Source organism: Corvus cornix, chromosome 2 (assembly GCF_000738735.6).
Source record: "Corvus cornix cornix isolate S_Up_H32 chromosome 2, ASM73873v5, whole genome shotgun sequence".
Classification (NCBI taxonomy): Eukaryota; Metazoa; Chordata; class Aves; order Passeriformes; family Corvidae; genus Corvus; species Corvus cornix.
Genome location: NC_046333.1, coordinates 36,972,894 through 37,261,251, shown reverse-complemented (window position 1 = coordinate 37,261,251; position 288,358 = coordinate 36,972,894). Strand labels below are relative to the sequence as shown.

The following is a 288,358-nucleotide window of genomic DNA, read 5'->3' as shown; positions in this document are numbered from 1 at the left end:
GCATTTTACAGTTATGATAAGAATTTCAGATTCGTGCTGGGAGTCTTTCAATTTCAATCGAACCTACCCTCTCCTGACTATCACCCTCCATCCTAAACAGACACCTAGGCACTCATGCAGGTTTGATCTCATAGGATCACAGAATATCCTGCGCAGGAAGGAACCCTCAAGGATCATCTTTTCCAACTTCCTGCCCTGCACAGGACACCCCAAGAATTACACCACGTGTCTGAGTGTATTGTCCAAACACTCCTCGAGCACTGTCAGGCTTGGTGCTGTGACCACTTCCCTGGGGAGCCTGCTTCAGTGCCCAGCCACTCTCTGGATGAAGCACCTTTTCCTAATATCCAATCTAAATCTCCCTTGACTCAGCTTCAGTCCATTCCCACAAGGTCTTTTGAACAAACCAGAAGACCTTGGCCGCTGCTCATATGACACCCTCACCTCAGTTGTTCCTTGTATGGCTTTCCCAGAATGTTATTTCACAGCATGTTATCTGTCTGGATGGCCCAGAAATAGCTGGACTAGACTTCCATGTACTTGAGATGAGCTCACCTCAAAAATAGCATTATATTTGAGGAGATGGAGATTTTAAAGCCCAGATTTACTCCTAGGCTTCCTGGGCCTCCAGCAGAGCTATTTGCCTTTTGGCCAAGCTGAGGAGCACTCTTTAAGGTAAAACACACTAAATGGCCTACATCTGTGTGGATTAGAAATGAATCACTCTGTCAGAAAAAATCCTTTAAAACAATTGCAAATTGCTTTGGTGGGCATTGCTTTAGATTGTGCTTTATGTGTTACCGATCAATATGTTTGTGTATATAAGTATGTAAAGATGCATCAGTTCCTCACAAAGGCAATACTCGTGTAGGTGTGGTGTCATGAGCATCTCTCCCCATTTCACCACAGCCAGAGAAAAGTCTGCAATAAGAGCGGGACTGGCAACTCAAATCTTAGCTGCTCAGCAGTGAGGATCCAGGAACAGAACAGGAAAAGACTGATACATTCAATTTTTGATGGCTTTGCAGAAAAAACCCCAAACATTGGCATCTATTCCAATTACAGTGGTGGTCTGACTTAGATTATGAGAACTTTTTCCAGTTTTGCCAGTGGTGGGATTTAGCAATGGCAAAAGGAGGTTTCTTGAGGAAGGGTTCAGCTCTCGGTATGAGTCCTGGATATCTTTGGACAAGGGGCAGTTAGTCATTGACTTTACCTCCCTTTCCACCCAAAACTACTGGTTCTTCTAGCATGTGTTAAGGAGTGTCTATTTACACACCAAGACTGATGTGCACAGAGGTAAATAGGAAATAATAATATGCGTCTCATCAGGATTTTTCCCTCTGTAAATTCGGTTTCTGATTCTGTTACGTCATGAATCCCCACAAAGAAGGTCTAGGGTTTTTTTCACCACCTTGGACGACTCCTCCATTGTATCATTAAACCATTTTTAAAATGCAATTTAGTTGGTCTAGTTCCCAACAGAAAAAACCTGTTTCCAGCCCCTACCAGTTGCATCTTACATATCCTTCAGGAACCAGCGAAGGAGCTTGAAGAGTGAACCCATGTTATGGGTGCCAGATCTCTTAGTTTATCATTGAGTCGATAATACACTTCAACCTCATTACTATTCTATCATTAGGATCTGAGTGGTTTGAGTGTTCGACTAAGTGGGTTTTTTTTCTCCTCAGAGGTATATGAGATGCTGCCTCTCAGCAAGGTGTCCTGAAACCCTTTTCGTAATGAACAAGTGATTAAAAGGCTTAAGTGCAAGCAAGCATCCAAAACACAAGCTGCATTATCACAGAATGAGCCAGAAACAGGCTAACCCTCAGCACTGCTGAGAGCACAGAGGTCCTTCACTCAGATGCTCTCAACACTTTTCTTGTTCTCTTTCAGTGGTAGCTGCTGGCCAGGATCCCATGGGCAGGCTGTGCTGTGGCACAGGATCCACCCTGGATGTCTGGCTTTGGCTCTGCCATGCACAGCAAAGCCACCCCAGGGCAGAGCTGGCTTTTCTCTTACTCCTGTGCATGTCCCTGTTTCTGGTCCCAGGCAGCTCAGGAACATGCTGCGAGTGCCCTGCTTCTACCCAGGCTGCGCCTCCTTTGAGTTGGCTGCCAGGACTAGCACAGACTGGGAGTAAGAGTGAGACAGAGTCCTCAGTAGTTTGTACTTCTGTCCTATCTTTCACAACATCAGATTTTAGTATTCCATTTATTTAGTATTTCATGTGGAGGTACAGTAAGATAACACTTGGGCTTCAGCATCCCTTCTCGAGGTATGGAGATGGCAGTCAAAGGAACACATATACAAGAAGTGTCAACCAAGGAAATGCAACTTTCCCAGAGTGAAACCCTGGTTCTTCAGAAATCAGGAGAAGTTAGCAAATAGTTGCAGCAGAGATCAAATGTCACCTCATCTTCCTCGCTAGGTGTGAGTGTTGTGCAGGCAAACCAAGGGTGCTGCTTCTCTGAGGGATCCCTGGGTGCTGCCAAGGCAGCCTGTGCTTGGTATCTGCTTGTTCCCCAGTTAGGTATGAGATGAAAAGGAAGGTTCTGGGAAAGCAATGGTGGGTGTTTAACACACCATGCCAGGACCTCCAGGACTTCAGCATAGAACCAGGCCAATGATGTGGATCTGGACAGGGTCCTTCTGGTGGCACAGGCTGCTTATTGTCTGAATGAGGAAAGGTGGAAAGATAAAAATAAAACCTTCTCCCTCACCTTTGTTAGAAATTTCTCTTCCATTTGTTTCTATTTCTGCTCTCCTCTCATTTTTTCCAGTAACTGAAACAGCAGCATGAGCTGACACTATCTGTCATTACCCACATCATTTTCTGTGACACTGGTTCAATTAACTGCCCTCACAGATGTCTTCATGTTCCTGAGAAAAAAAGTTTCAATTCCCTGGCCCCAGAGAACCTATCTGTACAGATGTGGTCAATTTTGCTGCCTTTGATGCCCCATGGAGTTGTCTGGCTGATGTGTTCTGTGGTGGCTTCATCCTTTTCTATTTCTTGCTGACCCCAGAAGATGTGGGCACCAGGTGCCTGCACCATCCCCAGCATCATGTCTGAATTTCACCACCACTGAGCAAATTAAGCCTCCGACCTGGCCTTCCCAGCAGCCAATACCCTGTGGCTGTTTTACTCTTGTTAAGTAGTGGTGATAATCTCAGAAGCGGCTTTGAAGGGGCTGCCTGATCAGGGATCCTCACTGATGGCTTGTTCCGCCCAGGCAGGCATGGTGGCCGAGATCTGAGGAAGAGCCATTCTCCTCTCTGTACCACCACTGGAGAAGAGCTGCTCAGTTTGCTTCTGTTTCTCTGCTGGCCGGTCTATTCTGGAGCATCTCTTTATTGCAATTCTTTTTAGTGACCTGAAAGTAACACCCTTGGCTTTGATTTAGCTTGTGGTTTCTATGTAGATAGCATCTAGGCACTTATGACTTCCTCATAGGTTGTCATTAAGGACTGTGTATTAGTTTCCAGTACTGCCCGTTTTCTTCCAGAAGCACCTCTTCTCCTTCCAGTCATTTGAGATACCGGCAGAAAAGGAACATTTTCCATTTGCAGACACGGGGTTATGACCTTGCTTCAACTGAAGAAGACTTTTGACAGAGGAGAAGTTAGTACAATCCAGGTTGCAATAGTCTTATCTGGTTCCAGACCTCAGTTAACATCTCATTCCTCTTCTCCTGAAGAGAAGAGGCAGTACAACTGATCTAATACACCTCACCCGGGGCTGCGAGCAGAGTGCTGATTCACAGGAGAGCAGGAAATCCAGGAGAAGTACTTTATTAACTTCTCACCCTGCTGGTAGTCTAGGTGGAGGGGGGAGTGACATGGAGGCTTAGAATTAAAAGTCTGATAATTTGCCAGGGAGATGATGACAAAAAATCAAAAGGGAAAGCACATTTTATTTGCAAAGTTCAAGAAGGGTATTACAATCAAGAAGAGGAAAGCAAATTGAAGCATTAAAAATAAAGCACTTGATAGGAGCTCTTTGAAAGGGTGGCTAAAAAGTATTTCACTCAAACTCTCTCATAGCACCACCACATTCCCCTGTTCTCTCCATTTCCCCCTCAGGTCACATCCGTTAATTGGATTACAGCTGTTTGTGACGCCAGCCCAGCTGCAGCCATGGTGTGGCTGAGCACAGGCAGTTTCAGACGGTGCAGGAAGGAGCTGCTCTGGGTAACTCTGATCCCCAAAACCAGCTTCCCAGTCCCTGACCCTGTGCTGGGCTGGGTGTTGCAATAAGGTTTATATCATGAGACAGGATGGTTAAGTCACTAAGGAAGGCCCATTGAATCTTGAATTTTAATGCCCTGATCTGTAAAGAACTGAGGATTTGTCTCCTTCTTTTCCTTACAGGATGGGCTGAGCCAAAGCAGCAGAGATGGGCAGGGGATAGTCAGACCCTCTGCTTAGTTCAGTGTGATGACAGGGAGTTGGTAGAGAAAAGTGCAACTTTAGCTAAAGCCTGGCTGCCCACTGTTCACTTGTGCATGCAGGGAGCCAAGGGATGCTCTGCCAGAGCTGGGGAGGAGAGCTGCTGCCACTGCTGCCACCACCAATGCCACAATTCCCCTTCTCCTTCCCAGCCCAGAGTCCTCTCTGAAAGCTTTAACTGGTGACATTGCAGGGGTTTCTATTTAAAACCTGAAAACTATTTCATCAGCTTCAAAGGAAAGGGGGAATGTCCTGTGAGAAAGGTGGGCTCTCTCTGCCATGAATGCTTTTACAATCATCCACTACCCTTTGAAGAAGATTGTGATACACACACACCCACAGACAGATATATATATATATATATACGTCTATATTTGCTCCCAATCCATCAGGCTGCTGCTTAGGTACCACTACTGTGTACAGCTGCCATGACAGTTCCAACACAAGGCAGAAGTGATCTGCCTGGAACAGTTTTACTTATTAGTACTCCAGCCTCACCTGTGATTTAGTTGCTGAGCCTGAAAGATCTAAGGACAGGGATGCCAGGCCAGGACAGCCTCTCTTGGCTTGGTCTTGGAGTGGAGAACAGGAGAAGCCATAGGAAAGTGGTGGGAGCAGGGTGCCACTGCTGCTCTCCCATGGCCACAAACCCACCTACACAATTCCCCATCAGAGACTTTCCAGGGAGATTGCAAACTCCCTGAAACTCATCCTTTCCCACAGCAGGAAGCTGAAAAAAATCCAGGACATTAAATAGTCAGAAAAAACCCTCAGCCAGACCAGTTCTTAAATGTAAGCTGCTTTTCTTCAAAAGCATGGCATAAATATTTCAGCAATTCTTCTGGTGCTAGAATTACTCAGATGGGCTGGGATAGAAATACCATCTCAAACAAACACAATGCATCAAATTGCATTTTATCAAACCGCCTCTGCTTGCTGGGTATGCACCAGAACTATTTGGTTGGATTGCATGGGTGGGTCAAGTTCTTGTGTTATACTAAGCATTTCCATTGATTTCAAAGGCCTGTTAATTGTTTTAGTGATGCAAAGAGGGCTGTTGGCTTAATTCTGACCAGTGTGAGGAATGCGAAAGCTGGGAGCAGGGCAGACAGAGATGGCACCGGTTGGGGTCAGAAGAGGAGGTCAGGCCAGTGCTTCCCTTTGGGGTCTTCAGCCTTGTGAGATGAGCAGTCTGGGACATATCTGATGGGGTATCAGAGAAAGGGGAACTACACTTCCCTCAGCCTACCACCAAAACAAACACCTGAAAAAAAGGCATTCCTGAGCTTCTCACACAACAGAAGAAAATGCGTGAGGAAAGCAGAGGCAAAGCCCCTGTGCCCAGCAGACACTTCTGTGGAAGCATGGGCACACTGTCTCGCTCTGCAGCAGGCAGGCTCCTGCCCTTGTCACAGTGCTTGTATGCCAGGGCTTTGCTGAAGTGAAGGTAAATACAATGCATGGGATTTGGGAGAGACCTGGCACAGGAAACTAACAGCAAAGCAAGGGGAAGGAACTGGTACAGTGTGAGATAAAATGAAGAATGGAAGGGCTGTGGGGTGGCAGCAGCCTTATCGTGTTTTTAAGCCTCAATCTAATTAAAAGAGATACATAATTAAAATGAAGCAATTAACCATTTTGTAATTAAATACAAAAATAATTAAGTTGAAATTGAGCACGATAACATCCAATTGTCAGGACAGGATTTATTAGTACTTTAATCTGATGAATTATTTTCATTGTTCTACTGATTGCGTTCCTGTGGAAAGAAATTGGTCGCTTCTGTAAGAAGGGACACAAGTTGTTATTGCCTGTCCTTCAGAATTCTTGAACCTGAATAATAATACGAGTATATAAACCGTGAGTCTATGTTTCCACAGAAAGGGCTGCATTTTTGTCAGTGCCCCAAGAATTTCATATTATAATCTACGTTTTCCATCGTACTTGCTTGCAGCTATTTGGTCCATGTAAAATGTAAAGCACTTGGCCTAAAAACTGATTTTATTGCTGCGTAAATGGTGATGCTCTGTATAGAATTCCGGACCAGAAGAAATACCTACATAGACATGAAGTCCATTACAGTGTAGCAAGTGAAGGAAAAAAATTGCAACCACATTTTGAGAAGCAGACCCTGAACCATCAATGCTTATCACCCTGCTTCTGTTTCTCTATGCTCATGCACAAGGTGTTTATGTCCTTTGCTAGATAAGGGCAACAAAAAGTGGAGTTACATCCCAGAGTAAGTGTAGGCTGCTTATTCTGATGCCTTTGAACAGGTTTGAGTACATGGTTTTAGGTTTCCCACCTTGAGCAGAGGATCAAAAAAGTCTTTTCTTCTTCCTCGGTGCCGAGTGACAACTCAGTATCACTCATCTCAGAACAAGGGCGTGTCTTGGTGCCTTGCTTGTCTTCAGTGGAGCTGCAGTGATTTATGAAATAACTGAAGTCATCTGGGCAAAACACAACGAAGAACAGTTAGAAATACTGTAAGGATGGAGATCCATCTTTCATTCAGACATTTTCAGCTGACAAATTTCTTGCTGGTGTGGGGATTTAGGACATTGGTAGTGTCCTTCATTGCTCTTTACTTGAAGCATATTGCAATTTGTGTAGCTTTTGGTCTTCTGTGCTACCACTCTTGTGCTTGCCACAGTGATGGAGTGAGCCTTGTCCTGTGTGAATATATATTAGGAGTTCACTGGGCTCTTCCAGACTAAGCATCTATTTCAAGCAGCTGCCTGTAACTGAGGACAATGGTGACCTGTAGACCTTTTTGCAGTCTCAGTTCTGCACTTGGAAAAAAAAAAAATAGAAGTGTGGATTTATCTGTGAAAAGAGTCATCTCAGTTAAGATCACCGGAACTGCCAAGTTTTTCAGTGTCGTCGGAGATGGGATACTAGGCAAGCCTGGCATTAGATGCCTCAAAGAAAGGCATAAGAAAACCAAGATGAGCAGATGTCTAACGATCTTCTACTTCTGCTCACATAGTTCTCTAATATTCAGACCGGTGTAATGCACAAAAAACCAAGGTAGGACCTATTCCAGAACCTGTTTTCCAATTTAAGGAGCAAAGTCAGTGGTTGTGGGTAATTAATAGGAAATCTGCACGGCAAAGAGAAACCCGGCTGTGATAAGTAATATAAAAAGTATGGTAGTGGTGAGCTGTATAGCTTAGAAATACCTATCCTATAGTAAATGTCATCTGATTGTTCAAGAAAATGATGGTCCTCCCCCACAAGGCTGAAAATATGATGCTAAATTCACTTACAGATGCCTCAGTAATACTGGAAAGATGGCAGAGAAGGAAAAACTCATAAATGAGAAACAGAGAGAAAGTTGAACAAGCTGATTTATGGGGAAAGATTAAAGTAACTAAACGCACATCACTCAGATAAATGACATCTCAGGGGAACGTAATTGCCGACTCCAAGGACTTGAAGGATTGGGCACCTAGGAATGAGAAGATTCCCCAGGGCCACGCAAAGCTGGGAACTATATAATGGGGAGAAATGGGTGAAACTGCACAAATGAAAATTCAGGTGGAGGCATGAGAAATGGTTCCTTATGGAGACATTTCATGAACTACGAAATCCTCTCCTAAGGGGACCAGTAAAATCTTGGGTTATTTAGCACTAGGCTAGAAAAGCACCTGAAAACGTACTAAAAGGCACAAATCTGCATCTGCAGTGTCTGTGCTGGGTAAGTTATAACCCTTTTACATCTCTCTATACTGTTTGCTTGTTTGTTTGTTTGTTTGTTGGTTGGTTTGTTTGTTTGTAAAAAAGCTGGGCTATTTGTCCCTCTTCTATAATGTCTGCTCGCAACCCTTTGTTCCTCTGCGCTCAGCGCCACTGGCGGCCCAAGCCCTGTCGAGCCCCAGGTTCTGATGCAGCAGATCCTCTGAGCTGAGTCATGCCTCGAAGGGAGCCGACGCCACACCATGACGAGACCACTTCGCTGCTTTGTACCCTGCAAGAAGAATTGTCGCTTGCTAATTGTGTAGCATCTCTTGTCTTCCACGTAGTTCTACTGGCAGCAGCAGCAGATGTAGCTGTCTGCTGGCACATGCTGGTGGAGCCAGCCCTGGGTGACAGCCAGTTACACATATGCAGCAGCAGGAACAAAACTCTTGACCTTCACTTCCAAAGACACCAACCTCTGTGGAAGGACCCACCCAGTTAGATGGTCCACAGTATTTTGAGGAGTTAATGCGTGCAATTCAGTAATGGATAGCAGAGTGAATAAATAAGTTTTATTACCTCTGACACCAGATTGCAGAGTCATTTTAGGTACATTGTAATATTCAGAACACAAATTGATCCAGGGCATAAAGTTTTCCAAGAGGCAGTGGATTAAAAATATTTCAAAATAAAAACAGAGCAAGGATATCAAGACTGCCTTTTGCACTAGAGATCAAATACAGGGACCCAGACTTTGTCCCATTATTCATCTGCTTTTTTTGAAGTCAGCTAAGCAGAGCTCAACTGGTCATCCTTTTTCCCACTAAGCCAAGACCACACAGAGGCAGCATCATGGCTGATACCTGAGGAGCAGCTGGTTCCCAAGCTCACTACACGTTCCATTATCTGGGGGCATGTGCTGGGGAAGGGGTTCTTCCGACAAGTTAGACTGTGCTCACGCTGAGATCCATCCCATCTCTCCTGCTGGAGCTGTGCTTTCTGGTACAGGTCAGGCCAGCCCCTACTTTGTGGTGGTGACAAGGACAAGGATGAGATGTGCCATCAGACTAAGACAGGCAGAGGCAGCTCACAGCTCTAACTGTTCTGTGTGTAGAAACTGTTCATTGCCTTAATCTGCGCTAGGCAGTGAAGAACAGCCAGACGGAGATTTTTACCTCTTTGCCCTTTCTGTCTGGTTTTCCTGCTTCTAAATTTTTTACATGAAAAAGAGATGGGGCAGAATGAAAACGATGTCAGCATCAAAAGGATGATAGTCTCTGCATGGATGTCTACATTTTTCATTCTTACAGGGTGACGCTTGCATCAGTCGCCGTTTGCAATGCCCAAGAGCGCCTGTTACCAGCAGCCAGGATCCTCTTGACTGGCTGGGAAGAAAGCAGCGGCATAAACGTGTCAATAGAGCACCAGCAATTTGTCAAGCAGTTATAATGCACTAATCAGGGGGGTGGAGGGGAGAAAACTCTGCCAAGACTCAGCCAGCTCAAAGGAAGCTGCTGCTTGTGCACAGTGCTGGGGCTCTTTCATTTGTGGGCAAGCCCAGTAACTTCCCAGGAGCTGATCAGTCCTGGGACCGAGGAGGCAGCATTGGCTGCGCTGGCTTCACTGGCTGGCTCATGGCTCCTCTGCCTCCCTGGTCCTTACACAGCTGCCCTGTGCTGATGAGCAGTGCCGTGACCCCTGGGTGCCCCAACAGCAGGAGATGGTGTCAGTGAACATCAGGGCAGCCCTCTAAGCTGCCCACAGTTGTCCCCGCCCTGTCTGGGATCAGCTCAGAGACCCAACACCATCGCCTACTTGAAGGTCGAGAGTTGGGACCATTTAGAGACAAGTTATTTGCCATGAAGTACCACTTAACACCTGATTTACTGAGCTTGCCAGACATAAGAAAAAACATTCCAGTCCTTATGTGGTACTCTCCTTGGTTTTTTGTTAATGCAGCAGATTTCAATCAAAAAAGGCCTTTGAACAGCATTGATAGGCACAAATAAAAATATAACCATGCAGACAGGTAGCAAGGAAAGAAGTGCTGCAGTCTTGAGGAAAACTGGGGGATACTTCTCCAAACCAGCCCCCCCAGTCCTTAAAGATGCCTAACCCTCCCCTGGGACTGCAAAGAAACCTTAAAAAGAGATCTCCCCTGCATCCAGCATTGTCTACATTCCTCTTCTCCGTGGTCAGAACAGATAGGCACAGTATTGATTCATTACTTCAGGATTTTTGGGGGTGGAGAGGAGGCTGTACTGCGTATTCCCCATGCTATCTTATCATTAATGCATTAAGGAGCTGAACAAGCAATAAGGGCAAATGGACTTCAAAACACAGGGAACTGTCTCCACAAGGCTCAGGCTGATTTACAGCAATTACATCTTGGCAGCATCGCCAGAGCCCATTAAGCCCCGCACCTGCCTGTAACTTGAACATCCCCCAGTTTCGAGGGGGCACTTGTCATTAGTCACCCCGTCACTGCCACCCTCCTTGTACGTGATGGAAGGCAAGATGTAAAACAATGTGGGGAGGATTAACAAAAAGTTAATAGGCTGCAGAGCTCAAATTGATCTGAACTTCAGGATGGGATACTGTTTCAGATACCAGAATGCTCTGCTGGTCTCCTTCCAAGGTCTGAGGGGAAGGGATTGGAGACAGAACCTGGAGCCGTTGCATTTGACTCAGGTTTTCTTCTCTCTCCGCTTTCTGTTTCATTACCAGAGGTGGACTGCCAGCTCAACTATTAATTTTCTTTCCCTGTTTTTGAATTTTTATTGCTTTTAAAAGGGTGTCTCTTTGTGACACCATTACTGTCCTGGGCAGCTGTGTACAAACCACCAAGTGAAAGTGTAGCACTGCTGGAACTGAGGGGATGGCTTGTGCAAAGCCCACTGAGAGATGATGCTGCTTGCTCTGAGGGCTGGGGTGCAGGAAATGGGTTTGCCATGTGCCTGCTGTTTGCACCATGGAGGGAAACCAATTGTGGGGAATATCACACCAAAAAGAGGGGATACATCCAAGCATTGGCGCACCGAGGATGCACAAGAAGCGTCATGGCAGATCCCAGTGCTTGAACAGATGAGAATGGACGAGGTTTGGGGGGAAGAGGCAGCGAAATATTTCATTCCAGATACCACCAGCACAAAAGACCTTCAGAGGAGTTAAAATTTACTCAGTGATCCAAAAGTGTTTATGGCCCATGTAAAATTTACCAGAAAAATGTCAGATGTCAGCGGATTGTATTAAATGTAAATATTACACAACTCGCAGCCTCCGTTTCTTATTGCAGCTTGGCACGTAGCTCTCATGGATCTCCTGTTTGAAAGGGAGTCTCTGGAGGTGCTGCTGCTTGGCGGCAGGTCTGGAAAGGCTTCAGCATGAGCTGTGCTAGCTCGCACCTCCCCTCACCCCCATGAGATACTGCCAGGGCACTGAATGATAACTCTTATGGTGGCGAATGTCCTGCTTCATCAGAGAAGCCCACCCTGACATGTCTGTGACAGACACTGCTGCAACGCTGACGTCCATCACCCCCAAAATGGCTGTGTAATCTGGCAGCACCCTGGCAGAGGGAGAAGAGGGCAGCAGAGGATGCTCTCCTGGGCACACGGTTGCTGCCTCCAGGCCCAGAAGGGACTGAGGGGGGCACTGGCACTGGGCAGTGTCTCCTACGGGTAGTTAAGGGAGAGAGGAGAGAGCATACGGGCATTGATGCTTGCTTGGAAGATGCTCAAGAGCATGGTGGGATCATGCAGTTGTTAGATTCACTTGCATTTGGTGAAGGGGAAGACACTTTGTTAAAGCTGTCCTTGGACTTGGGCAAGTCCCACCAAGGCTGAGTGCGGGCAGAATGCAGCTTGCTCCAACAACTCGTCTCCAACAAGCCTGAGAGACATCTGGCTTGCTTACAGTACTGCTGGACCTCTAATCTGTTTTGCTGGCTATTTCATTAATTTAACAAATGACTTCTGCTTTGGCCTGGCCTGTGGATCTCAGATGCTGTGTTGTGTGCAGGATGTGACTCAGGCCTTGGTGCATCCTTTCTGTGTTGAGATGCCTTGAGGAGTTGTGATGCTAAGTCACATCAAAGTGTTTCTGCAGCCAGGCCAAGCTGAGACAAATGAGTCAGTGTAGGGCATTGCAGCTCATAGCCACAGATGCTGGGAAAGGACTCCATGCCCTGGAAATGCTGTTATGTGTCGCCCTGTTGTTCACTGTGTGTGTTACTGTCATGGTACCAGCGCTTACAAAAAAAAAAAACCAAAAACCAAAAAAAACCACATGGAAGATTGTTTTTCTTGCTTTCTCCTCAGAATGTCCGAAGGAAAGAAAAAACAAACCCAAACACTTGTGTTACAACTTATGTCATTTAAAGCTGCAGTGGATTTCAGTGTACTTTCCCCCTAAAGGATTTGCTTTGACAATATTGTTTCTGAAAACCCCTCTCCTGCAGTCTCTGGGAAGCTCACTGACATAGCATACACACACAAAACACAGGAGCCTGGCCCACTCCTGCTGCAAGATAAAGGAGGTTCAGAGTCATACTTCTACTATAAAAAACATAAATACAACTTTAGAGCTTTAGGAGGATCTCACGACAACTTAAAAGAAAAGTTTCTGGGATCTCTTTTACGGATAGAAAGATTTTTACTCTCTGCTTTAAGCAGTGAGTTGGCTATTTTTAAGTCAGGAGAATGGACACTAGGATTATCTGGAAATAGTTTCTGGACAGAAGTTTCGGTTCCTGCAGGCATGCAAACAGGGATGATCCCCAAATACAATTTATATCATGTTTTTCTAACACAACAGCCAAGATCCATTAACGGTTTATTCATGTGTTTTTCAGGAAGCTGAGGAATCCTGTTGATAATTGGAGGAGGGAGAAATTTCCTGAATGAGCAAAATCTTTCTCTCCAGTCATTACTGCAGAGCCACATTGCAGATTTGGCTTTGAGAACAGATACTTCTTGTGCAGACCAAAGAAACAAACTCACTAAAACCAAAAAATGAGATAAGCACGTGCAATTCCTGCTGATATTCACAACAAGCCGAGTTGCCATGTGCTTATCGGAGACCTTGGCCTTCATGAGAACAGCAAAATGTTTAGTCATCCCTCACTGTTAAGGAGCTGAAAGATGCCCTAGCAGCTCACTGCTCCTCCTGGCAAGCTTAGGCTCAAGCACATGCTGCAGTTCTGCATTTTGACTTCCAGAAGAGTATTTGGAAAAAAATGCAGATGTTTCCTGCTCAAGAATCCCAACTGTGGCAAAAGTCAATAAAAAAATTTGAGGCATTATTCACGTATTTTGACCTGGCTGTATATAAGTGTGATTGCTTTTCCCCCAGTAAAAGCATCTGGGCATGCACAGGAAAATTTCTTATGGGGTTTAGGGCTTTCAGACTTGGAGGTATGAGAAATATGCTGGGAGCCCCCATGGACACTTCCACTTGCCTGACAGAGAAAGAGCATGTTTTTTCCTGTCTTGTTTGACATATGCAATAAGAACACTTTGCTTTCAATCTGTTAAAGCAAGCAATTGCTGCAGTGGTGAGATCTCCTTGGATGGACACAGTTGAAAGGTTAGCAGTGTTTATTGATTTAATAATTCTCATTCTTTCTCAACAGATTATCTTTCCAGAGACATTAGCAGAGGCAGAGCCCAGAAGTACAGAAGAGCATCTCTGATATGTTAGGAAGGCAAAGGACAGAGGGGAAAGGTGATGAATTGCTCTGGTCCTGACCTATTAAGCCCCAGGCACAGACTGGAAGATAGAACAGGAAATCCATGCACCTATTTTCTAAAGGGAACATTTATAAGGATGGTGTTTATGTTAACCTTTCACACTGAGGTTCTCCACCACTCCTTGTTACATACTGGATGGTCATTCACTGGTGCAGAGAGCAGGTAGGGAGTGATCTTAGCTCAGGACTTCCTTCCCTTGCTAGCTGATGAACTCATGGTGACCAGGGAGGAATCTGAGTCATGGTAAAGTGTTTTTCTAGAGGCAGAAGTGTGGTATTGAAGTCCCAGAGTGTGTTGGTCCTGAGCAGTAGCAACAGTCAGACACCGGCAAAGGTACTGTGGACTTCCCCAAACCAGCCCACCAAAGGGATGAGCAGCCCGGCCCTACTACCCTACTTTCCACTGCCATCTGGTTACCATTTTTTTTGCATTTTCAGAGCATCAGAGGAAATGAATGGCAGCCCTTCATGTTCCCTTTGGCTTCTTCCAGCAAAAAAAGGGGGTGGAAGTGCCATACACCTGGGAGCTGAACAACCTGGTTTAGAGCAGGCTGAATGCCCACGTGAGAAATACATCCCACCTCTCAGGCAGTGCCTGGGACCTTGCGTTCTCACCACTGAGATCAGTCCAAATCGATGTGCTGATTTCTGTGATCTCACTGTACGTACTGAAAACTCCTTTTCTGAGCATCCGACCCCTCCTCTTGATGTAGGTTTGTTGTTCTGCACAACAGACTGTAGCCTGTGGGTCTTCTGCACGATTTTCGGAGCCAAAGTGGGCCAGCTCCTGAGTTGCACTCTGTACCCCCACAGCCATGGGCGTGCTGAGACCTTTAATGGGTTGCTAATTGCTCTGATTACAAGTCAAGACCGAAGAGGAATTGTTGGATGATGAGCTCCCTGGCAGACAAGAAGATACCAGTGGAACATTTTTGATGAATAATTCAGTAAGCAGGAATGGGAAATGAACAAGTCTTCTGTCTGCTAAAGGGAAGAAAAAAACACCAAAGAAAAAAAGAAGAAAAGACACGTCCTGCCTGAGCGAGGCAGACTCCTGTGAGCCTAGGTTTCAGCTCACGAAGGGCAGCACAGCCTGGCTTTATAGGCGGTGGCCAAGCCTTTGCATGATTGCACCATACCCAGTTACAAAACACTTTGCATAGTGGAATCAAACCCACCTCCCTGCAGTGATTGCTGCAACCAAGGGCAAGCTCACCAGCTCAGGTTCTCATGCGGTGTAAATCCCCCAAAGTCTATTCAGCTGAAGGAACATACACTAGTCACAAGCTGGCAAGCCGTGGAAGCTAGGATAGAGTTTTTTCTTTGGGGGAGGGCATAACAGATTTTTTTGCATGTGTTTTTAGCTTTGTGTTAATAACATTGGAAGGTCTGAGCACAAACTTATTTATCCAGTATAGAAAGGAACTTTCTTCAAGCGTGGATCTTGTTTCCAGACCAGAGGACAATGTGTACATAGAAGCCTTAGTGCAGGACAGGAGCATTTGCAGTGAGGGCTGCTTTTATTTCATGCATCTGCTTCAACGTGACAATAGCGTGTGACAATAGCAGTGCAGAACTTTCTCCCCATTCGTGATGCTGGAGCTGTGATATCTTTCTTCCTCTCTTTATAGTTTCCAATTACTCCTCTCACTTGCATTCTGCAGATACAAACCAACTTAATCTCTTTGCTATCGAAGATCTGCTCTCTTAATCCAATGGTGGCAATAGCTGCAAACATTTCAATTAAAACTGTGTTCCACAAAATAGATTTATTCATTATATTGTCTCCCTTCCTTTGCAAGAGAAGAACTAATTGGGAACAGACTTGTGAAGGACTTGCATCCAGAGGTCTGCAAATAGAAATACACTGGTTACTCTTCTAGTGAGGAGAGGCAACTGCTTGAGCTATCAAAGTAAACAGTCAGGGTGGAAAGCAGCAGAAGGGAAACAAGTGTGCCAGGAGTGAAAGGCTTCTGCCCAGTTTCCTCTACCATCCCTGGACCCATCCCAGATAATTTCTCCACTCTTCTAGGATGTTAGAGATGCTCCAGAATGTGGAGGAGATTATTCACTGGGTTGGTACAAAGTTGTCCTGGGTAGGTGTCCTTGCTGCCTTGAGGCAGCCACGCCTCAGGGCACTTCCCATCATCTGCTGCTAGAGGATCCCATGAAGTGGGAGCAAGGGAGAAACTTCTGGATTAAGCTCCATTTTCTTTACCAGTTCATGTTCATAACTTAGGCACCTTCTGCAGTTTGCTTCCTCTGGAGAGAAATTCAGGTACTGGTTCATTTGTACAAAACCAATATGATCTCATTTGAGACTTGAGTTATTAAACCCAGGACACAGGACTTTGCATCCAACCATCATTTTTTTCTTGGGGAAAAGCAGTTCATGTGAGGGAATTATACTAAACTCCATGCAGCTCTCCTCACAATCAAGTGCAAAAATAATTCCTCATCTTCAGCCACAGCTATATGTAGAGAAGTCAAAAGCTTGCCAAGATGAAGACCAGACATCCCTCTCCCCAGCAAAGAAAGGCTCATTTTGTTTTGGAGCCTATTGAATCAGTGAATCAGACGAATGTACTGAAGTCAGCCAGGTTTGCCATGGACTACTTTGTTACCAGAAAACAAATGAATGGCTGCAGCAAGGTGCATTGCAGTCATTCTTCTTGAGCAGAGCAGGTGGCACAAATCCCCATCCAGACGCCTTGCTGCAGTGTAAATCATGAACACAGGCATAGCTTGCAACATGCAGTCATGGGATTTTCTTTCTCTGCTCCCCTTATCCAGAGGCAGATAGGCATCACAAAAAACCTGGAAGGCTGAGGCTCAATTTACCCTCTCTTTCCAGTTAGCTTTAAGAAGGCATTTTAAAGATGGTGGTGGATTAGCTGGTAAATGTGTGCAGTTCTTGGTAGAGCTCAGTTCTGGTGATGTCTAGTGGGATCCAAGAAGCAATAATAAGGAGACGATTAAAGTCCAACGTTTCAGTGTCCACCTGCAGTAACCCAGAGTTATTAGGTGATGCAGGACTCTTACATCTGCCTTTTAGCACACCAAGTACTTTCACCATTGCCCACTCTCCTTCTTGCACATTTCTTCCCCTGGTTATTTGTCATCTGAGCTGCTGTGCTGTACTCAAGGGCTCTCCTGCAACCAGTCCCCTGTGTACTTATCAATGTGTCCATCGTGGAAGAATATGACACTTATGAGGGCAAACTTTGCAGCATGGAGGTCTTTGAATCCTTGGCCACTCCAGTGCTATTCAGGAACCTCATTCTGCTGGTGCAACCTGAGAAGAGAACAAGGATGGAATCAGCAAAATATTGCAGTGCGGCCTTGAAAACTTCTTTCAGATTCTTCTTTATGGTCTTTATGTCGACAATGAGATATCATAGACTCCATAACACATTTCTTTTTGCCAAATCTAATTTCAATATCTTAAACAGGAAATATTGTTGGTTTTTTCTGTGGAAACAATAGAGACACCCCCCCCCCCCTTTCAAATGAGGTAGGACTGAAGCTTCAGGCCCCAGTTTTGCTGAAGTTTTAGGAAAGTTTGGATAAAAGTTCCCTTATTAACAGACCCTGCAGGATATGGCTCTAGGGCTATACGTGACAGTCACAGACCCTGACTTCAGACGCTTAAACATACAATCCTTCTTTACCGTAGTTGCATCATCTCTCACTAGTTCTTAATTCAGTTTCTTCGAAAAGTGTGTCTGTGAGTAAAGATGATTGCAAAGTAACAAAATATTAAGGAGGAGGCTTATGCAAAATCTGGGAGATGCCAAAGTATTAATGATGCAAATGAGCTTGCAAACACAACCCATCTGCTCCGCTTCAATACTTTCCTGACAATTCAGTGCGTTATTTATTTGGTAAAATAATTTTCTGACTTTCCTCTTGCCCTCCTTCCCTAAGGAAATAACCCTGACCTCTTTCCTTTGCAGGGAAATCTTTAAGAGTGGCTTCTAACTGAAAACACATTGGAATAAGAGCAAACACCAAACACGCTATAAATGAAAGCAATTTCATATCGAGAGGTGCCAAAGTCTTGCTAAGCATGACAAAGAGCACTTCTGCTCCTTACAAAAAAGGGAGATTTTGTTCTTTCAGGTGACACAAACAGTAGTAGGAAGGATTCAGTAACAGGCTGTGCTGGTTTTGGCTGGGGTAGAGCTAGTTTTCTTCCCAGTAGATGCTATGCGGTTCTGTTTTGGATTTGTGCTGAACGCAGAGTTGATAATTCAGGGATGTTTCTGTTATTGCTGAGCAGCACTTGCACAGACTCAAGGCCTTTTCTGCTTCTCACATCAGCAAGTGGGCTGGAAGTGCATAAGAAGTTGGGAGGGAACACAGCTGGGACGCCTGGCCCCCGCTGACCGAAAGGATATTCCATACCATATGGAGTTATGCTTAACATATAAAGTGGGGGAAGAAGAAGGAAGGGGAGCATGTTTGGAGTGATGGCATTTGTCTCCGTAACTAACTGTCAGGTGTGATGGAAACCTGTTTTCCTGGAGGTGGCTGAACACTCACCTGCCCACGGGAAGCAGTGAACTAGTTCTTTGTTTTGCTTTACTTGGTTGCATGGCTTTTTCTTTACCTATTAAACTGGCTTTATCTCAGCTCACAAGGTTTACCTTTTCTTTCCAATTCATTCCCCAATCCTGCTGGTAGGAAGTGAGTGAACGGCTGTGTGGTGCTTAACAGCTGGCTGGGGGTACCACCATGACACAGTGATAAGTAATATGTGGTTTCAGGCAATTCCCCCCAAATCTCTGATGGGCTTTTTGTGCTACATCAACTCAGCCACAGCAGAAACGATTCCTAAGTTGCACGAGGTAGTGAGGTATCTGCTATGTGCCCCAATTTAGGCATATCCCATGTGCTCTTCCAGGCACCCCCATGGCTGGAAGCACAAGCACTGCGAGCAGCAGGGCCATGTGCCATCTGAGCAAGGCAAGGGACAGCCGCGGTGATGCTGAGCTTTCACAACGGAGGTGAGGGAAGACTTCACCACTCAAGCAGAAATATTTTCAGAATCTAGAGTATAAAAATAAAAGGGAAAAAAACCCCAACCAAACTTTTAGAAGTCTCACAGCTGCTATTGCCGATCATGTGTGTGACTCAGAGGGTAGACTGTACGCTATAAATGGAAATGGGTTACTTATAATTTGACTGATAATGTCTTAGTTTTTGTAAGAAAAATGTCTTTTGAAGAAATACTATAGTGGGGTGGCAAGCTGTACCATATGTTCTTTGCTGCAGCTGACTTTATAATGCATCTCAGCTACACTTTAAGCTGTATAGCACTGATTGCATTGTAACTCCTATGTCCTCTGCAGATAAAGTTATGGAAATATAATGATTGCGTTTCAGATACATGCCAGTACTGTCTATACTATTTCAAATCATCAGACAAGAGAAGAGCACCTGCTTGCCTAGGCTTTCCCTGCTTGTTTACTGCCTTCTGTACCACTGTGAGGGAGGCTTGCAGGTCCCCCAGGGAGAGTAAGCACCAAAAATAAAAATTCATTCTTGCTGGAGCCATGCTTTGACTATGTAGTACTTCATGGAAAGCATGGATGCCTTGTGTCCTTACACATGGCAAAATTAGTAACTACAGATGCCTGAGCCTTCAGAGGGCTAGCTGGAGAGTGGACAAACAGGAGAAAACCTAGAGGTCTCCTTCCTTGACCCTGAAAGAAAACAGGTCTGGAAATGATGGTCATTGCATCTCAAATTCACCTCAAAATGGCTTGTCTGTTGGGAAATTCCTTGGACAATCTGCTGTACCTCCGGGAAATGCTGATGTCATTTGCCAGAGCTGTGGTCTGGCCAGCACCCTGTGATAATTGGCCTATTAAATTTTGATATTGCGAGAAGGCTGAAGCCACCCAAGACACTGTGGTGTGGCCTCCTGGCACTGCCTTGTGGGATCAGAGCTAGCAGAGCCCTGCCTCTCTCTGTCTCTGGGTAATACTGCAAGATGTCTATCTGCACTTGCAGCCTGGCTGTGTGTGGACATCTGCAGGAAAACAATTTGTCACTGTAAAGTGTCTGTGTGAGGGGAGCTGTAGAAAACAGTTGAAAGGTAACTTTCTCTCTGAAGGGTTTGATGCAGCATCTTTGGTCATGATTTTACCAGCAGGCCACCTTCACCACTGTTCTACATAAGATATTTTAATGTAGGGCTGGGCCAAATATTTGTCAAGCCAGAAAATCGGTCTGCACCACGCAGCTGGTCTCAGTCCTGGCCTGTTTAGTTGCTTCAAGGGCTTTACCATGCCTTATGGCAGGAAAATGAGATAAAATCACGGGGGAGCAGCAGGCATCACCACATAAGGAGTCCCTAAGTCCCTGTGCCTTACCCTTTGCACACTCCTGCTGCCCCTATTGATGCTTGTCTTCCACCTTTTGGTGGTCCTGCCCATTGTGCCAGATCTTGGCAGCCCTTTCCCTGGCTGCCCCTGCCCCATCTCCCTGCCTTCCTGCAATATTTTTTTATTTCCATAACACTGTGGCTTAGGGACTGGGCTAACCAACACCAGCCAGGAGTAACCAAAGTCCCAGGCAAGGCAAGTGCTCAGGCTATGTTTTCCCTGCAGTAGTCAAGGCAGGTTTTCCTAATTCCCCATGTGCCTCCAGCCAGGTATTAGAGTAATATCCCCTGCAGGATTGGGTGTAGTGGCATTAGGCACATACTACCTCAGGAATTCAAAAGGGGACCATTGCAAGGCAGAGGGCTTGATCTTTCTGCACCCTTCTCAGCAAGGTTAGCTTGAAAGGTTATTATTTAACCCACATGCCAATTGCAAATCATTTTATATAAGGCCACTGGTGAAAAAGCAGGAAAAAATGCCGTGAGACATGGCAAGAGGTGATGGTTTATGCATTGCAACATTGTACCCCTCCTTCATATACATATACATATACATATACATATACATATACATATACATATACATATACATATACATGTATATCAGCCTGAATGCACTGTATCTACTGAATGCTTTATGGGATAAGGAATGCACTGGCTAAAGGCTGAAAGCAAAATTTAATATCAGATTTAAACAGTGACTCAGTGACTTGCAGAGAAATTCTCGATATGCTGGATGGGTCAGCACCAGAGTGGGAGAGAGTGTGACTCAGAGGTGTGGGGAAGGGTGGTGAGGTGCAGAGAAGGGGCCAAGGCTGGGAGAGGGGGGCTTTGAGGGCAGCAGGGTGGGAGGAGCAAGGCCTTGGAAAGGTCTGTGGGCTGGAAGGATATTGTGGGAAGGAGTGTGCCATCTCTTGAGCACTGGGATGGCACCACTGCAGCTAACTGCCTTGCCAGTGGCTTGCAGCGTCAGTGGTTTGGGGAGGGGAAGGTGATGCCCTTCCAGGGTTGGACTCTGTGAACCATAGTGTCCTGAGCACAGTCTGGGTGCTGTCACAAAATGTCACAACAGGAATAAGGAAAAAGGAAGGCGGCAGAGAGTCCAGATTTTGAAATGCCTTTACATATCCTGTGAGGTCAGTGCCTGAGCTTGAAATAAAAATTTCAGTAAAGTTGACCTAGAGATGGGAGTCTGTCAGCAGGCTAGAAGTGAGAGGCTGATTGGTCCCAAATACTGCTAAATGGTGATGCCTTACCCAGCTCAGCCACTTGAGGCTTGCCCAGGGGGCAGCTGGGAGACAGCTGGGAGGTGACCCGCACAGTGGCCACCCCCAGGGGATATCTACACTGCTATCAGCCATAGGGAGATATGGACTCAGGGGGACCAATGAAGGAAAATGCTCCTATGGAAGAGAAGATCTGGAAGGAAACTAGGCAACCGACCCTCTAATGCTCACATGGTCCTTGCATGGCATAGAAAGGAAGAGGGCGGAAGAGACACCAAGGCAGAGCCTTCTGCTGCTGGCAACATGGGAAACACGGCTCAGCCAAGTGCTAGGAGGAGCCGGACAACTCAGCAGTGGTCAGAGGTGGGTCGTGAGGCTGCTTTTTGAGGACAGTGCTTCAGTTTGCACTGTAGATTGGTGAGTATTTAACAATTACTCTGCCTCCCAGCAAGAAGACAGGACATGGCATCTGAAGGAATGAGCAGCTGTTGGCTGCTGAAAAGAAGACAAGTCAGGGATCTGTTTATTGAAGGTGTAAGTCCTTTCTGTCTCCTGTGAGGTTATTAGCTCTGATCCTGATGTACAGTAGGTGCAATTTTATTGCCATTTGCAAGTAATTATTGCCCATTGTTCACTGTTTTAAGCAATTAGGTGAACACATTTGCTTTAATATACCTCAGATGAAGTATGGTAGGGGAGAATAGTCCTTACATCAGTATTCACCAAATTTAATCAGCATACTTGTACTCCCATCCTAATTTCTTTGCCAGGCACAGAGGAAACAGACTAGGAAAGGAAATCCCACATTATTACCAGGCCAGATACCAATGCTTTTCCAGACTGCTGTTATTACCCAAATACAATTTTTCTGTTTCAGCACTGGTGCCAGCACTGGTGTTGATGGAGCAGCCTATAGAAAGCACTGATTCAGGTCAGCAGAGAGGTTTTGCAAACATGCTGGCAAAGGTGTTTTCCCTTTTCCTCATGCACAAAACCACAGCTGAGTCTCTAACTGACTCTTTTTGTTTAAAGCATCATCTTACAGCTCCCCAGGAAACCTGGGTAGAAGCTCCCCATTGTTACCCTGGCCTAGGAACTGATCCCTTACAAGTCCTGCTGTCCTGTTCCTCCAGAGTAACAGGCAGAGGCATGTTTGTTCCCTTCTCTCCCATCATTGAGATATCATTTACTATTAAGACACAGAGGACCAGAGACCTCAAAGGCAGCAGGGGAAGATTTACGGCAGAGTGGCTGTCAGTTGCTTTGGTCTAATTAAATGGCTCCTGCCTCCTTGACTCGGTTCCAGTGCAGTGGAGCTTGACTTGTTAAGCATTAGGGAAGTGTCCTGGCTGCTCACTGTTACTAATGCCTCGGCTCCAAAGTGTGACTGTTTGGCTGAAAGAAGCTGCAATAACCTGTCGCTGCCTTCCCACCCCTCCTCGCGGGCAGCTGGATGCCCCTGCTGGTGGGACAGCAGCAGCAGACCACACGGAGTAAGGGGCACCACACATGGGCAGCGGGACAAGGGGCCCACGGAACCACTGCCGCCCTTGAACCCCCCTTGGAGGTGTAGGCACTTTTCATCTTCTCTGCTTGCAGTGGAACCTGGCAGTAGAAGAACACTCTGGAGGTGAGGACCAACCTCAGTGTGGTCCCATGAGGTCCTTTCCATATGACCCCATGAGTCTCAGGCAGGTGCTCTTCTCCTCCTTGCCCAGAGTCACCCTGCCTCTCCTGGGGCACTTTGCAGCCTGCCCTGCCATTCTCCTAATTTCTAGATATCTGGAAGCAGAGCTGACTGAGTCCTTCACAAGTAACTCACCCAATAGCCTCAGCCCACTTTTTTCATGCCAATGAAGTAAGGAACAGGTCATGGTTCAAGTAAGTGTGTCTATTAGCCTCAGTCACTTGAATTATTTTTGATTACGGTTTATTATTTGTCCCTCGTTAGCAAATTGGCTGGTGTTAATCGTCAGAGCACATGCTACCCAATTGGCTGCTCACATCATACGTTATTCCCTCCCCTCCCTGATTGGATGAATCAAATTTTATTAAACAGCAGCCTTCCTTCTCCCTTGCTTGCAGATGATGCATGAGCATTTGTAGCTACTTGGCAATTCTGTTGTGAGACAATAAAAGAGCTTTTCAAAATGCCAGGAGAGGAAATACAGCGTGAATACTCTTGCAAATATTTACTTGTGCTCTTATTTGCAATATTTTATTGTGTAATGGATTTAATGATGCTATTTATCAAATAATGATGATTGCTGTCTTTAATGAATTCAAATTTAGCTAAGCAATTTCCAGAAATATCTGACAAAATTAAGAGAAAATTCCAGTGCACTAAATGCAAGAGATAGGGGAAACCATTATAAATAATTACAGCTGCACTGTGCTTTGATATTGCACAAATGTGTGTTTCACAAGCACCTTAGAGGAAAAAACAAACAGAGAGTTACCTCAGATGCAATCCCAAATTAGCAAATGCTGTATCTCCACCTCTTCAATTTGGCAGCACCCAGCCAGGACACAGTGGACTGGCCTTTTCACTGCAAGCAGGGCTGAGCAAAAACAACCACATCCAAAGGTTTGTCGCTTCAAGACAGGGCTGTGATAGAAGCCTTACTTTAGAAACCTGGGATGTTTTCAGCCTTTGGAGTGATTTCACAAGCAGGGCTGCCTCATTCCAGCAGCCTTCCCAGCTCTGCCCTGGCCCCAATGCCACCCCTTTCTGCCTCATGGGAAAAGAGGAAAGGGGTTCCAGCAGTAACAGGGATGTCTAAGAGTCCCTCAGGCTTAATGCATTGACCAGCCAATGGTCATGGAGCTGTGGCTGATGTTTATTGTGTCCAGATCAAGGAATTAGTTGTGGAGAGGTTATCTTTCCCTACTTCTTTTCTGCTGTGCATTATATCTCTGAAGTTTCCAGCACCCACACATAACTAATTGCCATCTGACATAACTTTATAGAAAAACAAGAACTACATAAAATGCTGAATTTCAGAATTAAGAAAACACAGAAGGATGTAGTGAAACCTTCCTGAAGTGGGTATCAGGTGTGATTTTCATGCTTCTCATTGAAGGATCTTCCAGGATGTGCTCCTGAAATGCTGAAGACGAGGTTAGTCTCCAAGTCCAGTCCCTTTCCCAGGAAGCTGAGGGCTGGACATCTTCCTGTGGCAAAGACTTGAAAGGCTCTGTCCATATGTCTGTTGAGTCACTAAGCTGAAAGTAGTGGGCTGCAAAAGTCCCTTAAAGTCTACAAGATCTAGGTTAGGCATATGAAAAAGAAGTAACAAGGACACATTCTTAGCCTAGTCTGAAGGAACTCCTAGTGAGTGCCAGAGAACAGGACCATCTCCAAAACACCCGAGTTTCACTGAAATCCAAGCACACTCTTTCCTCGTCTGACTAAAATGGAGGCACTGCCTTTTTTCACATTGCTATTTTGACTTGTTTGAATATGCAACAGCAGCCTCTATTTCCAAGAAACACAGTAAATATGGATTCTTGGAGAGCCAAGATCCTCTTTACTCATTCTGAAGCACCCAAACCTTCAAAGCAAGAAATATTTCCTCCAGCTGTCCATGCATGAAGTTGATTTATGACTAGTTTTCTGTTCAAACCACTGTAATTTTGTGAAATGATAGCAGTATTGATTCCAGCAAGAGTTTCACTTTGCTGAAACTACCAGGCCAGAGGGACTAAATGGAGCCTTGGAGTGAATAATATAGCTTTCCACTTTATCAATTTCATCTGTTTTGCTCTCCACCTTCACTTAACAACCTACATCTCTTCTTTCCTTCCTTCTTTTCCCTTTAAGGCACTGGTCTTTTGCTCTGGTTCAGAGCTGTAAATGATTGAATGTATTTTCTTACCTGGGAACTCTGAGCAGCATCAAAATACAATCTGAGCGATGAATACACTGCTTGACATCTCCAAGTGGTTCACGTTGCTGTGTGGGAAGCTGAATTCTGGCTCAGAAATACATGAATTCTGGAGGCAAAAGAAGAAAATTATTTTTCAATATTTTTCAATGGAAGAAAATATTTAGGAGAAAAATGAAATTCCTCAGTCTGGGCTAGATTCTGCTCTCAGTTACATTGAGATGAATGAAGATAAACTTTACTGAAGACAATGAGAATATCTTGGTATAAAACTGGTCTGGAGACCAGTTCCACAGATAGACAAATCCTCACCTACGTAGGAGAGAAGGAAAGGGGAGTTGGATGACATTCTGGACCTGTAACCTCGATAGTGATCTAATTTAGAGACTAAGTAAGAATTGCAGATGAATTCCACATACATTCCATCCACACTCCTTGTGTGCAGGTGTGGCTGTGCTTCCATTTCTAATGTCAGAGTGAAAAAACCCAGAAAATACAAATGCTTCAGAGGCATTATTAATTCAGCCATAGGCACAGCGTATATGTCAGCATAAATCTTCAGTAGCCTCGCCAGCTACTGAAACTGCTGCTTCTGCATTTGCTTTCTCTGTACTCACTGATTTAAGAAAGAAATTTCAGAAAACCAGAGAGCTTTAAAGGTGTTAGGAACAAACACCACTTAGAAAAATTAAGAAAGAGATAAATATTCTATTTTTCTTGGCATGCATACAACATAAGTTTATTTTTGCAAATGGACCATCCAAGCTTCTGTAAGTACACTGGAGGTTTGAAGATTTTGAGGCAAGTATTCAGGAAAAAAAACCCCAAAAATAGTGTATACAGGTTCTAGCCCAATCAACTAACACTTTGGATTCTACCACAGGAAACATGCTTTAAAGAAAGCTAAGACATGCTGCATTTCTCCCAAACACTGTATGCAGTGGTGTGGCTCCAGCACGGGGATGTCAGCAGTCAGCACAGGGGGTCAGGTTTGGAGGTGGAGGTGGGTTGCTGCCTCCATGCTGGTGCTAAACAACCCTGTGGCAGCCATAAAAACCTATTGTCTGCAGCCCATCCCCATGGCCCCAGGGAGAGGAAATGGCTCGGCAGCTCCTGATGTGGAGAAAAAAGTGCACGTCATGATGCAGAAGGGAGAATGCTCCGGCTTGAGAAGCAAGCCAAGCATGAAATTAATATTTCCTTTATAGAAAAAAGAAAAAAGAAAAAAAGAAAAAAGAGAAAAGAGAAAAGAAAAAAGAAAAAAGAAAAAAGAAAAAAGGAAGCCTGTAACATAGGAATAAATGTAAACTTGAAAGCCCAGGGACAGGCTTTGAATCTTCTTGGGGAAGGGGAATGCTTTGGCTGGTTCACTTCTCACCCTGTTGAGTAACACAGCACTGAAGAGATCGAGGATGTGCCACACAGTTAGACTGTGATAACCAACCTGCTGCCCGGGTGAAAGCCCTGTAGGTCTTGTATTCTCAGTCCCCTTGGGAAAACTTCACCCGTGAGGCATAGGTAGGGCCTGTGCAAGTCCTCAGACCCCCAGGAATGGATTAGGATGGGACCCTTGCTGGACCACCATCTACCAAAAAATACTGCAGAAAGGTGGTGGGGCTTCAGAGGGGTTTTCCCTTGGAGAAAATGGAGATTAGTCTTGTGCAGAGTTGTGCATCGATGGGTATTTTGGTTTCCGTGGTAGGATTTCATTATATTTATTGCATTTCTTCATCTCTCCACTTCCTTTAAGGAACTGCTCCAAAAGGTCTCATGTTTGGAACAATTGGCACTGGGACTGACCAAAACTGGGGTGTGAAGCTAAAGCCTGGACAACCCAAGAAGTATGGGATTTAATCAAAACCTCATCTTAATTTTCCCAGAAGAAAGTTGCTTAGAAAAATTTTATTTTATTTTATTTTATTTTAATTTGTGTTTTTCCTCACCCTCCTTTTATTTTGACAGCCACATCTCAGCACAGCCTTACCCTTCCCTCCTGTCAGAGGTTTCCTGGGGAGAAGCTCTGCATGCCCTGAGCCCAGCAGAGCGCGGCTGGTGCATTTCTCCTGGCTGGCTTGGCGCAGAACCCTGCAGCCTCCCTGGCACTCCCCAGGGCAGGCAAACTCTCAGTGTTGCTGTCACCACCAAGTGCTTGAAGCAAAGCAAACGAGCAGTGGGGACTGGGAAACATCCTGGGTGGCAAGCAGAAGTACAGCCTTCCCTCCAGTGAGGAAGAGCCACATCTACCTGGAATGGGCACATTTTGGAGGGTGCTAGGGTGAGCAGTGGGCAGGTAAATACCCAAATTGTCAGGCACTTACAGCCTTTACTCGCTGAAACGTGTGAGATGAAGAAGGAGAGGTGGCTGTTACGTATTTAAAGCAAATGACCCAACCTTGCCCATTTTGGGCACAACACACAACTATCTGAAAGGAGGTTGTGATGAGGTTGATGTCAATCTCTTCTCTCGGGTAAGAAGTGATAGGACAAGAGAAAATGGCCTCAAGTTGCACCACAGGAGGTTTAGATTGGATGTGAGGAAAATTTCTTTGCTGAAAGGGTTGTCAAGGCTTGGAACAGACTGCCCAAGGAAGTGGCTGAGTCACCATCCCTGGAGGTATTTAAAAGCTGTGTAGATGTGGCACTTAGGAATGTGGTTTAGTGATGGACTTGGCAGTGTCTATTAAGAGTTGGACTCAGTGGTCTTAAGCATCTCTTCCAACCTAAACAATTCTATGAAAAAGAGCAAAATTATGGAAAAGGTAGCAAACTTTTCAGCACACTCCTGAAAGTAAAAAGCTAAATAAATTACTATGGCTATTCTGGTTTTGAAAAGCCTGTCTTTGGGAAATCTGCTTGAAACTAGGCTTCACCTGCTCCATTCTCCTGCTTTGGCTGGGTTGAGCTGTCACTGTTTCACAAGGTCTGACATGCAGCAATGCTACTGCTCAGTGCATTGTCTATTTCCCACCGTATGTCCGAGTTTTTGGTCACTTGAACATACCGAAGCACTACTCTGCTTTGAAAAGCCACAATCTCCTCCTAAGTCATCAGGCTGCTCCTCCTCTCAGCTAGAAACCAAACATGCCTGTTTAAAAAAGCAAAATAATTCCTTTTTCTCCCCTGCAACTGCTATTTCAGAGACAGCCTGGCCAGTGCAGCAGGAGATGGACCCTGGTGGCTCTGCAGTATCTACTTTTCCAAAGGTAAAGGGTCTGACAGGAGGAAGCAGCTGGGGTAAGGAGCACTTGGCATGCTTAGGATCCCACCATGCTTTGGTCCTTTTCTCTGGCAGGCTGCCGCCCTCCTCCTGCCCTTGGTGCACCCACAGGCCTTTAAATTCCACAAAAGCTCTTTGGTTCTGGAGAAAATAATAATTAGAGAGAAAAAAAGAAAAAGCAGAGGAAAAAATCCTCCTTGATTGCTGAGGCACTGATGGCAGGAACCTTCCTTCCCTGCTGAACCACTTAATCAGGCTGGCCCACGGCAGCAGCAGGTGCCCACGAGGTGACCTCGGGAAATCTCCTCATCACCAGCAAATGGCCCTGATGATGGCACAGCAGGGGCCCAGCGAGGCCGGCTCTTAGCGAACACAGAGGAGCTTCACCGGCAGTGCTGGAGCTTCCCATCTTTCTCCAAAGCTGGAAGTGGGGAGCCTGCTCTGCTACTACCCCAGGCAGCTCCCCTCAGGCTCTGGCTGCTGGATGCTCAGCCTCTAGTCGTGGCGCTGGCAGTGATAGCACAGCCCAGTGCTCTCAGTTTTGAGATGGAGGACTTACAGATCCTTGGGGAAAAAAAATGGGATTTTTGAGGAAAGGAGTCATCAAGGGGCCACCTGTGACACAAACTGGCTTGACTGGCCATTTTCCTGGCGTTGCACCTTTTTGCTTACAGCCACATGTGTGTAAGCCAGACAGGCACTCTCTGCTCATCCTCTGGGAAGTCGTGCTTTCATATATGGTGTGCATATGGGGCCTTATTCCAAATCTGAGCCAATCTTTCTGTGTTACGGAAGAAAGCACAGTTTTGGCATAACCTTAGTGCTTTTCCCTTGGCTTCTGTACCTACCATGAATACCAATGCCTTCTGCTGACCCACAGATCTCTGCCCTGGGCATTAGCAGTGTTATGTGGCTGCCCTACCAACTTTACTTGAGGTGATGTGATTACAGCCCCTGTCTCCTCTGGATAAATGTCTTCAGTTGCTCAGCAACCTCCACACCAGGATTAAATTAACTTTGATTACAATTACAGACAGCACAAATCAGCCTGCACCATCAGAAGAAAGCAGAGCACAGGCTGGTTTTCTTTCTGGAGGATTTTTTTCTCAAATGCTGTTATTGGAGGGGGGTGGAATTGCATCTCACCTCTTTCCCTTCCTTGCTTTCTGTTGAGCATGGATGCATCCCAACCCCAATGCCTTAAATGTGCAGTGGGATTGAGCACAGAAGAATTCATTTACATGCCTGAAAATATTTCCCTGCTTGGGGAAGAAAAGCAGAGAGGAGGCCCAGGTGCTGAAGGCAGCTTTGCTCTTATGCCAAGGCCCCAAAACTTCCTCTGGTGAAACTGATAGGCTTGAATACAGCTACTCATCACCCCCATAAGGCCTTTGCTGTCACCTCCTCCAGGTGCTCAAATTAATAATAGGAATGTGCAGTTATTATTTATGGCTTCACAGCTCCCTGGAACAGACTTCCTGTCTGGGAGGTGCAGCTCCATAAAACCCCCAGGTGATGAGGATTGCAGGGGACCAGCCCCACAGGGATCAGACCTATGGCACACAAAGTGGGAAGATTAATCACCTCTATTTGCTGCTCGTGGTCTTCTGTGTGCACACCTGGAGGAGACTTGCCAGGCAGGCAGGATGCTTTCATAGTGCCCAGCATCTCACTGTGTGGGCTGCAGTGAGGTGACCTAGACTGGCAGGAAAACCTTTGCCTGCGTTGAGAAAACTGAATGTTGCTTGAAGCACTGCCCATATACTCCTGGCCTTGGGAGAGTCAGACTGTTCTTGCACCTCTTCTTTTCACCACCTCCTTTTAGCCAAAACAGAGCGCCTCTTTCCATGGTTTCTCTACTTTCCTGGCCTGTGGCTCAGGAGAGCTGAGTGCAGCTGGCCACCACCAGCCTGGAGGAGACCTGCTGGCATCTCTCTGAAGGAACTACTGAACTGTGTTTCTTTGGGGAAGAACCTCCCTCAGGTGGATGGAGAGGAAAATAGTGCAGAGTGGTGAATCAGTGTGGAAACCGGGACTGGCAGCACCAGTGAGAGTCATAGAGAACTTGGCTGTAGATAAAATTAAGGTGTGCTTTTTAGATGAGTTAATAGAGGGGCAGTGTTTCTTTTCTCCCTGGGCAAAGAGGAAGAGGAGAAGGAGAAGGCAGGGCAAGGCAGCAGCTTTTGCTCCTCTCTGTGGTTCCCTGGCCAGGAGACTTCTGCCAGTGCGGTAGGTAAGGACATTGTCTGCTGCAAGAATTGGCCAGCAACAAATGACTGCTCCCAAGTGGGAGTGGGGAAGGAAGTGTGGAGGCTCATTACATTTAATGTAATTACTCTGGACTTAGAGCAGGGTATGCGACAAAGGAATTTGGCCTTCTCTTTTTTCCTCCCTGCCTCAATATTCAATGATATAAGAGTCTGGTCATGCCAGTCTGTGATCCAGAGAGGCTTGACGCAGTTCGCCTTAAACAGGGACACCCCTGGCCTTGCACAGGTAGAAGTAACATGGCAGAACAATTTATAAACAGGCCTAGAATTTGGCCAAGGCTGCTGCTGTGCAGAGGTCTGATGCAGGTGTTCTGCCCTGGCATCCTTTACCTGCTGCCCTCCCTACTCTGCCAGAGAAGAGCTGAGGCTGCTCCTTGGCCTTCTGCCCATTTCCTGCACAGGAAACACTGGCCAACAGTGAGTTCCCTTTGCCTGGGACCCACCACTTCACCTGCACCGCCTGCAAAACAGATAACTAGAGAAGCATTGGCCAGAATGACCCAGAGGTGGGTGGGATATGGGGCTTTGATCCACCCACTCCACCCTCCTCAGCCCTTGTTTTTGCCTTCCACATTTAATACTGGGGGAGATGGCCCAAAAGCTGTGGCAGTGCTGCCCTGCTCCCTCAGGAATGCACCTCTCCTCCGTTCACTGGGATTGCACTCCTGTCCTGGCATGGACCCCCTGAGTCCCAGGTACTGACCTTCCCACTGGGGCTCCCAAGGCTTATCCATGCAGGCCATGCTGGGGCCATCTCCTGCTGGATCCTTCGTAGGTTACGCAGGCAGGTTCCCAGGCTGTGGCAGTGGGTGGCTACTTGCACTCTTGGAAAGCGCCCAGTCGTGGTCTGTCAGTGCTCACAGCTGTCTTTCATTGTCTGCTTTCTCGCTCTCATGAATGTCCTGATGTTTCCTGACACTTTCACCTTCCTCTTCCTTGTGTGCACCCAGGGGAAAGTGTCTTTGACTCACACTCCCGTTTCATCGTGACTCATTTCAGTCCTGCTGCAGCCTGCTCTGACCACTCGCCAGAGCGCAGCATGTCAGACATGCCAGAGGTTGCCAGGATTTGTCTTCCCAAACTGCATTTCTGATGAGGAACCTTTGCATAGTCCACCTGTCACAGATTTGGTCAAAAAGATCATTTTGATCTAGCGATCATCTAGGAGTTCCAGCTCCATGCTCACCTTTTCCTAGTCAGGCTGGACTTTCAAATTACTTAAATGTGGCTCATGTCTGTCCCTTGCTGTGAAAAGAAAGCTTGAGCTATTGCTTGGTATCTTCATCCCAAGGGCTCCTGTGATACCCTCAAGTCAGTGCTTCAGCAGTGGTGATGGAGGCATTCAAAACTAGATGCCCAGGTGTTCTCACTGCCCCTACCACTCTTCTCAACACTGTTCCTGGCCATGGAACCCACATATGGCAACCTACAGCCTCTGGCAAAGGTGTTGTCGGTCCTCCGTGTCCAGAGCACCTATTTCTCCTATGCAGATAAACCCAAGTATCAGAATATGAAGAACTTCAGGTCCATTTAAATACTTATTTGCTAACACAAAAGTGTGTGCCCCCATAATTTAATATGCTTCTGGAAGTAATTGGATAGAAGTCCTTTGTTTCTTTTCTTCCTGTCATCCTGCATTTGTTTAATTTCACTGTCGTGACATGAAGTGATAGATCCCATGCTCTGTTTTTACAGATAGCAAAACTCTGGGATTCTTCTTTCTGCACCGTTAGAAATTTATGTATTCTCCCCATTCACTCGTACGTCACTATTGTGTCAGATTACTGACCCCCTTAAGAATAAATGCATTTTAATACAGCTGACCCAGAAATCTCCCAGAGGGGAGATAAAGTGTAGCTCTGAGAACCAGCTGAATTTGCTGTAACTTAGAGAGGAATCAGAGAAGGGTCCAAAGTGGGCAATGGCTCCATGCCATGGTTATTTCCCATTAACATGTCCACATTTCCTGCTGCTTGCAGCATTCTGGTCCCAGGGTTGCATCCGCTCCTCCGGCTGGGAAGGAGTTGCTCACACAGAGTTTTCAGCAGTGCTTTCCCAGAGACACAGATTCAAGGGAAAATCAGGATTTATTCCTGTGCAGAGAAGGCAACAGGGCTGTCCCAGAGATGGGACAGGGATCCTGGTATCAGGCACAGCAGGCACCAAGAGCAGCAACATCCAAGGACAGGTATTACTCAGGCACAATGCCTGCAAGGGCAAGAAGGCAGGGGACACAGCTGTCTGCAGGGGTTGGGGAGGAGCATTACAAATAATGCCTCACAGTACATTTGCCTGGCTGGCAATGTTCCTGGCACTTCTCTTTAAAAAATATTTCTCAGAAGAAAGGAGAAGCAGCAGGAAATTGCAGATTCAGCCTTGTATGTAAATGCAAAGCTGCAGAATGCAGGAAAGGAAAATATAATCTTTCTCTTTCTAGAGGTTTTTAGACATTTTTCTCAAATTTCATACAGTGACTCTTGCTCCCAGTCCATTTTAACAAGTTATTTTAAATGATTTCTGTAAAATGCTTTTAAAGCCTGAAGGACGTGCTAAGTTCTGAAGACCACAGGCCACTTCCACTCCTCTCGCTTTGAGGTTTCTGAGTCGAGTGTTTGGGTCCCTGTGGGGGTCTTCAGTTCAAAGGAAATGCTTTCAGATTATAGCCATGGCAAATTGTTTGGGGGGGGCATTTGTGTCACCTTGGATGATTCCAGTTACCCACCATGTTATTATAGCACCTCCCCCAAGCACCAGAGGTCTCTGGTGCTTAATCTCTGTGCCAGAACCTACTGGTGGCCAAACACAGACCTTTCCGGCAAAATTTCTTTTAATTTATGATCTGCATGTTGCATGTTATCCTCAAGCAGTTTATAAAGGCCATGCTGTTACTAGGCCTCAAAGTTGAACTCTGCAGTGGCCCTGGCAAGGACCTTTGCCCCATGGGAACAGCAGACGTGGTCGATGCTCCACGCAGGAGCCTGCCCATGCATTCGGTTTGCCACCACAGCCAGTCTGGCTGTGTGGAGACTGGGTCTGTGTCCCCAGAAGGGATGGAACCTCCTGCTGATGAAATTCCCACCCAGCACTGCTGAGGCCATGGGAAAGGTACTTCAAGCCAGCAATGTGTTTTGCACCCTCCCTGGAAAGGACCAAACCCTCCCATTTCCCACACACAGAGAAGGAATGAGCCTTTCTGCTGTTTTATTACTGATGTTCAGAGGGTGTAGGGATGAATCAGAAAGTGGCCAAGTTCATTTGCTTAATCTCCCAGGGTCGCAAAGATTGGGTAGACTCTTCTAATCCTTGTTTCCCTTCCCTGAGAGGGGTATAAAAGCCAGGAGGAGAAAACAGCTGAGGTTTCATATCTTAGGTTGATTTTGCAGCATGGACAAAAAAAGAAAGCAAGCTACTCCTCTTGTTTGGAGCTGAAGAACATTTGCTCTGGAAGCCCTTGAAAGAAAATAAACACCGTGCAATATGGTGTTGTTTGTACAATTGGTTTTCTGTGAAAACCTTCACTTTAAATAGTTATGAAGATCTGGATAGTGGTGATCACGTATGTGAATTTAGGGACTATGCAGTAACCAGGGTAATATTTCTACAAATGCCTAATTAGAGAACAAAGCAGGTGACACAGAAAGAGGCATTTCTGAGAGCTGCTCTCCTTCTCTCCAATACAGACTCACACACATGCATGTATATACACGTAGAGATATATATATATGCACACAAACACAAGAGTTTACTTAGATCTAAGGCCCATTTAACAACCTGGCTTTAAGACTCATGATGACATTAATTGGGTGTGGTAATTGTATGTGCTTGAAAACTAAGCAATTGTACTTGAAGTTACCAAGAAATTCTGTGATGAATTACCTTAGGATTTTAATTCTGAGAGAGGTAAGGACAAGGTTAACACAGGCCTAGTTTGAAGGGAGTTGAGCACCTGGTAATTATCCTGCAGTGCTGTATATTTACAGCATGTACTGTTGCCATGAATCTTCCGACCTGTTGCAATGTAATTATTTCTGTTTTCCATAATATGAAATGAATTCCGCACCATGGCATGGCATTGCCTTCTCAAATCCATGGGCATTTTTTTCTGTGGTCCAGAGAGGGGACCTGGCTGTGCCTTAGGTCACCGCAGGTGACTTACCCCACTCTCCTTTCCTTACACACCAAGACATGGATTAAGGTGCCAGATATCAGGCAACTGTTTTGGAAATTTTTCATGGAAAAGGATTTTAAAAGTCCGTTCTCAGAAACCAAAGCATTTCAATTCTTAAAAAATATGGTGTAAGGGGCTGTTGCCCTCCTGTGTCAGCTGAACTGAGGGGAAGATGGAGGATTGGCACACAGAAGCACACTTTTTTCATCTATAAGCATCTACTCTGTGCATTAAAACCAGAGAAGCCATGAATTTCCTTTACTCTCCTCATCCCCCTCAGGGCTTACGAGGCTGTGGTTCTGATAGGAGCTGGATGGGGCAGGGGTCTCAGCCCTACAGGGGGCAGGGGATGGTTTCAGCAGCCAGGCTTGGCAGGCTGGGTCTGCAGTGGCTGGGTGGGTGTCCTCAGGCAGTGTCAGTCCCTGGCTATCAGGCAGGGCTGGCACCCTCCTCACAGCAAATGACAGGCAGAGCCTGGCTTGTCCTCTGCAGCATCACTGGGTCTTCAACCCAGCTGCCTGAGCTGCACAGGCAAGGGGTTTCCTCTCCAGTGCCCAGGCAGTGGGAGTGAGTCGGGGAGAGGTGGGGTCAAACGAAATCTCTGCAGCACTTAAGTTCACAAGTAAATATCTAATTAGAGAAATGTTTGACTTCAATAATAAATGAGCAGAATATCAAGACATGAGTACTGGCAAAGTACATCTACGGCAAAGTCTTTACAATGGGGGCACTTTTTGGTCTGCCCTCCTAAGGTCCTCAAGTAAGTGGAAAAGCCATGTGTGCAGCTGCTAAGGGTAGGGCATGACTTTCCTTGCTCTTGCTCTAACAATTTGGAGGCACCCATCGGCAAACCCACCCTCATCAATTCTGCATCTTCCTGAAAATGTACTTTTAAGCACCTTAATTGCATTTCAGAGATAACCCTGCAGGCAAAGTGACAGGAAGAGAAACCATATGGAGCAGTTTGGCGGTCAGGCTCTTTGTTTTAAATCAATCAAACATCTGCGGCTAATGTAGCTTTGGGCTGCTCCTCAGGAAACATTAGCCCTATTAGTCTGGGCTGGCAGGAACACAAAATAATATATTTATGGACAAAGCACATGTGCATTACTGTTGGAGAGCAAGCGAAGGAGGAGGAGGAGGAGGAGAAGATCTGTGGTCAGCACTTTGCCTTCTCAGGAGGTCAGCTCCAACAAGCAAAGAGAGGCAGCAGGGATCCTGTCTCTCTGCTCCAGCCCCATGCCACCCACCTGGGAGCAGCCTTGAGACCTGCTGCCACAATCCTAGAGGGGAAAGACCACCAAAAAAAGCTGTGTGGCTTCTTACCTAAAAGGAAATGTGAGGCAGGACAGTGGAGTGAGGTGTGTTGCAGCCTGCAGGGACAGCGATGGGAGGGAAGCACCGGATGGTGGGGATGGCCAGGGGGCTGCGTCTGGCTCCCCACAACACCACATCCCCACAGAGCTGGTGGAAAATAGCAGGGACAGCATGGGTATCCCATCTCAGTCCCCACGAGCAGAGACAAGGGAACCCGTGTGCGAGGGAGCTGGATGTTACCAGGCTGAAACCACCATTTCTCACCAAGAGCTGCAACACACAGAGGTGGGCTGGTTCCCTGTCTAGCATTCCTTTTTACATCTAGACAGACAGTTCATCCCATTTTCATCTCATGTGGTGTCTGTGTGCACTTAGGTAATGGTAGCAGTCCCGAGGAGGAGGTGGGAGATGAAAAGGGTAACAAAGTTTTTTCATTTACATTGTCATGCAGACAAATAGAGATGCATTTGCAGGTGCATCAATAAATGAGAGGCCCCAGGACACATGTCTACCTGACAGCACCTCTCTAGTCTGTCCCTCCATACCTCAGTTGCCTGGGAAATGGTGAACCATGACTGAAAGCATGAAGAGCAGGAACTTTGGGACTGCTTCGCAGCCAGTCACTGCCTGTATGTGAAGGAATTTGCACCTTAAAAGGTGTCAAAATACTGTACAAACCCTTAATCAACTCCCTAAACCCACTTTTAGGCTTCTTTGCTTCTATTCGCTGCAGGGAAAACCAAAAGCCTGTGGCACTGACAGGGGTAAATTAGAGCAGCCATATTTAAGGAAAAATGCATCGCTGACATATTTTGATTCTGCCAAAACAAAACATTGTAAATCCTGAAAGCACAAACAATTGTTAAATTCAAGAGAAAACCCAAACTTATTCAGAATAAGGAGTTGTATATTCGTTAGGCTGAGGCAAGCCTTAATGGCTGAGACCTGCCCCTTAGTGACACTGAAATAATCGCACAACTATGACAGTTCAATTAAGTTTTCATTCCAGCACTAGGTGAACCTGTCTTCTCAAATATAGTCTAATTAATCCTTCTCTAATTTTTCTTATTATAACAACACTGGACAGAGCCAGGTATTTGGGGATGCCTTAACTGTGACTTTCCAGATTTTTAGATGTTTTATTCCTAATTTGCACCTCTACAGACTACAATGGCAGGGGCTGTGGAGAGAAGGATAGCAGAATGTACAATTTGGATTTTTTTTTTTAATCATGCATCCATGTATGTATTTATTGCTAGTGTGTATGTATCTGTTTGAAGAGTTTCCTCTTTTGCCCAGGTTGAAAATATCAGACTGGTACAGTGACTGAATTGCAAAGAGAACACTTTTACATTCAGGAATTGTAATGACTTAAATCTGGAGAACACCAGCTCTATTTCCATATCTGGTTTTTCATGAGCATGCTCATTTGTAAGCTCTGGCTTTCCTGCAGGGATGCAGAGGAGCAAGGCAGGTTTTGTGAAGCAGAGCTGCTGAAGCAGGTAACTGCACACCCTGCAGACCTCCCCGCTGCCTCTGCAGCTCATGCCCCTCACATGCCCCTCATCGTCCTCCTGTCCACATCCTCTCCACATACCCCACAGCCCTTGTGCTTTTCCAAAATATGTGTCAGCTTCCAGTGCTTCCAGCTGCACTAAGACCATTCCTGCCCCAGCAAACATCCCCATTTATGAGCAGCTACCTACTTCCACCTTCCTCTTCTCTAAAGGGATGTACGAATTCTGCTAACTCATCAGCCCCATTCTCCCAGGAGGGAGATCCATCTCCTATGAAATGGGACAATCCCTGGAACGGCCACTACTGCCTTTTCCTTTCCCAAACAGCGACAAAGTTTCAGTGCTCAAAGGCAGGAGAAGGACTCACCTTACCTTTCTTTAAGAGCCCATGAAAACAACCTGTGTGAAACACTTTGCCCCTAAGGGAAGGTTGGAGAAACATCTACACATTTCCTCTGGCGCATTCATGAGAAGGCACAAGTCTGAAGACTGCTGCTAAATTTGTCAAAGGACGTATTTTCTGAAGTACTTGTAATTCAGGCAGATTTTCCAATTTATTTGCAAATTATTTGAAAATCCACCTCTACTCAAAAGAGTAAGTGCTGTAACTGTGCCAGAGACCCGCTGCATCTGCACGAGTCACTTACCACCTTCTCCCAGTGACAAAAACATCATAATTCTCAGTAGCAGCCCCATCATGCAAAACACACCAGGTTGGTTTGCATTTTCCCAGCATCACAAGCAAAATGTTTCCTTGAGTCATCCAGAGCTGAGGGGCTTCAGGAGGAAACCAAGGGGTAGCTCATCTGCAAGTACAGAGAAACTGCTGCTGGTGGGACTTCTCAGTGTGGCCAAAGTTCTCCTGGGAGGGTGGGAAGAATAACTAGCAGGTGTTTCTGGGAGAGAAAAATGGTAGAGGGGAGTTTGCTTTAAAAATATTGTGTACCGCCACTGAAAAGCAACATATCATGGTGGGGGAAATACAGGAAGTAGCTGAGGTCTTGCAGCAGACTTCTGTGTTGCAGTGGGGATCCTCCCCAACACTTCTGAGCATCGGCTGCCCCATGGTCCCCTCAGTGGCTCAGCAGAGCAGGGACCTGTGTTTTGTGGGTCACAGAGCAGGATGGGGCCCCAGGCAGCAAATGGGGTTCAAATGGATGGAATTTCCACAGCTTCCACAAAGGATATTACAATTAGGAGTCATCCTAGTCCATGCAGTTCTAGACAATCATCATATTAATATATTTGTGATCATCAGCTACAAGGGAAAAGTTTTTCTTTCTTGAGCCATACCTCATGGGAACTCCTTATCCAAGGAAAGCATGTGGGAGCTTCTCATCAGAAATGACAGGAACTCAAAGTAAGGGTGACAGTCCTTCCCTGCGCAACTGAAGGTCTCTTGTGTCCCCAAAGAGGTGATACTGCAAAAAAGGATTCAGAGAAGAGTCAGTGTAATTCCAAATTTACTTTGTGCTGTCACCAGCTGTGTGAAAGACTTCAGTGCTGGACCAATGCTGGAAGTGAAGGACATGGAAAGATAATGATGCAGGGGAAAATGAAGTTCTTTGCCATGAATGTTGCTGTGGGAAGATGGAGGCTGTGGCAACCCTTGTGAGGAGTGTGCCTCAAAATTAAGAGAGGTGAGAAACAATGCGGTGACCACATGTGGATTTGAAGATGGTCCAATAAAACTCTGATCCATGTCCAGAAACAGATAGAGGGGAGGGCTGTGACCTCACAGGAGTTGTCCCACTGCCTTCATATCCCTTTGGATGAGATCTATTGTATCCTCACTCCCAAGGAAAAAGGATGTGCAGGGCTGGTACAGAACCCTAGAAGTCATAGAATGGTTTGGGTTGGAAGGGACCTTTAGAGATCATCTAGTCCAAAGCCCCTGCAATGAGCAGGGACATCTTCAACTAGATCATGTTGCTCAGAGCCCCTTCCAGCCTGATTTTAAATCTTTCCAGGGATGGGGCATCCACAACCCCTCTGGGAAACCTGTTCCAGCATTTTACCACCCTCACTGTAAAAACTTCTTCCTTATATCTTATGTAAACCAGCCCTCCTCTAATTAAAAGCCATTCCACCTTGTCCTGTCACTACAGACCCTTGTAAAAAGTCCCTATCCAGCTCTCTTGTAAGCTCCTTTTAGGTACTGGAAGGCTGGAAGGTGTTCCCAGAGCCTTCTCTTCTTCAGGCTCGACAATCCCAACTCTCTCCATAGAAGAGGTGCTCCAGACCATCATCTCATGGCTTCCTCTGGACTCACTCCAGCAGGTTCATGTCCTTCCTGAGCTGAGGACCCCAGACCTGGATGCAGCGCTTCAGGTGGGGTCTTACCAGAGTGGAGTAAAGGGACAGAATCACTGCCTCAGCCTGCTGATCATGCTGCTTTTGATCCAGCCCAGGATGCAGTTGGCTTTCTGGGCTTTTGAGCACATGTTGTCACGTCATGTCCAACCTTTCATCCACCTGCACCATCAAGTTCTCCTCAGCATCATCTTTGTTCACACCCCAGACTGTACTGGTACCTAGGTTTGCCCCAACCCAGGTGCAGGGTACCGAGCAATCTTTGGCCTGTGGCCTCCAGGCTGGGCCCCTTTTGCCTTTTTGCCCATTCTTGTTCTTTGAGGAGGCTGTACTCAGGTGGGCTGCAGCAGCCCTTTACAAACAGGCAGTGAGGAGCCTTGCCCAGCCCATGTTGTGGGTTACCAGATAAGGTGGGTTGATAATGAATCTTTGCATCTTCACCCTGACCAGCACCGCCTCTGTGAGCTTTGCAAGACCCATTGTCCAGGAACCATAACCTGTCCCTAATCTCCCCAGTAGGTACCAAATTAATCAATGTTTGTTTTCTTTTGCTTTCAGCAGGTTCTCTAATTATTAACTGTGCAGAGGACTTGTGGTTTTGTGCGTGGGTTACTTCCTCTCGCTGGGGGAAGGTGCTTTGCACAAGCTGGGGGCTTGTTTGCTCCTCAGTGCTCCTGAAAGATAAGAAAGACATCGAACAATGGGAACCCAATCATCTTCCTTTTCCCCCCCATGACCATTAGTTTGATTCATGGTACTTTTTGTTTGTCACTGATGAGTAATGAGCTATTCCATCTTCGCTCCAGATCTATGCAGAAATGATAGGTACACATCATGCAATGTAAAAGACATGAGGATTTAACCCCTCGGCCAACAACATGCTGCTAACAACTCGTGCCTTGGAAATAGTGCTGGGGTAGCAGAGGGGAAAAGTATTTTTTTTAAAATCTACCTTTGATTAGGGACATACATTTTTGGAGTGACAGCCTGCCAGAAGTACAGTGTTACACAAGCTCTCATCATCTGAACCAGCATCCTGGAGTTGCTTGTTTTTCTGTCTCAAGGTCATACTGTTATTATGCAATTGCACAAGCAAGGCAGGGACTAAAGGTGTAAAAAGACAAGGTTTCGACTCACTCCCATGAGCACAGGGCCTTTAGGACTGCCCATTTAGGTACACATATCTGAAATATTTCCCATGTTTTCTCTAAATTTGGCCCTTTTGGCGCAGCCCCTATGCAGTATGGGGCTGAGAAGTGCCACCCATCCCCATACGCTGGATGTCTTAGGGTTCCACTCTCTCTGTGCCAGGCTAGAGCTGAGCAATGAGGGTACTGTGCCAACATCCCAACCACCTTCCTACCCATCTGGAGCACACATGCTTCGGTCCCACCATGAGCAGACATAGCCAGAAACCCCTGTGCCAGGTCAGGCTGGTTGTGCCTTGACACCAATCCCCTCCTTCCAGCAATGCCCAGTACAGAAGAGGCTCAGTGCCTTTGGGACCGCTCTAGGTTAGGGGCAGCTGGCAGGAACCCCTCGCTCGTGCCCCCCTGACTCACCCCAAGTGCCCTCAGGAGAACCTATGTGTGGGTTAATAGCAGCAGTGAAATGGTGATGGTTTTCCAGAGCCCGCTGCAGCTGACTCATAGAACAGAGCTTTGCCAGAGATGACGGGGATAGGAATCAGGGCCCTGATGAGCTTCTCCCTCAATTATTTATTTATTTTGTGCACCATCTTCTCCTTCTGCCTCTTGGCAATGAGGAGAATTTATAAGTGATAGTAATAAATGCGGAATGACAGCTAATCTTAATTGACCAAAGCTTCCCTCAAAAGACTGGGTCATGCTGGATGTAATATGCTCTAAACGTAAAAATATAAGCCAGGAAATTACACTGGTGGTTTTACATGCCTTTAATAGAATGGGTTTTATGCTGCCAAGCAACAAAATCAAGGTGGGATCCATCTGTGAGGGGTTTTTTTTTACCCCTAAAGAGGAGCTCTGCAGTTCAGTGGCCTTGCATTGCTGCTCCATCCTGCCGCCTCTGCTTCCCAAACCTGCTAATTTGGGCTCCACAGTGGCACCACTCGGTAGGGTTTTATTTTCTTCTGCCTAATCTATTTTCACCTTTCTGGGCATTCACTACATGCTCAGTGCAGCCACTGTGCTGAGACACCACTGAGATGTGCCTGAGGGGACCCCTGTATTTCACTGATGACATCTTACCTTGGCGGGTTACTTATTTTCTCTCCAAATATAATGCATCACAGACTGCTATTTTTTCCAGAATACACTTTTCCTCCCAGGAAGTGGGTATTGATAGCAAGATGTGCCCTCATGTTCAATTAACTCCACCACATTTCTCTCTGGAAACTAGTGCAGGAATGCTTGGGGGATCTTTAGGGCTAGGGGGCAAGAGGAGGAGGCCAGGCACAGCTATTCCCTTCAGGATAGGGAGGCAGTGCTCCGTGTGCCTCTGCCCCAGAGGCAGACCTCTCCTCTAGTCAAAGGGTATCCAATATTTTCCAGTGACCCAGGGAACCAGGGTTGCAGTGGCTGCTCCCACTCCTGCTTTGGGCTTGCAGCACCATCTCACTCCCCAGATTTCTTGTCTGCATGGAGGTGTGTGGAATGCTGGGGCTGAGACATGTGAAGGATAAGGGCCAAAGGAGAGGGGAATGTTAGGAAGGAAACCTGAAGACAGTAGCATTTTTGCAGTCCTGCCAGGATGCTCCTGCTTGGGGTTTCTTTCCGCACTTCCCGACTCGGGTAGGTTCCCTCCCCGCTTGTCATGCCAGCTCAGCTGGGCTCGTACTGCGGCACTTTCCTGAGAACATCCCAGAGACTTCAAAACCTCCTCCTCGTCGTCCTGGCAGAATGACTTGCAGCTTTTCCGAAAACTGGCAAGCAGCCTCAGTGCTTTACCATGGGAAGAAGGTTAACTCCTTCCCTCCTTTACTCCTTCCCTCCCCTTCCCCCCAGCCCAGCGCATCATCCTGCTGGTTTGCCTAGGAACTGGCTGTCAGGAACGACGGAGGAGGAAATAGTTGATTTTTAAGAGCATTTAGCCCTCACAGCTTCCTAGCTCGGGGTCTCGGGAACGCAGCCTTGCACCGACATCCAGAGGTTTCATCCATCTGAGGCCATGAGATAAAATCATTTGCACGTGGTTTGTGAAAAGGGCAATTATTGAGGATTTGGGGGTCAGTTGTTTGCAGGGTGTGGAACATTTAGAAGTGAGGACAAAAGATGTATCCTTCAGGCACTGCAGGGAGGAGCTGGCAGCAGCTCAAAAGGTGCCCAGCCCCGAAGGAATATTTTAAAGTTTTCCTATTTTGTAGCTCTGCATCAGAGCAACCCGCAGCAATCGCGCAGCAGGACTCCTGCCTCCTCTTCCTAGCTTTGCCTTGGGCTTGCAGCGTCACCTTCTTCAAGAATACCTGTTTTCCTGGTTAATTTTCTAAAGCATTACTTTTTTCCTCCCCCTCCCCCCACCCCCACAGGAAGATCTGCAGGTACAAAAACCATTGGAGTCCAATGCACTGCAGCTGCAAACCCGGCTCCCTGTTTTGCACTCAGGTAAAGCATGACCCTGGGGTGCTGCCTCCGTTCCCCTCTGTCCCTGGGCTCCTCTGTGCCCCCACCTCCCCAGGGCATCCCTGGTCTTGGCCACTGTTCGGGTGGGAATAACCACCCCTTACCCCTGGCAGAGGCTGGTCAGGATGGTCAGGGTACACTTAGTGGGAGAGGTGAGGGATAAGGAGAAAGAAGACCAGGAGACTGCCACAGCAAAGGGGTCCAGCCCAGTTAAGACAGATCTTAAACTTTTCCCTCTTTTTCAGACATGATTCTCACTCCTGAGATGTCAAGATTTCAGATTATTGGGAGATAAATTTAGAGTAGATCTGAAAAGTAATTTAGAAACCTAAAAATAGCCTGCGAGCCTGTCTATCCAGTGACTGTAAAACCAGAAGGGAGGAAGAAGGAGAAAAAATGACTGGGGGACTGGGGGCAAAAAGGAATAAACAATTATGAGAGCAGGCAGCCGTGACAGAGAGAAATCTCTCTTGCATGTGTTCCTGATCACTGGGATCTGGAGCTGGACAGGAAGCTATCTTAACTTGTTGCTGCACACACTGAGAAAATGCGGCCAGCTATTTTGATATTAAAATTGAGAGATGCCATTTCACGTTGCGGTGGGTAGCCCTGTGTGACTGCTCTCTGCTTCACCTTCTGCACCCTCTCCCGGCTGGGGCACCACCAGCATCCATGGCCCAGCAGGATGTGATGCCCGATCTTTCTTTCTTTCCCTGATAATGTTGTGGCAAACACCATTTGCCCTGAACGATTAACCAGATATGGAGCTGGTGGGAATCAAATAGCAATGGGGAATTTTCTTCAGGAGTTTTGGGAAACTGAGTAAACACAACTTGGCCAGTGAGGGGGATTAGCTGTAGCCGGGTAGGACCTGGAGATCACTGACAGCCCCTATCATGGTGAGCCAGGTCCAGGGTGCCAGCAGGAAATCCAGACAAGAGCAAAAGCAGATGAGGTTGAAGATAAGCAGCAATGTTTAAGCAAGGTGTCTGTGCTGAGGAGAAGCCGCCCACAGCACAGGGCTACAGTCCATGCTGCAGGAAGGACCAGAGGCCCGCAACATAGTGCAGGCAGGGCTGGCTGCCCCAGCCAGAGCTGGAATAGGCTTCCTGGTCCCCCATGAGAAAGCAACCCAGTGGGACCAGTGTACTCAACTGCCATCAGAGCACCAGGGCCCCAGGGGGAGTCCAGGGAGGCACGAGGGAGGGGGCAGTGAGGGCTGCAGATGTTTCCTGCTTGCTGAACATGAGCTGCAGAGAGGATATAAATGTTGGTACTGTGAGCTAAGCCTTGCCTCGTATCACGCCTTGCTTTTATAACCTCTTCTTTTTAATATCCTGTTGGGACAAACAGCCTGTGCAAGTGTGCTGCGAGGATCTGCCGACCAGCTGAGCATTTTAGAGCATTTCGTCCTGAAAGGTGCTCTAAGAAATTCAGTATTGCAGGAAGGGCTGGGCTGCCAAATCGCTCCTGTCCCAACCTTGAGTCCCTCAAGAGCAAAAGGGAGATGCGAATGGCCACAGAGTCCGGGTCAGGCACTTTGGTTTGGTGGTAGCAGACCATGGAGGGCAGGGATTGCAGCAGGACAGGGAGATGATATGAGAGGTGCTGAGATCGTTGGTTCAAGGAGTCATAGGATGCTGTAGACATCTCCCATGTGATCTCTTGGGGCACTATAATGCTTTTGTCTAGCTGCAGCTGGCATGTGTGGTGATGAATATAGGTATTGCGTAGATCAAACATATGACACTGCTGGCCACCATGAGCCTGTGTCATAAGTGCACTCCTGGCAGCAGCAATGTCACCTCTCCTTCTGTATCTCCCATCAAACAAAGAAGTGATGTTGCTGCAGGTATTTCTCCTTCCCCTCTCAGCACATATCCCTGCTTCCAGAGAGTGTTGTCAGATGTCCAGAATCACATGGGACTGAGGCCCACAGGGGGCAAGAGCCTCTGCTTTACTTACACCCACGTCCCCTGAGGACTGATGTGTGCAGAGTTTTCCCCTTGAACTGTGAATCATGCCCTCTTTCTGTAATAGCTGCTTTTGTGGCAGACACATGATCATCCCTCATGCAGTCTGTCACCACGTTATCACCTCCAGCTGGAAAGAGGGATGCAGACAAGGGGGATGGCATGGGCCAAGGTGTCACCTCTTCTAGCATCTTCAGCACCCAGACTGGGAAGGTGGGTGTCCAGTAGCACAAAGCCCATATGGGCTTCACCATGGCCATGGCCATAAATCCTCTAAACCGTGGAGTGAACTTTCAGCCTTCAGGTTTGCCCAAGCACCCTTTAGCATCCTGGCCAGCCCCATGATCCTGTTGTAGTAGGGCCAAATCCTGCTCCCTGCTATGGACTGATCACCATCCTGAGTGGGGGAACTGATGGAAGGAATCTCACCTTGCCCCAGCTCCCACAGTCACCAACCCCACCAGTAAGGTCTGGTGAACTATCCCTTCCCCTCAGCAGGAGCTGGTGCAACCTCAGTTGCCCCAGTGGGGAACTGGGCTGACTCAGAATGACGAGGGGGCACATCCTACTCCCCGGTCCCCAGTTATCCACACCAGGTTGCCTGTCTCAGAAAAAGCCCCACCCTTTTGATAAAACGTGTAACTCAGACTACTCATGTCTGTCACTTTGGGAACAAGCTATTTTTGCAGGGCACACTAAGCTTTTGGACTGCTTTCACCACGGGGCAACAATCCTTGGGTGTTGGATTCCCACAGCCCATCTCCACAGGGTGGTCCCACCCGGGGGGTAGCGGGGTCTGTCCCCACCAGAGCTGCGCAGACCTCAGCCTGGGTCGCTCTGTCCTAACAGTGACATGCAGTGGCGGCAGGCTGCAATGGAGCCTGGAGGTACCCCTGTGCTGGTGCCAGCTACAGCACCTAACAGGCTTCTGTAGCCGTACCTTTATTGTTTTTTACTCAAGGATCAATGTTTTATCTTGATAGTGAAGTCTGCCCTTGTTCCCCACAGCATCGTTCCCTCCTGGCGCCATTCTGTCACACCTGTGAGAGCGCACATACAGGCCTGCCACGGCCCTGTCTGTGGGACGTGGCTCAGCAGCAGCAAAGCTGCCACCGCTTTTCCTAGGGCACGGCCAGCCGGGTGCTGCTGCATCTCCCGGAGCTGCATCTCCCCGAGGCTGGCGCAGACGGGGGGATTCCTGTGGGATACATGCCCCGTGTCCCACTCAGCCCTTTTCTGGGGGTCTCAACACCTGCCTGTGATGGAAGCGCTGGAAGGAAGGGAGCTTCTCCCCCGCCTTCCGTCCCTCTCCGCCGGCGGGCAGGGCGCAGCGCCCGCCCAGCCCTGGCACATACTTCTGCACTGCTTACCTGCTGCTGCTGGCAGATCAAGTAGCTAATGTCTAAGCAGTCCCATTTAAACCCACAATCAAATTACAGGAACAAAATTAGAAGCCAGACTGGAGCCACTTTAAAAGTTGCCCCTTATTTAATAATTCTGTTGCAGTTATTTTTTCCTCTTATCACCATTTATTCTCATTCTGGGGATGGTCTGTAATAATAGAGGAGGTTCATTTGTGCCCCCCTCCTCTTTCCCATGTCTAGCCTTTCTGTGTGGATTTCATTTCTGCCTTGTGAAAAGGCATTAGGATAAAAAAAGCAAAGATGCAGTGCTACAGAGATCTACGTTAATGGGATGGCACCACATTCACTCCTTCTACAACCTGCCCTTTCCCATATGAAAGGGGTGAATCAAATGGATGAAACCCCTCTTTCAGCACTGCCCCAAACCTTTAGGTATCAATCTATCAGGTGTGGAAGAAGAAATTGCAGTGCAGCTCCTTCTATAAAAGCAGCACCGTGCAGAAGCAGGAGCCTGGAGGAAATGCCAGGGCAGTTTGGGAGCGCTGTGTCCGCTCTAGTGGGGTCTGTGCAGAATTGATAGAGCAAAGGAGAAGAGAGCCTCAGCTTCCCAACCGATGGGGGAAAGGAGGGGAGAGTCTCCCCCTCCCTCCCTGCTCCTGCCATCCCTTCTCTGCGTGGCCAACAGTGCAAGCATGGAAATATGGGGTGGCAGGGATGTGCAGCCCCAGCTGGGAGCTGGCTTGCACTGAAGGAGCCTGGGGAAATACTGTTGTAATAATTGGCCTATTAATTAGAGGTGTGACTTGATGAGAGGTTGGATTCATTCACCTGGCTGGATTTTCATGTTTCTACATATTTCTGGGATAAAAATAAATGCCTTTTCTCACTAACCCCTCAGCATTTTAGCAAAAACTAGTTTTAAAACCCTCATAAAACAAATCTATATCCATTCTACAACAGGCAAACACTACTGTGTGCTTAACAGTTGTTGTCCCCCAAACTGCTGCTGAAATCTGCATGTATTAAAAAAAACCCCAAAATAGTTTATGCACCATTTTGGTGACAACTGCCCCTGTGACACACCTGAATTCTTGTTTTCTGTGAACAAAGCATGACCCTAACTAATGCACTCAGGCAGGCTTTGCTGTCAGGAACAATGGCAGGTGTCACACAGCCTTGAAGCTGCTTTGGGATGATGCACAAAGTCCCAGCATGGGCCGATCCTGCCTGTGCAGAACAGAGCTACCCATTGGCATGGGGGCTGAGGCATGGGAGATCTCCATGAAGGTAATTCAGGTTGGATGCAGCTTTCAGAGTTGGAACTAGATAATCTTAGAAGTTTCTTACAACCCAACCCATTCTGTGGTTCTATGATTCTACAATTTTTGGCCGGGAAATGCATTCCCAACTGGGGAACCTCCTGCATGGCCAAGCCTTGTGCTGAGCACAGAGAAGGGCTAAAAGCTAGGAAGAAGTCAGCGCCAGGGGATAAACCAGCTGGTTCCCCACTTTTCTCTGTGCCTTACCTGCACCTACTATTGTCCTGCAAAGTTCCTTTGTGTAACAAACAGGCACAGCAGCTTCAGCTGTGAGTAGGCTCACTGCTGGTGGAATGCTTAGACTGAGATGTTTAAGATGCCCAAGAGCCTCAAGGTTTCATCCTGCATCTCAGGGAGCTGGACACAGGGAAATAAATTTTGAGTCGGGGTGTGCAGCAAGCAAATCTGACAGCAGCATGGTACTCAGGCCCTGCAAGCCAGGAAACAAACCAGGGTCAAGTGCTGGATGGTGCACACCATCCCACTGCTCTCAGGAATCATCATGTGCTGGTCTTTCTACCCCCATGGGTGATCCCACTACCAGAGTCTTCCTTCCACTGTGTTTGCAGAATGGTTATTTTCCTTAACCCTGTACTTACCAGAGCATCTACTGGGGGTACTCATGATGCAGAACTGGCCATGGCACATGACTGATCACAGGGGCTCAGTGTCCAGCAGGACAAGCTGAGGGAGATCAATCTCACTCCTGGCAGTCACCAAGAAGAACACAAGCCTCAGGTAGACATGAGTAATAATCTCCTTTTCAGAGGGGGTCTCTAGCTGGGGGATTTGCATGCACTGAGCTGTCTAGCCTCCATTTTAGGTTTGAGCTCTGAGCAAATGCAAGAATCTTTAAATGAAGTCAAAGCAGAAAGGCAGGTGGGTATCAGGCCAGCATTTAAATATCACAACACTACAAAGGAAGTGATAGCCGCACCTTGCTCCACACACAGCTCCAGTCATTTACACATCAAGTAGGTGAATGTGAGAGTGCAGAAATAGACCTGTAAATATATGGAGATCCTGCTTTTGCAGTAGCTCATTTTCAAAGTACATCTACTCCTTAGCATACATTTGGGGTCACACTCCACAGCCTCTGCCCTGCTTCCCAAAACTTAGTTTCAGTTTGCTAGCTTTCCTCTGCAAGTGAAGCATAAAATGCAAGTAAACACCTAACTTGTAGTGTTGTCACCACTTTCATCTTGCTGCTAATTACTAATGCAAATTATGTACATATCTAAAAATGTCTTCAGTACATTCCTGCTACTTGTGCTTCCTAAAGTATATGTGGCAAATATTTCCATATTTTATACTTCTACATGCTACTACCCACATCCAAATCTTAAGGTAGGATATCTTTGTGATCAAAAGCAACAAGGCAAACTGCAACAGAGCCAAGGCACCCCACTCCTCTTGTAAAAGATGAATTTATGATCTTTAGTGACAAGTCACGTTGTATATCTTGATTTTTCATCTTACCTCAGGCAGTCCAGTGACCCCCTTCCTCACGCTTCACCATCAGCTGATTTGTGAGAATACAGTTTCCCATGACTTCTTCAGTGCTGCATTAGAGGTAATTCTTTAAGGTTCCTGTCCAAGTACCAGTCTGAGACAATGGTGTCCAGCTCGGGAAAAAGCACTTGCATTCCGAGAACAAGCTTTAGCCGAAGGGGGGATACCAAAACTTTAAAGTGCCCCTATAGTGTAGATCCAAGCTCTCCAACCCGACTTCCCTCTAGCTGGCGCTGTAGGCATCCTCCTTAACCTCGGTAAGCTGTGCTACTTGCACACTAGACACCCCAAACTTTCCCTCACCATTTCCCTTCTCCTCCAGAGCTGACCAGCTCTTGGATGCTCCCACCCCAGAGCTCTTCAACTGAATTTTGCTGTTTCCAGCTGCCTCATTCCTTTCTAGCTCTTACTGTTCCATGTGGCGTAGGCTGTCATCCCAGCCATGTGCCTCTGCTCTCCACACTGGTCTGTCCATCCCCTGGCCTGAAAACCTGAAGGCTCCATCCATTTCCATCTGCTGCCAGTAACACCCGAAGGTAGTTGCTGCACACGCCTGTGCCCTGTTCTGATCTTACCAGTCCCGCTAATACATGTCTCTCTTCAGCTACCTGTAGTGCCTCAATGCTTTACAAGTTTCACTTGTGCTTCCTACAAAACATAAATCCCTCAGTGAAGGCTTCAAGGCAACATGGCTGTGATGCCACACTCAAAGATTGCAGGATGGCTTGATAGTCAACTGGCCAAAAGCACCCAACAAAATGGTAGATAAGCCAAGGAGCTCCAAGAAATTACCCATTTAAAAGCAGTTGACTGTGAGCCTTAGGCTTCTGCAGGCTCACATTTTAATGAATGCTAACAAAACAGGCATTCCTGAAAATGTCTGCCCATACATCAATTCCAGGTGTTTTAATTGTATTTAATCTTGTTTTCATCCCAGTGAAAAAGCTGAGTAACTGTGATCTGGAAGGGCTTGGAACCTGAGGAACCACAGTGAGGACCACAGAAGGCATTTCAGAGAGAAACTGGCACATCGGCTCAGCACAAACAGTTGTAGCAACCTTAAAAAGATAACTTTTAAAAGGAACGGCTAGCATTGGTTTAATCCAAGTGAAACCAGATGATGACATTTCTCTTGTTTGGACCCATTTTTCCAAGATCAACACATATGAATTCACATTTTCCATGTCCATTTCACAATCAGATACAAACAGGGACTTCCTTGTGATGGTTGTGAGTGTTTTATTATAGTCTTATCAACAAGTTCTCTGAAAATCAGTTTTTCAGAACTAAAATCTAATCTGGCAGTGTTCAGTAAGTAACAAGATGAACTCAGCCATGGAAAACAAAATATTACTAAGTTACTTTAAATAAATTTTATCACAACAACCTCAGGAAGAGTGTGTCCTGGAGATTTAGGCAGTTTATCTTGGAATTTTATTAATATTTTGGATTCTTTTTGTTATGCTCTAGCCTCTGGTACACAGCTGTGTTCATTTTGATGCTAGAATGGGATAGATCTTTGGGTGCCTGTATGCCTGTGATTCTTCTCTTATTTTATAGTGCTGTAATAAAAATAGCATCATCAGCATTCAGTGCTCACCACAGTACATTTAAGCAACTGGTCATTGCACTGAAACAGAACTTCTTGAGAAACTGAGATTATTTCCAGACAGTAATGGCTCACAAAAGGTCTAGCTCCCAAGACTTTTCAGCCATTCATCTTCTGTTCAGCACCTCCTATGACATTTATTACAGTAATTTGATCAGGTTATAGGACTCAGAATTCCATCTTGACCTTCAGAGCAGCATCTAATACTGCCTGGAAGATAATCCAGAATCATTTTCCTTACACATACAATCAACATTTTCAGCTTGCAGCTACTTGTTGACAAACACTCACCAGTTTCAGTTAACTACAAGGAAACCTAAGAACATTGAGACATTTGAAAATAAGCATTACTGTATTTTTAATGTATTTTGGATGGCTTACCTCAATTTAACTAATAACTCTTGATTTCCAGGGCTTAATTGCACGTAATTTTTATAAAAGCAGTATCATCTCTTAACATTAATCAAATATTTAACATTTAAGAATTTTTTTTATTGTGCAAAACATAAGCAATAAGTCTTATTAGTACAATAAGCTGAAAAAGCAAGGGATATTTAAAACAATATTCACATCCAGTGTACAATTTTTATCCCTACTTCCAACTTTTAATGTGGAATCTACAATTCCCATCCGTAAGTGCTGTCTGAAAATACCAATAGTTTGTTTCACCTTTTATTATTTGGAGAAGACTCAGAATTTATTTTTGCATTAAGTTTTTATGCACAACTAAACCAGCTGTTTAAATTGATAAATACAAAATAAGACACTGGAAAGGGTGAAAAATAACCAACCTGCTGAAGGCATCCACCTAAATGGTGGCATGACTGATAATTTATAGCTTATATTAAAAAACGGAATTGATAATTCTGATTTTCCATTTTCAACTCAAGATTTTAGCAAATAACCCAAAATTTTGTTTTACAGTTCTGGAATCTGCTAATTGAAAAAGTAATTTAATTCAATCTTAATTTTAATTAAAATCTTTATCTTGCTAGATATTAAGTGCTACCAGTCAAGGCAGCCACAAAAACTGTTTGATGTTTACATAGCACCATATAGATAAGTATCTCCTTCAGTAAGAGAGATTATGTTCTGCTGGGGAACATAATCAGGTTATTTCCTGAATATTTTAGGTATCTTTGCCTTCCACATCATAAATATGTGCAACCATTCCTTAATTTGAGAAAAAAATGGACATAATTCAAGCTTTAAAACAGTGCTATCATGAATTAAAATTCTCTTTGTATAAAAGTATCAAGAACTCTTCAGTAGTCAATTGAATATTCAAAAACAGATCAATAGTTTTATGTAAACTTGTTAAAAAACAAACCACCACATAATTTGGCTTTAAAGTGACAAAGTATTTTTTCTTAATATAATTTACTAGGCATGTAAAGAACTAATGTCAAACTGTAATTCAAAAAGTAGCAGAGACTGGACTATCTCTGATATTGAAATACTCAGTTAAAATACATAAAGAATCTCCAAAACATGTAATTATAATTCATTACAGTGGTATTGTTCATTCCAATAATAATCCTTCCTATAAGAAGGCTGCATGTTAAATAAAATACATTAAGCTGTTGCAGTTCCCTATTAGAGAACATCAATATTCTGCCTCTGTCTCTCCTGCAGCCTGAATTCACTAAAATATGGACTAGGCTTTCTACCAAAAGAAAATGGGAAACAGGCTCATTATCCAGGTGGATACTTCCTAGCCCTAATCAAAATCTTATCAGCTTATCCACAACTGTTAGGTTTAGACTAGTAACAAATCTTGCAGTAAAGCGTTAAAAATAGATGGAATAACTAACCAGCCATCTTCTGTATTTTAAACCACAGAAATCTACACATCAAAATATTTATGGAAGCATGAATGCTGGTGACATCATCAACTCTTACACTGAGTCTTCCGTAAAAGTTGCACAGATGGAAAAGGATGCCTTGAGATAAATGGAAATAAAATCCAACAGAAGATAGATTTCCTAATACTGAGCCTCAATTTCTTACAAACTAACAAACATATTTCAGTGACAGACACTGCTCATTATTTTGGCCCCGTCCCTTTCCCAGAATCAGTTTCATAAGTTGTTACCACTCCAATTAAAAAACAAACCCTCTTAAAAATATTGTATATGGAGTTCTGAGTTCCAAAAATAAAATACATATGCAGTTTCATATTCTTGCTATGAAACATCAGCTAAAAAGTATGAACGTTCACAAAGAAACCAAATTGCATTTTGTACATTGTATCTCTATTGATACAGTTCTGTGTTGGAGAATTCAGCATTTTTAGAAAGTTCAACATGTGCAAAGTCCAATTAAATTTTGAAGAAAATTCCAGTTTCAAGAGTTACATGTAATTTTGTATCTGACAGGACAATTTCAAAAAAAAAAACTGTACAAAGTTAGCTTCAAACCTCTTCATTCCCCCCAAAAATAGGCACTCAGTGGTTTAAGTGTGCAAATGGCTTCTTAGAAGAAACAGTGTGCAAACAGAGCCTGTTCCATTAGCCCTGCATTCTTTAGTGATTTCCTAGAGAGTATTGCCATTAAATGCTATCTACGGTATGACATTCTAAAGATCAGAAGACATTCAGTCCACAGAGTCACAGATGTCTTTCACTTTCTCGTTGAAGTCTTCAGGTTGATCAGCATACACGTAATGACCTGCACCGAGGATAGCCTGGAGGATAAAGGTGAAGAAACATGTCAATATCACAAAAAGGTAACAAACAAATACTGGGACAGGTGAAGAACCTGGCTTTTACACATTACCTAAGAGTTGGCATCATACAGCCTAAAAAACAACTCTAAACATAAGGAATAGCAAAATATTCTTTTCCTTGTGAAGATACTTTCCTACAGAGGAGAAGAAAATAAAACTACTGCTTATTCAACTGCTCACCTTGTTGAAAAAAACCCCACCACTGAAGTGTGCACAAGTCACAGCACAACAAACTTGGTAGATACATATGCCTTGCTTGCCTTCACTCTCCACTCAAATAGCCTATTTCTATAATTGCTAAAATTATAATTATGCTAAAAATGCTACAAAGTAAACCAACACCACAGTGTACAGCAAAGGTTCTTGACCCTGTTTTCTTTCCATTTTAGTCAGTCCAAGACTACTATTTATTTAAAACTAATTTTCCCTCCCCTACTTAAAATACTCTCTCTAAAGTCTCTAACCAAATCTCATAAAAGTATAGCTATATTATTGTGTTAAAAACTCCAGAAACTCAAAGCAAAAATTACTTAGAAATGAACACATGTAATAAAACCACAGAACCCCTGTGCATTTTACCAAGCATGGCACTGCCAGTCCACATCTTGGTCTCAATTAGAGCCCATGCCCTCCTATGGGTTTTTGAGCATGCCTGCAATTTTACCACTCCAATTTACCTTTTAGAATCTGTATTTGGTTTGGCAAAATTTTAACCTGGAATACAATAAAATTTTCCACAGTCCCTTCTAAAAGTTCCTGACCAGAGCGGAAAAAATCTGCCAGAATGGTAAATGCTTATCCCAGCAATATTCTGTACACTTTTTAACAGTGACTTTCTGTTACAACTCCCTCTTTGGTCAAGCAGTGAAGTGACACTTTCAGTCTGGATATCAACATTTATGGAATGTATCTGTGCTCTTTACTACACTGTCTTGGGGTGACTTTATGATGTGTATCCCGTATCGCTGCCCTATGCCCAGAAATTAATTTTTGTGCCTTTCTATGCCTCTAAACTGAGCCTGAGAGGAGGAAGGAAAAACTGAGCAAAACTTTTTCAAAGCAGTTTGCAGCTTGTTCAAGGTCACACAGAGATAGCAGGTTTTTTTTCCCAGCTGCAGCAGGGGAGCGAAGAAGCACCCGGCTTGCTGCTCCCGGGTCAGTTTCTGGCCAGTTGTTCAGCTTCTTTTTCTCCAGAGAGAGACTGGGAGTTTAAATTTTTTTTCCCTTCTCTGGAATTTCGGATTTTCTCCCTTTTCCACTGGACTACTTCAATATCAGAGCACATAGGAGGACTTTCCACTGGGCATAGAGGGCCTGGCCCTGGGCCAAGCCCCAGCTCCGAGGAGACCAAAGGGAGGACTCTAACACTTTCCCAGGTTTTTTCTCCACAGCGGGAGATTTTATTATTTAGCATTATTTTCCTTTCCCGTGTGTTTGTTAAATAAATAGTTTTTATCTCTTTCACTTTCCTTTGAGGAAAATTTATTTTCCCTGAACCTGGTGGGGGAGGGGTGGTGACCTGCCTTCTCTCAGAGGATATATTTCTAAATTTGGCCAAACCGGATCACACACTTAAAAGAGTTGGATAACAATGTCTTTTCTCTAAGTTTCCGCTCTGAATTCAGCTGTATTGAGTCACAAAATTTTATTTGGATGACTTGTTATAGTATAGTATCAACATTACATATTGTACACTCTGTCCAGATAGTTCCAGACATCAGTAAGATCACAGCTGGTGTGTTCAAACATTTTATCACCTCACAGCATTTTAACATGTATGCATATTCAATTATCACAGTTGACTGATGTGCAAATGTGTGAAGAATACTTTTAAATTAGTTTGTTTTTATAGAAATCGGCAACAAAAAAATGCAGTGTGCACATTTCCATCAAGTTGTAAGTACACTCATTTTAAACGATAATACCATACCTTTAAACAAAAATGTCTTAGGTAGTAAGACAACATTAAGTATTTTTTTAATGACTTAAAGAAAGATGCTTACAAGAACCTAAGCACCAGGTACAAACTACTCTCTTATCAGAGAAACAAATGCATTATATAGACAGAAGAAGAGAGTTTATGAGAGCCTCCCCACAATCTTATACATATGGAGATAGTAGGACTGCTGTGGTTTAAAACACAGACAAGAACAGTGACCACAACACCTACTTCTATTAGCACACTGTAGAAAAAAATAAAGAATCACCTTGCTCACTGACCTAGTTTGGCCTCTAGTGCTACAGTAAGTTTTGTTCTTAGCCTGGGGACTCAACGCTTTTGTCTAGGTTTTCTGTGATGTAACATTTGTCTTCTCTCTCTCTCTCTTACAGAAAACAGAACTTATTACCCCAGGCTCTAATCAAAAGTGGCACCATTTCCACAGCAGGTATTCTATTCCACATAGAATCATAGAATGGTTTGGGTTGGAAGGGACCTTCAGGGTCATCTAGTTCCAACCCCCCTGCCATGGGCAGGGACACCTCCCCCTAGACCAGGTTGCTCAGGGCCCCATCCAACCTGGCTACATAGATATGATTGAAACAAATCCACACAAAAACCAAATGACTGCTTTGAAAGTCAAACTTACTATTGTCTTCACATAGGAATTTGGTCTCAGAGACTGGATAGTGCTGCCAGAATTGCCATCTATACATGAACGTGCTCCATAGACCACCGTGATAGGAATGTCTCGATCCATTTGTGAAATCCGTTGCAGCATCGGCCTCTTTGCCCATCCGTAAGGAATCGTCATGTTCTTGAAAGCTGTTTCACCACTTCAGGACATTCAAAAGGGTAAAAACAATTTCAATTGCCATTGGATCTGCTTTTTATCTAAACTGGAGTATCTGTACCTTTTGGTAGCACAAAGTACACGAGGTTGGGATTTTTTACAATTAAGAGAAGTAAGTTTCCAAGGTTTACATGTAATTTTCAACAGAAAGAGCCCATGTTTTTGCATGACTGAGTGGTAGCACTTAAAAGAATGAAATGCCTTATTTTAAAAGTTTTTAAAGACATTCTTTACACATTAAAATTCTCCAACAATTATTTAATTAAATGCAGTGCCCAAAATCTCACAGAATTAACACAAATTGAGAAGAAATACAGAATTAGGATACTCTTTATGTTTATCAGTATCCGGAATTCAAAAAAATTGCAATGGTACCTTTTTCTTCAATATAATAAATGCCACAATTAAAAAAAAAATAGCATGCACACTGCTGCCATGGCCATTGGAGGGAGTAGCAGGCACTCAGTAAATGAACAACAGACTTCAAAACATACACTGGGAAACTCATACTCACCTGGGTGACTGTACATTGCAGTGATAGATATATTCAGCCACAGTGTTGTCATCAAACATTGATGAATATTTTCGCTTGAAATCTGGTCTTAAACGCTGAACAAGGCTTAATCCTGTTAAAACCAGAAAACACTGTTAGAGGGCGAATGAGTATAAATTACTTTATCAGATTGCCTAATGCTTTTCATTAGAGCCCTCAAAACACATCCCCTTGAAACTCGTGGCTTCTAAACCTGTATTTGGCTTTACCACTTACATGTCTTGGAATTAGCTGCATGATGGAATTACACCTAACATGAATGAAATGCAAATACTCTAAAGAATTTTATGCTGCTCCCCCTGCTGAATACATACGGGGAATGTTTGAGTATGGTCACTACAGCAATAGAAGAAACCTACAATGGGGACCTGCAAAAGGGCTAAGCAGTGTCTTTTTGTCACCAGTTTAGTCTCACATGATACTGACACTTTCTCCTTGCTCTGGCAGTATCTAGTAAGCTAAATGCATCACACCTTTCAGGACCAGAAGGCACTGCTGAAAAAGCTGGGGTGCTTTTCTTGCTTAAGTCTGTCGTCTCCTCTTACAGAACAGTCTGCTTCTGAAGCCAGTTCATCCAACTAGTGTGTGGTTGAAAGAACAGAAGTCTATGACAAAAAACAGGTGTAGAAGTCCTAACATAAGGCACAAGTACTGGAATAAATGAAGAGACTGAATGTTGAAAACCATTGTCCTCATGCTCTCCTAACAAGCCAGTAGAGGTGTGTGTCTTTTCAGGGGCCAGTTCAGGCCTTCTGAACTTAAGCACCTTTTCTGAATAACTTCTCTAAGGAAGAAGTCTCTTCTACATTGACCAGATGGATCTCTGGGACAAGAGCCTCACCAGAAGGCTAATCTTAGTCTAAGAACATTAGTCATCCCTAATATCTGATCCAACCCTTTCAGTTTGAAGCCCTTAGCCCCTGTCCTATCACTACACACCCTTGTAATAAATTTCTCTCCAGCTCTCTTGTAGGCCCCCTTTAGGTACTGTAAGGCTCCTACAAGGTGTCCTCAAAGCCTTCTCTTCTGAATCTTAACTCTTTCAGCCTGTCTTCATATGAGAGGTGCCTCCAGCACGACCATCTTCATGTCCCTCCTCACGACTATCTCCCACAGGTATGCCTCCAACACTCTTATATTGGGGCCCCAGAGCTGGATGCAGTATTCCAGACGGCATCTCAGGAGAGCAGAGCAGAGCGAGAGAATCACCTCCCTCAATCTGCCGGCCACACTGCTTTTAATGCAGCCCAGGATATATTTGGCTTTTTGGGCTGCAAGTACACATTGGTGGGTCATTTTGGGCTTCTCATCAACCAACACCCCAGGTCTTTCTCCTCAGGGCTGCCCTTAATCTATTCTCTGTTCAGAGGTGGTTTGGATTACCCTGACCCAGGTACAGGACCTTGCACATGGCCTCATTAAACTTCATGAAGTTGGCATGGGCCCATCTCTCAAGCCTGTCCATGTTCCTCTGGATGGCATCCCTTCTCTACAGCTTGTTGACCACATGGCTTGGTGCCATCAGCAGACTTGCTGAGGGTGCACTCGATCCCACTGTCCATGTTGCTGACAAAGATGTGTAACAGCCCATCCCAACACTGATCTGCGAGGAACTCATCACTGGTCTCCACGTGGACATTGAACTGAGTGAGTGTGACTGAATGTTTCCCCTTTTCCAGATGGTAGGAACTTCATGCTGTTGTTAATCTGTGCAATTATGATGATGTCACTTCGCACCCCACACTGGGCAAAGGGCTGGTATGATTTATGTAGACCTTGTCACAGTGATCTATGCTTTCGTAACCTTGAGACGATTGCAACAGGCCCTTATGCATGCTTTAAACAGATTTAGAAAACTAATACAGTGCAAGGGAAAATAACTCCCTTATGAAACAGCGGTTTAACTCCCAAAGCAATGAAGATTTTGTAGAAGTCTGGCAATTGGCTCTGCCCTATTCTCCCTACACAGCATACAATTGCTGGACTTCTTTCTCTGTGTATTTGGGTTTTCTGAACACAAGTGAACACAGCTGGCTTGGAATAAGAGTACTTGGAAGAAAGAGACTAATTCAGTGTCTTGCCCTGCTATGAGCACAGAGGCCACAGCATGAAGTGTTACCAAATTTTAGAATTCACTTTCCATTTTGATAAGAAGCGTCTTGTCTGTGGGTCCAAGTCCAAAGCAGTTTTTCCCTGGGAATTTACAGGGGAGAATGAAACAAGGATTCAAGGCAACTTGGAACAAATTTTGGAATGAAATCACACTGTAAATCATTGTTGTAATGTTTATTGAAGAAATTCTGAATTGTCTGGCTGATGTTTTCCACAGTGTCTATGAAAATGCTGTAAGAAATTCTAACATTGAAGACACCAAGTTCCACAAAAAGGGTGTGGTCACAGTGACATTTCTGTTGTCCTGAGGAATTTTCAGGCATCCAGCTCTGGCACCAAAGCACCAAACCCCCACCAAACTGTGAGACTCCTGGGTGACTGTTCCAGTTAAGTGAAGGAAAACATGCAAATCAACTACCTGGAAACCACTCAAAGAAAAAAATATCTCTGGATTCTGTCTCTCTCCCAGTTTTAAGTATTTGCCTGCAGGTCTGATTAAATATCCTTGTGATTCTATTGTGATATCCCAATGAACCTGGCTCACATTTAAGTGCCTAACTCATGCCTTTGAACAAGGGCAATTGGCTTTAGAGTACGGTTCAAACAACTACGTCTTCCCATCAGCTTAAGCACATTTGCAGGTGGAATGAAACCTGGGGTTCAGTTCAGTGCCTTTTCAGCAGGTTACGTCTGACACCTACTCACAGCACTGTGTTTAGACCTACCCTTCTCCAAGAACTATGTTTCACCTGTCAAGAACTTAAGTTGGTGACAGAAAACTTTTTTACCAGTGCAGTGAGAAACAGATGAAAAATTTTTTAAAGGCACTGCCCTCCAAGGCAACCTATAAGGGAGGCTAGGTTTGGGGACACCTTGCCAAGACAGAGTCTGCTTCTGCATCATGGTTTGACTGCACTTATTGCTAAGGGAGACTATTTCAGCTTTGAATTTTCCCGTGTGGATTGATCTATGCATGCACACATTAAATCAGTGCATATCACTCAATATGCTCCAGGTCGTTTTGTTAACTGAATTAGCATTTTACTTTAAAAAAAATCTGTTTGTACAAAACATGTTGCTTGTCTGAAAAACTAAATTTGTCACACTACTGAAAAGAAACAAACAAATCAGCATATTAAAATATATATTCTGTAGAAACAGATTTAGGAAACAGATGTGGTTTAAATGTAAACAATGCCTAGAAATCTCACAAGTTTATCTTCAGACTGAATACCAGAAACGATGAAGAGGTGAGTTAATTTTAATTTGTGAGGGGCCTGAAGGATATCTTTTATCCAAGCCTCTCCACAAGATAATTCTGCAGCACAGAGAGTAACAGACAGATAACCTCTTTCTCTTCTAGAAGGAATACATATAATCACTTCAAGATTTTATTACGCTCTTCTCCCCACACCCCAGATGAACTAAAACCATGGTATTTTTGGTCAGCCCTATCTAGCCCTAGTACTAGGGTACAGAGAGTTTATCTACCATCCTATCAGTGCTGTTGAAGAAATGGAAATATGAACTGCCAGCATAATGAGGCCCACAAGATTTGCTAGAGTAGTAAGAAAATGGCTAACAGAAAGAACCCAGTTTCAACTTCTCTAAACTCAGGCCAAAGATTTTCACATTTATGAGAGACTGCCTTCTAACTTTAAGGGAATTTGTAAATCCTGTTTGCTCATCAAACTGGAGTTAGAAAGGAAGCTAAATGGATTGTGACCAGAAGCAACCAGAAAAAAACCTTTCACATTCATGCCTCTTTGTTAGGGTTCCCCAACAGACATCTGCATAATCCAACTCACTATAACTGAAGCCTGTACAGATCATAACTGTAGCTTGCATCGTACTAGTATTTCTAATAGCAAGAGTTTTTCTTCTTTCCTAAAGAGTTCAACTTTCCTTAACAACTCCCACTTTCTCCTCCAACTCTTTCCTCTGTGGGCGATATAGACTTGCAAAAAAGCTTATCATAAGTTGCTGTCTGCTCCATGTTTATGTTTAACCAAAATAGAAATGGTATTAAAGAGTAGCTAAAACTCACCAAAGGGTCCTGCTATTCTTAGCCCAGCTAATGGATTAAATGGACTCAATATAGCTCCTAGTGCTTTGATCCAGATTGGAATTGGTCTTTCGTGTTCAGCATTATCAGGCCTCTCTGGAAAACCCCATGGCTCCACTAAGATAAGATGCTTGACCCTGTTGGCAAAAAAGGTTCAATGGTTTAAGGTACAGTAGCTTTTCTTTAACTGAGCATGATGAAAATGTGCTGTTTTACAGATACATACAGATAGCCTACTTTAGTCACTTCTATCACAGAGGCTTATTACCTAGTTTCTGATTCATCAATGGTTTTGATTTCAGTTACTAATTAGAGAGTGAATTGCCTCTAATCATATGTATGAACACCAGAAACATGGAAGCATGTGTCACAAAGAGAAGCTCAGTATTTTATAGACACTCACTGTCGCAAACATTTGAGAGAAAGGATAGTCTTGTTTCTGTTTCTAAAAACAGGCTAATCTAAATGCTCAGTCAATATTATTTGCAGGAGCAGTTTAATTTGACAGAAAAGAGGATCATTGCATCTGTTTCATTTAAGTGAAGTTGCTAGAAGTCTAAGATCTCCGTTCAAAGGAGAGACAATTTAACTGAAAAATCATCTTATCAAAGTAAAACTTAAACTGAGAAGGGCAGAGCAAAACTAGCAGTTTTCTTCTAAATTTATTGATTTTAGGTCATGAAAGAAAACATCAGAGAGGCAATTTGTAAAATTATTACTCAAAGGAATATCAGTACAGAGAGCATAGCAGGAGTCTCCAGCACATGCAACTATCGATCACTTCATGCTGTGGGTCCCCCTCAATCAAAATTTTAATTCATCCTGGTAGGCTAGAATCATCCATTTCTGTTTAATCCCAGAACAACACCTATTCTAACTGTCCTAGATACTGGTGATTTCTGGAAAAAAGTGACTCTTAACTACAGTTTCCCATATTTAAGATGATTTTCCATGGCAGCTTCCTCATTACCGCTGTAAACAACTACCTGTCAGGAGGTTGTAGTAAGGTAGGGGTTGGTCTTTTTTCCCAAGAAGCAAGGAGTAGGACATTAGGAAACAGCCTCAAGTTGTGTTAGGGAAGGTTTAGATCGGATATTAGGAAAAATTTCTTCATTGAAAGAGCTGTCAAGCATTGGAACAGGCTGTCTTGTTCCATCTGGTCTAGTGGAAGGTGTCCCTGCCCATGGCAGGGGGGTTGGAACTAGATGACCCTGAAGGTCCCTTCCAGCCTGTACCATTTTATGATACTCTGCCCAAGGAAGTGGTTGAGTACCCATCCTTGGAGGTATTTAGATGTGTGAATGCAGTGCTTAAGGACCCAGGTTAGTGGTGGACTTGGCAGTACTAGGTTAACAGCTGGACTAGATCCTAAAAGTCTTATCTAACCTAAATCTTTATATTTTTGTCTTTAACTTTTTACCTTTTTATCTTCACTTTTTCCTTCATTACCTCCTTCCCTGTTAAAGCCATGGGATTAGATATTAACACAGAAGAGTCCATAGTGCCTAAAACGATGCCAGAAGTGATGCCAAAAGCTATTTCTGGATTATAATCAGTTGGGAAACTAAAAACTTGTGCTTGGAATGAAGGGTTGGAAAGGATTAACCTCACAAAGATGTTTCTTGGTTGTTGGCTGAGCTATAAGCATACTTGCACCCTGCAGCAAACAACAACAGTAAGAGAGGACTGTACAAAACAAGCAGGAGAGATCAGAGGCAAAGCAGTGCAAGCAATGAGGAGCCATTGAGGACAGCTACACATTCTGTGCACAAACTATGGCATTAAGTATAATACAGCAAATGAATGAATAAAAGTAGAGTAAGCTTTGTTTCATGCTTCCTTTCTTAATACTTTCCTTCCTATTTGGCATTTCTCCTTTTGGTAATCAAGCCTAAAACATAACCCAGAATAATGGGAAGTTGACCATGAGAATCATTCCAAAAGTAAATGTCCAGAAAGTACAGTATTTGAAAATCATGCCCCATTTCAACTTGGCGATATGCTAGATGGGAATCCTTTTGGATTAGTAGCCTCGGATTTTCCATGAGCAACTCTGGTACAGTGCAGCAAATTAATGGATCATCCATGCTTGGAGAAACAGATCTACTTTCCTAACAATACGTATCCAGAATCCCTTAAGCCTCTAATGCATTGGTAGATAACCTGGCTGAAAGCTGTGCTATATTTATCACTTGATTAAATGCTCTTTTAAGACCCTAGCAGTCAATTTGCTATTTTGGTGGTCTTAGTTTAATTCCAGAGAAACATTAGTAATGTGAGAGCACAAACTGAAACATCCCCAAATTAATTAACCCCAACTTAAGCACAGTGATGCATGAAAACAAAGCATCGCTTTTGATATATGTCAGCAGTGGGCAAAACCAATATCCCATCCCACAGGGATAGGACAGTGCCATTTATAGATACTTTGGAAAAAGAGGTAAGGAACTTATAAGTAATCCCTACAAAAAGCTAACTACAGTTAGCTAAAAGTTGGTTTTGTAACTATAAGGATAATAGGTTTGCATCCCTAAAGCAGAGGATTGCATTTCTTTTTAGCAATTCTGGATTTAGAAACACACCTACTTTCACACATCATTTCCAGCCACTTGTGCTAACTGTTGTCCATTTAGAAAGAAAAAGGCAAAGTGTTTTAGGGACAAATGATGCATGAAATTACTTCAAATATATCCAAGTGAGAAACAAAGAAACAGTAAAACTTGACACGAATAGAAAAGAATAAGATATGTTTAGTATAAAACAGAATCTGCCGTATGATGTGGAGAGTTAAGCTTATATTCAGTTTTTCATAGGAGACCACTATATGTAGCCCAACAAAAGCATTGTCCTTTTTTTTCATACAGAATTCCCTCAGTTGGTGGGATCCTAGCTCATCAGGGGATATATAGCCAGACATATAACCACATATATAAAAGAAACAAATTACTACTTTAAAAGGAAAAAAAAGGTATTAACTGTTGGACACAACATGGTGCAGAAAATGCTGATGAAATATAATTAGAGAACTGCTGCAGCTGGGTTGTCTTGCAAAGAAGAAATATGAAGTGGCATACAGATAATTTAAAACAAAGAGTCACTAAAATAATTTTTACATCATCCTGCTGGCACCAGGCTGACTGCTAGCATATAGGCATAAATTACCTAGGGGAATTACATTCAGAAGTTTCAATGTTATCCATAAGAGTGCGAAGTCTGGCAGGAACAGGCCTATTTTCCCTTCACAAAACAATCTTTGAGACAAAACATTCACCCAATGAATATATTCATTGCTATTTCACCTTCTAACATGGCAAGGGGGTACTGAACTGAAGAGGTACAGTAAAGTATACAGAAAACCATGTTTACCATATCTACCTATTTCATTCACCTGGAAACAAACCATACAATTAATACTTTGGTCTCAGAATTTTGTTAAATCATCACAGTCATTTATGTAAAGATATAAAGAGCCTGATGAAATAAAATCTATATTAAAATTACTAGTCAAATACAGAAAAGGAATCCCTTCATTCCTTTATTTTCACATACCTTGATGGATATTTTAAGGAGTAAGCAGCAGCCAGGAATCCACCTAGGTTGTGTCCAAGCAAAATCATTTTTTCTAGCCCCACCTCCTTTCTCCATTCTTCTATGGATTCCACAAACTGATTTTCTGCTTCCCGAGCATCAGTGTCAAAGTGTGGTCTACTGCTACGTCCAAATCCCAAGAGGTCAAAAGCATGAACGGTCCTGTTCTCACAGAGATCTTCAAAGTTGAGAGCCCACAGTCCAACACCTCCTCCAAACCCATGCAGAAGAACAAGTGGAGTTTTATTTGAAAGGTCTGGAGAGAACGTCAGTGTCCATATTTTATTTCCATTAGATATATACACGTATCGTTTATTGTATGTGCTTGCAATACCTGGAGAAAAAAATGGGGAAAAATTATGTTGCTAGACATGCATGACAAAATACAAAGTACACTCTACGGAAATCACTGTTTTAAATAGGAGGTCCTTTCAAAGGAGAGAGCCTCTAATGAAATATCTACGTAAGTGGAAAATTAAAATGTAATTTTAAACCTGTTTATTTCATCACAGTGTAAAAGCCATACTGAAAAACTTCTTCCATTATATTTAATGTAAATTTATAGAAAATCTAGTTGTATCTGTGAAACTTATTAAAAACCAAAGACTTACATTTTAGCATTTTGTCCTCAGCCTCTTTAAGGTGTAGCAGTGATGTGGGACACCAGGCAGGAAGCCAGCTGAATAACCATCCGAACCTACAACAGCAATACAGAAGAAAAACGTCTTGAGCAGCATGGTAACTTTTGGCACTAATGCTTTGAAGACATTTCTTTTGCTGCTCTTCATAAGAGAGTCCACATTAAGCACACAGTGTGAAGAACAGGATTGTGCAGTGGGAGGGAATTCACTTTTTCGTGACTTTTTATAAAATGGCATCACAATCAGGGGCATTCTTCAAAGGGTGAGCAGTTTTTCCACTGTGTCCTGATATCACAGTATACTGATCTGGAGACATGAGCCCTCACATCAACTCAACAAGCTTGGCAGGACATGTAACAATCACTGGAGTTTCCAGCCTCCTCTCAAGTTCTTTGGAAGTCTGCCTGCACATGCATAACCTTGCATGAACCTATTATTTCCAAAAAAGCAATAAGCTGTACATTCCACAGCCTAACCTGAGCTGATTATTACTCTAAATTGAAAAAGTGAAAAATGAGCAGGTTTATCCCAGCAAAGCAAAACCTTGGACCTTAATTATGAACTTAGAAACAAAATCCCAGAGGAAAACAAACCAGCAACTCCCTCAACAGAAGCTGCTTTTCCAGCTGTCAGTTACTATCTTGGTACTGCCAGCTTGACCATGAGAGCAGGGGGAATGACTCAGCCGGCAGCATTGCCTCACACAGCGCTGCAAAGGATATGGCAATTTGGTACAGCTTTTCCTGGTGCTAATTTATCCCTTGTTTTTAAGGCAGAATCTTATTTTTCTGCCTCTCACCTGGTTTCGAAGTGGCTTAGACTATCAGTGCAAAGGCTGCTACTGCAGGACCATTCCTCACGGGGAAGAGGATCCAAAAGTCACTAAGTCACCAAATCAACTTTCTCTAGCACTCTTTTTCTACACTGAACTGCTTTCCAGTTAGTTACAGAATTTTCAGCACTGAACACTAAGAGCATTGGTTATACAACGACTAATGCAAGAAGACTTGCACGTCCAGTTTTTGTGTGGACAACACATCAGTAATAAATTAAAGATCTGGCCCCACAAGTTCTTTATCCACAGGATCTTCTCCACATATTCTAAGGGGCTGACCTACCTCAGCTGCATAGCTACTTAAGTTTATGATACGACATGGAAGGTTTTCTGGGGATGCACAATGCAACTGCAAGCAGCATTGTTTGGATTCACAGAAAACTGTTAGGAGACATCAAGAAAAAAAAGCCCCAAACCATATCTGACCAGAAAGGATTAATCATCCAATCACCCAGGCCCACTGCTATTTAGTATTATTTACTCCTCTACACTGATATCTGGCTGTTCTGTAAATAACCTTCCTGGCCCACTAGACCACTGGAATTGTTATAAGGAAGGACCATGAGAATTGTTATCATCATTATAATTGAGGGACTGGGAACACATGGTTGTACATCCTTCCATGCTGTGTGCTCATGCAATCTAGGAAATGAAGGAACTTAGCACCTTACAGGAAAATGGGCATCCAAATATTCTGCTTCCACATTAAACTATGCATTTATTTAAAAGTAAGATTTTTAAGAAGTTAAAGCTGAGACAAGCCAAGAGTAATTTCACCCGCAAGTAACCGTGAAATCCGAGTTTAACAATAACGCTTATTGTGTCCAGTGCTATGAATTACTCTGGTAAATTATTAAACAACAGCTAGGTCACCCCTCTTCTGAGTCAAGCTTTCTGTTAGTTAAATGCTCAACTTGGCATTTTCATTCTTAACTCTTAGGTCAGAAACAAAACCAGTCACTATTTCCCCTGAGCTGAAACTCTCTGTACTGTTTCTTCTCAGAAAAACCACCGATTCAGAGAAGAAAATACTTTTAAGATTTTATTTATTTATCTACAGAAATGTAAAGCTGCAACACGTCAACAAGAAAACAGAGCAGAGATATGGCCACAATGAAATAGAAGTGACATCTACTGATCACAGTCCCAGAATTGTATTTCCTAGTCCTAGAGAGACACCTGGATACTTAGGAAAATTATTTAGGAAAATGTATCAGAATGGTAAAGTCGCCCATTCTTTCTTTTGTTAGTTATAAGAACTGTTTAAAAATATTTAGATTTTAATTCAGAAGAGACATTGCATACATGTATAGTTTGACAAATACAGTCAGCAAACCGAAGCTTTTAAAATTAAAACTATGTTTGCAATTCTGTCCTGTTGTACTTGCTGAACTAAAAGAGTAAACAGTGAAGGCTTTCAGGCAAAAAAAAGTGAGCAATTTCTAGAAGCATTATTTTTGAAAGAAAGTATTTTGTTACGTATATTCAAGACTTAATCTTTTGTTTCCCTCCTTCCAAAAATTATTTACCACATTGCTAGATGTTTTCCACATGTGGAGAATAAACATCTATTTAATCCATTTGAATAATTTTTCTGATAATTTTGGAAGGCTATAGTTGTATTATTTCTTTTGTACATCTGTGCTACATGTGTCTTCTAAATGCATACAGGAGCATCCATTGCTTACATGGTCTATCATTTTTATTTCTGTGATATAAAGCTGTAAGTGCTATATAATGCCAAAAATGAAGCAGTGGACCTTGCTAAGCAGTGTGCACACAGCAATGGAGATGAGTTAAGAAAGAAAACTAAAGATTCTAGCAGTAGCTACCCACTGCCAGAAGCAAACCCCACACTGCTCTCATCACCCACCACTTCCCTCACACTCTATTCCCACCTGTCTTTTTACAAAGTCAAGAGCAGAATCTTGTATTTTGAGGAGATAAGAGATCCATTGGCCTTAGCTGCTTGCTATTTCAAAAAGTGTGAAATAAATCTGGCAACTGACAGTGCAAATTTTTATAATTTTTTTATCAAATGTACTTACAGGTGTTACACATCAAATTACCAAGGCACATAACCAGTGGAATTTAACGTGTATATTTGTTTGTGGCCATGTAGTAACAAAACCCAGCGTGCACATCCATGCTAAAATAACCAATAACCATCAGCAGGGCAAAGCATTGCATAGGGTGATTCCTCGCATCTTCAGTTTGGGGTCAGTTACATTTTTCACATCTGTCTGACAAGGTCTGCAGTAACACAGGCTGGAAAAATCAGAGGCTACCAGGCAGGGGGCTGCTGACCTGCCAGGCATTCAAAGAAGTCCTTCTCTTTGCCAACAGACCTCCACACAGACTTCCACACTTCTGATAACACATCTAGGGAAGGAGACCAGAAGGTAAGGGAAAGCCCTGGAGACACCCACTGAACGACCTTAGAGAAAGTCAAGGTGATTAATGTGAGGCTAGAAGATTAGTGGAGACCATCAGTAGCCTATGCTGATGGTCAAATACAGTAATAAATAATGCAAACAAAAGGGACACAGGCACAAACATCTGACAAGGGGGAGCTGCAACCACCATGTGCAGGGGCCAAGCCACCGGGCGGGCTCTAACAGATTGGCTGGTTGAAGCAAGTGGTCTGAGACCCTGGTTGCAAGCATAAGAAAGGATGAAAATAAGTAATTACTACTACATTTTGACATTTAATTTTGATAATGAATGAACATTGTGCAAAATGTAGCTCTGGATAATATTGCTTTTCCTTAGCTGTTTGAATGTTAATATGAAAAGACTGTAAGGTTACTAAAGTCCAGCTTTTCAGTGTATGTATAATATGAATCAAGAACTTGCTGTCACAGCACTGCTTGAATTGCTTGAGGGTAACTTTCAAAAGAACTGAGAATCAAGTAGAGGCAGAGGTACAGTGAGCATGACCCACCCATCCACCTCCACGACTCAGATCAAACCCAATGAAGAATGTGGCAAATCGGTTGTACCACAGTTACCTTTCTGCCAGCTCTATTAACCCTGTTCAGCTTGGTGAGGATTGATTTCATGCAAGACAATTGATAGATCTGTAGCCAGTCACAAATTTGACACACTCACAAAAAGTTTGTGAAAGCTTAGATACAGCTGAAGAATTGAAAACATCTATTTCAACAATGAGATATGTACTGAAACAGCTGAAAAATCCATTTGATTTCTGGCTTATAATGTGGATTTAAAAAATGGAACCTATACCACATAAAGATATTCAGCAGAAGTTGCTTATAACTCTATCTAGGAGACAGAAATGTACAGAAATGGAGCTCATTCTCTCACTTTTCAAGCTTTTAATTTACTTACATTAGAGTAACATGAATGCATGGCTTACAAGATGTAGTAAGCTTGAAATCATTCAATGGAGGCATCTCCCCACATACACCAGCATTGCAGACCTAGCCATCATGACCTATGGAAAGCCTGTGTGGCAAAACAGCAAATCAAAGAACCTGGGGTTTGCAAACAGGTTGCAAAAAGGTAACAGAACTCCACCAAACCTGAGTAAATGAATACAATACCATTGCTACATGATCACCTGTCAAAAATTGCTGACCCACCAAGACAGGACATGCAGAAACCTTTCTAAAGTGTTGAATATAAAATCAGCTTTTCACTAAGAATTTTGAAATTAGTATGGTAATCAAAACCCCCAGTACAGACCAAAAACCGTGCAGCAGTGACAGGAGTGCGTAGAATAGATTTTCCTGTCACAAAGAATTATTTGGACTTTAAAATTACATCACTAAGGAGGCCAGAGCTCAGGGTATGAAACAAATATGCAACAGCTTCTAAACAGAGGCTTATGGGAAAGTAACTGAATGCACAAGCATCAGAGCTGCACATCTGTTTCTGTCTTGCTCTCAGGAAACAAATGTACTTAATATTTTCAATTGAACTTTTGCAGACAATATTGCTAACTACCAAGATTTTAGCTAGGGAGCAAGCTCAAAAACTTAAAAAAGCTGAAACACTGAGTGAACTCATGGGAAACTACTTCAAGCTTTACCCTTCACCCTTAAATCTTATCAGAATGAAGCTGATCTCTCAAAAACCGTAACCCTCTAGTCTCCTGACTCTCAGAATTAATTTCAGCCATTTAGAAGTAAGTAAGGAAAGAAAAACAAATTAATGCAGAGAATTTGGTATTGTTTCTGCCCAGCACCAACAGGAATGGCATTGGGATTTTCAGGGTCATTCAGCTGACAATCCAGTTATAAGCACCCAGCAATTCAAGCTAGCTCCAAATTAAGAGAATCTTATACTGTAACAGGAAAAAACAAGGGTAAGCTAATGGAAAGACAGCTCAGGTTCTACCCTCTTGTTTCTGCATAAAGTATTTTTGCAGTACTGTGCTAGTAAAGGAATTCAAAATTGCCAATATGTTGCAATCTAAATATAAGCAACATAAGGTTCACTCTTCCAAGGTGAAACCTCATCCCATAGAAACACCATGTTACTTCTCACAACTCATTCAGCCCTTTCAGTTGGTCAGAAATACTAAGAATGGACAAAAAAGGAAGAGTGAAAAGAACCATCAGATATTCATAACTGGGAAAGAGGTCAGCATATCAAATTTATGGCAAACTGTCAATTTTAAAAATAAACTTTTACTATAATGCTTTATGAACACTTTACAGTTAACACAGGATGGATGCTCAAGTGAAATAGCTACAGATACCCTTTTACCATTTTCATTATCTCCTTTTCATTGGATGCTTTTTCCTCAGCATCAGCAGTAGTCTACACAAAGCTTAAGGGGTACAGAGGATGGTTTCTTCCACCATCAACACCACCAAGTTTAAAGAGCAAATTCTATATTTGGTTACTAAATTTCAAGTTTATGGGTAATAACCTGAAGCAATAAAAAGCAAAAGAAACAGTCAAGGATGACACAATCAAATAGAACTTTCTGTGTCAAAATGTCAGAGAAAAGTAGCAGGTTTACATCTGGCTCATTTCTATCCATGACAATTAAGTTATAATAAACTTTTCTTTTCCCATTTCATTAATTTAATAGCCTGCAATACGAGAATATTGGGTGCTGTTTACATGACTGATTATGGCAAGAATTGATGCTTCTTTGTTAACAGTTACCAGCAACACCACCATGGCAAAACCCCCTAATATGTAAAGAAAAATATTTTAGTAATCACTATATCCAAAGTCCATCTTGGGGGCTGTTCTCTGTGCCAGATTTGTGAAATTCAGGTTTAAAAGACACTATATTTTAAACCAGATAATTATGGTTTAACACAGCTACAGAAAAGCCAGAGAGTTAACCAGCAGGCCTATGAACTAACAAGGAAGAAAGAAAGACTGTGAGTCAAGGTGGAGGACACCAAGCTTTTAAGTCAGAGCTGCCACTGACAGACAGTAACATATAATCATGACATCAAGTCTGCATTTAACTAAGGTAGGGATGTTTCTGCAACAAGGCTCAGGATACGATTTCATGAGAACCTTAAAGGCATAACTAATTTTAGGAGCCCTTCTAGTCCTTCATTCCTGTCCCTAAAGTGCAGCATGTTCCTTAATGTTTGTGTCTTGTAAGAACAGTGAATATAGTCAGAATCATTCAGGCATATGCAGTAACCGTTGTTGTGAAGGCTGTATATCCAGGGACAAAGCTTCTGCATGTACAATAGAAGTCAGACGTAGCAACCACAACAATTTGAAGGAGATGTTCCTAGGACAAAACACTCTGGCAGTTGCAGACAAACATCAGGAGGAGAAAAGCATTCTGTGTTTCACTTTCATTGCATGAACAGACTAAAAATGTTGCGATCCTTACAGAAAGACCTTGAAGTGCATACTGAAGAGGCAAGACCCAGAAGCAAGTATTAGGAACATGGTATGGGAACAAAAACACCTCAATGCTTCAAGAAATATCTGTCTACCATTTTCATGAGGAGACAAAAAATTTGATGAAATCATTGTCAAGAGGTTAAAAAAGGATACCAATTTTTTTCCCTGATGACATTATAACCCTGCCCAGAAAGTTCTGTTTAGATGAGTTTTGAGCCAAGATGTTCCATGCAGTTAGATGTTGTGAAACTCTTGGATACTTCAGTAACATTAAAACAGAATGTTTTGAAAACCTCTGCATAATATTTCTAGGAAGTGTAACATACATCAGCCCCATTCCAACACAAAACCCATGATAGGTTATTGCAGAATGTTGCTCTACATTAGGGCAGAGGTGAAAACAATGCATTCCTCATGTACTTACTGCATCTTGAACTCTGTGTTCAGAACATTCAACATCAGAATTAATATAAAAATTCAGAAGCAAATTTTATTACTGTTTTTATCAAAATTAACTATCACTTATCAAAATTAATCTGAAAACGTACCTCATGAATGTGAATCCATAACCAATGACATTTTCTGGCTGTATTAGAGATATTAAAGTTTACCGCACTTATTTTAATTCATTTGAGCAACCTGAGTGGAAGTGGAGAGGACCTACAATTCTGCTCCCTCCCATGGTGGGCCTCAGATGTACGTACACCTTGCAGTATAACTTGCACAACTGCAGCCCCTTCCACATTTTCTTCTGTGTCTTCCAGCACCTTTTTCTTTTTTTTTAACCATATGTATCCTTCTTCTATACTTTTACAATTTCTTCCACCCTCTTTCCATCTATACCCAAAGGTGTCCATTTCAGGGCAAGTGCTTTTTCAGTGTGTACCACAAGAATGAAGTTTATCCATGGACTGTCACCCAAGTCTGCAACCTGCAATGCTCATACTGCTTACAAAGTAGCAGTGGTAGCACCCAACTAGGTTTCATATTCTTATTTAAAAGCTAAAATAAAAAAAAAATCCAAAGAAAAAGCATATTAGCAACCACACAGCAAGTATGGAATAATACAGAGATAAAGATGCAGAGGAGAAGAAACAGAGAAGCTGCACAGCCCCACCAAAACTCCTTAACCCTGTGACAGAGACCACATGTGTAACACAGGGGTTAGGCACCACAGGGGTCCTACCTCTGCCTCCTCCACAGTAAACTCAAGTCTGATAGAACTTGGCAGTGCCACACCTTTCACGTGTTTTTACAAACAACACACTGCACATTGCAGTAAGAATTTGTGAAGAAAAGCATACTTAAAATTAAGGAAATGTAAATTTCCTCTTAGTGCCTCTCAAATATTATTTAACTTTCTACTGCTTTTACTTTATTCATACATCAACTGATGTACTCCTGCTGCCCTTCAGATACTGCATGACTTCAGCCTTGCTTAATCCCTGTTTGCCTTATCATACCTACCATGCCAGCAGCGGACATTTCAGCCTGTCCCCAGATTCCATCAAACTGGACAAGAGCAAAGCATACATGCAACAGGCACCTCTCACTAACCTGCACCATTGCCCACCCACACTCTACTCGGCTTATCTTTTGGTTAAATTCCATTGTATATCATGCACTATTCAGATCACTACGTCAACAAGAGGTGAGTGTTTTCACTTTCCATAACGACCTGTGTAAGAACACAGATATAAGACGATCTAAAGCACATGATCATTTCCCTCAGCTCCAAACATGCTATACACAAACTCCACTTGTACACAAGTATGAATACACACTGAGGGTTGTTTCACTGCAACTCATCAGAGCAGCTTCTATGTTGCTCTTTTATCATAGCCACCTAAGGTGACAAAGAGTTACCTATGTCAAAATGCAAGAACTGGTATTCAACATTTTGGACTACATATTCTTATTTCCATTTTCTGGAAAACCTAAGAGGTGCACAACCCTTTTGATAACAGACTATTTTCTCTACATCCTTACACAACAAATGCTTTAGCTGTCAAGGAAGTGCAAGTAGTCTTAAAAACAGTTAAGAAGTCAAATGGGTCTAAAAAGCCATCATAGCAAAGTCCCTTATGGAAAGTTAAAGATATAATTAATAAGCTTTTGGTGTCAGTATGACACTTTCTAAATGCAACCAAGAAAAGAATTCTACAATGGTCGGCTAGAGCACCGACCCACCCCATTTCTGTATTTTTCCCATTGCCACACCCTTCTCTTCCTCATTTCAATATATGAGCAGACTTACTCGATGGCAACAGGCACTCCTGCATCTGTTCTTAGAGAATGCATTTTTTATGCCTGCATCTTCCCCTCCTTTCTGTAGTCTCCTATCATCCTGAGTTTTCTATTACAACACACTCAGAGCACCTTCCTTCTCCGCCATTCCTCACCATGTTTTCTTGCTGCCACTTAAAATCCTCCTTTTACCCTCTTAACCTTATTCTAGACCGACCTCATTCCCTTACACAGCTTTACTGACTCACAAATCTCTCTTCTCCACTGACCTCTCTCCTGCTGCTCAGCTTCTCATCTGGATCTTTCTGAGCCAATGTAAATGCAGACACTCCTCACCTTTCCTCGCATGCCCTCTTCTCCCTGGCTCTCAATGTAAATCATGTACAAAAAACTATCCCAAAACAATGTCAGAATTGCAAGTAAATACTCAGAAGTTATGAAACACAAAAATCAAAATTTCCTTTAGCAAGCAATCTTAATAAACCACTATATAAAAGAAAATACATTTTAATTATTTATCAGTTGGGAAAGTTGCTCAGAGTCTACCATAAAAATCCAGAACAGTCAGAGAATCCCTGGCAGACAGTGTCCGTTTCAAAGAGGTAGGTCTCTAACTGGGCCTACCAGCCCCCAGCAGGCTCTGAAACAACTTTGCATATACCCAAACACATGCAATATTGGCTAAAATTTGAATTCTCCAATGACCCATAGTCACCAGCACTATAGCAGCCGCACAGCTAGCTGCCCCTCTGGATTTATAGCTCTACTGTAATGTCCACTAGGGCTGAGACACCACCCCCCCCCCCCCCCCCCCCCGATACCCTAATTCTACTTTGGCAACTTTTGAAGAAGTGTCTTTGCTTGACACTTGGAAAGTGGGGTTATGAGCATCTTTCTTCTGCCACTAAAATGAGAAGATAGCCCCTGTTATATTTTGCCATCTTTCCCTCTATCCCTTTAGCCTGCATTAGGGGAGATGAGAGACCTTGATGAACACAGACCTTCCCTCCCCAGATTCATTCAAGTACCAGAGACCATTAGAAACAATCCTATAAATGCCTGAAAAGCTGTTCATACAAATACCTTCTGATGAGCTCATGCATGTAACACAAACGGCATTAAGTACTGAAACTGTGACCGACACAACCCTGCCAGCCAAAAAGACAAAATCAGAAAAGAGGAAGGAAAAGTCCTTTAACCTTTTTCTGCATCTGCCTTCCACACTGCACTTACATCTCACTCAATTTTTAAAAATGCAAGGTGTAGCTACCAAACCTGCGTTCAGTCACCTGCATTATAGGAAAGAAGAAAAGTAAGCAGAACCCCACTTTCAGCAGCCTATCCACTCAGTTTGCTTTAACATCTAGATGATGTAACCAGCAAAAAAAAAATCAAGCAAAAATTCTGAGTTGAAAGTGTCCCTCACGCTGTAACACTGTGAACCATCATACTAAGGAGGAGACATAGGCTCTATCAAGCCTAATAAACTACTCCTCTTTTATTAATCAAAGAGCTCACTTCAAAATTGTATAAAGAGCTCTGTAATACAAACAAGCTCATAGGATAACACAAAAACAATTGTGAACACTGGTGTTGCAGTGCATGTTTTAACCTTTACTCCAAGCCATTATTCTGTCACACTACAGGCCAATTACAAGCAATTTGATGTAGGCTTGTAAGTGCAGATCCCTTAAAGTTTTCTTTTAAAGTGAGCTATTCCATTTATCTTAGAGGGGAAAAAAACACCCCAGTATTGTGATTTGGGGATTTTTTTTCTGTATAGATACATACATTTAGTAGCTGCTATTTCTAGTTATATTACAAGCCATAAGCAGTCCTGCTGCATCCAGAGTGAATAAGTGAATTCAGTACTGGCAAAAGGCTCACACTAGGCTGTCTGCCTCACGGGCAGAAGTCTTCATCTAAAACTTACACAGAGGAGGTCCAAGTCTGTAAACAGGTTTGGAAATCACTAGCAGGTGACATGTTAATCAAGCAATCACTGTCATTGTGACTACTAAAACATTTGTTTAGTTAATCTTCTAATTCAAAGTTAGGACAGGGCCATGAATATTTTTCAGCTGAGATCTTCCAGAAAGTAACTGAACCACTGTTACTCTGTTTTCACCATGCTTTACACAGTTACCAAATTGAAACAAAGCGAATGTGTTGCATAACAAGTTGAGTCACACTATTGTTTTCAGAGCAGATAAACTTTGCATTTATTCTTTGTATGCACCTGTCACTAGTAATTTAATCTAGGGGCTTGATGGTATATTGTAACTTCCTATCACTGCCACAGCATTCTAAATGAAAAAAGATTAACATATTTCTCTTGTTTATAAACTTCCCCTGGGTACCGAGCTCTTCTCAGTTTCAAAAGATGAAGAAATGCTATTTTTAATTATTGCTAGAAACCAACCAATAAAAGCACTAACATTTCAACACAAATGCACTTTCTGAATTCATGGAAAAGGATGATGAGATTTTGTTCTTAGAAGTCTTTAGTAAACTGGGACGCTTACTCCGAAAAATACCACATCAATGTCTAATTTTTCAGAAGTTCTGAAAATCAACAGCCTTTAAAAGCCATCCAGCAGTGTAAATCACATGAGAAACTTGCAATAATCCTCTTGAAAATTCAGCCTAACCCCATGTCCAGATCAACGAGTGTTACGATCCTGCAATCCTGACAGGCAACTCGAGTTGAGGGTGCTTGGCACGGTCTCAGCAGCACTCAGCACTGTGTGATCAAACCAGACAGCTAACGCAGTTCAGGCTAATGCGCTGAATGAATACACAAACAAAACAGGCTGAGGCAGAGCTATTTTAAGACTCTTACTTAGAAAACCTGTAAACCAGCCACAAGAAGCTTTACAAGCTACTTGTGTTCAAGAGAGTGAATAGGTCAGAAAGAACACAGAACCAAGAAGGGGACTTGTAGTTTCCCATGGGTGATGTTGCAGAAGGCAGAGGTTGTGTGGAGGGGAAGATTTTGAAAAGCTATTTTAATTTGAGGAAAGGAGGAGAGTGCAGAGTTACAGATTAGACAAAATTGCATAGTGCTTTGAAAGGGAAGCTTTTGGAGTCTGCATTTGAAATGAGAATGCTGTGTACATATGGTGATAAGAGCATAACAGGGAGTTTGGAAAAGATGGATAGTTCAGATCTGGTCAGACTGAGCTGGCAGAGCAGGAAAATATGTAAGATGAAATACCAAAATCCCAAACTGGAAAAAGGACCAAAAAGAAGAGTGAGGATGCAGGTAGTTTTGAAAGATAACAAAACAGACACATAGCACGGCAACATGCAAATAGCAACATCCTTAATTAAGAAGTCATGAATGCATGGCATGAGTTTCATGCAGGTAGTTGAAGAATTTTAAGTCTGATTTCTCAAAATAACGCAAGACTTAGTTATGCAAGAAGGGAGATGTAGAAGAAAAGGCAAGAAATGAGTTTTTGAGGGCTAGGCAATCACCAATGGGATATATCTCCTGATATTTAAAGCAGAGAGAAAGAGGAAAAATTTATGTAAACAATGCATACAAAGCATATTTACACATCTGACAGAAGGAATAAAGCACATGTGCGACTAAAGCACAGATAGATATATTCTGATAGAGGACTGTTTGGACTAGAACCATAAAATATGATGGAACAAACTTTGAGATAAGTGACCAGCAGATATATTAAGTATGTTTGGTAAACAGACTCAGAGACAGGATGACTGTATTATTCTACAGGGGCAGACAACATATTTGGGGGCAATGGAAGGGTATAAGAACGGGTCTGCAACGGAAGCTGAAGATTAACAAGAAATAAAGCATACACTGCGAAGGCATACATGAGTAAAGAACATGTGACATGAAGAACAGACCGTGGATTAGTAACTTGTATATAACCATTTGAATGTACACAGACAAAAGATAAAGTGCAGAACTATGTAATTTCAGGCAGAAGAATGACTAATAGCTATAATAAAGTCATATAGCAAGGGTGTAAGTTATAAACAAGTATTAGAGATGTATGTCAAGAACAGGGGCAGGGTAACTTTTGCCATAGGAGTTACTTCAGTAGGCGTGAATACCTTGGGACAGTGAAAGGAAAGAGAAAGTTACCAGGGATAGCATACAGTACTGGAAAAGTTAGAGCAACAGTGTATACTTGTGATTTATAGATGTGCTCTCATCTCCTGTCAAATATAGAATGATGACAAAAGAGAGGCTGACAAGTGTACTGTCTGCTCTACATCACAGTGAACACATAGAATGGACGGAACAGGAAGACAGGGTATTTGTATGCACAGATAAAGCTGCAGAGGCTTACGGGAGCACGGGCCAGCACCGTATACAGACGTGTGACCTCTGGGGCGCAAAGGGAAGTGTGGATGACAGTCGGGGTGCGTACATACGCCAAAGCAAAGCGGCAGAGAAACGCGCAGGGGCAACGCCTGCAGGCAGGTGTACAATGACAACAGCTGGCCAGCCACGGCGGAGCTCCAGTGCAGAAGGCGAGGCAGCGGGGGCACGGGGCTCGCAAGGAGCCGGCGGCAAACCCTGCCGGGAGCCTGCCCGTGCCAGGAGGCGGGAAGCCATGGCAGGAAGGCGGGCTGTGCGGCAGGAAAACATGGCAGGCAGTGTGCCCACACGCCGGGAAGCGCGCGAGTGGCGATACCGGACCGCGGCGGGGCCGGAGCGGAGCGCGGAGCCCGGCGGGCGCTGGGGGAGGCGGGAGCCCACCCAAACCCCGACACAGGGGCCGGCCGCCGCCGCCGCCCCGTAACCCGTAGGCACCGCGGGCAGACGGGCCGGCGGCGGGAGGAGGCGGGCGAGCAGCGCCCGTGGCGGGCACGGCCCGGGCGCCCCGAAAGGCTTCCTCCCGCGACCCAGGACACCCGCGGGGAGGACGGGGGTCACCCCGCGGCTGCATCACTCACCCTTCGCTGGGAGCCTCCTCATCGGCCATGGCGGCGGCGCAGCGGCCGGGAGCTGACAGCGGCGGAGGGGCGGCGGTGGCGGTGGCCGGCAGCGCAGCGAGGGACAGCGCGACGGCAGCAGAACCGGCCATTACGGGCTCCTCCCTCTCTTACTCCCTCCCTCCTGCCCGCCCGCCGCCTGCGTCATCGCCGCGGGGCCACCCACACCCCCGAGCGGCGTCGTGCACGGCCAGCAGGGGCTGGAGCCCCGCAGGCCAGCCTCGGGGCCGTGTGTGGGCATCGGGCGGGGCACGGGGCATGGTTCCCCAAGAGGGGTGCGGGTCCCGGCCGCTCCCCAGCCGCCCACCAGCGACATGGCTGGAGCAAGGCTCCGGTTGGTAGGACCTGTGTCCCGCCTCCTGATCCCGGGATGGCGGCACAGATGACGCCCGTGCAGAAGGGCCGCGGCTTCCCGGGCCGGCAGAGGGGCGTCTCTGCCCCGTGAGTGTGGGGCGCACGGTGCGTGTGTGTGCATCCTGTACTGTGCACACTGTGCCCTGTGAGCACTGTGCAGACATTGTGTGTACACACTATGCGTACCGTGCCTATCTACCGAAGGGCTGTGTTCCCCACTGCCTCCCCACCGAGTAATGCACAGGGGGGACACGACACCGGGCAGTGGCATCTGAGAGCTGGCAAAGCCCCGGTGCCAGCACACAGCTGAGAAGTAAAACGGGAGAGATAGCAGAACCCAAACTAAAGTGTAAGCTCCTCCACAGAAAGATCTTTGGCCAACTCGCTCAGCAAGGCCTGCAAAGAGGGCAGCAGGGCTAGTCAACACTTGGTGTTCCAGTTTGTAATGTTTGTTTTTACATATAAGAAGCAAATTAGGAGTTCTGGATGCAAATTAAATATTATCCGTCCCTAAGACGATTGCAAGTAGAATACCTATTGCAACTGTCATTTTCAAGTGTTTTGAAAGATTAAGTGCAGCCGTGCCTATGGGGAGGAGAATACTGGGATGTGCTTGTTTTAGACAGCACTTGGCCTCACAATATTGACTGTGTTATTGTTCAGCTGCATAAGAACTGCATTTGTATTGGACAATCAACGAACCTTAATTGAAACAAAGCAGCAAAGTGCAACAAGTGGAAGGAGTGGAGAGCAGATTTTAAGTCTTGTGTTTCTTCTGAATTTTGTAACTGAGCTCTAAAGCTGTTTTTAGAAAAACAGATGGAATGATGATTCCTGTTTCTTTTGGTTTCTGAAATCCTTTGATAAAAGGTATAAGTTGAATTTGGTAATAGCTGAAATAATTCTCAGCTAAAACCATTCTGCAATTTAACAACAGCGATTGTTGAGATTACACAATCTCAGCTAAAGTTTGTCTGTGTCACAATGGTTTGTCAATCTGATATTTTTCTCAGGAGAGTGTATTTATTTTTATTATTTCTCTGAAAGATTTTATTTATGAGAAAAGTGACTATCAGTGTGTGTAGAAGTATGTGATCGCTGGCAAAGGTTTGCAATGATGGTTGCTAGAATTTGCAAACAGCCTGAAACAATAGCTCTGGATGCTATGATTTTATTTGTTCTTAATTTCAATGGAAGAGTAAGTTTAAAACCTCATAAATGAGATTTACATCCTACTCATGGAATGTGCAAGTGCTCAGACACAATTATCTGTGATTTTAATTCCGTGATGCTCACCCAAGCAGTAATTGGTTACACTTGTTTAAGAATATAATTGTACAAGCAGCCCACTTTTACTTAGCAGTCCTTCTTTCTCTTACTGAGGAATGACTCCGTTTCTTCAGAGCTGATTTGATTATGTGGATAAATCTTCTGTATTTCTGTGCATGAAGAAATGACTGCAATAATGCTGATAGAAGAAGAGAGTTGTGCATCAGTTGGCTAATGTTGCAGTGTAGTGTCAGTGAATGAAGGACAGCTGTACCATAATGAGACAAATAGTTCAGATGATTTTTTCCATTTTTGTATTTCAGGAAAATTTCTGGACACTGAAAATATCTCAAAGGGAATGGTCCCTGCTACTGTTAAATTTCTCACTTCTCTGTGTTGATTTTTAGTGGGGCTTGTATCTGGCCCTCATTATTGAATTAGTTTAGTACTGTTCTATTTAATAAGTGGTATGTTACCCATGAGTAAGCTACTTCTCCAAACTGCATCGGTTGCAGTTTGCAGCTTGCTAAAATCAGTCAGAGCAACAAGAGGGGGTTGACCTGGCCAAGTGTTACAGACTAAGAGTGTTTAAACATGTTTATATTAAAGTAAGGTCATTTATTATGCCCGATCTTATTTCGACATTTTGTGGGGCCTCAGAATAGCAAGGAGAAAGCAGAATAAATCTGGTTGGTTTCTGCAAATGAACTTGTTTGTGATGGCAAGAGGACCTTGGAGCTGTCGTAGAATGCCCCTGGGAGCACCTGTCCATGCATTGCTGTCACTGGAGGACTGACTTCCTCTGCTGTGCTTCTTCAGGAGAGAAGCCTGTTTGTCAGCTGCCTCAGGGACTGGAGGTGCAGGTGTTGGAGTTAGCTGTGGCTAAGCCTGAGCAGAAGCCCAAATAGCACTGGAAGACTGAAGATGTAAATGAGGAACTCTGCCCAGAGTCCTGGTATCTGTGTTTCTCTGGGGAGGGCTCTCTGTGTTACTGAGGTGTGGGAGGAATCCTGATGTTAACTGAGCTGCTTCTGCCTGGTTCTGGACCTCAGTACTATGGCAGCTGGATGTTTCAGCCTTGGCTAAGTCACTGAAGAAACAAAAAGATGTAACTCTCAGTTTTTGGTGGAGTCTGGAGATTCATGCAGTTGGGCCCTCTCAGAGCCCAGTTGTCTACGGGGCCACAGCAGCCCTTGGCAGCTTGTTCAACTTCTGATCTTTGTGGACTCTGTTTCAATGTTCTCCTCCAAACAGGACTGGCAGTTTGAGACCAGTGGCAGCATGCTTGTTGTGCTCCTAGTGTGTCTGCTCCATATTATCCCGTTTCCTAGGCACATATGTGGGGGTAGGAAGAGTTTTAAATGAGTATAGGCTGACCAAGAATTGTTCAAATACTTGGAGATCCTCCTTTACATTCACTTTGCCAACATCTTCCAACCAACATGTATCTCCCTATGGTGAGCATAAGGAGGCTATTTCTACAGATACCCAAACTCCTGGAAGCTGTGAGGGATGTTGGTGACATGGGAGGCCCTCCTTGAAGCAAGGCTACTGTTTCTCTATGGTCCTTGTGCCCAAGGCCTGCCTTACATGGGAAAGCAGTCTGTCTCAGCCTCTTGTCCTTTCATATCCTTGCTGTGCAGGAGGGCAAGCTTTCTTGTGCCTCTTCCAGGACTCATGTTTGATCCTGCTCTGGGAGCAGGCTGTCTGTGAACTGGGAAATTGATGACATGGTGGCCGTGACTGTAAGGGGACAGTCCCGGAGGGCAAACCAGAGTCTCTGAATTTTAGCATTTGAACAAAAGAGGTGTAGTTGAAGAGAATTGTATGAAAAGTTTTGCTGGTTACTTCACCAGGATCATGAGATGGGAATAAAGAAAGAGCAGTCCAGACTGAGCTGCTGTTCACACCATCTCAGAATGGGTTTCCATTCAGACCCCCCTATCTGCCCTATAGGAAACATTTTGAAACCATGCCCATGGCAATTGCAGTAGAAAGTTGAGTAACTGTGTGCAAGAGTCAGCTACGAGGAGGCCAGGAGAAGTTTAAGTGTTCCAAGGAGCGAGTGAACTGCAAAGAGGGGTGCCTAGATACATATTTATTAATATATCAGGATAATCAGCAGCTGAGGCTGTGACAGGCTGTGTTGCTATGCAGAACTTCCATCTTGTCATGCTTGGCTATTCCAGAGTTCATGACTCACACTTGACTAACCTAAAATTCCCTCCTAGACATGGGAGTGGCTGGGGAGAGACAAGGTCTCATGTTTTCAGGTGGGTGACAGGGTACTCCCACCAAGAGTGCTGTGACTGTGTCTGTTTGGGTCGTACATGGTCCCTGCAAAGAACCCATGATGATGAGACATTTGCTGTATGAGACAGGTTGTGTAATTTAAGCAGTGTCCCTGTGGCACAAACTTCTTGTTTCCTCTCCCTCACGTGTGAATGTGAATACCTACATGAACACAAGGCTGGAGACAGTTGAGCCTTTCAGATTTTCTGGAGAAGTCTGCACAGAGCAATAAGGCTATTCTAGTTTTGATTACAGGCAGTAAGAAACAAGTAGCTGAAAAGGTCAGGGTAAGCATTAGTTGGGACTGTACATGACATAGCAGAGTGATGAGAGATTAGTCATCTACAGGAGCAGAACAAGGAGTATGATCAACATGAACCCCACGGAAGTCAGGAAGGCAGTCTTCAATGAACTTGGAGTTAGGAAACCAGCTCGGCTAAATCACTCAACCTGGAGAAACAAACCTACAGGAGAGGAGAAAGTAAGTTAGCTTTTATGCTGGTTGTTAAGGCTGAGAATAAAAGTACAACAGAAGCATGTGAGAAAAAAATCAGAAAGACAAACATGAGATGAAATGCAACTAGCGAGCGAAATAAAACCCCCACATCACTCCAGAAGCCCATAAATTGTGTGTAATAGAAAGTGTACTCTCATTGTAAAGTGAGAAAACTAAAAGGTGTCAGGAATGCAGTACCTTCTAGATTTCACTATCTAAGGTAGTAAAATAAGGCAACTAATGCACTAGCCAGGTGCATTTTCAGTTAAGAAAAGGGTAGAATGTTTAAGCCATGTGTTTTCAAATGGACCCGAATTCTCTCTTTAACTATGTCCTAGAGTATTTAAAGCTCTTGCTAACAGAATCCCAGTGTCAATAATCAAAGTATTTGAGAAGTTATGGATGTTAGGTAGGATAGAGGGAGGCTGTAAAGTGACAAGCCTGGTAGAGAGAGAAAGGAGAAAAAAGGTATGACATTATTAAGCAAAATTATTTTTCTAGAAAAATATATTTGTACATTCCTGAAAAATAACATAGGGACGAGTAACTGGCAACAAACTCACATCTCAAAAATCTGATTGCCCATACAACCACATGACATACCTTATGGATAGAGAAGAGCTCTAGATGCAGTATGTCTTGATTTTCAGGGAACGTTTTATGTGCTTCCCATATGGAAATTAATAATGTGTGTTCCATGTTGGTCTGCAGCTAGGTGCATGCAATGTTTGTTGGAAAACCAGAGTTACAGAGTGGTTTTCTATCAAAATGGAAATGTGTATCAAGTTGGATTGCACAGATTCAGAATCTGGTGACCTGGATGCATGCTTATAAAAGGGAAAATGCTCATTGAATTCACATATGTATCAGGCTGGGAGGGAGTAGGTATGCTGGAGGGCAGGGACAAAATAAAAATTATCTTCAGTTAGAAATATGAAAAAAATGGGAAGTTCTTCAGCCAAAACAGATGCAGCCCTAGGCAGCAATAATCAGCTAGTAGGGGAAACTGATTAGGTAGAAATTCTGTACAATAATAACTCAGGATTTGAGTGGTCACAGACTGGGTGTGAGTCAACCATGTCTTATTATTGCAAAAAAAAGATAAGCATTCTGCTAGGATGTATTATGGGATTAGAGTTTGCAAGTCCTGGCAAGGAATTCTGCTTTGCTTAACAGTTGTAACGCTAGTTTTGAATGCTGCATGTGAAGAATGATGTGGACCACCTAAAGGGCAACCAGAATGTCAAGGGACCTAGAGGAAATAGTGAATTATTTCAGACTGGTTAATTAGGGAAGAGTAAGAGTAGGAGAATGACTATAGTCTGCAAGTATACGAGAAGTTACTGATGAGATGGGAATAACTTCTTTTCTCTGTCCACCAGGAGCAGAAATTGCAACCAGGATATTTTAGGTTAAACATTAGGAAAAATGTTTTTCAAGGATAGAGTACTGGAAAAAGGTTGCCAGTGCTATGATCGTAGTCTGTCATTGTCACTTTAGGAACAGGCTGTGTGCATCTCCTTCATAATCAGAAATTTAGGTGTAGTGAAGCTGTCAGTATGACTTTCTGAGGACCCTGAGGACTGTTTCAATTGTTTTAATGTCTTAGAATCATAGAATCACAGAAGAGTCTGGGTTGGAAGGGAACTTTAAAGGTTGTCTAGTCCAATCCCACTGCAGTGAGCAGGGACACCTTCCACTAGACCAAGTTGCTCAAAGCCCTGTCAACGTGAACTTGATCACGCCTAGAGATGGGGCATCCTCAGTTTCTCTGAGCAACCTGTTCCAGTATCTCACTACCCTCATCATAAGAAAGTTCATGCTTATATCAAATCTAAATCTTCCATCTTAAACTTTGAAAATGTTGCCCCTTCTTATATCACTATAGGTTTTGGTAAAAAGTGGATCCTGTCCACCAGTACACCCATTGTCTTGTCTCATGTCCTGGAGCCCATGCCACTCCATTTGATACTAGTTGAAGGTTTCAAACCAAAAAATCCTCCTCACAATCCTGCTCCTAGTTAAATTAATTTACCTATGAAACACAGTGCAACTTCTCTGGTGTAATCCTTCACCCTGTTGTGCAATGTTTTGGAGTTTTCTTTGTACATAAAACCACTTTTTTTTTTTTTTAAACCCTAAAGCATAAGTTGTAATACTCAACTGGTCAACAATCTCCAAGCACCTGCCATGAGTAAATACAGGAAGCCTCCTCTGGGTATTGTACTTGGTATCTAGTAAGCTCTGAACCTGAGAATTTCCAGTCATTTCTCTCGTGAAATAAGTTTATTGCAGGCTTTTTTGTTAAAAATTATTTTAATACCTCTGTACTTGAAATACGATAAATGTTTTCAACCCGATTCATCAAAACAACTGATTGTTTCTCACCCATGTTAGGTCCCAGTTATTTATGTAGACAACATGAGTAAAGAATACCTACTAGTAAAATCTTCTGCTTTGTATGTGTGAAGAAAACACTGAAAGCAATATTTACAGTCAGTCAACGTGTTTTGTTATAATTTAATTGTTGTTTCTTCTTTTGAGAGAAATGTTCTGTTTTGATAGTAAAGTATTAGGGTTCAATAAGGCAAAAAAAGAAATAGTTGTTATTCTGATTCTAGCTGGTAGAAAATACCAATAGTAACTAGTAGCAGAGTGGAAAATACTTTTCTCCTTGGAATTTGGCCTTTTCAACATAAAGATCACTTTTGTAAGGCAATGTCAAGATGAGTAACTGCTTAAGCTCAGTTTAAAGTACTTTTTTCTCCCCTACTTTGTAGCCTCTCTTGCTGGCCAGATTCAGCCTTATGAGGTTTTTTTCTTTTTTTAATTAGGGAATGCAGTGACAGAGAACCCAGTTATGTCTATGGTGTTTTAATTCACAAGAAATGTTCATAAACATTTCCCTGAAAAGAGAAAGAACCAAACGACACAAAGTATAATGTCTGCTTACAGTTTGTTCTTTCAACTTTCTCTTGGTGACATGTAACTACTGCTTCTCTTTGCTCTCCATGGCTTTTCTTCTGTTTGTTTACTGGGTGCTGATGACAGATGGATATGCACTGTCCTTCCTAAATACACTCAACCTTTGCATTCACATTCAAACCACAGTGCTACCCTTTATACCACATATCTTAGTTCCCACCCCAGACTTGTCATGTTTGTCTGTATTCCAGCCAGTATTTTTTGCTATGTCAGTTACTGATAAATAGACACAAAATTGGCATCATTAGATGATCCTATTCTGCCCACTATTTTCAGCAGTGCCCACAGAGCAAAGTCAATGGTTACTCCCAGAGACAGCAAATCTACAGGATGAATTTATATTAAACATGAAATATGTATTTCTGTAATTGTAGTGTTCAAATTGCTGCAGTATATAGCAGCATATATGCTGCATTTGTTTGTTGGGGTTTTTTCCTTCTGAATTAAAATATGCTATCATTTCTGAGAGAAGTGTATTCTTTCCCCCACTGGTATTTCCCACAGGACCTCAGGAGAGGGCTGGCTTTGAAAACTGCTGCTTCCCACAGCAGCAGAATGGTGCTGAACTGTTTCTCTGGGAAGCAAGCACCCCCAGAGCACAGCTTCTGCTGAGTCTTGAGCTAAGCAGGAGGAAAGGATAAATGGCTCTACTGCTCACAAGCCAGCCCTTTCCTTTCCTGGATGCTGTGAGTTTCTGTCTTCTTCCTGAGGTCCTAATCAGCTGTCCTGCAGCTACTATCACAGCTGCATGACCTGCCTTTTTGTTGGGCAGGGAGTGCCCATGGAGTTCAGACCTTGTCCAAAGGTGAGAAAACCTGTAATTTAACAGTGAAAGAAAGGCTCTTGTGAGTGGCAGAGCTGGTGCATCTGAAATGGAAGAAACTCCACTATTACAAAAAATGCCATCCATGAGTGTTCAAGGATTTAACAAGACAGTCTCTGAAATGGAGTAAAAATCTTTCAGGGAGGAAGAGAGTACAATTTTTTTGGTAACAGGTTGTGGAACAGGGTGATTCTTTCAGTGTTACCACATCTGTGGCTCAAGACAGCTGACTGTCACACCTCCAGGTAAGTTCCCTGGTGAACAAGTTCTTCAGCTGAACTGACTAGGCTCAGATGAGATGCCAACAGCAGCAGTGGTCACACCTTTTCATTAGATCATGTGTGCGATTCTGTGTAATGTAGGAGAGCTCTGTCACTGACCTAATTAGGATGAAAAGCAAATTGTAGTGGCTGCCTGCAAGACCTTGTGATGTCACTAAAAGTTTTACCATTGTACTTTTGTACCAACTTAACATATCATGACTTCAGTCTGCTTGTGCAGGAGCCCAATGAACTAGAGCTCTTATCAAGCTTCTGGGGTAAAACTGATCAAAAATAAAATACTGTACCAAAATCTGCTCTGAGTTATTTCATATTATAAATTTAACTCAGCTAACTAGCATGGAATTTCTTTTCAGTTGCATTGTTGCAACCAAGTGCACATCTTTTGTCTCACGTGTCTCCCAGCTTCAGAAATCTCTTAAATTTTTTTTGTTTTTCTTTAAGTTGTTTCACTAAAGCTTCTTTATCTTTTCTGCTGAATATACATTTGATTACTAAATTTAATGCTTCTCTTCACATGACCTATTTCTTTTCAGTCAGTGTTGTTGCTTGGATACGCTTTTCTACGTATCCAAGACACTTGGTTTCATCTTGCTTTTTTTTTTGTGCTTTGGGCAATACAAATGGATTGTTATTGAATATTCTTCTGGTTTTTAAATGTAGTTTGTTTGCCTGGCAACTTGGTTTCAGCAGAACTTTTGTCTTTGATTGCAGATCTGTGATTTTAAGTATAGTATACTCTGTGTAACATCAAACAGCTTACTATTCTTGCATTTCTTTACAATCAGTTACAAAAATGGCACAATTATACCAAGTAAAGGTCAATCACTGTGTAACTTATGAGAATACCAATATTTAGAGATAAACAGAGATATTCAATTTCATTTTTGTAGTGCTGTAGCTGCAGGTTATTTCCTGGAACACCTTACATGAATTCATCTTTTTGTTTTAGTCATGGGATAGGGAAAGTAAGTATAGCAAAGGAATAAATTCAAGCATTTTAATTGGGACTGAAGTATTTTTACTCCTGTATGGAGTTTTGCTTATGCCGTTTTGGAAAAGGTATAGTAGGCTAGGACAAGAAAAAGTTGAAGGAAGGGTGGCAGAGACTTTCAGAGGTAAAGAATAACTACCATGTGTGGAGGAGTTAAATAGTTTAGAATTCTTCGCCTAGAAAAGTGATGTGGAAAGTAGCACAAGAAAAATCTTTAAAGCAATGGATGGTATGGAAAGGTAAACAAGAAGCAAGCATTCACAAAACCTCACAACACAAGAATTAGAAGCATCCTGTAAATCATGGTATAGATGAAAAAAAATCATCAGGAGGTACTTTTTCATGTGACAGAAATAGTGGAATGTGGTGCTGTTGAAGACTGAGGGAGACAGAACTGTAGATATGGGAGTAGGCAGGGTAATGGGAGGTGTCTGTTGATTGGCATTGAAGATAGCGGCCGGAGACAAATCCTATCTCAGTCCTTCGGTCACTGATTGCTGGAAGCTGAAAAAGAACAACGAGAAGGTTCAGAGCATGTTGCTAGATTTTTGTATGGCTTGTATTCTGATTTATATAATGTACTGTCCAGCCTATGCTGCTGCATCTACACTGCTACTTGTAACTATGCTAATTGGATTAAACATAGCACACATTTACCTCCCTATGCTACAGCCATATCTTGATTTTGTTGTGGTAGGGTGTTTGGTCATGAAGAGCAATTCCAAAGAAAGGGGAAACTTTTAAAATTTACTCTTGTCAAAACATTCCATATGCTTACTGGTGTGTGGCTAAGTAATCATACTGATGTATTTATTTAATACTGTGTATTTTCTTTGTGAGCACACCCAAAGTTTCATTATGGTTTGTACTGCTGGAGAAATAACAGAAAGATGTATATATGAAGGTGTTACTGTAGGCTGTGCGAAAGAAAAAATTAATGCTTATGCTTGCTAATCAAACTGAGAAAAATGTATGCAACCGTGTCCTTGATGGGCAACTTCCTGTGTAGAGAACTGTTGGCTTTTGAGGCTGATGCAGAACACTAATCTCTCAAGAAGACAAAGTGCCCACCTAACTAGATAAGCAAAAAGCTAAATAAGCTGCTTAAACATATCTGTCTAGTACCATTTTCACTGCTGCGTGGTGTACCTCTCCTGTACTCCCACTGTTGTGTCAGAACGGTGCAGGTCTGTCTTCAGTCTTGTGGTGTCTCTGCCAGCCGTCTGTAGAGATCTTTGATACCCAAGGGTGTGTCAAGTGGCACTAGATCATGCAGATAATCTCTGAGTGGCAGCTGAAAGGTCGCCTGGGGAGCTCTGGCTGACACTCCTTCAGGTAACAGGAGTGTGGAGGAACTTATCTGGGGAACCAGTTCTTCACCTAGATGTGTCAGCACTGATGTGCAGCCCCAAAAATATAAACATTTATACTTCAGCTACATGGGCTGAACTTAGTGGAGTCAAGACAAATAAATCACATTAAAAAACCATGTATGTATGAGTTACGTAAGAACAGACTCCACACTGTATAGAGTGCAATACTGGATACTTTACTTGGATTCAATTTTTATTTGATTTTGGTGTCTAGTATGGAAGAAGCTTGAGTAAAGGTCAGTTAAATGCTAAGGTATTGTTTCTTCTGGTCTTTTAAGGAACTATAATTTTTTTACAAATTTCCTCCTTATTCAAATATGTTCAAATGATGTTGAATTTGTCCTATACCAAACATGTACATTTAAAATAACAAATAAATGTATATGGCTTTTGAAATTAAAACACCCCAAACTGGTGAAGTGCCTTTATTACCCACTGTATGCCTCAGAAAATTGAATGATGTCACAGTGAATAAATCAATAATTAAATGTAATCATCCCATGACAAACAAATAAAAAAATTAACAAAACAACAACTACAGATCTATATGACATAATCAAGGAAGACAGTAATATAAAATATAAGCTGTAAAATGTCCATAAAATATAATTTAAATTACATTGTGCAAATAATATTGCATCTTACCATAAGATCTGTATTTTTTTAATCAATGTTAACATTTTTGGGAAACTTAAACATGTTTTTTTTCTTCATATTTATCATACAACATTACTCTGGTCGTACAACAAAATCCCATGAGAATATTGAGATCTCCTCAAAGACCATTTAACTAAGTGGGGCACAAATATTGTCCATTGAAGGCAAAATACCTTTGAATTTAAGGTCCTACTTTAAAAAGCCAGAGAGGGATGTATGTTTGATTACTTTGCTAATGATTAAGGAAAAAAAACAATGCATTTGGTAACTCAGTAGTGCTTATTAACAGGTGCCTAAGCAACGGATATGTACAATCACAGTATATGCTTTGACTTCTGAAGAAAGACAACATGTCTTTCTTCTGGCTAGATGCCGCTGGTATCTATAGTATTCCTGCCTGCTAGGTCAGTGCTGCCAAGCGGATCGTCACCTTCAGTGCAGGATACTGTTACTGACACCATCTAATACTGCCAGTGCCCATCTTAATTCTGCCATTGACCAATCTCCCTTCTTTTAAGAGCGTTAAATGCCCAGAATGTTTTAGATCAGAGTGTTTCAAACCTAGGTTAGTGTGAGTTTCCAACTTCTCTGACTTGGTAAAGCTCTGCAGCTGCACACATTCTCAGCCATTTCAGAGTACACAACTGTATTAAGCTGAAACTAGCCCAGAATAGCCTGTTCTACCAGTTGTTGCACAGATCCATATTTCCAGACATACAGAGATCCTCAATTCAGCAGGTCCTGCCTATCTGATGTGGCAAACCATCCCTCTGAACATATTGTTATATACCACTAAGGGCAGCTTTTGAACCCTTACCACCAGCCCTTTATAAGTGCTTGAGGGGATGTCTTGATTGCCTGTGTTACTTGCGCACTTACACTGGCATGGTGACTACTTGTGGACACCTGAAACCATCTCACTTAGTCTGGAGGTGGGATTTCAGTTCAGACAAGCTGGTTCAGCTAGGGGACAGGACCAGCCCGCCTTCTTACTCTTGTTAGCAACATGTCAGCTTCAGAGTGACAACATAAATGGGTGCTGACAGCCCCTCAGTATTTCCCAGCACTTCCAGAGTGTCCAGAAGAGCAGTCAAGTTCTCTCACAGTTAAGTGAGAAAGAACCATGCTGCTGCATGGATTTCATAAAGCAATAGATGAATCCTTCCACACCTGCACACTGGCCTTCACCACCTCATTCCCTGCCGTAGTCCAGGGAACTGGTGTTACTAGTGTAGCACTGCAGCTTCTCTCAGAGCCACCAGTCCCAGGCACCTGGGATGAAGCTGTCGCTGTCTCTTTGAGCCAGGAAAGGTATGTCTCTGCCTGTACTGCTGGTCCATGCTGTTGTGTGTGCCTGCCCTGGGGGCCTGCCTACCTTATGTGCCTCAAGGGTAGTGTGTTCTTGCCACACAGCTCAGTATGTCCAGGGTGTGCAGCGTACGGGCCTACACAGAAGAGAGAAGCCTTCATCTGCTGACTCGGTGTAGAGCCTCCATGCACCCCAGTACTGCAGTAACATACAAAGCTTCATGCTCCCATGAGTTCTAGGGCCTTGCATGCAATACTAGTGAGACTCACTCTGACTCACATACAGTCATACACCCACTCATACCTAGACTGGACTGACTGAGATTGTCTGTACCCAGACACCTGACACCCTCCTTAAATCTGAAGTGAACACAGACTCCTGGTTATATAACATAATACCAAAGTAAAACATTATTTTTCCTGAAAAGGGAAGAAACCCCAAATGGAACTTGCATTCTATACTCTGTTTTTAGTGCATGACTTCAGATCCCCCAGGCAAAAGATTTTTAAGGGCAACATTAATTGCTGATCTTTTTTTGACTTGTACTTGACATTTGACATTATGAATGGAGAATTCTTCAATTTAATGTTTTGCTTAGTTTATTTCACTGTAGTACCAGCACAAGGGAGCACTCCCTTCTGCAACTTAAAACAGGGCAAATACTACACTTTTCTGCCATTCCCTCTTGACAAACACTAGACATCTGCTTCAGAAGGAACTGAGAACAGAAATAGAATTTCTGTTTTCTACCTCATTGCATTTCTAATTGCTGATTGGAGATGATTTTTACTAAAATAAAATCTTCTTAAAATTAGGTTTGCTATATCTGAGTGTGCTTCAAATCAGATTATAGAATTATAGACTACAGAAATAAAAGAGAAATTGAAAGACCTTGATAAAATCAAGATTCTTCTGTACAGACTCATAGTACTCATAGATTTTAAGTGAACCACTTGATACTAAGAAAGATAATATTCTAGTCTCTAATTAGTTGGAATTTTTATAAAATATCTTTAACATTACAAATATTTTGTATCTGGTATTCTTGAATGTATGACTATAGCAGACAGGTCAAGTTAAACATTTTTTCAGATTCACTTTGAGTGCCTTGTGTTCCCCCGAAGTGCCAGAAGATATCATATATCTTTATTACCCTATGCTCTGAACATTTGATGACAGCACTGGGACCCACGTGAATGCAGATGTTGAAAAACTACCTGACTTTGCATTCAAGGAACTAGCTGGATACCAAAAGTACATGCTGAACTAGATCAGCACATGCAGTCTTTTAACAATAGCATATGCTCACCTCCTAGTTCTGTCAGTACTTTTCTTGTCAGTACGCTGTAGAAGAGATCACAGCAAAAGACTTTCTCTTTTGACTCATCCTATTTTTCTTTAATAGCTAGTCTTACTTCAGTGATTGCTAAAATGTTTCACTGAATATTTCAAATGGTGCTATTTTCATTCGTTCAATTTTTTTTTCTTGGCGTTGTTGGTTTCTAAGGGGACAAGTCCCCAGATGATCCCATTTACATTTTGATAAAAAAATTAAGAGTGATTTATTCAAGGCTTGCAATTTTTATTTCTGTTTTGAAGTCTTTGGTGAGTAAATGCCTGTATGCATCAATCTGGGGTCATCTGAGAATGAAGGCGAAGATATGTGTCTGAGTATGTAGATGTAGTATGTAAAACTAGACTGACATCAGTAATAATGACAAATTTGGGCCCATAGAAATAACAATTAATAGCAATAGGATATCTGTAGTTTAATGGATTTAACTGGTTTTTTCATTTTCCAAGCAATGGTGAGAACAGTCAAATAAACAGGTGTACAATTCATACTAGGGGATAGTAGTTAAACAAAGAAATTATATGCAGACTTGGAAATGTATCTTACAGTGCAACAATGCGTACTGCAGGAAAGGAAAACAGATGTCAGAGTCTTTAGATTTAAAACTGTTGGACAGCTGTCAGATCTATGATCGCTTTGCCAGCAGTGTGCCAGTGCTACAGCCCTTGCCTAACTATGTAAGTGAATGTATTTCCCATGAGAAATCAGTTTATGACAGTGTGAAGAATCGGGTAGAAAAACCTACAGAACTCATCTTTTCATAATCAAGAGCTCCATAAAAAAACAGTTTCCAAGTTATGCTTCAAGTTACTTAAAAATTAGACTAAAAGGGATTGTATAGAGGTGTGGCATTTGCAATCAATATAGATAACTTCATGAAGTTGTCTGTAAGAACACATTAAATAGTTCACAAAGCACAATAAAACCCACCATGTACATATCTGATGTCATTTGGAATGGCTGATGGTGTTCCTTCTCTTTTCGTTTGCCTTAAAGCCCCATGCTGTGCTTGTCCAACAGCTGAATTCAGGCAGAAGAGCTGAAAGACAACTGGAATCATTAACTTCTTCAGCCCTCCTACAGCAATTCCCATTCATAATTCAGAGCCTTCAGCACAGGACATTATCATGTCGTTATCTTCACTGAGTGTTACTTTGAAGGTAGTGGCTCGAAGGACTTTTACTGAATAACAAATCCCTGAACTTGACTTGCCAAAACCTTGTTCAAGCTCTTTCAGCTTTTTAGAATAATCTTCCTTCAGTTCCTAAATCCAGGCAGAGATATTATTAAAACATGTATTTGAAGAGCACAAAAGGCTGAAAGGCTGCATCAGGTAGTATAGTCAGGGATTGCTTCTGTGAGGCACAGCCCCAAGCATGGCATCATGGCTACTGATGAATCCAGACTGCGTATTTTGTTAGAATGTGTTAAATTATGCTATCTAGTAGACCATAGTAATTAACCAGTTAACTATGCAGTACTGTTTCTAGCCATGCACTAAACAGATAAACCAAGTATTTTCTGCCCAGGTGGAATGATAGACACTGTCCTCTATAATACTAAATATGCAAAGAAAAGAAAATTAAAATTTAAATATACAAAATGTACAGCTTTTTTGTTGTCGCTGTTGCTGTTTTGGCAGAACATGATAAATGCAGCCTTTACAATTGATTAAGTCTTCAGATGAGAGAGAAAAAAAAAGGTGTCATATGTAAGTCACTGAATGAAGGCAGTACAATAGAATGTATTGAAAATTCCAGTAATGAGTTACTTCTGAATAGACCAGTGATCATAGGATATAGGATGCTATTCCACAGCAGGTGGATGGTGAAGTCTAGTAAACGACATTCTTTTCGGAATGAAGGGTAGTGAATAGAAACAGAAGGCCATATAGGTTAATCAGAAGCACTGTAACCTCAGTAACCTCATGGCTCTATTTGTCTAAATGCAGCAAAATTCAGCGGTTTTGCTCCTGACACTATCACAATGATGTTAACTGGACCCCAGTGGTTAATTGTGAAGTTTTTACATGAATTCATATATTATTTTGACAAATTCAGGGAGGCTCTGTAAGCCAAGATTCTAGCTCACCATTTGGGATATCCTAAACATTGACACATGCATCTCAAAAGAAAATCAGAACGGATGCATTGTTTTCAAGCTTCTGGGATGAAATTTTGAAACACTTCTTCATGTACAGTAAAATTACTGGCTTTATTCACTTTCCCAAAACATAAATCACTTGGCTTGCTGGATCTCCCTCATCATCATCCAGCTGTGCGGGCTACTCTTAATACTGAGAAAATAAACATAGAATCATTTAGGTTAAAAAAGACCTCTAAGATCATTGAGTCCAGCTGTTAACCCAGCAATGCAAAGTCCATCACTAAACCATGTCCCCAAGTGCCCCATCTACACGGCTTTAAAATACCTCCAGGGATGGTGACTCAACCACTTTCCTGGGCAGCCTGTTCCAAGCCTTGACAAATCTTTCAGTGAAGAAATTTTTCCTCATACCCAAACTAAATCTCCCCTGGTGCAACTTGAGGCCATATTCTCTTGTCCTACTGCTAGCTGTCCGGAAGAAAAGGCCAACCCCCACCTGGCTTCACACTCCTTTCAGGTGGTTGCAGAGAGTGATAAGGTCTCCTTTGAGTCTCCTTTTCTCCAGGCTAAACAATCCCTGATCCCTCAGCCGCTCCTCATAGGAGTTATGATCTAGTCCTTGCACCAGCTTCATTGCCATTCTCTGGACTTGCTCCAGCACCTCTTCCTTGGAATGTCTTCCTTGGAGTGAGTGGCTTAGAACTAGACATAGGACTTGAGGTGCAGCCTCTACAGTGCAAAGTCCAGGGGGAGATCACTGCCCTATTCCTGCTAATCATACTATTTCTGATACAAGCTAGGATGCTGTTGGCCTTGATAACTTTAAATTTATTTTTCTTCACATATAAATGATGAATAACATCTTACACATGTTTTATCTTTTACTTGCTCCTCCTGGGTAATAATTTGAGAATGGTTTCTCTCACTTCTTTCAGACTTAGGCAGGGTGATCCTCCTCTTTTTATGTTGTTTCCATTTTGTTTGACAGGGCAGGGCTTTTTGTTCCCTGATGATCTTATTTGGAAATAGATACCTAAGTTAAAACTAGATGTTTCCAATCAGATGGACACAATGTGAAATGGAAGAGATGTGTCTTCCATGTACCTTACAGATTACAATCAATCAGCTTCATTGCTCAGTATTTATGAATCAAAACTTCCATACTTTGACACAAGCAATACTTGTACTGCCTGAACACATGTGAAAATTTCTGTCAGGATGTAAAAATTCTGCCAGGTGTGACCCAAAAAATAATTTACCCTCTATTACCGCAGGCCTAGGCCCTAGGGTACATCACTGTGTCCCGCAGCCGTAGGGAGGAGGAGGAGAGAAGATCCAGCAGGCAGGAATTGTGCAGCAAGATTTATTTATTTAATTATTTTACAAACTGTTTATAGACTTTTTTCTTCATAGTCCAATTGGACAAGGATCAGCCACCCCTTGGGGGTGATTGGCTAAAAACCTAAAACATCCATTTTCAAAATATTTTTCTACTGTACCATAAACAAGACTTTTCAAGGTTGCAGGTGGCTTGGTTGTTTACATAACTCTGCTACTTCTTCTGTGAGAGAGAAAAGTCTCTCACGGACTTAGAAAATAGCAAGAAAATCCTTGCTAGCAGCATTTTCATATATACAACCCTCCATTTGCAGGAAGGTAAAAACAATTTAATAATGTTTATTACACTCTTGGAAAGATCCTGTATAATCTGACAAAAAATGTCATTGAAAATTGGTAAAATGTCACTGTATCTTACTCTGACAAACACATTAATTGAAATTTAATTACTAAATTTTTTATGTAATTGTTATTAATAACATAATAATGTAATTTAATGTTAGCCTTTAACTTTAGGTATCTCATAATTCATTTTTCACTCAAACTAATATGTCATTAGCTTTTGAATGGAAAGGATATTTTGCTGTTAGTTACTCCTTACTTTTATGGTAACACTGTGTTCCAGTATGCCTCAAAACCTAGGTAAAGATAAATTTTAAGAGAATGATTGCTATTATATAGGACTTCAGATAATAGTCAATATTAATTTCATTATGTGACTATGTGAAGTATGGTTGTCATACCGTACATACATCTACATGCATTTGAATTAATGAGGATCCCTGTATGGAAAGGTTCTTTCCTTGTGCCAGCTCTTTAACCTTTATATGAGTTTATTTAAATCACTGAAATAGAACAAAGCAAAACAAACCAAAAGTGGGTGGTTTTCTATGGAGCTGATAAATTGAATGAACTCAGAGATGGACCTGGTGAATGCCAGAGTTGGCTTAAGTGTGGGGCAGAGCCTTAGATCTGGCAATGTGGGTACAGGGAGAAGGAAATTATAATGGTGGACTGGGAGTGAGATCTCACCCTTTTAGTAGCAGTGAGATGCTGGATGGGCTCAGCTAGCCATTGAACTATATCCAAAATATGGTAGAAATTTCAGCCAAGTGTAAAAGCCAGTTTCACTTCATGGTAGATTAATGGGTTGTTAATTTAGTTGAGTACTGTGGTAGTCATTAGTCCAGGGAGGAAGAGAGTTAACCACAGAATAAAAATAAATCCTCTGCTCTTGAAATTTTCATGGATTCTTCTTTTGTCTCTCTTTTTTTTTCCTGCCTTACCACAGCTCATCCATTCTACTGTGTCTGCAGTCTGCATGGTGCCTGACAGAGACAGACCATGAAAATGCTATAATCAGCTAGCAGAACCACAAGACTGGACTACAGTCACTAACAGATACAAGCTTGGGATTTATATTTAGCTATAGTGCTGGTGCAGTTTTCAATTTAGGATGGGCATACCTGATTCAACTTTAAATTAACTAATCCTCTTAAGAGAAAATTTCTAGTCGCTACAACACTGTGATTGGCACAATTTACTTTTTGCCATCATGGTGAGACTGTTTCCACTACGCCAGCAGTGTATGTGTGTATGGATTACTTTGTAGACACATCCACCATCTACTTATGAATCCTATTTTTCTTTTGTGAACATGGCATTATGTGCTAACCATTATGCATGGCTAGCAAAACGTGAACTCTCTAGAGAGAAACTGAGAGCGTAACAGTAAAGAATTCATTGCATAGCAAGAATGTGACACCTAGTGGATACACGACATTGAGGAAATGTGACAGTCCCATCAAGCAATATTGCCATTACCCTCTCCAGTAGAAAAAAAATTTTGATGGCGGAAAAGAGATTGATTTTGAATGAATCTTTGCATAGGCCAGAGTAATTGGATATTGTCAAGTCCCCATTGAAAACTCATAAATATAGGAGGTGTCAGAGATAGTTTTAAAAGAATTGTTTGTAAACTACTAGAAGACTGAAGATGTCAGGCCAAGAAGGCCAGAGGCCCAAAGCCCATGAAGACATTGTGGATATTCGTAAGATGCATAATAACTGGGGATGTCCAACATGCAAAACACAAGAATAAGGTCTAAAAACCTCTTTTTGTTAAGGAGGTTAAAAACCACCTCTCTGTTACTGCCATGCTACTTCTTCAGGAAGTAAAAGTTTTCACAGTAGGCTATGCTCAGAGGTGAATAACTACATGGCGAGGCCACTGGAAGCCGGACAAGACTGAAACACAGTTTAAGTAGTCTGACATTCTGCCCAAATGATCTGATACAGATGGTGCCTTTCTACTCTCCACTGCAGTCTGTAGTATATACATTTCAAATATTCACATATCCCCATTTTCCAGGGTGTCCTACACCCTCACTGCTTCATTGGCTATAAATACTACAAAAATTCATCACCAAAAGCTGGTATTTTATACTCGCTACTAAACACAAATCAAAATTTCATCATAAAATTTACATACAAATATCTCTGTTTATTTCAAAATATGCTGAAAAGTATTCCCCAAGCTCAGCAGGGGAGCATGCTTTGCTGGCCAGATCCTTTGTCTGCCACCACTGCTTTACAGTCATACTGCTCTCTTCCCAGCTACAAGTGGATTCTTGGAACTATATTCTCTACAAAAGTCTTGGTATCAAAATGCAAAAATGTCGTCTTTTCCTGTGCAAAACAACATTTGGAAAAATAACTAACCCAGCTGAAGTGCACGGTTTTTATAACTCAAGCTCCAGGAGGAGGTTTGGGCTGTGTCCAGAGAAGGACATGAGCCAGCAGTGTGCCCAGGTGGCCAAGAAGGCCAATGGCTTCCCGACCTGTATCAGGAATAGTGTGGCCAGCAGGACTGGGAAAGTGATTGTTCCCCTGTACTCGGCACTGGTGAGGCCACAGCTCGAGTGTTGTGCCCAGTTCTGGACCCCTCAGTTTGGGAAGGACATTTAGGTGCTGGAGTAAATCCAGAGAAGGGCAGCATAGCTGGTGAGGGATCTGGAACACAAGTCCTATGAGGAGCAGCTCAGGGAGCTGGGGTTATTTAGCCTGCAGAAAAGGAGGCTCAGAGGAGACCTTACTACTCTCTGCAACCACCTGAAAAGAGGGCGTAGCCAGGTGAGGGTTGGTTTCTTGTCCTGGTCAACCACTGCAGGACTAGAGGACTTAGTCTCAAGCTGTGCCAGGAGAGGTTTAGGTTGGACATCAGGAGTAATTTCTTTACAAAAAGGATGAATAAACATTGGAATGGACTGTCCAAGGCGGTGGTGGGGTCACTGTCCCTGGAGGTGTTCAAGGAAAGACTGGATGTAGCACTCAGTGCTGTGGTCTGGTTGACACAATAATGTTCAGTCGTAGGTTGGACTCGATGATCTTAGAAGCCTTTTCCAACCTAATTGATTCTGTGATTCTGTGACAGGAGGCAGCACAGGGAGCAAAAGGTGGAAATAAACAAGAAGATGAAATGAGAGCTGGTGGCGCATACGAGCGTTGCCGAAACACTGACACTGGTGCATTTTGAAGGCCCGCGCAAGGGCCGGGCGGGCAGACACGGGCCGGGCAGAGCCACGGCGAGGGGCGTGGCCAGCGGCAGCGGCGGGCGGTGTCACGCTGGGCCGGCCCGGCGCCCATCCTGGCAGCGCCCGGTGCCTGCGGCCTCCGCCCGCCTGCGCCCCGCCCTGCCCTGCGGATGTGGAGCCGGCACCGGCGGTGAGTGGGGAGTGGGCGGCCGGCATTCAGCGGGAAGGGGCTCTCGCTGACTGCGCCGCCGAGAGGGGAGGAGCCTCCGCCCTTCCCGCCCACCCCGCCGCGGCGCGGAGCCAGTGTCGAGCGTGGGCAGCCGTGACACCGCCAGCGCTTCCCCCGCCGCCCCGGCAGCGCTCGGGGTGGTGCTCGCGTCGTGCGGCCGCGGTGGGCTGCGGTCGGCGGGGGGAAGCGGCACAGGGCGCCGGCGAGCGCGGCCGGGCCCGGCCGGGGGCAGGGAGTGAGTCACCGGCCGTGCAGGCAGCGGGGCCGGCCGGGCTGCTCTCCTCCCCGATATTTAAGTTCCTAAAAAAGGAGAGCGAGGCGCAGCCTGGCAGCGGGAAGGAGCCGTGATGGGCCGCCTTAGAGCGGGCACGGCCCGGACGTGGCGGCTCCCGGGGCCGCCGAGCGGGTGGAGGCGGGGCAGTGAACCCGGCTCTGACCCGCTCTGCGCCGACACGCCCTGGAAAAGGGCTGCAGCTCCCTCTGCACTGAGCTGGCAAGGTGGTCCCTGGTCATTGGTTGGACTCGATGGTCTCAGAGGTCTTTTCCAACCTAATTAATTGTGACCGCCACTCAGCTACTCGGTGGGAGCGGGAGCTCTAGGGGTTTGACGGCCTTTTGGGGCTGTTTCCCGTGCTTCTGTGTGTGTCCCAAGTTACACAGTGTGCAGGTGTGAAAGAGGAGGCCAAATTACTTCCCACAGGGTCTGTGCTGGGCGTTGGACAACCTGTTTAAAAAACGTGTGGAAATCACAGAGGCGATTTGGAAGAGTGCTTCATCTCTGTTGTAATTTTCAGTAGTAATAAGCCTGAAACTAACACTTTACTGAAAGCCTGAAAATAACAAATCAAACTGAGTTTCGAGAGTAGTTTTTGGTTAGATGTTAGGAAGAAATTTTTTGCTGTGAGGGTGGTGAGGCACTGGAACAAGTTGCCCAGAGAAGCTGCCGATGCCCCATCCCTGGCAATGTTAAAGGCCAGGTTGGATGGGGCTCTGGGCAAACTGGGTTAGTGGAACGTGTTCCTGGCCATGGCAGGGGAATTGGAACTAGGTGATCCTTAAAGTACCTCCAACCCAAACCATTCCATGATTCTGTGATGTTTCTGTGATTCTTTCACAGTCACCATGCCAAGTATGATGATTCTGAATAAATGATAGGAGCCAAGTTCACTGAGTAGCACGTTGTTTATAAAAAGGCTGTTTTCAAGAGATAACTGTTCTGCAAAGTGATATTGTTAACTGGTAAGTAATATTTAATAATTATCTAGTGCTTTTCATTCTTTAAATTCTTTAGAAATGGCAATATGCACAACGTGTCAGGCATTATTTTAGGAAGCCCCTGATTATGGATAGTGATGCATTAAGGTGCAGTGACTCGTCAAGACAGTGTAGTTACTTACTGACAATCTCAGTTACAGTGCCTCATCCCTGGTTATGTTTTCCTCTGTCTGGTTCATTCTGTTTGTGCAGATATGCATCTAAAATGTTTTTAAATACTTTATTGATCTTGTACATTTCTTTTAAAGATAATGCATACTTTGGTTCAGAGCTGTAAATCTGAATGTTGCAGGATTGTGTGCCTGTGAAAAGACAAGTGAAACTAACTGAAAACCCCATTGAAATTCGGCTTGAAAGTTGTTTCTGACAGTTAAAAGTAAATAGACTTGTTTATTATGATAAGCATATGTTTACAGTATCACTGTATTTTTTAGGATAACTTATATGAAATACTGGAGCCTGATTTGTCTATGAATCACAGAAGTATAACTGTCATAAAAGTTGAACTGCATCCTTATAGCAACTTCCTTAGAAATTAAGTATTTTCAGTGTTTTAACAGGAGAGGGGAAACTACTTAAAGGCAGTGGGTAAACTCCCTTCTTCAGTCAAGTTAATAACAAAAAAACCCAACCCCAAACCAAAATCACCAAACCTTTCCCTCACTTTTAAATTTAGTAAGTTAAAGCTGTGATAGGTTTTATGTTTGGGTTTTTTACTTTTTTTTTTTTAATGGAGCAGGTTAGTTGCCAGATTTACTGTTTCATATCAACATCTCTAAGTTGCTTTATGAAGCATGATACAATGATCTCTGTAGAACAATTTATGTAAAATTTGTTAAAAAGACAAAAGAGAAGTGCCTAGAGTTGTTAAGCCTGCAGAAAAGAAGGCTCAGAGGAGACCTTACCACTCTCTACAACTACCTGAAAGGAGGTTGTTGCAAGGTGGGGGTCTGCCAAGTAACAAGTGATAAGAGAAAATGGCTTCAAGTTGTGCCATTAAAATATTGTGAAAAATTTCATTATGGAAAGGGTTGTCAAGCATTGAAACAGGCTGTCCAGGAAAATGGTTGAGTCACCATCCCTGGAGGTATTTAAAAGCTCTGTAGATACGACTCTTGGAGCTACTGTTTAGTGGTGGACTTGGAAGTGCTGTGTTAATGGTTGGACTCACTCCTGAAGGCCTTTTCCAACCTAAATGGGTCTGTGAGTCTATAAAGGCCTGCTTAGATGATTTGGATTATTTACACATAAAGCTGTGCTCAGTGCTTTGCAGCTGGACTTTGTCACAGAACACTTGGTTTATAGGTTGCAAAAAGTCATTTAAGTGCTTTGAGTTCAATTTGCCTATTGATATGATAGGTGTCTTACTCACCTACACAAGATGGTGTAAGTTTCCTTGGTATGGTTAAAGCTTCAAAGATTAACTGAGGAGGTTCTTCCTTATAATGTGTTTGCATACTCATACCATGAGAAGCTTATTGATTTTTAAATACCTGTTTGACTAAGTTTCTGTTAATGTTTTAATTTGCTGACAAATACACTGTAGGAAGTTGCAAGCTGTTGTTTTTGAGGATAGTTTCCCCTTATTGATTTGTTTGAATTTATTTATTTGCTTTCTTCTCACTACAACAACAGTTGTAAGTAGCAACAACAGTTTTCCTATCTGGAGGGTAGGACACAAATGCCGTGGGAGATCGGTAGCATCTTGACAACTGTGGAAGTTACTCAGCCTGGTAGTAGTAAGTGCATAAAAGTGCACACCTATGCCTTTGCTAAGCACAGACTTGTGTAACTCACTACAGAAAAGTTTTGTGGTGTTTAGATTAGTACCAAATATTTTTTAGCATTTGCTTTGTTTTGGTTTTTTACTTAGCAAGCTCTCAAGAGATGGCGGAAAAAACAAAAGAGGTGGTGGAAAGCTGGTCTTTCTTGGATACTGTTGAGTCTAACTTCACGCCTCTGGTAGTAATTGAACTTGCAAAAGGCACCAAAGAAGAAACCATAGAATGGTTCACTAAACGAATTGTGGACAAAAAGGCAAATGGAGGTGAGTACAGTACATAATATGAAGACATACAGAAAATTAGTTTTCAGGGAATTTGTGGTATAATGATTGTTCGCCAGTCTCATTTCATTTTGCATTTTTGGAACCCACTTAACCCTGTTACTAATGAAAACATTGGCTTAAGGTCAAATGCCAGTTGAACTCTAGAATTCTTCCATTTTTTGCATTGAAGCCCTGATAACCTATCTTTCAATGTAATGTTGATGTCAGAGTTTATAGCAGTTGTCTAGGCATCTTTGTCCTGTTGCTTATGGAAACATGGTAAACCTTGCCTGAATGAAGATGCTTCACATTCTGTCCATAAGACTTTGTACCATGTTGTAGAACAAAATTAAGTCAGCAGAAAGCAATTTAATCTTGGTAACCTAATGTTGGATTTTATTTATATTTTTTGGTAGCTTGTGGGGTCTTACTAAGACAGTATTTCGTTACTCATTTTGGTATGCTTCTGGGAATTGAAGTTAGGCTAATTAATTTGCAATTCCTTGGACTTTTTTTTAAACTTTTTTAAAAAAAGTCATTATTTACAGCTGTTGTAGCTTATGGCTTATGGTCAGTAATATTTCTGTATCTGTTGGATTTGTGACTACCAACTTGCTTTCAGGCCTCTGTTAGATAAGTTAGAGATGTTTCTGTTTGAAAAATCTAGTCTCCTTAAAATCAGTGGGACTGTTTGCAGAAGCACTTCTGGCTTTTGTGGTGCGAACCTTAGGGAAATAGATCCAAACAGTCCCCATTGTTCCAGTTCATTGTTGCGAGTGCTTCAACAGAAGCAGGGCTGAATCAGGGGGTGACCCTGCAAGGTTCTGAACACCATATGTCAAGTGTTGTTGAAATCTTGACTCTTTGCGCCCTTAAAAAGAGACATTTCAGTACTCCTGTTAGCTAGGGCCAGTATATTGGATGCTAAAATACTAGGGCTTTTAGATGTAATTTTAATGTACTTTCTTGCTTATTTTACCCCTCTTTACTTTAAAGGTGCACAACTACTGGTTAAACCACTGGTTATGGAAAATGGAGTTGAAAATATTTATCTAGTTGGAGCTTCCCACTTAAGACTGTTGCTCGGAGCTGAAACTGTAGGTTTGGTGAAGGAATGCAGTGATAACTCAATGAGAACTTTTACGTACAGCAGTAGAAAAACTTTCAAAGATTTTGCAGGTAAGCAATTGTAGGAATCTTTGTCATTGCAAAGTAGAGACTAAAGATTATGAGCAATTGTGCTGCTAAATCTCCTACGGTCTTTTCTGTTCCTTGGAATGGTAACTGTGAACAGCAAGACCAAGCCATGAAAAAAATACTTGTTTTTAGCTGTGGAAATCCAGGTCATATAATGAATTTTGTTTTCTTTCACATGGCTTTAGTTTTTTGCTTGTCTTTTCCTTTATGCTTTGCTATGCTCCAAATAGTCTCTTACTTGTATGAAAGATTTTCTTGGAAAATAAGACAAGACAAAGAGCTGATAAACATGATTTTATGATTAACAATCCATGTTATGAATTAATGTAGCAATTTAATTTCTGTGAGCCAGTTTTGAGGTTTATTATCTTATAATTAGCTGGAAAAAATAGAAACATTTTTCTCTGTTACATGTACACATCAAACAAACAATAATTAACACTACAGACGCATTCAGTGGAATTTGGGCATGATTAGTGGAATCGTTTCTTTTCCTCTCTTACTTTGTGAAGGTGCCAACACAGGAACATTTCCTTTTAAATGTGTTGCTTGTAAGGTATTTAACCCCCCTACAGTGGCAGAACTCATTTTTTGCTCTGCAGGTAAATATTGGAGTTCCAGCTTGGTGTTGCTAATACTTTTAATGTGGCTGTTTGAATGATGCCTTTCACCACATTTTCAATATCAAGGTTCTTGGGTCTGCCTGAAACAATTTGAACTTTTGTTGTTCAGTGCCAGTTTTGCTCAACACCACTGCTGTGTGCAATAACTGTTGCAGTGTCTTTACTTTTGTGGCCTTGTTTTCCTGAAATTAGGAAGCCTTCAGAAGAATTGTCAGTTGCAAAAGCGCCACTTCCATTTCTTTCATGCCTTTACATTATTAATGCAAATCTGACACAAATTCCCCTGTTGACAGAATCTCTAGGATTAGCTGGAATTCCAGCTGCTGTAAATATAGTTTTGGCTGTATCCATTGGTATTTTTTCTTTTTAAAGGCACAAATCTAATTTTAGTTTTGTCGAGGTGCAGTCAGAGAAATTGTCACCTACAAAAGAAACTCTGCCATCTATGTTGTCTTGACAGTATTTCTGTTTGCCCAATTTAACTAATACTTTGTTGTTATTCTTTGTATTAGAGTTTTGTTGATATTTTAGCTTCTTACTTAGTGTATTTAGGGCAATCCCTATAGTTTCATATTCCTAAGGGGAAAAAATAGTAATTTATTTTTTATCTCCAGGAAATCAGACTTGTGTTTCCATGATGATAAATTCATGGGGCTGACATAGGTTTGTTGCTGTAATTTTTTTTCTGTTTCTGGTTTTTTCTTTGTAGTTATTTGCTGCCAGGGTTGTATTCCTGTGCTGCACCATTTCATACAACCTTCTTTTTTATCTAGATGACAATCACAATTTCCTTACAATGGCAGAATGTCAGTACATCATCAAACATGAACTTGAAAATTTGAGAGCTAAAAATGAAAAAATGATCCCTGGATATCCTCAGGCAAAGCTGTACCCAGGGAAATCAATTGGTAAGCAGTGTAGTTTGTTGCCTCTAACTCACTGTGTTGATGTAGGATAGTGTTCATGGTGGAAAAAAAGTAATTTTCCTTTAATGAAGAGAAATCCTTCAGACATTCAAGTCCCACTATTTTTAACCAACTTTGTTTTTTCACTGGTTCAGTAATAGGAGAAAAGGCAATGGATGCACAATACAATGAGAAATTCTGATTAGGTATCAAGAAAATATTTTTCACAACAGGGTAATCAAACATTTGATCTGGGATTTAAAGAGATTATTGGTAACTCTGTCCTGGGAGACTTCTAGATCCTTTCTAGACAAGGTCCTGAGCAGCCCAATTTAAGCCACACCTACCTTGAGCAGGTAGCTGGACCTGATTACTTCCAGAGGGCCTTCTATCCTGAGTTGTTCTGTGAGGCTGAGGCTCTGGTCTCTTCAGTTGGGTAGTTTTTGCACATGTTGATGTTATTGATTAGTTTTAATTAGTACCAAAAATACTAATTTTTAAATTACATGATTATATACTTGGATTGTCTCTGTATAAAAATACTGGAATGAGTAACAGTGCTCCAGAGTTATACATTTCGTAATATGAAGGAAGTTTTATTTCATTTATTTGGTTTCACTGATTCTCCTCTTTGCTTCAAGGGCTCTTCCTTTTCATGGGAGAAAGAAGCAATGAGAGCTGGTGCTATTTTTATGGTAGCTGGAACTAGTTTGTTGGCAGAGATGCTACAGATTCTTAGGAGAATGTATCTTAATAATTGTATGTCCTTTTATAAACAGTATCTTCATTCATTAGTGTAGGTCATCAAAGGAGATCTGTGTATATTAGTGGTTCAAAACATGTAAATAAATGTAGATGTCAGATGAGTTTACATTGGTAATTTTTTTATATAGCCAAGGTATTTTTCTAGTCATGTCAAGCAGATGATGATGGGAAATAGTAAAGTACTGTCACACTTCCAGTGCCTCCCTGGTTTTTTAATTTATTTTCTTTTTTCCGTGGTTGTAACTTCAGAGCAGTTTGTTTATCCACACACGTTGTATTGCTTTCCATAACAAAGTTAAATACAGATTGTGGAATATGTAGTTTGTTTGCAATGAACATGTGATGTAATTTATGAATTAGTGTAAACTGATGTTTAAAAGGTTTTTTTGTATCTTTCCTATAATCAATACAATGATGGCTTTGTGGCTATCCCCACAAAGCTACATATGGCACTTCAGTCCTGACCTGTAGCACTTTTTGCTATTGAAGCTGCATCTGGTTATATTGCAAAGCTATGGAGTAGTTACTAGATGTAAAAAGGTTGCTCTTTCTCTTCCAGTGGACAGCACAGTATTTGCAGGAATAGGTACAACTGCTCTCTATAATTTTTAGCTAACATGAGACAATTTTTTTAGGATTTGAGTACTAGATCTATTTCAAAGGAGCTTTAGGCTTGCTAAGCACACAATGTAACCTGTTTGCTTATGTCAACTTCACTGTCCTTTGAAGAAGTGTAAGGTATCTATTTCTTTTCTCTTCTAGTGAGAAGATTATTGACCAGTGGTATTCTTGTTCAGATTTTCCCTCTGCATGATAGAGAAGAGCTGAAAAAGCTTCGTCACAGATGGTATGGCCGAGTGAAAGTTGGTTATCAACCTTTAGGTATGTGAACAGCATTTGCACTGTGGTCATGCAATGGAGTCGTGAAATTAGACCACTGCTGTTTTACCATTTGGACAAGTTTTTCCTCTTCTAGTGTTTCCTGTGTGACCTCCTGAAATGGTTCTAGACTTGCAAAATTGGTGGTTCCAGAGTCTGCAGATTTGGTGTCTGTGAACTTCCATGTAACAGCAGTCTGCACATCACAAATTCTCCCCACCAATCAGTAAAGCAGGAATGGTACAAGCCAAGACTGTTTTTTCAGACTGACTCTTGACAAGCTCCCATGTGTTTGGAAATCCCAAAGCTTTTTTGTGTTGTAGGTGTGTCAAAAGTGTATTTACAACTGTTTGTTTTATATTCATTGTCTGAATGAAGACTGTATGTTGTTGCATGCCAGCATCACTTGAATGTATTTTAGACACTGAATAATCTTAAAATGATTATAATTTTTAGTCTAGCCATGTGGAAAGTTAAGTTCTAAACTCTAAACCTGTAAATGTCATTTAAAAATAAGAAACTAAGCGTTTGGAAGCTTGCCTGATTTTAAGTCTCTCAGTCTTGCAGTTGCTTGAGGTTCTTTCCTGAGCTGCAGGAAGTTAAAGATCTGGCTTGATATGCCTGCCACAGAGCATTGTGTTAGGAGCCTTATTGTGTGCTGGTCTTTTGTTTATGTGAGAAAGGGTTTTTTTTGGACTGACACTGAATCCTTACAAAATTTTGAAGTAAATCCCAGGTACCTGTTAAGTATGTACAAATTTAGGGATGTCGTTCATGTTGGATGCTTGGAGTGTGAAGTCATGCTGATGACCTACACTTGAATGTATTTGTTAATGACTTTTTGATTGACAGGGATGTTGGAGTGCTGATCCTTCTGTCTGTTTACCTTTCCTTCTTGCTTTCAGAGACTTTTATCTGGTTGGCAGTTGTAAGCTTCTGCTGTAGTGTTTTGTAAGCTGTAAGAATATTCTGGTATTGCATGTCAGGTTTTTTTGTGGTAGCGTGTTACAGAGGTAATACACTGCAGTAGTGTATTTACAGTGTCAGTTCAGAGGCCATGCTTCTGTGGCTGTTTTGTTAAGCTGGTGAATGCAGAGCAGTGGCATACAAGCAATCTGGTCTTCCAAGCAGGTGAAGATAAGAGATTTCAGCATTCCCAACTCTGTTTGATAGGCATTTCTATATCTAATCACTTCTAGATTATATGAATAATAATCCTATTTTTTTGTTGTTGTTGTTATTACTAAGATAAGTGCGATGTCTTCTTGGAGGTAATACATCTGTCATGAAATATATCCATTACTAATGCACTTTCCAAGTCTCTGTAGCAGACAAACTTAGTGAGTACAGGAAGTATTTCATGTATCAGTTGTCTGTTGAAGAGAGTTATCTCAACCTGATTATTCTCTCTGACATGTTTTAAGATTTAAGATTTTGATACACCTGACCATCTATTCCTTTAGTTCCTTGAGGGTTGTCAAAGCACAGCTAGCTTTTTTTCCCTGGGCAAGATGAAACAAATTTGTTTTCCAGGAGTGCATATGCCAGTGGGATTTTTCAGAAGCTGGGTGTCACTTGCTGTTAAAGTTTGGTTTTTATTACATCAGATGTCTTCCATGCCGTTCATTGATCAATTCTGTGTTCAAGAATGATAGTGTTTTCTCTTCGGTTGGTTTTTTTTCTTTTTCTTTTTCTTTTTCTTTTTTTTTTTTTTTGTTTTGTTTTGTTTTGTTTTGTTTTCTGTTTGTCTGGATAGCTGATGTTGATATAGTAGTTATTGAGGTATTTGACTTCCTTACCATCTGAATGGTATGGTTCTGTGTGTATATATGTAACATAAAAAAAATTCAGATAACCATCTGACTTTCTGGAATAAGGGTGAAGGAAGAAAGAAGAAGCAATGATATTCATTGTGTTATTTAGAAGAAAAAAATTCTGGCCAATGGAAAGTTACAAGTTCATGTAAGGTCAAGTTTGATATTGTACTGACTTCTCTGTTAAGTGTAGTCTTAATTGATTAATTTCTTTCTGCAGATGACATACGCTGCTACTTTGGCGAAACCATTGCTCTCTACTTTGGCTTCTTGGAATACTTCACATTTGCTTTGATTCCAATGGCTGTCATTGGGATTCCTTATTACGTGTTTGCATGGGAAGACTATGACAAATACGTCATGTTTGCCACATTCAACCTCCTGTGGTCCACTGTGATACTGGAGGTTTGGAAGCGGATCTGCGCCATCCTGACGTATCGCTGGGGGACGTTGCTGATGAAACGACAGTTTGAGGAACCAAGACCAGGCTTCCATGGTGTGCTGGGTATCAATCCTGTCACTGGCAGGGAGGAGCCAGTGTACTCAAGTCTTAAGAGGCAATTACGGATTTACCTGGTGTCCTTACCATTTGTGTGCCTTTGCCTCTACTTCTCACTGTATGTGATGATGATTTACTTTGACTTAGAGCAGTGGGCTCTGGATTATCACAAAGAGAATGAGTCTAACTTCAGCAGCTTGATGCTGTATGTGCCCAGTATCATCTATGCTGTTGTGATTGAAATTATGAACCGTATCTATCGGTATGCTGCTGAATTCTTGACATCATGGGGTAAGAGAGTTGTTCATTCTTCTTCCTTCAAGTTAGAATCCCACATACTTAGAATTTGTTTCTTTGTAGAATACATTACTGTGAGCTCTTGTTCAACAGAATGCTAAAGAAATTTCCCAAAGTAGGTTCTTGCTGTGGGGTAAAAGAGATGGCCTTTTAAACTTCTTATATTTTGGGTGTTCTGAGATTGCAGTTTCATATTTGGTTTAATTTGGTCTGAGTCTGACATGCCATCAGAACGGGTGATCCTGCCTTTGGTGCAGATGTTCCCCCTCCCTGATTTAGCTCTTTGGCTGGCTGTATCGGCCATAGTGCTGACAAAAGAGGTGAGGGGAGAGCTCAGAGGTGTATGGATAGCAGGAAGGGCTGTCCTGGCCAGTTGCACCCACAATCTGGCTTTGCTGAGTGTGTTTTAGTCTGCTGTACATCTGTGCAGAGGCACTGAGGTTACAGAACCAAATCTAAACCCAAGAACTAAATGTCACATGAGAGTGTTTATGTATGCTACATATATAACAAAGACTGGGATTTCACATCCCTATCAAAATGTGATTCTCTGGGCACCCTTAGAAGAGGAGGAATGTTCTAACAGATTACCTTTTTTTTTCCCCTTGTGTGTGTGACTGATTTAACAGATTAGGCCTTGTGTTTTGTAACCTAGCATAAGGACAGTGAAATGCTAGTATTTATTTTGAATTTTAGCACTTCTACAGACATGTGAAGTCACTTTCAGACAAAGTTAATAGATTAAGCTAATGGACAATTAACTGCTTCGTGTCACTCCATATGGCATTGATTTCCAGGACAGAATCCAGATTACTAAAGCTGGAGACACAGAAAATTAACAGAAGAAAGATAAAGCAAAAGGGAGATTGATGCAAAGACAGAATAAGAAGAGGTGTTGAAGTGGGGGCTGGTTATGCTTGCCAAAATGATTTGCTCAGCAAATTCAACCTGGCAGCCATGGTAGTAAAAGCAAGCAATTTCTTGATTTGTTTGTGACTGTTCAAGGTTTTTATTTAAATAATGATTTTTAAATTCATATCTAGGGCTCAGTTGGCTGTTTTGTTTCACTCTGTTTTACTGTACAGCAAGAAAAAGCATTTCTGTGAACTACCCAGTTATGTTGGTCTGATAGACTGAAATGTCTTTAGCTGGCAACTGAAGGGGGTTTTTTAATCCAGACTTTTTTTGGTTTTAAGCTGATGTTTCATATTCAGCAGAGACAGTACTTATGTAACCTGCTACACTGACAGCTTGTGCCTTTTCTGAGCTATCTGATATGTTTATGCTGCCATGCTCTGAATAGGCTGAAGAGCTCATCTGGCTGTCCTACCTTCCTTCCCACCTGGCCTATTTTCAGATAATATCTGACTTCAGCAGCTAAAGTGACAAAGCATGGGAAACAATCTGGGGTATTTTAAGCACCCCTTTTGCACCCACTTATCATGAAAGCTGATTGTATTGTGAAAGCTAAAAGTAAAAATTGCATTCAGTCACTTGAGTGTTATTTTCCACATGTCAGGCCTTACTTCATGCTCCTGTCAGAGTAGAACTCTGCTGTTTTGTCCTGAATGAGGTCCATAGGTGATGGTGTCTCCTTTCAGCCTTGTTGACACAACACGTGCTCGTGTACTGCCTTCTCAGTTACTGCTTAGCCAGGGCTTTAAAGGTACAATCTGACAAAGTAGCAGGAAGAAATTGAAAATCACCACTTCCCTTTTCTCCCCTCTAGTAAACCAGCCTTCCTGAAACATGAGGTTCTGACAGTGTATTTTGAATGAACTGAAAATCTCAGTTAAAATGAATAATGCATCTGTTGAACTTCATGAAATCTAGTCTTGCTTTACAGTCTTACGTAAATTCCTTGGAGAGGGATGGGAGTATTTCTCAGAACATTTACTGGTTTTGAATCAAATTTGCAATTGTTACTTTTTGGTATATATTCCCATTAGTCTTGCATTAGTTTTCAGCCAAAGAGCAATCAATAATTAGACACATTTTGTTAAGTCTAAAGAGTGGTGGATGTTTTTTCTTCTATAAAATAGCTCTTCAGAGTTAAGAAATATATAAAAGGAAAAGTAGAAAAAATACTGGAGTTGTAGTCAAAAATGTGTTTGATAATATTGTGCATCAAATTAGCTTTATAGATTAAGTGAGGTATTGGTACAGTATACATTCATTTTACCATAAAGTGTTGGAATAATACAAACTATTAGATAAGTAATTTTCATGCAGAGTAAAAGTGTCTGTTTGCCCTTTGGAGAGCAATGTCTAGTACATGATAGGAGCTTCTGCTGTTTACTAATTAATAATTTTGTTGCTATTTTAGAAAATCACAGGCTGGAATCTTCATATCAGAACCATTTAATTCTGAAGGTTTTAGTAGTAAGTATGTCATATAAGCAGCTTTTAAGATTATTTAAAAAGACAGCTTGTGCTGTGTTTTATTAGTGCTTTCCTAGCATTACCGCAGTGACCCACAGTTTTGCTCAAGGCCAAATAGTAGCACAAATATCAGAGTAAAGAAGATTTCTATTATGGTTGCAGTAACTGCTAGACTGTTTTAGATGCCTCTTTTATAGTGGAGAGTTGGCTTTTTATTTGTATTGATTTGTTCTTTCATTAGGATGCTGTATATATAAGTTTCTGTTAATTGGTGTGGTCCTGTCTTCAACTGAGAACTATTCCATTCAATTTTTGCACGATTTTATGGTAAACCATATTTTTAAAAGTTCATGTATTAACTTCCACCTATACTAATGTTCAGACAACTAGTTAGAGGAACCTGAAAATACCTGTCCATCAGTCTGCCCCTGTGCAGTTCATAGCATATACTGATCTATTTAGTTTACCTAATCTTCTTGTTTCCTTTTTGAAAAGATCATTTAAGTTTCTTCCTTCTTTATTTTCTCTATTTCCTTAGAGTTCCTTCCTTATTTCCTTCACCATGGTTTTTTTTGTGTGTGTGTTTATTTGGGGTTTGTTTGTTTTGTTTTGTTCTGTGATATTTTTTGTGTTATATCTCTGTGTTACTCATCTGTTACTGGTAATGATTAAAAAAATTGTGAAATGTCAAGTGTTAGTTCCCCCCAGTTTTCGTTCTCAGTCTGTGAGAGGCTCTCTGCACTCCCAGTATTTATCTGCGTTGCCCATGAGCTCCAAAACAGGAGCTGCAGCACTGTTAGCAAGTAGGAAACTTCAGAGTTTGATTGTGATTTTTCAAGTACAGTACTGTGATTATGTCTCATTTTAGAAGTAGGAAATATTTCTCTTGGCCATAAAACCTTTTGAAGTGATTAAATATAAAGCACAACTAACATACATAAAGGAACATTTTTACAGATTGAGAGATATATCATCCAACATGTATATTTTTGTAATACAATAATATTTTATATATTATTAATATATAAAATGTTATATATCATAATAAATATGTTGATAAAGTAGTTATTTAAAAATTCATTGATCTAAATTAAGATCAATATGTCCTTTTTATAGTGTTATCTCTGGAGAAATTGCCAAAAAAATGAAAGTTAAGTAGAAGGTGATACATTTTTAATGTCCACATTTCGTAATTCAGGTGTAGTTCTCTTTGTACACTTTACTTTAGGAAAGCATTAAGCTTGAGTGAAAAACTTAGTAAGACCAATATTGAAAATATGTTTTTCCTGACCTAAGGTTTGAAAATGGTAAAGAAAACTTTAATGGACAGTTTACGTCTTCATGGAAACCATTTAGTCAGAACAGCTGTTAAGTTAGATGATAATTTTGCATCTGAACTTTTGCTTGAGTACTAAAACCAAATATTTTTATTTGCAGTTCAACTTCTTAAATTGTTTTGCATCTCTGTTCTACATTGCTTTTGTGTTGTTTGATATGAAGCTTTTGAGGCAGGTGAGTTCCAAGAACATCTTAAGAATGTTGATGAATCTAGGAAAATAACGGATTGATTGAAAGACTTTAGTATTTAATAGTTATTCCAAAACATAAACTTGGCAATTAATATATTTCACCCATATTTTCTTGGAAATCCAGCTTCCATGTTTCAGTTTCCCTAACATTATTGCAGAATAATAACAGAGTAATTCTTTCTCTCTGTATAAATGAGGAAATGCTTTCAAATAAATTTGATTATTCTCTCACATAGATGAGACTGGGAAATTTTCATTTCCTCTTTATTTCCTTTTATGTTAGAAAATGTTCTTCTCTGTAGTGTTTCTAATGAGAGACTCTTGAGGATAGGGTTGTGATTAAGTTTATGACTACAGTGAGGATCTGAGAATAAATGAAAGCAAAAATAATTTGTAGTTATTTTAAATCAACTTTCTCACTCAAATGCATGAAAATTACGTATAAGGAAAGTATTTTTGCTCTAAACATAATGAGCAGTACAAGAACTTCAGCTCAAGACCTCTGTTACTCTGAAGTGATCTCTAGCAAAACGCTTGACATATATATACCGGACATAACACTTGAGACGTTTCCTGTAGTTTCAGGTAAAATCAGGAAATAAAAAACAGAAAAAAATTCAGTCTTTAGCTCTGTGATTGCCATTGGTATATATTAAATATGCATTACCCTTCATTGTACTTGGTGTACTGTTTCCAAGATACATACAGATACACAAAATATTTAGACTACTAACTCCTAATTAGTTCTTTTCAGCACACAGCAGAGGATGAGAACTAGATCATCTGTACTTTTCATATGCTATTGCTAGGTTTGTTAGGCTGGCCTTTTCTTCATAGTATAGTAACTTAGAGTGGTACAAGAGCACACAGAATTGCAAATGATCATAGGTTCATCACAGTTCTATTTTTTTTTTTTTTTTTTTTTTAAACTTAAGAGCTTGGCCACTTTGCTGATAACTTCGCAGATCCTCAACCAGTTTGCAGAATCCTTGCTTCCTTACTGGCTTCAGAAGAGATACAACAGGAGGATGAAGAAACGCATGTGTTCCCAGAAAACTGATAGGGATCTGTCAATAGCTGAACAGGTCAACATGGAGAAAGAAATGGGAACCTATTTGGTATGTTGTACTACTGTAAAAGAGTTAAAACTTTTCTGGGCTGTAGTTGACAGAGGCATCAGCTAAGGCAAACAAATACTTTTGGCTGTCTGGCCTGGCAGCTTATTTTCAGCTTCATCAGCTTTGCTGGTAGCTGTTTATGCAGCTTTATGGTATCCTGGATCAAGTAGTGGATACAGTGCAGGATCCCAGAATGAAGGGAAGGAATGAATAGAATGAAGGGGAAGGAGTGAACAGCTCTTATCTGGAGCTACCTAACCCCATATCACTGGAAAGAAGTATTTGTGCAATATGCCCTTCATCTCCAAGGGCAACCCAAAGGCTGCCGGGATGAGTAGGATGGCACAGGGCAGATGGAAATTTTCTGTTTTGATTTGGTGTTGCAGTGGTGCTAGTTTAAACAGTCAGTTAAACTAGAGCCTGAGAGAGAGAGCACTTATGTCTGGATGGGGCCAGAAATGGAGGATAGAAGAAACCAGCTCTTCAAAACAATACTCTTGCTGGAAGCTCTTGTCTCTTGAAACCACAGGTTTGGTATTCACTGTCTTCTTGGTTCTGTTCTTGACCACCTCCTACGCAGTATAATTTTTAATTGTATTTAGCAGATTTCATACAATTCATTACTTAAAATTCTGAAGAAATTAACACAGTGGACATCAATGTGTATGTTAAGGCCTTACAGACTGGCTGACAACTTGATCAGATGCTGCAAGCAGAGTCACAGGAGTCTTAATACTGTATGATTTATGTTTTTGCAGAGTAAGAAGTACATGTAGATAGTGTACCTTTCATGTAAAAGGTAGACATTAGCAGTTTGAAATTTGATAATAATGCCCTATCAGAGTCCTCTCTTCCTGCATGAAGTGCCATGAAGTGGGAAAAGGAGAAAGAACTATCACCTTTACAATTTGAAAACTGTACAAATGTGTTCTTGTGTGAAGGTTGGAGGGAGATAGATTTAGACAGCCTGTCTGCCTTGCAGGGCAGAACACAGCAGAAGTCCCTGCGTTAGTGTCTGAACTGGTAAATCAGCACAGTCCAGCACAACACCTGCACATCTGCCAGCACAGCTCCCAAAGTTGTGTGTCAGCATCAGGCCTGACCAAATAAGCTCTGCCTCTTAGAGCTGAGCTGACTCCTGCTTCTCAGCTGTCACATACAAAGCCAGTTTGGTGTCTGAGTAACATTGCCCAGTGCTTCTTGTGCAGAGCTGGATCAAATGAATCTGCACCTGTTGTACTGTTGTGCCCTGAACAGTTTTTCACGGGAACCCAAGAGGTCAGTTGTAGAGTTAGGACTTTGCCTTGCATGTGTCCACTGCTAGCCTCAGTTTCAGTTCTAAGTACTGTGTACTCAAAGCCCAATTTTATATTCAGTCTAAAGATTATTGTTTTGCTGTGCTTGTCGATAAATGATATCAGACCGCTGATTTGTTTGCAAGCAGTAAGCTGTCAGCAGGCAAGAATATTTCTAAAATTAAAACTGTCACAAGGGGGAACCATTTGACTGTTTAGTAACTGAGGAGTCTTGACAGAATTCTGTGTTTCAGGCTCTTTTCTTTTGTTTTCCTTCCTTCTTTCATATATTCTTTAACATTGAATTTTCTATTCTTTTTGTCCTCATTCTTGCTTACTTTTCAAATATCCAGCCCTTAACCCTGTTTAAGATCTAAAAACATCCTGCAATAATGTTTTAATTATTATTTTTCTAATTTCTGCTTCACTCCTCTAGTTAATTTTTCCCTGAATTTCTTCCTTGGTTTTGTTTCCTTGATGCCGTAGCTGATCTCATGCCTGCCAGTTGCGCAGTTACACATTTCTTTAACATCGTCTTAGACTCCTGTCTTCCTACACAAAGTTTCATAAATTGAGTAGGAGAAAAATAAATACTTACTTTGTTCATACTCTGTTATTCTAAAAGCCAGTAGGTATTGGGCAAGGAAATGAGAAGAAAAGTGTGGGAAGCAGTGGGAATACTGTGCAGTTACCAGAAGGAGGAGCACAAAGGAAAGCTCTCTCTCTGCCTGCAATGATTGTCTGAGAAAGTGATAACAGTAACAGATGTGTGGCTGCCATTCCAGTGAGTGTTCCTGCAAATGTCCCTGAGGAAGACCTTAGCAAAATTTAGAGTTTGTACAAAACGTTTCTGACGAAAAAATCTTAATGGCTTTAAAAGTTAGGTAGCTCTTCCTGGTCTGGCCTGCAGATTGGTTTCTGAGACCCAACTAGTGTGCAACTTTAAAACGAGTTCAAGTGAAAAATGGAATCAATGAGTATCCCATATTGATTTCTGAGCTTGCAGAGTTCTACTGCCTCTCTCTGTTTCCTAGGGGAAAAAAGCACACGATGCTGGAGAGGGCAGTCAGTTTAATGGCTGTGATGGGCAAAAAAGAGTAGGTAACTGTATCAGATGATACTTGGAGCCAAACCCACTTTTATGTGGTTCTTGTAATAATTTCAGTTACTGTCAAGTCTTCATGATTTCAGTTTTGAGAGAGGACAATACGTGTGTCTGTGTTAATACAAGATAGCTAGATCCCAGTCTAACTTTTTTGTTGTATTTCACCATTCTTTGCTTATGAACACTTTCTCTTTAAAAGTGATTAGTTTGGTTTTTCATTAAAAAATTGCTGCAGTTATAGCAAACTATTATTAATACTACAAAACTAATATGCAGATATATGATCACCTACATGTGAATACTTAATCAGCACTTAAGTACCCATGTTCTTCATTTAAAGATCAGGTGACAGACCTGTTGGGATTTGTTAAATAGGTTTTTTTGTTTGCACTAATTGTTCCTTTGAGATGTCAGTGCTGACTTGTAGATTTCAGCCTTCAAGTGGGCCACTAACTCTGTCGTACCGGTTTGGAAATAAACAAGCAGAAATACCAGAAACGAGTTGCCTATCTACCAACCTACCATTCTGGTTGGATCTTTCATGGACAGTCTGAAATGCTAGGTCTTCTATTGCCACAGTGCTTTCAGGAGAATGTTGTGCCAGTTTAAATGCATGGTGCTGTTTTTCTGTTCCTCACTGTTCCTTCTGTTACTGTTTAACTGAGATACTCAGGAACATTGATAAGTTGAGACATACATAAACAGTAAGAATGTGTTTATACAGTTACTTCATGTAATAAGGATAGGAAGTGAGACTTGCAGAAAATTCATTGGGCAAAAGGAAAACCCTGGGCCTCTCCTTGTAAGAAGTTTTTAGTGACTGAGTAATTCCAAATGAATTATATTTTTTAAAAAAATTGTCATTGTTTACTATCAGCAGTCATTTCCAAACAACAGATTTGGGATGAGGAAACATATTTGCAACTGTAGTATGATTTCTGTATTTCTTCTTTTTTTTTTTTTTTTTTTTTTTTTTTTTTGGTAGCTTACAGTTGTTCTTCTGTTTGCTCTATTTTTCAGGGTACTTTTGATGATTACCTGGAGTTGTTCCTACAGTTTGGCTATGTGAGTCTTTTCTCGTGTGTTTATCCACTGGCAGCTGTCTTTGCAGTGTTAAACAACATCACAGAGATATACTCTGATGCCTTAAAGATGTGCAGAGTTTACAAGCGTCCATTTGCAGAACCCACAGCGAATATTGGTGTTTGGCAGGTAATTTTTGTGTCTTTTTTTCCTATTCATTTGTTTAAAAGAGGTTTCAACAACAGTGTGAAAGCTTTATGTTTGTCCCATGAGCCACTTTAAAGTTCAGTAGGTACTTTGTTCTCTTCAATGCCCTGGCATATCATCTATCCAAATATATATCCCAATGATATTTTTGGTGGGGTTTTTGACCACATTTCTTTCAGTTGCCTTGGAAAAGAAAGCATGTATTTTCTTGGAAAAGAAAGCATGTGTATTGTACTCCTGTTACAACTTCAACAAAGCAAAGCTTCCAGATATTGCCCAGTATTCTTTATAGCCAGTGTATTTTGGAAATAGTAACTTCTGATGCAATCTCAGAAGCATGGAGCTCAGCAGGGGTTTCAAGAGAAGTGGAAGAATAGGTAAGTAGTTGGATTCCTAAGCCAGGCTAGTGGCCTGTGCTGCTGTGGTTACTGGTACTCAAGCTGACTAATTTTAAAATAATCCGGATCTGTGAGCAGGAGCTGGCACTTTCTGCACAGCCTGAACACTGTAGTCTGTCTAAACAATTTCATGGTAATAGGACTGGGTTAAGCATTTTCTGTCCTCAGTTGTTTGTCCATGCAATCATGCTGCCACCAGCTATTTTGGGGCCTGTCGAGTGTGCTGCATCAGTGAACTGATCCTGACCAGAGTTTTCTGGAGTGACTAAGTTGCATCCAGAAACGTTGGCATTCCATAATAGCAGCGGCTTGATAAGGGAGTGTGAGGTTGGTTGGGGGACCTTTCTAGGGGATGATCCATATTATAATTTTATTTTAAAAGTTTTGTAGCATTGCATAATGGAGATAAAGGGCACAATGGATTATTTAATTTGAAGGGTTTGTAAATGTTATCAAATGAAGCAAACGAGAAGTGAGAAATGAAATAATGAAACCTCAAGTAAAACATACAGTAAAAACATGCAAACCAAGGGTCCTGAGCAGTGTTCATTAGACACATATTAATGAAGTGGACTTAAAGGTGAAGTCTTCTAATAATATGTCATTAAAATGTGTCAATTATAATCTGCTTGCATTTTAACATGGGATGTACTTTCTCAGTCCAGATCTATGCTGCCAACTTCTTAATGGCATAGCTGCATTGACCAGTCATGTAACCACCAGAATAATCAGGCTGTGGTCGTAAGTCACAAGCATAGCTGCAGGTATATTAATAGCGTTTAGTTTTGCTAGAATAGTTTGTTTCAATCAAGAGAGCAGGCTGAAAAATTATTACTGGTACAGTAATTTTATTTTATGATGTAATTTTTTAGCTAATAGCAGAAATGAATTTGCTTTGTGAATTAAAAATAATAACTAAATTTTCAAGTCATCCATTTCATATGGGAAATTAGAGCATTTGCTGGAAGATTTCTGTTAAAGGAATACTGGAATTATTTCATCAGGTGAACTGAGTCACTAGTTTCTTGTCAAGGAGAAAGCTATTTCTGCTAATTCATTGTGACAGTTGCTACAATTCTGTGTCAGTCTTTCTCATTCCAGACAGGACCTTGGAATAAGTAACCATTATATTGCAAATGTAATTGTTAAGCTGTATTAATATTTTCAGACATTTTGTGGGACCTCTGTAGGCAAGAGGTTCTTAGACTTGTGCTGTTGCACGTGTTTAAATGTAAGTCTTTCAACAAATCTCAAGTGGTTGTGATTTTAAAAGGCATTCTGAACCATTCTTACCTTTTCCTCTTACTTTGCGTTCAGACCGAACCTTCAAAACCAGTGTTATGACTTAGTTCCTCTTGGAATTTTGCAGTTTTTCCTTTATCCTGAAATAAATTTGTTTAGGAGTACAACTGTAGGTGAGTGTGTACTCTTTTATGTGTTCAGGTTACAACCTTGTTGTGGTCTTGTCAAGTCTGGACTGCTTGCCAAACAAGTCTTACGCTATAGAATTCAAAAGATGAAGGAAAATAAAAAGTTAAACTAATGGGTCTTCTGAGGCTTTAATGAAAAGAGGGCTACTGTCCAGAGCAATTCAGGGACCAGTAAGTTAGAGGTAATGGTCATAACTGTAAATATATTTGTGTTTTATTTCAGTTGGCCTTTGAAACTATGAGTGTAATATCAGTTGTTACTAATTGTATACTGATTGGAATGTCTCCACAAGTGGATGCCCTTTTCCCAGACTCAAAAATGGACCTTGTTCTGACTGTGGCATTGGTGGAGGTAAGTCTGCCTTCAAACAATGCATGTTGTAGCAAATAATATAAACATCAGTGAAAATGATCTTATATTAGAAGGAAATTAAGATTTCCTTATCAAAGAAGTGTTTCAAAATCTTTTTTGATTTCTTTTGCTTCTGTGTTTTCATTTACTGTGAATGCTGTTGCCATACTTTCCCATGCATTCCCAAGATACTGTGTATTTGTTTCTTCATGTACTTCAAGTATTTAGTAGGGCTATTTCAAGAAGCAAAATAATCACATTTTTGTGAACTGTTTATTTCTCTGCTTGGGTTGTGACCCTGGCATATCTTAAAAAGACTTCCTACATAATCTTTATGGACATATCCTGTAGGGCTTATCTGAAACAACTGTGTGTCAGGACTGTAAATAATAGTGATTGTAACAGCATTTGGGTTTAATCTTTTCCTAATTCCATATAGTAAGCACATCAGTGTCATTCCTTTTCAGACATGGCGGGATGACTGTGGGCATTTTACATAACTGAAATTGCAGGCCTTTGCCTTTATAAATCTTTGCTTCAGGGCTTTCTTGTATTGCATTGCCTTGACTTTTACCATTATTCTATTTTCGCTTTTAGGAACTGGATTGCTTTTCTCATGGCAAAAGGTCTGGATTGTGTATGTGTGGTTACTAAAGTGCACCACCTTACAGAGGTGCATCTGGAGCATATATTTCTTTGTTGTTCTTTTTACAGGTATTAGGTGTTATGCAATGAATTATGAGCTTGCTTTGGGTTTTATTTTCCAAACCTTAAGGTTTGCAGAGTTAACTGTAAATATGAGTCATGTCAACTGGTTTGCTGGAGACTACAGGCAGCCTGATGCACTCTTCTATTATGCATGTGTGAATATTTACATTAACCTCAGTGAGGTGTTCTAATATAAAACTGATTTAGCAAATTAAATGTAATTACATAGCTCATTACTGGACAACATATTTAGAGAGATGATATTGTGAAAATTGGATGAGTAAATGTAAGCAGTATGGATTTCTGGCAGCTTAGAGATGGGGCTGTTTTTGCCTTTGCTCGCTGTGTGTTATCCTTTTTTCTGTTTAAATGTGACGCTTGCTATTTGATCTCTAGGCAGACCTCTGTTTCTTGGTAGACCAAAGGAGAATACCAGCATTTTTATCTAAATTTAAATTTTGCTTATATGCAACCCTTTAGGGAACAGGAATTGCAGCATAATAATTAGGTATCTCTTGGAACTCCTGAACATTGTAGCTCAAATAAATGCTGTGGAAAGGGAGGTTCAGAAAACAAAGGGAAGAAGGTTTGGAGGGAAAAGGTGAGTTAGTACTGAGGGGAGGAGAAGGGAAAAATGTTATCTTATGTAGAGAAGCAACTTCGGGGAAGACCACCAATCTATAATTAATGTAGTATGAAAGGACTGTTGGAGGCTAATGCTGGATGAGCCAGAGGAAATGAAAGGTAATAATTTGGTTAAAGAAAAGTCAACTTTTCTCTAATTATTCTGCTTAATTAAAAAAACCCAAAACAACCAAACAACAAAACTACAAGCCATAATGCACTGGTCAGAAAAGGTCTATTTTAAAAAGTTTTAATCAAAAGTGTCCAGTATGCTTGATGATTTTAAATATGCTAGTTTGATTTTTTTTTTTTTTTTGGTGATTGTTTTTCTGTTATTGTCAGCTATTTATTGTCTGAGAAAAAACATATACAAAACCAACATTGTGGGTCTTACAGTATGTTTCTGGAGCATAATAAGCCATGTGATTTTTTTGGAATGTCATTGGTTATAAACAGTTCCAAAACTACTCAATCTGAAATGTAAGACTTCTGCAGTTTCCATAAAGACACTCTTTCAGTACATTTTAAACAGTATTAAACGACTCCACACGTGTGGGGTTTCGGGGGTATTTTGTTTGTTTGTTTTAGTCTTTTAAAGAGATGGAGAATAGTTCAGGTCATACAATACTGCAAAAAGTTTCATAACACAAATTTTTAACTTTCTGGAGTCCAAAAGAGTTCTCCAAAGTGAAACACATTTTATACAGAAATTTAATTTTAAAAAACTATATGAAAATGAACACAGCAAACAGGAGTTTTATTTCTGTTGAAAATTGTTTCAATTGTGTTGACAGCTAAGCATGTTCTGAGTTACAGAAATTTTTTTATCAGAGGTTCTGTTGTACATATTTCAGGTTAAAACATTGATTACAAAAGGTTGAAAGAAAGGAGGATTACTGAATGCTGTGGGGCTATGAACAGCAGCAGTATAGATTTATGTTAACTTCAAGAGACGGGGATATTTTTGCTTTGCTTCCTGTGTATTTACTCCTGTCTTACCTGTTACACTGGGACTTTCTTTTATCTGGTGCCTGATGAAACAGATCAGGGAGTTGATGTGGGAGAAACTGTCTGACCCAGTTCACTAGGGAGCAGGGCAGAACAGCGGTGTGTGGAAGACACGCAGTAGTGCCGTGGTAGGTTTGTGCTGGATTAAATTTGTGGGACTTCTGCACTACTGAGCCTTTCTCCTTAAAGTACCAATTTACAGAAAGATCTCTGAGCTATGAAAGGAGCACAGATCTCATGTATTGGCAGTATTCCCATGTACCTCTACGCTATTTAATGATTGAACTCTGCGTCTCAGTTGTAAAGAAATATTCAGGAACAGAATATAATATAAACTTCTAGGACAAACCTGGTGCATCTGGAGTACATCAGTGTCAAGGTAGAAAAACATTCAGATGTGAAATTTTCAGATAGAAAAGATAGAAAAGATCAGCTAGTAGAGATTCAGAAAAACATGATACAGGTGAGTTATTTTCTGATGTTTGCTGCAGGTGAGGATGAGCATTTCACAGTGTGTTTTATGCTATTTTGACAGCATCTTGACAGCCAGTTTGAGAATGTTAAGAGAGAAATTTGAGTTTGCTATGTGTATTTTCACATGTTCTATTGATGGGGTAACCTACTTAAATCTTAGCTGTCTTTAAGTATTTTAATCAGTTCTAAGTAACTGAGACTCCAGTTGAGTATTTATATATCTGTTTGATGCAAAACTAAACAGAAAAGCACTGTTGCTGTCAAAGCCAAGCATGGGTATTTGCGATGTCCTGATTTTTTTTTTTTTTTTTTTTTTCCAAAAAATGCTAGTGCTTTTTAATAATAGTACTAATACTCTTCAAATGGAAACAGTTTATATGGCAACATTTAACACCTCCCACTGCTGAAGTAACAAAGAACTGTGTGTGATACTCTTATGAGCATTCTGTACCCAGTCCCTACCAATTTATGCAAAATATTTCCTTTTTCATTAACAACTCTTAACTCTAATGCTGTCTACATTTTTGGTGGGAATATGTATAGTGTGAGAAATGTAAATGCTAACTAGAATACCACAGAATAAAATATTAACAATTTCAAAATAACAGAAAGCATTAAAATAGTATAATAATATTTTTTAAAGTATTAAACCAGTGATTTTTTTTTTTTTTTTGAACAGTTGACCTATTTTCATCAATTCAACATCTGCTTCCATGGCAACATGATTTGAACCAGGAGTAGAATGATGAAACTCCCCTCTTTTACTTATGGATGGGTGCTAACTGAGTGCAGCCAATGCAGTTTTCAAACAAAAAAAAGTAGTTGAATGCCCTTAAAGCAGGAAACAATAAATCCTTTTTAACATAATTTAAAAATAGTTGTATCACATAGTGTGTTTAGTTATTCAGACTTCACCATAGACACATAATTCTGGTGTGAATTCGGGTGCAAAGGAGGACATTCCAAGCACGTGTCTGTGCTTGTGTGAAACTGTTCCAATCACTTCTGACTGCCTACACTGATTTGAACCAAAAAAAAGGAAATAGCTCTGAAGAAACTCGGTGAATAGTTAGGGAAGTAGGTTAAAACAAGTGTAACCTTAATTCTGCAGTGCTTTTTAAAATTTTTCTTGCAAAAGTTGTTGACAAAGAGTTTTGTTCCTGATGACTGTTTCTTTTTAGTGTGGATTCTGGTAAGTTTAAGGAATGCTAATTAAATCAGTGTTGGGACTACTCTGAAAGTTGAGTTCAAGAAATCAGTTGTATGTACAACTCTTAAGCAGTGATTTTTGCTTTTAACAGTACATCAGTAGTGGTGTTTTGAAGCAGTAGCTGTGAAGTTCACTCATCATGAATGTGTCCTAGCCTCCAAAAGCAACGCGTGTATCCAGCCCTGAAGTGTGTACTAAGTAATAGGAAGCTTTTTTGCAGAAGTGCACTAAGCCTGGATGCTCTATGTTACATTGAGGCATTTGGGAATTAGCTTGGAAATATTAAGTAGTAATGAAGGTCCTTCTTGATAAAATCTGACATTATGATATAGGAATGCAATTTTGGGAAGAATGTAATCAGCTCTGCTATAGATGAAAATGAGGACCTTTGCATAGAAACATGGCTGGTGTGTTTGTAGTAAACATAGTATAAACAGTTGCTCTGTGTTCATTTAATTTCATGGTGTCTTTATAAGGACATAGATCTTCATGAGCATCATAGAAAAATCTATATTGAAAAGTTGCTTCTGTAAGAAGTATGGAGTGGAATAAAGTAATCCTTTCTTAAGCTTTGTTTTTTCTGGGTGAGAGAGCTGATGGTCCATTTATAAAAGGCTGGAAAGCAGGAATCATAGCATGTCAATAAAGCTGATTGAAAATCAAAGTGATTGAGGGTTGCCTGGTATACAATGTTTCTTTAGAATTCCATTTTATTAAGTGTATTTTTTCATCAAAGGCCTCCTGGTATAGAGTAGGAGCTCTTTGATCTTCTGCTGAAAAATCTTGTTGTAATGGTCCCAAGACTCAGTGAGCTCAACAGTAAGCCTGACAGTTTTTTCTGAAATGATGTGCCAGAGAAACTGGGAAAAACTAGAGTCAAGCAGTTTGAATTCTAGTAGATGACAAGGTATATTTATCGTCTAATTCTAGGCATCATTGTACTTTGCATTCTACACAAACTTGAAAATTAGTAAACATTGCATCCAGAGTACAGTTGAGGATCTTTTGAATCCACTTTCTTAGCAGAAGCAATTTTAGGTGGATTGTTATGTCAAAATTCAAGTATTTTGCCTTTTTTTTCCCTTTAAAATTTCTTAAATGTTTTGCAGCAGATTTCAGTGCAATCTGTTTTCTCCTGATAAAGCTGGGTAATTTTGTTTTTTAAGAAACAGTTCTAGTTGAATTACTTCCTCACAGTAATGTACACGACTCCATTCTGGCCAGCTGGAAATGAGGCATGGTCCTGCACGGTATAGCGTTCCGCATGTGTGAAGCAAGTAGCTTTGTTCCTGTAGAACTCATGAGTTTGGGATTTAGAAGATATGCTAAATATACATTTATGTAAGGACCAATTTTAGTAGGAAAAGAACTGGGGAAAAGTGCAGAAAAATAGGCTGCATCAGCATGCACACGTATAAATCCTTTGATAGTGTTGGAGTTACAGAAGCGCAAAGATTGAAGCACAATAGCTGTGCATAAAGCAGTGTTTTTGCTAAATTATTTCTGTGTTATTGCCAGGCACTAATGTAGCATATAGGAGCTGCAGAGTTTCACATATGGGATCAAAGAGCAGTATATGTTGGAAGGGACCTCTGGAGATTGTTTGCCCAAACCTGCTGAAAGCAGAACCCTGGATTAAGTTCTCCATGTCCTTATCAAGATAAGCTAAGACTTGAACACTTCCAGTGAGAGGAAGGCACCCACTTTGCTGGGCAGCCTGGTCCACTGTTTAATTGTTCTCCTGGCAAATAATAGGGGTTTTTTCTTATGGGAAGAAAAAAAATTCTCTGGTGCAAGTTGGTAGCTCATGACTTCTTGTTCTTTTGCTGTGCATCTTTGTGAAGAGGATACCTCTGTATTCTTGAAAACTACCTGTTAGGCATTGGAAGAATGTGATTAGATCTCACCCACTCTCCCAAGCCTTCTCTTACCTGAGTGTAACAAACTGAGTTTCTTCAACCTGTGTTCCTATGTCGGGTTCTTCAACTCTGTACATGGCTCTCCAGCAGGCTCCCTCCAAGTTTTCAGTCTCTGCTTTCCAAGTTGCCAGTGCCACTTAAAAAAAAAAAAGTGTTTTTAATGTATGCTTATCCCCTTAAGTCTTTCTGCTAATTGCAGTGTGTATTCTTTCTTTTGTCTTCAATCTATTTGCTCTTTAATCAGAGAAAATAATTTCTGGGAGTGTTAGGCAACACTTCTAACTTTCTTACTGCTGAATTTTTTTTGGCAACAGGCTTGAGGTATTTCTCTTTCCATGTGTTAATTCTTTTCTGTGGTAATGTGTTTTTTCCATACTGACATACATGCATGCGTATATACTAGATTTATAACTTGAGTAGTTTGTCAGTTTTCAGGTATAGCTGCAAAGCAGAGTCCTTAGTGGTAAATATTTGATGTGTGGTTTCAATTTCTTCCTAATAGTTGAATGTATATGAAAAAATACTTGAAAAATACCTATAATGAGTAAATATTAATTAGGGGGTTACATATAAATCTGTTTTTCAAAAATGTTTCATGGTAGGGTACAAACCTTACTGTCAGCTTTACAGTTCATTTTTTGGAAAATTTAATTCCTCTAGTATTTTATTTCAGTGAAACAGATATCCTAGCCGAGACCTATCTATGCTTGCACTTGTGGTGAAAATGGGAAAACATAGGAAAATGGAAAAATGAGCTTTATGCAAATTGTGTAATTATTTGGTTCATTGTTGTATACATACATAAAATAATTCTTCAGCATTACTAATTCTGAATATTAAAAAAGTCAATCCAAAACACTAGTGATTTCAATTAACATATTGTTGTTCTAGAATACCTCTACCTCAGCTGCAAACATTTACTTAATATATACATATACATAAGAAATCATATCTAAAAGCCCTCCTTTGAAAATCTAATATATGTATGTTTATATTTTTAATACAACACAAAATAGTAATTTGATTTTTTTATTCTCTGCTACACAAGTAACCCACTGCAATTTAGTTTATTCCTAGGATTGAAATTGTGAGACATAAAAATAGTTTGCTATTTTAACGTCAAGCTGAAACCCTGGCAAAAAAAAAACCAGTAGTTGCTGAATAGCCTTGGTGTAAGACTTAATGAAAGCTTCTAAAGCTATAAAGACTTACATAAAGCCTATAAGACTAAGTCCAAAGACTTAACAAATTCTACTGGTTCTATATTTTACTCTTTGGCAACATTTTAAGAGTGAAAATGAACTCAAATATCAGTGCATTTTATATTCATATTACTTTGCAAAAGATTCTTGAAATCTTTAATATGAAGTGAAGAAATATTTTAGGTAAGTTACTCTTCTGAGTTACAGGAACAGATTGTTCTCAGGGGTTTTTTTTCTCGCCTTTCAGACATGGGGAAAGATTTATGGATTTGTCTGTATAAAATTTTCTAAATGTTTGCTGCTTCAAGAAGCCTCCTGGAACCATATCAATGAGGTTAAAAAGAAATACCAGTTTTGCTGGTTGTACATTGCTACAGATTGTCTATTTGCAAAATCATAATTTATCACAGATCTTTTTATTGCCATCTACTGGTTCTTTTGAGATACTCTTTCTGATTTAGTGTTAATTTTTTTGGTCACTTTGAATAATAAAGCTTAATGCCAAAAGCGTGTCAGAGTGAAAACAAACACTAGAAGATTCAAAGATCCAAGTAAGTTGTGTTCCATAGCTTTCTGCTAGTACAAAAATGAAAATACATGTTAACATCTATGCTTAAATTATCCAGTGGATTTTTGAAAGTCTCAGAGCCTAAAACAGTATTTTTCCATTTTCCTATTTGTGAGTAATTTTCATTTGTTCCTCCTTATTTTCTGCTCTTTACTCAAACCCTTCCATTTTCAGGTTCTCAATTTGCTGTTTGAAATTGAAAAATAGTCACACAGATGAATGAATTGTGCTCTTCCAACCATGTACAAACACTGAAATATGTTAAATATGTGGGCATGTATGTAATGTGTAGGACAGCAAGAAACCAAGGTATTGCATCAGGTTTTTCAACCCTGATAGCTGGAATGTGTTGATGTATTTTACTACTGTGTCTGCCCCAACTGGAGCATTTTCACAGTAATGTTAGTTCCTTGCTGAAACAATTCAGGATGTGATTTTTGTCGTCTTTAAAGAAGACAGTGTGCAAAGGATGGCTGAGCTAGGTCAGATCAGGGGTCTTTATAGGCCAGGATCCTTTCTGTGGCAGAGGCCAAGGGGAGAGTAAATTAGTACAGCCAAATATATAGTCATGCTCTTTCCAAATTAATTCCCAGAATCTGATGATTTACAATGCAACCTGTCTTGTAACTGAAAATTATCTGTCCAAAGCTGTCAGTGAAAGTGTGCAATGCTTTATACAATGGGGTACCTACTTTTTCAAAATAATTTGAATTATACTCTAGTAAAATGCTACTTAAGCAACTAATGTTAATATACTCTTGGCATCATAAGTAATTACCATACATATTGGTTCTACTCTGGATTTTCCTAGCTTTTTTCTGTGCTTTTTTTCAGTTGTCTTTTCTGTCTAAAAAGCATTTTTAATTCTTAAATTGAATTCTGCCAGTGTGGTTCGGACATTATAATGAAGGTTAAGAGCACAGGAAGCTTTCTCGCTGGGAGAAAACCTTGTAGGTGTCTTAGTAGAAACAATGATAGCAAAAAGAGAATGCTCTCTTCTTGCTGTCAGCTGGGTGGTGGTAGGATCAGGGAGCTACAAAGGTATCAGATGCTAGTTAGCTGAAAGACCTGAACTTTCCAGAAGGGTCATGGAGGGTTTCCTTCAGTAGGAAGCAGAAATGGATGTATCTGAGACTGTGCCATTCCTCATTAATTACCATTATCTGGTAGATTTTGCTGTATTCTTATTAGGAAGGTTGGATGGGGGAGATACTTCAGGAAGAGAGCGCATTTCTTAACTATGCTCATAAGTGCTTCAGAAGTGTCAGTCTGGAAAAACAGCAGGAGAAGACCGAGTAAGAATATTTTTTTTCTGTTTCTTCTGGGGTTGTGCAAGGATGCCAGAATGACAAAACTTCAAAAGGGAGGATGAATAGAGAACAGATCTTTGGAGACAATTACAAGACATTTTAAAGAACTCTATAAGAATCAGACTTTTAGACCTCTTTAAAACTCACTTAGCTTAATATTTTCCACAAAGAAGTTTCCTTTAATGTGTAAATATTTCCAGCTCAAGCCTGAATACACTGAATACACTTCCTTGCTAGCAGTTGGAAGTTGAACGTCCAGACAAAAGCTAAGTTAATACTTATTAATATTAATTGTTTACTTTCCACTTGATTAGGATTAGTAACTGTTTCATGACAAGACAGAGTATGAACATTCAAAGCCTTCTTGCTTCACAGCCATTTCAAGGCTGGCTTAGCATTTCATGAAGGCGAATTGTTTTGTTTTGTAAATAATGTATTAGTTTATTCTGTTAAATTATTTAAATAATTCTCTGCAAATGCTCTATCCATAGCTGCCAGCACAAGCCTGAATAATGGCTTTTCCCAGGAATCTGTGAATAGGTAGAGCTATAGGGCTCTACCATATATCCATTATCTCTGATGCAGTTTGCAACAGTATTACTTTGTATTGTTCTTACTAAGAGGATTCCTTTTTAGGGAATGCAATGTTTTGCCTGTCTCCAAAGCTTTATATGATTTTTTGTCTAATGTGGTATGTTTTGGTTGGTTTGTTTGGTTTTTGAACTGTGTGCAGTGTTGGACAATAAATACACTTCATTATTTGTATCCTCGGATGATTGAGAGTGAAAATGAGTGCTTCTGAGCAGGTAGGGTAGAAAATGCAGAGTTTGCAACTGCAGCTGCAAAAGAGATGGAGAATAGGAAATCTGTAAAACTGACTATAAATAGCAAGAGAAAGCCAGTCAAACGTGTTGGAGGCTCTCTGTTGTTGGTTAGATAAAAACACCTCTTTACAGAAAGAGTCTTAATGATGTACTATTGTTGCTCACATGTTTTGCAGTTAAAAAATTAGAGAAAAATTCACTTTTATTAAATTCCTTGCAATAACTTTTAATGTTCTGGTTTGGAGTGTTAAACCTTCTGGATCAGTTTTGGTACTCATGCTGTTGACTTTGTTACATACCTGCTCAGTGTTGTAAACATAATTAGTAGTCACTTATTGGAAACTTGCAGCATGGGTTCTATAGGCTTTTATTTAAAAAGGAGTTAAATTTGTTGCTATAGTTTTTACCCTCCCAACCCTTTTTTAAAAAACGCTCTGAAGCATCATGCACTTTGTAAAATCTGGATTTATGAATTTTTTTTTTTTCTTTTGGTTTGTTTTGTTTTTTAAATGCCACCTGGAACACTTAAATGAAAACTGATTTTGGAACTCAAATTGTGCAAGAAAATGCAGTAATGGATTGAAAGGCTGTAGTAGAGAGTTTTTGGGGGTTTTTAATAGTCTTTGTGAAAATGTTTTATTAAACGCAGGCTGAAGATGGTCATGAGTCATGCTGGAAAGTAAATGTCAAAGGAGCTGGGGCTTACTCCATTTGTGCACTGAATTTTTATCTTACACTGGAAGAAAGTGTCAATCCAGATTTTCACTCTTCTGTTCAGAAGAAATTAATGGAATGATACGTAATTTTCAAAGGGATTTTCCATTTATTGTGGCAGTGTGCGAGCTGTGAGGCGTATCCTGTTTTTTTTCATGCTTCGAACAGTCCTTTTGAAGTTATGGGAGATTCCTCATGTTTGCCTATAATCGGCTAAATGTCTACAATGACTAACACAAAGGACATACAGATAGATGCTGCTGAGAATTCATAAACTAACATGTTCGATCAAGGTTAGTTTTAGTCAGAGGATTTGTTGTGGGATGAAAAGTGTTTGTGTATGTGCCTGTTATAGGGATTATGGATAAACCAATGTCAAATATAAGGGTATCTTTTATTAAACTTGCAATACAGTTTGTGATACTGCAGTTCATCTGCATCTCAGTGTATTTTGTATTTTTTTCAGAAGTTCATAACCACTGAAAAATCTGAGACAAACTTGTTTTAGAATCCACTGAAATGGAAATAAACAGTTTATTACAGGAAATATTTAGATTTTTACTCTTATAGCTTAGCAAATAAAGTTACTGAATTTAAATACTTTTTTTTGTTCTTCTAGCTTCTAAGAGGCTTTGTTTAAGAAAAAAGATGGTATACCAAGAGTAGTTTGTAACAGACAAATTATTAATGCATCCTGAATTATAGTATGTTGAAAACACCTGGGGGTATCAGTCCACTCTAACAATGGTTTGATTTGGCAGTCCTGCTCCACTTCCTGTGTAATTTTAGGACCTGCAGGAGGAAATAGGAGAAACATGATGGGTATTAGTGTGACATCTTTCCAGTGGTCTTGATGCCAGTTTAACAAAATAATTCTGTAGAAAGCGTATTATATCATTTTTAAAAACATAAAATGCATATATAGGTAGGATTTGAGGGTGAGCTCCATACGTGTGAGTGAGGAGGAGTCCACAAAACAGACCATAGACTATTCCTGTCTGTGTTCCTGTTTCTGTTTCACTCCCTGTAATTAGAGTAGACTATAATGGCTTCCAGATTCTGACTGCAGCTGTCCTTTAAGAGTCAAGAGCACAGCTGGTAGTGAGAATGGGATGTAGCCATATTCCTCCCCAAGGAAACAGCAGGTGGAAAAGGGATACTGGTACCATTATGCTAATAGCTTCATGAACTGATCTTCTGTTAACTTGGAAGGTCCTGTCACGGCCACATAAAACTGACTCTGGGCATGTCAGTGAGAATGAGTGGATCTGCCTCTTTAGGATTTCTAGTTACTTTGATGCTTATCTTGGCAGCTACATGTAGCACAAAACATAATTGGTAATTTCCTTGGTAGTCGTGAGACTGCAGTTCTTTGTCAGCTGCATGGTCATTGTATTGGTGTGGCTGGAATTGCAAGTTCTGAATTTGCTGAGTATGGGTAGAGCCTTATATAATTTTGTTGTTGTGTTTTTATGAGTCTTGCAAGTTGATCAGGCTTTCCAAGCAACCTGAAGTGCTGTGATGCTTACACTAAGACCTCAACTAGCCAGAGAAGTTAACAATAATACTTACTGAAGAAGAAATATTAGGAGTGCACCTCCTCATATGGATACCCTGTTGCAATATTTTAATAATTTTATTTTGGTGTAAATCTTTAAAATCACAAGTTCTGAATGCGCTGAATTTTTAGCCTGTTTTTCATGTCCCCTCTCCTCCCTTTCTAACTGTTCCTGAAGGTGGGGTGAATAATAGTGCTGGCAACTTGCTCTTCCTTCCCACCCTCCATGTAGATTAAACTCTGAGATCAATAGTATCTATAGTTACGCAGTTTAAATACAAAATAATTTCTACAGCAAGGGATCAAAAGCTGTATGTTGTAAAATGTCTTTTGAAGCTGAAGTGTAGGAGTATATATAGCTGTATGATATATTTCTTGAATTTTAGCTAGGGAAGCTAACAGAAACCCAGCAAAAAGGAGGAGGGAATCCAGCTTCCTTTGCAATGTCACATTGCATTAATAATGGCACCTGCATCTTGCTTTGCTTAGCTTCCCTCTGAAGACATCTGAGCTGCAGAGATCTAGTGAGTGATAGGCTGTAGTCTTGGAAGCCACAGAAAGAGACAGATGCTTCTTTTTATCTCACAGAGTAATTGTGGCTGATATGTGAAAAGAAAAAGCTGTATTTTAGATTCTTTTAAAAGTTTGGGGGAAGACTCAAAACTTTGTTGACTCTGTTTCAAACAAAAGATGCCTCCTGTCTTGTCATTTTCTCTTAGTTCATTGTCTCAAAACATTGCCTTGGTACAATTATACTGATGGATTCTGCTGGTACAAAAGTGTCTTTATGCATGTGTATGCATTGGATAACACAATGGTAGCTTAAATATTTTGGCAGAAAGTCAAGACTTAGAGATAAATTCATGTTAGATTCCTTAGGCCTACTGCCATCTCTAGCTATAAACTGCACCTGTGCCATCTGTACCTTTCTAATGTGCTTTATATTACAGAATTTAGCTACCTTTGGAAAACGGGTGTCAAAACCATTCAGGGCCTGAGAGGGCTATCTAATGTTTTGGTGTGTAACTCAGAAAAAGCTTGACTTTGGCAGGACAGGGCTCAAGTGTGCATCATTCTCCCTCTGCTCCTGTTTACCCCATTTTTCATCAGGAGAAATCAGGGGTGGCTGTTTGAAGGTGGAGGAGCTGCAGTACCATGTAACAGGTCTGCCAGTCTGGCATTTTGGGGAATGAAGATTCAAAGTGTTTTGTGGACTATGCCTTAAGTTTAGCTTATCTAGCTTTTCTCCAACTGCTCTGAACCAAGATCATGTAATCTTGACCAGCCCCACAACATATGGGATTGCTGACATGAGGGTTTTGAGCCTTCCGAGTAACCTATTTATGAACTTTCTCTTCTTGTTATTTAAGAATTTTTAACCAAAGTCTCCGAAGTACGAGTCAAGCTGGTAAATACTTTGTAGCCTGATAGTTGCCAACAGTTACTGTTGGAAGGCTTTTTGTTCCAGTCATTTGTGTGCTTTCCTATTCAGTTATTTGATTTAGTGTTTTGAAAGTGATACAACTACTATCAATCTTGTCAGAGTAGTCACATTTACTTTTATTGTTGCTTCTGAACCTGCATATCAAGTTTCTGCGTTTCTGCACTATAGTTTCGTTTGTGAATGGTTTCGCAAGGAATTTCAGAAATATATATTGATACTGAGAAATTTGTTTCTAGCTGTCAAATTGCAACAGGACGTGTGATTCATCCTCTACCACTGTTGTCTGAATTATAACCATTTAGCGTTATATCAGGGCATGTGCATGACAGGCAGAAATAACACAAAAAAGGTTTATGGAGGCCAAAAAATTAATTTGTTGTTGTGTTGATAGAGTTTTGTTGGCACTTGCACTTCCAAAGAAGTCTTCCATTTGAATTCTACCCGGTAGGCTGCAGGCTTGTCAAGTGAAAAAATATAAGGGTCTATTCTGTGAACTGATGGTGCGCCATGATTTCCTAAGCTCACCTCTACTCAGAATAGAAAGGGGGTCAGAGGTGTTCTTAAGTAGGCAGTGTTTTGTGGAAGGTGATTAGTGACCTCTCCCTCCAGAGTCTCCTTCATTATCACTACAGTGAGGTTGCAAATACACCATGATACTGACACTGAGCTCTTGAGTCACTAAAAACATAGTGCGAGCTCCGATCTGGCCAAACAGATAATTCTGTTTCATTAGTCCTGCTGAATATGTGGAAATACGTGCCAATACAGAATCACTGTCCCTTTGGACCCCTTTTCATGTATACCAATTTGCTGTGTTGAAGTAAGGGGAGAAGTATGTGGATGGGAGATTTTTGCTCATGCTTGCTAATATAAAATAGCTGTTTTATTTTAAAACTAGATAGCATGTTAGTCTTCTGTTACAAAATGTTAGCATAATATTTAGGAATTTTTGACAGTGTTAAGTCTGGCAGTGTGTGAAGCTGAGTTTCTTCAGATAAAGTATCTGATGCATTGGCAATGTTTGGGCAGTTATAATGCAAATCACTGCCACAAACATAGGTCAGTGTTGGTGGTGTTTCTGTTATCAGTTCACTGACTAGTATTTAGAACTAGAGAATAAATACTCTTAAAGGGAAAGGAAATGCAGTAGCGTAGAATGAAAAGAACACAAGCATTCACTTAAGATTCTGGTAATCAAAGGGCTTAATGAAGTGCTAGTGTGTGGTGGAGTTCATTATCTCTGTATTAGCATACTTCTTAAAAAATCATAAAATCTGGAAAGTTCTGTGACATCATGCTAAATTTGTTTTGTACCTTTGATGGTTCTATTCTGTTGATAATTATGTTTTTATCCCTGGATTCAGTAACAAAGCCACCACTCATGCTCAAGATAAAGTTGGCATCTTCAATGAAAATCTTTCAAAAGAGGTTGTAGATAGACTGTTAGTGGCCCACCTTTAGTTAGGAGGTATTATGAGAGTAAGATTTTTATCCCGGAGAGGGGGTGCACAGAAACTTTGAACATGGTGGGTCTCACAGTTCTTTTACCACTAGAGGGCTTATTTGTATAACAGTGAAGAGTGTGCTGGAGAATGGTGCCTTGAGACAGCTTTCTGTTGCTTCATACGGTCCAAGAAAAACAGATGGAAGTGTGACGTTCAGGGGATGGATATCAGACTACAAAGTCAAGAATATAATGAACTAGCTAGTTCTTCTAAACTCAGACAATGAAATAAGAGATGGTATCTCAATCTACAACTAGACATAAAGGCTGATTAGAAGTAAGAATAGATTGGAGAAAATAAATTCAAATATCCTGTCAAATTGTGTGTTTTAAGAGTTTTGCTGTTCATGTCGCTTCTGCTTAAAGCACCTCTTTGACAGAACTATGCATTTTTTGGACATCAGTTGCATTGTCTTTGTTTCTCCTTTTCTTTTGCTTTTCATCACAGCTGAACATTTCTTCATTTTTGCAGTCCACACTAGCGTGCGTATTTCCTTGGGAATCTGCTTAGTACGGAATGTGCCTGATTCACAGTGCCAGTGAGAATCCCAGTACAAGTGTCCTCTCTTTCCTTTTGATAAAGCGTGAGTTGTAATGGCAGAATATAACATCTCTTTTGGCACTTTCCAAGAGTCTCTCTTTTGTTTTGAAACATTGTTTGGCAGTTGCTTGGCTTGTCAGCCCAGAATCTGTGGAGGCAGCTTTCCTGAAAACTGCCGCTAGCTTTGGATTTTTGCCTGCATATACACTTAAAATTAATTTTTGCAAAACTGGAGTTCTTGGTCTGAGTCTCTTCTTTTGTTTAGAGATCCTGCAAATTCTGTTTAATGATTCTTGAAATGTGCAGTTTTCATTCTGAGTTTCATGTCTGTCATTAACAGGTATGGAATCTCTAATAAAGACAGTGCAGTTTCATATTTTCTCAATAATGTCTAGATAAACTATGGTTTGTTTGGGTTTTTTTTTAAATAAAATGTGCATGCAACTTGGCAACTAAACAGTTGATTATACATTGGAGTTCTTGGTGGTGCTGGTAGTAGTTACACAATAGGGAGTTTAAAGGAAAGTTTGACAGGTTATCCCCCTTAAAAAAAAAATTAAGGCAAAATTTTGTATTTTGAAACACACACACACAAAGGAGTAGTTGTCTAGTTTTTTATTTCCATCTTGTTCACGGATGTTTCTTTCCCAGAAAAAAATCTCTTTGGAAGTCTGATGTTCCAGATCACTGCAAAACTGTGTTTCTGTGCAGATAATACTTTTCTCATTTGGTGTAGTGGTTTGGTATCACAGTGCTGTGACAAAACAAGTGGTGGCATGTATTGCATTTCTGCTCTAGCTTGGCTCATAATAGTTGTAGATAGATTTGGTTTTTTCTTTTTCCTCTTCCTGTTCCCCAACTGTTTTCAAACTCTGTAGACAACAGTGACTTCTCTCATAAGTATCCCTGACAGCTGTAAGACCCAGATGCCAAGTTCTGGCTCGCAAGCCTTGACCTCCTTTTGGGCTTCTTTTCTGGTCTTTTGGCTGGCTCCTCTGCTTATTGCTGGGGCAGCTGTGGAATCATCTCTGGAGCCGATTGATGCAAGGCTGGCTCATTCGAAGTGTGCTTCATTGTTGTTGATGCCACTTCTCTTAGGCTTAGCTCAGGGAGAATTATGTTTATGTTTTTAATATATTCCAAGAGCAAGAATTCTTAAAATTCTCATATTACTGTGATTACAAATACAGACTTTATAAATATTGTGACTGTAAATAGAAAGTTTGGTTCTCCTTTTCTTAGAAATAAAACCAGTCTGAATATTAGTACAAGGCAAAAAGAACAGTAATTCTCCATCCCTTCACGTTTTTGTTGGTGCTAGCTTTCTGGATAAAAAGAGTGGCAGTATTTTCTTTGTATGAAATATTTCAGTGACTTTGTAAAGAGCAAGTTTGTCTGAGACATGGTTAAAGTGTCTTAAAAGGAATGTGCTTATAATTTGAAGGCCAGAATGTATTGAATGTGTTTCCTATTCATGCATTCAATATCAGTAGCTATGCATGAAGAGTGTCTAATCTGGTTTGGAAGAGGCTCAGTAGATTATTAGAGGGAAGAGGAGAAGCAAATGTGTCCATACAGGATGCAGGGCCAGGTGGTATGTCTAAACCTTGTTTAAGACAACTGGAACTTATGAAAAGGAAACAATTGAATTTTTTTTTTTTTAATCTCAGTAAAAAGTAAAGTTTTAATGCCCAACAAAACTACTGAAATTTAGTATCATTGAAGTCTGTCTTAGAGTAAGGAAATACAAATAAATGACCACTGATGTTGGAGGTGAAGCACTATCCGTGTCTTTAGAAAAACTAAAAAGCAGGACCAAAATCAGCTCTTCAATGCAGATTACACGATTGCATGTTGGCAGAGGGTGTGCAGGGTTTTAAGAAAAGCTGCTGTAACTAGATAACATATGGAGAGGTTATCTCAATGCCTGAGGTTGTATTTCAGAGCAGGAGACAAATACAAATGGAGGTTAAAAAAAAAAAAAGAGTTAGTATATTAACTTGCTAAATATCTCCAGAAATGTACATTATAATTTACACAACTAAATTAATTCCATACTGTAGGTAGTTTTTAATTTTTTACTACTTACAGTGTAAACATTAGTAACAAAAAATAAAATAAACTCAGTATTGTAAATATAAATGCCAAGATTTTATTCTAAGTGTAAAATAAATTCAGAGCTGATTTAGTGTTAGTGATCTGTATCTCTTAATGAATATACAGTTTTGCAAGACCTTGGGTGTTAAAACTGAACACACTGATAGTTTTCTTTCTATTAGCCATTTGTAAGTATATGTTTCCAAATTAAAATCCTGTCCAGACCTACCTCCAGATCTGAGATGTTCCCTTAACAGCCTAAGTCTTCATCCTCTGCCTTCTGGAAATCCTTGAATGTGGTTTCAGGTTTTGAAAATCTGTGTTGGTGCATATTTGAATCTAGGTTTCAGCTCTGTCTATGAAGACATGTATCAGAACACTGCCTTTGTTTTGCACAGGAGATGCCTTTTTACCAGTGGATGCCCTGAATGCTGGGCGTTCTTTGAAAACTTAGACTGTGTCTGAGATATTAGGTGAATGTTCCTTTGTTTAAAGGAAACATTAAAGGAACTTTTTTTTTTTTTATTTATGTTTTTTCATCCCAGTGTTATTGCCTCCTGCTGCCTACCAAAGAGCATTGGCAGCCATTTCCAAATGTGCGCTTTCCTAACTTTATATAAAACTCTTCTGCCACTCTGTGTGTGTGTGTGTGTGTGCTCTTTGGAGGTTTTTTTGGTCAGTGCACATTCAAGCCCCCAGTAAGCTTGAAGCCATCCTGGCTGTGTGCAGATCTATTTTTACCTGATAATTGGTTTTCCTGCTTGAAGGATTCACAAACTGTAGATGAAGGTACTGATTTGCCTGGTCTCTGCATGATGTTTTTATTTCCTGGTGAATTGCCCTGTCGCTTGATGAAATTGGTTTATTATAGAATATTAGCTGCAAATACATCAAATCTACTAAAGTAGATTAAATAAAAAAAAAAACCAAATCACTTTATAGATAGGATAATCCTAAAGTTTGATAATTAATTGCAATACGCTTCCTTGTGTGCATGAAGAGGAGAATATTCACTGTCAGGGCATCTGTTTTTTATACAAAAAAATCAATTGATACATGATAATGTATTCTTAAAATTGGTTTAAACGAAAATCAAATTTCAGTATTTGCGAGTTAGGAAACAGGAGCTGAGGGATTGGTTTGTTTTTACCAGAGCTAAGCAATAGTCCATGTATTGGTGGAAGGAAGATGAGGAATTGAAATTCCTTATTTATCTAACTTAGATAATGGAACATGTATAAATGTCATATTTGGGACGTGGTCAGTTTTCTTCAGCTAAAACTTGTCGTCTTCTGTAGAACAGAACCCCTGCCCAGTGTGATCGACATTATTGACTTGTAGCTCTGGCTCGCTTCCCCTCGCAGTAAGTCTGTAGGCAGATTGCTGATTTTCTGGATCTCACTGGATGTTTCCTCTCATGTTTTTCAACTCCTTTGTCAGAGACTGCATCCCTGCTGATCTGTTGTGAGAGTACTCCTATATCCATATCAGTCAAAAGGAGTCATTGTAAATCATGTATGCTTGCATATCTAATTTAAAATGGATCAGGTGTCAGTGACCTTCAAATTCTGTAAAGGTTGTCTTGGAATAACTAGCTTAAAAATATTTCCATATATTCTTAGAAAATTGATATTATAAAAAGTTGGAGAAGGCTAGAATGCTTAAATGCATAGAAAATGTATAGTTACCATCAAGTGAGGCATATCCAGTGCATGGTCCAGGTAATTTGCATGGACATTAATGACTGGGAGTTGCTGGGCATAAACAGGATAGCGAATTTGATGTATCTTCTAGATTAGTCCTCAGAGTTGAAGTTTGCTGTCACATGGAAATAATTTATTACAATGCCTTTTCATATGTAATGTTATTTTGGAACTTTGCATCAGATCTTCATATGTGGCACTTTGACAATGTATTTATTAAAGATGCAGTTTGATCATGACTTTGAATTGAAACTTCCATGCATTCAATGGAAATACTGGGTCAAATTAATACACAGTCACTAAAGCACTCTATAGTTCCACTTTCAGTATCAGGATGATATTGATCTGTAGAAATCTGTTTGTGAAGGGTTCTCTGCAGATAGGTCATGCTTGTGGTGAACAAAAGAGGGAAGAAAGTTTGTACAGTTCTGTATATGAATGGTTTTTCAAGCTGTTTTTCCCAAACTGATAATCTTTCATTTCCCATTTCAAATTGTGAGCACTATGTTAAAACTCTTAATTTGATTGCCATAATAATGATATTATTCCAAAGTAGCATACTAATGTTAGTTTATTTAAACTGGAAAAAAAAAAAAAAAAGATAGATGTATATATTTCCAAGCTAATGGTTAATTAGCCAACGTTAATAAACAGGAAAGGTAGTATGTTTACAGCCTGTTAGCAAAGTGAAAATATAGCAACTGGGAATAAAGAGCCACTTTATGGGACAGAGCTAATTATGAAAATGGAGTTTAGAATGGGAAAGATAATTTTATAGTCCATGTGTGAGTTATCTCTGTAAAATATAAACTGGAAGGATTTTTTAAAATTGTATCTTTCATTTTTTTAAATTTTATGAATGTTTACTCGATAGATTTTTTTTTTTTGTGTTTAAAAATTTTTAAGTGAAGAATGCACATCCATTACTGCGCTTGTTGCTTGTTCTGAGTGGTGTTTGCCTCCACAAATACAGAACATCTTCTCAACAATGGGGTTGAAAGAAAAAGTTAATGTGTTGTCAATAGAAGCATAGTTCTTTTTGAGGGTACTAAAGAGGATAATTTAAACGAAGTTTTTTAACAAGCTTTTGAAGCTTTTGTCTGTTATTTCATATACTAACTTCTAATGTGTTCTAATATGAAAAAAAATGAGTCTTCACTTGTTTTATTTAATGTATTTTCATACATGTTAAATTGTTGTAGCAATTGTTCTTTAACTGTTTCTCTTGCATGAGTAACTTTGAATACCTTTGAATATTCCTGGAATATTCCTTTGAATATTCCTGGAAAATACCTGGAATACCTTTGGATATTCCTAATTAACTGTAAATACTTACAATTGTGGACCACAGCAGATAGCTAGAATATGTATCAACAAGATAGTAACTTGGGTTTATGTTACACAGTTTGCACATCCAGGAATACAACATAATTATCTTTGCTTACAGTGTTCCACTGCACAGGATTGTTCATATTCTTTGGTCAATAGAGATTAATTTTTTCTTGCAGATAATAGCTCTTTTTCCAAAATAACTTGGAAATTCAAAATGTGTAAAAATATATAGTTAAGTGAAAGCAGCTTGTAGGATTAAGTTTGTTACAATGCTTCCTTTTAAATAGCTTGAATAAATCAAAAGGTTACATGTATCTGTACCTCCAGAAAGAATATTGAAATAGGAGAGAGAGAAAGTTTTACTAGAGAGCTGCCACTACCTCAAAACTGAGATAGCTGTCTCACTTTTATTTTGGATTACCTCTTCAGGGTTTTTTTGTTGTTATTGTTTTGTGGGGGAGTTTTTTTGTTTGGGGTTTGGGGATTTTGTGTGTGTTGGTAGGGTTTTTTTTTTAGTTGTTTGTTTTTGTTTAGGATTTTTTGTTGTGCTTGAGCTTCAGCCTAAAGAAAGTTAAAATGGTACATTATTTGGTGTCTTAATTATACCATTAAGCTGCATGAACTAAAATTCTAGGAGGCCTTCAAAGCAACCTGATCTGTTCTTGTACTAGAAATAACAATATTGGCTAGGAATTACACTGAAATAACGCTAATAATATGAATGCACATGTTATCTCATACTGGTGTAACTTGGGGATTAGGCAAGCTCTAAACATTTGTAATATGCATTCCACTGTTTTGGAGGTTGCCCTTTCTCCCTGCTGGTTTACCAAGGTACTCAGAACTCAAAACGGTTTCTGCTTGTTTCTCATAGAGCTTTAAATTCTGTCTGTGTTAGCATTTTAAAAGTATTCGGGAACTCGATGGGCTTTAGAAGTTCCTTAGTATTGTTTGGGAGATGGGGATTTTAGTCCAGATCAGCATTCAGTTGTTAAATGTATTTGAATTCTGGTAACTTTTGGAGGGGTTTATGGAACACACTAAAAGGAGAAAATAATGGCATGAAACAACAACCCCAAACTGTTTCAGTCTAGCAGAACTGCGAAACCAGTTTTCAGAAGTATTTTATTTGTAGAGTTTTTGAAAAACTAAGGCAAATTCTTACACTTCTTTCTTTTGTGCCTCCCTAGATATAATTGATAATTTGCATTCCTGCCTACAGATGTTTCCCCAGTGACAGGATGTTTGGGCTGTGGAAAATAAACTCAATGAAAGTTGAGTTAAAATAGCTTTAACAGGTAGCTCTTGATGATCAGTGATAACATAGGTGTGATGCCAGAATAAGCAACATAATGATTTTTCTCGATGGAGAAGAATGAGTCTGTGATGACTTGAAATGAGAGTCATCTCAAACAGAGAACTTAAACAGTTTTTCACTCAATACTGACAGCTTTTTAAATACTGCACACAGAAAAAGACCTGTTTCACTGTTACATAGACACTGGCTTGCTATACAATAAAACTAAGCTGCTGATCCTTTGAACCAGTAATGGATTTTAAGTGAAGAAAAATGTTTTAAACTTGGGTTGAAGTAAGTAGTGATCCTGCACACTTTGTGGTGTTATCTCAGCATTTGGGAAAATTGCCTGAGCCCAAATAAATGGTCTGACAAAGACCGGTGTTGTGTTTCATTTTCCATTTGCAGGCATGTTTTCTCCTTTTGAGTTAAAGTATGTGGGAAAATGCGTAATGATGGGTTTAGAATTTGGTGCAGGGCAATTAATTTGTTTCTTCTGATTATCTGTTACATACTTGTCTTGTGGTAAACAATAAGGTTCTTGTGAACTTATAATACTTTGCTTTTATAATGCAGCTAAGGTACTATTTTAAATCCCAACTATGGGAAACAAACTTTGGAAAAAATTATTACATAAGCAGACAGGATGTCATTTGCTCTCCTTTTCCTCTGCTTGACGCTGAACCGGCTCTGCAAGTCTCCTGTGTATACTCAGGAGTACTTTGAGCCAAATGTTTCAATATTTCTATCATATGCAAGCAAACAAAAACAGAACTGGCAAGACAACAGGGGTAGGAACCCCAGTGGGGTTAATTTAGCTTCCTCTGCAGTTCAGATTTAATGTACTTATTTATTAAAGCACAATTTGCTCTTCTTAACATCTAGAAGATACTTTAAGAACAAAATCATTGTTGTGCAAGTCCATCTATTTTTAAAGAAACCTAATGATGAAACAAGAATTGTTAGGTTTAATCAGTGCTGTCAAAGTTCTTTTGAAATAGTTGCTAATAGTTGTAATACGTTTTGGGGTTTTTAAGATGCTGTTAGGATGAATACTACAGTCAGGGATGCACTTTGCCTATGTGTAGAGCAAATTTTAGGATTAAAGAAACATTTTTGATGTAAACAGTTTATTTGGTCAGCTTCCTTCTAGCAGTGATGCACAGTGATCAGGCTGCAAGGAACAACTGATGTGTTTTCAATTACATTTTTCAAAATGTTTAATGAGTGGAAAGACTAAGCCAAAGATACAGATACAACCTCTGCTATGAGTGGTCCTGAAGAAGCAGTTTACTCAGAGGTATGCTGTGGGAAGCTATTGTTACTCACTTGTGTTTTCTTCGGCACCTTCTTCCAGAGACAGGATATTGGATGTTTCTATGTTCTGTTCTCAGTAACACAATAGCATTTATTTTCATAACCTTCTAAAAGCAGCTTCCATATTTTTCTGTTTTGAAACCACTGTCAAATGGGCAGAGCAAGGGAAGAAGGGCTAGTTTGAGGAGACTCAGAAGGTGAGGGCAAAGATACAGCTTCTCTGGCACAAGTTTTCTGGATGATCTGCAGTCTGACGCAGCTGTCAACACTAACTTCTTCAGTGTGTATTGTCCTAGGCAGGGCCAGGTGGGGTTTTTTCATGGAGAGTTGTGCAGACAGAACTAAAAAGTTGCACCTGTTTCAGTGAGGAGAAACAGTCAAAAGAGGAATGAACTTGGAGGGAAGGACAAGAGGCCCGAGGAATCACCACTGTGCTTCTGCAGGTGCGGCTGCCTTTCCCCAGACGGTTGCATTGAGCAAAAACTGGGCATTATGGGTTTGAGAAGGCCTAAGCGGTGGTGCAAAGTGCCTGATGACAAGGGAAGAAGCATAATGTGCACAGTGGGATGCATCTGAGGACAGAAGAGAATTCAGGCTCTCTGGGGAAAAGCTGGGGTTGCTTGGAGATGGTAGGATCTGAGTAGGATGCTGTGCAGAAATCTTGGGTAGGAAATCTTTCTAAAAAGTTGTGGAGTTAGCATTTTTTTACATTTAGCTCTGAATTCCTCAAAATGTGTCAGGCTCCTCCTGAGATCTCAAAAAGCCATTTCAAGCCATTTTCTATTTCTGGTATCTTCTTGACTTTTGAACTTTGTTGGCCTGGCTCTGTTGCTGTTTCTTGTCAGTGGCAAACTTGCAGTTGCTGTTCACCCTGTTCATGAAGTCAAAGGATCTGATTCAAGAATAGGCTGTCACAAAAGATGCACAACGTGCTTAGAGCAGTTTCTCAAAAAGTGTTCTGTATTGCGTCACTGTTTGGATAGTATGCATTGACTGCTTCTTTTGGTATGTTTATGTGCGTAAGGGAAAGGATGCTAAAAAATTTAAAAAGACAGTGCCAAATAGTGATTTGAACAGTTACAAATTACTGTTTGGAAAACCTCTGGTGGTCTCTCCCACTTGTCTATCTGAAGGAATGTTCAGTAATAGAAAAACCAATTTATGGTTATATGTGATAACATAATTCTCTTTTACATTTTGAAGTTTTTATTTAAAAAAAGGAGGTGACTGGTGTAAATGTTTGAAAGCATTAAATTGTGCTAAGCACTGCCAGATGTCTACCTAACAGTATATATTTCTCCTGTAGTTTGACAATGATCTTAGGGAAGGAGAAACTTCCAGAAGTACTAGATTGTGATTAAGAAAACCTAACCTAAACAGAGTGAACAGATGCTTACTGTGGCCATGTTTGGTAGCTTATGCCTGAAAGAACATGAAAGGAGATAATAAATATTACAGGGGAGTTACTCCTCTTCAGGTATTACTCTGTAATAAATGATGTTCTTATGATTTTCTCTTGCTACTTGTAGCAGCATAAACATATGAGTTAATGAGGAGTCTTGGTTTGGTTTTGAAAGGAAAAATCTACATGTAAATAGTGTTAGAAACAAAGCCTTTCAGAATGCTTGATCATTTCTCCTGTACCTGATCCTGCAGTCTCTGTAGTGTGTAGTGCAGAGTAAGGTTAGAAAATACACATGGCTTTCTTGGGCATGCAGTGAAGAGAGAGGTGTGTTGCTAAGCTTTTGCTAGGGCTGAAGAGAGTGCTATAAAATACTCTTTAGCCAGAAACATGATGACCTTCTGCAAAGCCTGGAAAGTTGACTGATACTGCTAAAACTTGCACTCATATAAATACGTTGACATGCATTCCAAAAAGAAATCTTTAACCTCTTATTCAGCTGCCTAAACTACATTTTATTTTAGGGTAGATAAAAATGTTATATAGAAAGTTATGGTGCTTTCATATATAAACTGAAAATTTCTAACTGAAAAGTTTCTGCCTTCCTTGCAGACAGCCTAAAATTAGTTTCATACTTGTCTATTCTTACCGAAACTCTATTTACAATAATTGCTCCCTCTTATGTTGTTTCATGATTTTTGTTGAGATTCTGTGTTCTGTTCTTCCTTTCATGGTGGAGTTGGACTTCAAACCCTGCTTTACTTCCCTTCCTCCCTAGTTGTCCAAGTGACAGCTGCCTTTGTTTTTGTGGCTATTTCTCTATACAGTGCTTATGTGTCTTAGCCCTCAGACCTTACCTGAATTTATTAGAAGAGACAAAACTCTCTCCTTCAGATTAAATGATGTTTTCCCAGGCTGTTGGGATAAATGCTTCGTTCCTTTCTCTTCCTTCTGAGTGTCCAGAAAGGCCAGAGTCCCTTGCCTCCATTAAATCCATAGATTTTATATACTGCTTTCTTAGCATTAGATTCTTCTGGTTACACTTGCTCTACTCAGCATAGGAGTGTTACAATGAGGGACCTGGTAGTTACCAGGGCTCTGCAACAGCTGTGCTGGCTATTGCCATGTCTTGTGTAAAATTCCTGCAGTATTGCCAGAGATGTGGCTGAGTGTCTAGTGAAAAATAAAGTAGAACGAGCTTTTGGAGTGGTAGCTTATGCTGTCCATGGTGAATAGCAAAAAAGAAACAAGGCCTTACAGTGTGGCATCACCTAATGCTTTAGAGTGCATTACTTACTTCTTTTTTGCAAATATACTACTATTGTACAGACTTTCCACCTGATACATTTAAAAGTGTGACTTGTAATTCAGGACTACTCGTACGTACTTGTTAAAAGCTCAACTTTGTATATGCATGACTTCTCAGGTGATTTTTGCTCCAGAACTTTATTGGGTGGGGTTTTTTTGCTTCAGAAATGTACTGCCTTCTTCCTTTGGAAGATAAACATTAAGATCTGAATGATGCATTCGTGGCATCTGCTGCTCAGTTAAACATGGACAGGATGTCAGGCAAGACTCTTGCGTGATATTTGGAGGAAGACAGAACAAAATGAATTGTTTGGAGTCTGTTTTGTGAACAATGGAGAGGCCAGTCTCTTGAAATCACTCACTCTGCAGGTTACCTGTCAGACAGTAGTAGTTTTCAGAAATAAAAAACTGCAAATTTGTTAATTCGGTGTTTCTTTCCTTTCTAAATAGAACAATAACATTTTAATTTCCTTGTCTACTTAGTGTTCTGTGTTCCTACATGCTGTGTTTGGGGTTTTGTTTTGAAAAAGGAACTAGCCAGAGAGGAAGTTGAACGATACTAAAAATATTTGATTATTTTAAGTTGTGGAAGTGTTTATATGCTTCTTACATAACACAGCCTGCACTGTTAGCCTGGAACTTTTCTACCTTTATTATGTATTTGTTTGATTTCAACTACTAGGAGACTGCCGAACTGACAGATGAGAATTTTTTAGTTTAACTTTTTTACCAAAACAGCAGTAAAACTTGACTCTCAGTAATGACAAATGCAGTATAAACCTCATTTTGTATGTTGGAATGATGCTTTGATGGACTTCACCTGAATTTTGTCTTTGTAGGTGATGATGACTGCTTTAACTGCCTATGCATTAGTTCAAGAAAAAAAATTTATTGTAAGGTGTGTATCTATAGCTTGAGGTCAAATGATTTAATGTTCTTATATAAATATGCTACAGTACTTACTAAAATATGAAGTAATTAGGCATAAGAGCTAACTTATGCCTTATTAACAGCTGCATGGTTATTTTACAGTTAAGTATGATTGCTTCATCCTGTTGAAGAGTATTATCTTCCTTTTGTTTTTAAAACTCTATCATCTCTCCTGGCTAACGATAGAAGGAGGACAGTTTAAATTTCTGATGATACTGTAAGGCTGCTTGAGAGCTTAGTAGAAATTTAGTTGATTTTAATAAAAAGTCAGTAGAATCACGTGCATTTACCCACTTTTAATGTTACTCCTTTACCAAACTGATAATTTAAAGATGGGTCTTATTTTGGTAGGAAAAAGCGACTAATGGATGTGAGAAGAGCTTCATGGATTTTTTTAATGGATTGTGCTCAGCTTTCAAAAGTAGGCCAGCCTTGAGCCTGTCAGTCTTTTCAAAGATCCAAGTATCTCTGTCCCATGCACACACAGATATAGTTTTAAAACCTGAATGATTACCCTTAGCAGTTGAAAAATGAACTTCTAAATAACTTTTCCCATTCTAAATTTATCAGATTCTTGGGATTAAAATGAGTGCAGTGAGTGAACATGCACGGATATCCCTGTTCATGTGTGGTGCTAGAAGGCTGTACCTAGGGCTTGTGTCTGAGAGACGTTAATCATTGTATCACCCAGCAATACAGTGAGAATTACATATATTCAGCATTTCTGCATGGTGCTGCTCATAATGACTTCGTACCTATTTCAGTCTAAGAAAAAGTTTGTGCTATAGTTAAAACAGGATGTTTAAAGATGGATAATAGCTAAGAAGTTTGGAAAAGGAAAATATGTAAATCAAGGTTATATACGGAGTCATCTACGTCAGGCATCTGTTTGTGTTAGTGTTTATTATTACCTATGAATTTAAGGAAGTTATCCATAGGAAGGTTCAACTAAGGTTTTGTGGTAAGTTTTAAAGAAGGAATAGGGAGCGAGGACAAATGTACGGGTTACCCTACATGAAAACAGGGTTCTTCAACAGAAAAAAAGGGCTTAGTTTGATTCCATATATATAGATTAGGCTGTTGAGACGTACACATTTTAATTTCTGTACAACTCTGCAGTGCTGAGGGGCATTTGAAGTATAGTTGAATAGCTAAATTAAATGCCCTTGCATGTATTCTCCTAGGCTTTGGTGTGGCTAGTAGAATGTAATAGGTTATGTTGGTTGTAGGGGATGCTGGAAGGCAGCAATTCCCCTTTTTTTTTTTTTTTTTTTTTGGTAAGACTTGCTTAAGTCACATCTTAAGAAACCCACACATAAGTTCATGGCTGAAAAGAGAAGATAAATGGTTAGTGTAAAGCCCAGGTCCAGACCAGGATCTTTATATGGGCCACAGATGCACTACAGCATAGACAGTAGTTGCATTAGCCAAGAGAAAACAATTAATAAAAAGTTATTGTTTATCTAAACAAGAGCAATTCCACATCCACATTTGCAGATTGGTGGTTTCTTGGAAGGAAATAGAACAGAAAATCCTAGAGGGTCTTATATTCTGTGTCTTCAGTGCATCTTTATGATACAGATGGTCCTGTGCAAACTGTTTGGGATCTGCAACAAGTAATTTATGCATGCATTAGATTAATTTCCTGCTTTGCTAATAGTTATATTTTATGAAGTGGCAATAATGCAACCTAAAATCGTTCAAGGATAGAATTAATGAATAAACGGAAAAAAATACTTGCAAGAAAAAAATGAACAGATCATCTACAACTTTTTATAACTGGATAAAAAAAATGAAGACTGAGTTCTAATCCATATGGAAAGGGAATGCTGCTAGTCTATTTAAATAGTGCTTAATGATTACATGGGCCGACCTCTGGAATTGTGCAATAAAAGTATCTCCAACGGATTGAACAGTTCCAAATGTTAAATTATCTCGTGTGTGTCTCCTTTTACAGTGTTATTTCTGTGACTGATTTATTCCATAAAATTGTTCTTGAGTTCTGAAGTGTGGATGAGGACTAGCACAGAATGCCATCAGCCTGAAAATGCAGCAGTCCATGGTGCCCAGGGTGAGAGACTTACCTCTGTGGCTTAATTCTCTCACTGGGCAATTATCTTTACTTACCTCGTAGGGATACTGCGACACTTCATGTATCAAATACTTTTATGCTGTTTGAATTATTCTTCTTCCACTAAACCAAGAACAATGGAAGAGAAAGGCTTAAACTGTTCTTGTGTTAATTATTTACTCCCACGAAGGTTGTTGCTAGTTACTTTCTTGTTTTCAAAGTAGATATGGCAATCCTTTTAAAGTTGTGTAATGCCATTTTAAATATAGACCAGAATGAATTATTGAAAGTTATCCCCCACTTCTGAAAGGAAAAGACAGCTAAATTTCTCATAGGCATTTTAAGGAGGCTCCTTGATGGCCTTGATGCAAATTCCAAGTCTTTCATAAAAAATTTCTGTCTACAAAATAAGCTGTTCATGGAAGCAGCAGATTACCATTTTCATTCACATATGCTTTATTTCCTGTTTTTGACTGCTGTCAGAGTCTTCCCTTCATCTGTGAAAACAGTCAGATTACTCGAGTTAAAAATAAAATATCTTCACAAATTGTAGCTGCTTGGAATACCACCTGAATTCTCAGTAGATAATTCCTTTTCACTTTTGTTTTCTTCCGTTCTGATTGCATATTGAAACACATTTGTGTGTGTCTCATGAGTTGCTCTCATTCCAAAGTAGGGAACTAGCTAAATTTGCATTATATTGCTTTTCAGGTCTCCTAGGCAGCTAGCTTCATCTGCTTTCTAGTTAATCCTAGAGTGGGAGAATAAAATATCTCATAATTTAGGAACTGAGAAAAGAAAGGGTGTTGTGCTAATCTCATGCCTTTTAGAGCATCACAGGTGCATATCCATATTAGAGGTGTTTATCCACTCATATTTTCCTCCTCCTTGAAAAGTTCCTTTGTTGCATATATTACTAACTGAAGTTCAGAAGGCTGTTGAGAAGTGTTGAATCCCTTGGCTTGTTAAAATTACTTCAGGGTACAACTAAATATTTATTATTCGGCAGCCTATTAGCAATGTAAAGCTATGTGATTAATTAGTTTCTTGTGTTAACCCCCTTAAATCCCATATAAGCAATCCTTCATTTATTTATCTTTTAAAATGTATATTAATGTTGTATGAACTGGTAGATTTTTAATTTAGGCCATTTTTTAAGCCCCTCCAAGGTAACTGCATTTTACAAGGGCTATATGATATCTGCTGCAGATTGACATAGCCTTGAATGGTTTGATCAATTTGTCTTCCTTTGTTGCTTTGTCTTTGTATTGAGCCCTTGAAGCAAAGGTGGGCTACCTGTGCTCAAGTTCACAGTTCATTATAGGAAGTGTTTTATCTTCTGTGTGAGTGCTCTCTGTAGATCTGATGTCCTTTCTTTGAAGTTCTTCTTTTCCAATACATCGAAAAGCTTGGTTCCTTTTAGAAGGTGATAAGCAGAAGCAAGAATGGACAACAAAAAATCCCACCACTTCCATTACTCAGGAGCTACCTATTTCAAAATAAATCTTTTTGGCCCTACAACATTCTAGAGATTGACTGAAAATGCTCTTCTTGTGAAGAACTGACTTACCACAAACGGATGCAGCACAGGCTCAGCTGTTTTTCTTCTCTTAACAGCAAACAAAATTCTGCATCATCAGACTTCTTTTGTGATTACAGGATTTCTAGGTCCTGTATCTTACTGAAAAATTGATATAAAACACAAGTAAAATGCTAAACTTACTTTAGAGTAATTTATGAGAAGAGCCTTTGAATTCTTGGCCTGATTGTTCATTCTGTTCTTATCCCAGTGGTTCATTTCTGCTGCCATAATTTTCAGTCTGTTCTCACTGCTCATGTCAGAAAAAAGACAATTTATTTCAGTGTTAATTAGGTGATTTATGTCTTTTGAAACATAAGCAGTCTGATTTCTAAGAGTTTATTGTGTTATTGTTCTTATATCTTGCCTTTTTTTTTAATTCTTCACTTTGAAGTGAAGAGAACATAGACTTTATACATTTGGTAGTTCTTTAGTTAGTACCAGTGTGCTGATCTGTTGAGGCACTTTCAGCTCATCAAATGAAGGAATGTTTCTTTGCTATTACAGTAAAACTACAAAGATTGCCAAATGACATTTGCACTTGTGAAAGTACTCTGCATAAGTTTTGAAAATGGGTATTTTGCATAGAACACTTTATGCACAGAAAAAATTACTGTGCGGGTAGTAGTACTTTGTATTGAATATTTCTAAACATGCCAGGTTTTAAAGCCAGAAAATCCCTCAAGTTTTCTTAACACTGACATCAATTCCATTATGTTTTCAGTTCTTGTCTCTTAAAAGCTTGAGCTGGTAGTATATTTTCTTGTAAAAAAAAAACCCAAAAAACCCCCAAAACAATTGATGAAAATTATGCTTTCATGTACGTAAGTTGCAAAAATGATGACCCTTAGTACCTTCTTTCAAGCATAAATCATGCTATTTAAGAAAAGAAAAATCACCTATTTTACATTTGACCATCTTCGGTTTCTTGTCTTTGGCTATTATTCTTTTCCTCCTTAAATTTAGGAACCTTCTGTTCCCTTTGATGTCTTGCGTATATACTTTAATCAGATTACCCTTTAATTTTCTTCTTGGTAAATAAGGGTTTCTTTATTTTGTCGCTGTGATTCTTCAGTCAAACCCCAATATGTTGAGGTTTTTTCTGCAAGCATTTCACATTTTTACAGCATTGCTCTTGAAGTGGGGAATGCTACATTTCCTTTGCCTTTGCAGTACTAGTCTCATCAATATCAGAGGCAAAGTAATTTAGCTTTCTGTCTTGTCCAGATTCTTTTGTTTACTATGTTAAGTAAAATACTTCCATAGTGTCCAAGGAATAATTAGTCAGTATCCAGATCTCTTATTTTGAGTTACTTCTTCTGTGGACATTGATTCCCCCATTCTGTCACCTGACCTTTGTGACCATTTGTAGGTACAGCATTTCACTTGGTTGTTCTGGAAAGTTTGTCTTGGTTGTATGCGGTCAGTGAATAGATGTGGTACCTCTGCATCAGCGCCTTGGTTTCTTCAGAATTTATTGTTGCTTGAGCACCACAGGGTTGGGGTTTTTTTTGAAATTATTTTATTTTTCTTCGAAATCATCAAGAGCTGAGTATTCTGATGAACAAGGATGGTGTTTTGAGATGATTCATGTGCTGCTGCAGAATAGGTACAACCATACTAAGATGGTATCCTTGAGCTCTATCATATGTCTCATTTTTAAGCCTTTTTAATTTGTATTACGCTGTTTAATCAAAACTTTCTGTAAAATCAAGTCACATGTTTTCAGATGCTGTAAGTATTCTATATCAAAATAGTTTCTTTTTATCAACCAAGCTTTATAATGTTCTCAAGAAACAATTTTATGCTAATGCAAGTTGATTGGCATTAGTTGTTGATTGTTAGTGGTGACAAGAACTTTTGACTGAGGCATAAAACCAGGTGGTGATGGTGTAAACCTTCTGTGTTGTGCTCTGTGTCTGTGTATCAAATTCTTCTTGGGTACTTTTATTTGTATACACATTCTTTCTGATCTTTCCTAGTTAGCACAGTGTGTCATAAAAACAATCGTGCTACCCAGGAATGAAGGAAACTTAGTTGTGGTTATAAATACATGAAAAACGAAAGGTTTCTGTTGCAGAAACAAGACCTGGCGTAATAATAGAGAACATCATAATAGGAACAGTCTTCTTACTGTTCCTTTTGGCATTCAAAGCTTGCAAGGGGGCTCTGAGATTGGGTGGGATTCTTTATTATCTGTAGGTACTTATTATTGCGATGGCCATACCAAGTTTACTATTCTGAGTATAATATACCTGTGCTCTCCAGTGGATGTAGGACTCTTAAAAACTCCTGATGTCATTATTGAATGCAGTGTGCTGTTGATAAGTCCTTGATTTCACTTCAAATAGTTCAGCCTCCTCTAATATGCCATTGTATAAGCTACAGCATTTCTAGTTTTGTAATCTTGTGCTTTTTATTAACTTGGAAAGATGCTAAAAAGAAGACTACATTGGTATTGAAGTGGATTATTAGGAAGTCCGTAGAAATATAACAAAAACCGAAATAGCTGGAAATGGTAAGCTTAGATTTATCCATCACTGAGTTCCTTTTATTTTCTTAAGAGCAATTGAAACAACTGTATTGGGATGTATGGCAGGGAAAACTTACCCTGAAGCCCCAGAAAGGAATCAAAAAGACCAAACTACTCTAGTTTTATCACTGTTTAACTGCCAGAATGGTGCACTGATGCTGTGAACAGACTTTTGATACTCTATTTCAGTGACATGCTATTTTTTTTTTTTCAGTTTAGTACAATGTCAACACAATAGAAGAATATGTTCTTTATGGATATGAAGCCATGTACTTTGGGTATGAATTAAATAAGTGACTTGGTAATACACAGGTTTAATTGGAGATTGGCTTTGAATTGTGTTTAAAAGAAGGAAAAGAAGGATTTTTTTTTTTTCTTTCTCTTACATAGCTTAAACCCTTTTCCTTTGTTGCATGACACGGTAGCAGGTATATGTGTCAACATAACCAAACTCCAGTGTTGTTCAGAGACTCTTACATAGTATTTTAGAACTAATGTGCAACTTCTCAAGAAAGTTGCTCTTTAGATATTGTATGGTAGTTACATTTTCTCTTTCACTACATTTTTTCACTTGGATTTCTTGTTAAAAAGATAACAAATACGACATTGTCAATAGTTCAATTTATCCTGTGCACACAAAGCAGGACTGTCTGGAGGTAGCTATTCAGCATCCTAGTAGGCTCAGAAACCTTGGACTAGTCTCTTTTATGACAGTGAGATCAATGCTGCTGCTGAAGCTGTCGAGTGTGTTTAGGCTGTAATAATGTCTGCACCATTATTTACCAGTAGAGTTCCAGAGACACACAGTATTTGATAAGGCTGTATGTTCAGTGGGTTGCTGGATTTAGGGAAAGGGAGAAGCACTTACTAAATGAAATGTCTAGACTCTTGTCTGCAGGAATCAGTTGTCTCTCACCTATTTGTATATTCATAACACATATCTCTAGCATCATCATTTTTCTCAGCTGTCACTTGCACAGCAACAAAGCAGCAGCAGCGGTGCCTGGCATTTATAACTACTGGAGCAGCAAAACAAAACAGGCAGTCATTCCCAATTGTACCAGGCTTCTTTTGTCTTCATGAAGGTAGAGAGGGATATTCAGTGTCTTCAATGTTTTTCGAAGATTAAAGTATGTAGATGTTTCTGTTCTCCTTCAGCTATGATTTTGAACACACCTCCCTTGCTTCATTGTTTTCAAACCTGCGGCACTCCATTATCTTTTGAATACAACGGCTGTCCACACTGTTTGGTTATGCAACTGCTTTCATGACCTGTATGGCTGCTAGTCAGACTTCACTGACAATATTTCCTCTTAGACATGCTAGACAGGGATGCACAGGAGGCACTCTTAAAATTTAAAGTACTTTCTGATGCCAGCCTAAAGCGCTTAAAAAAGAAAAAAAAGTCCCCATAGCATTAATACTGTTCATGGGAGGGGAAATAAAACTGAAACTGTATTTCAAAATGTGAACTTCTAAAATAGTTTCAGGTTACTGATACCTGTATGCACAAATAAATTCCGAAAGAACTCATTAGATTATATCCCATACATGCATTTCTGCAGTGGTTTGTTCCCCCCTCTTTAATAAGACTTATGTCATGAAGCATCTGTGACTCTTAGTATGTAACACTTCATGTCATAATTAATAAAGACTCTGTTAATAGCATGTCAAGGATTTATTTTCAGAAAGTCCTAGTATGTATAATTAGCTCTCCACCACAACAAAATGAAGTAAAAGGAGACTGTAGATGGTCATTATTGTGAGGAGCGTTTTGGTTTTCTGGTAAGCACATGATAATGATTGTAATGTAATTCTCCAGTGGAATAGAAGCTCCTTTCCTGCATCTTCTCTGAGCAAAGCCCAGCCCCTCTTTTCACCCAATGCTATTCCAGCAGATTGTGTTGTTAGCTTTTGAACTGGTTTTAAAAAATAATGGCTTTTATAAAGAGAGTGTGATACTTTTGTGGCCCCAATAATTCATTTGCATGGTCTCACTTCCATGAAAATCTATGAATTTGAGCTTGATTTCATAGAAGATAAAGGTTTTGATTCTGCTACCAAAAAATATCAGTGGACTGCTGCATACATACAGATGTTATTAATTTCAAGGATCAAGTGTGACACAAAGCCTTCGGATATAGTTTGGGACTGCATCTCAAACAAAAATCCAATGGAAGGATGAGTATGTGCGTGTTAACGTAGGGTATTTTTATAGTTAGGAAAGATGTCTTGGAAAGACTGTTTCTTTGGGGTTTTTTTCCCCTTCTTTCCTATCTTTGAAGTACAGAACTTCTTAGTTAATGAACTGTAAAGTGGATGTGTCCTGCAGGGCAGTCTTTTACCTGAGAGGGCTGATGAGCAGGCAGTGGTGTTTGGACTATGAATGAAGCATTTCACATCTAGTGCACACTTAACCAGAACACCTGATCTCCTGAGTGCTGGCCATGAGTCCCTGGTCAGCTGACTTCAGATTCATCAATGCTTCTCTTCTTCAACAATTTAAAAAAACCCAAAACATAAAAGATTAGTGTTGTTAAATTAAAAAAAAAAAAATAATTAAAAATCCTCATTATCCCCAATGATGGGATATTAATTTTTGTTTGGCTTTGCTAACTGGTGATTTCTGTGATACAGAACAAATAAATGATGATAATACATATAATGTCTAGTAGAGATTATACTTTCAGTTTCTGCTGAAGTGAAATACTGTCAGTTTAAATAGCCCGAGAGAAGCAGTTGATTTATTTGTGAGCTTCCAGACAGGGGAAGACAGTGACTTCTTGAGAGGAACAGGAGGCAGAGTTCGTAAGGCATATTGCCTAACACAAGGAAGGAGAAAGTGCTACCATTGTTTCAGAAGAGGCCTTGTCCTAGGCTTTAATCCTGTAACAGAAGCAGAAGCAATGAGGCAGGAAATGAATTACAAAAAAATAGCATGTGAAATAATGACACTTGGTCTTCACATCTATCCATGTTGACTTGCCATACTAGGCAACCTTTGGAGTCCAGGATTCCCATCTTTCTTGTTGATTATTCATTTCTTGGAAAGTGTCACTCGCATGAGTTTGCTCACTGCCCCAGTTCCTTGAACTGAAAGGTGCAGATAAGGGTTGCAAAGCAGCTGAATCCATAGTGTGTACCTGTGGATGGGAGGTACCTCTTGGCACTCTGTGAGCTTGTGCTGTAATGACTTCTCACTAACTCCTGAAAAGGTTTAAAGATGAAGCTCTGGTGTTCGCTTAATTCAGATGAGCACATTCATTTTATCGTAAATTATCAAAAGCTACTTTGTTTTCCATAGGATGTTACCTTGGATTGAGTTGCTTGAGCACAGAGGGGTTTTTATTTGTTTTTATTTCCTCCAGTGAACACAAGGTCAAAGGGATTGAAGTAGCTTCCAGCTATGTTATGTAGTTCTAACTTGTGTGATATTCTTTAAAAGAGTTTGCTTTTGTGGCTCCTTTTTTAGTGATAAATCAGATCATAAACACCTGCAATTTTTAAAATAAGTAGGAAGAAAAATGCCTCTGTTCTTAGGTCCTTTAGAGAAGGATGAAAAATCTTTCTGAATTCCCTACAGAATAGGCAGAATTTAAATAGGGAAAGTCCTTTAACCAAAAAGCATTAATTTCACTGGAGGAATAACTCAACATTAAAATGAGCAACAGACGAAATTATTTATTCTGTAATACACAGTCTAATAACCTGAGTAACATATACTCTTCCACTCCCCTGGCATCTTTCTTTTTTTTAAGAAAGGGAAAAAAGGTTTAGGCTTTGTAAGTGCTGTGGTAATCATGTTACAGTAACTTGTATAGCTGGTTTAAGAAGTTTTCTTCACTGTCCTAAGGTGTTTTTTTTAATTAAGAATTGTCACGACTGAGGGAACATGTTTAGCCTGATCATTAAAGGGGATGTACCACAGAACAAAATCTTCTAGCTTCTTGTTTACCGTTAAACACTGACAAAGTCTCAATAATTTGGATATACTTAAGTCTTATAGCTGTATCCAAATGTCAAGTTAATGCTTCAAAAATTTTGTGAGTGAGAGTTTAAAAGAGTTTATCAAAGAAATAAATAGAGAAAGAAATAAGCTAGAGCCTAGTTCTCTATACTGGGCATGTTTGATTCCCCCCCCCCCCCCCCCCATACTGATGCAGTAGAAGGGAGTTGGTTTCTATCAAATTTTACAGTAACCTCAATCTGGGAAAACTAACAAATTTTTTTCTTTTTAATGGTGATGATGTGATTCGTGCATTATTACTGAAACCTGATAAATTTTGTTACAGACACGTACTTCATCTGCTCATCAACATTGTCTTAGAAGCTTAATATGTAAGGGACCTTTTAGAGCAAACAGTTCAGTACTGACATCTTGTGAGCATCATTAAATTTAAAAGTAAAACATTTTGTCTTGGTTTTTTAAAATTTCACAAAACCACAATATTAAAATATTTCATAAGCAGCGCAATGAATAAGACAGAATGTTGCACATGACGATAATTCTGGTAAACCAGAAGGAGTATTAAATCTGCAGTTTCAGTCTGTATTTGTGTATACCCAGATAATTTATTTACTTTTTTTTAGCTCTGAGTAGTGTTTGTTCAAAATTAGGTAAGTGTGGTGGATAAAAACAAAATGATTTTTCAAGTTAGAGTTTATATGTTAGAAACTTGTTATGTAACCACTTGAGAGTTTAGACTGGAAAAAAGCCTTTGTTTACAATATGGGAACATTCTGGCTTGATTCTATGGGAAGGCTGATGTTAGTCATTTGTTTTGCATCATCTTTTTTTTCTGTCAAAATAATCACAGTTATCTTTTCAGAATTAGGTGTCATACTGAGTGAAGAGGAGAGCCTAGAATTACTGATTGGTGTTTATTGTAGAGATTAGGAGAGACAGAAAGGTGTTTACTCATTAGAAGAGTGTGATGGTTCACTGAGCTCCTTCTATCTTGTAGGAATTCTGTCACACTTGGATAAAGCCATGGTTTGATTCATGTATAGTCACTGTAAACAGCATTACAGCTCTACATTTTATCATCACCTGATGGTGTGCACATGTTCCTCTGAGAGACAAGCAGAGTATGCAGCCACAGTAAAGAGCAAGATTTTAAAGTGGCTTTGTACTTTTTCAGAAACTATGCCTTCTGGATAATACTATCCTTGAAGCTTGCACTGGAGTCTTGGTAGAGTTGTTTGTATGTATCTGTGACATGGGTAAGGTTACATCTGGTTTTCTTATGGTAGGGCAGGTAGATCTTAAATAATATATCTGTTGGGGACAGTGCACAGGTGAGAAAATGAGAGGTTTACTTCACTAAGCTTTACTTTGCCTTTTTTTCTGTGCCTGTAATTAAAAATAAAATATTTTCATTAGCTCTTTTTTTTCCCCATCATAACAAAAATGCATACTGCAGTCTTAAAAGTAACTTAACTAGAATTTATTTCTTCATTCATTTGTTAAAAGAAAAACTGTAAAGCTTTATTTTCTCTAATAATTTAGTGGAGAATTGCAAATATCTTTGCTAGAGCTCTTCTGACCAATGAAATATTTAGATTGTTTTTACTCTTATTTGCAAATTTTCTTCATCCGTGAGTCTTACATTGTATATGATAAGTAACTTTGTCATATCATACAAACTAGCTTAAGAGCTCTTGTTATGGAAGCCGAGTTGTGTAGTATGTCCAGATTTTGTGGAAATATGGATAAGTGGGCCTGAGCCCAGACTGTTTCTCCTTTGTCTGTAAGATGCTTCTTTTTCTCTTTCATCATAGTATGTCTATGTCTGTCAGAGCTCCTGCCTGGAACTACTCAAAAGGAATTTCTACTCTGCATTGCACTTGAATGTAGGCAACATTTTTACCTGTTATCTTCATTCTGTTCTCCTGTATTTCTTTTCATATTTTTAGATATTTTTGTTTGAGCTCAAATATGACACTTTCTTGCAGGAAGGATCTTACTGTTGCTTTCTAACCTGTCATTCATAACCTGAGTCATCATTATCAGAAACTGAGCTGTGATAGGAGAGAAGGAGAATTTTGGCCTAAACACCCTGTCAAAATACTTGCATAAGAAAATGATTAAATGAGAAAATAAAATACACCCATTTAAAGCTATTTTACTCTTTGTATAATGAGCTTGCTGTTTTCAATTTTGGTATGAAAATGAATTTATTTCTAAATTGTAATTGTTCCATTCTGCAAACAATAAGATGGCAATGTAGGTGGAAGGAGTTTCATTTTCCAGCTGAATCTGTGTTCAGAGTTTTATTTCCATAAAGTATCCTAGAACAAAATGAACTTTTTTTTTATGGGATCTGTGGTGTTAGGTAAGACAAATAGGATGAAAGGAATAATTTAATATTTCTGAAGTCATTGGTAAAACCTCATGAGAAATCCTGGCCTCATTTACAAGAGTGCAGAAGTATTGGCTTATTGACCTGAAGCACTTGAAATAACTGTCTTAAACATCTCATGCAGAGGCTGGATTCTCCAGCTGAACTATCTGGGCACTGCAGTAATAATGTTATAGCTAATAATATACAAATGTTCAAAAAAAATTCATTTGCTGTCTCAAGAACTAGAATAGTCCTAGAATTTTTAGGACATGATAGTGATGTACTAGGGTAGCTGTGCATCCATGTTGTTGAAAAGATAATACAGAGTTGTCATGAAACGGGCAACTATAGATTTCAGCATTTTAGTGTAGCCTGCTCTTCTGATTTGCTGCACCGCACTGGGGAAGCGGATTAACCTCAATCTTTTCTTCAGCAAGGAGAACAATTTGCTCTTCTATAACAGATGGTATGAATAGTTCAGTTTATGATGCAAGTTCTAAGCGATTTTATAATACTGTAATCCCTCTTACAGCTTAAGAGATGGAGTAGTATACAACAACCCAGTAGGTAATCAAGAAACTGGCATTTGGGATTGCTGAAGATTAATGAAGCTTAAAGTGTTTGCATTTGACTTGTTGATGGGAAATACTAAAATGGAAGTACTAATGGCCAGAGGGCTTTACTGGTAAATTGACCTATGTTTTCTAAAAAGGTATGAGACTCCTAATTTAATGTGTCACTTAAAAGCACATTTGACTGCACTAATCTGCACTGGGAATTCATAGAGTAGGGAGAAGAGTTGGAAGTGTGTGGGTATACTACAAGTTACCTATTTTGATCTGGAAATCCCAGACTACATCTGACAAAAAAATTATCTCTGAACACCTACTTAATTTCAGAATGCTGCTTTTACCGCAGTTTCCTTGGTTTCTTCATTGTTTTTAATTAATTTCTTTTTATCTGGGTCTTGTTCCTGCAAAGGTGGCTTTTCTTTGTGTGTTTCTCTGTAATTTGAGTGAATTTTCTTTAGCCATGTAAATGAGGGGCTGCTGGACTAGTAAAACCAGGGTTAAGAGTTTTCTGATGGGAGGTACACTGGTGTGATGAAAGTTCACTTTTCAGCAAGAAAATAAACTGTTGGGAGTGTAGTCAACAGCAGCTGAACACTAACCAACAGTGTGCCTAGGTGGCCGAGAAGGCCAGTGTCATCCTGGCCTGTATCAGCAATGGTGTGGCCAGCAGGACCAGGGCAGTGATTGTCCCCCTGTGCTCAGCACTGGTGAGGGCACACCTCAAATCCTGTGTTCAGTTTTGGGCCCCTCACTGCAGGGAAGATATTGAGGTGCTGGAGCGAGTCCAGAGAGGGCAACAAAGCTGGCGAAGGGTCTGGAGCACAAGTCGAGGAGTGAGGATGGTGTGAAGAGTGGCTGTGGAGCTGGGTTTTTTTAGCCTGGAGAAAAGGAGGCTCAGAAGCTCTACAGCTGCCTGAAAGGAGGTTGTAGCAAGGTGGGAGTCAGTATCTTCTCCCAACTAACAAGCAGTAGAACAAGAGGAAGTGGCCTCAAGTTGCTCCAGGGAAGGTTTAGATTGGATATGAGGAAAAATTCTTCACTGAAAGGGTTGTTAAGTATTGGAACAGGCTGCCCAGGGAAGAGTTTGAATCACCATCCCTAGAGGTATTTAAAAGACCTGTAGATGTGGCACGTAAGGACACAATTTAGTGGTGAACTTTGCATTGCTGGGTTAACAGTTGGACTTGATGATCTTAGAGGTCTTCTCCAACTTAAATAATGCTGTGTTTATTTCCTCAGCACTAGAGAAGCCTGCACAGCTGGATGATGATGAGAGAAACCCAGAAAGCTGAAGTGATCTTTATGTTTTGGGAAAGGAAATTAATTCAGTAATTTTATTGTATATGAAATGTCTTATAATTTCATTCCAGAAGCTTGAAAACAATGCCTCTTTAATGGTTTTCTTGTGATGTGCATGTATGAATGTTTGGGATGTCCCAGATGATGAGTTAGTGAAGATGTAGCTTTGTGTGTTTGTTTTTTTTTCCAGCAGAAGTCAGAAATTAAGAAAAATACTTATCTCCTGAAAATCCAGTGTAAGCATAATACAGTAATTTAAAAATAGTTGACTGAACACATCAAAGCATATATATGACATTTTCTAAAATATTCTCCAGTATTGTAGTCTCAGCATTCTTTAGCCACGCAAAAATAGTTCACAAAATTTTCTGTCACATTCTGTATTTCATATACAGGTTAAAGGTTTTATGAAGTCCTTCCTTTTCTTACTAAAATACTGAAGTTATTACCATTAACACTGTATGGAAGCCCTGGAGAGATCAGTGTTGTAAAATGTGAGACTTCTGCCTGTACCCATTCATGTAAATGAACTCATTAAGTACACAACCTAAGCAAGATGACTATTTTAAGTAGTTAGCTTCAGTAATCACAACAGACTAGGAACTGTACTTCATATTTCATAGCTTACTGTTTTTAATGTTTCAAAGTGACTTTTCTGCAGAAACACAGGATCATAAAAAGGTTTTGGAGTATTTCTTCTACTCAAGCACTGTTGTGTTTATTTCCCTCTGAGTTCAACTGGTGAGTTTTTTATGGCATTTACTCTTAAATTTATACAAATTGGAAAGTCTCCCCTAACCTTTAACAACATGAAAGCTAGTATCCGTCTGAAGCCAGTTGCCTAGACTACTGTCTGGGCAAGTGGAATGTATAGACACCTGCAGAGAGTCATTCCTGCCTTCATTTGGAATATGCCATCTGGGGATGTGGATCCTGCTAGCTTTGGCTATGCTTGATTTATTAGATAATTAAACTTAGATGAAAGAAAATCTCATACATGATTTTAATTTATTTTGCTCAACAAAAAGGTCTTGATCCAATTTTGAGTGTCTAGTCTTTAATCTCAGGGTAATTATTATTAGTGCTTGTCTGTTTCAGTGACTCAAATACTTGGATAAACCATAAATACTGTATAGTAAAACAGAACTTATAAAATACAGGTATCTGATTTCAAGCATGTAGGCACCAAAAGCAGCATTGACCTGGTTTTCAGAACTAGAGCACTGATGGTTGTGCCAACAAAAATAGAGCATGCTGACACTTTCTCAGAAACTGGTTTTCAGCATATGATCTCCAAACTCGTGCTCTGAGGTATGTGGTGATAGGGGATTGCTTTTCATTTTTCATTTCCAGGGCTATTGTCTGGCTTAATAATATTTGTCACTCTAATCTATGGAGAAAGACATGTTCGTTCCACTTTTAGTCTTGCTCTGTGTCTATGCTATGAGGCATACAGGGCTTTTTGTCTTGTGAGCTTCATAGCTAAATGAATTTTGCAGGAAAAATGAGAGATTGCTGTTAGTGTTGAAGTTTTAAGAAGGAGCCATCCAGATGAGCTTGTGCTTTGCCATTCAGCACTAATCTTTCCATTTAAATCATAAATCTATGCCTTCTTGCTTGTTTTGTCATTGATCAAAACTGTGGTGTTTGGAGCAGGAGCTCATTCTGAGTCATCAGTGTACGTGCAGTGTGTGGGACTGAGGAATATGCAGGTATCTAGCTGGGCTGAATTAAAATGACCTTGTCCAGAACCCAATTAGGAATTTTATGTCAGTCACACTGCCTTTATGCTCCCACCCATCTTCATGCAGCACATGGCCCACCCCTGCACTCTGTGTGTGCTTAGGGAGAAGGCTGCTGCTCCAGGCTGGCTTTCCTCTGCAGTGAAGGAATGCTTTGCTGGTGGGCTACAAACAGCAAAGGTTATTTGCACTATTTAAGCTTAAGTAGAGAAGTGAGCAAGGGAACACAGGTCTACTCCCTTGTGATTGGAAGCTGTGTTGGTAATAGTTCAGGATAAAAACAAAGCTAGGATTCTTGAAAATGCTTTTAGTCAATTTAAAAACCTTGTTTTCATGATGGAGTGTTGTTCAGTTGTAAGCACTTTCAGCTACAAGCGTTTACTTTGCAGGTAAATATATAAAAGCAAAATGCATAAAGTAACTTTGTGTAAAGTAGATCTGTTATTCAGAAAATTGTAACAGAAGTTCATACACGTTATTGAAGAATAGATTGTCCACTGGGAAGCATCTAAGTGCATACAAGGAAGAAATATGATGCACTATAGAGGGAGTGCAAGTTTGTGCTGTAATCTCTCCCAGGCCTATTACTGACTGAGAGTTATGGCATGTGCATTTTAGATAGCAGACCTGTTTGGCATTTCTAACCTGTTATTTGTGAGCTATTGAACATCTCGTAGCAAGGGAGAAGAAAGAACATTAAAACAAGCCTAAAGCTTTGATCAGCATTGTGATTTTTAATCTTTTGTATTCAGTTGGAAGTTTTTATTGGCAAAATTGGATTTTGCAACTCCTTATTGCCTTATGGAAGAATGCAAGTGATCCCCGATCTTAACACCAGTTTTCTCCCAGTGACACAATCTAACCAGACTTGATTTCAGAAACTGCATATAAATGTTTTATGTCAAGAAAACATGTATTATATTTGAAACAAATAATGGCTGTCTTTATTGCTTCTCTGCATTTAAGAGAGACAAGTATACATTCTGAGAAACAGCTCTATGTGTAATGTTACAAGCAGCATTATGTATTCAGAAAACTGTATGGTTTTAAATGAACCTTTTTAAAAAATGCTATTGCTATACAAACACCTAGAAAGAGGAGACACGTAACACTTGAAAACAAAGTGTGAGCCATCACCCTAGGTTTTCTATTTATAGAAGTTCCTTAATGGTTGAATCTCTACCATTCTTGCAGTAAACCTGGATGCTAAACTGTTTGGAATGGGCTGGGATTGCTGTGTTGGATGCAAATGATGGGTCTTGTGCATCAGTCTTTTGGATTACACAGGGGTGGCGTATTAATTGTGTGAATGGCCATATCCTCACTGTTGGTACCAGATACAGAACTGAGGACTCGTGAGGCATAACATCTCAGGAGCTTTGGGCCTCAAGAAGAGTTGTTAGAGTGAATTTCTAAAGGGGGTATATTGAGAACTGGCACTTAGAATTACAGATTGATCAGAGAAGCCCAGAAATTCATCCTATTAAACATATCCTGCTGCTGACAGGGCCAAAAAGACTACTTTAACTGTGCAGCAGCAAGTTCACTTGGAGATAGCAAGTCTGACAACATTCTAAAAGTATGAAGGAGAATTTAAATTAAAATAAAGGTCAGCTGTATATATTTAAGCTTTAAAAATAATAGTCAAAGGACAAAAAGATTGAATTGGCCATGTGAAGATAAGATTGCTGGCATGGTGGGAAATAAAAGAAGGGAGAGATGAACTTTTAACCCAACCAAAACAAATTAAATCTGTGTCCCTCAAAAGCAAAGCATTGTCAGAAAAATTACCCTTACTAACAACCAAGCATGTCCTTAATGAGATCAAGGACTTAACCTCTGACAGAACAGGGTAGCAAAGCACCTCTCTGATCAATACTGTATCTTTTCATCTCTCCTTCAGTGTTATAGGAAAATTAAGTAAACCTGTGCACAATGGCATTCTTTCCTTTAGAAATGATATTTTAGTATTTTAAAGCTTGTTTTATACTCGCTTCAGGCAACACAATTTGTCAAAGAAACTCTTGCCATTTACCTGGTTTGAAAGTCTTAAGTATTAATCTTGGAAGAGTAATGATTCTGAAGAATGGCTTATATCTTCAGAAGCATCCTGGACATCAGTGATCCCCAAGTGTTTTTGCTTTGAACTGTGTTACCTAGTGCTTTTTGTGTGTGGGAGAGAAGTTAAGCAAAAATTAGTAAATGCAACATGGAAAGTTGCAAAATTACTTAAAAGAATCCCTTCCCCACAAAACAACAAAACTCAAATTTCTAAAGATCTGGGACAGGATAAAATGGTGATACACGTGTGCCATCTGTTCAGTGATAGTGTTTTAAACATAGTAGCTGATTTTAAAAGATCAGGTATTCAGTAAAAAAAAAAAAAGTAACTGCCTTCATGGTCATGGAAAACAAAAGCAGAAGAAGTACAGTGTTTGGAACTTCTCTAGTTTGCATCTGACATCCCTGTAAATTCTGAAAACAATCTAGATACTTTTCAGATTTGAGGGTAATATGCTTGTTCCCGTTGAAAGTGAGCAAGGTGTATGTCTGCTGACTGGTAAAGATACTGTTTCTGTCTTGAGAGAGCTTGGTATCTGTGATGCTAAAATGCTTCATCATAAAAATGGATTTTAAATTGCTATATACAGCGAAGTCGTTTTATCTAACGCAGAACCATTCAGTATTATCCAAGAACAGTAATGTTCCTCTGGTTTGAAGGGAAAATATACTCAATTTTATTCTTAAAATGCTTGTTGTCATGCTGGAAGGTCTTACTTTTGGATATTGTCTGACTGAGAAATTTTCTTCCTGTGTTTGAGACATACTTATATTTCTTCGAGTAAAAATGCTGGATGAGATGTTAGGAAAAAAATGTAAGTAGCAAAACTGATTTATGAGCCTTTTTGTTATCTGACATGACTTTAACCTTTTGCTTTGTGTAGCAATTTACTAAGTTAGAAGGTAATTCCTTAATTGTTATGTCACAAAACCCCATATAACATCAAGTACTGCCAGATCTCTCAAGCATTCCAGGACAAGTTCTCCCACTGTATTTTTTTTAACCATTTTAAGAGTATGGAGAAGACTTCTTTTGTACATAAGGATGTGTGTGTTTAGATTAACAAGCAACACTTGGTCAAGGATATAAAAAAGTAAAAAAAAAATAAAATCTAGGCCAGGAGGTCTTAGAGATTTCTCCTTTCAAGTAACAGCTCTTAAAGAGCTTCGAATGAGAAAAAGGCAGGGTCCCAGCAAAGTGAAAATTTGTTCATGTTTTGCCTGTTCACAGTGCTGTTGTTTTGTTTGTAGTTCAGATTCATGTGACTGTTGAGGGAGTCTGTTTGGATGAAAGATTTGAAATGTTGTGATCTTCAGTGATTTCACTTTTATAAACATGTCTCTTTTGAAGACATTAATTGCATTAATTGACCAGGAGTGCCTATTTTCAGATAGGCACCTGTCTCTGCACCCAGGGAGTCATCTTGTCCCTTTTGGAGACAGCAGGCTGTGGAGATGGTAAACTGGCTTATGTTGCTGTTTGGGGGCAGTGAAGCTGGCAGAGTGCTGGTGCATCACAGTCTATTCCAAGGCATGCTCTGTTTGTAGCAACAGTCTTGCCCTTACGCACCAGGTTTGCTCAGTCCTGTACATTCACATCCTTTTGTCTTTCTCTGTATACTTCTCTCATTTGTCCTGAAGAACTCTCCTTACCCACACTTAGCACAAAAAAGGAGCAGTAATTTGCTTTATCTACAAGCAGAAGGAAAAGCACTGTAGAATAATTTCATTTCCATCATTTTCTTAACTCAGAGAAGAATGAGAATTCCTTTTCAGTCTGGTCATAAGGCAAATCAGTAAGTACAAATGGTCCCCAGATTCAGGAAATAAATACCTACTTTTTATCAGTCTCTGTGTGCAGACCCAGGACTGGTTCAAAACTCAAAGTCTGTGGGATACATACTTCTGTAAAACTATCCTCCTGGTTCACAGCAAGCCCAAGTCACTGCTGCTAGAAGTTATTTCTGTAGTGAGGTAATGCCTCTTCTCATTCCCAGAATGAGTTTTGAAGCTGGGATACTGTCATTTTTGGTATCATGTTACTCCTTTTAATTATTAGTAGCAGGCCTTCTAAAGTCACAGGTAGAGATGATTTCTTCCTTCAGTCCCTAGACTGTTCAGAATCGCAAGACAGCACTGGTCAGCTCTGTTGAGATTCATATGTGGAAAGTCTCAGTTTTCCACCTGTCTCTGCTTGCATGCATTGTTATAGGTACACAAGGACCTGTTCAGATTTAGTTACTAAGGTCCAGGGTCTTGTCTGACGTCTCAGGGTTATCAGTTTGAGATTCTTGAGGTATATTTTAGAGCCATGTTCAAAATTGCAACTTAATTCATTTTAAATTGAAAGTGTCCCTCTCAGCTGAGATAGTTTTTGCCACTGAATGAATCAGCTGCAGGTTTTTATGGCTGATTATTCCTATGTGATGATGTTTCATAGCAACAAAGTGATGCTGAGCCCTTGCTGCAAGTTGGTCTTGCTCCAAATGGTCTTAAAATTCTAATTGAATCTGTAAATAGAGCTCTTTTTTTTTTGCCTTTTTTTTTTTTTGCTTTCAGCCTTGCTATTTGCAGGGAGATGAGAAGTTGTGCTCACTACGTGTTGTCAAAGCTGTTACACCACTGAGATTAAACTGTTGGTTTTCTGTTCTGACTGTAGTTCCAAAGGCCAAACTACCAAGTCTCAGAAAAAAGCTCTTAAATGAGTAAGTAAATAAAGGTATTTGTTGATGTTTGTTGGTATTGTTGATATTTGCTGATATTCCTTTCTCCTTAAACATCAGAATTCAATTGACAACCTCTTCCATTTCAAATGTGAATTTTTTTGAGATGTCACAGATGCCCACTGAATTTGTCAAGCTGTAAGCATTGGGTTACACTGATACTTTTGGAGAACAGTACTGCGCTGATGGAACTATGCGTATCCCAGTGTATAGGAATTACTGCTTTGTAGTCTTCATGTTGGGATTCACATTCTGACTCACTTTCTCAGCTGACAGAAGGACTTGATAGAATCACTGAGTGCCACTGTGTAGAGCATGCCTTGTTCTTCCTCTCTGGTGAAGAACAGAACTTTCCAAGGGCTTTGCATTCCTTAAAGACATAAGCAGTTTTGGAAGTGTTCCTTAGGCTGCTTTTACATGACTGTGTCATATGCAAGTAATTGAGTTTTGCAGCAATAACACACCTCCCAACTTTATGCAAAGAGTTCAGCATTACCTGCAGTATTTTGTCTCAAAAGTGAATTTGGCTCACAGTTAAAGATTCTCTTTTTGTCAGCTTGGACAGACCAATTATGTTCCCAAGAAGTTGAAGCAGGTCAGCAGCTAAGGCTAAACTCTGGACTGTGCTCTGTTGCAGGGATCTGCTGCGGCCATAAAAGCTGATGTGAGAATTCCATGGTTTGCTTCCAGCAGCTTTGATGAAGAATTCTTTTTATAGCTAGGGCAGGTAATGGTGTTCCAAAACAGAGAAAATGGTGTGTAATTTTGTGAATACCCATCCAGAGAAAAGGCAGATAAAGAGGGCTTGAGGAGGATGTATAGGTCTTTATTTTTTTTTAAGATACAGTTTTAATGAAAGCTTTTTAGGTGTTGGCAGCATATCCAAACACCTGCTGCAATGTTTAATTAAAATACTCCAGCTGAATAGAAAGCTTTCCTTCTGACCTTTATTGAAAAGCAAAGGATTATTTGACTTTGATAGTTCTGACAAAAAAAACCCTTAGTTTTTACAGGAAAAAAATGCAGGTGATGAGTTCCCAATATGAAAAATAGTCAGTTGTGATTTTTCCCTCACAATTGTTTCAGATTAGCTAGTTTTATTGGACCCTTTTCAATTAATTCCTTTTGATTAAAGTTGCACAGGGATAGAGATGACAATTAATCTGCAGCTTAGAGTGTGACATATTGCAATACCATTTGTTTTTTCTCTGATAAGTCATGGCTGTGATATTTTGTTTATTATTTAACATTCCATGATTCACCTTTTGGTCCAGATAAAAAATATGCCATGTCCTATAGAATTTACTTACAACTTCAAAGAGAAGTAGAGCAAAGCAAACCACTTAGAACAGGGTGAATGCAATACAGTAGGAAGAAAGCTGTGCATTGCACTAAAATCTTGACTCATTCAAAGAAGGTGCATTGGCAGTGTGGTGAAACACTGTGTTTTGTTTAAAACGTGTTTATTCAGCTATGGGTCTTTATTTATCTTGGTGTTGTGAGGCAAAGAGATTTTTCAGTAGGATGAATGTTCTTGTGAATCAGCTTTGAAAACATCATAAGACCTGCTGCATGTAAAGCCAGGGAGCTATGAGAGAAGTAAGCAAATAGCTGGAAATACAATACCACGCATCTGGTTGGAGAACTTGTTATTCACAGTTAAGGTCAAAAGCTAAAGTGTGTGTCATCTTGAAGAATGACTGACTGAGACTTCACTCTTAGAACTAAACACCAGTTACCTTTTTTGTTTCTTGCTGTCAAGGCGACAGACAAGAACATCAATTTCAGTGTTTAAAATAGTTTAAATTCTAATGTAGATGCAACATCACCTCTTCCATCACCCATTCATAAACTGGAAAAAAAAAGGTCAGATAAGTCTAATAGTCCTTCAGTCTCCAGAACCACCCCACATTTTCAGGAAAATCATCTGTATGGCTTGTTGAAGTATAGTGGATTTCCATTCATATGTGTATGTTTTGGTATCTTTGCTGAATCTGTCCACAACTCAGTTGGAAGTTTTATATCTGTTCACTTTGGCTTGGACTAGGACAAATGGGGTTTGGTTGAGGCAGGAGCAAAAAGTTCTTAAAATCTGTGAGGCCTGCAGCAGGTGACAATTTCTGTTTATCACTGATCTAACAGTAGTTTTAAAACCCTGGCAGGAACATTGCTTCATATGTCATTACTAATCATCAGGTTGCTAGTCAGGTAACCAAGGAGGAGTTTCTGAGCCCTGGCAAACTGAATTCCTTTCAATACATAAGTACATGTGCCATAATTTTCTCATATCTTTTTTTCACAGAGAAAAATGTATGACTTAAATGTGGAAAGAAGTATGAGTTTTGCAGATTAATAGAAAATGGCAATTTTTCCCCCTTCCTTGATGTGGAACATTAGGGCATTTTGACAATAAACTATACCTGTCAGTATGGAAGCCGATATGTAACATTAGCAATCAGCTAAGAGGCACTTCATATGGCTTGTATTAATCATACTGTCAATTTTAATTCCATGGGCATCCTTCTTTCCACTTTTCACTTGGAGTTTATTTCACAGCATGATCAAAGCTCTGCTGTTCATTACATTCAGCATTAGCTAATTTGGCTTTTGGCAACTCTCATCCCAGTTCCTATTAAATGCTGGCCATAAATTGAGATAAGCGTTGTGCCAAAACATTTCAGGATTATCAAACGGTAACATAGAGATAGGTGCATTATCATGCTAGTTTGAAGACTGTTGGGTTACCGCAAAATTAACCATTAGCAGATACTTAAAACCTCCAAAATAAATTTACACCTACAGTGATTTTTTTCATGTCTTCGGAATTGACTACAGGATTAAGCAAATGTGAGAAAAATCATGTTTCTGTAACATTTCTGAAATGCCTGTTTGTGTATGCTGTAGTTTTATAGAGACTTTTATACAGACAGTTTTGCAAGTGTGCTGTATCATAAAATATTTTGGGTTACAGAATATGCTCTGTTTATACAACAAGATTATTAGGGCAACTGTTTTTTCCCAAGCTGCAGTCAGTTAGGAGCCTGTGTACAAGACTGATACCAAAAGATCTTTTATTTAGAATTTTTTCTTTCAGCAGGTGTTTCTAGAACCTTCCAGAATCCTTAATTTATAGTGATAGATATAAAAATGGCAGTTTCCCTGGAGAGAGGGGAAAATGCTCCTTGGGTATGTAAGTAAAATACCCTCTCTACTAGCACTTGGCCCTCTTTTGTTCATACTTCAGTCTTGAAGAAGTAATCTGAAGGTAGACTTAAAATTCCAGTGTAAAAGATCTATAAAAAGCCTTGAACAGATATGTAAATGGTGAGAAGTAATAAACTAGTGGCTTTTTTCCCAGTATCAGATAAGTTGGTGACAAAATTTCTGTAGGTTTTGGGCTGCCTCATGTCTTAATTGTTACTGTTGGAGAAAGTTACAGAGAACAGTTGGGCTTCTAAATGTTTTCAAAAAGTCTGATAAAACCAGATAATGCTGCAGTTCATTACTGGCTGAGTATGATATGTAACAGCTGTGGTTTAAACATTAGTAAATATAAATTATAAATAATTAGAAAATTTGTTTTTAAAAAAATACTGAATGACTAGAAAGCATAATAGTATCATAAGACAGAAAATGGTCACAATTACGTAACTGACCAGATTACTTGTGCTTTTGAGTTTATTCGTATATATTTTGATAGAATATTTATTTATTTATTTGACGTAAATTTGTATCTAGTTTAAATACTTCCTAGGGCTTTCCAAGGGCAGGACTAAGTTTCAGAAATAGGATTGGCTTGCTGTACTTGCTTTCCAACCAGTCTTGTAGAGATCTTTTTGAAAACAGAAGGAGAGTGCAAAAATATGTAAGGGCAGAAGAGATCAGCTTCCTCACTAGATGATGATGTTAGCAGTATTTTATTTTTTGCTTTGCTTAACTCATTGCTTCTGCAGTTACTTCCTGGAAACATGAGCACTGAATCTGTTTCCTTAGAGATTATATTAACTTTTTTTTTTTTTAATTGAAAAAACCTTTCTTGTTGTCTTACTTACTAGTCTCTTGCTTAAGCATACTGGTGTGGAATTTTTTTTTTCTTCCATCCATTTTGATAGTTTGTGAAGCAATTGTAGCATTCAGAATAAATTTACTTCTTCTGAAAGAAACCAATTCAGTAGTCTTGAGGCATAGGACCAAGACTTACCTGGTGTAGTGGTTTGGTCCAAAATACTCATTACTTTTTACCTTGTGTGAGATAAGAATTAGGAGAAATGCAAAGCAGGCACCAAACTTGAAAGACTATAAAGAAGTTTATTAACAGACCTAAAAAAAGAAAAAAAATTTCATACCACACCTTTAGAACTCTTCTCCTCCCCCCACCTTTCTCCCTTCTCCAAGTGACAGTGTAAAAAGACAACCTGTCAGATGTTCAGTCTGTTTACCACTTCCATAATAACCTTGTTCAGTCCATTTAGGAAGAGGAGTCTCTCTTGCCCATGCTATGAACACATTATTACAATGAGACAGCTGCCCTCTTCCAAATAACTTTGTTCAGTCCATTTAGGAAGAGGAGTGTCTCTGCTTGCGAGTCCCTTTCCCCCAACTTACAGCTTTTCCCACAACTGCTTTCGAGGGTCCACTCTTGAAATTTTTTGGGGTACAATTTTAAGGTTGAGCCGTTCAGAAACAAAAGTTCTCTTCACCCATCTCTGGGAGCATTTCATCTCTAAGAACGGAGGCCCTTCTTCCCTGGGAGCAAAGGGTCTTCCTCATCTTCGTCTTTAGGACTATCTCTGGGAGCATCTCTAGGAACTGAGGTTTTCTCCTTTCCCATTTGGAGCAAAAGTCCTCATGGCTTCCATTTCTCCCTGTTCAAACTCCTCATGAAATTACAGCAGCGTCAGCATCTGCCTATCTCAGTGCAGGTGCTTTTGCTTACGAGTTGAACACTCCACTCCCCATATCTTCATGAAATTACAACGGGATACTCTGGTATATCATAGCTTCACAACAGAATTTCAGCTTTAAGCATCTCCTCTTTCTCTTCCCTCAGGTTTTCAGCTCTTCACAGCACTAAAAGGGTTAATCTCACCTCGGCCTTGCAGCTGGAGTGTTGCTTATCGCTGTTGGTCACCTGACCTCTGCCGGACATCGGTGCTGCTTTGCTGAAATTTTGGCCGCACTGGAGGGGGGAGGGGGAGGGGGCGAGTCAAGCTGCTCCGGCTGCCCACAGCCCTGCTGTGGAGTGGGGGCTCTGTGTGTGGAACAGGTCCATGGCTCCAGGATGGCCGTGGCCCGGCCCAGCATGGCCCGAGCAGGGCCTGGGCCGGGCCCGCTGGCCCCCACACAGGGCCTGCAGCCACCTGTCCCAGCACTGGAAATGAGACAGACCCTCTGCCTCAGGGTTTTCTGTTCTTAAGTGTGCATCACAGAGGCGGTCACAACTTTAAGTGGCTTAAAGAATTGTCCAAATTCAAACTGGCCAGCTGATAGGTTCTCTCAGGTCATAGAGGAAGCTGTAAGCACCACTTCGCAAGAACATCACTTCTGCGACTATGCTTGCTAACCCATGACGCCTGGAAAGAGGTGTGTTTCAGTGCTTCTAGAGGCCAGAGCTGCTAAAATGAACCCAGATTCTCATGAAGCAGCTTAATACTTGCAGTTGAAATATACCTCAGAACGGTACATTAAAGCCTGGTATCTTTTTCAGCATAGATTTCTACTTGTGATGTTTTACAGTGGATTGGTAATAAAAATACAGACCAGGATTCCTGCACTACCTAAAACAGTTTCTGAAGTGTAAATGCAAGGAGACGCTGTGCGAGCTGGCATTCTTCCTTTCAAACTCGTGAATTTAGTACGTGTCACATTCAACCACCTCTAGGAAAAAAAAAAAGCATTGTGATTCATCCATTAAATTTTAAGATCGAGATTCAGCAAATGACTTGAGCATTATCAGGCTTAAATGTTTCCCTGAACCTAAAAATATTCGTAGATATTCTTAAAACGAAACATAAGCTTAAGAACTCCGTTGAGCACGTCTAAGTTTCAAACATGCTGGTGCGGTCAGTAGAAGGTGGGTGATCTGCTCCTGCCCTTCTGACAGTCAGCAAAACGTTCTGGCAGAAATGAAGCTACCAGGTTTCCTTGGGCAGCCTTTGTGTGTGTGTACTCAGAATCTAAGAGGAAGAAACGGATGTTCTATTACAGATGATAAATGGACCGGATAATGCTGTCTCTGCTCACGCTCCCGGACACGTTTTGTAATACGCTTCTGCTCACTTGCATCTACCTCAGCCACATTTTAATGGGACAGGCTGAAACTCTCCCTGCTGGATGGGTTCTTTTTAAGTTTGTAGTTTTGAGGTTTTGTATTTAACATAAAGGCCTTCCACCTTCTGTGGAAGTCGAAGATCTAATAAGTAAAGAAATAAATATAGGCTATTTATAAATACATAAAAATGAGATTGTTATGTTGAGGCATTGTATCTGTGCTCTGAAGTAGCAGTGTGAAGGCTGACAGAAGTTTAACTCTGACCTAAGTATGTGCTTTAGGATGCTCCTATTAGAAAACTGTCCAACTTGGTAAAGCTACAAGCTTCTGAAGCATCTCTGGTTTATGTGCTTTGTAGTGTCTTAAAGGAGGGCATCAGGTGTAAGTGCATGAACTTTTCACCTGTACTGAGCATATTTCAGTTGAGAACTGAGACAGATTTCACTGTGCTGAAGTGGCAAGAGACATTGGATCTGAGGTAGGAAGACTGCACTTCAGCTGTAGTGTTTCCCTGGAGTTTCAGCAGCGAGGAGGCTGAAATGAGGGAGAAATGGGCTATGCTGCTTTGGGAATAAATAAATAGGGTAGATGGAGCTTACAGATTGTGGCAGGTGTTCGGACTGTGGGTGTGTGCCTGTGGATGTTTGTGGAAAAGAAAATTAATGGGAGAGGTGAAGAAGCCATGAAATAGACCAACATGTAATAACTTTTTTGTCATCCCCTCCCCCCCTCAGGATTTTGGCCATGTCTGTGGATAAAGTAAAATTTTGAAAGAAAAATTTCATAATAATATATGGGATATGTGGTTTTAAAGGCAGCATTTATTGGATTAGCAGAAGAAAGGCCCTTTTTAAAGTCCCTCAGCTGTGATAATTCTTCTCTCTTAGCAAGACTCTCTATTGAAGCCACTTCAGTCAACAGGAGGGAAGGAAGGTTTGGTCATGCTTTCTTCTTAGGTATATTGCAGAAATACTTGCTCATAAATTTATTGCTGCCTGTTAAAGACAGTTTAATTTATTTCAACTTCTGAGCTTTATGAAAATTTTTCTTTGCCTGTATTGCTCCCTTGACAGAATTATTTTTCACTTTACTCCTGCCTTTTTTTCTCCTTGATCTGGAGTCCTAGCAAGCAAGCTAGCTAATGATCTCCCTGCCTTCTGCTCTGACAGCAACATGATTCTGCTGTGATGCCTTTCCTTTGGCAAAGGCCAGCAGAGGACAGAGGTTCCAAGTGAGGTGCCAGTCTCGGGTGTTGGCTTTTGTGTAGGGTTCCTCACCTGTGCAGAGTTAGTAACCAAAGACCACCTCGCTTCAGAGTGTGGACTGGTTCTGGGCCGGTCTAGGTCCAGATTTCTGATTTTAGTTGAAAGTTTCTATAAATAGTAGATTATAGAATAGGCTTTTGATGCAAAATGCTATTAAGGTCTCCCCAAGCTGACGTTTGGCATACTCTTCATCAGCTGACCAGCAACACAGCTACTGCTTATGTTATTTTCTTTCTTTTTTTCCTTCAGTTGAGCAGATTTTGTCAGGAATTGCTGTGGTAAAACAAGTACAGAAATCAAATTAGCTGTTCATAATTCCAGGAATTTAACCCTAATTTGCAGTTTCTGTTTTAGAAGAGGTGAGACTGGGGACCCACTGCTGCAAAACACAGCTGCTGCTTCTGCTCTTGTTGGTGGCTTTGCAGAACAGAATAGTTCTGGCTCGCCAAGCACCTGGCACAGGACCGCAAGAGTTTGATGGCGCTGCATTTATCAGGGGGAAGAGATTCAGAGCTGTTTCTGTGCTTGCTTGGCACATTGCAAAATAAGAGGGGACTTTGCTGTTGGCATTGAAGAGCTTACAGCTTGTGGGAATGTTACCCTGGGTTTTGCTCACAGTGGAATAGCCCTCTTGTGATCATAAAGGGCATGTTCTTGGAAACAACACTGCTTTTTAATGGTTGCAGTTAGAAATAATGGTTGGGTTTGTAACCCGATTTCAACAAAAAACCCAAACAAAAAAAAAAAAAAAAACAAACCAAAAAACCATCTCTATGAAGAAATAATAGTACTGAACAAGTACATTTACACTAGTATAGCAAATTTGGATAAACTTTAGTATTTTGGTTTTATAACATATTCATACTAGTGTTAATGTAATGAAAGCAAGTCTTGTTGTTTCCCAGTGATTTATACTATACTCCTAAGACATTTCTTTTTTGAAAGCTGATGTCTGCTTTTTGTGGATCTGACTTGCAGGAGTTACACTAAACAAGATTAAGAAATCAGTATGGGAACGTGACTGATACAATGAACTCAACTACTCGACTCCCTACTTTTTCCTTCAATTTCTCTTGAATAACTGCTTAAATTTCCTTTGTCAAGTTACAATTTCAAAATGAAGTATAAACTGTTAATAAAATAGATCCATTTCTTTTCAAGAGGTTTCATGGATCATGTGACCCAGATTCATAATTTCTGCCTTGACAATTACCTTGACAGTTTTATTAATACTGCTCCAAATTTGCAAATAAGAACAGCTGGAAAAGTTATCTGACGGAGGCTGTTTATCTGGTATCATTTTTCAGGTTCATGGGAGTTATGAGGTGGGCTTGAAATCAGTTTGCAGTCTGTTAGGTCCAGTGTGTTTTCTGAGTCACAAGACTTGCCCAGAGGGACATCCCACACGCAGTCTGGGCAGTTTGACTGGTAAAGCTTTGTTTTCATGGGAGGGAAAAAGAACTTTAAAAACCATTCGTAGGAATAAAGCAAAGGTCTTCCTAACCCTGTTTTTTTTGTTTGTTTTTTTTTTAAACAATGGCCCTTAGTGGATGCCTAGGAAAGAAATGACAGTGGGGCAGGCAAAAGTAGTGACTTCCCACATCTGTACTCCAACTTTTGATCCCTCTCTGGCTTGAAGACTGTCAGAGGTTCTGCCTTCATGTTTAAGACTGTATCCTTGTGTTTGTTGGCTGATTTGTGTTAGCATGAAAACTAATTTCTGACAAGCAGCTAAATAAAACTCTTCACATGGTGAAGTAATTAAAACATGTTGCCCTTCTAAATTTAGTTGAAAAGATACAATGTTTTCCGGGATTAACGTCAGTATTTTTGTTGGGTTTAATTCTGGTTTCCCTAGATGTCTTTTCTATTCCTTCCTCACCTGTATCAAAAATGGGAAAAACTTAGTCAGTTTTTATCCTCCATAATGTTATTTACATTTCCTTGAAATTATTTGTTCTATTTTCTTAAAAGCTGTTTGAATTTGGAGCTACTTTGAAGACTCTGTGTAAAGTTACTCACTTGGTTTATGTTTTCAAAACTCCTCAAGAGGCAGTGCTTGAATAATTACATTTGCAAAATTTGATTTTTACTCCTTATTATAATTTTAAAAATACAATTTTTTTTGTTGAGCAATATGAGATGAACCCCAGCCCAAAGGACTTTGGGCATCTAGAAGTGACTTTGTGTGATGCTGAGTCTTTTTTTAACTGTCCATTGTAACTTTCCAAATAAATATCCGTTTCCAAATTCCTCAAATATTGCTAGTTCTGCCTTAGCCCAATCCTGTTATTTTGTTTTGAGTTATTCCCAATTTGATCTCTTTATTTTCACATTGCCATACCAAAATTTTATCTGAAGATTAGTTATTCCCCTTCAGTCTGTGAGTAGTTATGACTCTATTCTGTACAGGAGTATTGTTTGTCTTGTTCAATTATTGTCTTCAGCATTTTACTTTCTTTCATTTAAGACATTCCTCCGAAGCTGACTTTGATACATGATACTTTGATACAAGCTGACTTTTTATTGCTGTATACTTCTAGCATAAACCAACATTGTTTGCTGTCATTTTTTTGGAAGAAAAATTTCTCAGTAGCAGACGGTATTAAGTAGAGGGGGAAAAGAAAATCTAAATGAGTGAGAGAATATTTTACTGTTGACATAATTTTTTTAATAATGTCATATTAACCATTGCATTGCACAGCAGACGTGCCAATTGATTCATTAACCTCTTTGTGTTTTCATTGTATCAATTTTTAGCCTCCCTTCCACCTCTTTACAGAAAGTATTATTCTTTGTACTTTGTACTTTATACTTTGTACTTTGTTTCCTAGACCTACTATGTTTCTGCAATACATTTTAAGGAATATTTTAATGTATGGCTCTTTGTCGTTGTTCTCTTGTTACCATAATCTGACTTTTTACTTTAACCCTTACATATTGCCTTGTTTAGAGTTTCACTACAGCTCCTGTGAAGTCGATAGTGTTTTCATTAGCTTCTTGCTTGTGTAATACCAGAATGTGGGGGATTTTTGGTCTGTTATGTTGTTATTCATGTGCCCAAGTCCATCAAGATCATACAGTTCAGCAAAATGGTATTTCAGGGAGGAGCACTGCTCTGCTCCCTATTATATTAAAAAACCAGGGGAATTTGTGAAGTAGCTTGGATGTACTATCTAATTTAAGCACCTCCATCAGTATCATCATGCCAGTGTAAGCACATGCTTGAAGTTAAGCACATATATTTGAGTGTTGCCTTATCTTGGTCAGGGTTTTCTCAGCTAGGAGCAAGTTCCTGCTTACAAACATGCAGCATACTGTCAGCTCAGGCCTTGACAGAAGAAGATTTATTATTTAGATTGTAGTTGACATAAATGAAGAAACAAAACCACTGATTTGACAGTTTGGCATTTGTTTTTTGTGAGATAGTGCATATTTGAGTGATATAAAGACTGCTCAGTGACTGGGTTCAACAGAACTTCGTGGTTGTTTTCTCTTAAATAAGATTATAAAGTTTTGCAATAAATTATGACTAATTTGACATCTTATATATGGAATGTTTCTCCATTTCCTGAAAAGTTCCTGTTCATGGGTGTGCCACTTCTTTAAGGATTATGTTTTACTTAGTTTTGTTCTTTTCTGATGCTCTCAGGAATGCTTTTATGTTTTAGTAACTTCTCTAATGCAGAAATTCTGTTTGTTCATACCTTTTACAATATCTTGTTTCATTTGTATCATGACATACATATATGTCTGTATGCACATATGTATGTTGTTATAATTCCATCTGATATGTATTTGTATGTATATTTATATATATATGTATACATGTAAAAAATTCACTCTGAAGCTGTATATACTGGGTGCCATAATTCAATTCCTATACACCAATAATATGTTTTAAAAGCTGTTATTTTATCTGGAATCACAAATACAAAATTCATTTAGAATGTTATCATATACAGTAAAAATAGGATTATTATGAAAATAAGCAGACTATGTGTGTTTAGATTCAAATTATGAATGACTTGCAAACAGAAAAAATACAGAGTAGCTGAGGCCTAACGTGGTTATAGTAAGCTGTGTTGTACATGTCGCAAGAAATCATTGTTTATACATCTGTTACTAAAATTTAGAAATATTATGCTGTTTTCTTCATGCTTCAAACTCTATAAAACAACATTTTTCTTCTTCCTTTTTTTCACAGCACTTGCTACTAGCAATAAAGTTTATCATGGCTTTTGTAATTCCTGATAAACCAAGAGATATCCAGATGAAACTCGCCAAATTGGAATTTGAATCTTTAGAGGCTCTCAAACAACAGGTAAGAGCATTTCAGATGCAGCTTCATTTTCTCTTAATCCATCATTCCTTAAGAAGTGGAGCTGAGAGTTCTAACTTACTCATCTGTACTTTCAACCCACCAATGCATGCAAATCAACACCAGGAAAATGATCTTCCCTTTCAGACAGCTTGAAATTCCTGGTGTGGCTGGTAATGTAGCACCTTATAATGTCTGTTGTCCTTGTGTGTGCAAACATACTTTGTTTATATTGTCACTTTTAAAGGACATTGGTCCTATGAAACCTCATTTCATCCTCTGGAGGTGTTTGTTACTACAACACTAGAATTGCTTTCATTTCTGAAATACCATCTCAAGTAAACCGTTAACTTGGCTCTAGTATTAGTCAGAAATTGTAAACAGGCTGAACATGTTTGAAATAACTGTGTTGAGAAGTATATACATGTGAGGAAATAGTGATGTTGCCTTATTTTACTGTCCATACAGTATTCTCATTTTATTGTGTAAAAAGGTATATTCTACAATATACTTAACAAACATTCCAAAACAATGTAGGAAAATAAGGAACTAGATTGTTTTACTGAAAATTTCTGTTTGAACAAATTATTCCATAGAGTCAGTGGTGGAGATCGCAAGAGACGACGAATTGCACAGGATTAGCTTCAGTAGGATACAGAGATTCTACAGAGCTGGTTTTGCAGTGGTGGCATTATTTAGGAGCTTCTGACTGTACAGTGCTAGATGGGATTTCTAAGCTATTTTACATATCAGAAAACGAACTAAGAATAAAAACGCAAGCATTGAGCTGCAGAGACTGGTTTCCCTGTTTATTTTCATTTCAGATATTTTCACACTGCAGAGCATGGTTTTACATGAGCATGTTCTTTGTGTGCTCTGCATGCACGTATGTAAACTCCTCTATACTATTTATTATGTGTGTAAAATGGAAGGTTACTTTTTAAAGCATCTACTGTAGCTGCATGTGAAAAAACAATCTCTTTTTTCTGAACAACTGAGTCTATAAACAATGCACTGCCTTTTCTAGTTAAAATCCCACCATTTTGTGTGATACTAGAACATCGCTATTGAGGCCAGTGCTGTCTTTCTTAATCAGCCATGACAAACAAAATCCAAATTACAATCGTATCTAATGCCTGATAGTTCTGGTTTGTTTTTCTGTAGTAGGTCGATGTGAAGTTACCAGGAGCTGGCCAGGGATCTCATGTGGTTTTTAGATAATATTAAAAGGAACAGGACTACATTTCTATTTCAGCTGTTCTTTCTCTGTTTTCATTTCGTAGACAGGCAAAACTAGTCACCCACTGGAATGTTAAGGTCAAGAGAATATAGTCACCTTTGGTCACAGTGTTCCAATTGGAATATGTACAGAGTCTCTTTCAATATGAGTGTGCATGTCAGCAGTTAGGTCTTTATCTCCTATCCTAGCATCTGTGCATTCCTACAATAATATATGCCCGATTCCCAGTTTTTCAGGGTCGCTTCATTAATTCAGTAGCGAAAAGTTAGTCTGAATTTCAGCAAGAACCAGAAGCCTGGCCTAGTTCTCACCTATACTTTCAGGCTTCCTAAAGGATCTAGGAAGAGTATTGGCTGAGTTTCAAGTGCCTTGATAAGTAGTTCAAACACAAGTATATGCCATCACCTTTTTAGATTTCCTCTGATTGATACTGTGCTACGTATGCCACAGACATGTAGATATTTGGGCGTTTTTTCTTGTTCCTTAGTGGGTTTTGAGTGAAAAATATCTGTGTTTAAAAGTAGTACATTGGCACTGCAAAAAGATACCGAAGCATTTATTTTAGAAGCACATTTTCTGTTTCTTCCTCTTATTACATGGTAATTATTACAGCATGGTAATTTATGCTGTATATCTTACTTCCAAGCAAAAAATGAGAACAACAAAATCCCCCAAAACAACAGGCATAAATATCTGGGGCGAATATGTTGTGGGATCAAATGTTATGGAGAAACTGGTTTGTATAATTTTGTGCAAGTATGCATCACATTCCTTTCTTGATGCTATGCAGACATGCATTCCATTGTGTTTTACCATATAATCTTTTAGAGTACTGCTATCTTGGGATGTAGCTATTAGAAGGGTATTAACAATGCCACACTGTAAACCTCTGAGATGCCAAAATAGATTATTAGGTTCTGTATACAGTACATGGAGAGAAGGTCTCCTAATACGGCTGCTTTGAACAGTTGTACTGATTATGCTTGGGATCCTTAACTTTAGGCAGTGGGGTTACCTTTACATTTTCATTAATGCTAAGCTAATTGCTTTTTAACATGATGCAGTGGGACTGTAACTATTCTGTGTTCAGATCCATTTGAAGACTTGAGTGTCTATTTGAAAGGGATTTTAGGGAATAGAATGTCTGAGCTCTCTAATAGCGATGAATAGTCATCGTTAGAGCTTGTTAAAAAAGCCCTTCTATATGGTGAAAAATTCCATTAAAAAAAAAAGGAATTCATTTTATATTGGAATGTCAGTCTTGTTTTGAAATTCTCAAACTTTAGGAAAGGTTTTTAGGAACTTCTGAAATGTTTCTTTGAAACATTTCTTTACATAGTTTGTGTTGAGACTATTTAAAGGGAATACACTGTTGAATGGGTTGAATAATGTAATCTATTTCGAAAATACTTTGTTATGATACAGACCTAGTATCACAACAAAGTTTGTTAATGTAAGTCAAGACAAGGTACATTAATCTTTCTGAATCCAAATTGGAGGATGTATTACAGCTGTAGATTTTGCTTCAAATTTCCCTGTAAAGAATGATAGAGGAGGCTGATGAGACTATTGTTGGGGGGGGAGCTGAGGCAGAGAATAAATTAGTGTGAGCTTTATCATAGGGGACTAATGACATTATGCATCAAGATTCTTGGAAGAGGAGCAGGAACGATTCCTTTCACATTCTCTAAAGTGTTGTCAGGTTCTTTGTTGCGTGGAAGGAAGCCTGGATAATGGACAACTAGAAGTGGGTATTGTTTGCTGCCAGGGTGATGGGCCCTTTTCTGGTGAGCAGCAGGATCCTTCCTGGGGAAGTAGCCACTTGGTAAAGTGGAGTGAGGTGCCCGAGACTCTCCTTGCATCTTTGCAGTACTTGCTGCAAGTGCAGAAGCATGCCATGCTCTTCTGTCTAGTTCCTATTTTAAGGAAGACCAAGTATAGATGTGCCTGCAGGCAGCATGGAAACAGTCAGTTAATTCTCCAGTGGTTCAGGAATCACCACTGCATACATTGTACATGGAAATAATGATGTAAAACTTGTGTGAGTTCACTATCTAGCATTTTCAGGTCAGTGACAGTAAAAGCTTCACTGATAAGCACTTCAGCGTCTGGATAGATCAAAGCTTAATGAATAGACAAAAAGCCTTCATGGTTGGAGATGGATCAGCCATATATCCTTGTAAAAGGTCTAAGTTCCAGAAACACAAGATAACCACAGATTAAACAGCATAATTTTCATTTTATGGACTAGATTATAGTGATGTTTTCAGGTATTAGGAGATCTCCCCAGTATTACCTTCTTCTAACTGAGGCAAACATCAAATAAATACCTTTTTTCTGAGCTGAAACTAGACCCAGGGAAATGGTAGCCCAGTTAGGGAAAAATAATTATTCGTGCAATTATTTTCTGGTCATGAAATACAGATAGTAACAACTCCAAGATGATGTATAACTAGTAGATATGTTTCAAGGAAGGATAGAGTGTTAAATGATGGAGAATGGCCTATCTTTCCACAAAGTGCAACTACTTACACAGCATCAGTACTATCTCTGAAAACACAAAAAAAACCTCATTGATATGAAAATGCTTGTGGTTTTTTATGATACTTTTACATTAAAACATCTGAATTACCTAAATTGGGTAACGATGTTTTTCCTTATAGCATCTTCTTCACCATTCTCTCAGCAAAATAAACATAGCCCTGATGGCAACAGTAGAGAAATACTTTTTCATGCAAGAGCTGGCTTTTTCAGAGTAACTGTAGAGGAGAAAAACTGTCTTTAAGCTGGAGCAGAAAAATTTATAAACCTCCTATCATCCCTGTACTCTTGCTTCCTTCCTTAGTGTTCTAGCCATCAGTGGGCAGTATCTTTTAACAGGAATGCCTTTTCCTTCCGATACGTGAAGCCTTTCAGTGCTTCCTCTGAAGAAGCGTGTCCATCTGTTAGGTATTTGGTGTCCATCTGTAAGTATTCCACCAGAAAGTGACTCCAGACAGATAACAGGCTCATGAGTAAAGGGCCCAGTCAGCTGATTGACAGCTGTCACCCTTCCTCAACAGGCAGTAATGAAAAGGGTCAAGCTTAGTGAACACCAGCCATGAAAATATGCCTCCTTTATCCTCCCTGGTGTATTTCTGTTCAGAGAGTGATAAAGCAATGCGGTTAAGACCTTTTGCTCTTTCATACAGTATCTCCCTTGGCAGTTGTACCATCCATATGCAATTGCTTAATGGCAGTGGTATAGTCTGGATATCCACAAACAATTGCTTCAGTTGCTTTAGAGTGATGCCTAGGTGTTTGTAAGTCAGGAGTGTTCCTTCCTAATGATTTCCAGCAGAATAACATGTTTTTTGAAGCAACAGTAGGTGCAGCATTCACTAGGATTTTTCCGGCAATGTCAGCCATTTCCTGAAAATGGATCTTGTGTCTCAGTTCCCTCTCAAGGAAATGCAGTAAATTACGAATGCTGTGACTGATTTCTGCATTATCGTCATTGACCAGAGGCTTCTTCAAAACATGACAGTGTATTAACAAGCTTCTTTTTGAAAAGGATAATGTGACAATGACAGAAAGAGACAGGTGTCTCTTCACCTAGGTGCAGTCATATGGGAAGTTCAAACCCTTCCTCCCTCCTTCTGCAGGTATTCTGGTATGCAAAAGCTGGTGTTTTCTCAGTGAAAACCTTCTGATTCAGGTAATTGCAGTGCCTTATCATTGCAATTCACTACACTGCAGCAGCTTTAATAATGGCAAGGCTTTCTGGTTTCTGACTGCAATTGCTGAACCTTGGTATTTCCCGTGGGAATAGTACCCACAAGCAGTAATCACATCCTTTCCAGAAGGAATACACTATGCTGGCCTGTTGGAGTCTGTAGCCTCTCTGAGAACAGCTTTCTTTAGCTCAGATCAAAACAGAAGTGTTGCTAACTTAAGGGTCTTCTGTACTGTGTGACATTTGTGCATTCTCCTGGCACCTCTTCAAGCTGTTGTTCTTGCAGAGATTTTCTATGTACTAACATATCATGTATCTCAAAATATGACTGTGGATATGATGGGCCAGTAGAGCTGCTTGAATTATCAGTGAGCCTCAGAAATGACCCTTCTCCTTTTGTGGGGGAAGAAAAAGAACAGGATCTTTTGTTTTAACCATTTAACAGTGGAAGAGCATTATTTCTTAACATCCTGTTTATTTATCATGCAAAATGGGAACTGAAGACAGTTTTTGAGAGTCTGAAACAAACTCAGTGGATTTCTGCCTTACTTGATGCTGTAATTACCAGGATGTAGAGGGGCCTGTAGTATTAGGACTGCCCTCAAAACACCCCTGAAGCTTGTTCCATGGTTGCTGGCAATTCTGAACAAACACAAGGCTGCAATCAGACAGGAGGGCAAGTAGCTGACATGAAAAGATTTCATTCAAATAATCAAAGATTTGCAAAACAACCTGTAAGAAAGGCTGATGAAACTTGAGCTCAAACATTGAATTTAGGTTAAAACAGAATACAAGCAAATAAACCATTTGCTTTATGTTTTGACACTCCCCTTGCCCCCAAGAAAATCCTTAAAAATAGCATTGTTTCTAAAGAAAAAAAAAAATTTTTAACAAGGCCTCATTTTTTTCAGAAAAAAATATGTGGCTGCACTTTTTTTTGATAGGCTCTACTGGTTTGTGTAATCAGACATAATTCACAGCTGATGTTAAAATAGAACCATTGCTAATTGTTGTTTGCTGTAGTTTTTTTTAAGGCCCAACCTGTTACTTCAATTTCACAAATGCAGTTTTTCCTAGTGAATAGGCAGAACACTTTCAGACATGTCAATATAACATTTGCATGTGTTTGGTAGCAGGAGGATATAATGCAAGTAAGATTCATTATATTTTCGTAACAGTTTTTTAAGCATAGAAACACTTGCACCCAGTCATAGAACAGATTGTGCTCAAACATAGTTTTGCCAGGGTATTTTAAACATGAATGCCTTTAATCCTGGAGCTTGCTTGAGAGTATGTTAATGAAAATTTCTTTCAATATAAAAGTGTTAGCAAAACAAAAATGAATTGTTGTCCTTTAAGAAAATAGAAGTAAAATCAAGTTTGGTAAGAAGATTTGCATCTCCCCATTTGCAGCTTTTCAACTGAAGGTGAGGTGACAAGAAGTCTGTCTGGTTGGAAATAAGTTAAACTTTTAACTGTGGGACCCTTAAGAGCTAACAGTGTAAATATAAACTTTTAAATAGGTGTAATGTGATGGTAGATGATATCTTTGCATGCTCTTAATGGGAACAGAAACAAATAGTGCACCAACTTCCCAGTAGGTGTAATTTTCTTTTTCAGCAACCCATTTGTTCTCTGTGGCTGTTGCTAGGGGTAAAATTGTGCATCAAGTTATGTTTCCATAACAGCTGAGTCTCTCTGGAAAGATTACCCATTTTACCTTTTTTCAAATCCTGACCTAGAGCCTGGTGGTGGAATGAACATCAGTCAGTTCAGTACTCTCTTTTTGCCTGATGTCCCAGGTCATTGACAAGATGTGATCTCAACAAGGAAACCTGGAATAAGGGGATAGGATAAAAACTAGGTTAAAATTGTTCCTACTGTAAGACTGCTGCAGCTACACGAGGCTTTCATAGTTTCAGAACCCAGAGGAGATCCCAATTACGTGTGTACTGGTTTGAACAAGGGAAGAGGCTATTCCACTTCCCATACAAATGAGAATAAGGTGCACAGTGAGATTTGATTTCAAGAACTCTGGTAACCAGCTTTTACAGGGCATCCTTGTGTCTGTAGTTACAGACTTCTAAATGTATTTGTACCTGTTACTGAGAAGGTGAAGGACTAGAGTGAGAAGTAAAAATTAAATGTCTTCTCATGTTAAAATTCCTTCAAAAGAAAAGAATCCCATGGGGTTACACTTACCATGCTTGGATAATGAGCTTGTCTTTATAGAACTGAATGGAACTTGATGATAAAAAATACAGTATTTGTTGCAAGTAGCTGTGGACTCCCACACACCTATTGCATTTTAAATATCCTTTTCCCTATGCCACCTCAAAAGATCCCAGTGAGAGCAATGGACTTTAAGAGGAAGTGCTAGTTTATTTGAAATAATTAAACATTACTCTGGAAAGCTTTCTCTATTACCAGGAAGACAGTAAGTATGACACAACTTTCTGGAGATGATGATTTCGGCCAAATTTCAGATGTTTAACTATTACTGATTATACCACTACCACCCCTCCTCCCAAGAAAATCTGTGATCCTGTCTACGAGAAGAGCTCTTTCTGAGACGTAACTGGAGACCAAAGAGCAGGAACCCTCAGAATTCCTAAAAAAGAGGAAAAACTTTAAAAGTGGGTTCATGTCTGCATGTTGCTAGTGATGTCACTTGTACCAAGACTGAGTCTTTGCATGCTGTGCAGCCTGATAATGGTGATTCTAAGAACAAGTCTTCAGTATGATATGTTGCCTACCTAGCCACTGGGGTTTTGTTAATTTTGATTTTGAAAAAAATCTCTGTGCTTCCTGGTGCTGCCTCAAAAACTCTTGCTTTCTGTGGTATGAGAAATAGCACTCTGATATATATCTGGTATTTCAGTAAAACTCGTGGCAAATAGTCAAGTTCTTGCCACATTGATTCATTTTTGTTCTCAAATGAGATGTAATTAATTGCTTGTCTGGATGGAATAAAAAGAAAAATAAGTAGTTAATGTGTGTGCATTTTGTTTAAATTTGATAGTCTGTATTACTACTTAATTATGTTTGTTATATACACATGACTTTTAGCACATCCTTTTGCTATGTTAAGAGTAGTCCTTGTGCAAATGTTTTTCAAACTTTCATCACAGAAGACTTTGTAAAGGTGGTTTCATGGACTGCTGCTTCTGGCACTTCCAGGTATCTAATTCTGTGCTTTCTCCCAGCATCTAAGGAGCTGATGTAGTTGAAAATGTGTTGAGAGGGTGATTTTCAAAAGGTAAAAATTGGTACTTGTTATCACCATTGTATATTATTTTCCCTATTTTTCAATCTGTTTTGTTGACCTAAACATCTAAGTTAGAGGCATTATTTTAATGGGCAGGCCACAGGTTATTTTATTATCACAGGTATGTACAGGTAAACCAGGCATGAACAGTGTCACCAGTGCATATAGGTACAGAACATTTTCTCTTAATTCACAAGAGGCAGCAAAATCCCTCAGTACAGTCAAGGACTGTGTTGCAAAGTAAAAGAGGAGACACACTATGGGCACTTTGATCTGTCCCTTACTGAATCCATGCCCAGCACCATCTTTCCTGATACCTTCTGCTGCAACTATGGCTTGAGATTTAATCTCCTAAGGGATGTCTTACTGCAAAGACCACTCCTTTGACTGTCACAGAGTGGACCCTGTCCTGCATGGCTTGGATCCCTGTCACACAAGCAGTGACAATTTGTGCAGTAGCTCTCCCAACAACTGCTCTGTATCAGTAATATCCATTAAGATGTTTGGGGGTTTTTTTCCTACAAACCTATCTTAAAGCATTAACCTTCTTCTCTCTCATCTACTTGGAGTTCAGGATGGAATGGTTGCTCTTTCTTCTCCAAAGCTAGGCAAAGACTTCATTGCAGGAGGTTTCAGTCTTTGAATGCCTCTGTCTCTTGAGGCATCTTATTGGGGACGCCTGCCTGGCAGGTAGTGCAAGTGATTGACTCTTAGTCAAATTACTGCTCCCTAGGAGTCACTGAGTTCCCAATAGCTGGACAACATATGGCAACATTTGAATTTTGGCTGGGGTTTTTCTGCCATTCATAATTTTCTAGAACAAATTACCAATTCATATTTCATTTGTAGTCTTGTAATTTATGCATATTATTTGGCAACACAGTTTTGTCTACTTGTCCTTTTTGCTGCTTCTCAAAATTTGTGATAATTCAAAATTTGAATCTAGTCAAATTTGTGCTGAGGAGAACCTTCCAAGTGAACAGACGGATATGAAGCAGCTTGGTCCAACAAAGGTGGTTTCATTTGTTTCAACTGCAGTGTATTAGAAGGCTTCTGCAAACTCTACATATGCTCATCCATGTCAGCTGAAAAACAGTTGTGTCTGATGTAGGTATCTCTGTTGTATCAGAATAGACACCACCCGCTTGTTCATAGATAATTAGCAAGTATGTGTTCTGTGTCTACCTCTTTTCTAAGACTTGCTGTATCTGTGATATAAGGAATTTTGGTATAATGTCTTAAATAATTTTGCCCTTTACCAGTATCCAGACTGATACCTAGACTGTATTTAAACACAATCTTTAAGGGTTTGTGACTTCACAAAATTATAGACTGGTGTAGTTTTGAAGGGACAGCTAGAAGTCATCCAGCCCACATCCTCATGTTGAGCTAGTTGGTATAACTGAAGCTCCTTGTGGACTAGGAAAGGTCATATTTTTAAAATAAACACTTCCTGCAGAGTGAAATTTTGTCAGAGAGTTTTTGAAGTTTTCTCCTATTTGCTTTGGTTGATTAAAATAAAATCCATCTTTTTTTTCCTGGAACACTTTGAACTGTATGAGAGATTTGCTTTGTGAAAACGTGCCATGCATGTGTCAAAAGAAAAAGCCCCACCTCTGTCACTAGTAGAGATGTAAGCAGTCTAACTCCAAGTTGAGTATGCATGTGTGGCAGGACAGCACCAGCAGAATTTAGTGTATGTGTTTCACAGATACGGTGAGGAAAGTACTATTTTCACTAATGATTGTGTAACTGTGGTGGAGATACACTGTTCAATGGTAGACACTGCTTGATTGAAATTAAACTGGTAAATAATGAGAAACTGCAGAAGATTTGATCCCTTAACAGGGCATGCCAGGATGTCCAGTGTCTGAAGAAGACACAGAAACTCTGTGCATGAAGGGGAAGGGAGATTGAGTCCCTTTTTCTCACTGTGCCAGCTCAGGCAACAAAACCAGGACCCTGTGTTGAGTCACTTTTCTAGAAGTAGGTGTGAGGTATCAACCAGAAGGAAGTTCTAACTTGCTTTTTCCTTCATTTGCTGCAGCTTGCTACCTTCCTTACAAGGAGACTGGTAGCACTTGTGTTATCAAAGGAACTTGGGTTTGGCATTTCTTAATGAGTATATATGATTAGGGGATCAGAAAGGAGCTCTGATAGCATACCAAGAATGCAAGAGATGATGATAGGAAAGTCTGCAGAGATTAAGCTCTGATATTTTTTCTGGCTAATGCACATTTAAGATGCATGCGTGAGAAGTCTCTGTCTACCACAGGGACATTTGTAAGCCTTTTGTTCTAGTATCAGCAGTTCTTTTTAATACATGTATAAGTGATTCTCATAAATTATGTGACAGCCTGAACCAGCAGTTTGTAACCTTTGCTGCCGTAATGCAGGGGAGATTATTTAGGGACAATTTACTTAGCTTGTCAAGAAAAGGATGAGAGATGTTGTTGTGTAAGTTATGTATTTGCTAGTACATGGAAGTGTAGTGGGAGACCTTTTTGACTTCTTGATAAAAAAGTCATGTGGCCCAGTGTCTGAAATCAAACATTACATAAAGGAGGCATGATCTTGTATCTGTGAAAATAGGTGAATATTGGTCCAGACTAGAAAACAAGCATATCAGGGACAAAAAGAACTTTTATCAAAGATAGTATGCCATCTCTACCAGCATCCACAAACAGATGTCTAGAAAAGAGCAGGGAAGTGTGGCAATTAGGTGGTGTGCTTCCTCCTAAAACTCTCATAATTTCCAGTCACTTCTAGCTCTTGATTTTTCTAAGACGGATGCAGTATCTTTGTATTTAGTAATCTTCAGTTATTTTCTCTTCCACAGTAGTGTTCTACTGTCTTTTGAACCATTTTTAGCTTTAAGCTCCACAATATCCTTCAGCAAGAAGTGCCACAACTCATTATTCTTGGTGCCAAGGACATAGGTTGATTATTAGCAGATGTTTCAATATATTTTAATTTGGTTTGGTGGGAAAAAGTCTTTACCGTTTACATATGAGAGGAGGTATTTGACTAAATTGTCATGGAGGTCCTTTTGGCTTCTGTAATACATGAATTTGATTTTCTCTAACTTTATTTTATGGGCTTTATGGAAAACATAATGGCTGATTTGCTTTTAGTTTGTTAATGATGCTTGCAAATTTGCTGTAAGACAATTAGTATAATCAAATCACATGCTTCAGGGCTTTAGCTGACTCCTTTTTTCCTCTGTTTGTGTATAGATGGTCAAATAATGTGCATTGGTGCAAAGAGTCCTCTTTCTTGGAGGCCAGGTTAACATTTTGCTAACACAATGAAAGCCCGATCTATTACCAAATTTGGGAAAATTCAAGTTGGCAAGATTCCTGTAGTTTCTTTTCTTCCACCCCATTACAGTACCTGAATTGATATACCTAATTTGTTCCTTGCCACCACAGTGGGGATCTAGGTGCTATGGGTACTTTCCTGTTCTTTTTTCATGGAAAATTGCTTAATCTGCCAAAACATGAAAAGTCTTGAATACTGTCAGTTTGGTAGTTGTCATTAGACAAGATATCATGACTTGGTGGTGGTTGATCTCGTGGCCTTTTGTGTTTTTGAAGTATGTTGGGCAGTTACACCACAACATAACAGTGCCGTGATATTGTTTATTTTCTTAAAATAACTACAGTAATTTCTATCACTTTGGACTGGAACACTTAAAATTCCAGTCTTTCAAACTCTGTTAACTTTACGAAGAAAATACTGCACTGAGGAATATGAGGAATAGGTTTGTATTCCTAAATATATTGGGTTATTTACATATGTGACTCTTATATAAAAGTTGTATTTTGCATCTGAAATTTTTATTTAATTATATATTAAACATTCCATTAGTAATTAACTTTCTTATGAGAGGCATTTATGTGCAGAAGGGTCAAAAATTTGTTTCATGTGAGGAGTGCTTAGAAATACAAAGAGGTTGAATTTTTTTACTGTTTGGGATCTCCTGTGTTTCTAGGGGGACATTTTGCTTAGGGAGTTCTGGCCGGCACCTCCATAGTGTGTAGCCAAATTCCAGCAGCCCCTGCTTTCTGCCTACCAGTTGAGTTACAAAATCTTTCCTTTGTAACTACTGATTTACTTTATTTTCTTAAAGGCATCGTTATAGTCACAATAAGCAGGTTTTTAAAAGTTCAGCTGAATATAGGCAACTGCTTTCCCTGGAAGAATGTGCATTTAAAAGTTACTGTCTATTTACTTAGGTATCGTGTGTGCATAATGTTTTCCAGCAAACATTAATCATACTGGGTAGCTTTGAGGGCAAAACTGTTGCATTAAGATAAACATTTGAGAGTCTGCTTTAATGCCCAAAGCCTCTTAGCTTTTTTAGGTCAAATTATCTTGTATCCTCTGACTGTGTTTCTAAACATGCTACTGCTAAATGCTACTTTTAAAATTCAGATTCTGTGTTCCATTTTTATAGACAAGGTTAAAGAGAGGGTATCTCACAATTAAGGGTATCTCACAGCTTCAATGGCAAGGAAAACAGAATGGTTCTACTTCCTTAGAGCTGGCACTTAAGAAGAATGTTGCTTGTTTCATACTTACAATAGCATCTCTGCTTTTTGTATTCTGCCAGTGTCATTATAATACTGGTGCAAAATGAGGCTGTTAGGCTACAACAATGTGCTAGGAGTTAAACTTTTTGTTGACCAAGAATGTATGAATTCATTATTTATACTTTGAGTTTCTGGGAAGACTTTATTTTACAAATACTGTTTTCTGCAAGCTATAAAATATTATAAACAAACGTAAAAAAAATAAAAGCATTATGTATTGTGCAACTATCCTAGAAAAGGCAAATAGAAGTAATTTTCTTAAAATGCCTTGTTTTTTGCATTGGTATCCACCAAGATCTCAGCTATCATTTGGTAAGAACTGTTTTTTCACAGGATGTTTTCAAAAGTTGTAGCTTTGTTAAATACTTGACTACTGCACAAGAAATTTTCTTTCCCTTCCTCCTCAGTGAATGCCTTTGGTTAATATTTGCCATCCACTCAGCTAGAGATTAAATTGCTGGGAACTGAGAAGAAAAAGCACTTGTAAAAACACAGGTTTCTCCTGCTGTGAAACCATGGCTGTAGTGTGTGCAAAATGTGATTTTTCTAAAGTTAGGTTTACTGGCACGAGATATATGTGAAAATGTCCTAAAAGCAAAGACCTCATCTGTTCCTGCTGGTAGCTAGCATGATGCCATTAGTGTCTGTAATATAGGGAGCTCAGTGAGTGGGGGAAGTGAGGGAGGATTGTTAGGAGTTTTTTAAAATATCTTCTTAAAAGCCAGATAGTGAGAGAGTTAAAAAGGGAGAGCTGTCAGATAGTCAAATATCTGGGAGATGGTTTGGCTGTCACAGTATATGAAAGTTACGTAAGGTGTATAAGCATATTACATAAGAGCTCCCCCATGCTCCAGGTCACCGGCTGCTCTTCCAAAACTCACCAGCACCCGCCTGAAACCAGCCCGGAAACACAGGCAGCCCTCTTGGAAAATGGGCATCTCTCTTATTTCTGCAGCAGTGGCAGCAGGATTGCATGAAACACACATGTTAAGATATTCAAAAGTAATACAATGATTTGTAAGAAGAACAGAATCAAGTGTCCATGAGAAATTATTTTTTTTTTAACTGAGTATCAGTATAAAAGAGCAAATCACGTACAGAAACTTGTATTGCAGTGGAATATGTTTCAATACTATGAGATGATGGGGAGTTTTTAGGCCCAGCAGGAAGGGTGTGCTGTTTATATACAGTCTGAATAAGCATTTCTTGGCATTTGGGACAGAGAATTGCAGCTCAGCAATTTTTTTGCTAGTTATTTTGTTACTGCTAGTAAAATCTTCTGCAGATTTAACTGCAGTTCTTCTGCGAATAGAAGCATGGATATTTCTTATGGGGGGAAATCTTCTGAGGCTTCTTTAATCCATCACAGTTTCAGATCAAGATCAAAAGGTGCTTGATGATGAACCTTTTCCAACCTCTGCAATACATTTTAATGGTAGCAGTAAGAGCTCAATTCTTCATGCTTTGGTCAGATAGCTACAGCTCCTTCCTGACAGCATGCCAGATTTAATTTATATTGCAGGTTAAATGGTTGAAACACTGTAGTAACTGTAACAGATCACAGATGAGAGCTCTATAAGACATTCTATTCTCAAGTAATTGGGAAATTGAATTCAGCTTTGCAAAGGAGTATTCTATTTCATCCCTCAGTCTCCACTCAAAAACTCGCTTTGAGGTGGGAAAGGCAGCGCAATGCCTTCGTGCAGCCAGCATGGAGTGTTTGCTAGGAACTTTTTCTCATCCAGATGTTGTGGAACACAGATGACATGTCGAGAGGCCAGATGCTGACAGAGTGCTGCAATGGTCACTGTTCAAACAAAACAGGAGCAGTATTAGTTCCACTCTGTCCAGAAACAGTTTGCTTTGGTTGCAGGATAGTCACAATTAAGCTAAAGCCTGTGTACCTGACCAACATTGAACTAAACTGAACACATTTTTTATTAGAGACTGCTAATATGTAAATCCAGCCTATACCCAATTACCTCTTCTGCCTGATGGTGCTTCTCAGAGCTGCAGCTGGGGTCTGCCTTCATATCCAGCATTGTTGCCTCTCGCATGTTACACTGCTGTTGGTGTGATTCACTGCCAGAGCGAGGGGCAGTTCAGCTGTACGTCAGACCTTCCCTCCCAAGAAACAACAAAATTTAGTGGAGACTCACTTGTTAAGTAAAATGAAGGAAAATCTGTCCATTGCCAGTCTAAAGTTAATCACTAACCTGCAGAAAGCTTTCTGCTATTTCAGTCTGTTGGCTGGTCCTATAGTAATCACAGCTTTCCATGAACTCTACAAAGAGACATTTTGCAGAAGTTAGTGCAGCCAGTTTTCCTACATCAGTGCCATGAAACACGTTTTGTCACCTCATAGTTGCTGGGATCTCAGTGTCTAGTTTGTGAGCAACTGCTTTTTGCTTTGTTAGTGCAAACTGAGTTTTGTGTCTTTCCCTTGAGGAAGATCTCTGTCCTTATTTCCCATGTCTAAGAAGACAGCCCCATGAAGCCATCCTGCAGTTCCTGTTAAGTAGAACATTTCACACAAACATCCTGTCCACGTGTAACTCATTACTAGTCACTGGGAACAAGATCTCTGTAGGCAGTTTTTATGTAATAAAATTATATAATACAATTATTTACACATTGAGGTATGTATATGCAGTAATTATAGCCGGTGTTCATCATGCTGCACTGTAATATTTTGCCTCAGCAGAGTTTATATCTTACTGGTTCTATATCTATAAAGAAATGGGGAGTTGGTTGTTTCATCTCTAATTGGGATTTCAGGACTGGCAGCCTTCAACAATCATGGGTGTCAAGTGTATCACTAGCAAATCCATACAATATAACTTAAAGAACCAGTTAAGGTAAAATAGGGTTTCTTTAGCATTGAGTCTTTAGGTAAACAAGGCGCAAACAAGTTAGCTCACTGTTCCTACAGTGGGTTAGTTCTGTACATCAATCTGCAGCCAGATGGTTACTTTTATCCGACAAAAAGTGTCCCTGAGGATGAAATAAATGTGGTTTACGGAATTGTTTGGTATAAAAATAGTCTCCTCCTCTTCCTGCCCTATTCTCTCAAATTTTGTACCTGCTTTTTGTATTCTGTCCATTGTGTTTTGTTCTGAAAGGGTTTTAGTCTTTATTCATTTTGGTGTGTAGACTCTTCTAATCTTCCCAGTTTCGCATTTCTTTGTTTTACTTATCTTAATATTTCTTGTCTCTGTGGGAGAAATATCGTTAGGTTGTCATGCAGTGAGTTTCCTGAACCTGATTTCATAACTATACTCTTTGCCTTGTTGCAGTTCACCCTGGACTTTTAATCAGCTGTTAGGCATTTTAAAGTCCCTGTACAGTGAGTATTTTGTAAACATCCATTTATTTGCCACTATGAGTGTTCCACAGCTCTACACAAAGTGACAATGAAATTAATCCAGGAAAAGAAACGAGCTGAAAAAAGTCGTTTAAGTACCCAAGCCAGCCTTGCTCTGCTAGGCAGTTTGTTTACATTGATTTTATTAAGACACAAACAAAGAACTATGAAAGAAAAGAATCTATTCTGAATTGTTCGGTTCCCTCATCACAATATTCAGTATTTGAACAAAATCTCCCAGCCTCTCAACGAGCTTAAATTGCATTTAATTTACCCTCATTATGCCCATGTTTTTGTTGTAACACTCAAAATACTCAGTTCTTGAAGGCCTTCATTTCAGTGGTAACAGAATGTGATGGTTTCCAAAGAAAGCCTGGTGCAAAAAAACCTGAATACTGAAACCTGAAATTGAAAGTTGAGGAAGGTGGAGGAGTGACGGGAAGGGTAGTTGCACATGGCACACTTAGAAGATCTTGTTCCTTCATTTGCTTTTTAGCGTTGCATTGATTCAAGCAATTTTGTTGTCTCCATAGTAGTAAAAATAATGAGCAATTCCTGCCTTCATTATCATGTTGAAATGTATGTTAACTGTGAGATCTCTCATTCTATTTGAAGTACATTTTTATTTTCATAATACACTAACTCCTGTGCATGTATACACATCTTTATACATCTGCATGTGCCTCTGGGTCTGTACATAGACGTTGGTTTTTGATAATACTGAATCAACTTGGCCATCACAATTTTTAAATGCTGAATCATTCAGTAGCTGTTTCATTTAAATTTTATTTATTATTTCAGGGATTTTTAAAGGTTTGGGGGTTTTTTTCCCCCTCTGGGTATACGTGGTTCTTATGGCCCCTATCCTGCTTATGCTTATGTGGAAATAAAATTTTTTTGTATTAACTATTACTTCTCTTATAAAGTAACTTCCATTTTCATCAGTCTTTTAAGATAGGGGTTCTTCAGTGTGATTAGAAAGGCAAGGCTAGTCATGAGAAATTCTTACAGGTATTAAATCCTGGTATAAAGAAGAGGAGTCTGGTTGAATTTCACCAGCCGGAATGGAGAATGCAGATTTAAGATGGGCAAGTGAGTGATTCTTTTATGCTGAATGGAAACAATAGTTTCTGCAAACTGGATTGATGAATGAATGCTCTGGGGATGTGCTTTGTAACTTTCTGACAATGTGAGATAATAGAAGTTAACGAGCCCTGTGCATGTGAGGAAGAAAAAATATTTTTAACAGCATAAAACTCTATAGCTAATTGTAGGTATTTGTGTAGTACTGTAGAACTTTTGCAATTATAGCTAGGCTATTAAAATACCTACACTGAATATTGTATAGACATACTGGGAAAACTTGTTTTAGATATGCCAGTCTCCCCCATTCCTTGAAGAAAGGCCGAGAAAGAGGTTCCTCAGAACAGGAATCTAACTTTGAGTTATGAGCAATCTGTGAAGGAACCTACCCCTCTCTGCTATCTGTACGTGGAGCAAGTCTCCCTCAGGGTAAAGTGTGGATATTTTCATGGGTAGATACCAGCTAAGAACTTGGTCCATAATTTAATCCTGTTTGAAAATGGAAGTGTTTATATTTTGACCAAGAAAGAGACAGAATTAGGTATGTCATGATTAACTTGAGGGTGAATAATGGGGCCCATTAATATAAGACTGAATTTGAGCTTCAAAAAATGAGTGTCATCCCCTATCAAAGGTCCTGCTTGGCAGTGTCTCTTCCTGTCCTTTTTTGTGCTTTATTTAAACAAAGTGGCTTCACTGAAATGATGAATGGAATGTCTTTTTAAATGTTAGTCCTCATTTTTACAAATAATTTGTCTGAACATAGATACACAGAAAAAAGAATGTATGCATAGAAGTAGAGCATTGGGTGGTGTTTTGCTTGTTATCCTGTTCATTTTTTTATAAATATCTTACATCAGTTTAAAGAACACTAGGACCAAAATGACACGTTTGTTTGCTTATGCCTGAAGGTCTTTGCATTTTTACTTTCAGGTTTGTTTCCTCCATTATCATAATCACCCTCTTATGCAGAGGGACAGTATACAATTGAGTTTCCTGCAGAGTGTTATGCAAGAATACCATCATTTGCCAAGGGCAGTGCAAAATAAATAAATAAATAAACACTGTTGTCAGGGAACAGCATTGCAAACAGTTTCTGTTCTAATCTTAAAAACTTTTGCACCTGCACTGTCTATAAAATTAGCAATTGGAAATTTGACTTCAAATTGACTGAATCCCTTGAAATGAAAACACTAGAGCAGTCTTTGTTTCCAAGGCAACAATCAGCCCTGTTCCTAAGGACTCAAAAGGTGTTTAAGTGACAAGGTTGTCTTCAGAACACATCTTACTAAATTTAAATTTTACATTCATTCAGAATATCTGGAACTATAAAACTTTCATAATGTGAAGTACAGCTCTCATTATGCCTTTACTCAGTCATGAAAAGAGCTCACTCCTACAAAATATATTCCCTTCCCAATACTATACTCTAAATATGTTACAGGTCGTGCTGCATTTTCAGTTTCTCACTGTTACTATTATAGGAGACAACTAGTGACATCTATAGCTAAGATTAGATAATACTTTCTATTACATTAAACTACAATATTAGAACTATAGCAAAAATAGGTTCTGGAGGACATGGTAATAAAAACCAATCAGATATTTTGGCAGATGTAATCAGATCTAATGAAGAGCTCTTAGCCCCCCCTGGAAAACATGTTCACGATAAATGACCTGATCAGAGTTTTATGAATTGTTCTTTATACATTAAAAGTGATTTTTTCAGGATACTTTCTATGAATGCTCACGGAGAGCTTTTCTATACTTGTGTGGCAGCATGAAAGAACCATGATTTTGAGGAAGAAGCATGGTAGCAAGGAATTATTTCTTTGGCAAAGTCATGAGAAGAATTAGTTCTCTGTGTCAGAATGGAGCAAGGGGATGCAGAATAGATTACAAAACTTCCAAAAGTCAGGAGAATTCGTTTCATGCGAAGGAACAGTAGGCTGAAGAGAATGGTGATAAAGTTAAAGGCACAGATCAGAAAGATAATTTAAATAGTGGCATTTGTGGTTGTTGAGGTTTTTTATGGATGAGAGGGAAGGAAGAGTGCAGGTATAAAGTCTCAGATTCAGCTGATGTGGAGACAGAGGAATTTGGTTTTTGGGATAGGTTTCATATCTGTGAATGATTTTTTTGCTCTCTGGTTACGTATTTTCTTTTGTGAATTGCAGATTCAAATTCTTACCACATTTTGTAGATTTGTCTAGCTTGTTTGTGAAGAGTAGCTTTGGAAAATAATGATCTTGAAGCAGTAGTATTGGGGAGAAGCAATTTACTTGATCATGTAAGTACTTCTGCAGATCCTTTGGGACAATTTTCAAATTACCATTTCTAATTCCTTGGAAATACATTGACTTTAAATTGTAACATATTTAATTCTCTTTATACAGGAAAGATTTGTTTTGGAGGTTTGTTAATCAACAGATATACTTCTGGGAGAGGTATCATTATAATGGTTTGCAAAGCCTCAGTTGTTTTCTAAAATACAGGTATTAAAACCTGCGTAGCTTTTCTGTAGAGTTGAAGTGGTGAAATGTACAAATCTGTTTCACTTCATTGCTTTGTAAAAGAGTCAAGAAACATGAAAGTCTTTATCTGGAATAATCAGCCCAACTCCATTAGATGTGGGAGCCTCTCACTCTGAAGCCCAGAGGGATTTTTTTTTTGGTGATGTTTGAATGCTTAAAATGCCTAATGTTTTTAAAGACCTTCTAAAACTTATAACAGCATTAATTATCAGCACCAAAGTGAGGACTGATGGTTTGTTAATGATATAATAATTGTAAAATGGGACTGAAGTGAGAAGCAGTAAATTGAAGGGAACTTGCCAAACCACAGCTTTGCTCCTTGTGCTCTAGATTTTTATTCCACCCAATATTTGTACCTCAGTCTAACTTACATGATGTTCAGTGAGTGAGGTTGTTTTACCTAAATCTATTTTTATTCACTGTTTAATGGCAAGGTAAATACCTTTTTTTCTCTGCTTAGAACCTAAATACTGTTCCCTGATTTACATGGTGTTTATTATTCAGGATACGCAGTTCCACAGCCCACAGTGCAGAGTACAATCTATACTTAAGTGGTGTAGATTCAGAGTTGCCTGATTTGCAAATAAATGGTAGCTCTACATAAGTCTTGGATCTTCAAAATTGTAATTACACTCACTACTTTTTTGTTTTTTCTTGTTGCCTGCCTAATGTATTCCTAGTTGTAAAGAAGATAGGGATTTTTCAGAAATAATGTATGATAATGTAATCAAAGCCAAAGTGGGATTTTCAGAAATGCTGGTGGATTAAGTGTCTAATTTCCACTGTCTATCACCACAAATTATGTGTGGCATTTAGAAATTTTTTGATAAGTTCACCTTTCGTTCATTGCCGTTGCCAAATACAAAACTAAGTCAAAGCTATTTATAATCTTCAACCTCGGCTTTCATCAGACTGGCTAAGACTACTTTTTGGGTGTGCATCCTCCAGAACAGTTTGTGCAATTGAGGTGTTACTCATAGCTGCAAACAACTGGAAAGATCTTCACTTAATCCAGCGGGGAAATACTTTGTCTTGAGCGTTGCTGCGCTGCAGAGAGGAGTTTCCAGTAGCCTCAGAAGAGACACAACATTTCCTCTTTCCTAAGAGTAGCTGACTGGCTCTTCTATCCTGCAGTCATTTCTAAATGTGCTTGCGCTCTAGATCTCGTTTTATTCCAAGTTTCTTCTGTTATTTATGTTGTACAGTATGATTGGATGCAATATAAGGAAATCAGCAAACAAAATACCAAATCACTTTTGTCCTGGGAGGCAAGATTCCATAGTAATTTAGATTCTGATGAAGCAGCTAGAGGTTTAACACACTCTTCTAAAACGCATTCTATAAAATACTTGCTTTCATTGAACTGTCTGGTGCTCTTCAGGTGCTGCATTTGCTGAAAAATATTGTTTGGTGTATATAAATAAGAAGACATAATTATTTATTGAGGTATGTTATCACTTGAATTTACTATAAATTCAAAATAGCGTGAAATGCATGGCAATGGCTATAAATGCTCGCTTACATGGCAGTCTTTCTGCTGTCTGTTTACATACTCTACTGTCAATTCTGTAGTATCTTTTTATGCTTTTACGTGTTTCAGAAATTCCGAAGTTTCATAGCAAAAAGGCTTTACGGTACTTCTAAATATAAACAAGCTTAAAAATAAATCCTGCAAAACTGCGATGATCCATTTAATAAAATGCCCATTTTTATAAATGCCCTGAAATAAGTGGGTGAAAAATAGTGTGACACATCATGTAGGCTTAATCTGTTTCGTATAAATTTGCTGTGAAAGCTCTAGTTCAATATAGATAATGTGCAATCTGTTCTAAACATCCAGTTGTACAATAAGGGTAATTTGTGGGAGACAGTTATGGATCTCAAGAGCCCTTTCATCATGCAGAGTGTTGAATTAATCTCCTCCTAAATGCTCATTCAGAAAGTGCCAGAAGACTCTGTGTTTGGTTGCCATGGCAGATATTATTCTCCTGGCTCCTTGGAGAGCTACATTTCTATAAACTATGAGTGTTTCCAAGTTTATCAAAGCAGTAAGTTGTAGTTACTCTGATTTTTGTTGCGGTTGACAGTTTCCTTCTGTCATATGCTTGCATTAATTTTATTCTTTAAAAATGTTGTAAAATTTCTTTTTACCTGCTTGCTCTCTCAAATAGAATGATAACTTTCATTTAGAGACAAAAAAGGGCAAAAAGGTGTTTTGAACATAGAGTCTTACAGTCTATTTTAGATAAGAATAAAAAAGAAATAAAAGAATTGGGTACCTCTATGCTGAGAGACTAGTGAAAATGGCAGAACTCTGATAAATGCAGGTTGTAAACAGGGAAGGGAATGAAAATCAAGACTTTACTTTTATCAAGACTGTACAGGGACAGATACCATGAAGGAGGTTGGACTGATTTCTTATACAATAAACTCTTCTATTTGCATGTTCTCCCATTGCAATCTGCTTATAGGCAGCAGAGCTAATGAAGCCTGATTCCCTCAGGATTTATGTCCTGTCTTTCCTGAGCCTATAGGCAGCTGTGCACATGTCCTCATTAAACAAGTGGCAGCTACTCTGAGCTACAATTCTGTTTTCAGTGATAGGCTGTTGGTTTGGATTTCCCTTCATACACAGCTACTGATTTTCATAAAGTGAAGAGACACTTGGCATCCTTGAGACCTCTGCAAAGTTATGACTTCTGTTGAAATTGGCTGGTGGCGGCAAAGTTACTTTGTGGTCCCTTGCTCCATGGCCCTGGCCCCTTAGATATTTGATTCAGGTGATTTTAGAGACCTACTGTCACTGTGAAAACTGCAAATTTTAGGAAACAGCTGTTGGCCACCACTGAAATTCAGAGACTTGCTTGAATTTTAGAGTTACTATTTAATAATTATTCTGTAGTAATGCATGCTGTCAGTTCAAGGTATGTGATTATGTTACTTGCTTGTCCAGATGCCTGTTACAATTTGGATGACCATGTGCTTTGAACATTTCAGCTTCAGATTTTTTTTTTTATTTAACTTTGGTGTTTTGGTTACTCAAGATAATTATACTCAATATAAGCCTATCACTAAGGAGACCAACAGGGTAACAAGTCATCAGAGTTTGCAATGAGATACTTGCCTGCATTTACTTACCCAGATACACCTATCAGTGTTTGATTTAGTGCTGAGCTCACAGGAAATTCTGTGGTCCTGTCATCTGAAAAGTAACCCCTTTGTTTGCTACCCTATTACCAAATTCTGCCCTTCCAGAGACATCCAGAAGCAAAGCTTTTCTTGGCGGTCCTGTGTCAGCTGTGCAGCTGAAAGACTCTCAAATCTAACTCCTAATCAACTGTGAATATGTGGGAGGATACTGCTTTGAATCAGTGACAGTGTGAATGATCATGTGGACAGGGATTGAAGGGAAGAAGGGAAGCTACCCATTAATAACTGGAGTTGTCAGAAGTGTTTTGTTGATATGCAAATCTACCATTTACCTACTTCCAAGTCCTTTTTAGTTTAGCATGAGGGGACATAGCATACATAAACTCTTCAGGTACTGGATAAGCAATAAAGTATTCATTCTGCACTTTGTTATGAGTATGCACCCACAGCAGGAAGCTGGGTGTGGATGGCATGTGGTTAGTCTTTCTGGGACAGGAGATTTGGTGTGTGCACAAAACCTCAGGGGAAGGCAGATATTTAGAGAATTGAGAAACTCTTGAGTAGGATTATACATCATAAAGCACTGGAAATGGATTCATTACCATTGCATTTTCTCCTTAAATCAAATTTATTTCTAGCACAAGATTGTGGAAAATGCCATTCTGGCTAGAGCCTACGTGTAGTTCAGACTGCCAGCAAAGCTGTTAGAGACCATCCCATTGAAACAACAGCTGAACTATGAAATGGTTGAATTGTGAAGTGATTAAACAGAGAAAAATTAATATAAAAAGGTTAGTCACAGTAATAAGAGGGGGTTTTCAATATGCAAGCAAAATAGGGAACACACTAAGTGGAGCAAGTAAGGCCTGATGTGTTCATGAAGGATGTAGGGGGTTTTTAACCGGAATGACTGCAACAGTCAACATACAAGCATTGCCTGTTTTTCCATTGTTCTGCAGAGCATCATAAAGACAGGATTTCTGCTGCGTTTGAAGTCTCATACACTTCTATGGAAAAGCAGCAAGGCTTGACATTTGAGAAATTCAAGAGGTTTTGTGTTCAAAGAAAGCTGGTTAGGGTCAAAGAGCATGTCAGTCTTTAATTAGTATTCAGCATCCTTTTAAGTTAGCTTGGTGAGTATTTTAGATTTTAATTGCCTAGTGTGTAATTAATTCATTACACACTATGCTGTAAAAACTCAAATATTTCTTTTGACAAGCTGAAAATAGCATTTTTTATTATTCGTACAGAGAGTAGAATATTGAATGTTGTATGTAACAGATTATAAAGCACTAAAATGTGTTTGGGGGTAATTTAGCAAGCAGACAACAGTGGAGTTCCTTTAACCTTCCCTTCCTGAAAGAAGTATTAAACTGAGGTGACTGACATTCTACATTTTTGTCAGCTCAGTATAACATTCTGCTAAGAACTTTCTGAAATTGTGAGGCACGTACTGCAGCTTTGTATAGACAAGCATATATACATCATTGCATGTGTATCAGTCTCAGTATTGCTCTGTTACAGAAGCAGTATTATGTTGCTGCTCTGTGTTTATTTATTAAGAGACTGAAGTCTCCAATATTCAGAGGGAATTTTCATAAAAACCAAATTCATTTATGTACATGGAAAGCAACACACCATTACATAAATAGCTGTGCTTAACCAAAAGAGTAAGTTTTCCTGTATGTGCTCTCAGGATTGGTTCTCTTTAATGTGCAGCTCTAAGAATAACAAGTAACAGGGCATGGGGTGACAGGTAGTTCATGTGCAAAAGAGAACACTGTTTAGAGCAGGTTTTTTGGGGAGATAATGTCTTTTTTGCTTCTGAGAAGCAGGCTGTCAGGAGGTTTCAATGGTACTATTAGGCTCTGCATACTAAGATGCCAGCTCATATAAAACGGATTAGAGAAGCCAGGAGGAAAATATCTGCCAAAAGAACTGAATTCAGACAGATACTTTTTAAAGCTTTATTGTATTTTAAAGTTTTAGCCAAATAAATGAAAATTAAATGGAAAAGCATAACTAGAATCAAATAGAACATTTTATAAGTTAAGGTACTGTAATACTCTTTTTGTTTCTTTTTCATTTCTTTTCTTTTGACAACAAGTAAAACTTCAGCTAGCATTTCAGAGCAATTGTGCCTCTGTAGTTTGCTAGGTTATTCGCCCAATAATAGGAGCAGTGTGCACTACTTATGGCCATGTATCCTCTGAAATAGATTGAAAACAGAAAGATTTGCTTTTCTGAGAAGCATTTGGAGAATCTGAAGTTAATTAGTTTAGTTGCTCTGTTTGGTTTTGGATTGGTTGGTTGGTTTTTCTTCCTCATTTAGAGGCTTTGCTGACTTCTTGTTCTATTATTTTGAGAGTGCTTTAGTTTTTGAGTCTTTGTTAGGGCTGCATAGCCAATCTATGATTTTTTTGTCTGATTACCTTCTTTTCTTAGGAGAATTTTTTTTTCTTTTTATCTGTTTCCTCAGATGATAATAGTATCATTCATATTCCAGGGTTTTTTTTTCTCTACTGTCTCAATTTTTATTTCATGTGGAATAAATTACAAAAGTCAGAAGAATGTGGAATGCATGTAGAGAAATGAGCCATAGCCTGTACTACCTACCTTGTTATCTCAGAGCAAAGCTGTCCCAGAGCAATATATACTGCAGCAATGCACATCTCAGTTCAGGAGTCTGCTGCTGTTCTGTGACCTCTCCTTGGTCCCTCAGAGCGGAGGAGGGAACACTCAAAACATGTCTTGTTGGGCCAGAAATTGTTACCTTGTCAGACACAGAATGTTTGGTAGGGTATTGGCTTATTACAAAAGAAAAATATGAGCCAGAAAGGACCATCTCCCAGATAAAATTCTGGAATGAATTAATGGGGCAGTTGAGCAGAAAGGATGGAGAGGTGAGGAGAGTAATTATCTCTTTTTAGGAGGAAGAAAAAAAAGAAAGGGTACAGCCAACAGCTCTAAAACCCCAGGAAAAAGCAACGAAGGTGCTCAACATGATAAAGCAAAGACTTTTCTTTTCAAAGATGAAAACCAGTTTTTGATACTAGAGCAAGCGCTGTTTTCATCCTGAAAAAAATAAGGCTCTGGATGACCTAATTGTGGCCTTCCAGTACCTGAAGGGAGCCTGCAGGAAAGATGGAGAGAGACTGTTCACATGGGCATGTAGTGATAGGACAAGAGGTAATAGTTTCAAACTGAAAGAGAATAGGTTTAGCTTAGATGTTAGGGAGAAGTTCTTTACTGTGAGGATGGTGAGGCACTGGAACAGGTTGCCCAGAGAAATTGTGGATGCCCCATCCCTGGAAGTAAAGGCCAGGTTGGATGGGGTCCCTGAGCAAGCTGGTGTAGTGAAAGGTGTCCCTGCCCATAGCAGGGGAATTGGAACTAGGTGACCTTTGAGGTTCCTTCCATTTTGAGCAATATTGTTCTAATGTTGTCCAGATTGGTTGATCAAATTTTAAGGGATGTGACCAACTAGAGTTCCTTCAAAGACATGTTAAAAGTTTAAATTTCAATGCAGAGAAACTATTTTGATTATTTAGCAGACCTGTGCAGGCATGGTGTCTCCGTAGCTTTTGATAGGAAAGAAATAGGAAAAAGTTGAAGGATTTTAAAAGCTTTTGTAACTATTTTGGTAATCCTCATGGACGATATGGTACATCTGCCAGAATGGGTCACAAAACCCAGGTTTTTAATATTCAGGTCAGACTCTGAGACAAAAGAACTGTGTGTTAGGTAACTCTTTATTCTGCAGTGTTTATTTAGTTGTAGCACTTACAGGGCTTAAACACATTAGGACTTCTGTTGCCTTAGCTCTGTGTAGAAATGCACAAGTGTTAAGTTCCTGCCCCAGAGGTTTTTTGAGTGTCGGTGCTACAGGTACACATCACCATCTGATTGCCCATGCAAGTTTCAAGAGCTTTGTACAATTCTGCCTCGTGCATTGCTTTTGGTTATCTAGGAAGAAAAAAGAAGACTTGAAAACATTTGGGCAGCAACACAGCCTTAGATGTTTAAGGACAATTTTACATGCTGTTGGAAGAGCAGGACTGCCCAAAACACAGCAGGGATTGCTGGATATTTTTTGAAGAGAAGTTCTGTGTTTGAATAGTTTGAAACAGAATGAATAAGGAGGTCTGTTTCTGTGAAAGGGGGTGGGGGTTGTTATCAATGTCTTCTTGGGCTGGTGGCATTTTTCAAAAGGTAAGACTACTTTTATATATAAAAGAGTAGTAAGTCTGCTAAATAGATATGGTTCTTGTGACTCTTGGTCCTTCCTGTTTCTGACTTGAGAAATGCTATCAAATTAGTCAGTCTCTTTTTCCTCTTTTGGGGAGATGGAAAGGTCTGTTAATACATTCTAGCTAACATTGGGTAACCAGAAGTGAGGTAAATTCTTAATGAAATGAAAGACAGATGGTTTTGGGTTGGTGGAAGTGCTGTTGAGTAAACCGAGAATGTAACTGGTGTGCCAGGTTGAGAAACTCCTAAGTGGCTAAATTAGACTCACATGTGGCAAGAAGACACCTTTATTCTGCAGGTGGGACACACCCAGAGCTTCCCTTACCTGTTTTTAACATGGTGAAGTTGAAATTACTAGACCAAACCATTAATTGGTTTATCCAGTTACTTCTTCTCTGGGGGTGGTCTGTCCTGTTGTTTCCGTGAGAAGTATGTGAAAGTGTAGTTAACAATTAAAACTTTAGAGCAACAATTAATGGGAGCAGTTGCTTACTTGCTGTATCAATTAGTTTTAAGCTTATCTCATCAATAGGAAGAATTTTCATATCTGCTTCACAAACGAGATTATTTTTAATGCCGCTGTGAATCTTCCGGTTTGTTGCGTAAGCATCTAATACAAGAGCATTTATATGGATCTGAGTGATTCTGAGCTGTATTTTCTTCTCTTGTTTTTTCACTGATCAGCAGAAATCATGAAAGGAGATTCAGCCATTCACTAACACAGGACAAAAACCTCTTTTCTTCTTTTTAGTCAAACCCCTGCAGATTTCAGAAGAGAGAAAACTTATTTAAGGTGTTATTTATGTATTTTTTTCCCGATAGTATTGGTGATTATTCCCATGTCACAGAAAGATGAAACAAAGTCAAGAAGCAAGTTCAGCAGATGGCAATTTCAATAGGATATGTTTCTTTGATGAAAAGTTAATAAGATGGCAAAATTCTAATACAATTACTTGAAGGTTATTTATATGAGATTCATACCAAGTAATATAGAGTAACATATATAATATGTATTTTAAATTAGTGCTCAATGCTAATTAGTTTTTAGTATATAGTACCTGCTGAAAAACTCCATTGCTAAACTGAAGTGCGAATTCACTGTAACATTCTGGTAGCAGTATTTCAGTTACAAATGAGGAAGGCATTGAGAGGAGAATTTTCAGGGTAACAAAAACCAACACATGGAAACTAAAACCTAACAGCCTCCCATTAATATTGTGGATAATGCCCCTTCAAATACAAACATTGTTAAGGTCTTCTTTATGAATGCATTTTCTTTATTTTTTAGATAGATAAATAGATGCAGTGTACAGGTACAGAGAGAGAGAGAGAGAATGAGAATCTGGGTGTGTGGGTGCTAATCAGGTCCTTGGTAGACGCAGTCTTACACTGGCTCTTTTGTAAACCACAGCCTTTGCTGTATTTCTTTACACCACTAATATTATTGTAATTTCCTATTAGTAGTGGAAATTATGTGCTCTCATTTTAATATGTAAGAGATACTTGCTTTAGTTTATTGAAGAAATCTTTTGCTGTGGTTGTGAAATGTTATTATTTTAGAAAAGGATGGCACTAACGTCCACGGTTCTTGCAGTTCTGTTGGTCCTACAATGGTGTGTGTTGGTCCTATAATGGTGTGCCTTTACTTTCTGATTGTTTCCAGTGTTAAGAAGGAAGCGGGAGCATGTGAGCACTGACATATTATCAAGTGCAAAGTGCAGAAAATGGGTTTCTGCAGCTTGTTAATATTTTGCAATTATTTGTGCTGCCCTAGCTTGTATATTTGATTTGCCCTGAAGGATCTGTGGAAATGTGTGTTCACCTTCCATCTTATACCATTACATAAATTTGTGGTGAATTAGTTAGGTGACTCACTGGATAATATTGACTCACTTTACTGATGCAAAATCATATGATGTTTTCAGCATTTATTTAGAGTGTTTTCACAGCACTTACTGGCATGTTTGTTAAAATATGGTTGGTTTGACAGATGTAACAACCCATTTTATAAAGGTCTTACTATAAAATTTACAAGACAACATATTTTGTCACAAATGGTGATGTTGTACAGTGTTTCTATAGCAATCAGAGAGTTTTGATGTGCTGCAGCTAATATGTTGAAGAGAAATTACTTTAGATGTTTGTGGTTGCATGCTAGAGAATATATTTGTTGTGATAGATTAAAGTTGAGGAATAGGAGTGTGATGGTACTGGTAACCCAGGGTATCCAGTAAAAGCACTTTGCAGTGTATAACAACATTCCAAAGCCAAGCCTTGAGGTCTGATAGAATTAAATTAGTGTGGCAATTTAACATGAATCACAATAGTTAATCCCTCAGTGCGTGCTGAAGCTGGCACCATTAGCTCTAATTTCCATTGAAGCAAAAGAAGGAGGTCAGTCTAGAACAGCAGCTGGACTGGAGCTGCATATATCTGTTCCACACATTTATTTCTAGGCTTCAATTTATTGCCCAGCTTTATCCAGCCCCTCAGAGCAGAGCCCCAAAGCGGGGCTATGCTAGCGGTACGTTGTCCTTCCTTTGGTTCCCACTGCTCCTGAAAGGCAGTGCAGGATGATGGGAGTGGGAGGAGGAGTGTGGCTCTCTCCCCACTGGGAAGCTGCCAACCTCCAGGGCCACTCTCCTCGGCAGTTTTTGTGCCAGCAAATCTGACCCTTGCCCACCTGTGAATTTAGAGGCAAAAGGGAAAGATTTCTCATTTTGAAGGAATTGAAAGTGAAAATATAAGGGAGAGGGTACAACTAGGACAGTAGAACAGAGAGTGGGGAATCAGCAAGGAATAAATAAGGAAAGGAGTAAAATGCTTTAATAAAGCAAAAATACTTGAAGGAAATCAAAGAGCGGAAGAAATAAGGAGAAGTGTTACCAAGGCATATGAAAATGGACTTGCTCTGTGCATGGAAAGCCTGCATAGACACAAGGTTCATGTTGACGAAGTAAAAGAATAATTGCAATATGCATGACCATTTTTGTAATTGTTCAAGTTTTGTTTAGAGTGTAACAATTTTAACATGAAGTTCTAAACCTAAAAACCACAATGTTATTAAAAGAAATTCTTACAAATGTAGATGTGTTTTATATAATACATGTACTCTGCCTTTATGTATTGTATTGCACAAAATTAACAGAAAGAAACTGGGATTATAGGGTTGGCAAGGCATGAAAATAATAAAATTAAATAGTCAGAAATAATTCATCCATTTTTTTCAATTTAAACCTCATCCCAAAATACTTTTTCTGTAGTTTCTCAGTTACATAGCATAGGGTGTTCAAAGGCACTAAAGCAGATTTCAGAAACAGAGTAAACGCTAATACTCAACATAACTACAGGTCGTTGTTTGTCTTCATATTACAGAGCTGCTTAAAATACCATCTCTCTTGAGACTGGAAATAGTAGGTCTTACACAGCTTTAATTTGCTCTTTATTGCAAAAGAATTTCATAAAGCTTTGCAAAGAAGTTGCTGATGGTATTGGAGACAAAAAGGCACAGAATTTTGTGATTGTCTCTGATACAGTGCAGGTAGCTCTGAACAGGGGACTGTGGAGGAGGAGCACTACATCACTTCAAAACAAAGGTGGTGAGCAGCCTACAGCAAAGAGGTTTTCTTCCCACTAATGTGTTGGAAAAAGGGAAAAAGCATTTTGTTCACTCATAACACAGGAAACATAGAAAGTCTGGTTTCACTGAAATAAATGAGAACTTTGCCATTGCCTTTTTGGAAACCAGACCTTTACCCTTTTTGCTACGTTGTTTAAAATTGCAACAGGCTTAGCAGAGCAATTTATAAAGATTATAAATTCATAAATACTGCCATAACTATAATTTAGGACTATGTCAGCTGTTACAACTTTGCTCATTTTGAAGAAATGCAGTTATAAACTACCGAACCAACCTTTTACTCTCCTACCTACTTATTAGACAGTCTTTTGTAGTACAATGAGAGTAATGCTTTGTGTCCAGTTGTGCCTCTTCAATGAAAATGGCACGTTTAATAAGCTGTGTCCTTTGTGTACGTGTATATTTGCATACTGGTACCAAAGCCTCCAAAGTGGCAATACACAGATGTCTAGGATAGAGTGAAAAGCAGGAATAACATGTATCTCCCTGTCTCCTGCCTATGCTTAGTTCAAGAACTTCCTGAGCCAGATCAAACCATACATCCACCATAACTAATTTGAGTAACTGACTTATCTGATCAGACATATATCAGCTTAAATATAGATTTCAGAACAAATCAATAGCCTGTAATATAGTGATACTTATGTTTGGCCCAGTGTTTAAGGGAAAACAATTTATCTCTTCCCGTGGGTGCATAGTCTTCCCAAGGAGCTGGGAACTTGGCAGAAGGGAATTTGCTGTGTCACAGGTGTCTTTGGTGAAGGAAGAAATTCTGTCAGTGACACCAGCGCCATTTTGGAAGTATTTGAAGAGATATTTGATGCACTTTAAAATTCATAGAGTTGATAGCTTCAGAATATTTATAAAATAACTGTAATTAGAAGCTGTTTAGCAGCTCTGTGTTGATTATTTTTCACTAGGCTGTAAATAGGCAATAGCAGAGCCCTCACAGGAAGTAGAAGAAATCTTGTCTTTGAAGAGAAAAGCAACAATGAAAATACTACTCGAAATTATATTGCAGTAACACGTGCCTGGGTCAGGAGAGCCTCTACAGGGGAGGAAAACAAATAAGATGGCCTGGTAGGTCCCTTTGTTGCTGGCCTTGGACTCCTTGCCTAATAAACTCTTGAGTAGAATTGAGACTAGTTCTTCACCAAATAATCTAAACATTGACTAATTTTTCCTACTTTACTGCATTAAAATACTTTTTTTATACTGTGGTAACAGTTACTTTCAAATTAAACTTACTTTTCATGCTGGTACAACAGATAAAGAGGCAAATTCCCTCCTAGGAAGAACTCCCTTCACAGCAGTGGTTGCTTTCCTATGTGTCTGCCCAGTGTTGAACTCTGAGTTCTCAAATGTAGCTTTTACTTCAGATACACTATAATATTTTCTACTTATATTTTTCAGACATTTGATTTCTCTGGTGTTTTCTGATGTATTGTGAGGCTGAAGTTTCTTGCCTGCCACAAAGAAATGGGAAATTTGTACTTGCAGCATTGTGGCTGCAGTGTGGTAGCAGGACAGAGAACAGCCATGCCCCCTGCATATTTGTCTGCTTGTTTATGTCAGATTTATGTCACAGATGGTAATTTCCAAAAATAGTGCTTGAAGTTGGGTTCTTAGTTTCATATCTGGAGTCTGATCTAGATTACCCAGTGCATTTCCTGCATAGAGGAGTAAACTTTTTATCTTGTTACTTGTTTTATATGAAACCAAGTTGGGCTCTATATGACTTCACAAATTAGCAAATTTGGAGAGAAATGTGAGCCCAGGGTAAAACTGAGACCAGCTGGTCTTGGGCTGGGGCTTAGGCATGCCTTTGTGTCCACTGGCAGAGCGGAGGGTGGGTAAGGACTTCCATAGTGCTTAGGTGTTGGGGTCTGTGTGCCTGGGTTCCAGGGATGGCCAAATTTCTGTCCAGAAACTAGTGGAATATATTTTTTTTGACTTCTGAGGATTGGGCATAATTGATTTTGAGAGATCGTCTGTTTTTCACAGTCTGTTCCCTGCTGTTGCATGATTACGAGGAGACACATTCATGCTCTTTGAGTTTTTCCTCTGCTCATTTTGTGGCATTAAATATTTTAAACTAGTCTCTTGCCTTTTGTATAATAGATTTGCTAAAGAATGTCGGCAAAAACTGTGTGGGTTTTGGCCTGTGCAATACTGGAACCGATGCTGCGTGGTCTCTGCTGGCTAAACCTCTGTGACGTGGGTTTATGCACTTGAGGGAGGCTGATGTCTGTAACCCAGCAGGTTCCTTCTGGCCTTAAGCTGGAAAAAAATGGAAGCACAGAGCTCACATAGCTTTGTTTGTTACTCTGGAACATCTACAGAAGCTGCAGTGAGCTGTGTATTTTTTCCACCACCCAAGCGCTTGGCCACTCAAGCAGTGTGGGGAGGAAGGACTGTCACTTTCCCTCTGCAGTGCCACCGACCGCCTTCAAGCCCTTCGCCACCACTGCTGGTGTTGCTGCAGAGGCTGTTTGACTGCTTTCAGCTGTGCCTCCTCAATCATGAGGCAGAGTGAGTGCAAGGCATGTGAGCTTAAGTGGTAAATTAATGCACACTGAGCAGACTGATTGTTAGCCAGGCTGTTACTGCTGTCACAGAACCGGTCAGGTTGGAAGAAACCTCTGGAGATCAGCTAGTCCAACCTCCCTGCTCAAGCAGGGACCCCCAGAGCATGCTGCTTAGGACTGTGTCCAGATGGCTCTTGAGTATCTCCAGGGAAGGAGATTACAGTTGGTATAAAGCTAACACAGCTATGTCTGCAGTTAAGCTTCAGTGTCAGCCATATCCTTATATTAGGAATTTGTGTCCAGAAGGCTAGTTAAACTCTCAGAGTGGTGGGTATTTCTCTTCCAAAGGCTGTGTGCCCGCTCAGGGGCACCCTGCTTAGTGAATAAGCTTGTTAAACTTCAGAGAGGCAGAATAGTTTGGTTTACGCATTTTCACTTGATTGTAACTAGTATTTGCAAGCAGGTAATTACCATCCTCCAAAACTCCCTGAGAAAATAAATGGTATCATAGCTCGCCCTGAAACCAGTAAAGCATTGTTGATGTGCTGTTGACCTAGGGACCAGCTGCACCCTTAAACTACAGTGATGTCTGTTTGACCCACAGCACAAAGTTACAGAAGTGTGTGTGGGACTGCACTTGGAGATGTCACCAAGGTCATGTCACATTGCACATTTTTGCATCATTGCTTTCATAGCCAGTCAAGAGTTTCTGACTCCAAAATCTGTTGACCAGCTGCTGATTGGGTGAGAGGTAATTGCATGAGCTAAAGGGGAGAGCATCCCTTGGGCTGGACTGGCATCCTGCGAGGGAGGTTTCGGCACACGCTCCTCGTCAGGCATTCGGATGTGTCGTTTAACGTTGTGTATTTATCTGTCACTTGGCAACTACATGGCCAGTTATGGTGGAAAAAAAGCTATAAAATATGAGCTACACAAAGACAAAAATAATGTAATATTTTGAGGGACAGAATGCATGAGCTATATACTTCTAAAGAAAATACTATTAGTCTGACTTCCACTATTCTTCATTTTTGTACTGTCTACTGAACTAAGATAAGGTTCAGCAAGGGGTGACTAATACTGTAAGAATATTGTAATGAGTATTAATTAATACTTTGCAATTTAAATCAGAGACAATCTGAAGTAGATCAGAAAAAAAATCTTAGGAAAAAAATGTACTACAAATGGGGTTGCTTTGTCTGCTGTTCCTCACAGCACTATTAATCAGGCACAATACTCCAAGGCACAAATTACGTGATTCTGCAAGTTTTCCTGACTCTGCACTACTAATTTTGCAAACCTATTGTTTCATTAACACTGCACTTGGTATTCTATCTTGAATTAGGCATACAAGAAAGGAAAGAAGAGAACCATTTCTTTGCTCTTTCCTGTTACTTTCTATTTCTTGTAGCAGATTCCCACTCTGGGTCTGTGGAGTCCAGGCAAACTTCCTGTCACAATTCCTGTAGAAACAACTGTAAAAATCTCTCAACCTGGGAGGGACCTCAGAAGGTCAGTAGTCCTACTTCCTGCTCCGGATAGGATTGGCACCAAATTTAGGCCCCAGCGCTTGTTGGGGGTGGTTTTCCTCTTGAGTCTTTTGAGGACAGAGACTCCAAAACCTCCCTGGGCCCCTGCTGCAGTGCTTAGTTATCCTTGTAGTGAAATACTTTCTGTTGAGGCCTTTTTGGCTTATTTTTTAATGACCTCTTCATTTCTTGTTTCCTGGCTGTGCACCCTGGCCAAGACCCTGATCCCGTCTTCTTGCTTACGTCCTTGTAGATATTGGCAGGTGTCTCGGGCATGTGCATCACCTCCCTGCCCATCTTGGATTCCATAGTTAGACTTGGCAGAGTTCATCAGTATCCTCCTTACACTGGAGGGCCCAAACCTAGATGTAATCTTTCAGGTGCAACCTAGAAGTAAGGAGTAAATATTCCTCAAGAAGTTAAATTACTGTAATTGCTTACAGTCCTTGTGAGAGTGATAATTCTGAATTTGGTTTTTTGTTATCTTCAGTTTAAAATTCTTCTTACTTCCTATTGACTGTTCAATGCTCATGTATGGCTTGCCTTTGTAGGGAGTTGTTTCCACTGGATTGCAGCATCACAGGGCCATTGGTCTTGGCTCTGGGAAACAAGGAAGTTGTGAAATTGTTCCTACAAGTCTTTTACCATGCTATTGAAGTAGGGGAGAAACTGTATTCTGGAAATCATCAGCTTTCAAGAAGACTGAAGGGTTGTGCAGGATGACTTAAATGAAAATAAGCATTCAGGGTTACATTGTGGCTGTGTGGTCCTGGGATTTATAAACGGGAGTGTACTAGTATAGGGACTGGTTATTACTGCTGTCAAGAAGCATCAGTTACCATCTCCAGCTAAGGAACCTAACAGGTTGCTGGAAAACTGGTCAGAGTCAGAAATGCAGCTTAAAAGTAACCCCAAGCCCAGAGTCCTTGAGCGCCATTCCCTGTAGAGCGTTCCATGCCATAGACAAAACCCTTGAGGGAAGGTTTGTGATTCTAGATACAAAGTTACCATAACTTTACACCATTATAATCAGTGAGAACAAATTTCCATTAAATAAGCTTTTAAACCTTTACACAGAATAAAATACTACATGTGGAAGAGGCTTACTGAGTTTTGAAGTGGGTGTTAATTTGCCTCTTCTGTAACTGGTTGGTACTTACAGATTAAGCTGATACAGTTCTTGAGACAGCTCAAGAGCCAAGAAACTACTTTTGTTGTGATTGGACACCATTACAAAAGAAGAATTTAATATATATCTACCATGTTTTCATATAATTATTAATGTAAGAAAGTGGGAAAGATACCATGTACCACTGCTCTTTCTAAGTGCTCATGAGCTGTTCTACATGGTGTATACTGGAAAACCAGAAGATGGAATTGCTGATAAAAATCATCTGCCTTCATGTCTTCTTATATTTAATATAGGCTGTTTACATGTCTGTTCTACATATGTACAAACCTATGTGTATGGTGAGTATACCTATGGAAAAGCACCAAACCAGTGAATCATTAGATCCTGGTTTCTTTGGTTTTCACTTTTATATGCTTTCTATTTTTAGAATTGTTTTCCACAGGTCGTGGTTGAATTGTCAGTTGGAATTAACACACACAGTGGTGAAATTAAGACTAGTTAGAGGCTGGCTTACCAAGACTGAGCATAACTGGAAAATAACAGTGTTATAAGCATTTGACACAGAGCTCAGCAAGGGCAGTAAATCAACATTAAACCGGCAAAGACTGTTAGTGCCTGTTAAATGTTGGCTGTCCCACAGAAACCATAAAGGAAAGGTGAGAGTGTTTGATTAGGTTATGAGTGTGTGTGAAACCAGCACAGCAGCAGTGCTGGGTTATCTCTGACCTCCTCTGGTGCAGAAAGAAGGTCACAGCTGGATTGGCAAGGTGGGGGTGTGAGAGGCAGCTCCTGCCTCTCAGCCCAGGGGCAGAAAGAAGCCACGTGCTGGGACTCAGCCCGAAGCAGCCCTGCTGTGCAGAGTGAGGGGCAAAGCAGCTCCTCAGCCCTGGGCAAAGGGCTTGGAAAACAGAGTGGGCCACGGTCCTCCTCGTGCCATGTGGAAGTATCCTGCATTGCCAGTGAGGCTGTGACTTGAACCAAGCCCTGGTGCTGCTGTATATTTCTGTTATTTCATGTTTGTAGCTATTTAATTTTGTATTTTGGTGGTGTTGGCAGCACTAAATCACATGTTTAGACTTCCACAGACCCTCTAACTGGAGAGCTACCACAGCCATAACTTGTACACTGAAGTTGGTGTTTCTCATGAGTGAGCCCACAAAGGAGTAGCCTGATTTCCATGCTTGGCATGCAGCTCTATTTGTGGTGTGAAAGTATCATTTTAATAAAGTTCTTTCAGAAAATTTAATGTTGAAATGTAGGGAAATCTTAAGTAATTGGTTTGCTATTTCTCCTGGAAGTACTGTCTAATTATATTACATGTGCTTTACAAAGAAATTTAAACTTAATAAAATGGAAATAGCAAATTTATTGAATTACAGCAGATAAACATTAAGAGCATTTCCTAATAGTAGAATTTTAGAATAAACAACCCTGTAGCGCCACTAAAATTAATACTAGTTTAAACACATTTCACTCGTGTTGCATGCATAGGCTGCTGTTGCTAAGGGTGCTGCATAAAACAGAGCATTAAGTATAAACCTTTCACTGGTAACTCTCAGCTGATAATAAATGGCTTCTTGACCCAACTCATTTCTGAGCTGTGCCTCTGATTAGTTCGCAGAGGCTTTTCATACCCCTCAAATGAGCGTTGTTTGTCATTATGTATCTTGTAGGCTTGACAAGTAGATCGAGATGTTTTTAATACCTCTTTTCTATATTTTTAAAATACTCCTTAAAGCTTACAAATAAATGTCTTTTTGATGGAAGAGTGGTTAACTCAGCCCCAAAGGTTTGTCAGTGAACCTGTTGGGGCTGTCAGGGGGAAAGTGATCTTAGAAAGTACCTTGTCAGTTCCCTTTCTCAGCAATAAAAATTCAAAAATACACTCCCTTTCCCATATGTTGTCTTAGAGAAATATTTTCCCATTAAAATGGAACATTTCCTTTCACAGTAAAAGAAAAAGGAAATTTAAACATTCTTCAGCCTGAACTTGGCAAAGAATTTCTCTGTTTAAAGGTGCCACCACATGTTGCTTGCCCAAGTGATAGGTCTTGGGGAGCTTGCTGCTGCCAGGTACTGCTAAATACATTTTGTTATTAGAAACTATAAAGAAGAAATGAAATATGCAGCTCTTGGGGTTCTCAGGTGGCATATGATTCATTTCCTGAAATATGTGAGTGACTGCATTTGGACTGGTTTTGCCCAGGCCTTGTGTGCCATGGCAGCATGTGAAGCTATTTTAAGAGGTTTTTCTATTCACTGGCCTGCTCAAGAAGCTGGGATATTTGTTTGTTCATATCACGTATTTTAAATATGATAGCATAAGATTGCCAGCACAAGAGAATCCTAGTTTAAGATTAGCTCAGTTAAAATTAGGAGGGCCTTCAAAAATAAATGAGAGTGGTCCAACTTGTACAGAGATTTTGGACAGATTACATTTAGTTATCATTAGCAGTCATGTGCTTGGGTTTTTTCCAGACTCTGGCAAGCCCTGCAGAGATCAGAGAATAAAAATACCTTTCCAGTTTTCTGCATTCCTCATCAATCCCCATATAATTACACCACCACTCAGAATTTTAAGAAAATCATTCTAAAATAAGAGAATTAGGTTTGAATTTGATGAGTCAGGAACTGAATGAAGTTGCTGTCTTCTGTGTATTTTCTATGTTTTTGCAATGGGAGGAAAAGTCACTTTAATTAAAGATGCCGTAGTTTTATTCAGACATTTATTTAAATAAGTGAATCACGATGTAGAAGAGGAATCTGTATTCCAGCCTTTAGCAATGGCTTTTTTCCTTACACTGTTGCTATGGAGAAGCATATAAATATTTGTATCACAGACTAAATTTACTTCACTTATAGATGGCATGGAAATACAGATAAAAATGATAAGGAAAAGTTGTAGTAGGTGTGTTTTTATCATGCAGAATACTGTTTTGGAATGGTTCAGGCACAGACTAGCAGCGAAGAAAAGGTTGAAGGTGCTGTGTTAAAGCATATGACATCCTTGTATCCCATGCTGTGGGATAGAAACTGAATGATAGTGCCCACTTTATTTGCAGTTTCATCTTTTCCAGTTTTGTTGTAGCATTATTAGATACTTCTCTTTCTAATAGCTCATATGTCATGGGCCATTTCTATGAAATCAAATACAAATGTAAAAGAAAGAACTTCAGCTCAGTAGCACTTGTCCATCCTCCACTGGGGGAATGATACGGAACCCTCACAGCTGCTTAGGAGTTGAAAGCTGCTTAAATTGTTTTTTCATATGACCACTCAAATTTTTTCATGTCCAGGCTTTTCCTTTCCTTGCCTGCTGAATTGCCTCCAAGGAGGCAGTGATGCTGGGCATGAGCAGTGAATTCCAGCAGTGCTGTGGATCTCCTTGCCCCTGCTCCTCACCCTGTCCTTTGGGCTGGTCTCCCTCTCTTCTCCTTTCTGTGACTGTTGTCCCCGTCTTTTTTCTTCAGGGTGTTAAGTCGCTCTGACTATTTCTTGGTTTATCAGGGTGGTTCCAGCCATCCAGACGTTTCCAGCCCCTTGGCTGATAACCCCCAGGTGATGTATGAGAGATGCCTTGGGCACAATTTAAACTCTTGTTGCCTCTGTAAGTTCTGTGTTACGAAACATCCTCTTTAACAAGAAGCTTCACAGAGTGGCTCTGTTTTCTGTTATTCAGCAGATACTTTCCACACCTGGGACTGTTATCCTGGTTTCACGTGGAGATCTCTCTGGTGACATCCTAAGATAATGAAAACACTGGTTATCAGCAGGATTGGAAATAACACATATCACCATAGCAGTCTGATACCTCCTTCTTATATCACAGGATGTTTTTATTCAATTCAACAACAACAAAAAGAGAAACACTGGATAACAGTTAACAGATTGTTGCAGTGGGAAGTGGGGACAGCAGTTTGTCAGTAGTTCACTGACCTTTTGAGATCAGCTTAAAAGCCTAAATATTTAAAAGGCTAAATGACTTTCATGTAAGGCATTATTCATCACAAAACTAATTAAGTAATTAACATACAGATTGCATTGCCATTTGATGAGTGTTTTGGTGGACAAAAGTAAAGCCTCTGTTAAAACCGTGTATTTTGTAAAAATCAGGCATGACAGACTTGCGTTTTTTGTTTTTAAATGCTCAAGCTCTTTTTTTGGTGTGGTTTTATTACTCAGTGTCCTGCTTTGGGCTCTGGCTGGTTTGTGTAATTCCTTCTGCTGCCGCTGTACTCAGCGTCTCTCTCCGCTGTTCTCTCCTCTGGCAGCAAATGAAGCTGGCGGCGGAGTCCCTGAAGGAGTAAACACGGAGGAATGAGGATGACTAAGGCGGTCACATGCGGGGCGGAGCCAGGGTTTGTGGTCGTGTGGCGCTCAGAGTGCACCCTCCACCATCTACCGAGTAGGTGGCACCTGCTTAAATGAAACTTGGTAAATAATCTTTGCCTGACACTGTAAAGAACCTTTTTTTCTCCTGCTCTCTTTGTTTCTCATATGCAATTGCTTATGAAGGTAACACCAAATAAAGCACTCCAGCTTATGCCAGGTCTGGATGAAATCTGCCAGACTCCCTGTGCTTTGAGTGATTGAAAACAGATCCTGTGAGGTAGCATCCAGAAGCTAACTAGAATTTTCAGCTGCAACTTTCTAAAGGGGAAAAAAAACCCCCAACAAACTATTATTTAGTTCACAGTGTACTGTCCCTTTATGGTTATTGCCCCTTTCCTTCCTTTATTACAATAGCTAATCAATCCTGTATTATTTCAAAGATTTGCTTATCAGCTTCTGCTTGTCCACAGCAAATTAATTTGTTATAGATTTCATAGGGAACAACAATGTATTTTCATTATGTGATCTAAGAGGTAGTTGAACATAAATATTTATAGAGTATGCATTATATACTCCTGTTTGCTAGTTCTCTAAATAGATCCCAGCTAAAATATTTTCAAAAACCAGGTAAAAAATATTTATTAGGCAACAGATTGCTGATCAGTGACTTATGAAGCATATTTATTTTCTAATTTACATTGGATTATGTATCACTCCCCTGGATTCTGAACTGCAGCATTGTATGAGTGGATCTTCTAGTTAAATAAACCAACAGTAACAGATCAATTAAACTTGATACTTGATACACCAGGACTTGTGTTTGTAGTGAATATCTGATTTGTTTTTCCTTGCACTTCACAAAAAGGTAGTTGTCCTAATGTTTCCTTGTTTTCTGACAGTAATAGGACCGAAATCTACAGTGTTTGCTCCTATGACCTTGAGACAGTTTATTTTTGGCTGCTGTGATACTCAGTTTTGGTAGATGGAACTGTATGTGGTACTTGCTGGAATTTTGTTTGCAAAAATCTGCTGCTGCCATAATTAAGTAGTTTGCCTACTTTGCACATTTAAGATTTCTGCCACAGGGCCCCCACAGCAGAGTAATACAACTAAGCCAAAATAATGGGGTTTTTTTTCTGGAACTAAAACCTAGGATTTCTCAGGCTCTGCAGGTGTGACCCAGTAAGAAATGACTGTTCCCCTGGGAAGAGGAGCAAACCTGTGCTATGGCTGCTCTGTTCTTGCTTCTCCCACTGAGTATCCCCCACGCTGCTGCTATTTCAGGGGTATCTCATGGGCTGCTGCTTTCACAGCCTGTTCCTGAAGCAGTAGCAGGGCTGTGGCTGCACAGGCTCTGCCCTGAGGATCTCTGAGGGAAGTATGTCATCCTTCCTGTAGTGCTGTAGAGATCCCAAAACCAAATGTTTTTGTAGGAGGGGAACAGTGTGTTCTCCGTGAAAACTCCCCATCTTTGCAATCTCCTTCCCACTTTGGTCTGAAGTAGCTCATGTTTCTTCAAGTTTTAACTGCCTGGTCAGTGTTTTTGAGTGAGCAGTTCCAGAGAAGAAAAATCAATGGGATGAGTTCCTGATGGAGTTTGTTCTTGTGACCTTGTAGCCATTTTGAAGGGCATCTGCTGGTCTGCTAACTGACGGTGGTCTGGGAGCATGAAGTTGGTGTGTTTTGCTGAAGTCGTGTGTCAGCTGTGATCATGTGAAACAAATAAGTCACCTTCTGCAAAACTGACTTTGTGGTTTTCCTTGTGGGGTCCATTTCTTCTGGTTTTTTGTGGATTAACAGGAAAATCTCTAGTGAGGTGTAAGTACCCAGTGACATCAGTAATGTCAGCTGTAGCCTTTGCCTTGGGCAAATCCCTTCACTTCTGCTTAGTTTCTGTATCTATAAACAGGGATACTGTTCTTAGGTGCATTCTCCACCTAAAGCAAGTAGGTATGGAGGAATTCTGACTTTCCATGGCGTGAGTGAATGAGAAGTATGAGACTCCTTTGTTTCACAGGGATTTAAAGTTTGTTCCACATACTGGGAGAACTCTAGTTGTAGCATCAGAGATGCTACATGATCATGAGAGAGACTGTTTCTGTCCTAAAAACACACACTTTAACTTGCTAAGAAATGTTCCCTCATAGTACCAAGTAGTATTTTTTCACTGAACTGAAATTCAGCTCCTATTCCTCTGTATGCAGCTCTTTGCCCTGTCACTGGGCAGGAGTTGCTGTGTTTCATACTCCTTGGTACTGGGTTTTGTCTTCAGGGGTTTTTTACATTCATGATGGCATCTATTTTCATTTCTCATTTGGGAGAAGAAAATGTTTTTGTCTGTGCTCCTGAATGTGTTGTTTCCTTTCTGCTGTAGGTGCAGCTGTAAACATTCTGGGATGCCAGGGGTGGAACTCACTGACCAAAATCAGTTGTCAGGTGAAAATATCAGAAACAATAAGATATTTATCAGTAGCTGCCATTCACAGGACATGGAATCTGAATGTCTGTTCCCCGTGTCCAGGGCAGGGTGTCCCTTACCCAGTTGAGAGAGCCTCACCCCTCTGCGGAGCCATGGCTCTGGGCCCTTCAGGAGTGCAGACCGACAGACAGGGTGTGAGGCTGTTCTGCCAGTACTTGAGTCTAAGCAATAAAATAAGTTTATCTCTGGTCTCAAGCTTCAGGGAAAAACCAAGGATGAGGCTGGGAGCATCCTGTTTGAGAAGATGACTGTGTGTTAAGACTTGGATTTTACACATCTCCTTCACAGCAACAATAACAACCCAAGAAAGCTGTATTTTTAGAAGGGAACTCATAAATCACTTGCTGGTGATACAAAAGTTCTCTCATCAAGCATGTTGTGAGCACAGGTGTAACTGCGTGGCCCAGAGGGATCTGCTGACTCAAGACATCTACTGTTCACTTCACGTGAACCTGAGGACAACAGAAGAGGAAAACACCGATTACATGGAAAGGTTCCTTTGTAAGCAGGCAAGCAGTTACGGGTACTTTAGCCTACCTGGACCTGAGGGAATTGATCTTGAATCTCATTCAGAGAAATTTGAGTTCGCTTCCTTATTCATGTAAGCAAAGCCCATGGGAACAATGCCTACTACTGTAATGTGCTTTCTTCAGGAAAGATCTGCCGTGCCTCACCCAAGAGCTGCAGGGGCAAGTGCCAGTGTCAGGCCAGGGCTGACAGCAGGGCCTGGTGACTCACTGCCAGCCCTGGAGCCTGGTGCTGAGAGCAGAGCATCTCTCTGCATGCCAGTGCTCGATACAAAGCACTGTGGGGATGGCCTCTGTCATCACTGGCATCATGATGGCAACGCTGGGCCTGCTGTAAGAGCAGCTCCTCAGCCCTGGCTCCCAGGGCTGTCCTAGTGCCGAGAGGAGCCTGTCCCAGGCTGAGGGCACGTGGCACACAATGGCCCAGAGAGAAAACCAGAGAAAACCCAGAAATACAGGCTCTGTATTTCTCAAGAGAGAGCAGTGAGAGAGGGAGGAAGTAGGAGGATGTTACACAAGGGCTTGGTGAAATGAATTGCTGAGATCTGACATGACACATCTGAAAGCCTGATGAAGTCTGTGTTACCTCTCTGGGCTTCTCAAGCCCTATACTTGCATTTTTCACACAATGTAATTCTTCTACCACATAAGAAATAGAGGTTATGTCTTTTCTTTACCCCTGTGTAATAAGACTTTACTCCATCACTAATACAGGTTCTTGACTTCCAGAAATTGATGTCATTTGTAATACAAGCAGATAGGCCAAACTGAGTCATCTTATGATTACAATTAAAAAAAATAAAGAGCCAGAGCCTGTGGTTCAGGGAGGGAGCAGGTTAAGGCAGCTGCAGAGACAGTGCTCCAGAGAAGGGCAATCCTGCAGTCCTTCAAAACACTGTATGGATGTGACTTCAGTGAGGGAGCCTGGCTGGCTGCATCCAGTCAGCAGTGCAACATTTGAGTCATTGCTACACTTTCCCAAGTACAGTCATGTCAAGGTGTTATTGCTGAAACATCTTTTACTGAAAGCAAGTCATCATTTGGAATTAACGACAAATCAGTTCTGATTCATTCACATAAACTTAACCATGGGAAAGGCTAACGGGGTGGCTGTGTTGTCTCTGATGTTTGGGATGCTCCAGCTTGCCCCTGTTCCCTGTTTATTGCCAGCCATCTGCATTGGGATTTCCTTTTATTTGCTGATGAAAAAATCCTTGAAAAAAATCAGACATGAGAAGTATCTGACCTGCACCTACCAGCTACTGCTATGTTATTGCTTGGCCTTGCACTACAAGATGTGTTACGCCTTTCCTGTCTTGGTCACAGCTCTGCAAGTTCCTTGGCCACTCCTTTCCTGATACTGCCTCCACCCCATTTTGCAGTGACCAGAGCTGGGAAGCTCCTCAGCAGGGGTGAGGTCCCAGCTGCACAAGCCCGTGGGTGCAGCTCTGCACAAGTGCCCTGGCCCAAAGCAGTGGTCAGTTAATGGCATGTATTCACATTACCTGTTCCATGCCCTTGATCCCTGTGTCCATACCCTCCCTGGCTGGTTGCAGCTTGTGCTGCAGGAGCAGTTAAATCACTGCAGCACTGCAGGCTGAGCTGAGCTGCTCCAACCACAGGCCACTACAGACACCTCTGAAGGGTGAGATGCCAGAAGCCACCCCACTCCCAGGCAGCCCTGTGCATCTGACTGCAGCATGTGCTGGCGGGGCAAAGTGGGCTGGCACTGCTGCCCTCCCATATTTTTACTGTTACACATCTTTTTTGTAAAGAACAATGGTACCAGGATAGGTTTGGATTAAAAACATTACATCTAGACTGCCAGAACTTCAACTCACACCTTCACAAGAAGAAAAGTACTAGTTTACACCACAACTGTGCAGATCTGGCATCCACCCCATCACTTCATCTAATGTGGTCAGCCTGAGAGCACTGAAGCAACTTCCTTCCCCCACAAGTGATGCCAGGGCTGGGAGAGATGTCCCTGCCCTCCTGGGACTGCAGTGGACACAGGCTGAGACTCATCTGCCTGCTGATAGGAAACATTTTAGCTGAGACTTTAGGACCCCCAGTGTCCTGTGTTGTGGAGCTGCTAAGAGGGTTTAAGCTGCACAGCTGTAGCATCCGTCTCCTCTCACTGAGCAGCAGCGTGCCAGGTTTACTAAAACATTTAAACCAGCCTGGAGTTCTGCCTGAGGAACAGCTACCTCAGCCTTGAGACAAAAAACTCTTAGCGGATGACAGCTGTGACAACTGTGAAGCCCAAATGAACACGTTTGATCAATGCAAGAGAATAACTGCAAGTTCACAAATTAATGTCCATCCACTCACAAAGTTGGGCTCTTGCCATGCAAGGCCCCTCGCTCTCCCCAGGTGCTGCAGCGCAGGGACGGGCCCGGAGGCTGTGCCGCCCTCACACACCCAACGCCAGGAGAAACAAACCGCATCCACATGCAAGTCATCGCTTATGCATCAATCAGGATATCACTTTTATTAACTGGATTTTCCATTTCTGTCGCACACCATGAATGTTTATACAGTGAAAAAGCCAAACATTGCCAGAAGCAATAAGATCAGTTGGTATTTCTGTACCCTCTTAACACACATGGATTCTTTCTCGGTGAGAAATTTTTATACTTCAGTTCATTAATTCTGCTTATTTAGATTGCTACTCTTAAAATTCTGTGTCAAGATTGTCACATCTTAAATACAGATTAAGTTGCTAGAGGTACATTATTTTTTATATATTTTTATATACACACATACAGAAAAATACAAGACTAACTGTTTTTCCACAATATTTACTTTATACACTACTGTAACTATATGCAACTCTTAAAGACACGTTAAGGGGTACAAGAAACTGTTTACTTGCTCTAAATAGTTTGGTCCAATATTATCTTAATGTAGTGGTTATTCTCGCCCTTCCTTTTACATGACGACATAACACGACGTACACCACATGCACAATCATTCACCTATCAACAGAGGGGAGAGGACAGCACTCAGACTAACACATCTGTACACCCAGAGGTCCAACCAGCCACACACAACTATAAGGCTATAATACAACTATGCAGCATAAATGGTCAACACGGCTGTTCTAAAGTGAGCACCATATATACAGTAGTATATAAAAACATTGGAAACAAAATACACCCGGGGTTAGTTAAAAGGTGCCATTCCAAGGCTGTACATATCAGGAAAGAGTATTTACAATACTTGGAAAAAAGCTGCAACAAATAAAGTTTATTGCCAATGCCCTTTATAAACTTGTCTCCTACGTGGATGTTACGCTCACTGTCTGTGAACCACACATCTCGTTTCTGGCCCTTGGTAAGATCCCTGCTCAAAAATTTCAAGCAATTATGTTCTATGGCTTCACCCACACATCTACACTTGTAGCTTTTAACTAAACTGCAACTAGAGATTAAAACGTAAAGAAGTGAAACACTTATCCTTTGCCTTGTTCCGGACGCAGAGCCCCTGCCTTGGCTTGCCAGGAAGGACACCCCACACACTTCAGACTCTCGGAAGTCTTACAGGACTCACAAGAGCTGTTGTGAGCTGTGGCCATCCTGACCCAGCCGTTCTTTGGTGCTCTGCTGCCTCCACAGCGGACACAAACCACACTGTATTGACCATTCTGCAAGTGTTACAAGATGCTCAACAGTGTCAAACTCCTCTGGGACGCCCAGGGTCTGCCCAGGGCGCTGCTACATAGTACCCCCCGTTTCACTAGCATTGCGTAGAAGACCCAGTGTACAGCATGAAAAAATAAGACATTCTTGCCCTTCCCAAAACTAGGAATCTGCAATATATTTTATTCTAGGTAATAAAATTCCACAAAGTTAATTCATCTGGTCAAAAGTATCCTTTTGTACAGAAATAGGCTAAAGCAAGACCTTGCCACGGCAATGGGAAACCTGACAGGAAGGCTGAGAGCTGTGAAAGAAACACTTTCCCACAGGCTGTTTTAAGTGGACTTTATGAAAAAGCGTATTATTGAGGGAAAATAAATGGTGTACATGTGGGGAACAGCAGTATTTTAAGTCTTAAAAAGAGTAATAATAACATAAATGACAATAATTTCAATGTGAATCCAATTACCTAAAGGTTTTCCATCCCTTATTGCCTTCTTGAATCTCAGGGAAGGGAGTAGAGAACAGCAGAAAGGGTTTACGAGGTAAAAACCTAAAATACTAAGTGTCATGATATACTACTAACAAAAGTAATTCATACAAATACTTTATTTTCAGTTAGCATGTAAAAACTCAGAAGTAGACTTAATAATTTACCTTTGTTATATTAAAAAAGATTGTCTGCTTGTAATATTAACATATTTCTATGGGAGAAAGCTGCCTTACAAATCTACTTGCCTTTTTTTTTTTTTTTTAAGAAAACTGCCTCTAGCAAAACAAGATCTTTTCGGTTTCATTTTTGAGCCACAACTTTATCCATATCATAGCTTAAGACAAATAGGTGTGGGTTTAAAATCGTATTTCAAGATCACTAATTTTCAGTGCATCTTTGCTTTGTACAAGCCTTGGAACATCTGAAAGCTCCCTGAAGAGTTTTCAGCATCAAAACATTATTGCTTTGGTTCTGTTTCAGACACATAGAAGTATGCCACGTATCACATATTTTAGTTTTCACAGAAGGTCAGAACAAGAATTAACATTTCACAAGCAAACAAAAGCTTCTCTCTCTAGTTTAAGTGCAGAACTTGAAACTTCTAAGTGCTTCATTTACATTAGGATCCAGATATTTATTTTAATTTAATCCAGATCTTACATAGTAAAATTATAAATGTAAAAATTACACAATAAAATATTCTGTTTTGTTGAAAAAGAAAAACATATCTGCTAGCAGCATGCAAAGACCATGCATTGTCATACCATCAAGCAAACACAAAATTAAAGTATAATAAATAACTGCTTGAAGCCCACTTAAAAATTGTAAGACAACAAAAGGGGGTCTGTGACAAGGTGTTCACAGCTCTGACCAGGAAGAATGACGCTATCAAACAGATCGAGCTGTTCAAGTCAGGTCATTGTCAAATGACATGACAACAACTGGTTTGACTGGAGGTACACAGCAGCCCCTCCTTTGGGTTCCGCTGAATATTCACAGATATCATCTTTTCACAGAGAGGTAGTTGTAGCACATTGTTTTTCAAGTTCCTGTTCTTTAGCCGTTCCAATTCATTTGTTGTCTCTGACATTTGGTCGGAAAAAAATTTTAGGCTGCCCAGCGATGAAGCCTGGTTTGCACTTCCGCTGGAGCTTATACACATTTTCCACGTTGATTTCTCCTGTACTTTTACACTGGAAAAGGACAGATTGTTTTGAGGATCAATAATGTATTTCGTGCTGCCGTGAATCTGTGAGCCTAGGCAAAGGCTCATTAGCTTCAGGCTTTCAACAAGTTCCCCTGCGCTTCTGGACGACAGCTGCATCGAGTTTCCAGATCCAGCGCATCTCCGAGTGGAACCCGAGGTGGTGTTGGCACTCCCGCCAGAGCTACCAGAGGGACTCCCCCCACCTTTGTTGTTATCGCCTGGGCTCGTTTTGTCCACCCCTCCGTTTCCATTGCTTGGTTTGCTTTGTCCCCCACCATCGCCCTGGCTGCCAGGCGGCCCTTCGCTGCTATCCCGTCTGTGCCAGGAGTAGGTAAACCCGCTGTCCTTGTCCAGACGCCTCCTACTTTCTGAGTCGTCATCGCTGGTTTCGGAGCTGCTGCAGCTGGAGCCCCGTCCCTGGCTTTTCCTGCGGTGATAGCGTTTGTGCACTGTGCTGGGCGAGGCGATATTCATCTTTAACCTGCTGAGCTTTGGGGGCAAGTTCTCGTCCATGTCAAACTCATCATCTGACTCACCCTCCTCGAAGATCTGGTTGAGGACTGGTGCACTCTTTCTCGAAGTAAGACGATTTGTAACCGAAGGCTTACGACGCAGAACAACTTGAGTAGAAAGAGAAATAGGTTTTTTATCTTCCTCATCCTCCTCTTCATCTTCTTCTACTCTGAACAAGCACTTCCGGCCACTTGTAGTGGGTTTTAAGCTCACTGATGGAACTGCTGAAAGTGCCGGCCCAGCCAGTTCTGGGATCTCCTCCTTCTTTGCTGAATCCCCAAGGGCTTTGCTCCGGTGCCCGTTGAGAACATTCTCAGCCGTGCGAGCCGGTGACTGAGGAACAGTGGCATGGGAGAGAGGGGTTGCCGTAAGATCATCCTCCAGATCCTGGGGGACATCAATTTTTGTTGGCCACGACTGCCTGCATAAAAAATTAGAGAGGATAAACAGGAAGTTACATCATGGCAAGCATTTCAGAACTTAGCAGGAAATGTAAGATCTGCACCAGAGAAGCACAAGTACTGACACACAAACTGGGCTGCTGAGTGGCGTGTCTGTAAACAACAGGAGTGAGTGACTGAGCACAGGAAGTGTTCTCAGAGAATGTGCATTCCTTTAGAAATGCTGGTATTTGAAAGGAACACCATCTATACAAGAACGTTGTTTGGAAATTATGTTGGTTACTGTCAAATCTAAGATTTCACTGCTCTCAGAAAATTATTAAGCAATGAAAGAACTTGAAATAATTGTGTCTCAAAGAAAATAGTCTGAGATTGGTACAGAACCACCAGTTCCTAGAGGAAGGTACAAGCCTATTCAAGCACAACTTAAGATAGCATTGCAAACTATTTTACTTTACTATTTAAGCTTTACTTTTAGCTTCTGGGTTTTTTTCCCCCAGTATTCTTAATATAAAAATTAGGCTAGAATTAACATGAGTGAGACTGAAAAGGCGAGTCAGACAAAACAGTCTCTCATTCTCACCAAGCTCTCTATTCTACAAAGTTCCCTTTAATTTTAAACACATGCAAACTGAGATCATATATTTATTTGTCCTTAGCTGAGCATCTGAATAATACAACTGCATGAATTCAGAACTCAAGCTGCTTAAGAATATGACACTTGGATAACCTGTAAATCCAATCTGAAAATGAATGACTCTGTAATAGCATTAGCTCAAATCAAAAGTAACATGAGTGTGCATCAGTTTTACAAGTAGCAGCTGATGTCTTATCTCCAGTATCTCTTAATGATTTGTATTTGACTTTAAATCTTAACATATATTTTAATTTTCAAAAAATGCACACAGAATAAATTAAGAACAAAAACAGTCTTTACTCTATTTTGAAAGCCTAATCCAAAAAACCAACATCTACAGACCAATACCTTAACACTGAACAATTCTTCGATGTCTTCACTCAGTGTAAGCTTTTTGTCTTTCATTTTAAAAAGTTTGCCAATCATTTAACTTTACAAACCAAAAATACTCTGGCATACTGCATGAAAAGCTGTAGTAGTGGCCTCTGTTCACATATGGACAGCATATTACAAGACATTCCCATATTTTGTGTGTGCCAAAAGAAAGGGCTGCATGACTTTGCAGCCCAGTTTAGAAGCAAGAGGAGGAGGACAGCAGAGAATGTTTCACACCAAGTGTGACCCCAGGTATTTGCCTGACAGACTGCATACAAAGACACAAGGATCACATCAGTTTCCTCCTCTCTGCCATGTTAGGAGGTCAAGCTGAAGGAAGAGGGAAGGCTCAAACACCTCTTTGCTGCAGTAGGGCTGCACTTGCTGAAGGCTGTGCAGAAAAAGACCCTTCGGTGTGAGACACTGGTCTACACCAGGTTGTCTTCTGACAACTCTCCCCAGCTGTACGAACTTTGAGGAGGAGGAGGAGGCTTTACTAAAGCCAGCAATAAACTCACCAAGCCTTGCTGCAGACTTTGCTTTGAAGCACTCATGTTGGTTTTGCTCAACCAGCTGGTGCCAGAAATACCCCCAGGACCCTCTAACAGCAGAGCCTGGTTGCCCACACACTGCCAGAGCCTGTGTAGTGCATTCCGTGGGTGGAGCCGTGCAGGCTCCTGCCTGTCTCACTGGGAGCTGCTGGTGGCCTCCCACCAGCCTCCCTCCAGTGGGGAGCTCTACCTGGAGGGAGGCAACACAACCAGGAGCTCTGAGCCAAGCTCCACAGACAGGAAGTGAAGCCTGGGCTGTTGTCTTCCTTGGTTTGACTCTGGCACTCTCCCTTAGGCCCCAGCTGACTCCAGAAACACTGGGAAACACTGACCCAGTTTGCTGATGACTTGTGCTCTGCTGTGTATTTTAAACACAAACAATTGTCTGTAATTAAAAAACAGGACTTAAATACACTAGAAACATAACTATAAATATGACAGAAAATGAAGATCTAAAACTTTCAGGAACTTGCCATGCTTAAAGAACAGACTGGTTTGTCAGCAAAAATAGGAAAGTTCTGTGGCTGTCACAATCAAGAGCAAATATAGTATCTTAAAGTACTCTAGTTGCCAGGCAATAAACCTCCTCACTACAGTATGTTTATCTCTCATAGCAGCCCAGGTTTGCCTCCCTTCCCTTCTGCCTCTCCCTTTAATCCCAGTGGGCCTGAGGGGAGAGTGGGACAGAAAAGAAGCTCCAGGTTGCAAGTTAAATAGTTTGGGTGGGGTTTTTTATGTCTGAAGGTCTCAAAATCAAACTAATGCACTACTTTGTTATCTTTTCCATGAGGTCATTCTATAGAAACGCTTGGAATTTAGAACCATCATGGAAGCGAAGAACAGGCACTGGGACCATTAGAGCAAGGGTTCCTGAGTTTGTGCAGATGTCCTTGTTATGGAAATTCATACTCAAAGGGCAGGCTACAGCTACTCCGATTTTATGAATTCATATAAAGATTTAGATTCATTGAACTTTTTGTTCCAGTTTCTTATATAACTAGGGTTGCACTTTACTGAAAGAGTGACACTGACACTAAGGAAAAAAACCCCACACAATTCAAAAGCCGACTTTACAGTTTTAGAGTTTCTATGTGAAGGTGAACTCCAGGTTTTCCTCTGAAGTAATTTGTTTTATAAGTAATACTTAGTATTAGGCATATTTGATGGGATTTGTTTTTTAAAGAAGTTGACATGAAAATAAGAGGATGATCCATCATGAGAGAACTGCTGAGTCAAAGTTACAGTATTGCCCTTAAAGAGAGGTGAGCTCTGTCACACCCAGCTCCAGACCATTCTGGTTCTGTAGGCAACCCTTAAATGCCCGCAACAATAACCCTTCTGAAGTACCTGTAACCACATAAGATAAAATTTCCTACATCAGTGACCACTGAGTGAATGATCTTAAGTGTACACAGTGCAGGGTGCAGTCCCACTTGGAGATGACAAAGATACTGAAAACACTCTAATATATAGAGCATCAACTCATAATTCAGGGACACAGAATGGTATTCAGAAGAGATGCCACTAAAATCTCAAGCCTAAATCCAATGTGACAACCAGTGGAGACTTTAACCTATTTTCCCGTATGTGAGTCCTTAATTTATAACAAGTGTCCATATTTTTTAGATTTGAAGTAGTAGTACCTTACTTTTATCAGTTAGGCCAAGGAAACTATGACTATGCACCAGAAGGACATCCCAGCATTTATGCTCCTATGATTATTCCTATTAAATAATTTCACATGTGACCTTGCATGAAAGTTGGCACAAAGAAACCCTTTGGAATGAACAAGTTATTTTCTCTTTTTCTCTAAATCCTACAGCTAAACAACACTGAAGATGTTGCTGGAGTTAGCAATGCTAAACATCAGCACAAAATTTAGTATTCTTTTATCATTAATAAATTATCTACTAACAATTGTTATTATTGCTGGTAACAGTTACCAATATTTTACCTAAATAGGCAACTTCTGAAAAAACTGGAGGTTGCAGGATGAAAGTTAATGGAAATGCCTCAGTACCTCCTCCATCTTCACTGGAACAATTGTCAGGATGGGCCAATGAATATTTTATCCAATACCAGCAGATCCCTAGTGATAGTTTAATACTTAACTTAGGAAAGAAAAACCCCAATGTTTAAGCAAAAGAACTGCTCAAAAACTTGCATCCTCCAGTATCGACATGCAAGTGGAAACTATACTATTTGCCTTTTGGGTTGGGTTTTTTTGGTTGGTTGGTTGGTTTGGTTTTGGTTTTCTTTTTTTGGTTGGTTGGTTTTGTTGAAGCCCATTCTGCTGTAACAGAAAATATGGGATGCTTTGATAACTGGTTGCAGAGCCAATGAACAACTGAGCATACCAATACCAACTACATGCCAGAATCCCAACTCTCCCCTTTTAGTTTTACTGTGTCACAAGATTAAGCTTTGAAAATCCCAGGGACCCTTACTAAAACAGTTTTTTAATTCATGCTTTTGTCAAACAAACAAAACCTATTGCAATGTCTTTAAGTGACTGATTAAAACAATAAATTCAACCATTTTGCTTACACAACAGGCACAGCAACTGACATGAAAAAACATACCTACAGATCAAATTCAGAGTGATTTTTCATTTATAACTGATTCTGTATCAGCAGGTTTATGGATTATGCAACTAATTTTTCCCCAGGGATATTATGTAACACAATTTGTATGAGGAGCTGAAGGTCAATGAACAAGCCCTTTTCTAGGAGGTGTGAAAATTTGTCTCTTTAGGTACAGACTTCAAATTGCCTTGTCATTTCCTGAGAAGGGTAGGAATTGAAAATATTATGTGCAACTCATTTCTGAACAGCTCCTGAAGTCTCCACAGCACTTTGAAGACATTTAAAATTTGCAATGAGTATTTTACTGTTTTCAAGAAATCAGTACTTCAGCAATTTAATATTCTCATTAAGAGAATTTAAAAAACAAACAAAAAACCCCAAAATAGTGCCACCCCCTCCCCCCCCTCAACCATTTAGAGTCTTAATTCTCACCTGAACTGAGCTTTGATGTTGCTGGGGCTTGCAGATCTGGTCTGAATTTCCTTCTCTTGTTTTTCTCGCAGGATCCTCTCAGCTAGCAAGAAGTAAGTAGCAGTGATGTGATTGTATTTGTTAGTCTCCAATGCCCTGAGGAAAGCATAAAACATGAAATAACCCATCCATCAGTGGTTTCTAAGAACTGGACATGCATCTCACATCTTGCTGTGTTTCCCACAGCAGGAAGAGTGCCTGAAAACAGGACTGCCCATTTCTGATCTTTTGACGGGCATGCCTTAATTTTATTAAAAATAAAGAGCCAACAAGTCTAGCAATTTCAACTATAATTGGAAGAAAACGTCCTCAGAATATCATCCAAGAAATTCTTTTTTATTTTACATTCTTTAAATGATAACAGTGTTTTTTATTAATGTTCTGCACCAGTGATGGGCTTTCCCACTGGCACATACAACCACAAAGTACTAATACTTGGTTACGCAACAAATGGAAGAAAACTTTCATTATTTTAGGGCTGTCATATTGAGTTTACAGTAAAAGTTCATAAGCCAGTAAGTGTCACTCAGACATTGTAACAGAGATGATGCCCCTGTTATACAGCTAAAAGCTTAAGGAGTGAGACTGCTGCTTCCCCTTCCCCATCAACAGTTTTTTACAGCTTAAACACATACAAAAAGGAAAAAATATTTAAGACCTATTTCAATTTGGGGAATATCTTAGAAATTTAGCAGTTTTTATCTACTAGAAGAATCTATGTAGCTTTCTAGCAAGCTCCCTCAGTGAGTGACTATTATGCATTACATAGATAAAAGGAGTTAACGTTTTAAGTTAACAAAAATTTGTGTGCACTGGAATTGCGCTAAGGGAAAAATGCTAGAATTTTTCACCTCCAAATATGCATGAGAGGTGAAGAACAAGTAAAAGCATGGATTCTAAAGCATTTAAATTTAGTCAAGATGGCTACTGCAAGAATCAAAACATTGTTCCAACACATTTTCTTGAAGTTTTTCATAAATTTGGGTATACTTAAATATTTCTGATACAGAGCAAGACTGTAACACTTTGTTTTGTTAACTGAATGGCCTGATATTTAAACCCCAAAGTGCCCAGGTTCTCATGATGTTCTTGAATAAAAAATGAGAGATGCACAAACAAACTGCATTTAGAGAAGTGACAACTTACTCCACAATGGTATCTCGGTCTGCGATGTCCCCAAGAACCATGCGCTGTATTATACTGTTGTGCTCCTCCTCAGACAGATTTTTGTATGATACAAGAGGAATATTATACTTGGTTGCAGGAGATGGGTCAACTCCTTGGAGCCATGCATGGTTTTCAATCTCTTCCAAAGATGCCCTTCGCTTCGGGTCTCTCTGCAACATCCGTGTAATTAGACTGTGAATGAAAAATAAATCTAAACAAAAATGCACACGCGTGTTTAAAAAAGCAGCTGTTGTAAGAGCAACATTAGGAAGACATTTTCTGCTGTCAGGTCACATGGATCTTCAGAAGTCTCAAAGTAAACAATGTGAGGGGAAATTATTTAGTCTCAAAGACATTCCAAATATTGATGAACTGAAACAAACAATTTATTAAAACTCTAAATATCATAAACAGTGCAGTTTTCCTTTACTGTACTTAGATAAATAATCTGATTTTTCTCATTTATTTGTTTTCAGTAGGTCTTATGGGGCAACTACAGGTCACAGATGGCCTACCAGCTAGTTAGTAAAGTAATAGAAATGGGATTTTTTATTATTGCTGCTGTCAATAAGTATATGGAATGGCAAGATAAACAAATATTTTATTCTGAAGTAAGTATCAGACAATTGAGTCTTCAGTATCCTTGAAAAAACTGTGATTTGCCTACCCGCATAGAACAAAACCTAAACAGACCAATACACTCTCCGGGATGATGTAGTGACAAATCTACTAATGGGCCAATACTGAGATTTTACAAATGCTGGGAAAAAAGTGCATAAATTCCCCAAGTAAACAGAGAAAGAAGACTTCATTAGCACAGCACATCTCTGTTCACTTACTATACATGGAACATTCTTGGGGGAGGTATTTTTGGCTTTGTACAACAAATACAGATATATGGTTTTAATGCCAAGGTTACAAAGAAACTGTATTGCTCCAACATGTTCTCCAGTTATCATACAGTGCTTTTTCTTGCACTAACTACACTGTACCATGCAACTTCTGACTGCGAGGCCACACATAAAGCCCAAAGGTAATCACAATATTTTACAGGGGTTTTTTGTTTGGTTTTTTGGGGTTGGGTTTTTTTTTTTTTGGTGTGAGATGATGTATGGATTTAAAAGTGGGGGGTAATTCAACCTTCTTTAAAAATTCTACAGTAAAAAAAAAAGGCACATTTATTTTTAGTAGCTGTGGTCTCTGCATTTACCAAGAGGAAAGGTGGGGTGAGACATGGGAGCCTTGAGTTTCTTTGCTTTTGTTAATATTATGACAGAAAGAGAACAAACTCCGTACTTAATTTGACTTTTTTTTTAAACTACACCTGTAGTAAAACCACACAAATGCAGCACATGTGCCTCCTGCTTGAAGCTTGTTTATGCATCTCAAACCACAAATGCTTTCACTCCAAGCAGGAAGTTTAAACATTCCCAGAGACTTTTCCATAAAAACTAACCTATAGAAGACCTGAGTAACTGGTTGCACATTGTCCATGCTTCATACAGAGAAAGCAGATCTGGACATTTAAGCAAATCAGCGTTAGCAAATATATTAAGCAAAAGGCTGTAAAAGATAAGTTTCCTGGCCTCAGCACAGCATGCAGCATCTCAGGAGATTGATTTGATACAATTCACTGATAAGAGCTCTCTCTTAAACCTCTTCCTGTATTGTATTTTAAACCTCTTCCTGTATGTGAAACTCTTCAAGCTCATGGTAGCTTTTCCATGTTACTGGAGGGTGCTAGACACTAATGACAAGACAAGAACACCAGCTATGGCACAGAATTATAGAATCATTAAGGCTGGAAAAGACTTCTGAGAGCATCAGGTCCAAGCACTAAAATAGCACCACCATGCTCACCACTAAACCATCTCTCTAAGTGCCGTATCTACAATACTTTTGCATCATCATCACTTCCAGGCATGGTGATTCTACTACTTCCCTGGGAGGCCTGTTCTAATGCTTGACAAGAAATTTTTCCTAATATCTGATCTTAACCTGAGGTCATTTCCTCATCCTATTGCTTGTTACCTGGGAGAAGAGACCGACCCCACTTGGCTACAACCTCCTTTCAGGTGGTTGTTGAGAGCAGTAAGGTCTCCCCTGAGCCGCCTCTTCTCCAGGCTAAACACCCCCAGCTCTCTCAGCTCCTCCCCAGCTTCACTGCCCTTCTCTGGACACAATGCAGCACCTCAATGTCTTTCCTGAGAGCCCAAAACTGAACACAGGACTCAGGATGTGCTCTCACCAGCGCTGAGCACAGGGGGATGATCACTGCCCTGCTCCTGCTGGCCACACTGTTGCTGATGCAGGCCAGGATGCTGTTCACCATGTTATGCATTAGACTCCTGGACTGCACAGATGACAGGTAAAGAAAGGAACAGTCATTATGACCACAGCTGTGACAAAATGTCATTCTTTGGCAAACAACAGAATTCTAGATGCTGCTCTAGATTTTTTGACTGAACTAAATGCATTTTTCAAGCATTTATAAAGGCATCTGGTTCTTCATATTGAAAATTAAAAGATAGTCTCCTGCAGATTCAAGAACCCAGACAAACATTTTAAAATAGTCTAAGTGATGCAACTGGGATATACATTTAAAGGACTGAAGGCAAGTAACCAATAGGGAAACATGGGAAATACTGGAACATATCAATAAAAATAAAAAAGCTCCAGTGAACACTGCAGAAAAACAACGCATCAAAAGCAATCACGATTCCGAAGTGGATATGGTATTTCCAGACCAAGTATTTTTCTCCCTTGATTGCCTAGGATGTTAATTTGGAGTTGCAATTTCAGTAGGAGATGAGCAAAACTTGCTGTGTGACAGGTTTTGTTAACTTCTTGTTTGGACAGAATTCAATTAACAGCAGTATCTTCCTAACCCTTGTCACAAAATAATCTCAACACCATCTGGTAATTTGTCCATCATGAGTTGGCGAAAGTCAATCAGTACTGAGTAACTTCTTCAATTCTTTATAAAATGCATGACAACTGAGAGACATAAAAGAAAGAGCATCAAGGAATATTCTACACATTGATAATATGCTATGGGGAACTCCCCAAAGTAATGAAAATCCACTTCTGTGAATGCTTCCAAGTTGTTTAGTACTCTACTTACTCTTTACATTCTTTGGACACATGTGGTGGCACTGTGTATTTGCAGTCCATTATCATAGTCAGAGTTTCACTGTCATTTGCTTCTTGAAATGGTGGTTGTCCACAGACCAACATGAAGAGGATGACCCCCAAACTCCATATATCTGTAAATATAAAGTACATATTTTAAAAAATCAAACGTTGAGGATACAGACATAATTACCATCCAACCCATGAAATATTCTTAAAATGCATATTGGGGTGATTACTGTACTCTTCACTATGAGCATTACTTATGGAAATTGCAATTCCACTGAAGTAAAAAATACAGTAGTTCCATTGTTTGACAGCTTTTACAGTTTTTGAAAGGGGGAAAAAAATCAGAATTCATTCCTTCAAGGATGCATAACAGTTTGAGATGCATTAACACTTTTGACAGCAGTGTTGGATAAAGCTGAAAATAATCTGGTCACTTAGAAGGCAAGAATTCATTACCCTTTTGTTAACAGGTAGGCACAGGTTATTCAAGAGATTTGTATTCAAAATACATTACTTTCTGAAGGACTCGTGTAAACTGTTCTCTAGATTTACATGTTACTCTACGGTGTAAGAAATTACAAAGAAAGTCACTTATTTCAGTAAGACTGCTTTTGCTATGTTTTCTCCTCAGTTGTGTTGCTTTAAAATTTGGCACTTCAACAGTAACTAAATTAGTTTATGTAAAACCAGCTTCTTATACCAATGATACTACAAAGTGTATAGTGGGGGAATAGTGGGGTTGGGTGCTGATTTTGGGGTTTTTTTTAAATATCCAAACATAACAATTAACAGTGATTTCTACTACACTCTGGGAGTCTTCTTGTTTCCTTCTAATTCCTGCTTGTGTAAAATAAACATTTAACAACTCTCCTGTTCCCCAGTGAAATGGCATACCAAAAGATGAAAAAGAAGCACTTTGGGGCATGAAGCCCTGTAGCTGGTTTAGCTAATATTTAGCTCAGATCTTTATTAAGAGCCCACCTAGAAGAAAACATTTCATGAGAGTCACTGCATTCAATAAAGGAAACATAAATATTATGAAATACATTATATTGCAGAAAAATAAATAACTCGCTCCAATACATGCTTATAAAATTGCCATCATCTTAAAATTCAGCTACAACTCCATGCTCTGGGAATTTCAGCAGCAATTTGGGGTCTTAAACCCTTAACGTGTTACGGATCTGTACCCAGTAAAACCAAACAGCTGAGAAATGATCAGGCAGGCACCTCCCAAGGAAAGAAGAGAGAGCAGCCGCCAGTGATCTGGGACACAGAGCACACGAGCTCTTTCCTGGAAGGGCTTGGAAGAGGGATCCACATAAGCTACTCAACTGCATCTTGCCTTCTGTGGCCCATTCAAAATACTTTACATGCATTTCATACTGAAGGATAGCTAAACTTTTTATTAAATGAAGTAAATCACAAAGATCCATCCTCAGAACAATTACTCATTTTGCTAGTTATGACCTATTCTTCTTATGGTTTAGCTGACAGAGGAGAACAGAAACACTACATGATGATTTTCTTCAGAGCTTTAATTTGTAGTAAAACTTGCTATTAAGCTCAATTATTGGATTTCTGCTATGCTCACTAGGGCCTCAATCCTGTAGGTACTCAGCATCTTGAGTATATCATGTATACCTGTAAATTCAGCATGACAGTCACGATGTTTACAGATTCAATAAGTGCTTTGATACTTGTTGTCTTTCTGCTGCTGTTTAGTTTCAAAGCAGCCAATAGTTTTTGGTGCATTATCTATCTTCCATCACACAACAGATTACATGAAGTTTTTGCAAGCACAAAAGACATGTGAATCTATGTATTTCTATGAACAGTCATCTCTTGGCTATCAATATCTTCCCAGACTTTTAACTTTGCCTGGGACCTAAGTTGTGATTTGATCTATCCAAGTATTCTGTTCAATACTCCCCCACAACAGAACAGAATGCTTCATGCGTCCTTTAAGCAATGAAGTATTTTACAAGAGTCCACACAGTATTCATTATTGCAGACAAATTACATTTGTTATAATAAAGCAATAAATATTAGCTAAATTTAAGCCAAGAGAAAAATATTGGGGAAGGGAGCAATATAATTAAACTGGTAGTTAAAAGTAAGCATATAAAAACTTTGAACAGAAGGGAGAAGACAGTGGTGTAAGAAATCAAGCTCAAAAACAGTAAGACAGTCCTGAGAAAAGGACAGCAATCAAAGACAACAATTAAAGTACCATGAAATCACCGTACACAGGAAATTCTATCAGATCTTGAAGTTTCAACTGCACCGAGCAGATACTGAACATATTTTAAGTATTTTCCATTAAAAGGTAGTCTCCTAATTTATTTCCTATTTTACACACATGGCTTCCTCTCCGGGCTATACATTCACTTCGCTGTATTTCAATTTGAAAGGATATGTGATAACAGGTACTGTTTTAGTTTTCCAGAAGTTATTTAGATAAACATTTATGCACATTTACTTCATAAAAATAAAAAATAATTTTTAGAAGCAAAATCCAACTGATTGTCTAAATGCAAAGTAAACCCCCAAACCACTATTGCTTGCCATTATGCAATGTCCATTAGACATCAACCTTTATGTTTTGACAAATAAAACAGTAATTACTGATTAGCCAGCACATAACAGAGAATTTTGTCTGTTTTTCTTTCACTAGTTACTATATTTTGCACTCTGTACCCATGGGTCTTTCCAGATAAGAAGAGCTGAAAATAGTAAAATGAAATAATTTTAACACAGCTGCACAAAAAATAGAATACAAACTCTTGTTAATAATGAAATATAAATCATGCACTGAACTGCTACTGTATTTTATTATATCACAAATTCTGTTTAATGCATAAAATATACACTAAAAGAGCATCATGTATATGCCGAAAAAGTTATTTTAGAAACTAAAAACAGTGCTTAAGACTATTTAACCTTGGCATATTACATAGATATTCTAAGCCTCTCAGTGAAGAGCACTAGAGCAGCAACAACTATACTTTACCTCACTCTTACATACTACAGGAAAAGCTTCCTATTACACTTTTCTGATAAATGTGTATTTTGTTACCCTGCAAGCATAGCAGACGTTTATTCTGATGTGACCAAGAAACAACAGTGGACAGAAACAATTATATGGCTTTCAGTCTTAGCCTATTTTTACAGCTGTAAAAAGATCAACTTCACTGCACCTACATCCAAGGTGACTAAAATGACTCAGCCTGCAGTGTCATGGACAGAGCTGGGCAGCCTCAGCAAAACTTAAAAGTCTACTAATAACCCAGAAGCAAAAAAATACTGTGCCTGAGAAAGTCTAATCTACATGTAAGACTGAAAAATCACTGGGAGGCTTAGAGCAGACCTTATGTCCTGGGGTGATGTTATGAAGCCGCTTTATTCCTTAACCATCCGCTCAGTGCCCAAGGACGCTGTGCCTCTAAGATGGACCCGGGGCCGGGGCTGGAGCCAGGGGCTGGAGGGGGCAGTTGAACGGTTCAGCCCAACAGCTCCAGGGGCTCAGGAGGGAGCGCGCCGGGAGCGCTGTGCTGCTTTTTGGTTTCCTTTGTGTTCTGGCTAGCTGGAAAAAGTTCAGTTGGTTTCTTTTCTTGTTCTTTTTCCCCCTTCCTTCCCCTAGCCTCACTGCCTCCCTTCCCTCCTCGCTGGTTCAGGGAGCCTGTGGGGATGGCCCTGGTGGGCGCGCGGGGTGGCCCCGGCTGGTCCGAGCCCGCATGTCTGTTCCCTCTCTGGGAATTTGTTGTATTTTGAGTTTGGTTTTTCTTTTTAATTCTGTTCTACCCTGTTTTGTTCATGTGTTAATAAACTGTTTGGTTTTTTTCCACTCTCACTTGCTGTGACCCACTTGTCTTATTGGTGGAGGAAAAGGGGAGGCCCTTTTCCCTTCGGAGGAGACACTCATTCCAGAGTGTTTCCTCCTGAAGTTTTGTCTCCAAAATCGAGACACCTTACTATGTCAAAAGACAGATGTCATCTTAGCAACATCTTCACAAGCCCTCCAATATCATATTATAGCAAGCCTCTCATTTCTGGAAACAGAGCCAAGCATTTAGATGTCTGCAGGTGTACTGAGAGAACACATTCAAGAGTTCTGTCCTGCCCCTTCATATGCGAACTCTCCAGACAAGGGGCTGATTCCTTGTCCCTTTTCTGTGCCACAGTTTAACCAGACCACATCAATTGTTTGCAACTCCTCATGCAACTAAAGCCAATCAACCATATGACTGATGCAACACCTTTAACAAGGCTCTTGTTAACACAGCTGCATATTTTTCAGTCAAATCAGAAAATAAATTGCAAAAAACCATGTAAATATACTGCTTTCTTCTCTAAATATACTGGTTTTGTTCACCCATTTAATATAATAATCACAGTTCATTCTGGAGAATTCTTCTATTCCAGAATAGTGTCATCTGGCTGAAAGATGCAGGATCTTTAAGCAGGGTTGTCTTAGAGTAATTAGTAAAGGAGAATCAGAGGTTATTTTATTATAATGCATATTTACCAAATTTTATTATTTCCCCAAACAATACACAAAGCCACACACAACAGTGTTCATTACCACAGTTTGGTCCTGTCATAATCAGTGCCAGTTTTAGATTTGAGACCCTTAATTGAAGGAACATAAGGAAGAGAAGGGTTACAGAGACCACCTTTAAAATGCAGATTCAAATAATAATTTATTTTTCACAATTTCAAGTTCTCTTCCTACTCTTAATAACTAGCAATTAGCAGATGAAGGCTTTTTGGAAACTGCTTATTTCTGTCCTTCAAGGGTCATCTAATTTGCTCTCTTTAGAAAACTGATGGAAAGCAGAAATTAGGCCCAACATGCTGCATGCATTTAGCATTCTTATAACCTGCAAAACTTCAAGTTATTAAAGGAAGGCCAGTTCTATACTGCAGTAGCCAATATCAAGGTCTCTTTCACAAGCCCTGTGAAGATCTCAAGATAGAATTTAGCCTTTAAATTGGGTACTAGTAGCTTGAAACTGTCATTGCTATGACAAGAATAAAATAAGAATAAAACCAGTAGTAACTAGCTGCAGTAGAGAATATTTTTTTGTTTTCAAGCCATTAAATAATCAGAAAAGGACCATGAACCATGACAACCAGGGCTGTGTATATGCAACTTCCTTACATAATGTGAAGTCACTGCCATAGAAACCAAATTACAACAGTAGTTGTCTGTGCTACGCCTGTCGTAAACACAGGGTGGTCAAACATCTGTCGTGTTCAAGTTTGCACACTCCACAAAGGATATCCATGTTCATCTACTTCACCATTTCCTTAGTCACTTACTGCTTTCTGAAGTTTGTGATTTACTCCTAAAATAAGTACTTAGGATTTCAGTAAGTTACAACTAAAGTGACACGGGATGCTTATAGCTTCGTATTTCCTCAAATTTCTACCATTCCTCAGAAGCCAGACATTTGTCACACTTTATATATGCTATATGAACTTGTGATTTTAAGCAATTAAAAATCCATACTCATTTTGGAATAGACACATTTGCATTTACACATATAATGTAAATTGAGTCTGCTTATTGAAGTTGTTTATTTCAGACCTTGATGGGAAAAAGGGTGGATTTTTTTTTCCTCCTAACTTAAATTTAGAAACGCTCAACAGTTTACAGTATATACTGCTCAGCTGCTAAGACGGATCTTTCTACAAAAATTATTTGTAATACTGAGTAAATTTAGCCAGGTTTTATAAATTTCTCTTCACAGTATTTACTATAACAGCTGAACATTAGTTATTTTCTGCTAGGAGCCACTTAAGCTAAAAGGAAACAAACCAACTTTTATGGAGATGACAAATGTTTACATGTTTATTCTGCCGCTACAGAGGTATCAACAGACTGTAAATAAATGAAGGGAGGAAATGGACCCAAATTTCCAGGATTATGGGCAGTTACTCTAAACACTGTGTTAAAGACACTGAAGAATGTTACCACTGCTGCTGCTACCTCTTCAGAGCAGATTGATGAAGAAAGCCCAACAGAAACCTGTTGAATACAAGCCTTGGAAGAGATTCAACACATCAGCACTTCAATACCTAGTTCTTGTATGCAGAGCTAAATAGGAACAACTCTATGTAAAATCATCAGTATCTCTGCACTCTGGGCACGTTCATGGCTAGGCAACAACTGGCCAGTACCTGCAGACTGCTCTCTTGAAGTCAAGACACAAAAACCCCTTTGTGAACTACTTCATTTGCATTGAAGGGTGGAACCTTGACGGGTTCAAGAGCAGGTACAGGCTGGTAGCTCAGGAGGGTAAGTGGCAAGCATGCTTGTTACAAGTTAGAATTTAAGAACCCACTCACAGGCTGAGGGAAACTGAATGAATACTCAAATGTATAGCACAGCTCCACATAATTGTCTGAAGAACCAAAACACAATTAAACAGTAAAAATTCACATGACAAGTGAAACACTGCAGTAAATGAGACTTCTGTTAGAAATAGTAATGAAACATTATATACAACAGTACAAAAGATAAAAGCTGGTATCATACTACTGAATCATTTGAATGGTGCTTGTTGATACACCTGTGCTTCAAAAGGAGAGTAAGAAAAAGTATTTCCACTCCTGTAGAAGCTAAAAATCTTTAAAAAGTTGCATCCCTTGCATAAAAAGTCAGTAGCGAGAAGGTATAGAGTAATTGTGTTAAAACACTTCAACATTTCTATATATCAGAAGTATTTTTACACTGCCATGTGCAAAGACTACTGACAAATCTGGATCATGATCAAATTGGACCAGTAAAATTTCAAGCATTAAGAGTATAGAACAAGGATTATTTTTTCACAGATACTCAATTTTTAGCTGATTTAACTATTCTTTCACTCTTTAATTTTTAATGAAAAAGGCTTTGAATGAACTTGTATACTGACCTCTGTAGTTCTCAGAGATGCTACCATCTGTTAACTTTTTTTGTCTTTGTAAAATGCATTTATTTTTCCCTTGCTGAAGGCTGAGGAAGAAAACATCCACAATCAAGGCTAACATTTTCAACATTAACATGCAGAACTGGGGTTTTTCTTTATTTTAAAGCACTATAAATCCAATCAATATTACTATTAGGACACATAGCAGAGAAGAGAATTAGGAGAAATCTTTTCCTTTCCCCCTTTCCTCCAAAAAAGAGCATAAATAGCAAATGGCATTTGGCAAATTATTTTCCTAATTAGCTCATCTGTCTGGTGAAACAGTCTGTTCTAAGTTATCTTGCTTGACTAAGACACAATCATCAGTAACTAAGTCTTATCTTCAGAAGTGATTCCTATTTTCATTCAGTCTGGCAAACCAGTACTCGTACTCTGGATGCCCCAACATAAGGAGGACACGGACCTGCTGCAGTGAGGAGGCCATGAAGATGATCAGAGGGCTGAAGCACCTCTCCTATGGAGACAGGCTGAGAGAGCTGGGGTAGCTTAGCCTGGAAAAGAGAAGGTTCTGGGGAGACCTTAGAGCACCTTCCCGTACCTAAAGGGGGCTACAAGAGAGCTGGAGAGAGACTTTTTCCATGGGCATGTGGTGACACAACAAAGGCCAATGGCTTTAAACTGAGAGATGGCAGGTTTATATTGGATATTAGGAAGAAATTCTTCACTGTTAAGGTGGTGAGGCACTGGAACAGGTTGCCCAGAGAAGTTGTGGATGCCCCACTGGCTGTCAGTGCTCAAGGCCAGGTTGGACGGGGCTCTGAGCAACGTGGTCTAATGGGAGGTGTCCCTGCCACAGCAGAGGGTTGAGAATACAACCCAACTTTAAGGTCCCTTCCAACTCCAACCATTCTATGATTTCATGATTTTTCCCTGAAGTCAATAGCATGGGTTTTGCTGGTTAAGTAATACCACTAAAATACAAACAGTTGTTCATTTCTCCTTTTTAGTAACTAATGCATCTCAAATTTCAATAAGGGGATTTTAACTGAAAACACCACCACTGAAATGTGTTACTGAACACATGCCACTTACCTTTATTCCAAAATGGCCTGTTTTACTCCAAATCATCAGTTCTGCATTTAAAAATATGATCTATCTCATCTCCTTTGGTGTCTGTTGTTTAGCTCCCAAAAAGTTACTAATCTATATTAAGAAACTAAACTAAACCAACATTTTCTGCATGAATTCCAATACTACTGCTCCAGAAAATAATTAGCCAGAATAAAACCCAATATTAATTAAATATAAAAGGAAGTTTTCTTCTTTATAAACATGTTCTCAAAATCATTGGACATATCAAAGTCTATACAGCACATGTACATGTTTCACTGCAATGACTTTGTTCTTTTTTTGGTATATAAAGACAGTTTGCTCCTTGTATCTTAAAAATTCTTCATATTTTCTGTGGACTATCTTTTCCTACACATTTTAGCTGTATAATGTATAATTTGTACTTTATTTATAAAAAATTAACATCTGAATACATGATTTACACATGAATGCAAAACTTGGGCATCTGGTTTATAGCTAGGTAGTATGCTACTGATTTTGATCCCACCAGATCTGTGTTGCCAAATTAGTCAGCCACAGGCTGGAAATAATCTGAGTACTCATTTGAAAGATATATGACATTAAGCTTCCTGGCTGTGGAGATGTACTCATGATAACGAAGCCTTGCTCCACAACAGCAGCTTGAAATACTATGAAAACAGTTCTCCCATAAACACAGCAACGTAACTATATCCCTATACTTAAATTGCAGTTTAGCTGATATGGCGGTAACTGAAGCCTATCCTGACAGCTTCTTCTCTGTAGTTTCACTTGGATAAATTATTCTTTGCTTCACCCAGCAGTTCACTGGTGAATGCATGAAAACTTGCATAAAATAATCCAGAACAGAACATAAATTATACTTCATAAATATTAGCTTGCTCAGATTTACTGAGAAGTTACCAGGATCCCAGATTCGCACAGTTCACTGCAGCCCCATCACATCAAAGCTTCACTTCTGAATACAAGGCTCAAATCGCTGCAGCATAACATCCTCAATTTTAAGCACTAAAAGTATTTTTTTGTCAATACAATAATTAGACTGGGGGGGGGGGGGAGGGGGGAGAACCAAAGGATAGCATACTGCATGAAAACTGAACTCTTTCATTAGAAATAAACTTTACTACCTGCATACAAATTGCCACAGAACATAAATTCTTTGTTATCCTCAAGATTGTCATGTCTTTTATGAGGAACATCTTGCAACCATTCTTTGTGTTGCTGTGATGACAGACTGCAGTGCTAAGTAACTGTGATGGTAACTACAGTGTTACTTGTGCATTACAGTACTTTTCTAAAGGCCAGTGCTCAACTGTGGTAAGTATACAAAATTCCAATGCTACAGTTTGAATTTGCCCATTTCTCATCCCCAGAAGAATGAATTTACTCTGCAAATGTTTCCATGCATTGCAAAATCCCCAACTACATTAATACAAACCTATCACAAGTGTCTGTGTCTTCCAGCATTACTGTAGCCTACACAGCACTTCACACTTTGTAGAGATGCCAAAATAGAACTTGCCCTCTGCTGAAAGAATCAACTAATCTGAAAAACTCCAACTAAATTTCATCACCTAGGAACGAGGCAATTTCTATTTATTTAATAATCCAATCTCTGCTGATGCTGGTAGAGCAAGAGGAAGAGTACTACCAGAAGCACACTATTCTTTCTCGTCTGTAGTTATCAACTTTTAAATACTGATGGAATTCACTGCTCTCGACAGAACTCTGATCTAAAGTAGCATGTCCATTTCATTTAGGAAATGAACTTTATGTCCAACAACAGTCCTCCCACTTTCCTCTGATTAGAACAAATTTTAATTAAGTATGAAAAAAAGATGGGAAACTACAAGCAACAGAACTTCTCATTATCTAACTCACTCAGCTTTTTGAAAAGCCCTGGGAACATATATCATTGCCCAATATTCCTCTTGCATCATTATAACTACAGCTTTAAACACAAAAGGAAATGAGAGACCTAAATTAACTAGGCTCTTTTCAAGTGTGCAGATTTTCAAGTGACATCACAAAGGGCAGATTAATCCCTCAACTAGCTGAAACAGTTATGTTTTCATAAAGCAAGCTTTTCTATTACCTTTAATAAGCATATAACTTAACAAAGATTTGCCCTAAATATTTCAGCTGTTTGTTGAAACAAAATATAAATTATCTTCCTTTATATACTCATTCTAATATTATTCATAAGAGATCCAAAAGCCATGTTTGTGGCAGTCTTTGGCCAAAAAAACCCCATCATATACCCCAATTGATTTTTCTTCCAGTGATTTTTGCAACAATTTTCCATAAATAAAAACAGGTGTGGGGTTTTAAAAATATAATGAATGCAAATGTACCTTAATATGCACAGAGTGTAAAAGCAGGGGAATCCATTTCAATTTGTCATTTTAGTGAACTGAGTTGGATTTCAAGTGGTCAGATTCTCACAAGGGGGCATGACCATGTAAGTTGCACTGGGGAAAGCATGACCCCCTTTTTACTAAGGAACAAGTTTTTAGATTGGTTCAGCGGTAATGTAATTTCATCCTAACTGGCAGAAAAATCTCTGCCATTGTCAGTCACTATTATTGCAATATTAATAGCCCCATTCAGCCAACAGCTGAATGAGATGACAGCACTCCACCACTATTTCAAGCTAAATATACACACCTTGCACATTACTCTCATCACAATGTAACTGATGCAATTTCTGTCTTGAAAATTTCTACTTCTGAATTTATACATACACCTAGTCCACAAGTACAACCTCATCCTAGCATGAAAGTTTATCTTTCAAGTTTGCAGAAGCTGATTTCTCAGTTACATAATTACATTTTTAGTGATAAATTTCCTAAACTTATGTTTAGGATTTCTTTGGGGAAAGAGGGCTTTAAAGAAGGCCCTATTTTTTCTTCCCCCACAATCTCTGTACTTAAAATACATAAATCATATTTAGAAAACTTGTATAGTGTATCTTACCTTTTTACCCATAGGTAGAAAAGGAAAATCCAGACCCTTCAAGGTCATCACCTTATTGGAATCTTGTAGTAAATGTTGGTATTTTTACTCTGTTAACTGACAGTACTTCATAGCGAACTTGTAGTGCATTACAGAGTGATGAAAAATATGCCACTAAAATGTTAGGATACAAGCACTGCAATTGGTCAACTAGGATAGAAGTTTTAAGTATCCAGTAGCTGAGACAGCATGGGGAATAAGTAAGCAAAAACTAACCCCTGATGTGTATGCAAATATTCTCCGAAATAGAAGATAATTGGCATCCTTAGACACCAGTTAAAAGAATTTCATTTTTTCCTAATTTTTCTACTTTTCACATCAATCCATTCCATATTAGCCAGACTTCCCCCTCTATGAATCCATTCAAAAATTTTCTTTTAGTACTATTCAGAAGTTTACCTCCCTAATTGTTTACAAAGTCCTATAACAAACATTATTACACTTAGGATTAAGAGGTCCAAAGCATGCTTTATTAACTATGTAATTCAATTTGGACCATCTGGTCATAATGCTCCTAATTCCCTCTCCCCCATTAATCTCCACACACCACCTTTTTCCCAAGCATCTTCAACTGGGCAGCAATATCAAAACTTAATTTTTTGCTCATCCTCCAAAATTTCACTGCAATTCCATTTTTCAAGAAAAAATTCACATAAGGCACTGTACAGAATATTTAACAAATGCACTTTTCTATCTTGTTTTGAAGGCTACAGCTATCAATTACACTCATGCTTCAGGAAATTCTCAAAATAAAAAGACACAGGAGAACACAGAACAACTTGGGAGCTCTAGTTGGCCACTAATAAAACCAGAACCACTCATCTAAAACATCTGTCTCTAAATAGAAATAATTTTGTAAAGTATCACTCCAGCATCAACATGGATTTGCAAACCCGGAAATAACAGCGATCCAAAATTCCTTTCAAGTCCAGAAAACCCAGAAAAACAACACCTATTCAAAGTCAGAAGCCATGAAGTGTTATTCAAACGTTTAGGCAAAGACCATAATACCTGATAGCTGAAAATATTTGTATTTAAAGATAATGCAAGAATTGTAGTTCAACAGTTTTGTATGCCTGTCAGCACACAAAATTAGCTGCTTGTTTACCTCAGGAAAATAAGCAAAAACCCAGACAACTCTGTATTAATTTAAACCATCACTACAGTCACTACTATGAAACATAACAAAACACACACAGCCATGTACGGAGTCCTAATGGGTGCTATTAACACCTGTGAAAGTATCAGATACTGAGCAAACAAGAACAAGAGGCATGTTGACTACCAGAAGCCATTTCTGAAGCACCGTTTGGAATTATAGGTACCTACACCTGCTGGAGAAGTGACCTGTACCTCACTCATGTACCTCAGCTAAGATTTAAGCAATCTATATGACTACAGGACAATATTCAGTGACCCTATCAATGTTTACAGCTATTCTAAAACGACTGAAAATTACTTCTACTAGAATAAGCAGTAGACCTAAGAAATACAGTAAGAGAATTATATGTAGTAGTCCACCCTGCACGCTCCGCTTTGCAGCTAGAAACATGCAGACTCATTTACACATTACTATTTCTTTTACCTTTTATACACTCAGGAGCAACTGGGAACTCATCTGCTACTTTCACTTCTCAGACAAAAAAAAGGCAGAGAAGGGGTAGAGGGTTGAAGCTTTCTTTAACTCCCTGTCTCCTCCTTTGATAGCTGAGTTAGTACTTGGTACAAATGGCTTCCCACCACCTTGCAGCAGAACATCTAAGCAGCCTGGGCTCACAATGCTATTCTTACATGGCTAAATGGAGCAAAGAATATCACCAGTGGTTGGGTACAACAGAGTGTGGGGTCACATTAAAAATAAATTCCAAACAGGCAACTTTTCCGAAAAGAATATGGGCTCTCTCTAACACAGTATTTACAAATATACCCATTGCATCCACATTACAATTAATTAAAAAAAAAAAAAATTACAATGTATACAATTGCATCATTTCATACAAAAAGAACTTTTAAGCATTTTTGAGAATGTTTTGAGTATCTCCTTCAAACAAGAGCTGCTCCAGCAGTAACTCATCCACAGCTCATCCAGGTTATATTACTTCTTGCCAATTAGCTGGCTTCCACATATGGCATTATCTTGAAACAGAAAACAGAGGTACAAGATCATGGTATTTACGTTTGTAGATTACTGGTTCAACTCAAAGTGGACATACATACCCACTGCTGGTGCATCATATTCATCCCCAAGTAAAATTTCAGGAGCAGAATAGGCAAGAGATCCACAGCTTGTGGTGAGCTTCTTTCCAGGCTGAAATTTGTTGCTGAAGCCAAAATCAGTCAATTTCACAAGTCCTTGTTTTTCAAAGAAAACCACATTCTCAGGTTTTAAGTCTCTATGGACTACATGCAGTTTATGGCAGTAGGATATAGCATGAACTATCTGAGCGAAGTATTTTTTTGCCAGATCCTCATTGAGACCTTCTTCATGTTTCATGATGTAATCAAACATATCTCCGCCATCCCCTAGCTCTAAGATGAGATACAGCTTTGTCTGGGTGTCAATCACTTCGTACAGCCGCACTATGTTGGGATGCTGCACTAATTTCATGCACCTGACTTCTTGAAAGAGATGTCCAGTGGCAAGAGTGTCCAGTTTGGTCTTGTCAATGACTTTTACTGCTACTTTTTCACCCGTAAAGACATGCCGAGCAAGTTTGACCACAGCAAAATGGCCTCTGCCCAAAGTTTTATCCAAGTCATACAATCCTGCAATTTTTCCATCATATCCTCGTTTGAAGCCTGCCATTCTGTTTCAGAAGATGAAATAATGTTCAAGCTCTTTGGAAACGTGGTATTTTCATACAAGTGTATCTGATGCAAATAAATAGTCCATAATCACTGCCAAGCATACCTAAGAATAAAGAGACAAGATTATATACTTGTATAAGAGTAAGCAAAATTATTATCCTGTAATTACCCCAAGTTATATTAGCAGATTACTACAGATTATTTATTAATAATCTTCAGGAATTTCTGCAATAAGCCAGGCTGTGCTAACTTGCAGATTTCTGACATCACATTATCAGTATGCTTGAAGAAACTGAGTTTCAACACTGCAATAATGAAAATTTGTCCCAAATTCAGTGGCCTTCACTGTCTTGAGTCAGAAACCTTTCAGGCAGCACTTGAAGAAATCGGTACTATAAGGACGGTTAAAATTGGCCAAGATGAAATATGTAACTTTTCCAGATACATTATGAAATAGCTGGGCAGCACAGAATATCAGCAAAAGGAACATACTTCATACATCTCATTTTTGGCACATCCCTTCACACTGCACATCAAACAGCTCTAATACAAAGTTCTGATTACATGACTTGGGACTTCTACCTCCTCCCTTTTAACAGCTTTCTGTTTAGAAAAGCTCAGAGTGACATACAATACTTTTGTTACTCTAATTAGCTTGAGCATTATCAATCAATACTATAATTACAGCAAATGAACAAAGCTTTAAAGGCTGAAATGAAACATTTGGGTTGGATGTACTTACTGCAAATAAAATATCTTGTTAAATATTTTGACTGAAGTTATACAAACTGGTGATAAAAAGTTTGGAGGTAGGCTGCATATGTTCAGCAGTCCTAGGAATGAGTGAGGAGAAGGGGAAGAGGAGTGGGAAGGAAGCAGAGAAGACTCAAGAGTTCAGCCTTTTTATACTGAATTCCTGCTCACTTGGTGTTTAGCATTTAAGCAAACAAGACCCAACTTATAAAATATTAATGTTCAAAACTGATTTTGAAGGTCTTACGTCCCATTGTCATAGAAAACCTCCCAAAACCTTTTCCTGCATTGTTAACAGATTGATGTTTAAATAAAAAATTGTAGCTATCAAAAAGCTAACCATTTCTCCAACTTTGAGTGCAAGATAGAAATATGTAGTTAGAAGTATGAAAATTAAATGGCTCATTGCCAACTCTAAAATACAGAAAACATAGCTCTTTAGAATATATTTTCAGTTTCAAAACTGAACTTCAAAAAGATAATCTTTGAAAAGTAAGGTGGGAAACAAACAGACCCTTACATTAGTTATTCTCAAGTTGAAATGTAAGCTTTAGATTAAAAACACTCCCTGCTAAACAAGTTATTTCACAGACAGTGAAACTAATGAACCTGGTTTCGTATTAATTCAATTACAAGGCTGGGGGTCCTATGAGGATTCTCTGATGTTTAACAAGCTCACCTTACCGCTTCTCTCAGCTGGAGCCATGATATAACCTCTTCACCATCCAGCTGTCTGCTTCCACAGAACACATAGAATTCAGTTTGAGACCTCCACCCCTGTGAAATTTAAATGAAATCAATTAACTTCCAAAACTTCATAACCTAGACAAGGAACAGAGTTAAGTATAACAAGCATTAATAAAATAACAAACAATATAAACATTGAGGTTTGGGGTTTTGCATTTCTTTAAAGATAGTCATCAAGCTTTAACAAACTTCTCTGGGTTTTTTGTTGCTGTACGCACCCTTTCATTCTGCTATTAAGCACTATGCTTCACATGCTCTTTCAAAAACCACTCCACTAGAAGATGGTTGGCATATCTACTTCCCATACTGCTCATCTTACAGAGTTTCCCCTACCATTCCCATGTAATACCCTCCCATCCTTACTCAAAAAAGCACAAAACTGAATTAAAGCATTTTACATTAAATCAAATGCCTGTGTCAAACACTCTCCTACGTGGTAGAAACTATTACAGGATGCATAGGGAACAACATAGTACAATGGCAAATGCAACAATAAACAGTAGAACTCTCCTTATCTTTCAGAGATTCAAAAACTTCTTTACATTTGAGAGCAGTGGGCTTGTGTTTAATAGCACTTGATGGATTCCACCCCACCCCTCTCTGTGAAAGAGGGCAGGTGCTTTATTAAAGCATGTGAATTTTTAGCATCAAGAACATACTGCAGCAGAGCTGAATAGCTTAACTATGTGCTATGAGAAGAACCACTTCCTCCTGTTTGTTTTTAATCTCCTGATAATTTGTGCATCTTCTCATTCACCGTCTGTTCCAAAACAAGAACCATCATACTCCATTTACCTTGCCTCAAGCAACTCACAGCATTTCCTCCCTTCTAACTTCAGTTCAATCTTGTTCAAGTCCTAGTCTATCGTTCCTTTTGCAGAGGTTATTCCACAGGCTTCAGCATTCCTCTCACCCTTCTCTACTCATTTTTGGTTTGTTCTATTCTACTTTCTTAGGCCAGTTTGAAGGCTTTTTCACTACTACTGCGCACTGACAATGTTTTCAAGCAATGCTTTACTGTATAGTTGTATAATGTTCCATCTTACTGACCTAACCCCAACATGGAGACTAATGAAAAACTGTCCATGCACACACATAAACCACCTAATCTTAGCCTGTATGAAGCAATAGGGGATATATTAATCAGCTGTGCCCAATATGGTTGTGCAACTCCAGAGTCTCACTCCTAAAGGGATTGCCAGAATTTTAAAAAACCCCCAACAACAACAAAAAACCACACACAAACATGCTTTATAGTACTGCTGTCTCCAGAGCATCCTAATCGGACTCCTGCTTCTAGATTAAAGAAACTAAAGGAAAACTGGAGCACACAAATTAAAGACAACTTGTCTGAATTTAACTGCAACACTCAGCAGTAAGGAAAGAAGATTTATGCTCATTACTTTGTTCACTTGGCACATTCTCAACCATCATTGTACAAACTCAACAAGTGATTTAACTCTAAATCACAGATTACACATAAATATCAGCCTGTCAACAGAATTCCAGCAAAAAACAGTTATGCTTAAGCCACAAAGAAATATATCAGAGAGTAATCAACAGGGTAAGAGATTACAGAAACGGAAGATAAATTACGTTTACTAATGTTGCAGCCCCATAAGCTGTAATAAAATTAATGCATATTCATTAACAATTTAACTTAAAGTCTCCACAATAACAGACCAACTAACCCTTAACTCTGTGGTTTTAAAATAAATCTGCATAGATGAAGCTCCCACGGCTAAATACAAGGATCTTAGATGCAACACATGGTTTGAACACACCAAAATTTAGAATTGTTCAGCAGTAGGAAGTGGATGCAAAAATGTCATAGTGTATATAGATACAAGCCTTGGTTACAATTTAAATAAGCTATGTAAAGGAGTGCAGTTGCCATAACAATACATTTCAGAGCAGTTTCTTTTTCTCAGTTTCTCTCAAGAGTAAGAAAGTATAATTTTGACAGTACTTAAGGATCAACTAAGAGCACATTTTCATAACTTTCAAGCTGGAGCCTCTTTGAGACCCCTCCTTTGTTTTTGTCTCCTTAGCTACAACAGTGGAACTTCTGGGGCTAATTATAGATGAAATCGCCAAACCTCTAGTTTTGCCATCACCCTCCAACACAGGATTACTTTTAATGATGGATCATTTCAGTGATCAAGTTTACAATGTGACCCCTCAAACATTTTGACCAAATGAAGGAGCTGCAGACTAAAGCAGATGACAAGCAAAGTTTCCACCAGCCACACTTTAGCAGCAAGCCAAATGACAGCCTGAGAAAAAGCATTTGAGTTTTATCACATAAAATATTTACCTGTCTTTTCTTTCACATTATCTCAAATCCCTGATAAGTTCATTTTTCAGCATTAGAGTTTGGTTTTTCTAGTTGGTGAGTTCAGTAACCATTGGCAGCATTTAATCCATGTGGCTAATTATGGTTCTAAAAATGCATTTTTCCCTAATTATACCAGAACTCAGCTACACCCCCAATACTCATTTTATGCAATGTAGACATTTACCAGTAAATAAATTCAGAACGGATCCTTCCTTCCCTAGGAGCTCATATACCTATGCCACAAAACACTGCAAACAGCCATTAATGGAGATCTCCAGGAGCTGTTTTGTAATATCACATGCATCTTATTAAGAAGCTTAACAACAGTACTGTGATTCAACCATCTTTAAAAGATGGATGAATAGATCTGTTTAGAAAAAGGAGCATGCTTCAGAGACACTAATTTTTCTTTAAGCAATTCACCCTATTCAAAAAGTTTCATCAGATTATATACTGCATGTAAAACCAGCCTAGTTTATCTTACCCTAATGTGTGTATTAGCTTACTTTAGAAAATGAAGCTTCAAGGTCCCATTTAAACAAAATGTTGAAAAATTATCAATGCAAGGACTTCCCTGCATTATCAGGCTAACAGACATGAAAGCTGAAGTAATCCTCACTGGGACTCATCCGTCCACAGACAGCTAACCATTCCTGTCTCCCTTCTCGATAAATGGAGATTCAGTCAACACAGATAAGAGTCTGTGATAAAACAAAGTGCGCCCTAAAGCAGATAGCCAAATAGATCAAATTAATCATTTCTTAAAAGCACACGCTTTCATTTTCTGTAACAGGAGTTTAGAATGAATAGTTCAGTGGATGCACACATTATACACATCCACCAGATAGATTAAAGAAGTTTCTTTTTACCCTTTTTCTCCTTTTGCTTTCTTTTGTCTAAGATAAGTAACATCATCTACTCCAATTATTTGTATTTGTATCTTGAGAGTAAGACTTACGTTGATAGTGTTCCTAGAAACACTAAATCCAAAATTTGGCATAAATGGAATATGGAGATTCAGAAGCAATTTTTTTCACTCTGAAAGGAATTTGTACAAATCATCAGAATCTGAGAGCAAACTGAAGGACATATTAACTCAGTAAACAAAGTGCAAGTATGATTTTTCATTTTTTTTTTCAATATTTCCTCCCAATTTTTATCTGCTATCCTAACATAAGGTATCTTTACAGGCTAATCCACAAACCTTTAAAAACAGTCTATCTTGTTACTATATGAGCCACTATTGGCACTGTTACACCTTCACTAACGTGTCAATCTGCTTTCCCCCAGAAGGTTTTTTACCACCTTTCTTTTGGTATAAGGGAGCACCAACACACTAGAAGCAGGTAAAAGGCATTGCAAGAGTGACATGTGAAGAATGTATACACTCAATGCATATCACATGCTCTGAAAACTTGTCATTACTCGACTCCTCCAGCGTACTTCAAACTTCTTAAGCTCCTAGTACCCAGTGTTTCTTGAATATTCAAGACTCACTATGGGAGTCAGGATCCCAGGAAAGTGTATTCTCCTTCTGTTTGCATACACAGGTGTCATGGTCCAGCAGAGCCCTTCCTCCTCCACCCTCCTATGGCCTAAGCTTTCACAACCACCACTCAAAGTTACTCAAAGAAATCATGGCAATCTATACCTGCCCTACAGCCAAACATTTTGTAGATGCAGCATTTTTGGGGGGTGGAGGAAGACACAATTCACAGTAGCAGCTGTATTACAACTCAGCCTTTATATACACAATGCCTTCTAAAGCTTTATTTTCCACTTTACATGACTGCACCACAGCATACACACATATCTTCCCTTTCACTGATGACAAATCCCATGAACTCTCCTGCTCCAAGTGAGTTCCACACAAAATACTCCAGGAGATTTTTTCAAGGTGTACATGTTCTTTTATTTTCCTATTAGGCCTTAGTGTCAGAAACCAGCTCATACTGTGTTACTAAAATGTCAAGATGTATCAGCAAACCTCGCTACTATTCAGCATTGGCTACCCCTAAAATGGTGAAGATCATGATGAAGAGTTATCAAGTAATGCTGTATTTCAAACATAAAAAGAAGAATTAACCTGAACAATTTAATTGTATTCCTTAGTTTTAAACAGTATATAGAATTTTGCTCTGAAAATATATAAGAGGTGCCAATTGCTGATGAAGTTTTGCCATTCTAAACATTTGAGAAATCTCTAGCGAAATTTTTATGTTTCATTGTTTTGGAATGTATTGCAGGCATTAGAGCTACTTATGTCTAGCCTTAACTCTTCTTAGAATTGAAATAAAAGCAAAATGCTAACAAGAATTCTTAAACTCTAAGGTCCATTATTCAGTGAACAGCCAGCAGCAGAAATGTTTGGCAGGTCAATAAACTTGGTAAAACATTGCTCCTGGACCAACAAAATGTTGGAGGATGGGAAGGGTAGCGCTATTATAGATTTGAGAAGAAAAAAGTTACTAACAGCATTTTGTAACAGAAAAAGATGAGAGCCTGCATGACCTGAGTTCTAAGATCAAGACACTTTGAGACAGATCCAGTGCATGAGAAAAAGAAAATTTAAAAGATACAACACATGATTCAGGATATCATCAATTAAGAACATATTTATTTCTTAGATGAAGAATTCCCAAACTTTTAGACCTATAGATCGCTGTCTACCATCTATTTTCTTGAAGATTAGTGCAGCCACATCAAGCATAGACAGTTAAAGCTTTCCTCTTTCACAAAGCTAAGCTGTCATGAGTGGTCTGCAGAACACTAGAAAAGAGCACACTAAAACTTGAGAACTGTGTTGTGGAAACTCCACCAGATAATTGGTATCTGTGTGAGAGTCATCTTCAATACAGACAACTTAAAGAAGCCACGGGATCTGAGTTGGTCCTTCAAGGCCTCCACTTTAAAAGTCAAGAATATCCATTTCCTTTTTCTTTCAAAGCAGGTGAATGAGAAAAAATACAGACAACACTGATGTACAGATTGCAAAGCAACAGTGAGACAGTAGTAGTAACAGCAAGATTATGATTACAGGCTAGAAACCAAAGCTATTAAGAAGACAGATGCATGAAGACTGATGGAACTACGATTCACTAACAAACCCATCACCGGTAGTTACTGGCACTGGTTCCAATTGTGAAATATGTTAAAAGCCTAAAGTACTTTCACAACCTTGCTGATAATCGCTGCAGTTCACAAGGTACTTTCCATTTCTAAGAGGAGGTATTACAAAAGACAAATACAAGCTACCCTATGGATTCAAAACCTCAGCAATAGCTTTACACCATTTAAAGTCCTCACGCCAGCTACAGCTCCAAAAGCAATTAATCTCATGTATCTGTTTTCCTTTTATGCCTACTCTTGAAGGCCAGTATGTAGCTAAAGAAAAAAGCAGCAGAGACACTACCCTGTCCACGGTAGCAGAGGCTTCAGCAATACAGCACTTCAGCTCTGAAGCTGCTCCTGAAGTATTATTGTATAGAAAAATACCATATCTTCCCAAATGGCCACACCTTGTAAATTATCTTCTACATAATAGTATGTGATAACATCTTTTAAAAGGACTTGCTCCAAGTTTTGTGATACCTGCTAGTACTTTCTTTCTGTATCTGTAAATCAGCAACAAAACTTTGTTCAGACCCTGTGATGTCATACTATATAAAAAAAATTAATTTCAATTGAAATTCTCGTATTTTGCAGTTCCCACTAGCAGAAATTTTTTGCTCAACTATAGAAAATTAGCATGGGTTTCTTAGCTACAGACATTCATACATCTAGCCAACCAGATCTGGTATTTCAGTCAACACTTGTACAAGCAACAGAGATAACTCAAGGTAGTTGGACTCCCTAGCCCAAAATTATACTTTTCCAAGCTTGATAAACAGTATCCAAGTAGATTTTTGAAGATTTTTAATATTATGAATCCCATCACATTTTCCTTTTTTACTTCTTTTTTCTTCCCCCAAAATAACGAGGAACATAAAACTGATGCAGAAATATTTTGCATATCAGGTGATTCATGACAGTACCACCATCTTTTAGACAGGACATTAAATCTTTATTTCCAGGAAACTTATGACAGGACCTTTGCAGAAAGCAGACAACTCAGACTTCTCCACCAAACTAAACTTTTAGAGGAGCTGCTTCATCTACTCCATGTTCATGAACTCCCAGAATTGTTTCACCTTTTTCAAATGTCTATTTATTAACATTACCACATAATTTTGTCATGCCAGGCAGTGCAGCCAAGACCATTAACGGGAGCTCTAAACATTCCCCCATTAATCAATGAACACTTAGGTGTGGCATAATATTTCAATGTTAGCATGGTTTTAACACCTACGTCTTAGTTGTGTAAATTCAGAACCACAAACATGAATTTTATTCTGTATCAAGCGAGGCGAAAGCATCACATGCCATCTCAAACACAAATATTCAGATGCAAATATGTGCATACTCTCAGTACCTATTACAAACAATAATAATTTCTATTAAATTTCTTAACATCTTCAAGGTCGAATGTCAGATAGCTTCATTTGTTTAGCAATACATCTGGTAATATCAAATTCAAGTACTGAATTGACTTAAGTTGCCTCTATAAGACTGATGTTTTCCACGTAGGATACAGACTGCTTAAATCTTGATAAATAGATTGACTCCAACTTACAGTTACTCAGTTTCAATACCTTATTCTCATTTATAGCATCCTAAATTAGTTAGGAACAGCCAGACACCCGAAATTTGCCACGCTTCAACATAAACTAAGATTATGAAAGTCTAGGCTATCATCTCTCAAGTAAAGTTGGTTTAACTAGATAGGAGACTGCTGCAGAAAAACCCACAATGATACACAAAGAAAGAATAAAAACCAGGCTGTCAAATACAATGCAACATTTGTGTCCCAGCACTGTTGTAGAAGATCACTATAACAGGGATTCAGCTTTTCAGAAAGTGAACATGCTCTGTTTTATACTTTGCAAGTATAATTATATCTCATTAACTTCTTCACATTGGTGACTCAATCAACTTATGTGTACTAGAATTCTGCCAGGGTGAGTTATCCAAGAATTGTAAGGGAATATACATTTTTTTCAAATCCTCTTAAGCGCTTATATAATACTGTTATGTGTATTAAAACAACAGGTACGTACACTATTATAGCAGCTGTAGCATTTCAGTCAAGTGCTTGAAAATAATGTGACACAGAAGATGGGCAGAACCTCACAGGCTACTAAAGTTAAGAGTTTATGCAATTTAATATTACTATATTCATTATAAACTGCAGTTCAGCCCTATATGCCTGATCTGAACCATGTTTCATTGCTTTCTTATTTTAAGACATAATCAGGAAACACTTTTAAATAGGAATGAGCAGAAGTTCATCACTAAGTTTTACAGCTACAGCATTTCAGTGGAATTTTGAAAATCCAAGAAAAGAAGTGCATTATTTCCCAGGAGACACATTGTGAGGAAAAAACCTAGCTGCATCAGGATACTGTGCCCTTGAAAGCAAGGCAGGCTAAGCAACACAAAGGCGCTACTTTGGCATTACAGTTGCCAGCAGGATAAAAGGGACAATGATACACTGGAGGTGTAGACTGCAAAAGAATTATTCAAGTATGATTCGAAGGCAGTTAGAAGAGACCAGGTTGGTCAGAACAGCAGACAAGATGACTACTGCAAGCAGAAGAACATCTGCAGTAGCATATTAGCATGCATACCTTTAACATGCTACTTCTCTAAAATAATCAGAAAGCAGACTATTTATTACAGTACAACCACTCACACCACATAGCAGGATGATTCAAGGAAGAGCAGTAACCTGTAGAGTGTCCAGCACTCAAACTGTACTTTCTTGCTTCTCAACTGTGTGAAATGAAAACAAAAACCATAACACAGTAAGTACACTTAAGATGCAATTTTCCCTTTTCCCTGTTTTTCATGAAAGCCTCAAGTGTGGATCATAAAAGATTCTCTTAAAAGAGCCAGATGAATGTGCTGTCTTAGATGCTACCTTGCCTACCAGGCAAAGCTCCAGCACTCAGGTTAGCTTCTCCTTCCAAACACTTGAAAAATCATGTCATCATTCTACCACTTTTCTGGTCATTTAGAATATTCAGGAAAAATAAGAGGCAAGACTGGACTTTCTCCTCCTTAGCTTTTATTATTAAGCCCTCTAATCTGGATGTTGTATACACTAGAAGTAAAAGGAGCAGATATTAGTCTGTTTAAGTAAACATTTTGACATGTTTCACGAGGTAAAATTTGATTGCATTGTTTAGCGATGATTGTTAGTTCTTATTTGTTTCAGATTCCTTCCAAGGATCAGCAATAGTACAAAAACAGCTACGAGCCAATTTCCCACTTTCTGTGATATATCTGCCAAAAAAACCCCACCATTCCTTAACCCAGCTTCTAATGGTGCATGCCTTGAAAGAAATGCTTAATTCTAACACAATAAACATTTGTGAGTAAACACTTCTATAGAGATTTTGCTTTGCAGAGATTCGTTAAACTGGTCCTTCCCCAGAGCCTGAAGATCTAAATATATCCATAATAAACAACTCCAAAAAAGCAGCCGATATGACTAAGTAGTGACTGCACTACAGAGGGCAGGCGTAAGCACATTTGCATGCACTTCATTCATGCTAGATGGCTGAAAATCATACAATACACTTCAGCTGCTCCAGTAACTGTAATGGTACCACTGAAGAAACCACTTCTTTGCCCTCATCTACTCAGAACAAGCTCTTGGAAGCAAGATGATCCATAAGAAACTATCTGTGAATAAGCAAAAACCCAAAGCTTCCTGTATGCATGTATCCCACATAAAGGTTTCTCCTTCACAGGTATACTAGCATCTCTTACCAATAAAAACATCCAATCTGAAAATAGGTCACTTTTGTCACCAACCATCCTCTGGCCAATATAGGGAGTTTTGCCCTAGTGGATGTTCTCCAATACTTCATTCAGTCTACTTACTTAAAAAAAAAAAACAAAACAAAAACCCAAACCAACCAAAACAAAACAAATAACAAAACCAACCACATGTATCTGTCCTTCAATTATTACACTGCACATCAACTATCCTTAAAAGTCACCTTCCATTAATTTAAGCATCTGGGTACCAAAACTCACCTGGCAAGAAGCACAAAGACTTCTGCGCCGGACCTTGCTAGTTATTCTACCAATTTCTATACTAATCTCTTGGCAGTGAATTCAACGTAATAAGTGTACTGACAGCAGCAAAGCACGTACTGACAAAGAACGAGCAATACTTCCAGCCTCTGTCAGGAGAGGCACGCTCCAACCCTGGGCAGAAGGAGACGAAGGCAAACCTGTTGGCTACGCACCGGATACCGAGGGGCGAGATGCACCGTCATCCCCCTAAAACGCATCCGCGGCCGGACCGCGGGGTTCTCGCCTCACTTGTTTATTTTTTTGTCCCTTCCCAGCAACGGAACCTACGCGGCGGAGCCGTCGCGGGCAGGCAGCAGCGCAGGGGTGACGGAGAGACTGGTGTCACTCCGGTCACACGCGCGGGGCCGGGTGTCACCGCGGTCACACGGGGCCGTGTCGCACGGACGCTCTGCCGCGCCGGGGGCACGGGAGGCTCCCGGCATCCCGCCGTCCCCGCAGGAACAACCCGCATCCCGGGAGCCCATCGTCCCCCGCAGGAACACCCGCACCCCGGGAGTCCGCCGTCCCTACAGAAACAACGGCTTCTCCCCTCCCTTCCCCAAGCCCTCCCTCCAGCCCCGCCGGCACCGACACACCGACCTTCGGGCGACGGCCGGCAAACGTCCCCTCCACCGCCTCCTCCTCCCCCTGGGCCGAGGCCGCCATTGGGCTCGGCCGGCTCCGGGAGGAACGGGAAGGCGCAGGGAGGGGGAGGAAGGAACCACCACACCCCACCGGCCCAGCCTGAGCCGAACGCGGCCCAACCCCGCCGGCAACTTACTGCCCGCAGCGGCGGCGTCTCCTCGGGGCGCCGCGCCCCGCCGCCGCCCCCTGCATGGGCAGCGCCCGCTGCGACTGCCCTCGGGAGCGGCGACGGGGAGCTGAGCGCGGAAGGAAGAAGGGACAGAGAAGGGACAGAGAGAGTCCAAGAGCCGAGCGGGGAAGGTCGGCGGGGCTGCGGCAGGTCGCTCTCCTTGCCCGCGCTGCGCTCGGACGGGGACCCGGCGCTGCGGCCGCTCCTGCTGCGCCTCCGAGTCGCGACTGACAACAACGGCCGCGGCTCGCGCGGGGCCGCGAGGGGCGGGGCGGGGCCAACGGACGCCCGCGCGCAGCCGCGCCTGCGCCGCGCGGCGGGGAGGGGAGGGGAGGGAGGGGAGGCGAGGCCAGGCCGCGCGCCAAGCGCAGTCACGAAGGGGGCCAATGGCGGTGGCGGGGGGGCGGGCAGGGATGGAGCGCCTTAGGGGAGCTGAGCGGAGGGCAGTGGAGTGCTCGGTTCGGTCCTCTCTGGGCTTCGCCTTCATGGAGGTTCTGAGCAATTCGCCCTAGAAAAAAGAAAAATAAGAGCGAATAAAGAAAAATAAGGGCGAAGCGCTGAAGGTGTGAGGAGAGGGTGAAGAAGCCCGCGCGTCCGCCACCTGCGTGGCGGCGAGTTGGCGGCCCCCTGTGCCTCTGGAGGGGTCGCTGGGCTGGAGGGCTCGTTAAAGTCGTGAAAGGGCCACGCCTGTGATTCCTGGGTAGAAATAATAGCGTATAAATGAGAGTATAGGGATCACAGAATCAGTTAGATTGGAAAAGACTTCTGAGATCATTGAGTCCAACCAGTGACCGAACACCACTCCGTCAACCAGACCATGGCACGGAGTGCCACGTCCAGTCTTTCCTTAAACACCTCCAAGGACAATGACTCCACCACCTCCCCGAGCAGGGAATGGTGCCCCTTGTGTCCTGGGCAGCTGGCCTGGGTAGCAATGGTGTGAGGGCATCGAGGCACACTGCTGTTGGATTTCACTGTGGTGAGAAGGGTGGGAGCACAATGGATGGTGGAGGTCATCTGGAAGCAGGGAGAGTGAAAGGAAAGGATGGCAGTGAAGCTAGTAGGAGTAAACAGGCCGAGGAATGAACCTGGCAGGGGTTTCAGAGCTTCCCTTTACACATACCCCTGTAACAGCAGTTTCCCTGCACACGTACAAGGCCCTACGTGTAGTGAAGGCGAGGGAAACACCTCAAGTGGTTGTGCTACAGAAGCAGTCAGGCTAAGTGTGTGCTAAGAGGGATGAGCAAAGTGGTTGCTTGGAACATCAGAAATAATGCAAGAATTTCCTCTGAAGATCAAGGAAGGAAAATCTTTGAATAGCCAGGAAAATAAAAGACTTGAAAGTGGCACTTTGAAAAGTGCCCTGGTTTTTTTTCCAATAGAAATGGCCAATCAAGATATATGAAGAGAGAATACAAAACCTCACTATACAGCTAAGCCTAATTTTAAGAAAATGTTTGAGAAATGCTTTTCATTTTTTCCCATGCTTTGACAAAATTTAGATATCATTCTTTTGTTAATAGCTTATGTACAGCAGAGGCTATTGAATTAATCTGGAATTTCTTAGCTTGAAACCAATGTTTGTGAATACACTAAGCCAGAAAATACAGTTCATGGAATGACTAAACTGAAATAGTGTGATCATATGTAATAATAAAGGACATAATGATTTTGTATTTTAAGGTTTCAAAGAGAAATAAGGTAAAAAATACATGAAGATTTCAGGATATGTTGAGTCTGATCACTGCCTCCTATAAGAATGAGAATTTCATTATTTGATCAGCATTTCTCCACTTTCCAATCAGGCTTGATTCTCCATGCTTGCACCATTCAGACACCAGTAAAACACAACTGATTGCTGAATTTACAAGATGGATTTGATGTAGGAGATTGCAATAACCAGCCCATCACCTGTGTCTGCCTGATTATCACTTGATTTCTCAAGTCTGAGTTTGCACAAGCATGTGATATGCACCACTTGGATTTCTGAGCCTGCCATGGTCAGGTGATGCCTCACGCTTATTGTGTTGTAAAACTTAAATCTAGATTCCATCTCTCTAGTTAATTATGTATTTCCAGTTGTTTTTCATTGGCATGTTGAAGAAGGCACATCTCACAGAGACCAAATGATGATTCAGTTCATGGCCACTAAGTGTTCCTTTGCAAAATATTTTGGCATGAAGGACTTTTCTATATCAGCTAGAAATCACATTGTCATCTATTGCACTGCCACACAGGATATTGTGCTCAGATGTACTCAGCTTTTCCATATGTTTTCTTATGTGGGAAAACAGGTGGGTAGAAAAGGATACATTTGCAGGGGGAAAAAAATCTCACCTGCAACATAGCTATTTTGAGATACTATACTTAGGGTCACTTATGCAATACAACAGCTGTTTTACTCAATGGGATGAGTCTTTGTAGCTGGGTATGTGTGAGACCAAGAAGAGGGTCAAGAATATATGCAGCACTTAAGTGGAGACAACAGGGACTGGAAGGAGTCTGGCAGTTGTAGTGGGATGGAATTACCTGTTTTCAGGCAACTTTATCACTGTTTACACTAGATCACGTACTTCTGGGGTGAGACCAATACCAGTCTCCGACAAGGTAATGTAAATCTCCTGTCACATATACAGTCACTTACACTGGGCTTTGTCTTCAGTGGCACAGGGCTGTGTTTTGGTTTTGTGAGGGTTTTTTTGCAGTGAAAACGTAATGAATGTGGTAGCTACATGCCTGTAAAACCACGCAAGCTGCAGCGAGGTTGCTGGGGGAAGTCAGCCCTGTGCTGCTGCTTTTGGTTGGCCTTGCCTGGTTTACCCCGCAATAAAAGCGCCGTGCCTTGGTCCCCACGTCAGTTATAAAACAGGACAGCTAATACACGATAGCTGTGCCGCAGCAAAACACACCTCACCCGTCAGTCATTGGCCTGAATGTATTTGTCTAGGGAAGGTGACAGCAACAGCCTCATGCATCTGTTTGAGGGAATGCTCATGGCATACATGCATCCAAATCAGACCAGATGACATTCCTCCTTGCTAAATCCAAGCATAATCTACTACAGGAAGAAAATGGTAGATAATATTTGTTTTTACAGAATACCTACTGGCTGACATTAGAAATAACCTTATTTTAGATAAGATACAAAAAGTGTAAGCCATCTCTCAAAAGTATGGGGTGTATAAACACGTGTGAAATTGTTAGTCTCCAGGATGTGAGAAGGGATATGTTCTTAAAAAGATGAATCATTATGGTTCACCTGTTTCAAAAATTAGGCTAATACATAATGTAAATTATTTTGCACCTTTCCAGTGACACATGTTTGAAATGCAAAGTAGGGCAAGAAAATGTTGGGATGTCTCAAAATGCTTGAAGCTTAAATCATGACTTTGGACCAGCCTTTGTGAGTATGTCCATTCTCCCTAGTAATTCCCAAACCCACTGGTCAAATCTGAATTAAAGGGGTAGATATTTCCAGAATTACATGTTTTCATAAGTGTCATGAAACTAGGCCTATGCAGCAAACAGTAACCTTACCTGTACTCCCTGTACAGCAGAAGCTGCAGTGTGAGCTCACCCTTCATTAGTCACAGGAGAATCCGAATGCATGAGAGTGGCTTTTTCCCCTCAGGGTGGGAAAAGCTTCAGTCAAAATTCACACTTCATTAGACACTGGATAATCGGAGCATGAGGCTCAAATCCATAGGCCTCATTAGTTCCCTTTCATTATTAAATTATTAACAGTTTCCCTGACAAAGCAGAACAAAGCAGCTGCCTTTGGACATATATAGAAGAGTACAATTTATACTGCAGCTTATGAAGGACATTCAGATATTACATTTCTTAATAGCCTCAGTGCTTGCATTTGAACGATCTGTACATTTCCATGATCAGGGGAGGTAACTCAGGTTTCTGGGCTGATGCAGAAACTGCTGGAAATACCCAAAGGAATCATATACAGTCTCTTTTCTGAGGTCAAAGCTGTATTTAAGATTTGCAAATGATCCCAAGGGCAACAAGAAGAGCTTCTGCCACAACTCAAAGAGTAGAAGACTGAAAACAAGAGACGTGGTCTTGTTCCTGAATGGGGCAAATGATCTAGCAATGGAAACAGATGAGGTTGTGGCACCCAGAGCCACTGTTGCCTCAAGCATATCATCAAGGTCTCCCAGATCTCTGTGCTTAGAGTTCGTGGAGGAGAACTGTCAGCAACAGGTGAGGATCAAGTCAAGGATTACATGGGAGAATTTGACCCATAAACATTCATGGGATCAACAGAGCTGTATCCAAGATGTTGAGGGAGCTGTCTGGTGTCACTGCAAGACTGCACTTTTATCTTTGAAAGGTAGTGGAGACTGGAGTCTCTACAACCATTAGAGTGTTCCCCAATGACTCTTGAAAAAAAGTCCAAAGGGAAACTCTCAGCTGATCAGCCTCACTACAGTCCATGTGGAAATCCATGTCCTCCTGGAACACTTTTCTGAACACAGGAAGGAGGAGGTGATCAGGAACAGCCAGCATGCCTCACCAACCCGATTGCCTTCTATTGTAAAACAACTGGATTTGTAGATGAGGAAGAGCAAAGGATATTATTTACCTTGACTTTTGCAGTGCTTTTGACACCGTCTACTGTCTTGTATCCAAATTAACATGTTGTGGGCTAGATAGATGGACAACCACATGGGTAAAATATTGGATGATAGGACTCAGAGGCCAGCAGTTAAAGGGCTGTACTCTCTCTGGAGGCCAGTAAGAAGTGGAGTACTGTAGGGATCTGTCCTGGGACCTGACCTGTTTAATGTCTGTAGGAATGCCTAGAGGAGGTGACAGAGTGCCCTTTCATCAAGTTTGTGGATGACAGCAGATTAGTGGGAGAGCCAATATGGTCAAGGGTAGAGCTGCCACTCAGAGGGACTCAGGCTGAAAGAATGGTATGACAAGAACCTCATGAAATTCAACCAGGACAAACAGTATCTGGGACAGACTAACTCAGGGTATGGCTCTGTGGAGAAGAGCATGGGGTCCTGGGGGACAGCTGGGTAAGCCCAAGCCAGTGATGAAGGCTAACAGCATCCTGGACTGTGTCAGTAGGAACACAGCCAGGAGAGGGGGGAAGCAATTGCCATCCTCTACTTGGCACTCGGACCACATCTGGAATACTGAGCTTTTCCACCACCACATAGCTGCTCTGCAGTGCTGCTGCAGGCCTTTCCAAAAGGTCTCTCCTTCTCCTAGGAAGGGCACAAACACCCACCCACACCCATAGGAAACACAAAGCAAGGCCATGGGTGCTCTACTGCTGTGGAGGAGGAAGGCGTGTGCTTCCTGTAATGGGTGGAGAGTAGTGTTTCCCGCTGGTGCCAAGGGCCATTAGAGAGCTGCTGACAGCTGTGAAGGAAGCACATATCGTGTCCCCTAACTCCTCATTTGCTTTTTAGTCAAAGCAACTAATCCCACCTGGTGACACAAATAGCAGACACAGTGATACAGGGGACCCTTGGGCTGACAGGGAAACTGGGATGTGGCCCAAGCTGACTTAGCCCAGGCAAGGGGGACAAAAATATCAGGCTGAGACCCAGCATGCAGCCTCTCTGGATCCTGACTAGCACAGAAGTAGTGCAGAAACTTTGCCCTTCCTATGATACCTTTGTCCCACATCTTATTCTGGTGAGCTGATGACACAGTTCAAAAGCTTCTGCTTCAGTCAGAAAAGAACCGGATATTAAAAGAACATCAGGCATAGAAATGATGAATGAAGTAAGGTAAGACATGGACTCCTAATGCCTTAGTCTGAAAGGATAAAAATGTATCAATCTGGAAGGGAAGGTAGAGGCACGAAGTCTGTAGACATGCCATTAGTGTTTTAAGTGATAAACTAATTAAACATAGTAAAGTTAGGAGTGGTTCTAAGGCTGGTGACTTGCATTCCTTTTCACTTATGGTTTTGGGCTTGGCCCAAGTTATTTAGGGATTCCTAGTAACTCTTCTAGAAGAGCCAGGATAGGAAAAAGTGAGTCAGTTGTAGAAAAAAAAATCCCTTAGTGCCAACATGTTCTTTTATAGTAGTCAGGAGCCTAACTCAGGAGTACTCTCTGTCTTTCTCTGTTCTGGGAAAGGTTGGGAGGCCTTTGTGTGGGACAAAGTGCCAGGTTTCCTTGTGCAGGTGTCACGCTGGCTGGGGAAGACTTTGTCTGAACTGTTTTCTCAAAATCCCCAACCACCTTGCCTGGGTAGCATAATAAAGAAAGCAGCATTGACCTGGGAGGAAGAAGGGAAGGTAGGGTTTAGAAAAATTGTCCTTCTGAAGAACAGTCTATGGTGAGAGACTCTCTGTAAATAAATGGCAGAAAAATTATTTCAAATTCTCTATGAAGTATGGGGCTTGAATACACTAAATGGTAGAAAGTGTAGAAAATCAGCCATACATGCGCTGCTACAGGGGAAAAGCACACAATTATTGAGTTAAAATCAAAATTAGAATTCTGATCATGTGACAGATTACTTAACCCCAGTTGTTTGCTACTGAAGCGTAAGTGCTAATGGCTAGGATATGACCTATATTCCACCCTGCCACTTCAATGGATGATGTCCTAAAAAGAAAATATTTAAAAGCTTTTTGCAGTATTATAATTGTTGCTTATTTTCAGCTATGTTCAAACACACATTACCTAAGGAAGGGTCCTTAGTAGTACGTACCCCCGATCTAAACTTAATTGCGTCCAGTGCACTGCAGGAAATAACAAGATGGGATGTGGAGACTTGTTGCTGAAGACCTGTACAACTATGTAATGCCATGGATTTAAAAATAAGCAATTTCTTGGAAGGAGAGCTTGAGAATTGCGCCTTTGAGGGCAATTGTAGTCATGGAACAGCAGTAATCATGTTTTACACAGCAAAATGTGTTTCTTTGGAATAACTGATGTTCATCTAAAAGGATAGCGTTGCCATTTTCACAAGTGCAACATTTTAGTTTTGAAAAGAAACATTTCAAAAATTCATGTCAACAAAGGATTTGGGGTCATGGGGTTTTGTTTGATTGGTTTTTTTAGTTCTGATGAATGCCATGCTAAATACTTACACATCTGCTCTCAGCACTCAACAAATGTAGTCAAAATTACCTCTGCCGGTGCAGTAAAGGCAAATGGTTAAAGCTGTGTGGTTAAACTCACACCCTGGAATGAAGACTGAAGGGCAGAGCAGCTTTCCAGGTTTAGCAGATTGAAGCTCCACATTCTCAAGAATTCACAGCTGCAGCCTTGGCCTGGACTTTGCTACTAGTGCTGCAGAAGTTGTATCCACCTACACCTCAACTTCAATTTGGCCTATGCCTTAGAGCTCAGGAAGCAGTCTATTTTGCTTGTGTTTGCTTATTTTTGCTCAGTTTTCCTTTCTGTACTTAGTCTTCCTTTTCTTTAGGTGGCCTGACCAGAATGCTGTGTGTTTCATTTATCAGATTTCTGATTTACAAAGTTACTGGCAGATGTTTAGAACTTCTCAATTCAGCCTGGAAATGAAGAAAAAAAAAAGCAGTTTTCTTATAATGACTTTGCTTCTGACACTGAGTAGGTGCACAAATTGAGGTCTCTGGGAGAGATAGGTAAAGAGCATTTTCACTGAAAAAGAAAGGAAAGAAAAGGAATAGAAATGAGACTTCAGAAACTTCTGGTTTGTAAGAGCTGTCACATAATGTAGTGGTTAGAACCATAACACAAAATAACCATGCTCATACAATGCATGATTATTTGAACAACTAGGAGATTTACTATGTTTTAGACAATTTTCATGCTGTTAAAGGCAGCTTGGATATGTTCTTTAACATTTTTCCCATTTTACAAAGAGAAACAATATTGGAGCCACATCTTTAAAAAATCTTCAGGTTTAGATCCAAATGAAAAGCAACCCCAAACATAATTAAATGCAGGACTTTTAATTCCATTTCCATGTTTAAACAGTGACATTCTCTTGCTCAATCACTGATAAATAACATTTGTTGTCCATTTACAACTAAGGTTTTAAAAAAAGTAGGCTGTCATGATTCCTAATTAGAACATTCATGTGGAAGAGTTGCCAGTCTTCAAGATAAATGCATGTATTTCTCTGTGTTCCCACAGTAACTGTTTTATAGCTGAGTTGGATTTGTCACTGACATCTCTGAAACTGTGTCAATGTTTTCTTGAAATCCTACCTGGGCCTTTCCTGCCAAAATCCAATCGAGAATTTAAGGGACCAGATTCTTTGAGGACTGAAGCTGAGCAAGCTATGTCATGAAGCCACTGTTGTGCTTGTTCTCTGTTTCAAAGAAAGACCAGGATTAGTTTCGCCTTAGACCCACAACAGAAGATGTATGCTGTTTCAACTCCCTTAACCAGTCTAAGGACTGGAAACCTAACGAGAAACAAAAACCAGGGTTAGTGTTTTTTCTGTCTGTTTGATCACTGCCTATGAAGCAGAATTTGTCCCATGGCACTGTAACCACATTCATTGTAGGACTATTTTAGAAAATGATCAAGACTATTTATTTAATACTCCTGTAATATATAAATGAGTCTGTATTACTCATAGTGAACATATGCTTTGCTGTATTTTATTCTCATGTCAATGCAACCCCATTATTATAAATCAAACTGAGGATTTGACAGACTCCTTCATTCATGTCGTGCTCACTGCTCCCACTGTTCCCTGAAACACACACAATGGGCCATTTGTAAAAGGAACAAACTCCAACAGCTGATTTTACTTCGTCTAACAGCTGAGTGCATCTTGGTGTAACCCCAAAGATGTTTTAGCTTATTTGTTTTGACTAACAAACTTGTTTGCTAGCTCATGTAATATTTGTGAAATTATAGCAGATTGTTAGAAGTGTATTTAGAACAGTTTTAAATTACTGATATTCAAGCTCTTCAAAAGGCACTGTGCAATATTATCAGCAAGAACGAAATATTCTACTTGAGAAATAAGAGGCACATTTCTTATCTGTTGTTTGAGCATAGAAAAGGGTGGGGACATTTCTCAAGCAATCACCCATTCAAAATATTTCCAGATCAAATCACACCTTTTACACCGGAGAGTATAAATGACTGCAGTGAAGTATGTTTCATAATGGAACAAAACAAAACATATTTCATCATGGAACAAAGAGCTACCTAAATGTAAGTTTTTGTGACCAGCAATACATTTGGTGATTGTATCTTTCATATCGATAAAATAGAATTGGTGCAGAGCTTGGAGAAGATTTCTTAAAGACACAGTTTTCTTAACATTTGTTTTAAATTACTCATTGCATTTTTTTAGGTTTTTTTACTGCTTGTTCTAAAATTACTGATCTGTTTGCTTTATCACGTCTCAAGGAAACGCAAGCATGTACATGTAATAAAACTGTTATGGTACTTGTTTGTGCACTTTGCATGCTAGATGACTAGGCAAGCAATTATGCTAATTTAGCTGCTAAATGTATTTATTACTTGTGCTGGAGTCACAGCCACACCTGTCTGCTCTATCTCACACCAGGGCAGGGGAGCTCGGGAACAACAGTTCTTCTTTGGAAAATGGAAAGCTTTGTAAGAATGTTTGTGTGTGGCAGACCCTTTCCACTCCAAACATCCCAATCCTCAAGTATTTGATACTAAGGATATTTGATCCACAGATCATTGGGAAGGACTTGCTGCTGAGTTGTAGGCAGCATTCTGAAATGTCTATGACTGCTTTCCAGTCTTTGGTAGATACAGGGGCTTGTTCTCAGGGAGTCAGGGAAATTCAACTGGAAAGAAATTCAGTCGTGTCATGTCTTCCATAGTAGTATGAGAAATTCCACTGTTCTACCCTTGCTAAAAGGATCTTCTAGTAGTAAGAGATGAAAGATCTGCAAAGGGTTAGGAATCATCTGGCCAAGGAGGGCAACAGTTCTCTCCTCTCCTCTCCTCTCCTCTCCTCTCCTCTCCTCTCCTCTCCTCTCCTCTCCTCTCCTCTCCTCTCCTCTCCTCTCCTCTCCTCTCCTCTCCTCTCCTCTCCTCTCCTCTCCTCTCCTCTCCTCTCCTCCTCTCCTCTCCTCTCCTCCTCTCCTCTCCTCTCCTCTCCTCTCCTCTCCTCTCCCTCTCCTCCTCTCCTCTCCTCTCATTGTCCCCATGGGTCACCTGTACTTTCAGCCATAGCTCTCTTCTGAGCAAACCCAATGAGGGGTTGTAGGTGCTGGGATGCAGAAAAAGAGCAGAGCTTAGGAGAGGTGCTATACTGTATTTCCCAAGAGATGCTAAATTGATATTTTGTCTAAAAGTTGGAAGAGGCAAGGTTGAGCATTGGGTCTGCAGACATCTTCTCTCATAAGCACCTTGGAGGTACAGTTGAATCCTAATGCCTAGTTTTGCCAGGACTAGATTCCACATAAATCTGAGTTCTTAGTGTTGAGCACTGGTGGCTCTGTGCTCTAAGCCTTACTCACATCTCTGGAATAATTACTCTGAAGCCTTTGGGGTGCCAGCCAATAGAAAACAGTAGGCACAAGGATTTAGGTGGAATTTAGGCCAGCAGAGTCTGGGACTAAGATCAATATTTAGATTAATTGAAGTGTTATTCACCCTTCTCTCCCCCTCATTTTGGATAGCTAGCAATCAGCCTTTTCTTTCTTTTAGAGGTCTGAATATTTATGCAACCAGGAATAAATCTATCCCAACCTCCTCTAGGCTTTCCACAATTAGTCCTTCCAACTCCACTCCGGAGTTGAATCACATACCTTCTAGCAGCGATGTTCAGAACACAACTGAGTGACTGTCAGCTGGCCAAGCTTGCACATGCTTTGGAGTGCATCTCTGGTTTCCTAGGGAACCTCGCCTGTGTCCTCCTGTGGTGTTCAGAGGCACCCAGGAGACATTTTGTTACTGCCACTGTTCATGGTTTTGTACATCCCTAAGTAATCAACACATGAAAGGTGCATTTGCATTTTTTATTTTTAAGTTTCCAAAGCAGTAAGATGAATTGCTGACCATACAAAGCTGTTGTACTTCTAGCTGTAAAATTCAAGAGCCTTGCGTAGAAGTTTGAAGTTGAAGCTCTACCTTATTCATCTCACCTACACTGCCAGTGTGGGCTAATGACTGGCTCTGACTGGCAGGCCACTGTTCATCCAAGCATCTACCTGTGGCTTTGTTCTGATTTATCTCCTGTTGTTCAGAACCAGTTATTTTTCAAAGATCCAAATCTGTCTCGCAGCCTACATATCTAGTGCCATCCTGCAACCATTAACAGCTTGCCTCTTACCTTGCACAGTAGGCGAGCAGGCTGAACTTTCTCCAGGGAGTCTTTAAAGTATACACAGTATCTTTGCTCAAGAATAGGCTATTTATTTCTTAAAAGAAGAGTGTGTGCGTGTAAGCACTGGATATTGAGGATGTTGGCCAAAATCTTTTCGGTGAGCTTTTCTTTCAAAACAGAAAATATTCTGTAGAGAGCAAATACTTTTGGGGAAAGCGTAGATTTAATTAGAAGATTTTCAGTTCATCTTCATATGCATTCATTCATCTATCTCTAGACACTCTGAGACCCCTGTCACAGATGTAGGCTTGATATGCACCTTATCTTTTCTTCTTTACACATACTGGTTGCAGATGTCTGAATGCTACATTTTCCATGGCAGGCTGAGGATTTAATGCTTTCCCCCAGAGGAGAGATAAGAGCCAGAACATGTGTAGGCAGCCTTACATTTTCATTTGTAATCAGTAATGTGTAAAGTTTGCAAAAGTTTGTTGACACTCTCATGATATATTCTATCTCCATTAGAGGGGTAGTGGACAGGGTTACATGGTCAGATACCATTTTGTTTAAAAAGAACTTCTCTCTTTTTACCAGTCCAGAAACATTCTCCATCACTTCTGTCTCATGTAAAGAAGTACACAGCCTTATCATTTTTCAGTCTTATTACTCCTTCTTATCATTCATATTTAATGTATTTCTACTTTCTGTGTTGTAGCCATTTACATTTTATTGATTCTTGGGTGCAGTTTACAAGTTGGTGATTTATTATCTTTCACTTCTCTTTGTGCTGACAGGAAACATTGCTATTTTGCTAATTTTCGTGTAGTGTGAGGTAAATATATTTGTGTCCAAACCCCATGAAAATGTACAGTACACATTTATGCTGTGCTAATTGTTATTATGCAGATTTTTAGAGGAGGAGAGAAGAAAACTCATAATTAAGGGTGACATCCCATTTTCTGCTCATGAAACCTGGTATTGAAGCATATGCAATTCATTCATTATCTGTCACTCTTTAGGGGGCTGTACAATGTCTGGCACAAGAGAGTACATGAAACATTCAGGCCAGAGCTTTTAAACTGAGGTGCCAGAAGGTGGCTATCCAAGACTTTTGAGTTAAGGATGGATTTAAGAGCCTCTAAATTTAGAAATGGAATGCAATGCTATGTGTGCACAAAAATAAAATTTTTAACAAAAACTGGTGAAAAGTGAGCCAGAATATGTTGTGCACAGAGTAAGGTCTGGGGCAGCACTGTGGTGTGTATCACTTTCCAAGTGCAGCAGCATGAATAAAACCAGGGGACACACACAACATGGGACAGGGACCAGCGCAGCTGCAGGGCGCTGCTCAGTCCCCTGATGATGGCGGCCAATGGGAGGTCTGGTGTGAGAGATTTGCCACTTCTGCCACACCAGGCATTTCCAGAGCAAGGATCAGATCCCCTGGGTGCAGTGTTATTTGTCCTGCCCTTTGCTCCTCTCTGCTTTGTAAATTATTTTTTGTGGGGGACAGAACAGGGAAAATAGGCCATAGTAGTTCAGCTGCATTGACAATAAACCAGCCCCTTTTCTCTGGCTCAGCTGACAACAAAGCTGGGGAGCTGTTGAAAACCTCACAGATTATTGCTGGAGGACCGAGTTCATGATGAAATGGCTTGGCAAAAATTACACCTGGCAAAAGTGAGTTATTTGCTTAGGAAAAATAGTCATTTCCACTTCTCATGGAACGTGTGCCTGCCATTTCTTGGTTTGTACATGGAGGCTGTAGGTGGGTTCCTCTTGCACATCACAAATCAGCATTTTCTAGGAAGTTTCTCATTTTTGTCTGGCTGGGATGTTGTACCAGTGTGTTTTTTACCCATACTGGACCTTGCCTATTGCAAGTCAGTTACTTGTTGCTTCACAGCTAAATTGCTGCAGCTCTCTCATCTTTGGGCTACATCTACAGTCAATCCAGGAGCTGAATGCAGCTGCTCTCTTACCAAACAAGGTATTTTACCAGGAGCAGCAATTTTACAAGATCATCTGCTGGTTTTGATGTGAACAGCTTGCACAGGATTTACTGCATCCCCTTTCTGCTGTCAAAGAAGAGGATAGAGCACAGATTGCAGTTCAGGATAATGGAAGGACACTTTCTGTGAGGAGCTCTCAGTTTTGGCATTTGCTTGAGGCTGCTTGGGGGCTGTGGGGAGGGGGGTGTTAATGATCAGGACAGGCTGTGAGTCTCCTCTGTTTTTCAAGGATTTCAGAAAGGATGGGGCTAGACTTGACAGCGTTCCCCAAATCTGTTGTGTTTGTAAAGATTTTTTAAAATATGACTGAAATACAATCCTGTGATCTCCAGCTGCTCATCATAAACACTAGCATGGCTCTCACCAGGGTTTTACACCTCATCCCTGCTACACTGAACTTACAGGAGGCTCCTCAGGTGAGAAGCACATCACAGCTCTGCCTGTTTCTCAGTCTCTCTCACACACTGCTTGATCATAGGCTCTCTCTCTTTCCAGTAAAAGAAACGAGACTTTGTGTAGAAATCGTATGTCCCAGCCGCACAGCTGCCTGCCTTGTGCTGTTCAGCAGCTTAAGCAAGCTCCTGCCCTGAGCGCCAGAGCTGCAAGTGCTCAAGGATTCCCATCTCACCTTTTCAGCCACCAGGGAGAGAGGAAACATGCAGGTTTTCTGACTGTGCTTAAATAAAATGAGCACGCTTGCCTGGATGGTGTTTCCTACTGCCATGATCAGGGACAGAATATGAGTCTGAGCAAGAAATTTATTGTGTTCTTAGGTCGTACATCTGGCAAAAGAAATATACTGCTCTAGAAAAAAAACCCAAACCCCACATAATGCCAATAAGCACCTCTATGTATTTCCTTGTTTAAATTTTGTCACTGCTTTATGGTGTTCTTTGGGGTTAAGCCTAAGGTTCCCTAAGTACACAAGATCCTCCTCTCTCACTCCTCCCCACAGAGCTCTTCTCATCCCTTTCTCAGCTGGCTCAGCAGCTAAACCAAATCACTGTACTCTTCCTCTTTCTTGCCAAGTTCCCCTGTGTCTGTAAATCTCCCTAAGTCTCTCAAGCTTTGCTGTATTTAAGATCCCAGGTTAATACCTAATCTCTTTGTCCTGCTTCTAGTGGAAGTCTCTTCTTCCAAACATTCTCCCTGAAAACAAACTTTGGAAGACTAGTTTTCCCAAGCCTCACTGTGCTATCATCCAGTCTGATGACTAGATCAAAGGAAAAGAAAGCTGTGGATGGATGAATTGTCACTTTACCTGACCTGGAAATCTTAAAATGCATTGTCAGTGCCGAATTTATAATGAGTGGATAAAGAAGAGAAAAAAGGGGGTTTGTCAAGTTGTCCAGAACACTCATTGAGAAGGAACAAACAGAACTCACTAGGAACTGGAGTATATATGGATCATATGCAGTTATTAAAAAAAAAAAAAAGTACATCCTTGTGCAGTGACCTGAAGACCTTGCCCGAATCCTGCTATTGATTTCTTACTCTGAACTGGCTGTTGAAAGTCAATATTGGTCTAATTCTAGAAAGAGAAAGAGACTTTTGGTCATTCAATGACGTCCAGTTAAATCCAATACATTGAGCTACAAACACTTTCAATAAGTCTGTTTGTTTGGATCCTCTTGAACAGCATGAAAAATGTAGATTTTTCAGATAGATGGGGGAAAAAAGAGAAGATTCCTTAGGGCATCTCAAGATGGGAGAAAAAAACCAAAAGAAAATAAATTCAAGGCACTGCTTTGTTGCTGAACGAGGCCACACTTCATCCTGTATGTGGATAAAAGACAAGACAATTTCCCACTTCCCATTTCTGTTCTGTGTTGCCAGGTTAATTGTTGTCATTGTATTCCCCACAAGAGAAGCTTCATCAGTCGTGCCAAATAAACCAGATTAGTGTTCAGGGGCATTTGCTGGAAGTGATGCCAAATCCATTCTTGATCCTAATTATATGAAATATGCTCCAATAATTTTCCACAAGGTGAATAAAAATAATGCCAGAACTGCCGCTTTCACTGAAGCTCAATTAGGAGGTATTCACTAATCCCAAGGCATATCATAGCTGCTTCTGTGCAATTATATTCTCCATTTTATAAACTGATGTTTACCTAGAGAAGATGAATATCCTAATTCCTGGCATGGATACAAGAGTGATATCGGGAGAGAGAGAAAAACATAGAGAAGGCCTGGCCCATATCCCAACATTAGGCAAAGCGACCTTTGGTTTCAATCTCCACAGGCAAGCTGTTGCATCTCTGCAGTTTCAAGCAGTACACACAGGAGATACACACTCCAATACAGTGTTCATTCCCAAATCTAAAAGAAGAAATCAAAAGCCACTTCATTTTGAAAATAAAATCAGATTAAATAAATTATCCTTTGTTAGTCACGGAACATTCCCCACAGTGTACAATATCTTGTTCTGCAATGAATTTCAGATTTCCATGATGACTGGTTTGCACCAGCTGATTAAGAAAGAGGCATGTGTCAAGAACAGGCAGTCACTTCAGGCAATTGCAAATTTGGACTTTTGTTCAAACTATGGGAAATTCATGGTAAAACTGAGAGGCATTCTGCTAGTGTATAAATACAATGAAATATATTTTGATTTCATTAAAAAAAAATCCTTTACAGGTAGATTTAAAAGAGGATAGGCAAACGTGTTTACTGAAACAATATAATAACAAATTATGTTCATAGTCTGTAGTTGGTTTATATAATAGTATCGTCTTTCAGCATTCTCAAAGCACAAAACATCTTTATTTTCTATTTATCAATAAACCCCATCTTTCTCAGTTTAGAGGATTTTACTTACATGAACCTGCTTGTTTTCCTTCATGCCTTTATTTTTGTGGCAAGCCTCACAAACAACAAAGCTAATATTAGAGAAATAGATGTTATGTTTAATTACATCATTTACCCTCTTGCCATTTGTGAAGTTTCTCCCACTTCTAAAACTGCTGGAGAGACCTTGTTTATTGATTGTCTGATACAGAATCATGGAATCATAGAATATCTCAAGTTGGATGGGATCCATAAGGATCATAGAGTCCACCTCCCTGTTCCTCAAAGTACTACCTTAAACTTAACTGTATGACTGAGAGCATCATCCAGACACTCCCTGAATTCTGGCAGGTTTGGTGTCCTGGGACACTTGTTCCAGTGACAGACCATCCTCTGGGTGAAGGACCTTTTCCTAATGTCCCGGATGCACCTTCATAACACACGTTTTCTAGCCCAAGCTCTGACTAATTTGTGGGATCCTATAATTGTTGGTGTCCAACAGAGTGAAACCTGACATTTAAAGAGAACAACAAATTTTCAGGTGAGTTAGTGACTTCAGGGTCGATGTATTCATAAGCTCATGACATACTCTGTGCTGCTGTCAGAACTGATCTCTTAACTTCAGCTGGTAGTTGAAATGGCATCTCCATAGCTCCATCCTCCCCAGTGGGATAATAAAGTATGTTGGGATTAAGGAAAAAGCAGATATGCATCTCTCTTCTCAGCACATACACTGAATTCTGATTATACTCCCCCAGCCCTCTCACAGGATTTGGCTAAGCAGAGGAAGCACAATAACTCACACCTATTCAAGCTGAAGTTCTCGAGCAGCCTATTGTTTTCCTCTTGGCAAAAATTCAAAAAAGATTTCATTAGTGATTGCTGATCAGGAAAAGGGACAGGAAATTGTGCATCTTCTTGGAGGCTGATCCCTAAAATCTATGATGACAGGCAAGCCCTTATGCATACACTGCGAGGTTTACAGCTGCAGTGTCTCCTGATACTCAAAATGTGAAGACTTTTTGGATTGCTGCTGCTGCTGGATGGCATAATGGGTTTTGTTCCACTGAGTACATTATCTCCGAATACAAACTAGTACCCTTTTTTCCAGGAGCACTGGAAACTTGCCAGCAACTCGGCAATGTTAAAGAGGTGATAAAAGAGGGTTTAAAAGGTCTCCTGGGTGAAGTCTGAAGGAGATGCACAAGAAAGCTAAAGCATGAGGGTACCTCTTGAACCGCCTGTTTGCCTTTCTTGCCACAAGGACTTCTGAAGTGGGACACAATTAGATGGAGGGAAGCTGCATTTCAGAAAGGGCCTGGGGTTTGGGGAGCTCTCGTTTGTTTGCTTTTAATGAGCTGTTTTAGGATGCTGTGTAAAAGCTAGCTGTGTTGCTGAATTTCCTCAGGTTTTCTCACAAAATGCTAACTGGAACGTGGGAGATTGGGGATATTTATAATCTCTGGGCTGAGTCTGAGGAATCAATACTAGATCTTGAGGGAAATGCAGGTTTTGGGGAGGAAGCTGACAGAGAGAGTGTTTGGAGGGGAGGCTGTATGATCAACAGGTTGTACCTCACTTCTATTCAGGGGATTGTAACACCTGGGAATTCACTGCTAGGACTCCTGAATTATCATAACCCCGTGCTCCTCCAGGGCAGGTATGCTCCTAGACACTGTTTTGGCGTATGGGTACAAGACATCAGCGTACAGAAATGGGCCAATGGAAACGTAACCTTGGAAACAAGCCCATGGCAATCTGGCAGTAAGCCTCCACCAGAGTGGCATTTGTTGAGAAATATTCACCATGGATTACATACTCTCTTTAGTTGGTTAATGATGGTAAAGCTGTTCCTGGAATCTGAAAAACATACATGCATAAAAAGCAGGATCAGTATGCTGCATGATGATATTGACGGAGCTGGCCAAGCAGCATGGTTGAGTGCCTCTGTGAACTTCATGAAGAATTTTGCCTGCATCGAGGAGTTTCCTGGAGGCTATGCAGGAGTCAGGGCATGGAAATGTATGCAGGCATGAGACAAAACACTTGCAGTAAGCACATTCTCCACTGGAACAAATGCAGATGATTAATGGAGCTGTAAAGCGACTTGGGATGAGGAGACTCTTGTCTCTTTCTCGTGCCAGGAACAAACATTTTCTACTGCTGAGATGGGGTGTATATGTTAATTAATTACCATTTTTTCAATTAATTGTTCCTGCGATACACCTTTCCCTGAAGAAATTATTGAGCAATACAAGCAGAACTCAAACTAGATCTGTCACAGCTGAGAGGGTAACTGACTGCATTTGCAATTCCTGTTTCCCAGATGTCCCACATTTCTTCAGGTAATGGGCAGAAGCACAAAAAGGGTAATTCAATACAGATATCTCTGCTCCCAGGTCTCATTGACTGACACTCGACTTTCTTCTTATTTTGTCAAATTTGCTCAGTGTGATGCTGAGGGTTTTGTTAGCCAGCAGTCTCAGTGGATCCTCAAAAAACCCAAATGTTTGCATGGGCTGTATATTTGCAGTGTGATGGGAACGAATGGAGGCTTTCTTTACAGCGTCTTCAGTGGTCAGTGGTGGTGATCAAAACATTCCTAATGAGCAGCTCCTGCAGGCCCATTGAAGAAATGGCCTGCCAAGACAAAGCCCCTTTATCACGAATTGCATCTTGGATGTTCTGCCACGGAAATGCAATATTAATAATTTCTGTAAAGACATTTTCTCCCTTGTACTTTTTGAGCTACAAATGCACCCTGTGGGTTAAAATCATGCTGTCTTATTGTGTCATGTCCACATATTCTCAGCACCAGCATTTAGCTGGTTGAGGGAGGTGATTGTCCCGCTCTGCTCTGCACTGGTGTGGCCTCACCTTGAATGTTGTGTGCAAGTTTTGGTCTCTGCAATATAAAAAAGATATAAAACTATTACAGAGTGTCCAAAGTAGAGATACAAAGATGGTGAAGGGCCTAGAGAAGACGTATGAGAAGCAGATGAGGGCACTTAGTTTGTTCAGCCTGAAGAAGGGGAGACTGAGTGGAGACCTCATTGCAGTTACAACTTCCTTGTGAGAGGAAGAGGAGGGGCAGACACTGATCTCTTCTCTCTGGTGACCAGTGGCATGAAGTTGTGTGCAGGGAGGTTTAGGTTGGATATTAGGAAAAGTTTCTTTACCCAGAGGGTGATTGGGCACTGGAACAGGCTCCCCAGGGGAGTGGTCACAGCTGGTAAGCAGGTCACAGCACCAAGCCTGACAGAGCTCAAGAAGCATTTGGACAACACTCTCAGGCACATGGTGTGACTCTTGGAGTGTCCTGTGCAGGGCCAGGAGTTGGACTCAATGATTTTTATGGCTCCTTTCCAACTCAGGATATTCTATGATCCTATGATTAGCTTTCTGTATCTTATTCTATTCACTGGTGCACCCATCTAAAGAGTGGGAGCCAATAACTAATAGACTGAATTTCCTTGCAGGATACCTGGTAGAAATAGTATCTACTTTCTTCTAATAAGCTGCAAAAGTTGTTGGAAGAAAATTAAAGCCTGAAGCACCCTTGGTTTTGTTGTTGCTGTTTCAAACTATTTTTGAATCTCCACTAACCTAGGAAGACTTCTCAGATAAAGGATTGCCTAAATTAGAATTTCTCATTCACATGAAATATTGGGAAATGAGAGGAAGGGTTATATTAGCTATTTCATTAGAACTAACTCTCAGGGTCTGTATCCCAGCCTGCAGCAGAAATGTCAAGAGGAGCAGCTGCTACAGCACACAAGCCAGCAGAACATTTCCATCCCTGAATAAGGCAAAGGGGAGTGGGGGAAGCTGAGTGAATTGTGTAAGACCTGAACATTGTAAAGTAGTGATGGACTGTATGTCTGGAGAGATTTTTCTGAACCTTTTATCTGTTCGTTTTTAGAGATTAAGTGTTGTTTTCTTTGTGAAAAGTGCAGACTTTTGATAGTGTCAACATGCCATTGCTTTTGGGCTTTAGTGTGGTTCTAGAAGAGTATACTGTACACCTCAGCCCTTTGTAATACAAGTTGTTATTATTAGCAGGGCTTTTCTTTTTTAACCTCTTTATCTTCACTAGATGCAAATAAGCAAACCTCTTGCCCTATTATGCTGTTTAATGTTACCAAACAACACTTGCCAGCATAAAAGTAAAGCAAATTAACTGAAAGGAATGAAGAGGATGCTCTTTCATGGGCTGTTGCTTACACTTGAGTCTTACAACTGCTCCCTGACTAGGTGGGCCATCAGCAATGTCACTAGAATTTGTTATTTCTGTCATATATTTATTTGCCTGCATGAAGTCAGAACCCAGGTCTTCCTGGGAATCATTTTGCCTAGTATTTCTTCAAATATTGCTTAACACTAACACATTGTACTCGTAAAGTATGTGAAAGGGCTGGGTTGTTTCTATGCCTTCTTAGTTGATGTCAGCATGTTGGACTGGTGTCTCACTGTAAAGCTGTCATGGTAGTATGCCAGGCTTTGAAGAAAAAAAATTAAGAAGAAAAACATTGGCACTTAAAAAGTCAGGCAAATATATAGCAAACTATGGTGCATATTCACTGCCAGTACATACTTTGTTTCATCCCAATGTCATTCCCCCAGGCTTGTAGAAATATTTGTTAATAAACATCCATAGGGGAGAAAGTAGAGCAGTGTGTGGCTTTGGGTATTTTCACATATTTCTGTGTGACGGAGCTACAGGTTTTTTGACAAGCTAGGTTGTGGGTTCATGTCTTCTTCTGGCTGGCTTAAGAGGTCACTGTCTGTGTTTCTTGTTACCCCCCACATCCTCTCTACCCACCTCAGTTGGTTCTCTGGGCACTTCATAACTTCTTTGGGACCATTTAAGCTGATTAGGCTTGTCCCTTCAGTGAGGGAGCTTGGCAACACCATACCAGGAGTTGTGAGGGAACAGTGGACGCCAGCAGGGAGGCTGTCAGAGCTGGGGCTCGTCATTTTGTCCTTCAGCTCAGCAGTGCTAGTGGGAGGTGGCATGGGCACAGTCTTGCTTCTGATCTGAGCCATGCTCAGCTCCTAGAACACTGCAGTTGAGAAGCAGAACATTACTAGAGAGTTACAATTACCATGGGCTAAAGCTGTACTTTTACCAGAGCTCAGGCTAGTTCATGGTGACTTGATCATGATCAGATGACGTTACTGCTTTTTGTTTCCTATTGGGTCTTGATCAAATTTCTGGGTACACTGACTGCTGTCTATACCATTTGTAGCAAATATCCTTACCGAGCAAGAGCAGCACTATGTAGGAACTTCCCATTTTACAGAAGGAATTTTCTTAGACTAAGAATTCATATAGCAATTCAGACTTGCTGTACCATATCCAGCATTACAGAGAGCCTTCATGCAGCATGTGGCTATCATTCAGTGTAAAGTCCTGGTGAGTCATGGTTGGGTAACTGTAGAAAAGCTTTTATTTTTTATCTAAATTGGGGATACCTGTATTTTATCTTCTCTTAAAAATAATTACTTTATATTCAGTACAAATATAGGACTGGGAGAGCCAACTGGATTCTTTGACTCTGGTTCCACACAGTCTTGGGCAACCAGGTGATAGACATTTATAGTCCAGAAAGGTCCATAGAACACTTATATTTCCTATTCATTATCTGCCTTTTGCATAGATCTAATTGTTTGTTATTGCAAAATGACTATCTAAATAGATATTCAGGCTTAGAAATTACAATCATTTAGCTTGACTTCCTCATAACGTTCATCCTAATGTTCATTCCTGCAGTGGAGGAAATTAATCTTTGCTGTTAATTTTGTCT

General features: G+C 40.2%; 3 protein-coding genes across 8 annotated transcripts; 1 reads left to right on the top strand and 2 right to left on the bottom strand.

Moving 5' to 3' along the window:
• Nucleotides 1-51,180: 51,180 nt before the first annotated feature.
• ABHD5 (abhydrolase domain containing 5, lysophosphatidic acid acyltransferase) lies at nt 51,181-80,077 on the bottom strand. The gene is made up of 7 exons (XM_039549411.1): nt 79,920-80,077; nt 66,017-66,102; nt 65,367-65,739; nt 61,800-61,954; nt 57,602-57,713; nt 56,884-57,070; nt 51,181-54,253 (listed from the first exon to the last, which is right to left on the bottom strand). The coding sequence occupies exons 1-7, from the start codon at nt 80,048-80,050 to the stop codon at nt 54,164-54,166; spliced, it is 1,134 nt and encodes a 377-aa protein (XP_039405345.1). The 5' UTR covers nt 80,051-80,077; the 3' UTR covers nt 51,181-54,163.
• Nucleotides 80,078-101,204: 21,127 nt separating this feature from the next.
• On the top strand, nt 101,205-223,440 carry ANO10 (anoctamin 10). 5 transcript variants are annotated; one of them, XM_039571232.1, is made up of 15 exons: nt 101,205-101,312; nt 102,469-102,590; nt 104,500-104,673; nt 105,670-105,852; nt 107,267-107,401; nt 108,926-109,045; nt 111,077-111,646; nt 113,979-114,034; nt 115,472-115,546; nt 116,499-116,681; nt 120,102-120,293; nt 122,363-122,491; nt 182,153-182,269; nt 217,046-217,146; nt 222,567-223,440. In XM_039571232.1, exons 3-15 carry the CDS (start codon nt 104,514-104,516, stop codon nt 222,571-222,573), a joined length of 2,028 nt encoding a protein of 675 aa, XP_039427166.1. In that variant the 5' UTR covers nt 101,205-101,312; nt 102,469-102,590; nt 104,500-104,513; the 3' UTR covers nt 222,574-223,440. The 5 variants fall into 5 exon arrangements, with proteins under 5 accessions (XP_039427166.1, XP_039427170.1, XP_039427157.1 ...); XM_039571236.1 differs by lacking the exon at nt 217,046-217,146; XM_039571223.1 differs by lacking the exons at nt 217,046-217,146; nt 222,567-223,440 and adding an exon at nt 182,863-183,225.
• A 4,657-nt stretch (nt 223,441-228,097) lies between these two features.
• Nucleotides 228,098-266,774, bottom strand: SNRK (SNF related kinase). 2 transcript variants are annotated; one of them, XM_039571210.1, is made up of 7 exons: nt 266,473-266,774; nt 256,101-256,198; nt 254,078-254,771; nt 240,802-240,943; nt 237,657-237,869; nt 236,472-236,606; nt 228,098-231,911 (listed from the first exon to the last, which is right to left on the bottom strand). In XM_039571210.1, the coding sequence occupies exons 3-7, from the start codon at nt 254,664-254,666 to the stop codon at nt 230,693-230,695; spliced, it is 2,298 nt and encodes a 765-aa protein (XP_039427144.1). In that variant the 5' UTR covers nt 254,667-254,771; nt 256,101-256,198; nt 266,473-266,774; the 3' UTR covers nt 228,098-230,692. The 2 variants fall into 2 exon arrangements, with proteins under 2 accessions (XP_039427144.1, XP_039427150.1); XM_039571216.1 differs by having other exon boundaries at nt 256,106-256,198.
• Between the last annotated feature and the right edge of the window lie 21,584 nt (nt 266,775-288,358).

What these genes read in the sequence shown, in the direction of transcription:
- ABHD5 (XM_039549411.1), bottom strand. Translation starts at nt 80,050, where the DNA reads ATGGCCGGTTCTGCTGCCGTCGCGCTGTCCCTCGCTGCGCTGCCGGCC. An exon ending in TGAGGACAAAATGCTAAAAT is followed by an intron (nt 65,740 to 66,016) that starts GTAAGTCTTTGG and finishes TTTTTTCTCCAG; the next exon opens with GTATTGCAAGCACATACAAT. An exon ending in ATTCCTATGTGAAGACAATA is followed by an intron (nt 54,254 to 56,883) that starts GTAAGTTTGACT and finishes TTTATCCTCCAG; the next exon opens with GCTATCCTCGGTGCAGGTCA.
- SNRK (XM_039571210.1), bottom strand. Translation starts at nt 254,666, where the DNA reads ATGGCAGGCTTCAAACGAGGATATGATGGAAAAATTGCAGGATTGTAT. An exon ending in ATATGATGCACCAGCAGTGG is followed by an intron (nt 240,944 to 254,077) that starts GTATGTATGTCC and finishes TTATATTTACAG; the next exon opens with ATATATGGAGTTTGGGGGTC. An exon ending in GTGTCCAAAGAATGTAAAGA is followed by an intron (nt 237,870 to 240,801) that starts GTAAGTAGAGTA and finishes TTTCATTCACAG; the next exon opens with TCTAATTACACGGATGTTGC.
- ANO10 (XM_039571227.1), top strand. Translation starts at nt 104,514, where the DNA reads ATGGCGGAAAAAACAAAAGAGGTGGTGGAAAGCTGGTCTTTCTTGGAT. An exon ending in AACTTTCAAAGATTTTGCAG is followed by an intron (nt 105,853 to 107,266) that starts GTAAGCAATTGT and finishes TTTTTTATCTAG; the next exon opens with ATGACAATCACAATTTCCTT. An exon ending in GTACCCAGGGAAATCAATTG is followed by an intron (nt 107,402 to 108,925) that starts GTAAGCAGTGTA and finishes TTTCTCTTCTAG; the next exon opens with TGAGAAGATTATTGACCAGT.